General features: G+C 43.3%; 10 protein-coding genes, 4 long non-coding RNA genes, 15 other non-coding genes and 2 pseudogenes across 37 annotated transcripts; 13 read left to right on the top strand and 18 right to left on the bottom strand.

Annotated features, from left to right (window-relative positions):
* Positions 1-15,314: 15,314 nt before the first annotated feature.
* On the bottom strand, positions 15,315-15,597 carry LOC142871392 (large ribosomal subunit protein eL37-like; annotated as a pseudogene).
* An 11,703-nt stretch (positions 15,598-27,300) lies between these two features.
* Positions 27,301-32,863, top strand: RNASE10 (ribonuclease A family member 10 (inactive)). The gene is made up of 2 exons (XM_012752861.3): positions 27,301-27,426; positions 30,865-32,863. The coding sequence occupies exon 2, from the start codon at positions 30,870-30,872 to the stop codon at positions 31,515-31,517; it is 648 nt and encodes a 215-aa protein (XP_012608315.1). The 5' UTR covers positions 27,301-27,426; positions 30,865-30,869; the 3' UTR covers positions 31,518-32,863.
* Positions 28,946-29,662, bottom strand: LOC105873215 (large ribosomal subunit protein eL13). The gene has a single exon (XM_076004215.1). The coding sequence runs from the start codon at positions 29,615-29,617 to the stop codon at positions 28,982-28,984; it is 636 nt and encodes a 211-aa protein (XP_075860330.1). The 5' UTR covers positions 29,618-29,662; the 3' UTR covers positions 28,946-28,981.
* Positions 32,864-39,635: 6,772 nt separating the features above from the next.
* LOC142871625 (U6 spliceosomal RNA) lies at positions 39,636-39,742 on the bottom strand. The gene has a single exon (XR_012919859.1). It is a non-coding gene; the product is annotated as a U6 spliceosomal RNA (small nuclear RNA).
* A 4,803-nt stretch (positions 39,743-44,545) lies between these two features.
* On the top strand, positions 44,546-44,607 carry LOC142871694 (U7 small nuclear RNA). The gene has a single exon (XR_012919911.1). It is a non-coding gene; the product is annotated as a U7 small nuclear RNA (small nuclear RNA).
* A 19,304-nt stretch (positions 44,608-63,911) lies between these two features.
* On the bottom strand, positions 63,912-66,852 carry RNASE11 (ribonuclease A family member 11 (inactive)). The gene is made up of 2 exons (XM_012752863.3): positions 66,664-66,852; positions 63,912-65,620 (listed from the first exon to the last, which is right to left on the bottom strand). Exon 2 carries the CDS (start codon positions 65,596-65,598, stop codon positions 64,999-65,001), a length of 600 nt encoding a protein of 199 aa, XP_012608317.1. The 5' UTR covers positions 65,599-65,620; positions 66,664-66,852; the 3' UTR covers positions 63,912-64,998.
* A 4,283-nt stretch (positions 66,853-71,135) lies between these two features.
* Positions 71,136-71,891, bottom strand: RNASE12 (ribonuclease A family member 12 (inactive)). The gene has a single exon (XM_012752864.3). It carries the CDS (start codon positions 71,706-71,708, stop codon positions 71,268-71,270), a length of 441 nt encoding a protein of 146 aa, XP_012608318.2. The 5' UTR covers positions 71,709-71,891; the 3' UTR covers positions 71,136-71,267.
* An 18,141-nt stretch (positions 71,892-90,032) lies between these two features.
* Positions 90,033-90,104, bottom strand: TRNAP-AGG (transfer RNA proline (anticodon AGG)). The gene has a single exon. It is a non-coding gene; the product is annotated as a tRNA-Pro (tRNA).
* Positions 90,105-90,834: 730 nt separating this feature from the next.
* TRNAL-AAG (transfer RNA leucine (anticodon AAG)) lies at positions 90,835-90,916 on the top strand. Its single transcript has one exon. It is a non-coding gene; the product is annotated as a tRNA-Leu (tRNA).
* A 3,189-nt stretch (positions 90,917-94,105) lies between these two features.
* On the bottom strand, positions 94,106-94,177 carry TRNAP-AGG (transfer RNA proline (anticodon AGG)). Its single transcript has one exon. It is a non-coding gene; the product is annotated as a tRNA-Pro (tRNA).
* Positions 94,178-94,523: 346 nt separating this feature from the next.
* TRNAT-UGU (transfer RNA threonine (anticodon UGU)) lies at positions 94,524-94,596 on the bottom strand. The gene has a single exon. It is a non-coding gene; the product is annotated as a tRNA-Thr (tRNA).
* Positions 94,597-99,796: 5,200 nt separating this feature from the next.
* On the bottom strand, positions 99,797-100,533 carry LOC142871391 (uncharacterized). Its single transcript, XR_012919640.1, has 2 exons — positions 100,167-100,533; positions 99,797-99,950 (listed from the first exon to the last, which is right to left on the bottom strand). It is a non-coding gene; the product is annotated as an uncharacterized LOC142871391 (long non-coding RNA).
* A 1,177-nt stretch (positions 100,534-101,710) lies between these two features.
* Positions 101,711-101,792, top strand: TRNAL-UAG (transfer RNA leucine (anticodon UAG)). The gene has a single exon. It is a non-coding gene; the product is annotated as a tRNA-Leu (tRNA).
* A 4,890-nt stretch (positions 101,793-106,682) lies between these two features.
* TRNAT-UGU (transfer RNA threonine (anticodon UGU)) lies at positions 106,683-106,755 on the bottom strand. Its single transcript has one exon. It is a non-coding gene; the product is annotated as a tRNA-Thr (tRNA).
* A 1,532-nt stretch (positions 106,756-108,287) lies between these two features.
* On the top strand, positions 108,288-108,359 carry TRNAP-UGG (transfer RNA proline (anticodon UGG)). Its single transcript has one exon. It is a non-coding gene; the product is annotated as a tRNA-Pro (tRNA).
* Positions 108,360-111,551: 3,192 nt separating this feature from the next.
* OR6S1 (olfactory receptor family 6 subfamily S member 1) lies at positions 111,552-112,723 on the bottom strand. Its single transcript, XM_076003629.1, has one exon. The coding sequence runs from the start codon at positions 112,668-112,670 to the stop codon at positions 111,678-111,680; it is 993 nt and encodes a 330-aa protein (XP_075859744.1). The 5' UTR covers positions 112,671-112,723; the 3' UTR covers positions 111,552-111,677.
* Positions 112,724-129,509: 16,786 nt separating this feature from the next.
* On the top strand, positions 129,510-129,603 carry TRNAY-GUA (transfer RNA tyrosine (anticodon GUA)). Its single transcript has 2 exons — positions 129,510-129,546; positions 129,568-129,603. It is a non-coding gene; the product is annotated as a tRNA-Tyr (tRNA).
* A 4,075-nt stretch (positions 129,604-133,678) lies between these two features.
* TRNAP-GGG (transfer RNA proline (anticodon GGG)) lies at positions 133,679-133,765 on the bottom strand. The gene is given in 2 exon segments: positions 133,679-133,714; positions 133,729-133,765. It is a non-coding gene; the product is annotated as a tRNA-Pro (tRNA).
* A 2,976-nt stretch (positions 133,766-136,741) lies between these two features.
* Positions 136,742-136,835, bottom strand: TRNAY-GUA (transfer RNA tyrosine (anticodon GUA)). Its single transcript has 2 exons — positions 136,799-136,835; positions 136,742-136,777 (listed from the first exon to the last, which is right to left on the bottom strand). It is a non-coding gene; the product is annotated as a tRNA-Tyr (tRNA).
* Positions 136,836-142,740: 5,905 nt separating this feature from the next.
* Positions 142,741-274,752, top strand: LOC105864771 (non-secretory ribonuclease-like). Its single transcript, XM_012752878.2, has 3 exons — positions 142,741-142,744; positions 273,807-273,863; positions 274,088-274,752. The coding sequence occupies exon 3, from the start codon at positions 274,093-274,095 to the stop codon at positions 274,567-274,569; it is 477 nt and encodes a 158-aa protein (XP_012608332.2). The 5' UTR covers positions 142,741-142,744; positions 273,807-273,863; positions 274,088-274,092; the 3' UTR covers positions 274,570-274,752.
* On the top strand, positions 163,863-163,935 carry TRNAT-UGU (transfer RNA threonine (anticodon UGU)). Its single transcript has one exon. It is a non-coding gene; the product is annotated as a tRNA-Thr (tRNA).
* Positions 165,195-165,284, top strand: TRNAY-GUA (transfer RNA tyrosine (anticodon GUA)). Its single transcript is given in 2 exon segments — positions 165,195-165,231; positions 165,249-165,284. It is a non-coding gene; the product is annotated as a tRNA-Tyr (tRNA).
* Positions 166,138-166,209, top strand: TRNAP-UGG (transfer RNA proline (anticodon UGG)). Its single transcript has one exon. It is a non-coding gene; the product is annotated as a tRNA-Pro (tRNA).
* Positions 166,694-185,665, top strand: LOC105864749 (ribonuclease 4). 5 transcript variants are annotated; one of them, XM_076004213.1, is made up of 3 exons: positions 172,461-172,551; positions 177,969-178,072; positions 184,644-185,665. In XM_076004213.1, the coding sequence occupies exons 2-3, from the start codon at positions 178,063-178,065 to the stop codon at positions 185,102-185,104; spliced, it is 471 nt and encodes a 156-aa protein (XP_075860328.1). In that variant the 5' UTR covers positions 172,461-172,551; positions 177,969-178,062; the 3' UTR covers positions 185,105-185,665. The 5 variants fall into 5 exon arrangements, with proteins under 5 accessions (XP_012608284.2, XP_075860328.1, XP_075860327.1 ...); XM_076004212.1 differs by having other exon boundaries at positions 172,461-172,570; XM_012752830.3 differs by lacking the exons at positions 172,461-172,551; positions 177,969-178,072 and adding an exon at positions 166,694-166,826.
* On the top strand, positions 197,825-198,432 carry EDDM3B (epididymal protein 3B). Its single transcript, XM_012752597.2, has one exon. It carries the CDS (start codon positions 197,825-197,827, stop codon positions 198,266-198,268), a length of 444 nt encoding a protein of 147 aa, XP_012608051.1. The 3' UTR covers positions 198,269-198,432.
* Positions 209,072-210,496, top strand: RNASE6 (ribonuclease A family member 6). Its single transcript, XM_012752586.3, has 2 exons — positions 209,072-209,331; positions 209,733-210,496. The coding sequence occupies exon 2, from the start codon at positions 209,738-209,740 to the stop codon at positions 210,188-210,190; it is 453 nt and encodes a 150-aa protein (XP_012608040.1). The 5' UTR covers positions 209,072-209,331; positions 209,733-209,737; the 3' UTR covers positions 210,191-210,496.
* On the bottom strand, positions 219,943-221,638 carry RNASE1 (ribonuclease A family member 1, pancreatic). 5 transcript variants are annotated; one of them, XM_012752844.3, is made up of 2 exons: positions 221,362-221,638; positions 219,943-220,668 (listed from the first exon to the last, which is right to left on the bottom strand). In XM_012752844.3, exon 2 carries the CDS (start codon positions 220,641-220,643, stop codon positions 220,173-220,175), a length of 471 nt encoding a protein of 156 aa, XP_012608298.1. In that variant the 5' UTR covers positions 220,644-220,668; positions 221,362-221,638; the 3' UTR covers positions 219,943-220,172. The 5 variants fall into 5 exon arrangements, with proteins under 5 accessions (XP_012608298.1, XP_012608297.1, XP_012608299.1 ...); XM_012752843.3 differs by having other exon boundaries at positions 219,943-220,672; positions 221,362-221,636; XM_012752845.2 differs by lacking the exon at positions 221,362-221,638 and adding an exon at positions 220,820-221,020 and having other exon boundaries at positions 219,943-220,672.
* LOC142871390 (zinc transporter ZIP2 pseudogene) lies at positions 234,640-235,872 on the bottom strand (annotated as a pseudogene).
* LOC105864632 (uncharacterized) lies at positions 265,868-267,368 on the bottom strand. Its single transcript, XR_001151105.3, has 2 exons — positions 267,142-267,368; positions 265,868-266,402 (listed from the first exon to the last, which is right to left on the bottom strand). It is a non-coding gene; the product is annotated as an uncharacterized LOC105864632 (long non-coding RNA).
* A 650-nt stretch (positions 274,753-275,402) lies between the features above and the next one.
* On the bottom strand, positions 275,403-277,091 carry LOC142871497 (uncharacterized). Its single transcript, XR_012919759.1, has 3 exons — positions 276,257-277,091; positions 275,934-276,006; positions 275,403-275,485 (listed from the first exon to the last, which is right to left on the bottom strand). It is a non-coding gene; the product is annotated as an uncharacterized LOC142871497 (long non-coding RNA).
* Positions 277,092-277,675: 584 nt separating this feature from the next.
* On the bottom strand, positions 277,676-285,423 carry LOC142871496 (uncharacterized). The gene is made up of 2 exons (XR_012919758.1): positions 285,197-285,423; positions 277,676-277,899 (listed from the first exon to the last, which is right to left on the bottom strand). It is a non-coding gene; the product is annotated as an uncharacterized LOC142871496 (long non-coding RNA).
* Between the last annotated feature and the right edge of the window lie 1,564 nt (positions 285,424-286,987).

Genomic DNA, 286,987 nt, shown 5'->3' with positions numbered 1-286,987 from the left:
TTTGTCTTTTTTTTTTTTTTTTTGAGACTAACTCTGACTCTATTGCCCAGACTAGAGTGCCATGGCATCACCCTAGTTCAGAGCAACCTCAAACTCCTAGGCTCAAGCGATCCTCCTGCCTCAGTTTCCTGAGTAGCTGGGACTGCAGGTGCGTGCCACCCAGCTAATTTTTTCTGTTTTTAGTAGAGGCTGGGTCTCACTCTTGATCAGGTTGGTCTTGAACTCCTGGCCTCAAGCAATCCTCCCACCTTGGCCTTACAAAGTGCTAGGAATTCAGGTGTGAGCCACCTCACCTGGCATAAGCTTTGTCTTTTTGATAATCAAGTGTATTAATCCTTATCCAGAAATGCCGAGTTGTGTATGTGTGCCCATATGCATCCACAAACATATGCATACATACATATACATATGCAAAAATAGAATTTTTTGTCTGCCCGTGAAACCTTGAGGATGTTGAGTTTTGCAAATGTCCCAGACAGGGCACCTGTCAAGTGTATCTTTCTATGCTGCTGAGCAGGGAAAGATGAACACATGAGGAGACTAGTTTAGTTATTTACTCAATAAATGTTCTAGGGATTACGGCTATTTCAGAAAAGAACAAGACAACATTCCTGCCTTCATGGAGTTTACATTAAACTGGGGGAGTCGAAATACAAATAAATACAAATGTAAAAAAAATCTAAAGTAGCAATAAGAATTAATAAAAAAATAATCTAAGTCAGCGGACAGAAAGTATAAGAGGAAAGAAAGGCAAATTAAAACTACAATGAGGGCCAGGCGGTGGCTCACGCCTGTAATCCTAGCACTCTGGGAGGCCGAAGTGATTGGATCACTCAAGGTCAAGAGTTCAAAACCAGCCTGAGCAAGAGTGAGACCCCGTTTCTACTAAAAACAGCAAGAAATTAACTGGCCAACTAAAACTATATAGAAAAAAATAATTAGCCGGACATGGTGGCGCATGCCTGTAGTTCCAGCTATTCGGAGGCCGAGGCAGTAGGATTGCTTGAGCCCAGGAGTTTGAGGTTGCTGTGAGCTAGACTAACGCCATGGCACTCTAGCCCATGCAACAGAGTGAGACTCTGTCTCAAAAAAAAAAAAAACAACAAAAAAATAACAACAACAAAAAATTACAATGAGATAGCACTTCACACTCACTAGAATGGCTCTAATGAATGAGATAGACATTAATGAATGTTGGTGAGGCTGCAGAAGAACAAGAATCCTCATTCATTGTTGGTGGAAATGTAAAATGGTATGGTCAATTTGGAAAATAGTTTGGCAGTTTCTCAAAAAGTTAAGTACAAAACTACCATATAATCCAGCAATACCACTTCTAGGTATCTACCCAAGAGAAATAAGAACATATCTATATAAACACACACAAATGTTCACAGAAACATTAAACATACTAATAATAGACAAAAAAATGGAAACAACCTAAATGTTCATCAACTATTAAATGAATAGACAAAATGTATATAGCCATACAGTGGAATACTATTTAGCAATAAAAAGAAACAACTACTGACACAGGCTATGTCATGGATGAACTTCAGAAACATGCTAAGTAAAAGAATCCAGATACAAGAGACCCTGTATTGTATGATTCTATTTATATGAAATGTCCAGAAAAGACAAATTTATAGAGACAGAAACTAGATTAGTGGTTCTCTGGGGTTCAGGGTGGAAATGGGGATTAATATAAATGGGCATGGAGATCTTATTCAGAGAATGAAAATGTTCCTAAACTGATTTGTATTTATTCAGCTAATAGTTGTGATGCTGAATAAAGTTACTAAAAATCATTGAGTTGTATACTTGAAATGGGTGAATTTTATGATATGTAAAATATACCTCAGTAAGCCTGTTAAAAAAAAAAAGTAATAAAAGTCCAAGTGTCAAACAGGTTTGCTTAGGGAAGGCCTCCCTGAGGCGCTGGCACATGAGCAGGGGCCTGAGTAAGTGAGGGGATGAGCAAAGTGATGATTAGGGAGGAGTGTTCCCGCAGAAGGTGCAGCTAACATAAAAGTTCCGATGGAACTTAATGATTGAGCAACAACAAGAAGGCAATGTTATTAGAATAGTATCCTATGGCTTGCTTACAGAATAGTTCCAACTGTGCTGTGTGGAAGAGATCCTTGACAAAGTAAGGAAATGAGTCCAAAATGGGAGCTTGCTTTTTACTCAATAGCTGTCCATAAGCTAGAAACAGAAATAGAAAAAACTCTGCAAGGTGGTCCCTGCAGGTTAATGACTTTTTAGCAAACTCTTTAAGGATATTAGAGGACATTCAGCCCTTCCTCCCCAGAGCCTCAGTGCTAAAATGTAGCTTGGAGACCCCAAAGGCTCCAGACTTTGGGACACAGTTGGGTAATACAGACAAACTTTGAGCCCTGGAGAGAAAGGAACAATTATGAAGCTGACTGAGTGTGCAGCAATGGCTAACACAGAGGTAAGTTGTAGCTGTTATGTAGAAGTATTTTTAAAAAATAGGCTGGACCATTGTCATTATAAATGACTGATTTCTCTGGGGTGATCACTGCTACCTTCTATCATTCCAAAACAACTCTTTTTTTTTTTTTTTTTGAGATAGAGTCTCGCTTTGTTGCCTAGGCTAGAGTGAGTGCCATGGCGTCAGCCTAGCTCACAGCAACCTCAAACTCCTGGGCTTAAGCAATCCTCCTGCCTCAGCCTCCCGAGTAGCTGGGACTACAGGCATGCGCCACATGCCCGGCTAATTTTTTCTATATATATTAGTTGGCCAATTAATTTCTTTCTATTTATAGTAGAGACGGGTCTCGCTCTTGCTCAGGCTGGTTTCGAACTCCTGACCTCGAGCAATCCGCCCGCCTCGGCCTCCCAGAGTGCTAGGATTACAGCCGTGAGCCACCGCGCCCGGCCCAAAACAACTCTTGATGCTGAATTTCATTATGTGTGGCCAAATTTTACTGATGAAGCCAAGCAGAGAAGGATCTCATTTATGGTGGGAGCAAGGAAGACACTCATGGTAAGATTGGACATTTAATGTGAATAACCACAGCAGGAAATATGTACATAGTACTTTACAGTTTACAAAAGATGTCACTTTTTTTCATCCTTTGTACTTATGATAATTATTGAGAAACTTGAGCAAGGATCATTTTCATTTTTTCAGATGAAAAAAGAAAGTCTTATAGAAAGGTTACCTGACCTTTCCAACAACACACAGCGAAGGAATAGCTAGCCAGGAATCCAATTCAGGCCTTTTGTCTTCATATCTTTGATTTCATATAGTGAAGGGAGGGAATGTGTGAAAATGCATATGTTTAGGCTGAATATGAAAAGTCAGAGGGGAGTTAAAATTGGTGGCAAATTGGAGATGAAATGAGGTAGTGAGGATGTCTTCTGTTATTTTTAAACATTATTTATATAGAAGAAGAATCATATTTATTCTGTGCAATTTTGGAGAGGTAGTGTTGTCGAAGCCACAAGGGAGTTTTGGTCTAGGTCTGGTTGCTTATCATACAAAGATCCAATTATTGAGACAACAAGGATTGCCAAGGAAGAAAGGAATTTTTAACACAACAGACGTCTTTTTTTTTTTTTTTTTTTTTTTTTGAGACAGAGTCTCGCTTTGTTGCCTAGGCTAGAGTGAGTGCCGTGGCATCAGCCTCACTCACAGCAACCTCAAACTCCTGGGCTCAAGCGATCCTTCTGTCTCAGCCTCCCAAGTAGCTGGGACTACAGGCATGAGCCACCATGCCCGGCTAATTTTTTCTATATATTAGTTGGCCAATTAGTTTCTTTCTATTTATAGTAGAGACGGGGTCTCGCTCTTGCTCAGGCTGGCTTCAAACTCCCGACCTCGAGCAATCCGCCCGCCTCGGCCTCCCAGAGAGCTAGGATTACAGGCGTGAGCCACCGCGCCCGGCCACAACAGACGTCTTGCCAGGAGAACAGGAGAAGCTGCTTCCAACTGTCTGCCTGAGGGGCCTTGTCCCTTGGGGCAGGTTGTGGTGTAACTCACAAGGGGCTACGTGCCTTTGGGGGCAGGTTATGTGGGAGATAGTGAATCTTGTCAGGAAGTCTGCCCAGGGCCCTTCAGAATCTCAGCACGTTTGTCTTACAGAAAACCCATCATTTCTGGGAAATAATGGCCAAGTAGTTAGTTAAGGGAGAGGCATAGAGGTCACTGAAATTTGTTCAATTGAGGGCTGGTTACAGTAGGACTAGGATGGGAGAGAGATCCTACTCAATTCTAGAAAGGGCTCTACAAAAAAGAAATTATTGAGTTAGGTTACTGAAGTGTTGAAACAGGGGCTGGATGAATATTTCACAAGGCTATAGAGAGAAATATTTGACCTTACAACCTCTAAAGTCCCTTTCAAATCATGTTATCTGAAACATTAGGATTTGTTTGCAAAAGCCTGAGTAACAATGGTACAGTTCTCCAACACTTGAGTTATACAGAAGGAAAGTGGGATGTTACACTGTACTTTCATGTTACAGTAGTTATATATCCAGGCCCGTCCATTTCTGCTTGACCCTCGTGCAGGGTGGGATCTGAGGAGTAGAGGAGCTAGGGCAGAAAGAGTAGGGACTGTGCCTGATCCCCACAAATGGAAACAATCCTATTTCATCAGTTCCAATTTTTTGGTTTAGCAATGGAGAGATCTTCAGCCTGATTCTAGCAGGAATTCAAACTGCAGCAAGGGCTGGGCACGGTGGCTCACACCTGTAATCCTAGCACTCTGGGAGGCCGGGGTGGGCAGATTGCTCAAGGTCAGGAGTTCAAAACCAGCCTGAGCAAGAGTGAGACCCCGTATCTACTATAAATAGAAAGGAATTAATTGGCCAACTAATATATATAGAAAAAAATTAGCCGGGCTATAAATAGAAAGAAATTAATTGGCCAACTAATATATATATAGGAAAAAATTAGCCGGGCATGGTGGCGCATGCCTGTAGTCCCAGCTACAGGGGAGGCTGAGGCAGCAGGATCACTTGAGCCCAGGAGATTGAGGTTGCTGTGAGCTAGGCTGACGCCAGGGCACTCACTCTAGCCTGGGCAACAAAGTGAGATTCTGTCTCAAAAAAAAAAAAAAAGAAAGAAAGAAACTGCAGCAAGGCTGGCCTCAGGGGATTGAGGCAATTGACTCAGAGAGGATGGATTGGGGAGGGTTACTAGGAGAAGTTGTTTGTGGGTGGAAGCCTTGCCTGGGGATGTACTGGTGGTGAGGAAAGTCATTTGTTCCAGGAGAGCAGTTTAAAGGGGGTAAAAGGCCTGTGCTTTGTGTGGGCAATCTTTTATGAGGAAAGTGCTTGTGGGGAAGAGCTTTGTGGGGCTAGTGATAGACAAGGAAACAGTAGTTGAGAAATGTGTTTTGTAGGACTGCTTTGCTGGGGCTCAGGAGCAGGAGGTTTGGTACAGTGAGAGAGGCCAGAGGGGCAGAAAGAAGAGTCTTTGCTGTAGATTTAAAATATATATGTGTGTGTGTGTGTGTTTTGCATTTTAAATAAAAATATTATAAGAGTACAAAGGCAGCACATATGAATGCAGAACAATTGGACAATATAACAAATCAAAAAAGAAACCCTTATCCCCTCGGCCAAGATAAACACTGTTACCAGTTTGGTGGGCTTACTATAGATTTTATATATTTGGGGGCAATTTTTAAGAGTCCATTTGTCTCCAACGTTTTACTTGGAAAATCTTTAAGCTTATAGAAAAGTTGAAAGGATCATGTAATGAACACTAGAGTTCCTTTCACCAGTTCATCAATAGTTAACAGTTTGCCATACATTTTCTTCCTGAGCCATTTGAAAATAAGTTACAGACATCCTGTCAGTCTCCTTTTGAAAACACTGGCACACATCTCTAAGAATAAGGACATTCCCTTACATAACAGCATTACCATAATGTCACCTAAGAAGACCAGGGTTAATTCAGTGAGAGCTGCCTATGTCTTATCACAATGTCTTACTATGGATTCCACATGCTTTCCCTTTTCTTATCTGTCTAGCTTTCATCTCTGAAAATATAACCTTAATTGCATATCTGGCCAGGCAGGCCAATGTGTCTGTGTACTGAGGGGATAAGAAAAAGACATGGGGAGTTGGCATTTCTGGGAGGAACCCAGGACTCTTCCTTTCCCCTGAGCTCATCTTAACTGCTCTCCTCCAGGCATTGCTCAGGGTTCCCCGCCTCCCTTCTTCCCTGTTTCTTTCCTTTCTTCCTTTTCTCTGTCCTTTACCAAGTCTTATCGGGCACCTATTCTATGCTAACTTCTGTACCAATGTCTGCCAACCCAAGTTGTGGGGGCGCCTCGATGGCCCTTCGGCAGCGTCTCAGTGGCACAACAAGAAAAGAGTTTTCCGCCCCCCTTCGTGTGAAGTAGGGTGAGGCAATTAGCGAACAGCACACATCTGTTTATACTCATACCTCCGGTTATCTCTTGGGTTGTGAAGAAAGGCAAAAGGGAGGTGGGATGCACAGGGATCGCGCAGAATTCAAAGAAAATTAATCACTTCAAAGGTCAGCTCATGGCCAGCGCGTAATTAGTTTGTGCCTTGCTAAGGCCCTTTGGGGGGGGGGATAAAAGGCACCCCGCAATTCAGGTCGGGGTCCTTGCCTGCGAGAGTGGCCACTGCGTTGGTGCTCTGGGGCTTGGACCCTGGCTAGCCAGAAAATAAACCTCCTCTTGTGTGATTGCATCCTCGATGTCTCTGCTTCTCTGTCCGGTGGGGCTGTGGAAGGTCGGTCCCTAACATTTGGGGGCTCGTCCGGGATTCGCCTTCCCCACAGACTACCGGATAGAACTCAGGGCTGAGGGAGGAGTGTGAAAATCCACCCTGGACTAGCCGGGTGTGGTGTTGGGCAAGGGACGCGGAATCCCCTTGCTGGACCCCGGATCAGGACGCCGGCACAGGACCTAGGCGGACGCGCTGGTGGGTCGCCGGTCGGAGCCAGGCGGAGACGTCCTCTGGCCCCGTTGGGACTCCGGAGCTGACCTTGTAGCCTAGGGCTCGGTCAGGAGGAGCTGGAGCTGACCTTGTAGCCAAGGGCTCGGTCAGGAGGATACCGGGGAGCAGGTCCGGACCAGGTTAGGTTTATTGTTAATTTGTTTTCCGTATGTTATCTGTCGTCTGTCTCGTTTGTTGCCGGCTTTTGTGTTCTGTCTGAATGAATGGGTTTTGTGAGTGAGGTTGTTGATTCCACAGGCCCACGCTAAGACCCGTGAGGAGACATCAGAGTGCCGAGGACTGGAATTGACTAGATCAAAACCGGAGCCGGTACTTCCTTATAGTTGCTTGTCTTACGCCACCATGGGACAAGCCATGACAACGCCCCTTTCCCTTGTACTGGGCCACTTTAGAGATGAAAAGGACAGGGCCCGTAATCTGTCCTTAGAAATTAAGAAGGGTAAATTGGTCACCTTATGCGAAGCCGAATGGCCCATGTTCAATGTCAGGTGGCCTAAGGAAGGGTCCTTTGACAGGACCGTGGTTAAAAAGGTAAAAGAGAAAATCTTTGGGCATCCTGGGCACCCCGATCAGATTCCATATATCGTAGTCTGGCAGGACCTGGTCAGAAACCCCCGCCTTGGATGCGAGCTTTCGTGCCCCCCCTTAGGGGACGTACAGAGATCCTCACAGTACAAGAGGCTGGGAAGAAGGGGAAGCCAGGTTCGTCACCCGCCAAGGTTCTCCCAGACTCTAACCTCTACCCTGACCTGACCGGGCTTGAATGGAATGCCCCCACATTTAATGCCCCTCCCCCTTATAATCCCAGAGCGGTGCTCACGGCCCCAGCAGCCCCCGAGGTGTCTGCGCCCCAGCGGGATGCCACTGGAGGGGAGGGAGGACCGGCCTATGGCACTAGGCAACGCACAGGTCGGACTCCAGACCCGGAGCCCGTGAAGGCATTTCCCCTACGGGCAGTAGGGCCCCGGGGAGACGATGGGACACAGACTTATCAATATTGGCCTTTCTCCACCAGTGACCTGTACAACTGGAAATCTCAAAACTCAAACTTTTCCGATAACCCCAGGGACCTTATTAACCTTTTAGACTCTGTTCTTTTTACACACCAGCCTGCCTGGGATGACTGCCAGCAGCTGCTCCAGGTGCTTTTCACCACAGAGGAAAGGGAAAGGATTCAGGGGGAAGCAAGGAAACTGGTTCCGGGAGAAGACGGCAGGCCTACTACAAACCCGAGAGCCATTGATCGAACCTTCCCCCTCGAACGACCACTGTGGGACTACAATGAGGCTGAAGGTAGGGAGCGTCCCCGGGTCTACCGCCAGACTCTGATGGCCGGTCTCCGCATGGCGACACGAAAGCCGACCAATTTGGCTAAGGTAGGAGACATCCGTCAGGGGCCCCAAGAGAGCCCGGCAGCATATTTAGAAAGGATTATGGAGGCTTTTCGACAGTACACCCCCAGAGATCCCACATTAGAAGAGAATAAGGCTGCAGTTATGATGGCGTTCGTCAATCAGGCGGCCCCTGACATTAGACGTAAGGTACAGAAGATTGATAGATTAGGGGAAAAGACGTTGCAGGACCTGTTAGAGGTGGCAGAGAAGGTATACAATAATAGGGAGACACCGGAAGAAAGGGTGGAGAGGATGAGAAGGGAAGATAGGAAGTTCCAGGCTGGGGAGGCGAGGAAGGCAAATAAAGAAATGGCGAAAATTTTGCTAGCTGCAGCTGGCGGAGGGCGACAAGTGAGACCAGGAAACAGGGACAAACCTTGGCGAGAAAGGCTCGACAGGACCCAGTGTGCCAACTGCAAGGAGCATGGGCACTGGGCACGGGAATGTCCCCGGAAAAAAGGGGGACGAGAGTTGGGAGGGACCAAAAGGATCCTGATGGCGGGCCGAGACAGGGGGAACGGGGTGGGCCAAGCACAGGCCGCCTCTTTACATTGAATTAAAGCCCGGAGCCGAGCCGGCCAGAGTCAAGCAATATCCCATGTCCCAGGAGGCCAGAATGGGGATAACGCCCCACATTCGGAGACTTCTGGACAGTGGGGTTCTCCGGAAATGCCAGTCGGCGTGGAATACACCCCTATTGCCGGTAAAGAAACCGGGGGGACAGGACTATAGGCCCGTGCAGGATCTTAGGGAGGTCAATGTGAGGACCTTGGACATCCACCCTACTGTCCAAACCCCTACACCCTGTTGAGCTCTCTCTCCCCTACTTTGTCATGGTACACTGTCCTAGACTTGAAAGATGCCTTCTTCAGTCTGGCGATAGTGACACGCTGCCAGGAGATCTTCGCCTTTGAGTGGCAGGATGAAGAGAGAGGGATCCACGGACAGTTGGCATGGACGAGACTGCCCCAGGGATTCAAGAACTCGCCTACTCTGTTCAATGAGGCCCTCCAAGATGACCTGAGTGAGTACCGAGCCAACCATCCAAAGGTAACTCTGCTACAATACGTGGATGACTTGTTGTTAGCCGCCCCCGATCCCCGGACTTGCCTGGAAAGCACCAAGGACTTGCTTAGGGTACTAGGTGAACTGGGGTACCGGGCCAGTGCAAAGAAGGCCCAGATTTGTAAGGATGAAGTCACCTATTTGGGCTATAAGATAAAAGGGGGCCAAAGGTGGCTAACTGAGGCAATGAAGCAAACCGTGCTAAGAATACCTACCCCAACTTCTAGCCGGGAGCTAAGAGAATTCCTGGGGTCGGTAGGCTACTGCCGCCTCTGGATTCCGGGATTCGCAGAGAAGGCCCGACCTTTGTATGAAGGGTGTAAGGCGGGGCTGGCATGGAAATGGACTGAGCAGATGGCGGATGCTTTTCAGGCCCTGAAGGCAGCCATGCTAGAGGCCCCTGCCTTAACGCTCCCAGATCCTACCAAAGAATTCCACCTTTATATAGATGAAAAATCGGGGATAGCTAAGGGGGTGCTTATGCAAACCCTAGGGCCCTGGAAAAGGCCTGTGGCATACCTATCAAAGAAACTGGATCCAGTGGCGGCAGGGTGGCCAGCATGCTTGCGAATGATCGCAGCCACAGCTCTGATAGTCAAAGACACTGATAAGCTTACTTTAGGGCAGCGGCTGCTCATCACTACCCCGCACGCTATAGAAGGGGTTTTAAAGCAGCCTCCAGGACGATGGATTACGAATGCGAGGCTGACTCACTACCAAGGACTCCTGTTGGACGCTCCCCGCATCGAGTTCCGGGCCCCCACCGCCTTGAATCCAGCCACGCTCCTGCCCATCCCCGACTCAGCTGCACCTGAGCACAACTGCCTTGAGATCCTGGCTGAAACCCAGATGGCCCGAAAAGACTTAAAAGACCGCCCCCTTCCAAGCAGCGACCTGATCTGGTTCACGGATGGGAGCAGTTTCGTCCGGGACGGACACAGGTATGCAGGGGCGGCCATAGTCGATGACCAGGGCAAACTAGTCTGGGCGGCATGCCTCCCACAGGGGACATCTGCTCAAAAGGCAGAGTTGATAGCGCTGGCAGAGGCTCTTTGCCGGGCCCAAGGGAAGAGACTGACGGTATACACTGACAGCCGTTATGCTTTTGGGACTGTGCACATACACGGAGCTCTCTACAGGGAGAGGGGGTTCATCACAGCAGAAGGGAAGGAGATCAAGCATAAGCCCGAAATCCTTCGCTTGCTAGAGGCTGTCCTGCTGCCAAAGGCAGTGGCGGTAGTCCACACCCCGGGACACCAGGGTGGAGACTCAGTGGAGGCTAGGGGCAACCGACGGGCAGACGCCGAGGCTAAGAAAGCGGCGGGGGGTGCTACGCCACCAAATATCCTACACATCGGCCTTCCGCCCCCGGGCATGGGACAGATACCTCCTCTGCCAGACTACTCCAGTGCAGACGAAGCCTGGGCTGCAAAACGACTAACTGCGGAAAAAGGTGAAGATGGCTGGCTGCGAGACGAAGAACGCCGCCTGATAGTGCCAGAGACTCTGGGACGTCACCTGTTGACGCACCTACACCAGACCACACATTTAGGAAAGAGAAAAATGTTACAACTGTTAAACACCGCCCAGCTCAGGTTCATGTCGCAGGGACGAGTGGCAGATGACATCGTCCGGGACTGCCGAGCCTGCCAAGTCATGCAGCCAGGGAGGGTCAAAGGGACCCATGCAGACGGCATATCAACTTGGATACACCACTCCCACGTGAGGCCAGCCAACGAGAACGACCTAGAACGGTGCCAGAGCCAGTGGAGAGCAACGGTGGACCCAGAGAACCCACTGAAGGTCAGGCTGACTCAAGTAGCAGCAGCGCCACGAGAAGCCAGCTGAGTCCTATTCCTCTTGGACTACTAGTTATACTGTCTAGACTCAGACTCGGGGCTGTGGCACCTGGAGATTGGACCTCACTACAAAAATGTATGCAGGGTTTGTTTTGTATCTCCTTGAGAGCATTTTGTTAATGGGTGGAGGTGTTGTAAGTGTGATGAACAATTTCAATCCCCACAAACCCCATAACCTGACATGGGAAATTGTCAATCAAGAAACCCACGAGGTCTGGAACGTGACCTCTGGGGTGGCCCCCTTAAACAGTTGGTGGCCGGACTTATATTTTAACTTAGAAAAAGTTAACCCCCTAGAAAAGCCAGCACAGACAATAGCGATATCCTCAGGAGGCCCTGCTGTTGCCCCAATCCCCAGTTCGTGGGTAACTGGACCATGGAGAGAAGACATAGAACGAACCTCCATGAGCTGGAATGGGTTTTATGCCTGTCCGGGATTCCGGCCCCCTCAGGAAAACCGTCAATGTGGGGGTATTGAAAGTTATTATTGTGCCAAATGGTAGTGTGTGACCACCAATGATGGGGAATGGAAATGGCAGGCACAACCTCTTCTCATTAGCATGTCCTATGTCCAACCTTGTACTAAAAACAGGTATGCCAGAGACTGCAACCTAATAAGGGTAAAATTTACAGAAAAAGGAAAGAAAGATAGGCGGTGGATAACAGGACTCTCATGGGGGATATGCCTCTACCAAAGACCGCACGTTTGCTCACTAATATATATCAAACTTAAAATTACCCCGCTCCCAATAACGGTAGGACCCAACCAGGTACTACATCCATGGCCAGCTACTGTCAGGCCCAGCCCGGCAGCACCCCAGACCACCTCCAGCAAAGGGACTCTCCACAAACTAATGGCTAGCACAAGTAGTCCCCGAGGCCCATCGCCCGATGGAGAGCTCACAGATCCCTTATGGAAAATGCTGACAGCAGCATATAATGCACTGAACCGCACAAGTCCCAATGCCACACAGGCCTGTTGGTTGTGCTATGACATAAGGCCCCCCTTTTATGAGGCGGTGGGGCTGGCCACTTATTTTAACCTGTCTTCAGAAGACTCCCCTAAAACGTGCCAGTGGGATCGTAAGGGCCCCGGACTCACCCTCCAGTCAGTTCTTGGCAAAGGTACCTGTTTAGGAACAGTGCCTCCCAGCCATGCACAACTCTGTGCCAAGGGTAACAGGACGCTAAGCCTATCTAAGAAAACAAAGTGGGTTATCCCCGGGCCAGGTGGGTGGTGGGTTTGCTCCAAGACCGGTCTGACTCCTTGCCTTAGTATGTCTATTTCAATGAGTCTGAAGATTACTGTATAATGGTATTAGTGTTCCCAAAAATAATATACCACACTGAAGAGACAATGTATGAGGGTGTGATAGGGCAAAGAGCTGCTAACCTAATTTTCCGTAAAAAAAGAGAGCCCATTACTGCCATCACTCTGGCTACCCTATTTGGTCTAGGGGCAATAGGGGCGGGAACTGGCATCTCCTCCCTAGCCATGCAGCAAAGGGGACTTAACTCCCTCAGGGCGGCTATAGATGAGTATATCGCCAGGATTGAAGAGTCCATCTCCCACTTAGAAAAGTCTTTAACCTCCCTCTCGGAAGTAGTTTTGCAAAACCGGAGAGGATTAGACTTGGTGTTCCTGCAACAGGGAGGGCTATGTGCGGCCCTCCGGGAGGAATGCTGTTTCTATGCCGACCACACAGGAGTGGTAAGAGAGTCATGGCCAAAGTAAGAGAAGGGCTTGCTCGGCGCAAACGAGAGTACGAAGAACAAACAGGTTGGTTTGAGTCCTGGTTCAATAGTTCCCCCTGGCTGACTACCCTGATTTCCGCGCTTGTAGGACCACTGGTGATCTTACTCTTAGCCCTGACATTTGGGCCCTGCATAGTAAACAAACTCATAAGATTTGTAAGAGACAGGGTCAGTGCTGTTCAGCTTCTGGTGCTGCAACAGCAATATCAAAGTATCGGGACAAATAATGCAGACCCAGAACTTATAAATTACCCAGAAGACGAGCAAGAGTGCTCGTCAGCTATGTAAAGGAAAGGGGGAAATGTGGGGGCGCCTCGATGGCCCTTCGGCAGCGTCTCAGTGGCACAACAAGAAAAGAGTTTTCCGCCCCCCTTCGTGTGAAGTAGGGTGAGGCAATTAGCGAACAGCACACATCTGTTTATACTCATACCTCCGGTTATCTCTTGGGTTGTGAAGAAAGGCAAAAGGGAGGTGGGATGCACAGGGATCGCGCAGAATTCAAAGAAAATTAATCACTTCAAAGGTCAGCTCATGGCCAGCGCGTAATTAGTTTGTGCCTTGCTAAGGCCCTTTGGGGGGGGGGATAAAAGGCACCCCGCAATTCAGGTCGGGGTCCTTGCCTGCGAGAGTGGCCACTGCGTTGGTGCTCTGGGGCTTGGACCCTGGCTAGCCAGAAAATAAACCTCCTCTTGTGTGATTGCATCCTCGATGTCTCTGCTTCTCTGTCCGGTGGGGCTGTGGAAGGTCGGTCCCTAACAAAGTGAACTTCATCTCTGATCTCAAGAAAGTTCAGAAAAGGCAGAGTTTCTCTTGGGTGAGTCGGCCTTTCCTTGGCTCCATAAACTGATAGGACTGGCTTGTGGACTGGGTGACTTCCCAGGGAATTTGGGTTTCACATGGAAAATGCCTCTGCCCCCTGGGCCACTAGTTGCCTTGACCGTCGTCATGTCGTCATTACCTGAGCAGAGCACTGGACATAGTTTCATGAGGAGAAAGCAATCCCTTTCATCCTGAAATTTTAACGTAGTTGCTCCTCTGGTGGGATAATTTTTGGTGCAGGCAAAAATATCTGATTTACAACTTGAGGGGTGCTTGTGTCTACCTTCTTGACCTAAATTTTGGATCCTTTTTTGGATATGGGTTTTGATTGTCCTAGGTGTCAAAATGTTAAAATGAAAGTCTGTGAGCTAATTTTAACATTTCAGAAATCTTAATGGAAACCACATGTTTATTCTAAGGCTACAAACTGGGCTTATACTAAGGCTAATTATTTATTTATTTATTTTTGAGACAGAGTCTCACTCTGTTGCCCAGGCTAGCATGCCGTGGCATCAGCCTAGCTCACAGCAACCTCAAACTCCTGGGCTCACGCAATTCTCCTGCCTCAACCTCCCGAGTAGCTGGGACTATAGGCAGGTACCACCATGCCCGGCTAATATTTTCCATATATTTTTAGTTGGCCAATTACTTTCTTTCTAATTTTAGTAGAGATGGGGGTCTTGCTCTTGCTCAGGCTGGTTTTGAACTCCTGGCCTTTAGCAATCCTCCTACCTTGGCCTCCCAGAGTGCTAGGATTACAGGTGTGAGCCACCGTGCCTGACCTAGTAAGGCTAATTAAAACTAAGTTTATTTGAATATCCAATCCATTGTGGTCATTTCATTTTTATCAAAAACTCTTTTTTGGCTGGGCGCGGTGGCTCACGCTTGTAATCCTAGCACTCTGGGAGGCCGAGGTGGGCGGATTGCTCAAGGTCAGGAGTTCAAAACCAGCCTGAGCGAGACCCTGTGTCTACTATAAAAATAGAAAGAAATTAATTGGCCAACTAATATATATATATGAAATTAGCCGGGCATGGTGGCTCGTGCCTGTAGTGCCAGCAACTCGGGAGGCTGAGGCAGTAGGATTGCTTGAGCCCAGGAGTTTGAGGTTGCTGTGAGCTAGGCTGACGCCATGGCACTCACTCTAGCCTAGGCAAGAAAGCAAGACTCTGTCTCAAAAAAAAAAAAAATAATAATAATAATAAAAACTCTTTTTTGGTAAGTTTATTTATTTATTTATTTTCATTAACACAAATAGGAAAATGAAGTTGTGATTCATAAGTATAATAGCAAAATGTCTTCAAAACTTGAAATTATTGGTGCCATCTGAGAATTAAATCAGGTCAAATCAGCATTTGGAAAACAGTAGCCACCGTTTGTAAAATTAAACCATGCAAATTCCTAATCTTGTTTTGTTTTTTATTTTAAACCAAAACATTTATTGTATGACTAATTGTTGAAATTCTTAAGATGAACTGGATGCTGCAACAGCTGCCCTCTTGGGTTTAGGTGTTGCTCCTGTATCTGCGGTATACAATTTTTAGCTGCCTCATCCGACCGGTCCCGGTGGTATTTTGTCTTTTAGCCTTGGCACTCCTATTATACTTTCTCTTGTGCTTGGCAGCGTATCCACATTTGCCACAGGTCGACTTTTGAAGGTGATGGGCCTTAGAGCCAAAGCGGCGGCACAACGTATACGTCTTATTGCAACACTTACCAAATGATGACGTCCCCTACGTCATCTCACTTCTGTGGCCAAGACCAAAAAGCCCAAACTCCTAATTTATCAACAGGGGTTAAGAACCCACAGACTTCAGCTCTGGGGTCCAAACAACAGGCTTTGAGAAATAAAGCAATTTTAAGTTCCATGCAAATAAAGCACAATCAATTTGTATCCTGCCTCTTTTCGCTTCTCTAATTGGATTTGTGTTATAAATTATTGTTAATAGTTTTCCAAGCTGGCTTTACTTCTATTTCAGAACAAGGTGGAGTATAAAAGAATAGAAAGCAACAAATATGCTAATGATGCATTTTAGGAAGGAGATTAGAGAGCTTAGAGATTAGAAAAGGAAAATCTAAATTTTGAGACTTGCTTCCTACTAAGCCACCCCTGTTAAGGAGTAAAAGACTAGTTCAGTTTTTAATTTCAAAGCCGAAATGTGTCCCCAGCCTCATCCTGGCCTGAAAGAACTGTAACACTACTCACCATGGCTGCTTACCAAGCAAACATCTCTTAATGGTTTGGTCTCTCACTTGAGTCACAGAGACAATGTGTGGGGCAGGTTTATTTTTCACTGTACATATTTTTCCATGTAGCTCTTGTTCATAGTTTTATTCGGGGATTGGTTGGTGTGAGTCAATCCCATAAAACTGAAGACCTCAGACAAAAATCAAGTTTGCACCTGTGAGGTAAGGATAGGAGCAAACTGTTAGAGGCAAGGACCCTCAAAGACCCTCAACTCCCCTATGACTCGTCCTACACACGGACTTCGCCCTGGAAAATTCCAGCTATAGCTCCGAGAAGAATGCAGTCCATGACGTGCTGACCACGGGATGCTCCAGGGTATGCTGACTGCAATTGTTCCCGACCACCTGCCAGGGTGGAGATGAGTAACCAGTCAAAAACAGGATACTGGCCGGGCGCTGTGGCTCACGCCTGTAATCCTAGCTCTTGGGAGGCCGAGGCGGGCGGATTGCTCAAGGTCAGGAGTTCAAAACCAACCTGAGCGAGACCCCGTCTCTACTATAAATAGAAAGAAATTAATTGGCCAACTGATATATATATAAAAAATTAGCTGGGCATGGTGGCGCATGTCTGTAGTCCCAGCTACCCGGGAGGCTGAGGCAGAAGGATCACTCGAGCCCAGGAGTTTGAGGTTGCTGTGAGCTAGGCTGACGCCACGGCACTCACTCTAGCCCGGGCAACAAAGTGAGACTCTGTCTCAAAAAAAAAAAAAAAAAAAAAAAACCAGGATACTGATAAGACGCTGATTGGGGCTGATTAACCCAGACCCAAGCCTCATCCTCAACACTCTATTTTTTTGTTTCTACTTCCTTGTTTCTGTATGCTTATAAAACCTACTAAGAATCTAAGTAAAACAGACCTTGACAATCATTCGCTTGGTTTCGTTTCTTTCTCTCGCTCATCTCTTTCAGGCACGGTCCCCCTCGCCCCCGCGAGTAACAGAAGGTCCCGCGGGTCGGGACAGCAAACGTGGCTAGAGCAATTAAATAATCTCTACCTCCTGACACGCATTCTAGGGGGCCATCTGGACTTCCTGGATGCCTTTGTATATTGTCTTCATCTAAGCAGAAGAAATAGTTCTAACTTAACAAATGTAGTTTATAGGGACCCATGGAGGCTGGGACTATTATAAAGAATCATGGTGAGCCGGGTGTGGTGGGTCACACCTGTAATACTAATACTGTGGGAGGCCAAGGTGGGAGGATCACTTGAGGTCAGGAGTTCAAGACCAGCCCGAGCAAGAGTGAGATCCTGTCTCTACTAAAAAATAGAAAGAAATTTGGCCAGCCAACTAAAAATATTAACAACAACAACATTAGCCTGGCGTAGTAACATACGCCTGTAGTCCCAGCTACTTGGGAGGCTGAAGCAAGAGGATTGCTTGAACTCAGGAGTTTGAGGTTGCTGTGAGCTAATGTTACAACATGGCACTCTAGCCTGGGCAACAGAGCAAGACTCTTCCCCCCCTCCCCCCCCCCGCAAAAAACAAAACAAAACAAAACACATAAAAAAAGAAAAATGAGTACATGGTGATTAAAAGATTAGAAGCTACCAGTTTAGCTGGCATATCATCTTTTAACTTCAGAAGCTTTTAGTCAGTTGCATTAAATGTGGTTCCACTAAAACTTACTTGGCTATTATCTCAAGGTGAAATATCACGTAATGACAATTGTTTGAAAGTTTGGTCCTTTCTCTGTGAAGTTCACTGTTTCAGTATTTTGTGACCACCCTAAAAGAATTGTGTTACTATTATTACCTACTAGCCATTTCACAAACGTTCATCTTCCACTCTAGCAGACACACACACACACACACACACACACACACACACACACACACACACTTTACCCTTGCTCTTTCCTTCTTGCTCCTAGTGTCAAGTACCACCATACACTTCAGGGATTGCCCAGTGTTTCTCACTGTGGGGTTCTCCTGACAGTCTACCTTCGTGTCTCCATACTTCATCCTGTACACACTGGAACTTCTGAGAACGTAGATTTTGAGTTAGATCTGAGTTCAAATGCTGGCTCTGTCATTCACTAGTTATATAATCTTGGAAATTTTGCTTACAATTCTTAATACTCTGTTTCCACATTTATAAAATAAGATTGTAGCACCAGTTACCTCAATGTTAGGATTTGATGAAATAATAGAAAGCGCTTAACATAATTTCCTGGCACTTAATCAGCACTGTATAAATGCTAGCTATTATCCCTTTTTATCTCCCAGGGACAATGATTCTGTTATATGAAATCATACTAAGCTGAGATTGACTAATAGCAATTGACAAGTATGATTAAATATGTCAACCCTTTTAGGGGGAATTTAATTAAACAGAAAAGAAAGGAAAAAAAAAGTGGGAGAAGAAGATGAATATTAATGGAATTTATCTCAAGTGGTGGAATCTTGATCTGGATGCAGTGGTATGTGCCTGTAGTACCAGCTCCTTGGTAGGCAGAGGCAGGAGAATTGCTTGAGCCCAGGAGTTCGGGGCCAGCCTGGGTAACGAAGCAAGACCCCTGTCTCAAAGAAAAAAAGTTAAGAAAAATACAGTAGGGACTACAAATGTAGACATCTGTTCAAAAGAAAAAGAAAAAAGTAACAAAATAGATTTTAAAATATCAACAAAAAATAAAAATTAAAAAAAAATACAGTAGGGGTGAGTACTGTGGCTCACATCTGTAATCCTAGCACTCTGGGAGGCCTAGGCAGGAGGATTGCTCAAGGTCAGGAGTTTGAGAGCAGCCTGAGCAAGAGCGAGACCCCATTTCTACTAAAAATAGAAAGAAATAAATTGGACAACTAAAAATATATAGAAAAAATTAGCTAGGCATAGTGACGCATGCCTGTAGTCCCAGCTACTCGGGAGACTGAGGCAGAAGGATTGCTTGAGCCCAGGAGTTTGAGGTTGCTGTGAACTAGGCTGATGTCACGGCACTCTAGCCCAGGCAACAGAGTAAGACTCTGTCTCAGAATATAAATAAATAAGTAAATAAATAACTAAAACATCAACATTAAAGTAGAACTTTAAAATAATATTTCAAACAACTATTGTTTAAAAAATTTTTAATACTTTTTTATTTTTTAAATGTGAATTTTTTTTTTTTTGTGAGACAGAGTCTCACTCTGTTGCCCGGGCTAGAGTGTTATGGAGTCAACCTAGCTCACAGCAACCTCAAACTCCTGAGCTCAAGCGAACCTTCTACCTCAGCCTCCTAAGTAGCTGGGACTACAGGTATGTACCACCATGCCCGGCTAATTTTTTCTATATATTTTTAGTTGGCCAATTAATTTGTTTCCATTTTTAGTAGAGATAGGGTCTTCCCCTTGCTCAGGCTAGTTTCAAACTCCTGGCCTTGAGGGATCTGCCCGCCTTGGCCTCCCATAGTGCTAGGATTATAGGTGTGAGCCACCACACCCGCTACAACTAACTAGCCTAGCTCACAGCAACCTCAAACTCCTGGGCTCAAGCGATCCTTCTGCCTCAGCCTCCTGAGTAGCTGGGACTACAGGCATGCGCCACCATGCCCGGCTAATTTTTTTTCCTCTATATTTTTAGTTAGCCAATTAATTTATTTCTATTTATAGTAGAGATGAGGTCTCGTTCTTGCTCAGGCTGGTTTCGAACTCCTGACCTTGAGTGATCTGCCCACCTCGGCCTCCCAGAGTGCTAGGATTACAGGTGTGAGCCACCGCGCCTGGCCAGGAACAGGCTTTTGAGTTAAAGTCACTTAGGCAACTTTTAGACCAATCAGTGGACTGACTCAAGATTTCCAAAATTTTTAAACTTTGGAAATCTTGTCCTTCTTTATTGAAGACACAATTTCTGGCCCATCGTTTATGACAGAACCTTCCAGTAAACATGAGAGTAAGACAAAAACTATCTGTAGGTAACATCCTCCAAATGATTGTGATTAATTTATTACGAATAATTTTCAAATGTGAAAGGTTATGAAGGTTCGTATTAAGAATAATTCAACTTATAAAATATTTGGTTGTTTCTTTAGCACACAAAACCAGATAATAAAGCCATTTCCAAAAATTTTTAGACAAACTATCTCTAAACATGATTAAATCCACTTCAAAGAAGGCAGTACATGTTACTTACACTGATTGATAAAAACATTTGAAGGCCGGGCGCTGTGGCTCACGCCTGTAATCCTAGCTCTTGGGAGGCCGAGGCGGGCGGATTGCTCAAGGTCAGGAGTTCAAAACCAGCCTGAGCAAGAGCGAGACCCCGTCTCTACTATAAATAGAAAGAAATTAATTGGCCAACTGATATATATATAAAAAATTAGCCGGGCATGGTGGCGCATGCCTGTAATCCCAGCTACTCGGGAGGCTGAGGCAGAAGGATCACTCAAGCCCAGGAGTTTGAGGTTGCTGTGAGCTAGGCTGACGCCACGGCACTCACTCTAGCCTGGACAACAAAGTGAGACTCTGTCTCAAAAAAAAAAAAAAAAACATTTGAATAAAATTTTATTGAGGGTGCAAGCCAGACTGTCAGAGAACTGGCATTCTTCCTAGCAGAGGTGTAGGCTGGGAGAAGACAAAGAACTTCTTGGCAAGAGGAATTCATAGGTTAGATGTGATTTTGGAGAGCTCCTATAGATTTTGCTGGTTCTGGAAGTTCCTGTTGCACCAGAATGGGGTGGCTGTGGTCTGTTTTATGGTTCGTATGCTATTAGCAAAACTCCTCCATGATTACAGAAGCTACAAAAACCACTCAGTTAGAAAGAACAAGACATAGTGTGATAACTCCCACAGAGCCCATTAAATGGACGCATGGCTATGCAGCTCCTGAACAGGTAAAAATCCAAACCAGAATAACTATAGTGATTAGAGAGGGAATAAAAGGATTGTAAGAATGAAAGAGCAGGCAGAAGTAACAAGGATTGGGTTCTATGGATTGTGAGCAGGTTTGTGTGAGTTCCTTTTATAAATGTGAATTATTCCTGTTGATGTGGTGTGAGGAAAATAAAAAAAAAAAAAATAAATGTGAATTGTGACACTTAATAATAACTGAAAATATCCATTTTATATATTCAAGATTGTTTTCGGCATCACAGATAGCCAATTGTTCTCCAGATCCACGAGGAAATGACTTTGACTGGAACACTTTATCAGGGTCTAGGCAGATGGTAAAAGAGGAAAAACAATGGGTGGAAGTCAGCAGGTCATGGTGTCATTCCTGTTCTGCCACTCACTACCTATGCGGCCTTAAGCAAGTTATTTAACATCTCCAGGCCTCAATTTTGTTGTAAACAGGAGAAATAATTCTAGACCTCTTTACTTGGTGGAGAAACTGTGAGGATCATATGCGGTCACTTATGTGAAAACGAACTAAAATGTAGAACCATCTATTTAGGTCCTCACAAAGCCTAAGTGGCACCTTTGTATGAATTAGAGGAAAGGCTTCTTCCTCCAGGTGAAGTCAACTCTTAGCAGTTTGTAGTTGGTTTAGAAGAGTGCACGTTAGGTTTCAGTCTCTACTTACTCCCTTAGCTGGCTGCCCGTAAGCAGAGCATGACCTTCATAATCACACCACCTAATATCATAAGGAAGCCTTTACTATCAAGATGCTTGCTGGGTGTCTCTAATAGGCTAGGTCCCTTTGTGTTTGGTGGGTCAGGGTAAACTGACACTGCTCTGCACATGATTGAACACTGTGGGATCGGTGAGAGTGTTTAGACATTGGGTCATCTCAAATAATGTGTCAGTCTCTGAAAAAATGCCCCCTCCCCTACCCTGGACTTTTGTATATGTAGTGGGCATGTGAATGAAAAAAAACCCTGGGAAAAAAGATAACAGCTCCTTAGGAATCCACAGTAGAGTTGGATTCCTTATTAGAAAAACATTGCTCAGACTGGGCGCAGTGGCTCACGCCTGTAATCCTAGCACTCTGGGAGGCCGAGGCAGGCGGATTGCTCGAGTTCAGGAGTTCGAAACCAGCCTTAGCAAGAGTGAGACCCCGTCTCCACTATAAATAAAAAAAGAAATTAATTGGCCAACTAATATATATATAGAAAAAATTAGCCAGGCATGGTGGCGCATGCCTGTAGTCCCAGCTACTTGGGAGGCTGAGGCAGTAGGATTGCTTGAGCCCAGGAGTTTGAGGTTGCTGTGAGCTAGGCTGACGCCAGGACACTCTAGTCTGGGCAACAAAGCAAGACTCTGTCTCAAAAAAAAAAACAAGAAAAAGAAAAACACTGCTCAACATGCTTTCCCTTCTGCTATTCCCATGTTTCCCTTGCCAAGACTCCTCTCGTAGCTGGAGAACCTCCAGCTCAAGGCTGAGCTGTATTCCTGTATTCAGTGAACTGTCACCAGGCAGCTGCAATTGCAGAATGGAAGAAAAACTCGTGCGTGCACAGTGTGGCAACCACTGGTTCTCAGTATCTCCAGATGCAACTTTTCATAGCTGACATGTTGTGTGTCCCCTTTACTACTCTGAAAGATAAATCAAAGATAACATAACACATTGGCACACATAAACCCAGGTGATCCATTATTATGCAAAACTTCTATAATGAGCATTAATACTTTAAACAATTTTTTTTTATTTTGAAATAATTATAGGTTCACAAGAAGTTGCACAGGTAGTACACAGAGCTCCCATGTACCCTTCACCAGTTTGCCACAGTGGTTACATCTCACCTAAATGTAGTACAATATCAGAATCAGATAATTAACATTAGCCTAGCTTGTGTATGTGTCTGTGATTGTGTGTGTGTGCATGTCATTTATTTTTTATGTCATTTTATTACATTTGTTGATTCATGTAGTCACCACTGCAATCAAGGTACAGAACTATTCCATCACCACAAAGATCTCCCTGTGATACTCCTTATAGTTACATCTGTATCTCTACCACCACCATCCTTTCCCCTGGCCACCCTAATTTGTTCTCCATGTTATTACAAATGGAATCATACAGTACTTGACCATTTGGTATAATTTTTTTCTTTTGGCACAATACCCTTGAGATCCATCCCAGTTGTTGCATGTATCAACAGTTCATTCCTTTTTACTGCTGAGTAGTATTCTGTGGTACACATGTACCACACTTTGTTTAACCCTTCACCTATTGAATGGCGTTTGGGTTGTTTCCAGTTTTTGGTTATTATGAATAAAACTGCCATTTTATTCCTGTACAGATTTTTATGTGAACATATGTTTTCATTTCTCTGGATTAAATGATCAGGAGTGCAATTGCTGGGTTATATGATAAACATATACAGTTAGATAGAAGGACTAAGTTCTAGATTCAGTAGCACAATAGGGTCACTATAGTTATCAATAATTTATTGTATATTTTAAATAACTAGAAGAGAACGTTTGCAATGTTCTCAACACAAAGAAATGGTAAATGTTTGAGGCAATGTTTATCCCAATTATCTCAATTTGATCATAACACATGGTATACAGGTACCAAAATATTACAAGTTAAGTGAAGTATTGCAAGAATGGAAAAACAAACATCACATGTACCCACTATTAAATTGGATCTAATAGTTCAACGCTCACGTACACATATGGAAGTAAAACTAAACGGAAACCAAGCAGGTGGGAGAGGGAAGAGGGGATGGGTAAATTCACACCTAATGTATACAGTGCACACTATCTGGGTGATGGGCACACTTATAACTTTAATTCCAACTGTACAAAAGCAATACATGTAACCAAAACTTTTGTACCCCCATAATATTCTGAAATAAAAACAAACAAAACCCCAAGTATCCTATATACTCCATAAAGATGTACAACTATTAATATTATGTATCATTTAAAAAAAGAATCTGCCAAACTATTCTCCAGAGTGGCTGTCACATCTTACATTTCCACCACCAATGTATGAGAAATCCAGTTTCTCTGCATCCTTGCTAGCATTTGGTATTTTCACTAATTTTTCTTTCAGCCATTCTGAGAGATGTGCAGTGGTATCTCACCACTCCAGATCTCTGAAGTTCTCTCTGCAGTTCTGTCTTCTCTTGTACTGTGCTCTGTGAACTCCAATTGCCTTGGCCTCCTTGGACCTCCTATTTCATCTGTGCAGCTCAGGGAGAGTGACAGACTCCTCCTGGGGTCTCCTTCTCGGTCCTGTAGCCTGAAAACTCTATCTAGGGAATAAGCTGGGGAATCATAGGGCTCATTCCATTTGTTTCTCTTCTCTCAGTCAGTGATCATTTTCCTTTATTGCCTGATGTCCAAAATCTGTTATTTCATATAATTTTTTCATTTTTCTGTGAGTTTCAGGCAACACCCAATTCTTACTCCATTTTGACTAGAAGTGGAAGCCTATATTTAGATTGATCAACAATGAGAAATAGCACTTAAAATTAGAATCTAACTCTTAGATGAATTGTCAATTTTAAAATCAGTGTCTGTCCTATCTCTGTCTCTTTATATCTATCTATCCATCATCTACCTACCTACTATCTATCTATCTATCTATCTATCTATCTATCTATCTATCTGTCATAAATTTTGTTTAACTACAAATTGGAAATTCTAATATCAGAACTACCATTACTTATCTATAGCATCAGAGACATTAACTTCTTTGAGCCATTTTATTTGTAATATGAAAGGTCAGCCTATATGAGCCTTACTTCCTTCTCTGAAATTCTAGGATATTGCTTGACTCTTGTAGGAGAAACAATGAGCAATGTTGGTAGCTGCAGTCCTTAGTATGTGCTATTTCTTTTTTTCTGAGGCAGAGTCTCACTTTGTTGCCCAGGCTAGAGTGAGTGCCGTGGCGTCAGCCTAGCTCACAGCAACCTCAAACTCCTAGGCTCAAGCAATCCTCCTGCCTCAGCCTCCCGAGTAGCTGGGACTACAGGCATGTGCCACCATGCCCGGCTAATTTTTTGTATATATATTTTTAGTTGGTCAATTACTTCTTTTCTATTTTTAGTAGAGATGGGGGTCTCGCTCCGGCTGAGAACTCCAGACCTCAAGTGATCCACCCGCCTTGGCCTCCTATAGTGCTGGGATTATAGGTGTGAGGCACCACGCCCGGCCTGTATGTGCTATTTCTAAACAGGAAAATGGTCTTGGTTGGGTGAGTAATGAGCATGCCTTGCTAAGCACTACATAATAGCAATAACAACAATAACAGCTAATACATCTGGCCTTTTAATGCAGTGTCTTATATAATACTCACAACAGCCCTAGAAGTAAGTGCTAGCACTATTCAAATTTAGAAAATGAGAAAACTGCAGCCTAGAAAAGAAAAAAACAAAAATAAAAAGCTGTTCAGTCTAAAGGTTATACTTAGACCACAGACTTAGTTTCTGTCTTTATATTTTATCAAAAGTTAATTTCAGGCCGGGCGCGGTGGCTCACGCCTGTAATCCTAGCACTCTGGGAGGCCGAGGCGGGCGGATTGCTCAAGGTCAGGAGTTCAAAACCACCCTGAGCAAGAGCGAGACCCCGTCTCTACTATAAATAGAAAGAAATTAATTGGCCAACTACTATATATAGAAAAAATTAGCCGGGCATGGTGGCGCATGCCTGTAGTCCCAGCTACTCGGGAGGCTGAGGCAGGAGGATCTCTTGAGCCCAGGAGTGTGAGGTTGCTGTGAGCTAGGCTGACGCCACGGCACTCACTCTAGCCTGGGCAACAAAGTGAGACTCTGTCTCAAAAAAAAAACAAAAAACAAAAAAAAAAAAGTTAATTTCAAATTATCTCTAGTAGTAACTAAAGCACTCCAATTATAAAGAAGCAGGTGATACCTGTAGTTGAATATATTTATCCTTGCTGACCCTAGACTGCTACTGGGTTCAGCAGAGGATTTTTGATGCCCTCTTTTTTTTTTTTTTTTTTTTTTTGAGACAGAGTCTCGCTTTGTTGCCTAGGCTAGAGTGAGTGCCATGGCATCAGCCTAGCTCACATCAACCTCAATCTCCTGGCTCAAGCAATCCTTCTGCCTCAGCCTCCCAAGTAGCTGGGACTACAGGCATGCGCCACCATGCCCGGCTAATTTTTACATATATATATATTAGTTGGCCAATTAAATTCTTTCTATTTATAGTAGAGACGGGGTCTTGCTCTTGCTCAGGCTGGTTTCGAACTCCTGACCTCAAGCAATCAGCCCGCCTCAGCCTCCCAGAGTGCTAGTTGATGTCCTCTTCACGTTGCAAATAGACCTCACCAGGATGAATGGCACCAAAGAGGGATAGCACAAGCAAATTGTGAGGTTGAAGGCAATTAGTGCCTTACATGAAATAAGAGCTCAATACTAGTTAGTTGCTATTGCTGTTGTAAATTTTATTTATTTTTTTTTTATATATAAAACTGAACTGTAATGTTGTAAATTTTAAACATAAGCACTGCAAAAAGTCAGCCTAGACTTTGTAGATCACAGAAGTGGCTCCCAGACTACCATTTGAAAACTCCTGCCTGAATGGCTAAGGAAAACATCCTCCTAAAGGGCATCTTTATATCTATACAGAATTTTTATAGTGCCTTAATAATCTCCAGAGCACAGTTTAGACGTCTGAACCTTAGAATCAACATTGTAACTCTCCTGGTTTTATTCACCCAGGCTATAGGGACTGATAATCATAGTGTTACTTTGGATAATCTTTCATTTTAGTACTAAATGATTAGGTTTGCAAAATCTGGATATTCTTATGAGAATGTGGTTATTGCCTGGGCGATGGAAAGAGGGAGTGGAGAGTGCAGGGCGGGGTAAAGGTATAGGTAAAGGTATGCAAAAATTCATGCTTGACTCAAATACTCGAAATCTTCCAGTGAAGTCATGACACTTGTAAAATGTGAAAAGCAAAACAACCAGGTTGTAGAGATGACCTAAATAAAGGGCAAAGGTCTTGATGTTCCAGAAATTACAGGAAAAGGTTAAAGGAAGTACATTGTGGAGAATATAAGAAAATGACTAGATTTGAAATTCATGCACAAGATCAGGCTGTTTGCTGGGTAGTGGGTGTAACTCAGGATAGTGGGTGTAACTCAGGAGTGGAACAATTGATTAAAGAAACAAAACTGTCTGCAGTTTCCCAAGGCTGGAAACATTTCCTGTCTTGGGTGTTTGGATCTGTCTCAGTACCCAAACAGCTTTACTTCAAAGTGTTTGTGGGCACAGAAAGGAGGATTGGCTGAGCATGTTTTGCATTGCTGGGTGGGGGAAGTGAAAGGGAGAGTGGGTTTAGGAAGTAAGTCTGGGTTTAAGAGCATGTGCACCATCAGGAGATAACAATTTTTCTGCAGATCAGCAGCCAGAGAACTGCTCACAGAGGGAAACCCTGGGAGGTAAGAACTTGGGGAGGACTCAAGACTATTTGAAGCTACTTAGGTTTATAGGTAAGTCACAGAGGTGTTGGGTGCCCCAGGGAACAACATGGGAAGTTCTCTCTTTTTTTAAAAATAAAAAAATTTTTTGAAATATTTTCAACTTTAGAGAAAAGTTGCAATAATAATATAAGGAACTCCTGAATACTCTTTATCCAGATACATTAAAATGTTTCCACCCACACTTATTTTATGATTTTCTTTCTCTCTCTGTAAACACACACATGTACACACACACTTATATCTATATTCTGAACCATTTAAGAGCAGGTTGCATACATTGCATGTATTCCTTTGCTCCTTAATATTTCAGCTTGTAGTCCCTAAAAACAATGATATTTTCTTAAATAATCAGAGCACAGTTTTAAAATTCAGTATATTAAACATTGATATGCAGTAGTCTCTGTTACCCACAGTTTCAGTTACCAGTGGTCCATTGTGGTCTCAAAATATGAAGTGGAAAATTCCAGAAATAATTCATAATTTTTAATTGCATGCTGTTCTGAGTAGCATGATGACACCTCCTGCTGTCCTGCTCCATCCTGCCTGGGATGTGAATCATCCCTTTGTCTAAAGTATCCATGCTGTAGACACCACCTGCCAGCCTGTTAGTCACTCAGTAGCCATTATCAGATACACTGTCATGGTTTTGGTATTGCAGTACTTGTGCTTGGGGAACCCTTTCTTTTCTTAATAATGGCCCCAAAGTGTAAGAGCAGTAATGCTGGCAATTACTGCTGGCAATTATGCCGAAGAGAAGCCATAAAGTACTTCCTTAAGTGAAAAGGTGAAAGTTCTCAACAAGGAAAGAAAATAATTCATATGGTGAGGTAGCTACGATCTATGGTAAGAATGAATCTTCTATCTGTAAAACTGCAAACAGTATACTGTCATAATTGTTCTATTTTATTATTAGTTTTTGTTAATCTCATACTGTGCCTAATTTATAAATTAAACTTTATCATAGATATATATGTATAGGAAAAAAACCATAGTGCACTATCAGTAGTTTCAGGCATCCACTGTGAGTGTTGGAACATATTCCCTGTGGATCAGCAGGGACTACTGCAATACTCTTATCTTCTATACAGAGTGTATTCTAATTTTATCAATTGTCTCAATAATGTTCTTAATTTAATTTTTTTGAGACAGAGTCTTGCTTTGTTGCCCAGGCTAGAGTGCCGTGGCGTCAGCCTAGCTCACAGCAACCTCAAACTCCTGGGCTCAAGCAATCCTCCTGCCTCAGCCTCCAAGGTAGCTGGGACTACAGGCATGTGCCACCATACCCAACTAATTTTTTCTATATATATTAGTTTGCCAATTAATTTCTTTCTATTTATAGTAGAGACGGGTCTTGCTCTTGCTCAGGCTGGTTTCGAACTCCTGGCCTCGAGCAATCCGCCCGCCTCAGCCTCCCAGAGTGCTGGGATTACAGGCAGGAGCCACCGGGCCCAGCCCTCAATAATGTTCTTTATAGCATTATTTTTCTGGTAGGGAAGATCTCTCTTTTTTTTTTTTTTTTTTTTCCAGCTTCTCTCCTGATTTATTTAAAAGTCCCAAAAAGGCTTCATTTTTTCTTTTCAACATCCTGTTCTGCGGCCTCCTTAGCTCTCTTTGCCCGTATGCCGAAGAGCCGGGCGTTGGCGCGGGCCATGCGCAGACTGGCAAACGCCTTGAAGTTCTTCTCCTCCTCTGTGATGACTCTGGCCTTCTCCTTCTTGTAGACATTCCGTATGGGCATGACGGGGCCTGTCAACTGGGTGGCCAGTTTGAGTTCTTCACCAGAACTGTCTCCCTTCTTGGGGGCTGAGGGCTTCCTGGGGAAGAGGATGAGCTTGGAGCGGTACTCCTTCAGCCGCTGCACGTTGGCCTGCAGGGACTCGGTGGACTTGTTCCGTCTCCTTGGATCCACAGAAATTCCAATGGTCCGGGCCACCTTCTTGTGTATGCCGGCCACCCTTAACTCCTCCAGGCTGAAGCCCCTGCCGGCTCGCACTTTGGTGTGATACCGCACCGTGGGGCACCGCACGATGGGCCGGATGGGTCCCGACGCGGGGCGCGGGGCGATGCGGCGCGCTTTCGCTTGCCGGGCCTTGCGTCTGCGGATCTTCCGGGCCGGCTGGTTGAACCACGTGGCCACGCGCCGCTGCCAATCCTTGTGGAAGTGCGGCTTCAGTATCATGCCATTCCGGCTGGGCGCCATGGCTGCCTACGGCCCTCCTGCGCAGGAGAACAGCCGAGCGGAAAGGAAGATCTCTCTTTGATAGGGAAATGAGGCCAGCCTAGCAGGACAATGATACATGCTCATTCCCTTAGCTCTCATTAGGGTATTTATTAGTAGGGAAACCCAGCATATCAATTGTTTGATTTTCTTTGGTTTCATTCTTATTCTGCTTCTTCCCTGAGAGTACAAACCTAATCGCAGGAACACCCAGGTGCTAAGAGGTCTTTAGTCGTAGAAGGAATCTGGCGTAACAAGATGTAGCTTTAGCAGGGGGGTTTGGGATGTAAAATTGGACATCTTCCCTCCAGTCTCTGCTTAGGAGTGAGAAGGATACTTTTTCTATTACTTTGATCTTTATCTTGGGAGGGTGAGTAGCAAGGAGAGTAATATATACTTGAATGAGCAAAAGTAAATTTGTGATAAAAATGGAAAGATGGTCTTCTATGATAATTCTGACCCTTTACTGAAAATAAGACTTTCTACAAGAATTTCTCTAAATGTGAGCATGACACTGAACTCACTTGTTTTCTCAATCAGTCTCTTTGGTTATTTGGAATGAATTTCTGTTTAAGAATCAGCGGATGTGAACTTCCTTTACTGATTCCTCATAAGTAAACCACTTTAGAAATGCTTGCCCTGGTCAGCTTCCTACTCTTTAAGAGCCATACCTTATTTTTTACATAGCACCAGAGCATGTGGCATGGAGGGACAAGAGAAATAGGAAAAGAAAAGAAAGAATCACTGTCTTGAAGAGAATGGAGTAATGTGGAGAAGGGAAAGGAGACCCCAAAGAGGGTGCTGTAGGGCCGGCGCGGTGGCTCACGCCTGTAATCCTAGCGTTCTGGGAGGCCGAGGCAGGCGGATTGCTCAAGGTCAGGAGTTCAAAACCAACCTGAGCAAAAGTGAGACCCCCGTCTCTACTATAAATAGAAAGAAATTAATTGGCCAACTAATATATATAGAAAAAAAAAAATTAGCTGGGCGTGGTGGCGCATGCCTGTAGTCCCAGCTACTTGGGAGGCTGAGGCAGCAGGATTGCTTGAGCCCAGGAGTTTGAGGTTGCTGTGAACTAGGCTGACACCATGGCACTCTAGCCTGGGCAACAGAGTGAGACTCTGTCTCAAAAAAAAAAAGAGGGTGCTGTAGGGTATAGGGAGACTATGGACTCTATGGGAGCCAATTTTCATCTCAAAGTTGTGTTCTTCCATTTCCATCTTCCCCTCCAGGCAAAATGAAGGCGAATCTGGTGCAGGTCTTTTTCATGCTGCTGCTGCTGCTGCTGGGCCTGGGAGTGGGCCTGGGCCTGGGGCTTCAGATGGCCGCAGCAGTCCTGGAGGACAGTGATCAGCCGCTGAATGAATTTTGGTCCAGCGACTCACAGGATGAAGCTAAAGCCACTGAGAGGGAGGGTACCCGAACCACAGAAACCCTGGTGCTTAGCAACAAAGGAGTGGTGCAACCTGTCTGGTCAGAAGAGACCATCCTCGGTGAAGATGAGGTTGGAGGAAACAAGCTGCTCAGAGCTGAGGCTCCTTCACAGAGCAAGAAAGACTATCTTCAGCTTGACCTCACAGCTAGGGAATGCAATACCATGATGGCAGACAAGATGAAGGAGCACAATCAGACTTGCATAAATGAGTACACATTCATCCATGAGGAACTCCAAACGGTCAAAGCTGTCTGTAACAGCCCTGTTGTTGCCTGTGAGCTCAAGGGGGGCAAATGTCACAAAAGCTCCAAACCTTTTGATCTGACATTCTGTAAGTTGTCCAAAGCAGGCCAAGTCACTCCTAACTGCAGCTACCTGACTTTCATTATGGAAAAGTTTGTTGTTATAAGCTGTAACGACATGAAGCTCCAGTTAACATCTGGACACTAAAGCAACCTTTTTCTCTCTTCACCTTCTCCTCTTCTTCCTTTTCTAGTTTCTCTTTCACATGTTGCTTTCCTCTCAGGTATGCTGAAGAGAAGCTTCTGAGCAGAGAGGATGGGCTGTTCTTTGTTCTTCTCTCTTGAAAATATAATTCTTCTTTGTCCTATGGATCATCCAACCTTTTGATCCCAGGATTAGAGATGGCAGAATAGTGTGATGACGGCTGGTTTCATAGGCTTTCTGTTTCTCCCCTCCCTGGCCTGGGGGGGAATAAGTGGGGAGCTGCTCTAGTCCCTGCTGTAATCCTGGTCATCAGGCTGCTCCCTGGTCCGAGTTTACCTCTGGGTGTGGACTGGAAGAGTTTAATGCCTCCTTTGCCCATGTCTTTTCCTGCTCCCCACCTCGAGCCTCTACAGCAATCGTATAAGACTTTGGGCTTTGCACAACTTCACTTCTCTGCTGTGGCGACAATTAAAGTGATTCTGTGACTGCATCTGGAGAACCATGTGGGTCAGGTTTCTTTTCCTGAGCCTGGAAAAATCTAGGGCCTGGTTTGAGGGTCTGCTGGAAGGTGGTGTAGTCCATGACAGAACATGTGCTGGGTGAGGAAAACACTCTTTTTCTTGACCCTTCTCTTCCTTTTTCTCTTTCCTCCCATCTTTACTACCTGCCTTTTTGCTTGGCTTCTTGTTTTCTTTTCCTTCTTTTGCTTTTTGCCTTTGCTTCTCTTTTTCCTTAATTTTTTTCTGTTCTCCTTTTCCCCTTCTTTTTCTTTTTTAGGCCCTCCCTTCTCTTTCTGTGGATCCTTTCAGAGATTCAGGCAGCCAATGGTGGTCACTTATGCTATGCAAGGTAAATAGTTGGTCTTATAGTCAGAATCTGGTATAGGGGGTTGGAGGGAGGGTGTATCAGGAGAGAGAGAGAGAGAGAACCATTTTTCCAAATTCAGTCCAGAAAGTAGAATAGTGCTCACATTAAATGCTCAATTGATGTGGAGTGAATGGGATGGGAGAGAATCATGTTCTCATTTAGTACCTCTTCCTCTTTCTTACTCTGAAGAACAATAAAGTTGGTGAAAGAATAATTTCAGAAGAGAAGGTATTGGATTTTCTCAAGGAGGGAAAAATCTATGGGGTTGGAAAAATAGAGGATGCAAATGGCTGCCCTCAGCCTATTTTTTTTCTAAATTCAAATACATCAAGAAATAGGAACCAGGCCCGGCACTCACGCCTGTAATCTTAGCACTCTGGGAGGTCGATAGCTCAAGCAGGCTGATAGCTCAAGGTCAGGAGTTCAAAACCAGCCTGAGCAAGAGCAAGACCCCGTCTCTACTAAAAATAGAAAGAAATTAGTTGGCCAATTAATATATATATATATACATATATATGTATGTATGTATTTTAAAAATTAGCCAGGCATGGTGGCACAGGCCTGTAGTCCCAGCTACTCAGGAGGCTGAGGCAGGAAGATTGCTTAAGCCCAGGAGTTTGAGGTTGCTATGAGCTAGGCTGATGCCATGGTACTCTAGCCCAGACAACAGAGTAAGACTCTGTCTCAAAAAAAAAAAGAAAGAAAGAAATAGGCCGGGCGTGATGGCTGACGCCCGTAATCCTAGCACTCTGAGAGGCCGAGGCAGGAGGATCATTTGAGCTTAGGAGTTCAAGATCAGCCTGAGCAAGAGCGAGACCCCTGTCCCTAATATAAAAACATGTTAAAAATAAGTCAAATATTAAAAAAAAAAAAAAAGTCGTGGGTACTTGAGAGGCTGAGACAGGAGGATCACTTGAGCCCTGGAGTTCCAGGCTGCAGTGAGCTATGATCTCGCCATTGCACCCCAGCCTGGGTGACAGAGTGAAACCCCATTTCTAAAAAAATAATAATAAGAAAAAGTAATTTTACTCCTAAAAAATACTTATGTGAATTTTCCTAAATTGACATTGATTAGTTCTTTATCGCAGGCTTTACTCAATAAAACCAATAATGGGGCCAGGCACGGTGGCTCACTCCTGTAATCCTAGCACTCTAGGAGGCCAACGCGGGTGGATCGTTTGAGCTCAGGAGTTTGAGACCAGCCTGAGCAAGAGTGAGACCCTGTCTCTACTAAAAATAGAAATAAATTAATTGGACAATTAAAAATATATAGAAAAAATTAGCCAGGCATGGTGGCACATGCCTGTAGTCCCAGCTACTCAGGAGGCTGAGGTAGAAGGATCACTTGAGCCCAGGAGTCTGAGGTTGCTGTGAGCTAGGCTGATGCCACGGCATTCTAGCCCTGGCAACAGAGTGAGACTCTGTCTCAGTAAAAAACAAAACAAACAAACAAAAAACCAATAATGGTAAATTCTGGAAAATAAAAAACAAAAAAAGAAATAATGTAGTTTGACATGCTTGGGGCAGAGAGGAATCTGATAAAATGGCTATAAGGATCCACTGTGTGACTTGATTTTGAGATTGTATCCCCTTAAGGTTTTTCTCTGCTAGAGTGTTACAGACCCAACAGTCAGGCACATACATAAACAGGAGACTGGAGGGAAGAAAGGTTTGCTTTACTTTTACCTGGCTTTCACTGTCCTGTTCTTTCTTCATTTATTCTCCAGTTTCCTCTATCCTTCCTGTTCTTCCAGGCAGGCCACCACTTGAGTGTGTTGTCTCTGGTATCCGCTAAGAGCTCTTGATTCAACATGTCCCTTTATACCTCTGACTCACCTGTCCTGGTAATGACCTCTTAGGAGCAATGTTGTTGAACAGGAAGTGTGTCTGCATGTGGGCTACCCTGACATTTCAGAGGTGGTCCAGGAGTGGCAGGAGGTGATACTCACCCAAGGCAGATCCCTACTCTTCCTGATGGGAATCACTCTCTGGAGAAAGAGACAAAAGAACATCCAAGGCAAGGGAGAAAATGAGAAATGGGGTAGGAAGAGAGGAAAGAAGAGCAGATGTCAGAGAAAATTAGCCAGGTTAGGAATTTTTCTGGTGGGTCAACCAAGGGCATTAGGATTGGGAATGAATTGTGAAAGAGATCCATTGCATGGGGTAAAATAAAGAGAGTGGAATTAGCCAGGGATTGAAGCCTACATTGTCTCATTTGCAGGTGTGGCTTCATCTTACAGGTTCATTCTAGCCTCTCACCCTAAGGGTTCCCACACTGTTTAATAAGTGTACCTCTCTCCTCTTACTGGTCTCCACTTTGGACAAATCTCAGTGATCAGGCTTCTACCTGACCATGGAGATTACCTCAGGAAAGCAATTTATAGAACAATCTATGAGTCCCCTGTGGCTGAAGCAGGAAAATACAGCTTCCATGGTTGATAGCAGGTGACAAGGCTTTGTGGGTACCTCACCACCCAGGGACAGAAAATTAACTTGTTACAGCCCAAATTCTGCCTCATTCACAAAACTTTCACCAGTTCTTTTAACTCCATTGAAGCTCCTTCTGTACACTTCCAGAGTATTTTATTTAGTCCATATGACAGGTCCACGGTCACTTATCCACAGTTCCCAAATGCCTAAAGCTCTGAAAACTGAACATCTTTTTCAAAGTGGCCTCAAAACTCATTTAGATATGACACCTGACTAAATTGAAAATGTGAGGCTATTTATTTTCTTTATTTATGCCATGTGATCATTATACATTTCACCGTAGAAATAGCGATGTGATCAATTATGAGTACTGCTTCAGATAGACTCTTCTGGGGTGTTTAAGTAACATAAGATACACACGTATACACATGCACTCACGCACTATTGGTTTTTAAAATCAAAAAATGTCTAAGTTCCAAAATGCATTAGCTCCAAAAGATTTAGGTAAGGGATCATGGACCTATATATACTATTTAATTAGCCTTTAATTAATTTGACTATTATACAATCTTAGTTAGGCCATGAGCATCTTTTTAGAAGTGACTGTATGATAAGTTTGTTTTATACTCTTCATTGACACATTTATTTATGAGACAGAGTCTTGCTCTGTTGTCTGGGCTAGAGTTCTGTGGCATCAGTCTAGCTCACAGCAACCTCAAACTCCTGGGCTCAAGCAATTCTTCTGCCTCATCCTCCTAAGTAGCTGGGACTACAGGGACATGCCACCATGCCTGGCTAATTTTTCTATATATTTTTTAGTTGTCTGGCTAATTTCTATTTTTAGTAGATGCAGGGTCTCGCTCTTGCTCAGGCTGGCTCAGGCTGGTCTTGAACTCCTGACCTCAAGCAATCTTCCTGCCTCAGCCTCCCAGAGTGCTGGGATTAGAGGTGTGAGCCACCGCGCCTGGCCCTCTCCTACTATTTTCAAGACACTCAAATATTGTCTTCAGAACACTCTATACAAGTTTTTCTCAACTGTGGCTGCTTATTAGGATTACCTTGGGAAGCTTTAAAACTTCCAAAAATTAAAAAAATTCCAGGGGCACTCTTCTAGTGATATTGCTTTAATTAGTCTGAGTAGGAGCCTGGGCTCAGGTGGGATCCAGGCATGTTGGTGCTTACATCACTATCCCTCCTATGGCAGTTTTTCTGTGAATTGGCGTTTCACAGACTGTTAGCAGACATGTTGATTATTAACTAATCTGATGTGGTGTGCTATAGGAGAACAGAAAGAGTTATTAGAATAAACATGGGATAAAATACCAGCTCTGTTGCTTAAAAAAGCAGTTGTGACCATGGTAATTGCCCTCAGCTCTCAGAGCCTGAGGTTTCTTATCTGTAGAATGAGATGATAGTACCTATTTGATAGGCTTGTTGTGAGGATTTTTTTTTTAATTGATGCAGGGTCTTGCTCTGTCACCCAGGCTGGAGTGTAGTGACCTTATCATAGCTCACTGTAACCTCAAACTCCTGAACTGGAGCCATCCTCCCACCTCAGTCTCCTGAGTAGCTGGGACTACAGGTGTGCACCACCACTCCCAGCTAATTTTCCCGTTTTTTGTAGAGACAGGGTCTCACTATTGCTCAGGTTAGTCTTGAACTCCTGGACTCAAGCAATCCTCTCACTTTGGCATTCCAAAATGCTAGGATTACAGGCATGAGCCACCATACCCAGCTTGTTGTAAGGATTATATGAGATTAAGTAGCCCATTGCAGCATTCAATGAATGGCAGCTGCACTTGGTGGTGTTGTAGTTGGACTCATTGCCCACAGAGAGCACACTAAGTATTTTGACAGAGTCCTTCTGGAAGCAGCACTATAACACAAACTGCAATACCGTCAGCACGGGTTTGAGTTTCAGCTGTTTTGGCTGGTATATGGCTATGTGGGATCTCATAGAACTTTTTAAAGTCCATTCCTTGGATGGCCACAGAACAGATATACTGGGGCCAGTTCAATCCTTACACCTGGCAAGCAAGACCACTGCCCTGGGCCTAAGCCCCTCGGGATTCTGCTACACTTTGGAGTGCCTTCCACATAGGAAGCTCCCTTGTGGTGTCTGGCTGGGACTGGCTAAGGCCAGCGGTGCCATCTGGGTGGGGTGCTCAGAGCTTGGACTGGAGCCTGTGTGGGTCCTGGCCCCATTTTCCCCATTTGGAGCACTGTCTCCCCACCCACATGTGTGAGGTCAACCAGGTGACCCAAAACAGTGCTGAAACTTGCACCTAAGAGGGTCATCTTGGGACCCTGAGGCCAGTCTCTGGTTCCAGGAGGGTGACCTGGTAAGTGGATTGCTCCCCCTGGCCAGTATGGCATTTCTTTTGTGGTTTCACCTAAGTGGGCCACCAAAATGGTACTGACAATACTGATTTTGGGTGATCCTTGACGTAATGTGGATATTTGGCCCCTCCAAATCTCATGTTGAAATTTGATCCCCCTCTGTTGGAGGTGGGGCCTGGTGGGAGGTGTTTGGATCATGGAGCCAGATCCCTCATCAATGGCTTTGTGCCCGCCCTATAGTAATGAGCAAGTTTGCTTTATTAGTCCATGTGAGGGCTGGTTGTTTGCAGGAGTCTGGCACCACCTCCCTCCTCTCTTGCTCCTTCTCTTGCCACGTGACATACCTGCTCCCACTTTGCATTCTGCCTGGATTGGAAACTCCCTGAACCCCTCACCAGAAGCATATGCTGGAGCAATGCTTTATGTACAGTCCGTAGAACCATGAGACAAAGAAACCTCTTTTCTCTTACCCAGCCTCAGGAATTCCTTTAGAGCAATGCAAAACAGACGCATACAATCCTGGACACAGGATGAATTCAGGACTCTGGGCCACCAACCATCACTTACCACTGATCCTTAGGCTTGAACCACATGTTTGAAGGCTTTCACTGTCCATGTTCTCACTGTTGCGCTAATTCTGGTCTGTGGCACCCAAGGGTGGCAGGGATAGCATCATCATGTTTCTTACCCTGTAAACTCCCCACTGCTGGCACCCAGGCAGTTACTCCATGCCTTTTGCAGGATCCACACCATGGATGGAGGAGTGGAGTGGGCACTCCTGTGTCCTGTAATGATTTTGAGGTTATTGCACTGCAGTGCCAATGGAGCACCTCCTGTCAATGTTCTCTCTTGCCTGCAATTGATGGGTGATGACATGCTATCCTGGGTTGGTCTTAATCTGTGCAAGATGAAGCTCCTTGCATGAACTGGATTGCTCTTTTCCCTCTGTCCCATGGGTTCCTTGCCTATCCTTCCAGCTGGTGGCAGCATGTGAAAAGCAGGCGTGTAGCCAGTTGGAAAGAGGCCGCATTCTAGGAATATGGTAATTATGGCTTAAAGAGTTCAAGAGAAGGTATGATTGGACGATGTATTGTTTAACGTTTATGCTAGAACATTGCAAATGGCCAATTCCTCATGGCCTGGAAATTTTTTTTTTTTTCTTTTTTGAGTCAGAGTCTCACTCTCTTGCCTGGGCTAGAGTGCCGTGGCATCAGCTTAGCTCACAGCAACCTCAAACTCCTGGGCTCAAGTGATCCTCCTGCCTCAGCCTCCCAGGTAGCTGGGACTACAGGCATGTGCCACCCTGGCCAGCTAATTTTTTCTATTTTTTGGCTAATTTCTTTCTATTTATAGTAGAGATTGAGTCTCGCTCTGGCTCAGGCTGGTCTTGAACTCCTGAGCTCAAGCAATCCTCCTGCCTAGGCCTCCCAGAGTGCTAGGATTATAGGCGTGAGCCACCTCGCCCAGCCCAGGAAATTAATTAGCATTCTCATTTTCCTGCATACTCTGGGTAAGACTTGCATTTGTGATCATCATCAACAATATAAGGTAACAAAGTCACCTTTGAAAGAGTCATTGGAAGCTGGTATATTCAGTGTCATGAATAATGATATAACCAGTGTTAAATAAATGGCATTATGAAACTACAGAGGCAAGAAGATTCAAATTGTTTCAATTCAAACAGGTATTGAAGGCCCAAAGCATTGTGCTTTTTGTGTTGTGTGGTTGGATATATGAAACTATCCAAGAATGGTACATTTGACAATAAAGAACATGAAGAAATAGTTCCTACATTTAGTAAGAAAAGGTAATATCGGGACACCATAAAGAATTTGTATAAAGCCTGGCCCAGTGACTCACACCTGTAATTCTAGCACTGTCAGAGGTCGAGACGGGTGGATCCTTTGAGCTCAGGAATTGGAGACCAGCCTGAGCAAGAGTGAGATCCTGTCTCTACTAAAAATAGAAAGAAATTAGCTAGACAACTAAAATTATAGGAAAAATTAGCTGGGCATGGTAACACGTGCCTGTAGTCCCCGCTACTCGGGAGGCTGAGGCAGGAGGATCACTTGAGCCCAGGAGTTTGAGGTTGCTGTGAGCTAAGCTGATGCCATGGCACTCTAACCCAGGCAAGAGAGTGAGACTCTGCCTCAAAAAAATAAAAAAAAATAAAAATAAAATAAATAAATAAATAATTGCATGTGCACTGATTGGAGAATAAACAAATATATAAGTATCTTTTCTTTACCTATTATTCTAAATCTTCATTGATGAGACACCATACTTCACTTGAGGCCATAAATTTTGTAAACTATTTAAAAATCAAATGTTTATGGGCCCCCTAAATGTTTAGGGACCCTCAAAATTTAGCGCAAGGCTACACACATTGTAGAGGCAGCTCTGCTTGTGGATGAATCCAGAGTAATGTTTCATATGTCATGTCCTCGTTAGGCAGAATTTTTTAAAATTATTTTTAAAAAATTTAACAATATGAAAGGCTTCACGTATTTGCATGTCATCCTTGTGCAGAGGACATGCTAATCTTCTCTGTATTGTTCCAATTTTAGTATATGTGCTGCCGAAGTGAGCACATTAGGCAGGGTTTTGACATAGACTGTCCTCATCAGACCCCTCAAGTGCTCAGTCTTACCAGGAGGAGCAGACTGAGCTGGTCCTCTTCATCCTTTCTGCTTCCCGGGGTGGTGAATTTATATTCTCTGGTAGAGATTCATTCCTGATGGGGCCAAAAGGAACTTCAAGGGACAGAGTTGTCATTTTCAGCAATGCTTTGATTTCGCACAGCATTTGTTGATGTCCCTGCCTCTGAACCCCGTCTCCTACCCATAGGCCTGCCCTCTCCCTCCCCTCCACATTAGCAGACTGGGCTCCAGTTAGTTTCCAGAAAGTGATTCAAATCACAGAACAGCTGGGCCAGTTCTTCATTAGTATTATGATTCAGAAACCAGGTAAATTTGGATTTAGAGGAAGAGTAAGGGGAAGAGAAAGATAGTAGTATTAAGCCTAAGCAATAGTAGCAACAGGGGAAACGTTGCATTTGTATTGTAAACTCAGTGCTCTTGGTGAGGCGTAACAAATAGTCCACTACCTATTTATACAGGATTTGGGAGGCACTGCGATGCCCCACAGTTGGAAAATGTCAACTCTCTAGCACTAGCATGAAGCTAGTGTTTGGAATTATATCCTTATAAACTTATTGTGCATCCCAATTCACAAGGACATAATATTATTAACTCCAAAGAATGAGTGGGCTTTTCAGCACCTTTATAAGGTGACAACAAGAAAAGCCAAAAGCAAAATATCCCTTATTCTGTGAATGTTTTTGCATGAGTTTGGCCATGTGCTACTTACTGGGTATGCATTCATTAAAAAAAAAAACACAAAAAAACTAACAAAAAAAACTAAACAGGCATTGTATACACCTTTGTAGTAACCCACAGATGAAACCCATTGGGGATAATTGTGATAGGAAGACAGAAGGTGATGTGATTGGAGTCAGCACTTGGCACTGCTCTGGAAAGCTGGTCTAGCTAAAGACCAACATGCAGCAAGTAGGAGACTGGGGTTATAAGAATGTACTTCTAAGATTAAGGAAAGTGTATCTAAATGGTCAGCTGGTAACTATATATCTCCTTTACCAGGCAGGTGCAACCATCCCCTAGCTGCTGGGAGTGTTCCCTGCCAAGTGTTCATGGGTACACTCTTCTGCAGAGAATAGCCTCCAGCCTGTGGGGCCCCCTAGCTGATGATGCCTAAGAGGTTATGTCCTTTCCCAGAGGTAGCCCACAGCCAATGGTTAGCTGATATGGATGTACAAGAACCTGGACCTCTTGCCTCGATTTTATGGCATCAGTCATGTTCTAGAGCTCCCCAAGGATTCGGTTTAAGCCTAGATTCTAGTTAAAGTCACTTCTTTGTTTAGCTTTTTTCTTCTGGCCTATCCTGCTTCCCTTACTTCCTTACAGGTTTCTCCTGAGAGCACTACCTCAAATAAATCACCAGCTCAAGCCTCCGCTTTTAGGCCACCTGACCTAATATTTTGCTTAGTGCAAGCCCTGACAGAAGCTGGTTCTTCAGAATGCACATGTTCTAAAGGAGGGATAGGTGACTCACATTACTTGAAGGTCTCCAAGGAGCTGAAGAGCAGGGGCCCAGGTTAGAGGTCCCTTCAGGCTGGTAGGCAGGGTGGACTCCAGAATGTCAGGGTAGCATAATGGTTAAGCACATGGAATCTGGAACTTCACAGCATTGAAATTCTGGTTCTAACATTACTAACTCATCTTGGGTAAGTAGCCTCTCTGGTTCCTGTTTATCAGTACATGGGGATATCTGAGTAGAACTAATACAATGTCTTGTAGATTGTATATACTCAAGGTATTTGTATAAAATTAAACTCATTTTTTACATGACCCATTCTCAAACATTGGCTAATATGCTTTGATCTTCCCTGGTCCTTTTATAGTTTTTTTTTTTTAATTGTTGTGATAATTGTTTGTTTTTGAGACAGAGTCTTGCTCTGTTGCCTGGGCTAGAGTGCAGTGGCATCATCATAGCTCACTGCAACTGCAAACTCCTGGGCTCTAGTGATCCTCCTGCCTCAGTCTCCCAAGTAGCTGGGGGTTTGCCCACGGCCAAACTTGGCTAATTTTTCTATTTTTAATAGAGACAGAATCTCGTTCTTGCTCAGGCTGGTCTCGAACTCCTGGTCCCAAGCAATTCTCCCTCCTCAGCTTCCCAAAGTGCTAGGATTACAGGTGTGAGCCACTGCACCTCGTTTCCTTTTATAGTTATTATTACTCAAGAGGAAGGTGAATCAGATCTCTTGGTCTCCAAATCAATTATGTTACCAGGTCGGGCGTGGTGCCTCACGCCTGTAATCCTGGCACTCTGGGAGGCCGAGGCGGGAGGATCGCTCAAGGTCAGGAGTTTGAAACCAGCCTGAGAAAGAGCTGAGTGAGACCCTGTCTCTACTAAAAAATACAGAAAGAAATTAATTGGCCAACTAATAATATATAGAAAAAATTAGCTGGGCATGGTGGTGCTTGCCTGTCATCCCAACTACTCTGGAGGCTGAGGCAGAAGGATTGCTTGAGACCAGGAGTTTGAGGTTGCTGTGAGCTAGGCTGACGCCATGGCACTCTAGCCCAGGCAACAGAGTGAGACTCTGTCTCCAAAAAAAAAAAAAAAAAAATGATGTTACCACTACACCATTTTTCCCGTTTTCTTGATCTGAGGATAGTCAGCCATCTTTCATCAATAATCTGAAACTACAGAAGCTCTTGATAAAAGCACCATGTTTTTTAGTTATTTTGGTGGCTTTAAAATTTGTCCACATAGCCACTGATGCTCTTCCTTTCAAAAAGTGAGCTTAATCCCCATTTCCTTGAGTGTGGCTGAACTTTGTGATTCACTTCTAATGAATGGAAGGGATGGCGTGCCTTTTCTGAGATAGGTCAAAATAAGCATTTGGCTTCCTCCTTGCTCTTGCACGACTTGCTCTGAAGTAAGCTAGTTGCCATGTCATGAGAACACTCAAGCAGCACTGTGGAGAGACCCATGTGGGAACTCGGGTCTCCTGCTAATACCACGAAGGAACTAAGGCTGCTGCCCAAAGGCCATGTGGGTGACCCATCTTGGAAGCAGATCCTCCAGCCCCAGTCTAACCTTCAGATGACTGCAGCCCTGGGTGACGTCTTGACTGCAACCTCATGAGAGACCCTAAGTCAGAGCAACTCCGCTAACTTGCTTCCAAACTCCTGACCTTTACAGTCTGTAACATAATAAATATTTGTTACTTTAAGCTGCTAAATTTTAGGGTAATTTGTTTCACAGTGATAGATAACAAATACAGTTATGAAATGTAAGATTGTCTAGCCTAGAATGGCTCATTGTGGTGTTTTTCATCTCTCCATTTATAATCACTCTTTTCTTTATCTGGGAACTAAAGAATGATTTTATTTCCCCCACACCCAGCTAATAATTGACCTACTAACTTAGTTAAAAACTATAGAATGGCTGGCGTGGTGGCTCATGCCTGTAATCCTAGCTCTCTAGGATTCTCTTTGTTCCTGGGATTCCACATTTCACAATTTATCCTAAGGAATGAATTTGGCAAATGTATAAAGTTGTATGAACAAGGATGTTCACCATGGTTTTTATAAAGGTAAAAGTATAAAATACTAAATTTCCAACAACAGAGATCATTTAAATTAATAATAGTTTAAGAATAAAATTACATTCAGCCCCTTAAAGTGATAATAAAGACCTAGATTTGGGCTGGGTGCAGTGGCTCACGCCTGTAATCCTAGCTCTCTGGGAGGCTGAGGCGAGCAGATCGCTCAAGGTCAGGAGTTCGAAACCAGCCTGAGCAAGAGTGAGACCCCCGTCTCTACTAAAAATAGAAAGTCATTGGCCAACTAAAAATATATAGAGAAAAAATTAGCTGGGCATGGTGGCACATGCCTGTAGTCCCAGCTACTTGGGAGGCTGAGGCAGGAGGATCACTTGAGCCCAGGAGTTTGAGGTTGCTGTGAGCTAGGCTGATGCCATGGCACTCTAGCCCAGGCAACAGAGTGAGACTCTGTCTTAAAAAAAAAAAAAAGACCTAGATTTGGCCAGGCTCAGTGGTTCATGTATGTAATCCTAATACTCTGGGAGGCCGAGGTGGGAGGATCCCTGAGGTCAGGAGTTCAAGACCAGCCTGAGCAAGAGGGAGACCCTGTCTCTACTAAAAATAGAAAAAAATTAGCTGGGCGCAATGACATGTGCCTGTAGTTCCAGCTACTCAAGAGGCTGAGGCAGGAGGATGGCTTGAGTCCAGGAGTTTGGTGTTGCAGTGAACTATCATAAACCCAATGTACTCTAGCCAGGGTGACAGAGTAAAACTCTGTCTCAAAAAAAAAGCCCAAACAAAAACCTAGAGTTACTGACATGGAAGAATGTAGATGAGTTCAGTCAAAGAAGTTTATAGTGTGTTTATTATAATTCCATTTTGTGAAAACATATGCCTTTAGTTGTAAAAAAAAAAAAAATTATGTGTGTATATTTACATAGAAAATCCTGGAAGGATAGATATTAAAATGTCATCAGCAGTTAACTTTTGATGATGAGATTTAGGCATATTTTAATTATTTTAAAATTTATCTGTATTTTCTAGTTTTTTCCTAGTGATTTAATGAATCATGAAAAGGCAATACAATTCATTGAAGAAAATTAGGAAAATAGCAAAAAGAAGAAAGTTATGGTCAAATGTATTTACACTATGCAAGATTAATCACCTTGAATATTTTGATGTTTATGCTTTTAGCCTTTTATGTGCAAGTATACATACAGACATCTAAATCTTTAAAACAAAATTGGAATCAAATGTTACTTACAAGTGTGATAGCTCTTTTAGAATTTGTCTAGCAGGCTTTCTGGTCCTTACTGGAAGACCCCTTAAAAAAATAAAATTAAAAAAATAATAAAGGCCAGCGCAGTGGCTCACGCCTGTAATCCTAGCACTCTGGGAGGCTGAGGCGGACGGATTGCTCGAGGTCAGGAGTTCAAGATCAGCCTGAGCAAGAGCGAGACCCCATCTCTACTATAAATAGAAAGAAATGAATTGGCCAATTAAAATATGTAGAAAAAATCAGCCAGGCATGGTGGCGCATGCCTGTAGTCCCAGCTACTCGGGAGGCTGAGGCAGGAGGATTGCCTGAGCCCAGGAGTTTGAGGCTGCTGTGAGCTAGGCTGATGCCACAGCACTCACTCTAGCCTGGGCAACAAAGTGAGACTCTGTCTCAAAATAATAATAATAATAATAATAAATTAATTAAAAAGAAAACAAATGTTATTTACAGTTGTGCATTATACTTCTGAACTGTAATTTAAAATGTTCAAACTATTAATATCAAACTATCAAATAATATCAAACTCACAAAAAAGTTGCAAGTACAGTACAAAGAACCCTTTTTTCTCCTGAAAAGAATTGAGAATAAGTTGCTGAATGCTGCTCCATCCCTGAATACTTTAGTGTGTCTTTCTTATAATAAGGATATTCTCATATAACCACAATATAACCATCAAAATCAGGACATTAATATTATGCTACCATCTAACTCAGACCTTATTCAAATTTTACCATTTGTCCCAATAATTTCTTTTTCTTTCTTTCTTTTTTTTGAGACCAAGTCTCACTCTGTTGCCTGGGCTAGAGTGCCGTGGTGTCAGTCTAGCTCACAGCAACCTCAAACTCCTGGGCTCAAGCAATCCTACTGCCTCAGCCTCCCGAGTAGCTGGGACTACAGGCATGTGCCACCATGCCCAGCTAATATATATATATATATATATATATATATATATATATATATTTTTTTTTTTTTTTTTTTTTAGTTACAACTAATTTCTTCCTATTTATAGTAAAGACAGGTCTTGCTCTCGCTCAGGCTGGTTTCGAACTCCTGACCTCGAGCAATCCGCCCGCCTCAGTCTCCCAGAGTGCTAGGATTACAGGCGTGAGCCACCGCGCCCGGCCTAGACACATTTCTTTATTCTCCTTGGGTCTGATACCCTTCCTTCCTCAGGTTTTCCTTGATTCATGACTTCAACTCTTTTGAAGATTCCAGGCCATTCCGTAGAGTGTCTCAATGTGGATTACTCCTGATTAGATTCAGATTCCGCATCTTTGGCAGAGATGACACAAAAATGATGCGTGTTCTTCCCACTGCATCCCCTCAGTTTCAGTTCAGTTTAAACCATTATTGATGATATTAACTTTGTTCACTTGATTATAGTGAAATCTTCCAGGTTTCTTTACTAAAGTTACTACTATTTATTCTTTATAACTAAGGAGTATTTTGTAGTGGATGTATTTTGAAACTAGGTATTTAATTCCTTATCACAGTTTATTTATTTATTTATGAGATAGAGTTTCACTTTGTTGCCTAGGCTAAAGTGCCATGGAGTCAGTATAGCTCACCCCAACCTCAAACTCCTGGGCTTGAGCAATCCTTCTGCTTCATCCTCCCAAGTAGCTAGGACTACAGGCATGTGCCACCATGCTCGGCTAATTTTTTTTTCTGTATATTTTTAGCTGTCCAATTAACTTCTTTCTATATTTGGTAGAGATGGGGTCTCGCTTTTGCTCAGACTGGTCTCGACTCTTAAGCTCAAAGGATCCACCCAGCTTGGCTTCTCAGAGTGCTAGGATTATAGGCGTGAGCCACTACATCTGGTCCCTTATCACATTTTAAATGTATTCATTTGTTTATGTCATTATGGATTCATGTTTTCTTTTTTATTCAGTGAGTTATAATTGGTCCCATATTAGCCAGTGGAAGCCCCTCTAAGCTGGCTTCTGTGTGCTTTTGACATGTCCCCAACATTCTTTAGGCATTTTCTTGCTTTAAGGAACAAGATGGTTCAAACTCATCTATTTTCCTAGTCCTGGAACCAGTTATTTCTCTAATGATACCTGACAGTTTTTAGTGGAGAACAGTATTTTGAAGCTAAGATCTAGGTGTTAGGTAGGTGCTCATTGCTGTTGGGGTGAAAGAGCTCTAAGTCTCTGTCAGTAGATAGAGTTGAGCTGGGAATATAGCCAAAGATCCAATCACTCACACACACACCCCCACACGCACACTCACAGGCATTTGCATATATTTTATTCCTTTATATGTTTATAGTGAAAACCATAAATTTCTACCAATACCTCAATTTAAATCCAACCCCACAAGCTCATATTAGTTTTTTCTCTTTCCATATTTATATCTCCATTTCCATATTTATAACTTTTTAATTTATAACTTCCTTCTCCCATATTTTTTTTTATCTTTATCTTTTTCTTTTTTGAGACAGTCTCACTCTGTTGCCTGGGCTAGAGTGCCATGGCATTAGTCTAGCTCACAGCAACCTCAAACTCCTGGGCTCAAGTGATCCTGCCTCAGCTTCCTGAGTAGCTGCAACTACAGGCATGCACCACCATGCCTGGCTAATTTTTTCTATATGTTTTTAGTTGGGCAATTAATTTCTTTCTATTTTTGTAGAGACGGGGTCTCACTCTTGTTCAGGCGGGTTTCAAACTCCTGAACTTAAGCGATCCTCCCGCCTCGGCCTCCCAGAGTGCTAGGATTGCAGGCGTGAGCCACCGCACACCCGACCTCCCATATTTTCTTTAATATATTTGCTTATTCAGTCAATCTTCATGTATGAACCAATCTCCCATTGCTGCCGCTGTTTCTGCTTGCAGATGGAAGCCTTTCACCCCCTCCGGCTCTGACACTCTGTGCCAGGCTACCCTCCTGCTTGGATGTCACCCTCTTGGGTTTCAGTACCTCTCACCCTCCAAGCTGGGTTCTCCTGTTGGCCCTAACAAGCACGTCCTCTTTGCCTCTCTTGCTTCTGACTTCCTCCTCGTGGATATCTACCTTGCTCTGCCTCACCTAGTGGCTTTAAGACTAAATTGTTTAGAAAAGGAAAGTAAGGGAAGAGGTCTTACATCTTTTGAAAATTAAAGTATATGATAGCATTTTCCATATTGTTCAGTATTCTTTAAAAAGTTTTACCAGGAAGTTGGACACGGTGGCTCGTGTCTGTAATCCCAGCACTTTGGGAGGCCAAGGCAGGAGGATAGCTACAAAAAATAAGAAAAATTAGCTGGGCGTGGGCACACTCCTCTAGTCCCAGCTACTTGGGAGTCTGAGGTGGGAGGATCAATTGAGCCCAGGAATTCGAGGCTGCTGTGACCTATGATTATCCCATTGCACTCCAGCAGTGGGTGACAGAGCAAGATCCTGTCTCTTAAAAAAAAAAAAAAAAGTTTTACTGTGTATTTTTTATTCTATTAATATAAAATTTATTTAAGTATTCCTCTACTATGGTTGGAAATTTAAGGTGATTTCCAACAATAAATAATTTGCAGATTGTTTTCCTTAAAACAAATCTCCTCCAGTAAATTTTTTTTGTCTCCTCTTCCCAGAGAGTCACTTCACTATGCGACACAAACCTCTTGAGTGCGCACATACAGTTTTTGCTATCCTGCAAACACAAATTAAAAACTCTTTAAATCTCAGTGGATTTTTCATGGTGGCTACAGAGTCTCATCAGTCATGCATTCAGTGTGTTTTGAAGCTGGGTTTATTTGGGAAGATATCCAGAGAAGACAGAGTTCAAGAATTTCTCCTAAAGCAAGACTGCGTCATAGAGCTTAGGTTGTGTAAGCACCACGGGGGTGGGACTTCACTATTTGTCCACCTTCAGCCTCACCACGTACATTTCTGTGGGAAATGCTGAGGCTGTTCCCCGCACAAAGACCATACAGGCTGCTTCCCAGTGGCCCCTCCCTTATAACCTGTTTATTTTGCTTAGCTGAGCCATCGCAACCACCTTTTTTTTTTTTTTTTTTTTTTGAGACAGAGCCTCACCCTGTTGCCCAGGCTAGAGTGCCGTGGCGTCAGCCTAGCTCACAGCAACCTCAAACTCCTGTGCTCAAGCGATCCTCCTGCCTCAGCCTCCCGAATAGCTGGGACTACAGGCATGCATCACCATGCCTGGCTAATTTTTTCTATTTTTAGTAGAGACGGGGTCTTGCTCTTGTTCAGGCTGGTCTCAAATTCCTGAGCTCAAACAGTCCACCCGTCTGGGCCTCCCAGAGTGCTAGGATTTCAGGCATGAGCCACCGCACCGGCCTCTCAACCACTTTTGAAGTGACTCTTTTAATATTAATCCTAGAGTAGAAGATTTAGTTAAAATCCCAAGACTACATTTACTAAAAAAACCAAATACAAAAATAACAAAAAAAGTTAGTTTATAAAATAGAAACTTTCTCCCAGGCGGGCCCTGTTCAATGGTGACTCGTGTTTTAAATTTTGAATAGTCAGTATCACATCCAGAAATGATCAGACATCTTCATATGACCTGTATGATTCCCTGGTTCTACAATTCTTTAATCTTCACATCTGTAATCACTTAAATCTATTCTATGAGGAATTCTAGGGCTGATCATTTCTCTAAGTGAAGTTATTATAGGAGGCAGACTCAGCAAAAGACAAATCTTACCTTATTTCACACTTTTTGTTTCTGTAGTAAAATATATATGACATAAAATTTTCCATTTTAACCATTTTTTTTTTTTTTTTGAGACAGAGTCTCACTTTGTTGCCCAGGCTGGAGTGAGTGCCATGGCATCAGCCTAGCTCACAGCAACCTCAAACTCCTGGGCTCAAGCAATCCTGCTGCCTCAGCCTCCCAAGTAGCTGGGACTACAGGCATGTGCCACCATGCCCGGCTAATTTTTTCTATATATTTTAGTTGGCCAATTAATTTCTTTCTATTTATAGTAGAGACGGGGTCTCGCTCTTGTTCAGGCTGGTTTTGAACTCCTGACCTCGAGCAATCCACCCGCCTCAGCCTCCCAGAGTGCTAGGATTACAGGCGTGAGCCACCGCGCCCGGCTCATTTTAACCATTTTTAAGCATACAATTCAGTAGCATTAATTACATTCACAATGCATCACTATTATCTATTTCGAAAACTTTTTCATTACCGCAAACAGAAACTGTTACTAGGGTCCCATTTTGTATTTATCAAAATAACACATTCTCACAGTTAAAAGGTCAAGTCCACCTCATTCCCCTCTCCTCCTAATACAACTGTGTTTTAGTTCCTCTTTTGCTTACCTTTTTTTTTATATATAATTTTATTTTTTATTTCATTTTTCTTTTCCTTTTTTTCATGGCACTACTGACAGCTGATTTTGCTTACCTTTCAAACTTAATAATATACTAACCCTTTTATTACCTGTTTTAGCTATGCACTGTATTTTGAGTCCCTATTGTTTAAAATGAGAATATTAGCATCCTTACCCTTCCCTTTGTTTTTCTGTCTCTCAACTTTAGTCAACTGTACTTTACTTTTACATTGTCATATTGTTAATATGCATATTTAATTCTTTAACCAAAATGAACATTTGGGTTCATTAATTGTTAAGCCTGAAAATTGATAAAAAGTATTTATGTTATTTTAAATATCCAAATGACCTGCCTCCTTAGCGCAGTAGGCAGCGCGTCAGTCTCATAAATATCCAAATGTTTTCTGGATGTCCAACAACACGATAAAAAAATTAAATACTATAGTAATATTACGCATATCCTAGAGTTTATTATTGCTTTTTAAATTTTCTTATACTTTTTGCAAGCTGTAAATCCTCAAATTCATCCATATTCTCAATCAAATTAAGTTTCGTATCAAGTACTTGTTAGGGTGGAAAATCTAATAGGTGTTCACGGTGTGGGTGGAGAAAGATTTCTCACACAGAGATTAAGGTATATAAGTAAAATTTATTTTATCCTTTAGAAGGACAGAGAGTATAAGAGAGAGAATGGTGAGGGGAAGAGAGCAAAGAGATGGCATAGCATCCCAAAGAAAGGTGTTAGGTTTTAGTCTGAGATTGTAAGTTCTTAGCGTGCCCATGCTCGAAGAATGACCAGACACGCCAATTTAGGCAAGCACAAAAATGAGGTTTATTGAAGATAGAAAGATAGGATTATAGGCAAGAGCAAGATATAGGTTTACAGAGCATGGTACACCATGGATGATGACCGGACCCATTGTCGCAGCACGGCACACAAAAGGAAGAAGAGGGGAGAGAGAAGAAGAAAAGAAGAGGAAGAGGAACAAGAAGAAGAAGAAGAAGAAGAAGAAGGAGGAGGAGGAGGAGGAGGAGGAGGAGGAGGAGGAGGAGGAGGAGGAGGAGGAGGAGGAGGAGGAGAGGAGAGGAGAGGAGAGGAGAGGAGAGGAGAGGAGAGGAGAGGAGAGGAGAGGAGAGGAGAGGAGAGGAGAGGAGAGGAGAGGAGAGGAGAGGAGAGGAGAGGAGAGGAGAGGGGAGAGAGAGAGAAGAGAAGAGAGAGAAAGAAGAGGAGAAAAGAAGAGAAGAGAGGAGAGGAAGGGAGGGAGGGAGGGAGGGGAGGGGAGGGGAGGCGAGAGGAGGAGAGAGACCTTGGCTATGGTCTGCATCTGGTTTTATTTTTTTTTATTTATTTTTATTTTTTTTTGAGACAGAGTCTCGCTTTGTTGCCCAGGCTAGAGTGAGTGCCATGGCGCCAGCCTAGCTCACAGCAACCTCAATCTCCTGGGCTCAAGCAATCCTACTGCCTCAGCCTCCCGAGTAGCTGGGACTACAGGCATGCGCCACCATGCCCGGCTAATTTTTTCTATATATATTAGTTGGCCAATTAATTTCTTTCTATTTATAGTAGAGACGGGGGTCTTGCTCTTGCTCAGGCTGGTTTCGAACTCCTGACCTCGAGCAATCCACCCGCCTCAGCCTCCCAGAGTGCTAGGATTACAGGCGTGAGCCACCGCGCCTGGCCTGCATCTGGTTTTATAGTGTCTGGTTAGGGACCTACCTTTTGGTTCACAGGTCACCATGGAACCACTTTGATTAGACAGTTGGGAGTCACATGACCTGAGCCTTAACTACATACATGGGTTCTAGGTCACTTTCCGGATTTTATGGGACCCATGTGGCTTGGCCCCTGGGCTAGAGAGTCCCCCCATCTGCATTCTTTTGCAGCTGGTGAACCGCGATCTGATTGGTATTCTCTCCTCCTCCAGGTATGGAGAATCAGGGCTGGGCAGGACCAAGATGGGGGCAACTGCACCCACTTTCCTCCCTAGAAGACCCGGAATCCCTCTCTATCTACTTAACAAAGAGAGATGCCAGCAGTGGGGCCAAGTGGCTTGCTGCTTTTATGGGGACAAAGAGAAAAATAGTAATTGTTGTGAAGTAATCAGCAGGCAGTTGGCGGACTTAGGGAGGGGAATGTGATTTTGCCCTTGAGATATGGTTTTGGGCCAGAAAGGCCTGGAGATTACCCCCCTGAAGTCTGTCCTCCCGGGCTTCTCAGGAACACCTCCAGGCTATAGAAACAAATTCTAAAGGCTGTGAGTTCCTGAGGGTAAAGAGAAAGATTTACATTTCCTTTCTGGGCTCTTTTCAGGTGTTTGGGAAAACAGAGTTCCAGCAGGTTGCTTGCCAGCAGATACAGCAGAGAGAGAGCTCGTAGAATTGATCCTCAGCTGCGATCAGAAAATTACAGGATTAGATATTTTCCTGTTATTTCAGCAAGGCCATCCTTATATTCAGTAATTGCCTTTTTCACAGAGATTTCTCTCCTTGAGCCTCTGCCTCAATAGGCCTGTTCTGCAGGCCTCCTGTAATGTAGTTGCCTGGATCCCCCATCTTCCTCTTTCTTGGTCTACTCTCCTCTGTTTATTTTTATTTTGTGGAGCATATCCACAAGTACATTCATAAGAAAGTGTACATGGGAGGCACATTTTCTGAGTTCTTGTATATCTGAAAATGTATTTATCGTATCCTTAAATTTGATTGTAATTTGCCTGGTGTTATTGCCAATGATAAGATGGTGATAATTTCTCCTCAGAATTGTGAAAACTCATTACTTCACGGTCATTTAACATCCAGTGCTGTTTTTGAGAAGCCTGAGGCCATTTTGAATCTTTATAAATGGTACGTTCATTTCCCTAGGAAGCTTTTAGGGTCTTCCTATGCCTGTGTTCTCAGTTTCTACATTGTTGTGCTTAGGTATAGGTCATTGTATCCTGTACTGGGGTCTGGGTGGGGTTAATTTGGAAACTCAAATCATCAGGTCTGATGATTTTTGTTTTCCCTTCTCTTTTTCTGAAACTCCTATTAGTCAAATACTGGATCTCCTAAATTGCTCTAATTGCTTTACTGTATTATCTTTTCTTTTTTTTTCTGTACATATCCTTGGTATGTATTATCTTTTCATCTATGTTTTTCTCATATTCTGGAAGTAATTTCTTTGACTTTATCTTTTCATCCTACTTCTAATTCTTCTCCTCCCCAACACTTATGTATCTATTTTCCAAGTGTTTATTCCTTTTTTGTTTTCTTTTTCATAGTATACTTTTTATTTGTTTAGTGAAAGCAATAGTTCCCCACATAACTCAGAATACACTAAATAGAAGTTATTTACTCTCTGCTTTGTGATGTTTTTTCACTTTATGTTTTTTAAGTGTGATCGTCAAAGAATTATGAAGGCAATTCAGTATGTGAATGAACCATCTGAACAAATAAAATCAATTTTGTAGACTTGGGCAAACAAATTTCTCTTTAAAATAAAGATAATTCAATGTTGTTAAAATTTTATATATATTTTTTAGATATATATATGTATACACACATACAATTCTAGGCACATGGTAGGTGCTGAATTTATGGTAGCTTTAATTTTTAGATATATATATATACACACACACACACACAATTATAGGCACGTAGTAGGTACTGAATTTATGGTAGCTTTAATTTTTTCTCTTTTATGTATTCAGTTCTCAAAAATATTATAATAAAACTGACAGCAACTACTTGTGTGAGGTATGCCACCAGATGGCGCCAGTATACTAGTCTCAGGAACAGAATTGTAAAGTGGAAGTTTGACTTCCAGAAGTCTTAGGCTTTTTAAACGTACATTTGAGTATTCCGGCACTTATCTTACTGAATAAAATCTGGCAGGATATACACCAATAATGTAATCATAAATTTCTATGGATGATAGAATATAGGTAATTTTTGCATTTTAAAAAATTTCAGCATATTATGGGAGTACAAATGTTTTGGTTACGTGTGTGGCCTTCCCCGCCCCCCGTCAGAGCTTCAAGCCCCCAGATGGTGCACATCGCACTCATTATATATGTATATACCTCGTATGTCTCCTATACTCTCTTTTTCCTCTGTATTTTTCATCCATTTGTATTTCTATGCTTTGGTCTGAATATTATATTTATTTTGTTTTATTTTGTTTTGTTTTATTTTATTTTATTTTATTTTATTTTATTTTATTTTATTTTAGACAGTGCCTCACTCTGTTGCCTGGCCTAGCGTGCCATGGCATCAGCCTAGCTCACAGCAACCTCAGCTCCTGGGCTCAAGCGATCCTCCTGCCTCAGCCTCCCGAGTAGCTGGGGCTACAGGAATGCGCCATGGGCACCCAGCTAATTTTTTATATTTTTAGTTGTTTGGCTAATTTCTTTTCTATTTATAGTAGAGACCGGTCTCGCTCTTGCTCAGGCTGGTCTCGAACTCCTGAGCTCAAGCAATCCTCCCACCTCGGCCTCCCAAAGTGTTAGGGTTACAGTCATGGGCCACTGCGCCCGGCCCTGGATATTTTATTATCATCAATTTCCTAGATCCTTAATTTTTTTTTCACAGTTGTGTCTATCTGTTTTGAAATCCATACACTGAGGGTTTTTTTTAAATTTTCAGTTGTAGTTTTTAATTCTGGCATTCCATCTGTTTGGAGGCATTGTTTCTTGTTGCCTGCCAAAATTCTCGATCGTGTTATAGTAGTTATTTTATTGCTGCATAACAAATTACCGCAGACTCAGTGGCTTAAACAACGCAAGTTTATTATCTCACAGGTGCGTGGGTCTGAATTTTGGGTGCAGCTCAACTGGGTTCTCTGCCCAGCATCTTACCCTTCAGATGTCAGATGGGCTCATTCTTACGTGGAGGCTTTGGGAAGAATTTGCTTCCAAGCTCATCCAGGTTGTTGACAGAATCCAGTTCCTTTTGGTTATAGGGTGGAGGTCCTGGTCTTTTAGTTGGCTCTTGGCCAGGGGGCATTTTTGGCAGCCTGAGGCCATGTGCTGTTCCCTGCCATGTGGTCCCCTCTGTCTTTAAAGCCAGGAATGGGGAATCTCCAAACATCCACTCTCTGCTACACTTGAAATCTCTTTCTTCAGCAGAGTCCAGGCAACCTAATTAGATCAGGGCCACCACGGATAACCTGCCTTTCTTAAATTCAACTGTCCCATAAGTCCTAACATACTCATGAAGTGACTATCCCATCGTATTCACAAGTCTTGCTACACTCAAGGGGAGAAGATGACACAGGGCATGTACAGTGGGAGTGGGCATCTTGGAAGTTATTTTGTGGTACCAGGACAGACTACTCCCTGGTCTTTCATGTATTTGAACATATTAATCACTTTAAAAGTATTGTCTGATAACTGTTTTCTGGATTTTGTGCACATTTGTTTTCACTGTCTCTTTTGTTCTTGGTTTTCCGTCATGACTTGTCTTCTTGTATCTTTGATTATTTTTCATTGTATTTTGAGTTCAGTATATAAAAAAATTATAAAGATACTTTGAGGCTCTGAAAAATGTTGTTTTGCTCTGTGAGGTTTTGCTTTTGCTCCTTGCAGGAAGTAGTGCTTGGACTCTAATTAAACTTATTCATCAGAATTTTAAATCCTTCAAGGGTGGGATTTAATCTATGGGAGGGTTGGTCTTTTTCTGGTTCATTCTTACTCCTAGGTTATGCTCCCAGCATTCTAATTAAAAGCTTTAGGTACTATAGATGTCTCCTCATTCTTGGATCTTAAACTTTCATTTTTGTTCCCTTATTCCTGTGATTCTGAGTGAAGCTCTGCTTAGCGTCTCATATGCCACTTTTGAAATTGGCATTGTCTTGAGGTGGGGGAAGTGACCCCAAATACGAGGCTCAGCCTTTTTTCTTTTGAAAGTTGGTCATAAAATTTATCACTACCTTGGCACTCTTTGATGCCTTCAGAGAAATTAAAAAAATTTTTTTCAGCTCTTTCAATTATTTTAGCAAGGGGTTGTTATGAAACAACCTATCTACCATGACAGAAGATGAAATAGTGGAATTACAAACTGGTAGTGACATATTGGGCTACACTTTGAAAGTCAGTAGAGTTGGATTTCTATCTGACACTATATGCTAAAAATATTTCATATGAATTAAATATTCTAAATATAAGGAATTTAAAACTACATTATAGAAGCACAAGCAGAAAATGTATTTATAATGTTAAAGGATGTGCAAATCATCAATTGTATTTTGTTATGTAAATTTTAAGACTTCTAGATGACAGAAATATTGTCAAATTATAAAAGAAACATCTAGATAGGAAAAATATTTGTAGCATCTACTAGGAGAAGAATTAATCTTTATTGTACAAGTGCTGCTAAAGTCATTAAATAATAAAGATATGAAAAAGACGTAAATAGGAAATTCACAAAAGAAAATAAATTGCTAGTAAACATTATGAGATGTTTAACCTCATTAATAACCAAATAGAATTTTTTATCTACTAGCATGGAATATGATATATTTGATAATAATGTTAGAAGGATTTAGAGAAACTCTTTGTTAGATTATGTATTGATATAGGTTTTTGGAAGAAAATTTGTCAATATCAGGTTTTAAAAAGCAAATTTGTGTTAAAAAAGTAAAAATTACTTTTCTGTGAAGTATGTTTAAAAAAATAAAAAATAAAATGAAAATCTGCTTTGATTCCAGAAAAAATGTAAACATATTAAAATTAAAGCATAACACAGCTATTTTTTTTAATTTCAGCATATTATGGGGGTACAGATTTTAAGGTTTCAATAAATGCTCATTCCCTCCCTCCCCCCACAAGTCTGAGTTTCCAGCATGCCCATCCCCCAGATGGTGCACATCTCACTCATTATGTATGTATACACCCGCCTCCCTCCCCCCTCTCCCCTTCTACCTGCCCAATACCCTATTACTGTAGTACCTATGTGTCCACTTAGGTGCTGCTCAGTTAATACCAGTTTGCTGGTGAGTACATGTGGTGCTTGTTTTTCCATTCTTGGGATACTTCACTTAGTAGTATGGTTTCTAGCTCTAACCAGAAAAATACAAGATATGCTATATCACCATTGTTTCTTAGAGCTGAATAGTACTCCATGGCATACATATACCACATTTTATTAATCCATTCTTGGATTGATGGGCACTTGGGCTGTTTCCACAGCCTTGCAATTATGAATTGTGCTGCTATAAACATTCGAGTGCAGGTGTCTTTTTTGTAGAGTGTCATTGGATCTTTTGGGTAGATGCTCAGTAATGGGATTGCTGGATCAAATGGTAGATTCACTTGTATCGCTTTAAGGTATCTCCATATTGCTTTCCACAGAGGTTGAACTAGTTTGCACTCCCACCAGCAATAACACAGCTATTTAATATATAAAAGTGCAAAGAACATAAATGTATATCTTAGCGACTATCATAAATCAAATACTCATGTAACCCATGAAGTGTGCTTCTGGGACTCTATCCTTTTGAACTATCCCCAAAGGCAAACAGAGATTTATGCAAGGATATTAACTTCAGCTTGTTTTAGTACTGTTTAAATTTTGTAAAATTTCAGTTTTCTTAAAATTTAATTTTAAAGACATTTCTATGTGATCACAGCTCAGTTCTAGAGAATTAAGGGAAGGATATAGTATATTCTTGAGACCTAAAAATACATGGGTATTTGAAGTCTTTAAATTTTGTTTTTTAATTGCCGGTATAGCCTTATTTCATACTTAAAAGCTATTGAAGCCTGGACCTGTTGCTTTCATGTTTAAAATAAGAAGGAAATCAGTGCCTGTGCCCACTTTGATAATAAGGAGAATGAGGCTAATGTGTGATGGATTGCACATATCAGAATGTTCCACATCTTCTACATTATTTTTTTAAACTGTTCAAGTCTGTCCTTTGATCATGCCCAAGCTGTGCCCCAGGGTTTCCCCTGGGTCTGTCAGTAGGTCCAAAGCCACCTTTCTATGCCTCTTGCCCCTGAGCCAGAAACAGAAGGCTCAGGGCAGGCGTCAGGCCTAGCATCACCAGGATTTTTCTATACTCTAACGGCTGAGCAGCAATTGAGGACAGAGGACGTGCTGATGTTATCAGGTTATTGCAGAGCAGAATGTGTGGAACAGAAGTGCTGACCTGAGTTTTTTGGTGCACTCAAAACAGTTTTTCCAGAAGACCTAGTCAGAAGTTTATTTATTTATTTATTTTGTAGACAGCCTCATTCTGTCACCCGGGTTAGAGTGCAGTGGTATCATCATAGCTCACAGAAACCTCAAACTACTGGGCTCAAGTGATCCTTCTGCCTCAGTCTCCTGAGTAGCTGGAGTGCGTGGTGCGTGCCACTGCGTCCAGCTAATTTTTCTAATTTTAGTAGAGATAGGGTCTCGCTCTTGGCTCAGGCTGGCCTCTAACTCCTGAGCTCAAGTGATCTTCCTACCCCAGCCTCCCAGAGTGCTAGGATTACAGGTGTGAGCCACTATGCCTAACCTTATTTTGGTTTTTATGATGGGAATTACACTGGTTAAAATAAAAAATTAAAACACATGGTTTTGGCCGGGTGCAGTGGCTCACGCCTGTAATCCTAGCACTCTGGGAGGCCCGAGGTGGGAGGATCGCTCAAAGTCAGGAGTTCGAAACCAGCCTGAGCAAGAGCGAGACCCCCCTCTTCTCTACTAAAAATAGAAAAGAAATTAATTGGCCAACTAAAAATATATAGAAAAAATTAGCCGGGCATGGTGCCGCATGCCTGCAGTCCCAGCTACTCTGGAGGCTGAGGCAGGAGGATCGTTTGAGCCCAGGAGTTTGAGGTTGCTGTGAGCTAGGCTGATGTCATGGCACTCACTCTAGCCTGGGCAACAGAGTGAGACTCTGTCTCAAAAAAAAAAAAAAAAAATTCTCTGAAGGCATCAGACAGTGCCAAGGTACTGATGAATTTTGTGACCGACTTTCAAAAGAGGAGAGGCTGAGCCTTGTATTTCGGGTCACTTCCTCCACCTCAAGACAATACCAATTTCAAAAGTAGCATATGAGAAGCTGAGCAGAGCTTCTCTACGAAGCAGAGTTTCCTTGGGAGGCATAAATAAATGCCTCCCAAGCTGTAATTGCCAAACTACGTGTTGTTTCTTGTAATCCATAAAATTTAATTTTCCTTCGTTGTTGTCCTCCCATGCCAGAACAGTTAAAGTAGAGAGTGCAGACTGGACAGAAGTTAGAAAAAGTTCACAATTTCTGTAATATAGGCTCAGCTGTTTTGCTTCTGTTTTTATGACTATATCATTAGTCATAATTCTACATAGTGCTAGAAATTCACATGATGCCTACACTTGGGTAACCTAGTAGTCTTCTCAGGCCTCACCAGCTGGGGTTACTGATGGGATCCCTTTAATAGTAACCACGTACATCTCACGTGATTTTGTTCTTATGGTTCCCAATTCCTATGTGTATTCATTGGAATTTGTTTAGTAGTGATAGAAACTTCAGACAGTGATGGTTTAAACAAGATAGGCGTTTATTTTTCTCCTCCCTCTTTCCTTCCTTCCTTCCTTCCTTCCTTCCTTCCTTCCTTCCTTCCTTCCTTCCTTCCTTCCTTCCTTCCTTCCTTCCTTCCTTCTTTCCTTCTTTCCTTCTTTCCTTCTTTCCTTCTTTCCTTCTTTCCTTCTTTCCTTCTTTCCTTCTTTCCTTCTTTCCTTCTTTCTTTCTTTCTTTCTTTCTTTCTTTCTTTCTTTCTTTCTTTCTTTCGTCTCACTCTGTTGCCCAGGCTAGAATGCCGTGGTGTCAGCCTAGCTCACAGCAACCTCGAACTCCTGGGCTCAAGCGATCCTCCTGCCTCAGCCTCCCGAGTAGCTGGGACTACAGGCAAGTGCCACCATGCCCAGCTAATTTTTTTCTATATATTTTAGTTGTCCAATTAATTTCTTTCTATTTTTAGTAGAGACGGGGTCTCGCTCTTGCTCAGGCTGGTTTTGAACTCCTGACCTTGAGTGATCCTCCCACCTCAGCCTCCCAGAGTGCTAGGATTACCGGTGTGAGCCACCACGCCTGGCCTAGACCTCTTTTTATATTAAATATATCAACCCTTTTATAGATTGTGAAAAAATTTTAATTGTGTACTTAGCACAGTGCTCTGATCTAATCAAAATTAAAATAATAATAACAATAGCTACCATTTAATCCTCAAAACAATCCTGTGGGGTCAAGTTTATTCAGGAGCATTCCACTGTTATCTTTCTGTATGGTTATGGGCAAGTTTGCTTTCTTCTTGTCAAATAAAAATGAATGGTTAGGACGGGCGCAGTGGCTCACTCCTGCAATCCTAGCACTCTGGGAGGCTGAGGCAGGAGGATGATTGAGGTCAGGAGTTTGAGACCAGCCTGAATGAGAGTAAGTCCCCCGTCTCTACTAAAAATAAAAATTTAGCTGGGCAGGTGCCTGTAGTCCCAGCTACTTGGGAAGCTGAGGCAGGAGGATCACTTGAGCCCACGTGTATGAGGAGGTTGCTGTGAGCTAGGCTGACGCCACAGCACTCTACTCAGGGCAACAGGGTGAGACTCTATCTAAAAATAAAATAAAATAAAATAAATGAGTAGCTAAAAATACAGCCTATGGAATTAGACTGTCCTTGGTTGCTTCTGGAGGACAAGCCCTCCATGACCTGTACTTATTCCATTTGTGACCTTGTACATTGCCTAACATTTTTGTATTTCTGTTTCCTTATCACTAAAGCAGGAATAATAGCAATATCTACTTCATGGGGGTGGTTCTGAGAAAGAGAAAAAGAGAACATGTATATCTTAGGCTAGTTCCTGGCACACCATAAAATCTCAATTTTTGTTATTACTATTGTTGCTGTTACCGATAAATATCCTTGTGATGATTGTTGTATGTCATTTTGAAAAAGTTTAGCACACTTTGCAAACATGAAGGATTAAGGACTTAAAACAGGCATCTTATCCCAAACCTGCCAGTTCTCTGGAGGAAAAAAGATGCATTTCATGTATGTGGCACCTCTTTCAGCCTGTCAGCCATTGTTTTGGAAACACGAGCATCTTTCAGTGCCCTGTGTTTGCTCATAGATGTATCCTATGGCTTGGAACTTTCAGAATAAAGAGACTGCCTTGCTAGTTCTGGGAGACTGTGGCAGGTAGAGGCTCTTGGAGTTAGACTGAATGATTTTGCCTCAGTGCTGTCTTCAAAAGCTCTGAGGGGCAGCAACATTTTTCCCCCATTAGGATTAGAATGTTCTATGACTGAAAGATTTTATTTCATTTAATCCAGTGGTGTTTAATGGAGCACATCAGCAAACCTGACACACTTGTAAAAGACCCCTTTCCTGTAGTCCTATCTCTGGTCTGTAGAACCCAAACTTTTGGGATTAGGGTTCAAGGAGTTGTACTTAATAACATCTCCTGAAGTTATTACATTTGTTAGGGTAAGGCTAAGCTCATGGAATACAATTTCAGGGTATAATAGGTTAAAATATATAAATATTTATTTTTCTTCCATATAACAGCCTCAAAATGAGCAGTCCAGGTTAGCAAAATAACTGCTTAACAGTTATTCGGGGATGTGGCTTCCTTCCATTTTGCTGTTCAGGCCATTCCTGGGACATTATCATCATTTTATCATGTTCATGATTAAAGTTGGGGAACACTCATGTCTATTTTGGGGATCTAGCTGTTGAGAAGAAAAAAATCACAGCAGAGTCCAGTCCAACGTCATAAGACCTGGACTTGGAAGTGGCACATGTCACTCCTGCTCAGAGATCCCAGGAAAGGAAGTCCGGCTGGGCACTCTGTACCTCACTGAACCTCCGCCCCTTTAGAGCACGGAGGTTTACTTGGTGGACAGCCCGAAGACTTTGCCACAATGATCTGACACCTACCTCAGTCTGAGGACCCAGATCTAATCCAACTGTTTCCTTGTGTAGGTAAGGAAACTGAATCCCAGTGAGGGCAAAGGACTTGGAGGGGGGCCGCCTCACAGAATATATGAGAATTTATCTGTGATGTCACAATGGGTCTCCTTTCAGTATCCTCTTGGGCACTTGAGGCCAGGGATTTGCTTTCACTTTAGAATTTTTGCTTAAAAGAAATTTAGTACCCATTATGTTGGGGAAATAGAGGGAATGGTTAGACACAAGAGAAGTACTTCTCTTACACTAAATAATGCCTATCAGGATCTCTTCCACAAACCTATGATTCCATTCCCAACTTCCTTTCCCTACCTGACTTTCCCTTCCATGGCCCTTTTAAAACTGGATTTGTCCCCTTTGTTACCTCATTTCACGTCCTCAAATTTTTCCTTTTGGGTACAGGGATATAACATATATGTACCTCTCACTTATTTTTCTTTTTTTTCCAACTTAACCCCTGTAAATCACTTATTTTTCTAACAGTTGCAAAAGACATTTGTTGCACTATTTCTAGTCAGATGAGTTTGTGTGATTGAGTGGGCCTAGACGATAGAATGAGAAAGGAGAAAGGAGGCATTGAGATAAGCCTGCCCCAGGAGTGAAGGCAAGTTGCAGCAAGTTCTGTGGATGGTGAAGAGGGTAGCCTCAAAATGACAGAGACAGGGCACTTGCTGGAGACAGGTTAGGTAAGATGAGAATGGAGCATCAGGAGCCTTGAAAGTCAGCCTGAGAAAAAAGGAACCCTCTATGATTTGGGAGCAGAAAAGGAACATTGTAAAAACTTAGTGTTTTAACATGTGAAATCCCCTGCCCATCGTCCTTATGAGGGACCTTAGGATGCATATGATGTCAAAGGGGTGACAGCCTTCAAGGGTGAGAAGTGCTAGCCCTCAGGAGCACTAACTGTTCATGACACTTCCACATTCCGCATCCTTCAGACCTCATTGTATGGATCCTGGACGTGATAGATCCTGGGACATCAGGGCTCCAAAGGACTGAGACCCAGAGCTCCTGCTTCCTTCAGAGAAGTGGAAAGATTTTATTTTTACCAAGCCTCTTCAAAGGACACTCCTGGTCTAGAAAGAGGTATCTATTCTGGGGATTTGCTCCTCTATTTTTTTTTTTTTTTTTTTTTGAGGCAGAGTCTCACTGTGTTGCTCAGGCTAGAGTGCTTAATACCAAACAGCAGGGTTTGCTTTTTCTTTTTCTTTATTTATTTACTTATTTATTTTTTTGAGACAGAGTCTCACTCTGTTGCCCCTGCTAGAGTGCCGTGGTGTCAGCCTAGCTCACAGCAACCTCAGACTCCTGGGCTCGAGCGATCCTCCTGCCTCAGCCTCCCGGGTAGCTGGGACTACAGGCATGTGTCACCATGCCTGGTTAATTTTTTCTATGTATTTTTAGTTGGCCAATTAATTTGTTTCTATTTTTAGTAGAGATGGGGGGGGGCAGGGTCTCGCTCTTGCTCAGGCTGGTTTTGAACTCCTGACTTTGAGGTATCTGCCCGCCTCAGCCTCCCAGAGTACTAGGATTACAGGCATGATGAGCCACTGCACCTGGCTGAGTTTGCTTTTTCTTACACATTATAAAAAAATCTCTCCTAGCACTTAAACACTGATTGTCTCTGGGGCTGACATGCCCCTTAGCCAGAGCTGGAAATCCTACTATAGGAAAGAAGTTACTCAGATTTGAACTAAATTTGAACCTAGAGGAGACTGCTCAGAGTGTTCTACTGTGGATGGAGCCCACCCTTCCATTTGGTGAGTCGGTGTCACCACATGAAACTATCCCTGGGGTGGAACTTGAGCATATCCTCTTCCTGGGTCCTGGGTTCTCCTACAGAGAAGAGACCTTTGGGATCCAGGTATTTCTCTCTATCAATCACTGTCTCCTCTGGTTGCCAAGTGAAAATTGAGTGCTAATTATATTCTTGTTTGGCCAAGTCCACAGTGATTATTTATTTACACAGCCACCACACTGACAAGGAAAACCCAGCTAAAAGGTACAAAAACGTTGCTGTAATGCTGCATATCGGTTGATTGTCAGAGTTTTGCAGTTCCGATATAATGAGAATTCTGCACCAAATATGACCAATGCTAGGAAAATTAAAATACAAAGAGTTACGTACAATAAGAAAAATGCTACAGGGACATAACATTCATTTACATGCATTTATTTAAAATTAGAACATTAAGAAAGAGTGGCTTCAGGAGGGAAGGAGGATGAATAGGAGGGAACAGAGCATGTACGCACAAATCAATAAACAAGATAACTGCCCATACTTTATGCAGAGTGCTGAACCATGAAGACTTACAAATAAATAATTGATAATGATTGATAATTAAGTTCACTAAAATATCAGAAAAACATTCATGCTGAAGACCAATCCTGCCTGATACTTGGCATAGACTTCTTTTTTTAAAATTTTTTTATCTTTTTTTCATTTTTTTTTTTCAAAGCCAGCCTGCAGGCACAGACTTCTTATTCCTATCTTTCTGCCTCTTCTATTTCTCCATGGCTTGCCATTCCTCTCCCATGGCCCCAGGGTATCAAGACTTTGCTTGAGAAAAAAGTTACAGTAAGAGCTGTATTTCTTATCTTGACATCAACCTGTAAGATGGGATGAAGGTGGAGGAATGGAGACTGCATAAGGCTGGAGCTGTGGATACTGAGAACACTTGCTAAACTAAAAGATCTTTTTCCTCTGGCAACTGCTAAAGGACAGGCAGACCCATACTTGTGTGGGTGAGTGCTCATGCGTGTGTGCACGCATCAATGCACCTACTTGTTTGAAGAGAAGCAGTGATAATAATATTTCTCTCACTCATTTACTATTTTTCTGAATAGTCTCATTGGCAGTACAAATTAACTCTTAATTATTCATACTAGTTTGGAGCCTTCTCTCCTTAATTTTGCCCCATTGAATAGACTCAGCCTTATAGTACAGCTAGGGTGGAATTCAATTTGGCTCAGAAGAAAAGTGTGTGTGTGTGTGAGAGAGAGAGAGAGAGAGAGAGAGAGAGAGAGAGAGAGAGAGAGAGAGAGAGAGGAGAGAGAGAGAGAATCTGTACTCCAGGATCAGTTATAAATTTTAATTGAATTATTCACAATTTTGGATTTTTCAGTCTTTCAGTTAGTAGAAATAATCAAGAATTTACTATAGTGCTAAAGGGTAGATCTGAATAATGGAAGGAAAGAAACAAAAATGAGCATGAATATGTTCTTCTTTAGTTAGACCCTAGTCTCAAAAGCTCTGTGAGATTTACAACTTAGTGCCACTAACTAACCAGCTCATCAGAGAATGACCTGTCAGCACTGTCAACATTTTCTTTAATGAAGTAACGCCGTGGTATTGGCATCTGGGGAATTGTTTGCCTGTAGTGAGGCGGCACATAGTATTCTCCAGTTCTGGACTCTCACAGCAGCTTATGCCAGGACTCTGTCCAAACTTGCAGCTTGGGGCCTTGTGGATTCCATGGATTGCTTCCAAGGAGCCGTGGATGAAGTTACTGCTCAACTTGCATGACCCATTAGCTTCTGAAACTTTTCTCCAAACGGCCATGTCATTGCAACATTCTTTACCACCACCTGAACTGTTTCCCTTGGAGATGCTATAATGTAACCTTCTGAATGTCAATGGTGAGAAAGACACAATATCCTTGGATGTGCTGAGGCTGGTATTTTTATCTAATGGGGTCAAGTTCATTAATACCTCACAGATCTGTTTTTCTTGGCCACTTTTTGCCATGTCATGTTGCATGTCTTCCTCTGTAAATTCTTCTTTAATTATCTCCATTTTGCTTTCTGAAACTCCTGCAAGCACCAACCCCAGGCTGAATAGCAGCAGAGAGAAGGTTTCCATCTCAGATCTGGTGTATTCCCTTCTGGAGTAAAGATAAAAAATCGGGAGTGGGGAGAAGGTAACGGGTAAATTCACACCTGAAAGGTTCAATGCACACTATGTGTAGGATAACTTTGACTCAAATGATACAAAAGTAATTTATGTAACCAAAATATTTGTCCCCCCATAATATTCTGAAATAAAAAAGTAAGTAAATATGATTTTAAAAGATGAAAAATAAAAGATTATAAATGGGATTAAGATTGGTCTCTTTTCCTTATGACAGTTATTCCCAGGAGTGACCCCTACATGTAAGTTAAGACATCTACATCTGTTAATGGAACTATGATCTGATGAAAACACAGTCAGCTGTGGAGTCTGAAGAACCAGGTTCGAGTCCCTGTTTCTCCACTTACAATTTAACTTGCTTAACCTCAGTTTCCCAATGTGAAAAAAAAGAGAAAATGTAAGAATTATGTAAGAATATATTTATTTATTTATTTTTAGACAGAGTCTCGCTTTGTTGCCCAGACTAGAGTGAGTGCCGTGGCGTCAGCCTAGCTCACAGCAACCTCAAACTCCTGGGCTCAAGCAATCTTTCTGCCTCAGTCTCCCGAGTAGCTGGGACTACAAGCATGCGCCACCATGCCCGGCTAATTTTTTTTTTCTATATACATTAGTTGGCCAATTAATTTCTTTTTTTATTTATAGTAGAGACGGGGTCTTGCTCTTGCTCAGGCTGGTTTTGAACTCCTGACCTTGAGCAATCCACCCGCCTTGGCCTCCCAGAGTGCTAGGATTACAGGCGTGAGCCACCGCGCCCAGCCCTGTAAGAATATATTTAACGTGCTAGAACATTTTCCCTTTGTTTATAATCTCATTGGCAGGATCTATAACCTCCATGGTGTTTCACAATTCTCACAATTCTCACCCAACACATCTCTCACCGTTACGATATCTCCTACAGTCTCACACAGTACCTGGCACATGGTAGCCACTTGAAAACACAAAACAAAACACACAGCCATCCCCCAATCTCTCATTTCTTTCCCCAACCATTCTCAGTCATGGGATTCGGGTCTTTACCGGTTCCTTTGGCAAGTTGATCTCGTAGAGAAAGATTCCAGCTTGTTGCAGGGTTAGAAGAGAAATTATGTTTGTTTCCTGGGAGTTTCTGTTACCAAGTCTAACTGAGGGAAGGAGGGGCAAGAAGGAGGCAGATAGAATTGTGTGAGATTGGCGGAGGAGACAATGTGGAACCAAGGACGCTCAGGGAGAACTGAACAAAGTGTCTACTTGGCAGTCAGAATCCCAATGACCCAGGCAGGCTTTATCTTCCATGAAATCTCCCCTGTCTATTAATACTTTAACCCAGAGTGATTACTTTTCTGAAACCCCACAGTACAGATTGTGTTGTACTTCATTTTATATGAACTTTTTCATTTTTCTAGTTAGTTGATACATGTTAGTCTTTTCCCCCTCTTATTAAGGCTGAAAACTCCTGGAACCTGGAACACAGTTTCTGATTATTTTTATTCTGTACAGCATCAAATACTGAACTGTACACAGACTAGTTTTTCAACAATATTTGTAAACAACATAATATGGTTTGACTAGAGTATAAAATCCTTTGCTTGAGGTCAATGCTGAAAAATTCATAATGAGAATCCCAGAATGGATGGTTATTTAAGGTGATAATTCTTATATCGTTCGTTTGACATTAGTGCATATGGAATTTTAAAAGTTATATTTGATTTTAAAATGTCCTGTTGGCTGGGCGCGGTGGCTCACGCCTGTAATCTTAGCACTCTGGGAGGCCATGGAGGGAAGATCGTTTGAGCTCAGGAGTTTGAGACCAGCCTAACCCAAAGCGAGACCCCATCTATGCTAAAAAATAGAAAACATTAGCTGGGCATGGGGGCACATGCCTGTAGTCCCAGCTTGGGACTGGGAGGCTGGGGCAGGAGGATCACCTGAGCCCAGGAGTTTGAGGTTGCTGTGAGCTAGGCTGACACCGTGGCACTCTAGCCCAGGCAACAGAGTGAGACTCTGTCTCAAAATAAATTAAACAAATAAATAAAATGTCCTGTTTATGAAACTAGAGCAAAGACCTAGCACCAAGAATATATAAGCCTTAATTGGGTTGATGGATTATTGATAAATTATTAAGAATTAAGTGGATGTGTTCAGGTATGTGCGTTGAGAGGGTGTCTTGACCACGGACTTGATGCATGTTGAAGGAAGTAAGCAAGAGGGATTTGTAGGATATTTATTTTGTTTCCTAAACTTCTACATTCTGTGCCATTCACATCAGTAGTGAGGCGATACATGAGAACAAAAAGACAATGAGGAGAAAAATAAAGAGGAAGAAGAGATCAGAGATTCCCAGTCTTTCTGAAACATATATTTCAAGTGGGCAGAATTCAGAGCTGCCTGGGTTTCAAACTTCTAGAAGGTGCCTATTAAAAAACATACCTCCCTCAAGTACAAGTGACTAAAATGTCACAATTCACTTGAATTAGATTTTGATTCTTTTTCTTCTTTTTTTTTTTTTTGAGACAGAGTCTCACTTTGTTGCCTAGGCTAGAGTGAGTACCGTGGCGTCAGCCTAGCTCACAGCAACCTCAAACTCCTGGGCTCAAGCGATGCTACTGCCTCAGGCTCCCGAGTAGCTGGGACTACAGGCATGCACCACCATGGCCAGATAATTTTTTCTATATATATTAGTTGGCCAATTAATTTCTTTCTACTTATTGTAGAGATGGGGTCGAGCTCTTGCTCAGGCTGGTTTTGAACTCCTGACCTTGAGCAATCTGCCCGCCTCGGCCTCCCAGAGAGCTAGGATTACAGGCATGAGCCACTGGGCCTGGCCAGAGTTTGATTCTTATTAAATGAAAATACTCTGAGGATAGATTCCACTGGAGAGTCTCAGTTCCTTACACTTTAGTGGGAATGCATTTATCTGCATCATTTTTTTTTTTTAAATTGGAAGAGGAGAGGTTGGGGAAGGAAGGGAACAGAAAGCACTGAGAAAAAAAGAAAGAGCAATAAACCTAGGGAAAGGGGTAGGAAAAGGAAGCAGAATTCACAAAATAGTGTCAAGGCCTTAAAGGACACATTTAATCTCCTTCAGGGTTTTGTCCGGGAAATGATGGCACCAAGACCCAACAAGTCATACACTAGGGACCAGCTATTCCTGCTCAGTTTCTATTCAGATGCCAAAGGCTCTGCTCACTTGGTGGCACCCAAAATTCCATGAAAACAACAATGACAATAGGCTTACCACAGAGAAATAGATAATGAAACTCAGCTTTAAAAAGCTGTCCCAGATGGAAGAAGCCACGAGATGGGTAAGCTTTGCCTACTTACAAGTCTGCAAAGTGTCTTTTAGTCATAATTGTCATGTTCATTCCCCCCCCCATAAATCGAATCAATCAGATAGAACTTTATGCTTACAAAAGACAGAGCTAACGACTATCATGAGTGCACCTCCTTCAATTCAAGATATGACCTTGAATTAAGTCCAAATGAGCCATGCAACAGTTGAGGTCTCTCAACTGAAAAGATCAGGACAGAAAGTGTTCCCTAAAGCTTGTGAATCACTCATGCCTGCTCTCGCTCATGGTACGAGTTTCTGGCTCTCACATACAGGATTGAAACATCATAGCTCAGAATTAGTGATCCCACAACCTGGCCCTTACTTGCCAATTGCCCCTTTTTTCTTACTACTTCCCCAATACAAAGCATCCCCTCCAGCAAAGTCAATTTCTACACTACCTAAGAAATAGAATTATAGAGTAATAGATGTGGAAAGAACCTCAAAGATTATCTAGCTCAAGACCCTTGCTTTACAGAGGAGGAAACTAGTAATCAGAGAAGAACAGGACTTAATGAAACTCCTGGAATTAGGAGCTTCTCTTTCTCTTCCGTCTTCCTCTAGCTTAAGGATGCTATGCTCATAGCTTAACATGGGGGAGGTAAATAATGGGTTCAGTTGTATGAATTAAAAAGGGAGGCTGGGCATGGTGGCTCACGCCTGTAATCCTAGTACTCTGGGAGGCCAAGGTGGGTGGATTGCTCGAGGTCAGGAGTTGGAAACCAGCCTGAGCAAGAGCGAGACCCCGTCTCTGCTATAAATAGAAAGAAATTAATTAGCCAACTAATATATATAGAATAAGTAAGCTGGGCATGGTGGCACATGCCTGTAGTCCCAGCTACTTGGGAGGTTGAGGCAGCAGGATTGCTTGAGCCCAGGAGTTTGAGGTTGCTGTGAGCTAGGCTGACGCCACGGCACTCACTCTAGTCTGGGCAACAAAGTCAGACTCTGTCTCAAAAAAAATAAAGGGAAAGGAGTTAGTAGTCCAGCTCAAAGTCTTTGTCTCCTCTAGAGATGCAAAGAGGAGATATACTGAGCTCTGAGAGCCTCAACCCCTCCCTGGGAAATCCTTATCTTTGTTTTTCCACAGTTTAACTCATGTAACTCACTTCATCTTAAAATTATCGAAGCCCTGTCACATTGGATCTTTAAAATTTAGATATTTTGTGCATCAAAGATTTTTGCATTAATTTTGATTTTTTTTTCCTTTTTTTATTTTTTAAAAATTAAATTTTTTAGGCCGGCTATGGTGGCTCACACCTATAATCCTAGCATTTTGGGAGGCCAAGGTGGGTGGATTGCTCAAGGTCAGGAGTTCGAAACCAGAGTGAGCAAGAGCAAGACCCCATCTCTACTAAAAATAGAAAGAAATTAATTGGCCACCTAATATATATAGAAAAAATTAGCCGCGCATGGTGGCTTATGCCTGTAGTGCCAGCTACTTGGGAGGCTGAGGCGGGAGAATCGCTTGAGCCCAGGAGTTCGAGGTTACTGTGAGCTAGGCTGATGCCATGGCACTCTAGCCTGGGCAACAGACCAAGACTCTGTCTCCAAAAAAAAAAAAATTAAATTTTTTTCTTTCTTTTTTCAATTTTCATTTTAGTACAATGGAGTTGATATAATTTTGATATTTTAAAATATTGAATTATGGCCAGGTACAGTGGCTCATGCCTATAATCCCAGCACTTTGGGAGGCAGAGGTGGAAGGACTGCTTGAGCCCACAAGTTTGAGACCAACCTAGGCAACACAGCTAGACTCCCAACTCTACAAAAAATAAAAATAAAAATTAGCTGGGCATGATGGTGCACATCTGTGATCCCAGGAGTTTGAGACCAGCCTGGGCAACATAACAAGATCCTGTCTCTTAAGAAAAAAATTGAGCATTCTATTACTATATGGCCTAGGAAACAAAACAAAATAATATTGAATTAAAATACTATTTATCTAGATTACTGGGGTGTTTTGGTGCCCCCTCAAATTTTGCACCTAAAATGAGTATCTCAGGCACTTTGTCTTAATTTCAACCCTGCCTTTGATTCAATCTTAGCTCTCATCAAATGACTCAAAGACAAGAGACAAAAATTGAAACACACGTAGAGTTTATGGTTTAATTCAGTAAATATTTTTTTATTGATTCCAACTCAGCAATACTGGAAGGATAAATTATTAATAATTGCCAGTGGCTACCCATTTCACTCAAGGTAGTCCCCCATGTCCACAGTTCCAGTCTGCCTCTGGACACCCAGCCCCAGTGCCACTGAGAGAGGAGACGAGAGGATCTCAGACTCAGGAGCTGAGTTATATAACCTCAAGTCACTCAACATATCCCTGGAAATTAACTGGCCCCACCTCATCACAAGTGACAAGAACAAACCCCTCTGTGAGGGAAATGTGGTACCTACAGGCAGGATATCTGGTGCCTTCAATGAGCTGACAGACGGTCATTTGAAACTTTGTCTCGCTCTGGAAGCAGAAAGTGGCGGAATGGTTTTGGCAAGGCACCTTCTTGGGGGAAGTGCAAACACTATTGAGTTTTCGAGGCCTCTCATGGATGAAGACATGCTTCTTTTTACAAGTGTGGTCAGGTTCCCTGATGACTTTTTCTATGATCAGGTAGTTGCAGTACCTTGAAGGAAGGTGGCTCCGAGGGTAGTCCACATGCATGTGCTCTAAGGTTGACAGCTGCATCATTTCCTCATTCAGTTCATTTTCCCAGAACAGAAGCAGCAAGAAAATTATCACCATTATTATCATTAGAGGAAAGATTCCCTTCACATCTCTGGGTTTAACTCCTGTTGAGTAGGGGGAGACAGAGAGTAGCAAAGGGTAGTCATATTCCTTCTGCTCCTGCCCCTGACTGCTCCCCCATTCTTCAGATATTTTATTTCCTTTTCTCTGCTAATGAAAATTGTGCTGATCCTGCAAGATAGATGAAGGCACAGTTCTCCAAGAAAGCCCTTTTTGACTATTTCAGCTCTCAGAGTTTGGTATTTAACTGTTCTCTAATTATTCCTTTTGTGTTTATATGTTTCTACAAGTTCTTTGATAGCAGGTACCACATCTGCTATTTCTCCTGAATCCTTCAAAGTGCTTAACACAGAGCTGGACATACAGAAGGTGGTCAAAAATACCTATACCAAATTGTATTATTCATGTTGCTGAATAACTGTCCCATAATTTTCTGAACGCTAATTCCCCTCCATTTCACATGATTTTAGTACATTCTGCTAACCTTTTCTTCCCAATCCCTTCCCAACCCCTCCTTGCTTGCCTCTGTGCTATCTCCTCTCACCTGTTGTTTTTGTTGCTGTTCTCACAGGTAACATATCCTTGCTGTTGCTCTCACAGGTAATATAGTCTTTTGATCATGGATCTGAGAAAATCCCTTGTGTCTTGCTGTTCCCTGGCAATACCTGATAAGGAGCCAGTTGAGTGTTGGGAGGGCCAAAGTGGAAGGAGCAGAAAGGGAGGGACCTGTAAAGAAATGTGCTTGAGGCTGGGCTAACACCTGTAATCCTAGCTCTCTGGGAGGCCGAGGTGGGTGGATTGCTCAAGGTCAGGAGTTTGAAACCAGCCTGAGCAAGAGTGAGACCCGTCTCTACTATAAATAGAAATAAATTAATTGGCCAACTAATATATATAGAAAAAAAAATTAGCCAGGCATGGCGGCGCATGCCTGTAGTTCCAGCTACTCGGGAGGCTGAGGCAGTAGGATTGCTTGAGCCCAGGAGTTTGAGGTTACTGTGAGCTAGGCTGACGCCATGGCACTCACTCTAGCCTGGGCAACAAAGTAAGACTCTGTCTCAAAAACAAAAAAAAGAAATGTGCTTGAACACCACTGGGGAGGAAGAGAAGTTACTTTCAGGAGAGTTGGATAAAGCAGCCATGAATGTGCCCTCATTAAACAAATGTGGACTTTTCTTATTTTTTTTATTTCAAAATATTAAGGGTGTACATATATTCTTGTTACATGGATATCTTGTATAATACTGAAGTCAGGGCTTTTAGTGTGCCTGTCACCACAATAGTGTTTGTTATATGTGATAGTTTTTACCCCTAATCTTCCTCCCACCCCTCCCCTTCTTGGTTTCCATTATCCTTTAGATCTATTCCACATCCTATTTCATGGTGTGTATGTGTGTGTGTGTTTGTACAAACACACACACACACACACACACACACACACACACACACACACACACCACATTTTCTTTATCCATTCACCAATTGGTTGTAGGTAGATGGCTTTATTTCTTGGTTTTTTCTTCTTTTCTGTTGCTCTAAGTCTCTACTTTTATGCCAGTACCATGCTATGTTGGTTACTATAACCTTCTAGTGTAATTTGAAGTCAGGTAATATGATGCCTCCAGATTTGTTCTTTTGCTTGAAATTGCTTTGGATATTAGGGCTATTTTTTGGTTCCAAATGGAGCTTAGAATTATTTTTTCTAGATCTATGAAATATGACATTGATATTTTGATGGGGATTGTGTTGAATCTGTGAATTACTTTGGGCAGTATGGCCACTTTAACAATGTTGATTCTACCAATCTTCGAGCATGGAATATTTTTCCATTTGTTTATGTCATCTATGATTTCTTTCATCAGTGTGTTTTAGTTCTCCTTGTAGAGGTCTTTTACCTCCTTGGCTAAGTATATTCTAAGTATTTTGTTTTCTTTGTAGCTATTGTATATGGTCATTATGAGTATATGGTCATTGTATATGAGTCAGTGATCTGACTCTCAGCTTGACTATTATCAGTGTATAGAGATGCTACTGATCTGTGTACATTGATTTTGTAATCTGAGACTTTGAGAAATTTATTTATCAATTCTAGGCCTCTTTTTGTGAAGTCTTTTTTTAAATTTCAGAATATTATGAGGTTACAAACATTTTGGTTACATGAATTGCTTTTGTACAGTTTGAGTCAAAGTTATAAGTTTGTCCATCACCCATATAGTGTGCATTGTACCCATGAGGTGTGAGTTTACCCATCATTTTCTCCCCCATCCCATCTGCTTGATTTCCATTGAATTTTACTACCATATGCGCACATGAGTGTTGATCTGTGTCAATTTAGTAGCAAGTACATGTGGTTATTGTTCTTCCATTCTTATGATATTTCACTTAAAAGGATGGTCTCCAGTTCCATCCAGGTTGTTATAAAAGGTATTTGTTCAATGATTTTTATGGCTGAGTAATACTCCATGGTATATACACACACCATATTTTATTGATCTATTCATGTATTGATGGGCACTTGGGTTGTTTCCACATCTTTGCAATTGTGAATTGTGCTACAATAAACATTTGAGTGCAAGTGTCTTTTTAAATAAAATTTCTTTTTTTTCCCTTTAGGTAAATACCCAGTAGTTGGATTGCTGGATTAAATGGTAGGTCTACTTTTAGTTTTTTGAGGTATCTCCGTACTGCATTCCATAGAGGTTGTACTAGTTTGCCATCCCACCAACAGTGTATACATGTTCCTTTCTCGGCCAGGCATGGTGGCTCACGCCTGTAATCCTAGTACTCTGGGAGGCTGAGGCAGGAGAATTGCTTGAGCTCAGGAGTTGGAGAGCAGCCTGAGCAAGAGCGAGACCCCATCTCTACTATAAATAGAAAGAAATTAATTGGCCAACTACAAATATGCAGAAAAAATTAGCCAGATATGGTGGCATATGCCTGTAGTCCCAGTTATTCAGGCAGCTGAGGCAGTAGGATTGCTTGAGCCTAGCAGTTCGAGGTTGCTGTGAGCTAGGCTGACACCATGACACTGTAGCCCAGGTGACAGAGTGAGACTCTGTCTCAAAAATAAATAAATAAATAAATAAATAAATAAATAAATAAATAAATAAATAAATAAAGTGTTCCTTTCTCTCCACATTCATGCCAGCATCTGCTGTTTTGGAACTTTTTGATAAAAGTCATTTTCACTGGATTTAGGTGATATCTCTTTGTGGTTTTGATTTGCATTTCCCTGATGAGTAGAGACATTGTCAAAAATCAGTGTTTAGGTTTTTCTAGATACAAGATCATATCATCAGCAAATAGGGATACTTTGACCTCTCCTTTCCTGATTTGTGTACCCTTTATTTCTTTCTCTTGCCTGATTGCTCTGGCTAGGACTTTCAATTCTATGTTGAATAGTAGTAGTGGCAGTGGGCACCCTTATCTCATTCCAGTTATTTTTTTTTGAGACAGAGTCTCACTTTGTTGCCCAGGCTAGAGTGAGTGCCGTGGCATCAGCCTAGCTCACAGCAACCTCAAACTCCTGGGCTCAAGCAATCCTCCTGCCTCAGCCTCCCGAGTAGCTGGGACTACAGGGATGCGCCACCATGCCCAGCTATTTTTTTCCTTTCTATATATATTGGTTGCCTAATTAATTTCTTTCTATTTATAGTAGAGACAGAGTCTCGCTCTTGCTCAGGCTGGTTTCGAACTCCTGACCTTAAGCAGTCCATCCGCCTTGGCCTCCCAGAGTGCTAGGATTACAGGCATGAGCCACCGCGCCTGGCCTCATTCCAGTTCTTAGAAGGAATGCTTTAAACTTTTTCCTATTCAGTATGATGTTGGCTGTGGGTTTGTCATTTATAGATTTTATGACTTTGAGATGTGTTCCTTCTATGCCTAATCTGTTGAGGGTTTTTATCATGAAAGAGTGCTGGATTTTATTGAATGGTTGTTTTGCATCTATTAAAATGATCACACCTTGTTTTTGCTTTTGTTTATGTGGTGAATCACATTTATTGATATGCATATATTGAACCATCCTTGCATCCCTGGGATGAAACCACTTTATCATGGTGAATAATCATTTTGATATGTTGTTGAATTCAGTTAAGTATGAAATACCTGATTTCCTTAAGTACTAAGTTTGACAGTTGATATCTGTGACATTTCACTTTGATACTTCTTGCTTTATGTTTATTGTGAAGTTACATCCTCAGTCTTTCAAATGCACATTGTGGTTTGTGATTATTTTTCAAAAAAACATTTTTTTTTATGTCTCAGCCTCCCAAGTAGCTGGGACTACAGGAGCATGCCACCACACTCAGCTAATTCTTTCTATTTTTTAGTTGCCCCGATAATTTTTTTCCTATTTTTTTTTTTTTAAGTCGGTGCTCAGTGTGAATTTCCTATTTTTTTAGTAGAGACAGGGTCTTGCTCTTGCTCAGGCTGGTCTAGAACTCCTGACCTCAAGGGATCCTCCCACCTAGGCCTCCCAGAGTACTAGGATTATAGGCATGAGCCACTATGCCAGGACAGTATTAGATTTTTATTAAACTTTAAATATATTTTCAATTTTTTTGTGTGAAAATGAGACCATACTATATATATTGTTTTGTAATCTACTCTTTCACATAATAGTTAAACATGGACATTTTCATATCCAATAAATACAGATCTATGTCACTTTCAGTTTGCTTCTATATATTATTTTATTAATAAATATTTAAAAATCAATAGCTTGAGGGCCGGGCATGGTGGCTCACACCTATAATCCTAGCACTCTGGGAGTCCAAGGCGGGAGGATCACTTGAAGTCAGGAGTTCAGAACCAGCCTGAGCAAGAGCAAGACCCCGTCTCTACTACAAATAGAAAGAAATTAACCAGACAACTAAAAATATATAGAAAAAATTAGCTGAGCATGGTGGTGCATGCTTGTAGTCCCAGCTACTTAGGAGGCTGAGGCAGGAGGATTACTTGAGCCCAGGAGATTGAAGTTGCTGTGAGCTAGATTAATGCCACAGCACTCTAGCCCAGGCAACAGAGTGAGACTCTGTCTCAAAAAATAAATAAATAAAATAAAATCAGTAACTTGAGCCTTTAAATAGAGAAAAACAAGCCTACATTTTGGATTTGAGAGCTATTCATTAATCCCTTCACATGATGTATATTCAAGTGAGATCCTTCTCTTTCTAATAGAGATATAAATCACAGACCCAAAGATAGTGTGTTTAGGCATAGTGTAGGTATTAACCAGATTTTTGCTATAAAAGAAGATAACGTTAGGTCTGGAGCTGAGAGAGAGAGAGAGAGAGAGAGAGAGAGAGAGAGAGATGAAGCCTCATGGGTAGGAAGATGCTGTTTATTTTGAGCATCTGGGTACAGATGGGTGGAGGCTGAAAAAGACGTCCACCTATTTTTCAAAAAAAATTTTAGAGCAATTTTCGTGAAACCATGGACAAGTCAAAAATTCATGTTATTTTCTAATATGAGTTCCATCATGGAACCAATGCTGCAGAGGCAGCTCAAAATATCAACAAACTATTTGGGAAGGATGTGGTTAATGAATACACAATATATGGATGGTTTGAGAAGTTCCATTCTAGTGTTTTAATCTTGAAAATGAGCCATGTGGGTGACCTGAAACCAAGGTGGATACTGATGAGTTGTAGTGGAAGTGAATCCATATCAATGTACTCTTGAATTAGCAGCAAGGTTGATGTTACTATTCCAACAATATTGAACCATTTGAAACAAATTGAAAGATAAAAAAGCTGGACACAGGGGTACTGTATGAATTAAATGAACATAAGAAGAGAAATCATCTCAAAGCATGCCTTTCTTTGCTGTCATGATATAAAGATAAAAATTTCTACACTGTAGTGTCACATGTGATGAAAAATAGATTCTTTTTGACAATCACAAGCATTTGGCATGATGGTTGGATAAGGATGAAGTGCCAAAAACACAGTCCAAAACTGAATATTCATAAAAAAAAAAAAAAGCTAATGGTGTCTGTTTGGTGGTCCAGCACTGGTAGTATCCACTACAAATTCATGAAACCTGGTCAATCAATTACAGTAGTTGTTTACTGAAACCAATTGGATGAAATGGTGAGGATACTTGTGATTAAGCAGCTGAGATTGGTCAACAGAAACAGGTCAATCCTCTTGCAAGACAACACTCAATCACATGTCACACAAACAACACTGATCAGACTACAGAGGCTAGACATGGAAATTCTGTCATCCCCCATATTCACCAGACCTTGCACCAACTTACTACCACTTCTTGCAGGCTTTGGACCACTTCTTGCAAAGAAAAGTATTCAATTTTCAACAAGCTGTGGAAAACACCTTTCACAATTTCACCGCCACTCGCTCTCTAGGCTTCTTTGCTGCTGACGTAAACAAACTACCATTAAAATGGCAAAACTGTATTGATGGCTTAGGTGCATAGTTTGATTAATTGTACTGCTTCTTGTTTGAGATATAATAAACTAAACTTTTGATTCAAAATTGGACATTTCATATTTAATGACCTAATATTTTTGTTGAGGAGTTTTGCATCTATATTTATAAGGGATATTGGTCTGTAGTTTTCTTTTTTTCTCGTGTCTTTTCCTGGCATTGGTATCAAGGTGATACTGGCTTCATAGAATGAGTTAGGGAGGATTCCAATGTAATGAAATAATTTCTGTGGGATAGGTATCAGCTCTTCTTTGTACATCTGGTAGAATTTGGTTATGAATACATCTGGTCTGGGATTTTTTTTTTTTTTTTTTTTTTTTGCTGGGACATTCTTTATTGCTGCTTCAATTTCACTGCTCATTATTGGTCTATTCAGGATTTCTATTTCTTCCTGATTTGGGCTTGGCAGGTTGTGTGTTTCCAGGAATTTATCCATTTCCTCTATGTTTTCTAGTTGGTATGCATAGAAGATTTCATGGTATTCACAAATGATATTTTAAAATTCTGTGGTATCAGTTGTAATGCCTCTTTTTAAATTTCTGGTTGAGCTTATTTGAATCCTTTCTCTTCTATATGTGGTTAATCTGGCTAGTGATCTACCACTTATTTATCTTTTCAAAGAATCAACTTTTTGTGTTATCAATCCTTTGTAATTTTTTGTTTCTATCTTGTTTACTTCTGCTCTGTGCTTTGTTATTTCTTTTCTTCTGCTGGCTTTGAGTTTAGTTTGCTGCTCTTTTTCTAGTTCCCTGAGATGTGATCTTAGGTTATTCATTTGTGATCTTTCTGTCTTTTGGATGTAAGCATTAAGTATATGAAGTTGAAGCCTGGAAATTATGATACTACTATTTATTCTTTTGCTTAAATCTAGTAGAATTTGCTTTATGAATCTGGGAGCTCCTGTGTTAGGTGCATATATATTTAGGATTGTTATATCTTATTGTCAAATTGCTCACTTTACCATTATGTAATGACCATCTTTGTCTTTTTTACTATTGTTGATTTAGTTTATTTTATCTGACATAAGACTGGCTATCCCTGCTCACTTTTGGTTTCCATTTGTGGGGAATATTTTTTTCCACCCCTTTACCTTCAGTCTGTGTGAGTCCTTATGAGTCAGATGTGTTTCTTGGAGACAGTATATACTTGGCTTATGTTTTTTTTTCATCCATTCAGCCAGTCTTTGTCTTTTAAGTGGGGCATTAAGACTGTGTTTGGTGTCAGTATTGATCTGTGGGATACTGTTCTGTTCATCATGGTGGATGATACCTTGTTGTTTTGTTTTTCCTCTTGTGCTATTGTTTTATAAGAGCTCTGAGCTTTAACTTTCAAGTGTTTTTATACTTGTGGGTATCTATCATGCTGTTCCATATATAATGCACTTTGAAGTATTTTCTGTAGTGTAGGCCTAGTATTGATAAATTCCCTTAGTGTTTGCCTGTCTGGAAAAGTTTTTATTTCTCCATCATTTATGAAACTTAGTCTTTCAGAATATAAAATTCTTGGCTGACAATTGTTCTGTTTAAGAAGACTAAAAATGGGTCCCCAATCCTTTCTAGTTTGTAAGATCGTTGCTGAAAAGTCTGCTGTTAGCCTGATGGGTTTTCCTTTGTAGGTTATTTGTTGCTTTCATCTTGTAGCTTGTATAATTTTCTCCTTCATTTTAACTTTGGCCAAGTTGATGACTATGTGTTTTGGAGATGTCCTATTTGCTATGAATCTTCCTGGTGTTTGATGACTTATCTTGTCTCTGGATGTTTGAATCTCTGGTGATACCAGAGGAATTTTCCTCAATGATTTCCTCAAATAGGTTTTCCATGCTTTTTGCTTTTTCTTCTTCTTCCTCAAGGATACCTATAATTTGTATATTGGCTTGTTTCACTTAGTCCCATATTTCTGTGAGTGATTGTTCATTCTTCACCTTTCTCCATCTTTGACTGACTGGGTTAGTTCAAAAGCCTTGTCTTTAAGCTCTGAGATTCTTTATTATGCTTGGTCTAGCATGAAAGAAAGCTGCAGGTAGTCTGTCAGGATTGGTAATGTGCTATCAGGCACTGGACTTCTATCCCAGCATGTGGCTTCCATATCATGGTCCAAGATGGTGGCTCTGTCTAGAGCCATTGTGTCTGCATTCCAGCCAGCAGGGAGAAGAAAAGCAAAAAAAAAGGGGGGGGCCACAACACTGCCTTCTGAGGACACATCCCAAAGGTTCACACACCATTCTACTTACATCTCAATGACAATAACTTGGTTACACAGTCACATTCAATTGCAAGGACATTGGGAAATGTATGGTTTATTCTGGTTGGACATGTGCCTGGCTAAAATTCAGGGGTTGTATTATTAATACTAAGTAAAAAACAAAGAATAAATACTGGAGGACAACTGGAAGGATTTCTCCTACTTGCCTTCAGAGAAACATCACTCTGCGAAATGTTAATGAATGTGCTTCAAGAAAAAAGTTTCATGATCAGAAGTTTGAGAAACATTGTTAACCATATTCCTTTCCTTCTGGAATCACAAGATTCACAGAGCATCAGATTCTGAGAAACCCAGTAATAGAGAAGCTTTACTAATTACATTTAATTTAGGATTTTACAAACCAATTTGAGCATGGAGCTTCATTTAAGATGCATCAGCATTAACATCCTAAGAGACAAAGTTCTATGGAATATCAGTTTGGAAAATGCTGCAAGGAACTAGAAACCATAGATGGCAAACCAGGATCCAGGCCTCTGAGTGGGAACAGAGAAAACAGTAAGCAAAAGGAATGCAACCTCAGTAGCCCCAGTTTTTTAGATTTTGGGGATTGCCCTCTGGAATATCCATCTGACAATAATCCTTCATTCCTATTAGAATTCTAGTTCCCTTCCCAATATGTTTTAGAGCAGGGGTCCTCAAACTGCGGACAACGGGCCACATGCAGCCTGCCGAGGACATTTATCTGGCCCTCTGGGTGTTTTTGCAGCTGCTGCCTGTCCTGCTTAGCAGCCGACTCGTGCGGGCCCACAGTGCGCATGTGTGGAATGTGCGCCCCGCTCTCCAACAGCCCTCCAACGGTCTGAGGGACAGTGAACTGGCCCCCTGTTTAAAAAGTTTGAGCACCCCTGTTTTAGAGGTTTTCTGAGGTGTGTTTTTGTCTCTTGTCCAAAACCGGTACTCTGGACTTCTCATTTTGTCCTGGGCTTTTTCATCACTGCTTCTTCATGGCACTGCAGCTGTCTCTGGCCTGCTTCACTCCTCTCCCAAAGCCTGGGTACAGGCCCTGCCCTAATGCAGTGGTCCCAAACCTTTTTGGCACCAGGGATCGGTTTCATGGAAGTCAATTTTTCCACAGACCCGTGGCTGGTGGGGGCTGGGGGTCGGTTTCAGGATGATTCCAACACATCACATTTATGGTGCAGTCAAACCTCTCTGCTAAAGATAATCTGTATTTGCAGCTGCTCCCCAGCACTAGCATCACTGCCTCAGCTCCACCTCAGACCATCAGGTTAGATTCTCATAAGGAGCCACCACCTAGATCCCTCACATGCGCAGTTTACAGTAGGGTTTGTGCTCCTGTGAGAATCTAATGCTGTAGCTGATCTGACAGGAGGCGGAGCCTACGTGGTGATGCAAGCAATGGGGAGCGGCTGTAAATCTGTAAATACAGATGAAGCTTCTCGGCTCACCCACTGCTCACCAGCCTGCCCCTGGGGGGTTGGGGATCGCCGCTCTGATGCATACTAAGCATAAGGATATGGGGTATAACAGACTTTCCGAAAACTCTTAATTACAGAAGAGAGAAAAAAATGAACACTGCTTCACAGTATCTACTATTCCTAGCGTCCATCAGCAGGCCCTTCATGGGGATGCCCTTTTTGGATTGTCCTTTCCTTGGCTATTCTGGTGTGGGGCTTTATCCCCTACTTTATATCTCCTCTTCCCCAAGGCCTGGATTCTCACTGACCTTCTATAATGGTGACCACAGAGTTTCTACGGAGGAGGGCCTAGGAGATAGCAGTCATGCCAGAGAGGGGGCTGGGCACTCTTCTGGAAGATGCATTTTCTGAGTGCTTTCCATATAACTGAGAACATGAACTGCCCATGTGAAAGCATGGGAATGGAAAGAGTCTGCAGGGTAGACGGGGAGGGCTGATGAGCTCACCACCAGCCCTTGACCACTCCTTACACTGCCACGTCTTGGCTCCCACAGACTTTTTAAAAAGGGAGTGGTTTTTAAGTGAAACTTATCAGAGTGTCTTGGCTACTAATTAAAAATACAGAAACCTGGGCCTTATCCCAGACCTATTGAATCAAAGTCTCTGGTTTTAAGGGAATCTGCATTTGTAATCAACAGCCCCTATCATAATAGATCAACCCCAAACTGGTAAACAGCATAATAATTTCTAAAGAGTTTCACAGATCCCACAACAAAACTGACTTTTAAATTATATGGAATACTCTATACCCCAATGAGAAAGCTCTGCATCTGGATTACTGCCCTGGTTCTGAGCATCCAGAAGAAAAGGGATACGTCTTAGCCTCACATGACCGAATTGAGACAGCTCGTCAGAGTTCTCCCTGCTGGGCCACTGAGAGGGCTTGACTCCCAAACACAACATCGTAGGAGGGAGGGTTGGTCTGTATTTCTCAGAGTCGTTAATTACCCGTGTTCTTTCAGAAGTTGTGGAAGTTGTGTGGTTTCAGAAGTTGTGGAAACCAGTTCACAAGGGATCCTGAAGATGAGCCGGAGTGATCTGGGTTCCAGCATTCACCAGGGAGACAGGTTCCAGGCTCAGGCACGGGGAAGGGAGAATATGCCAGTGGGTTTGGAAGCAGAGCCAAGGAAGGCTGCTGGCAGGGAAGGAGCCAAGAATAGCTTAATGTAAGAATGTCGCTTAAAGCAGAAAGTGCTCTCTTCCCTCCACCACTTTCTCTTTTACTACTTCTCTATTGCCCAGCAGCCACCTTCTAGTACCTCTCTTAAGACCTCTTTAGGTTGTAGGTACCTCTGAGCTGGGACTTGATTTCTTTGCTCCCCTATTCATTTCTTTTTTTTTCTTTTTTTGAGACAGAGTCTCACTTTGTTGTCCAGGCTAGAGTGAGTGCCGTGGCGTCAGCCTAGCTCACAGCAACCTCAAACTCCTGGGCTCAAGCGATCCTCCTGCCTCAGCCTCCCGAGTAGCTGGGACTACAGGCATGCGCCACCATGCCCGGCTAATTTTTTATATATATCAGTTGGCCAATTAATTTCTTTCTATTTATAGTAGAGACGGGGTCTCGCTCTTGCTCAGGCTGGTTTTGAACTCCTGACCTTGAGCAATCCGCCCGCCTCGGCCTCCCAAGAGCTAGGATTACAGGCATGAGCCACAGCGCCCGGCCCCCTATTCATTTCTACTAAGGAGTCCTCCCTAACCATTTTCACCTACTTCCCTGGTGAGGAAAAGAGTCAGATGACATCTTAACTTTCTTTCTAACTATGGAAATAGGCCTTTCCCATGAGGAAATCTATGCTGGTTCACACATACCCTGAGGTGTTCAATGTGAACTCACATATCAAGGAATAATTCTAAATGCCACGCAAAGGCCATGGGACTTTATCAACTCCTCCAGGAACCCTTTTTAAAACTAACCACCCTCATCTCCTCCTAGAGTGTGTGTAAGAAGCTCTCCTCTGTGGTTCCTGCACATAACTTACTATGCGGTGCCACCACAAAGGGTTTATTCAGCCTTGCTTTCCGCATGCTGTGTGCTTCTGCAGAGCCAGAACAATGTACTTGTTTTCTCTAGCACAATGCCTGGTGCTTCTTGGGAGACCAAACAATGTTGTGGAGTTGATGAATGGATAAAAGATGTCAGACCTCGCCCCTCTTCTGCCACTAACTAGCTGTGTGATCATGGAAAAATTGTGTCACCTCTCAGGGTCTCTGTTTCTTATTTCTAAAATGGGGGTGGTAGGAAAGAAAAAAGGAAGAATTTGACTATCTATAAGGTCCCACTATCTATAAGGTCTCTCATCTATAAGAGATTACTGCAGGAAACCAAACAGATGTGATCTCTGTCCTCATGGAACGATTTTTTTGTTAGCTGTTTGTTATTATTTATTTATTTTTATTTCAGCATATTATGGGGGGGGGACGATTTTTTTAAACCTAACAAATATAATTAATTTATTATTCTAGTGATAAGGGCCACAGAGGATTTTTGCAGGATTATATGAAAGCACAATAAAAGCTGTTCACTTGCTCTGGAGTTTCAGGGAAGTCTTGTCTGAGGAAAGGAAGGACACACAGGATGTAACCAGGCAGAATGAGAAAGGTTGGTAGAGTAAGGAATATTCCATAATGAGAGAGTTAGATATGTTAGAAGCCTTGAGCTGGAAGGAAGCCTGATGAGCTCAGGGAACTGGACAGAGGAGTGTACAGCAGGAATATGGAGGTGGAAGGAGACTAGTTTGGATGAGGCTGTCTACACAAGGCCTAAAGACAGACATAGGACTGCGGTCATTATCTTAAGACTAGTGAAACAGCCATTGACACATTTTAGGGGGAAATGGGAGTGGATATCTTCAGAAAGTAACTGGATTTGTGTTTTTAAAAGATTACTGTGGTGCAGATGTCAGTAAGCCCTTAGGAGCCTCCTTTCACCTTTTTGACAAGCAGGTGCAGAGTCCTGCTTCAGGGAAGGGTCTAGCCCAGGGTGCTTTATCAACTCTAAAATTGTTAGCTGTTTTCACCTCCTTCATTGCACCAGCTCTGCCAGCTCTCAGCCACGTTTGTAGGAGGCCAGCAGGGCTCCTGGAGCTAAGCTCAGGATCACAGAGCTAGTCAGTGGTACAGTCCATGTCAAGATGGGCACCAGCTTTCATGACTCCCAAACCACTGCCCATCCTGCTCTAGCTGGGTGCTTCTGAAAAGGGAGTTTTTAAAAACACACTGGATTCTTTCAGGCCTGGTGATTATTTGGAGTAGGGAGACAATTTTTCATCTTCTTTGCAGGAATCTTATTTGATTTTCAGAAAAGCTGGAAACTGGTCCAAAAAGGAGAGCAGAGCCTGGGAGTGGTAGGAAAGATCTGAATGTCCTGGGAGGCGATGCAGGGGAAGGCTGGGTTAACGGTCCTTGCTCAATAAGGATTCAAAGGGAACTGTTGAGGCCTCAGCTTGGGGACACACAGAAGAAGGCAGATATGCTATGATCAAAGCATTCTCACAAGTGGAAAACCAAAGGGATGGGCCTACCACGCACAGTAGCTGTCCACGCTTAGGGCACTTTCCCTCAACCTGGTCCTCCTTGGGCTATCGCCTTGTGGCAGTCATTTCAGGAACACAAAGAAAGGGATAAAACAAGAAATGGCTTGGTTTCCCCCCAGGGGAGAACAGGACCTCCAGTGTGCATAGCCTGGGGCTGTGACTGCAAGGCCAGAACTGATGGTCTCTGACTCAGAACACATCTTGCCCAAGATCAGGAGCATCTTGTTCCTGGACATGTGCAGACCCCAGTCTGCCTACCTCACCTGGACAAGAAGACAGGTGAGATAGTGGGAGGGGAGTTGGAAGAGTGCCCAGGGGCTTGTGAGAGCACTGCAGGAATCCTTCAGTCAATAGCTTGTTAAAAAAAAAAGCGTGCAATTTCCAAAGATAGCCAATGACCCCTCCAGAATAGGGTGCCAATAGGGGTGATTTAGAGGGGTGTCTCTTTGGCCCAAATGCCAATTCCTAGGCCATTTCACAGGGCTACTCCACCACTATCTTGAGTCAGAGCTCTCCATTTCAAGGTCTGTTTCCCAGTTCCAGCTCCTCATTTCCCCATTGCTCACCTCCACTCCAGGCTGGGAAACAGGGACCACCTGCACCATGGGGTGTGTGTGTGTTGGAGGTTGGGGTGGGGGTGGAAGTAGAATATGTAGCCAGAGAATAGTCATCTTAATAAAATAGCCATTGAATTCATTTTAATTTAGCTCAGAACCTTAGTTCGTAAAAGCAGAGTGGGACCTGTTGCCCGGACCAGAGTGCTATGGCATCAGCTTAGCTCACAGCAACCTCAAACTCCTGGGCTCAAGCAATCCTCCTGCCTCAGCCTCCCGAGTAGCTGGGACTACAGGCATGTGCCACCCCATGCCCGGCTAAGTTTTTCTATATATCCCTGCAGTAATCTCTGTTGCAAGCACAGTGCCTGCAACACAATAGATGTCCAACAAATATTTGTTCAATAAATATTGAGTAAATAAAAGAATGCATGAGTGAGGTCGGGCCCGGTGGCTCACGCCTGTAATCCTAGCACTCTGGGAGGCCGAGGTGGGTGGATTGTTTGAGCTCAGGAGTTTGAGACCAGCCTGTCTCTACTAAAAATAGAAAGAAATTAGCTGGACAACTAAAAATATATAGGAAAAATTAGCCGGGCATGGTGGTGCATGCCTGTAGTCCCAGCTACTTGGCAGAAGGATTGCTTGAGCCCAGGGGTTTGAGGTTCCTGTGAGCTAGGCTGACGCCACGGCACTCTAGCCAAGGCAACACAGTGAGACTCTTGTCTCAAAAAAAAAAAAAAAAGCATGAGTGAATGGCCTAAATGTGATGTATTTTGCTCTTTAACCATAGTATGAGAGAGCTTTTCTTTATAAAACTCAATCTTTTTTGAGGGTTGCTTTGGTGGGATCCTATAGTATGATATGTGCATAAGATCAGTGAAAGGAAAGAAAAATGTTGATTCACTCCTACTTACTACTCAAGGCCTTAAATCTATTATTGCTCCTCTAACCCTCTCACTTCAGCTGTTAAAGACCAGGTCAGGAATTTTGCTAGCAGCTGCTAGCTCTGCTTTCCCTCCATATCCATATCCATGGGATGCTATCTACTTTAATAAGTAGTTCAGTTTAGTTTTATGAACACCATGTCCCGGGACAATAACGCAACTCTCTTTCATATAAGTTCCACCTTCACCTTACGCACACAGATTAGCCAAAAGCAGCACAGATTAGCCAAAAGCAGCGAAGCTTCTAGCAATTGACACAACCTGTAAACTCTCCTTCAAGACCCTGAACGGCCGACCCATGACAGTACCTGCTTTATCCACAAGGGGGCAGATTTCAGTTTGGCTTCGTAGGAACGGGAGCAGAAACCATTGCCATATTCCTGTGCATTTTTTTGTGACCAGCGGCAGGTTCTCATGCCTTATTCCATGTATTCCTCCCTCCATCCTCCTTACGTGCCAGCAATGTTTTCTTAGGACTCACATTGATAGTGATTGATCCCTCACCACAAAAAGCTGGTTAGTGAGGTTGAGGAAGTCCTCCTGGGATATACCAGCCCTTTCTCAAACTTAGCTTTTCTCTTCCTCTCTGGTCCCCCTATTGTGGACTTTTGTTCCTCATCTTGTTAAGTCATTTATCTTACAGACTCTTACAGAGTGGCCCTGCTGTGTGCAACCCGGCGATGTGACTCAAAACATCATCGGTTCAGAATTTGTTTAAAGCCCTAAGAGCCTGATGCAACCCTGTACTTAAGCAGCTCTGCCTGAAAGCTAGTTTGCAGTAACTCATTGGCTCTGATCCCCAGTTTACAGCTCCTGAGAGCTCCTTGCCTGCCTTTAACGTCTTTAGAGACTTTATAGAGCCCCACTGTGGCCAGAAGGAGCGCTGCCACAGTATTTTTTTCAGGCGTGCCTCTCCCCCTCAGTCTTCCCTGAGGACGCACAGTTTCCACACTGCAAGACCCCCTACTATCAAGCCCCCCAAACTTCCATGCTACTTATCTCCCCCAGTGTCGCAGGATCACTTGAAAACCCGTATAGTCTTTATCTCCCTGAAAAATCTGTATAACTTTTTGGTTTTTTTTCTGGAAGGTGGAGAGATGGGGAGATACTCCTGTGTAACATTTTGATTTAAAACAATTCACACAATTGATTAAGCAAATATTTATTAAGTGCTAAGAACTGTTTTAGCCTGTGAAACTTCAGCTCTAAATAAGACTCTGGTGTCAGGGAACTTCCATTGTCATGGTGGGGGAGGGAGAATTACTGACAACTGCAAAAGTCAGGTGGTGGTATATGCAATGAAGAAAATTAATGTAGAGAAAGGAGGATAGCGAGCAAAGGGGTTGGGTGCAGTTTCATGTAGAGAGGTCAGAGGAATCATCTCTGACAGGTGAAATCTGAGCAGAGATCCTAAAGTGAGGGATTGGGCCTTGCAGATATGGGGGAGATAAGACTCAAGGCAGAGAGAAGAGCAAGTACAAAGACACTGAGGCATTTCTGAGGAGCGCAGAGGCTCATGTAGCCAAAACCGAGTGGCAGGAGATGAGGTCAGGGAAGCAAAGGGAGTCTAAGAAGCAGCAACAGCATATAGGGATTTTTTAAAGCCATGGCAAAGATTTCGATTTTATGTTGAATGAAGTAGAGATGCACAAAAGGTTGTAAGCAGAGGATTGACAAGTTCTGAGGTTTAAACAGGATCATTCTGATTGTTCTGTTGAAAATAGACTTAAGTGAAACAAGGACAAAACACAGAGACCTGCTAAAGGGCGACTGCGACAGTGCAGGTGAGAAATGGTGATGGCTTGGACCATAGCAGTGATGGGTGAGGATGATGGGAAGCGTTTGGTTTCTGGAAATGTTCGGAGGTAGAGCCAATATAATTTGTTAAGGTATTGAATATGAGTTGTAAGGGAGAGGGGTAAAGAACGATTCTAAGATGATTTGTTGCACAGGTCTTCCAAATATCTGAAGAGTCACCAGAACTTAAATACTCAACAGCATAGCTAGGAGTGAGGTGAGAAATACCTGTGGTTCTGGCTCTTGTTCATTAGGTGAGTCAGGACACATCTGGATGAATTGAAGGATGTGAAAGCTGAATAGTGAGCAGGTAGGGAGGGAATGAGGGTGAAAAGTGTGATCTAAGGGTCTAACTGTAGGGAATGACAGCCCCCCCCCACCACATCCACATACACCCCTCAAATAAGCAGACAACCACTAGGCAGAGAGCTCTTTTCTTTGAGTTTCCTACTGTTAGTCCATTTCTATGGCTTGGGGAAATAAGGAGAATTACAGAGAGAAAGTAAGTTTGGCACATGGCTGGACCCAAGAGTAAACTTAACTAGGGAAGATAAAGTACCAGTTGGAAGGAGGTGATTCCGAGGAAGGTGATGTGGGACACAGGGTGCCTAGATTTACTGGTATGCAGGGTGGTGGCTTATAGAGCAACTTGGTAGTACATATAGTTCCCAGGCAACCCTAATTACACTTTAGGAGCTTTTAAAAATTAATCATGCCTGGGGCCCCATCCTCAGAGATTCCAATTTACTTGGTCTGGGGTTGGGCCCAGCAGTGAATAGTTAAAAGGCTTCACAGGTGAGTCTAATATGCAGGCAAATCCCTGTTGAGAAGTTCATTCCGAAAGGGATACAGCACCTGAGAGTCCCCCACCCACAAGGTCCTCATAATCTCAGGATTGGATGAGAAAGTGAGCCCAGGCTTTATGTGAGAAGACACTTCACCACATGTGCTGCTCATAGATGTCTCAAAGTGCACAGAAGGGCCTTACAATGAAGGAAAAGTGAGGGTTATGTGAAACTATTAATATAAAATATACCTAAGTCCTGAATAAACACTTTCTCAAAAGTAACAATTGCAAAGGAGAAACTTTGGGTGATTTTAGAATACTGACTTTGTATAAGAAATACTATATAAATGACATGTGGTAGCATCTGGTATTTATCCTCATGGTTTAATACCATGACAAAGAGCGTTTGTCTAAAGATGAAGTATATAAATCTGAAATACTTGAATATAAACTGGTGTTCATATAGTAATATTAACTACAGATGATGCTTACTTCGTGCAATGAATGTATAACATCAATAAATCTGTAGTTTTATTAGGAAGACAACTAACGGAGACAAAAGGCAGGGCTCGTCCGGGATTTGAACCCGGGACCTCTCGCACCCTAAGCGAGAATCATACCCCTAGACCAACGAGCCACACATAGAATGTTCTTGAATTTACAAACTTCACTAAGGAAAGTTTTAGCCACGTCCACGGTTGGTTGGGAAGTTTTTTTTTTTTTTTTTTTTTTTTTTAACAATCATGGGTATGAGGTGACACCTAGTGGATGAAACAACTCACTACAGACACCCCACCCACCCCGCCCCGGCCCAAATTCCAGAAGGCGGCGCCCGGTGACCAAGAATCTTGCTTAGGAAAAATTTTCAGGCATCAACGAGAATAATTTCACTGATGGTTGTCACTTCCAAGTGGGCCGACGATGATGCGGGAATGGAGGGAGGCAATCAGGCACAGTCCGGAGTGATTCAGGGGCCGTAGGGCGTCCCTTAACGGGTACCGACCGCTTTGCCTGCGGCCGGCCTAGCGCAAGCTGTCGCCGCGCGGCGCCCTCCGTGCAGAGTCCCCGGGGGAGGAGAGGGCCCGACCCTGCCAGGGGAGCAGCCTGCGCGCGGCGCAGGACGGGAGCGCCGTCGGCGTCAGACCTGACGAAGATTGTCCTCCCTCTCTGCGGAAGCCTCGCAAGCTTGTATTACAGCTCTTTCCACCAATCTCAAATACTGTGCTTAAAAGAAGAGAGAAAGCTAAGCACACCAGAAGAAAAGAAAAAAGAAATATAAAAAACCCAATAAATAAGTGTACGGTGGGGGCGGGGAGGAGAGAAATGAGTGGATAATAGAGGATAGACTTCAGCCAATTCCACCAGCAGGTAGCGTGGCCGAGCGGTCTAAGGCGCTGGATTAAGGCTCCAGTCTCTTCGGGGGCGTGGGTTCGAATCCCACCGCTGCCATCTGTGTTTTCTTTTGACGCTGTCGCTATGTAGCAGCGATTGTACTAGAGCTGCCACGTTAAGACAGTCGAGTAACCTTCCTCCAGCCTAGTCACCTGTCTTGGTAGAGAATCTGGGCTTGCACTGTTTTCCATAACGCAAAATGGTTCTTAATCAAAGATAGTAACAACCTTGCATGATCATGACGATGCCTTTGAATCAGAGTTTCCCAGTGGTAAAGTGCTAAGACATTAATATCATAAACCTGTAAGCTTTGCTTTACTTTTCTTCACTCAGCCAAAGAGCATATTCTGAACACTTGTCCTGTAATTGGCACTGTTCTAGTTGCTGAGGAGTATAGAAAGACGAATGAAACATAATGCCGGTTCACAAGGGAAGCTCACAGGCTAAACTGGAAAAGTAAACCATATGATTACAAAACGATCTGGAAACACTATAAGACATCATCAAGCAGAAAACAAATGCGGTATAAGGAAGGCATTGCGGTGACGCGGGAAGAATGGCGAGGGACTGTGGGCTTGGCTGTTAGAACACAAGGCTGTCATTTCTCATATTACTGAGTGACCTTCAGCAAGTTGCTTACTTAATTCCTCAATATTATCAAATTGAGATAATATATACCTCTATTATGAAAATTAGCGAATACATATGAGGTGCTTAGAACAGAGTCTTCAGAGATGAGGAAGATCAGTTTAAGCTTTCCATTTGTAATATAATCTCATAGCCATGGCTCTTATCCCTGGGAAGATTCCAATCTGAGTCTATGGAAAGCAGAAATAATTCTGTTTAACTGTGGCCTCTGGAGACCAGGAGGTGTGTGCAACAGTGTGGGACTATTCATCTATTCATTCATTCATTCATTCCTAATTACCTAATACATATAGTACACAATGCTAAATACTGAGGGTACAGCATCAAGTACAACAAAAGATTTGCCACACTGGAGCTTATTTCCTAGTAGGAAAAGCAGAAAGAAAAGAAAGAAAGGAATGTATATAATAATATCAAGTAGTGGTAAGTGCTGTGAAGGGAAATAAAGTAGTGTAAGGTATAGTGACAAGTGGAGGTATTTTGGAAAGGGTCGTCAAGGAAGGTGCCTCTAAAGAGGTGACATTTGAGCACAAAAGGAGTGAGGGAAGAAGTCATACAAATGCCTGAGGGAGTAGTATTCTAGGAAGGGAAAACAGCAAGTGAAAGGTCCAGAACAGGAACAAGATCCATGTATTTGAGGAACAACCAAAAGGTCAGTATAGCTGGAAGAGAATGAGTTAAGAGGAGGAGAAGAGAAGGAGTTGAGATCAAAGAGCTTCTCACTGCCAGAACATGCAAAGGCACAATCATGGATTTTGTTCTAAGTATGAGGAGAAGCTATTGGATACTTTTTAAGTTGAGAAGAGTATTATTTTTCTTACATTCTAGTACAATAACTCTGGCTGCTCTCTAGAATAGGGAGTAGAGAGAAAGTAGGAAGATAAGTGAATGTGTTGGGAAATGGATGAAGGTAGACTCAACAGTGTTCGTTGGTAGATTGGACATGATGTGTTGGGGAACTGGATGAATGATGGATCTATTTCCTCAGACATGAATGGTAGTGGGACAGCAGTTGGAAGAGGAGTGGCAGGAAATCCAGAACACAAGTTAATTTTGAGATGCCTATAACACATTCTCATGGGGCAAGCAGGTGACTATATGTACAAACCTAGGTCAAGGGTTGTGATGTAAATTTAGGGATCATCAGTACACAGATGGTATTTAAAGCCACATGATTGGATGAGTAAGTATAGACAGATAACAGGAGACAGAGGGCAAGAGAACATTCATAAATTGAGAGGACAGGAAAGGAGGAGTCATCAGAAGAGACTGAAAAGTAGCCTCCTGAAATGAGGAGTGCCGTATCTTCATGGTGCTGAGAAGCCCAATAGGATGAAGACCTATGGACCTAAGAACTGACCTTTAGATGTGGAAATGTCAAAGTCATTGGTGACTTTGACAAAAGCCATTTCAGTGGAGTGATGGAGAGAAAAACCCGATTATAACTGGTTGAGGAGAGAACATGAGGGGAGGAAGTTGAGATAGAAAATGGACAACTTATAAGGATTTTTTTCCATACAGAGAAAAGAGAATTGGTAGGACAACTGGAAAGAATGGTTAAGAAGGAATTTTTTCTCCACCGCCAAGAACAAAAAAAGAAAAAAACAAAAAAAAAAAAAACAAAAAAAAAGAAGGAATTTTTATTTAAGGATTGGTGATGCTACAGTCTGTTTGTAGACTGATGAGAATGACCTGCACACTGGGAGAAACAACTGTGTGTGTGCTGTGGGTGGGAGGTGGGGATAAGGGTGGGAGTGGGGAAGGAACGTTCATTGCAGAAACCAAATCCTTGTGTAGGGAAGAAGAAATGGGAGTTATCTGATGAGAAACTGAGGGAGTTGTCCTTAAATATGAAAATTAAAAGATGTGTCCTTGAAACAGGACAGAAGACAGAGAATATGAGTGTTGATGTGGGTAAGTTGGCCCCTCTGCTGCCAGCAAGGGGATATAGTTTACTTCTAATGGAGTCGTTCTACTCTGTTAATAGGTATTCGCGCAATAAAGTTGCTAAAAGTCCACAAAACATTTTTTTTTAATTTATCATTTTAAAATCTGCCTTTGAAAATTTATGTTCCCTTATCACTCTATTGCTCTCCTGGTGTTAAGAGACTTTATTGCTTACCTCACAGGATTGTGGTAATTAAAAAAAAGGAAAAAGAACAGAAAAGGCTTGTGGTGGAAAAAAGAAAGAAGAGAGGGAAGAAAGACAAAGAGAAGAAAAGACATTATGTGATAACATATAAAAAGCTAAGGCATCACACACTTCCACATCGTGATAATGTTAGTATGCATTCGCTTCCAATTCCTTACCGGGAAAGACAAAATCCTCCTTATGTTTACCTAGGGCTATTTAAATTTTCCAGGCAGTTTTCCATACACTCTTTTCTTTGACAGAACAGGATTCCTGGAGGTAGGTGGGGAAAGGGAGACGTGTTACTATTTTCATTTTACAACAGATGCACTAAGAGGCCAACTTCCGTGCTCTCTGACCAGCCACTGGAGTCAGGAACGCTTTGTCAGAAATCCTGGGACTGTTCTCTAGCGATTTCATGTCTTTGGTTGCAATTTTTCAAAGCAGAGTGCTGGTAAAGCAAAACAGGGCTCGTCCGGGATTTGAACCCGGGACCTCTCGCACCCTAAGCGAGAATCATACCCCTAGACCAACGAGCCATGGGACTGTGAGATTTTAATCTCGCCTCAAGGCTTATTCATTTCGCTTGGCATTTTGTGATGAACGCGTCCTTGAGCGCCTTCTATTGGCAGGAATACCAAGATTGCGTTTGTTCGCACAACAGGCATAAACCACATGTCATTTATTGATTGCTGTTATGGATACAGACCAGAATGGCAGTTTCTGCCGGCAGAAGTGAATACACATAACCTAAATGACTCCTGGAGCAGCGCCGAGGGCATGGAGATCCGTACAGCATAGCAGTTTAGGCAACCTAGTTTGGCCCTGCCAGCCGGATCTACTGAAATGGAATTGACATATAAAAGGAGAAAAATACAAAACCACAGGCCCCAGCGAGATTTGAACTCGCGACCCCTGGTTTACAAGACCAGTGCTCTAACCCCTGAGCTATGGAGCCACTGCCTGCCAGCTGCTTCTCTGCTACACTCCTTATAGACACATATTATAAATCTGGCATTCAGATATATTACTATTAAACAGGATTTTAGAGTAAAAATCCAGGATAGTCTTCTACAAAATTAGAACATTTTCGTGTCCTGTAAATCCTTTGGAAAGATTCCACTTTGAACAGAGCAACTGCCAGACACTATCTTCTCGTCCCTCACCCTGATACTCTGCTGAGATGTTAACCTCCCTTGCCTCTGCCATGCACGGAAAGGATGCAGATAGAAGAATTTCAGGTATTTGGGTACATGAGAGGCCCTTTGAGATATGAGGCGCATATGGAGAGTTTCTCATGAGTAAGGAAATTATAGTACACTCCTTCCACTTAATATGGTGCTAATTCCAGAGAAGGAGGTGAGAAGAGATTTATCACGGTTTTGCTTTTTCTGAATCTAGAGCCCCAAATCTGAGTTTGCTTTTTTGGAGCTAACGCCTCTCTCTTAAAGGTCCAGGAGTAGGAAAACACAGAGGAAAGGGGTGTTGGAGAAGAGTTTAATCTTTCCCTAAAACATACACATCGTTGGTATGAAAATAATATGATTTTTAAGAAAGAATTGTTTTCAGTTTTTAGAAACTTGGTTTATATAATGTGGTAAACAGGAACTAAAATTTCATTTAACTAAGAAAAGTCTTGTACGTATTTCTTACTGCAAATACAGCCCTGAATGAGAATATTGGTGAAAAAGCACTGATTTATGCAACTCCAAGAAGTGAATCAACATAGTTTAGTAGGATTTAGACCTTCTGCCCATAGGTCTGCTTTTGTACCCAGTATTCTTTAAGGCTTTCATTTGTTCAAGATCACAAAGTTTGTAAGAAATCTATAAGCTTATGATTCAATGTCTTCTTTAATTTTCATTATGTAAATATAAAACATAGTGCCACTGACCTTACACATTTTTAAGGATGAAAAGTGTTCTATTTGCCTTTAGATGGGCAAAAGAAGTCACTCGTAACAGATATTGTTGGTTCAGTGTTGAGTAACTGAGAGACCTCACAGTGTTGTCCTAAGGTGAATATGTACTCTCTACAGTGGAGAAAAGGTAGCAGGATCTTGTGTGGCCTGGTAAGGCCTGCTCCTCCCAATACTCCTAGATGTTTAAACCTCAGTCTTTCTACACCAGCCTTCATTGCCCCCAAGAGAACTACAAGACTTTGTTTTACTGCTGAATCAAGAATTGAGTCTCTATCTTCCATTTGCTTACACAAGACACTTCACTGTAGAAAAGATGATCTCTTTGGGCCTAAAGACAGGCCTCATAACTTAAGGAAATGGCAGGTTGTCTGCCTTTTTTCTAGCACAGGAAAATTGAATTAAAACAAACTTTGGATCATAGATGACATATGAATGTTGGAAAGTTTAGACACTGAGTAGGTGGTGCAGTGGTAAGAAAAAACCTGGGTCAATTGTTTAACTTTGCCAAGTCTCAGTGTCTGTGTTTTGGAAATGAGTGTTCATTATTATTACTGTCATTGTGATCTTCATTATTATTATTTTTGGAGAGACTGACAATAGGCAAAATCAATAAAGAGTCAAAACTATCTCTCAAACAGCTTTCTTACCCCTTCCATCCTATTGTTCTCCTCATCTCTTGACTTATCTTTCTCTGATCATATTCTTGGCACCTCTTACCTTTTCCCCCACCCTTCCAAGCCTACAGTTCACTCAGGTTGGCCTGTCTGACTCCAAGAGATTCCAAGAGCCCCTTCCCTGTGAATTTTTTAAACTTAGAGAACAACATCAAATATGGTTGTGTTCCAGCCCATTCTTAGTGCTTCTCTATTTCAAAATTACTTTTAAAAAATGTTTCTGTAATTCTTCCATTTCCCTTCAACTTTTATTTTGAAAATCTTTAATCCTAGTGTGGAAATAAATGAACACCAACTAAATGAGAACCAGCAAAGGCTATTCAGAACTTGCCATAGCAAGGAAGTTTGCCACCACCACTTGTGTTTTGGCAGAGACTCAAAGGCAGGCAGAGGAGTGGGAAGCTTTATAGTGGACACAGGCAAGACTTCAGGATGCCCTGATGGGTGGCTGTGGCGTGGGGAAGCTGTAGGCGGGTTAACTAGAAGTAGGGCATCCTATGCTCTTGTTAGGGGTATATTATTTGGCTTTCTCTAGTTGGTCCTAAGTTGGAAGCAGGGATAAATATTAGGGAAGCTGTTAGTTAATAATCAATGCCTAGCCATTTGGGACTGATTGTCACAGAGGTTATTGTTTGGCATCCTGGGCTGGTTGCTAGAGGCAGTGATCTTTCTTCCTACAAGTCTAACTTATAGATGTCAGCTGGCTTTCTGGGCCGGTCACTATGGATTGATTTCCTGGGCTGGTTGCTGAAGATTATAGGTCGAAGTTTTATTTTTATATGTGGTCTGGCTATTGTCCATTTTTATATTCACATGCTAAAGAAAAGTTGAAAAAACAGTGCAATGAAACCCTTATACCCTTTACCTAGAACACCATTTATTAACATTTGCCACATTTGCTTTCTCCCTACCTCCAAGCCCCTCTTTATATACCCATCTCCCTTCACACCCAAATATTTCATACACGGATCTCCTAAAAATAAGAACTAAGAATAAGAGCATAATCTTAGTACCATATTACACCCAAAATAATTTATAATAGTTCCATATAATCTAATGGACATATAGCCCATATTTAAATTTCCCTAATTGCTCTTCCTCCCATTTAAAAAGGTTTGGACTCAAACTGTGTTTCTTTTTTCTCGAGGTAGTTAGTTGTGATGTCTCTTTGGTCTATTTTAATCTAGAAACTTCCCCTTTTCTCAGTCTTTCTTTTTCATGGCAACTGTCTTTTAGGAAATCTCACATTCTGAATTTCTCTGATTATTTCATTATATTAGATTCAGTTTAACTTTTGGTTATTTCCTCATAATTAGATTCAGCTTAAATATTTTTTGTCAAGAACACTACTACAGAGACTTAATAGTCTGAAGAACTTGGCCAGATGTGATGGCTCACACCTGTAATCCCAACACTCTGGGAGGCCAAGGCAGGAGGATTGCTTGCGCTCAGGAGTTTGAGGTTGCTGTGAGCTACAATGATGCCACTGCATTCTACCTAGGGTGACAGAGTAGTAAAAAAATAAAAAGAAAAAAAAAGGAAATTGAACCCTCCTCCTTGCTACCTGCTTCAAAAAAAAAAAAAAAAAAAAGTCTGAAGATTATCTAGGCTCTAAGTAGGACTGAATTCTTAGCAACCCAAGCAGGAAGAATGAATCTAATAAGATTCTTTTATTTATTTGCATGAAAGCACACTATTTACTATTCAAGGGGCTTTCGTTCACAAAAGGAGACTATCATGTCATCCTTGGGTGGAGACCTTGGAATTCTCAGCTTCATAGACTATAAAGTAACATTAAAGTCAGAAATATCAATATCAAAAAAGTAGACACAATTGCCAGGGTCCAACCAATTATTCAAGTGACGACATCCAGGACAAATTATGGTAGGCATACTGATTTCTGAGATAAATAGATTATTTATCTCGAATATGAAAGAACATGGATTTGCAAAGCTTAAGCCAAAAAAAAAAAAAATGTACTTGCCTCAATTTGTGCTTTCTCAAAGTTATTTTCTTCAGACTTCTACAGACCTCTTACCTTCGGGAAACTGAGGTTGAACTCTGGTGATTATTGGTTATTTCTTGTGTTATCACCTTATCATAGTGTGTGTGTGCATTCATTCTTTTAGGTTTATATGGTATATATTACAAAAGGTAAAGAAGATATTTTCTTTTATTCAATGAAAAGTTCCCACTGAGCAGCGATAATAACCTCGTTTGTCTTCTTCACCTTCCCATAAGCAAATGGTTAGCATAGATTTGGTGGATGTGAAATGGGTTGTGTGCTATCCTGAAAAGCCAAAAGAAGATTCTATTTCCAAGTCCCAAAGAACCTCCTGGCTTTCCATTCCTGTTGACTAGGCCCTAGTTCAGGATTGCTTTTCTTCTCACCTGAAGCTTGCTGAGGTGATTAATTCTGTAAGATTGCTCCATGAAGTCCCTATTGTCCCATCTCTCCAGTGAAGTCCAGTGAACATTGTAAAGACAAATGCAATTTAAAAATAAGAGGCTTAAATCTCCCTGCTGAAAATAAGGAAAAAGATTTCCCTTCCCTCCTTTATTTTTGAGCATTTACTTTAGAAAACTTGAAAGTATACCACGGCACTTTGCATTACTATGATGATCAGTGTGATGATAAACATGCGAGACCATGTAAGACCTAAATATTTAAGTAGGGGTTCAATAAATACTAAAAGGACTATCTTATACATTCATCAAAAATATATTATTTACTAGTATTTAATCTTTAGCAAGATTTTATTGCACATGCAGAAGGGGTCCTCAGTCCAATAGCTGGATGACTCTCTATTGGAGCTAGGGACAGAGCTTTACATTGCAATTGTCTTCTGTGAAACTGATCCAGAAAGATTCTGGTGGGACCTTTTAAATGTTTTTAATGACCATATGGTACTTGATACATAGAGTACTTCTCAAAATTTAATTTATACTCTAATTTTTGGGGAGCTTTTTAAGATTCTGATTCAATAGGCCTGAGAGTCTGCATTTCAAATACTCCACCAGGAGATGCTGATCTGCTGGTCCCCGATCACAGTTTGAGTATTAAGGCCTTAAAGTAAATTATCTCACTTGTCTATAGATTTTCATCATCTGGACTATTAATAAGGTATGGATAGCAGAACATTCAAGATCAAACTCTCCAGCAATATTGCAGAATGCTAGAACCTAGAATACTAGCATTCTAAACTGGAGATTGAAGGAATAGCTATGTGCCAGACAAACACTCTGCATGGATCTGTAGCAGGCATTTTTCCAAAGGAGTGGCTACCCATTTGCTTCAGATACTGGGCAATTATATATGCAGCAAAGTTGGCATTCTACGAGGAAAGCTGAGACAGCTGGCTTGTGGGTCTCAGGGCACTTCCTGTTTGAACTGGACAATCCAACCTGTGATCAACTTCTTGAGAAGAACAGACCAAGGCTCCTCTCTCCACTGAAGGATGCAGTGAGTGCAAGGCAGGCAATGGGTGCTCAAGCAATATGGATGTTTGAATAGGAGAAGTTATGCCCACTTGTTAATAAAGAAACTTCAGCCAGGAGTATAAGAGAGTGGTACTTTCTCTCTTGATAAGAAAGGGCTTTGAAGTGTGTCAGTTTGGTGAACTTGAACATGCATTATTCCAGGATCAAAAGGGAGCTCTGCTGTAATGACCAGGGTTCTTTCTTGTTGACTGGTTCCTGTTATTGCCTGATTTGGCACTAAAAAAGATTAAGAAAGGCTCAGGTCACTTACATCTCATAAGAATCTCCATATTAAAAAAAAACCTAACACATACGTAGTTAACAGAAACCGTGGGTAAGCTCACACTCCTTTTCTTCTCAGGGTTCCACCAAAGAGTGAAAACGCAAAGTGAAATTTCTTAGAAGTCCTACATTCAGCCAAAAGGGTTGGCGACAGATATTTGAATTACTCACCCTAAAGTGAGGTAGGAAGCCATATCTTTGACCATCCGGCGAGAGACTCGAGACTCGAAACCTGCAAGAGACTACACCTTGGCCTTGGGTGCTGACCGCCTCCGAGCCTCACTCCTGACTCCTGTAGCTTCTAGGGAGAGGGAGAACTGGTCAGGGCCTGCGGTGGACATCCGGCTTCCACCTGGGAGCTCAGAATGCCTGTGAACTGGCAGCAGAGAGGGGACCCCAGAGGGCGAGGAGGAGGCGCTCACACGCGGTGTGTTGGGGAGGTGGGGGAAGGAGGGCACAGCCAGGCGTCGGGACTGGCGGCCACTGGGGCACTGGGGAGCCTGCCTCCGACCTTTGACCTCCGACCATTCCGGCTCCTTCCTGCGCTGCCCCCGCCTCCCCGCCTGGGTTCCAGAACACATGTCTATTGTGCCGTGTTCCGCGTTGCTCTGAGACCCACTGCTCAGCTACTTTTCCAGAACTTCTTTTCTGCTCTCCGCCCCATGCTCCTGGGCGCGGTGACCGTGAACTAGCAGGACCTTCGCCCAGGGCAAGATCGGAAAGAACACTCGGTCCCTGTCCACCCACCCCGACCCCTGACCCCCGACCCCCGACCCCCGCTCCCTCAAGCCACCAGGGGCTGGGGAGAGATTTCAGAGAGGCTTTGGCAAGGAGAGGCGAGAGATAGTGTGGTTTTTGGAGTGATCGAGGTGGGGGACGGAAGGAGCACTTCAAATTAGGAAACTTGAATTAGACTCTTAGAAAAAAGCTCTGGATCCAGAGGCCAAGAGACGGCCAAGCAGAAACTCAGCAAAGAAGAACGTCAATGTTATTAATGATACATAATCCAGGGCTTTGCGCCGAGTGGGGTTCGTTGGAAGGTCAGTGATTCCCACTTTGGGTGCGGGAGACCTCGGATATCACCTCCGAAACTCCCAACTTTCCCTGTGCTCTTTTCGAAAGAAACAGTAAAGGGGAGATGGTCCAGGTGCTGCAGCAGCGGGCGTGGGCGTGGGTCTGTCTGCCGAGTGGGCAGCGCCGCCAGTCAGCCCCGACCTCGCCTTTCTCCAGCTGCAGGAGGAAGCGACCAGGGAGCTTCCTTTGAGCGCGGTGCCAGGCTTTCCAGACCTGGGAACCGAAGGGCTCCTAATACCGGAGATCTGAACTTCGCCCTCACGCACTCTAAGCGCTACTCGAATCCACAGACCAACGACCCAACAGTTTTTTTATTATTCAATCTCCTCTAATAACTTGCAAGTCATTCGTGGGATTTTTTTTTTTTCTTTCTGTGTCTTATCGTCTAGGTTAAAGAAAAGATACAAACCTTCCACGGACATTCACGCTAATAATTTTTGATTACCTTATAGCCCACTTCTCAGGGTGTGTGAGAATGCGGATTCCTCCTTTCCCCAAAGTTGCTCAGATCCCTAGGGAAGAATAGAAATGGTATAGGTAAGTTCTGCGTCAAGCAAAGAAAATTCAGAATTTTGCACTGATACGCTGGGGCAAAATGCTTAGAAATGAAGGAATTAATTGCAAGCCATTTTCACATGTGTGGTAGTGTGGCCGAGCGGTCTAAGGCGCTGGATTTAGGCTCCAGTCTCTTCGGGGGCGTGGGTTCGAATCCCATCACTGCCAGTGGTATGTTTTAGTGCAGCCGAGATTCCAAACTACTAAGTGATCAAAAGGAAATTTAAATCCCCTTTCCAGATCATACAGGATCGGATTCCAAACTACTAAGTGATCAAAAGGAAATTTAAATCCCCTTTCCAGATCATCCAGGATCGGATTCTCTCTGAACTCTGTAGGTCATTCGTAGCTCAGTTTGTCTCAGTTTCTTGCTTAAATTGTTCGGGTTCTGCAGGGTAACCTCATTTCTGTTCAGACTTGCTATTGTACCAACTTGCTTTGTGTACAAACTTTTGCATCATCACCCTGTGTTCCTGCGATAGGGAATGCTTTCGGTCCTCTTCTAAAACCTCGGTTGACATTGAATTATTCTGATTATCTGGTTTAGGCACCTTCTTGTCAGGAAGGGGTGGGGAACCTGCGGCCTCAAGCCAAGTGTGGCCCTCCAGATCCCCGAGTGCGTCCCCTCGACCGAATCCAAACTTCACAGAACAAATTATTAAAAGGATTTGTTCTGTAAAATTTGGATTCAGTCAAAAAGCCGCACTCAAGTGTCCAGAAGGCCACATGTGCCCTCAAGGCTGTAGGTTCCCCAATCCCAGGGCCGTCGCCCCCATCAGCCTGCCGCCCGCAATGATTTAGGAGCTGCAGCTCTGTGCTCCCGAAATGCTCTGCGCAGACCTTATTTTGGTTCCAATCATAATACTTTTGTCATTGAATGTGGTGAATGAATGAATGAACGTAGAAAGCCCAAATTTAGCAGGGTTCAAGCTCTCACTGAAGCGTCAATACTTCATGGGGAGCTGGGAGGGGACAAGTAAACAGTTACATTGATTTTGACTTTGCAGGGGGGGTTGTGATTCCAAAGCAATGCTGGCTGTTGCCTGACACTGTACTTTCCGCCTTGGGGGCAGTGATGTGAATGCTGTGGGCTTAGCCCCCTCCTGCCTCTTCCCAGTGAATTTACTTACCTTAGAGACTGCCTAGGTCTCTGAGCCACCCATCTGCAATGCTTGCATAGAACCTAACCCACTGAGGGAAAGAGGGGGAAATACACTCAGGGCCTATTGAATGCTGTCATCTCAGAATGGTTGTCCTACTGCAGTTTTCAGCCATTACAGCCCTTGTTACCTACCTACAGTAGTTCTCGTGGGTTTTCCCAGACAGCTTCCTCAAGGAACTAGAGAATTTCCTTACAGTGTCATGAGGAATGAATGAAAACAAACAAAACCAAAACAAAACAAGAACAGGGCAGAGAACTAGGACTCTGTGCAAGAACCAAGGTCTTAAGTTTTCTCATGTCATTTTTTGATTCTGACCTCCTTTTTATATCTTTCCTTCTTCTCATTCAAAATCCTCTCCCATGTCCTCTCAGGACACCTTCTATTTACTTTGGTGACTCCTCCTCAGACCAGTTCCCTTCCTTTCATCCACTTCTCACCAAGAAATATCATGGGCTCCCAAGTTCTTCACAAAAGAAGCCCTGAGAGACCAAGCTTCCTTGCTTCCAGTGCTTAGTGAAAAAAAAAAAGGCCTTTATATTTGTGGACATTTCTCTAAAATTCCCTATTTACATAATTTCCATATCACTTGTCCTTTCCTTCTTTTTTTTTTTTGAGACAGAGTCTCGCTTTGTTGTCCAGGCTAGAGTGAGTGCCGTGGCGTCAGCCTAGCTCACAGCAACCTCAAACTCCTGGGCTCGAGAGATCCTTCTGCCTCAGCCTCCCGAGTAGCTGGGACTACAGGCATGTGCCACCATGCCCGGCTAATTTTTTTATATACATATTAGTTGGCCAATTAATTTCTTTCTATTTATAGTAGAGACGGGGTCTCGCTCTTGCTCAGGCTGGTTTTGAACTCCTGACCTTGAGCAATCCGCCCGCCTCGGCCTCTGTCCTTTCCTTCTTAACAGGCAATTTTTCTATCTTCCAATTGTTTATTTTTCCTTCTTCCTGAAATTTAATTCTGTGCATTGTCCTGAGACCAATTTAATTTTTGTGTTTCTGTTCATCTCCCTCTAATAACTCTCAGAAACCTTATCTCCCTACTTGGATGTTTTCGGTTGCCTAGAGAATGGCTCCTGTTAGGCCACCACTCCATCTCCCTTCCCTACCTCACTCACTCCTCCCCAAGCAGATCTTTTTCCAGTACCCTCCACATTCACTAATGTCACTCTCAAGGGCACCACCTTGGAGTGCTTTTGTTTGGATTGTCCCTTAGTTCTAGTCAATTCCATCTCCTTGTTGATGGAAGGATGCTTGCTTGCTTCTGTATCCACTCTTGCCACTGTCCACCCTACATTTTTCCTGCCCACATCACCTTTGCCACCACTAAAATGATCCCGAACCCCTATCCTTCCTTCTATCTCCTCCTCTTGTTCCTCTTGACGTCCCTTGCTACTCCTCCAGCTCCACTCTGCCACCCTTGCCACACCCGCATCCCCTACTTCTCCCTGGCACTCTTTCACCCACTTCTCCCACCACATATACATATCAAAAAGCTCCCTCACTCACGTAAGCATGTATCAATATTCCTGTCAAATTCTGGCTAAAAATTCAACTTCAGGAAGCTCTCTTTAGGTTAGTCCTTCTTCACCATGCTGATCACTTCATTGCCCTGAATGTTCTCCCATATATGTATTGTTTGTAAATGCTTACTAGTGGTATCAGTAAAGCAACACAGCATTATCTATTTTGTTCCTTCAACTAAACTGTGAATTACATAAGTCATCTTTTAAAAAAATATTAGTACACTTTACATTTAAGAGCAGTTTTATGTTTACAGAAAAATTGATTGGAAAGTACAGAGAGTTCATACACACCCTCCCTCCCTACACACACACACACACACACACACACACACACACACACACACACCTCCTTCACCATGACATCCTGCACCAGGTGGTACATTTGTTACAACCAACACTGATACGTCATTATTAACCAAAGAACATTTGGGTTCTCCCTTCGGGTTGTACATTCTGTTGGTTTGGACAAATAAATCATGACATGTATCCAACATTACAGTACCTCAGAGAGTAGTTTCACTGCCCTAAAATTTTTCTATGCTTTACATGTGCATCCCTCCCTTCCCCCTAACTCCTGGAAACTGCTCCCCTTTTGTCTTTCACAGAATGTCATAAAGTTGGAAGCATACACTATGAAGCCTTTTCAGATTGGTCTCTTTCTCTTAGTAATATGCATGTAAGTTTACCTCCATGTCTTTTTATATCTTGATAGCTATAAACATTAATGCGCAGGTTATTGTATAGACATAAGTTTTAGCTCATTTGAGTAAGTACCTAGGAGTGTGATTGCTGGATTGTATGGGAAACATATTTAGCTTTGTAAGAAACTGGTTTTTAAGGTTCATTTTTATAAAATAGAAATCTGTTTTTTAATGTAATGTATACAAGTGGCACATTTTGAGAAATCCATGAAAGTATAAAGAATAACAATCACCCACAGATAAACATATGTTGGCATATTTCCATTTTTCATTTTTGAATGATAAATTTCTAAAAGTGGAAATAGAGTACTTGATCAAATAAAATGTATTTTTAAAGTTCTTGATTTATAATGCCCAATTGCCGAAAGCAGTGACATTGTATTTTTGTCACTGTATTCTTGTCCAATTTGATGACGAAATAATATTCCCTGGCTTTAATATAGTATTTCTTTTTTTATTGAGGAAGGAATATTTTTCATATGCATACTTGACCTTTTGCATTGCTTATTCTCTTGGTATTGTTTGTTTACATTGGTTTAAAGGGCAGTTCTTTCTAAAGTATTTCTCCTTAGACTCTGAATTACCTAGTATGAATTATCTAGGGTAATGAGAAAGTGTAGGGATGGGGTTAAGATTAAGGGATGTTACCCAATATTCAATCAGTGCTAGCTAGTCTTACGGATTAAGAGATAACAGATTCAAACCTAAAAAGAACTTCCTTAATTCACATCTTGTGAGAAAATAGAATCACATCGACTGCAGGATCACAAAAGAGGACACACAAAATTAAGGTTCATGGCAAGCAAAATGTAGTTCTTTTATTGCCTGAAAATCGAATGAAAACAAATGCTTCTTGGCCATTGGGGTTAAGAGGATGTAAAACCCTCTGGGTATTGAGTGGAGGACTGGAGAAAGAAGCCAGAATCGAACCTAAGGACTTTAGCAGTTACAACCCCTAGAGTTCCACGCCTTACCGCCTGAGCTATCGAAAGGTAAACAGCACGTGTGTTAGTGTAGGTTTTTGTGCATTTCAGCACGTGTGTTAGTGTAGGTTTTTGTGCATTTGTAGCAGCCGGTGGGTGTCCTGATTCCTTTTGTATTCGAGCCTTGGGCTCAGATTAGAGTTCAAGAGGTCTCCAGAAAGCCGAGTCCATAGTAGAGTGAATCTCGGGACCCGTCTAGAGGCAGTAGGACTAGAGGTCTGCATCGGAAGAAGTGAGGCTAGAAGCAGGGCAGAAGCCACCTGGATTGGGGTGTATCCGCGTAGCTTCAGGAGCAGGCTGCCCGGGTTCTCGCGCCAGGAGCACAGGAGCAGGCTGCCAGGGCAGGCTGCAAGTGGGGAAGTGCGCGGGACTCCAGGGGTCACGGCTGTCAGCAGGCTGAGGCTAATCTCTTCCACAAACACAGAGGTATGGACCAGCTCCAGAATTTTTCTCCCGGAGACGTGAGCAATCTAGCTCCTTCCCTCTTACTGAAGGGTACAAACACTTGTTTTCCCTGGACCAATCGCAGGAACCCCGATGCTGTGGTATTTCGTCCCAAATTTCCAGGATCTGACTTTCACGGAGAGATCATGAAGTGTTTCCTATCTTTAAAATTGGTGTTTGTACAGTGGATAAAAATGAAAAAAATCTTCCCTTTTGTAACCTGGAAAACAAATTTGTCACAAGGCCCCAGCGAGATTTGAACTCGCGACCCCTGGTTTACAAGACCAGTGCTCTAACCCCTGAGCTATGGAGCCGCCGTGCGCCCCACTTGTTTACATTGAATCTGTTAAATTCATAAAATCCCAGGTAAATGAGATTTATGTCTAAATAAAATTTAACATATAATTAAAATGCAAAGAAATTTGTTTGGAAGGAAGTACCTCTTTACATATAAGAGAGAAACATTTTCTTGACTAAGTCCAAACTGGAGTGCAAGTCACTGGAGGGGTAGTGCCCACAGTACATGCTCCTCAGCCTCAGCCCTAGAAGTCACAGAGCTCAATGACACCAGGGCCAGGGTGCATGCAGTTCCTTACAGAAGAGAAGTATGCAAGACATGGCATCAGCCACAGTCTCCCTAACCTGCTTGGATTCTTATGGAAGTATTATAATTGCTCCGGCTGTCTTAGACTAAGATTGGGGTTGTTTATAAAATGGAAGGGGCTTTCTCCAAACACAGGACGTACCACTCAGATCTTCAGAGTTTGGGTCCCAGACAGTTTGGACGTGCAGGCATCTGGGCCTCACCACACCTTTCAGTGGAGTCAGGCTCTGTCACAGATTCCTCTAGGTTACCTGAAGCAGACGCTGGCTAGAAGGTGACCAGCCCTTTCCTTGGTCCTTTAATGCTCCTCTTTTTAACAACTTGGAGTCAGGGCCAGAGCTTCTCTCTTGGCCTCCAGGCTCTTCCAAGCTGCCAACCTGAAGTCCAGAACAAATAGAAAATGGCATTGCACAGAAAGGTTGAAGAGGGAGAGCTTCTCTTCTCCCTTTCACTCCTTGGGACTCAGCCTCCCCCGAGTCTGGCGCCTAGTCCATGAGGTCCAGTCATTCATTCACATTCATTCCGGACTCCTCCCATGTACCAGGAAAGTGCTCAGTGCAAGGTAAGCAATGTGACCAAGGCCGACACTTCTCTGCCCTGGGGAAGTTAAAGCTAGAGCCCCAGAACTTCGTTCCCCAAGCAGAAGAGACTGTAGAGTAAGAATAACCCCATCCCTTTCCAACCCACCCATTACCTTTTGGATGATAGAGAAGTGGGCTGCTTTCTACAGAAGAGAGTAATAGGAAGTGAGCAACTTTATCCCAGTGACACTTCCTGTGCACCTTTGAAAGGCGCCTTAAATCTAGACTTACATGGTTAAACAAATCAAGCTGAAAGGAAATGGCAAAAGCACACGTGTGAAGTGTGAGGTGCTGTAGCCAAGTGATCTAAGATAGTGACTTTTAGAATTTAGCTTCTTTGGGAACATTGGTTCAAATTCTTCCCTCTGCCAATCAGTCATCCTTGTTTTTCCTGTGTCCTGTAACCCCAGGCCACCTGAAATGATTCTGGTCCTAACCCTGCAAGTACCCAGACCTCCTGATCCACTCACAGCTTAGTCGGAATCCTGCAATGGACATTTTTACCTTAGGAACGCTGATGCTCAGGTCCTTTTGAATCTGCATCGTGACTCTCCTGTGGTCTAGAGAAAATCACTGGGCTTTTCAGAAGAATCAAGTGAATGCCATGCTACAACTAGAAGGATAAATGAATATTCCTAGGGAAAAATTGTCTCCTAATCCTGGCTCGTTGGTCTAGTGGTATGATTCTCGCTTTGGGTGCGAGAGGCCCCGGGTTCAAATCCCGGACGAGCCCTGTGTCTATCGTTTTCCTTCCCCCTTGGAGACAACAGTCACCGAAAGACGCAATAGCCGCCGCCCAAGGCTAGGTCGGCCGAAACCCCTTTCAACTTCGACCTGTTTCGAGATGAGACTGTTGAGTAAAATGGCCGCTTCTATCGAAAGATTCATGAGCAACGAAGATGCTACCAGGGGCCAAGGGCTTCATCGCAGATGGAGCTCCCAGTCTGGCTCTGACAGGCTCTTCTGTGAGGCGTGGCCTGCTCTGGCACTTCTTCCCCAGGCACTTAGTGTGAAACAAATGGGTGCACTTCTCAGTAGGCACCTTGCATAGGAAAGATTGGTACCTGGAGGTACGCTGGGGCCACACGCCACGACAGAACCCGCTTCCTGAGGCCCTGGTCTCCGCGGTGACCCGGCGTGGGGGTGCGGAGTCTAGCCCCTGCTCTGCCCCTGGGCCTGGTCTGCAGCGCGGGACTGCGCTCTCGGCTCTCTGGGACTGTCTACCCCTCGGCTGCAGGCGCTGTCGCAGTCGTTGGAACGCTGAGTCGCGGCCCGGGGAACCCTAGGGCTTAGAGGGCACAGGCATCCATTCCATTCAAAGGGAGCACGACTTCATTATTTCCGGGTGTTATTTTCCAAAACGCAATATAACACAGTGATAGTCATTCTTTGCCATTTGTGGCAAGAATCCACCCAGACCCTTTAGTATTCTTTGATTGCTCACCTGAAAAACCAGCCTGCTCTACTGTTAGGCCTCTGCCTATAATCCTTGAGCGTGGTTCCATTCTGGTATGTAGGAGTCACACACGCTATGAACTGCTGGAAGGATAAGGCCCTTCGAACTTGCTTGTCTTTCTAAACTGCTTGTACACAGGAATCTTTGACAAGGTCTCCGTGTCATCTGATCATGTTTGTCCTTTCCAAGGTTTCTCCTTCTTTTCCCCCCAAAATTGACATCATTGTAAAATAAAACAAATTTTGAAAATAGATGGTTTTAACATGCTTTATTGTCACAATATGGTAGTGATTACTCCCAGAAATGCTATAAACTGTTACATAGATTCCTCTCTTTGGCCAGTGACTGAGATGGACTTCAGGGTTTTGTGTTCCATAAAACAAGGTAGTTATTTATTAATTTATTTTTTGAGACAGAGTCTCACTTTGTTGCCCTGGCGTCAGCAATCCTTCTGCCTCAGCCTCCCGAGTATCTGGGATTACAAGCATGTGCCACCATGCCCGGCTAATTTTTTCTATGTATTTTTAGTTGGTCAATTAATTTGTTTCTATTTTTAGTAGAGATGGGGTCTTGCTCTTGCTCAGGCTGATTTCAAACTCCTGACCTCTAGGGATCCTCCTGCCTCAGCCTCCCAGAGTGCTAGGATTACAGGCGTGAGCCACCCCACCAGGCCAAAATGAGGTAATTTTTAAGGCAATTCTATCTCTCCTCTTTGGGCAACACCTCTAAATCACTGCAACCTCCATCTCCTGGGCTCAATTGATCCCCTGCCTCAGCTTCCTGAGCAGCTGGGACTACAGGCACACACCACCATGTCCAGCTAATATTTTCTTTTTCTTTCTTTCTTTCTTTCTTTCTTTCTTTCTTTCTTTCTTTTTTTTTTTTTTTCTTGTAGACATGAGGTCTCACTTTCACTCAGGTTGGTCCCCAACTCCTGACCTCAAGCAATTCTCCCTCCTCCTCGGCCTCCCCAAGTGCTAAGATTACAGGTGTGAGCCACTGCGCCCAGTCAGAAGAGTTCTTTTTGCCTCTCAAATCACTGATCATTCTTGCCATTCCTTTAGTACTCAGAAATCTTTTAAAATAAAAAATTTTAGTGTGTTTGTGTGTATTACTAATAGAACTAGATGAAAGCATTACTATTTCCCATGCTCACTGAAGCTTATGGCCATCTCTTTCGATGCTAATGCTTAGTTTGCCAATTTTGCAGCACTATTTTGAGTTTAGCATGCTGCTCCCACCTTGATATTTATTTACGATTTTTTTGTACATTGTTCTTATGTACATAAACACACTTCAACATGGCATTAATTCCTGTTTAATGAATGATGGTCTCCGTGAAACTTCTCTAGTAAGAGAATACACTAGGAAGGGTTAATCAATTTTCATATGATCTCCAATGTCCTTTTATAAACCTGCTCATCATCTCTGTTCCCTTGAATGATTATTTGTCACTTAGTCCTCCCCTCTAAAGTCCAAGATGTTTGAGGTTAGGAACCATTTCTTGTTCATCTAGCACATATTAGTGTATTACAGTATTCAACAAAGATGCCTAATAGACCTTTTTTGAATGAATGAATGAATAAATGAATGAATATCTGTTCCCAACATTCCAAGGACACTGCAAATAGGAATCCCCAGTCTCTTTTCATATATCCAATGAAGTAGATAAAATTTACAAGTCTGGTTCTTGGCAGGTACAACAACAGTTGGCATTCTTAACTCTGATATTAAAGCTCCTCATCCCAATCCCAATTTTACTGAAAACAAAAGATTTAAGACAATAGATATAAAAATGCAAAAAGATAAACAAATGAAAGGGACATAATCCAATGACAAAACAAGTGATGCCTTTAACTCATCTTTGTATAATAAAGTATGAATTAGATGCTATTATTTATGAAATAATCCCTCATTAATTTGCTTTCCAAAGGCAGGTGGAATTGCCATAGAGAAGTGATTAAGTTCTTTATTAAATTTGCTTCACCTTTTTTCCATCTCGTAGTAAATGTCATTTTTTTTTTCCTGGAAAATGTATACAAAAATGTTCAGATAGTCTATTTATTTTTATTTCTTTTTATGGTTTTGAGGAAATTTTTCTTAAAATTCTTGATTTGCATAAACAATTGGAAGGTTCTACTGAGATGCTTAATCAGTTTTAACTTTCGAGGAGAGTGCACACACAGATTCAAATATTGGATTAAAGCTGTGGGTCCTCCTTCCAGACAAAATGCATATATGTTCAAACACATAAAATTTAGATACCTATGGGGCTTATAAATTTTCTGAAACCCATCCTAAGATTTCCCAGGTGACCATGGACCCTAAGGTTAGGATCTCACAGGTTGGAAGGTCTTATGAAGTGATGATGATACTGATCATGATGTATCAATAATATTAATAATATGGATTATTATTAGGTATGATATGGAGTCAAGGATTTGCCTGAAAGAGAAGAAGGGTAGGTTTGATGACTTTGGAGTTTATTAATGGTTCCAGAATACAGTTCTTTGGTGATGTCCATGATGATGATGGGAAGGAGAGTAACAATGGAGAATGTTTGGATATAAAACAAGCTGCTGAGTTTCTTCACTTTCACCTTACCGTTTTCTTATTGAGTCTCTTATCAAGGAAAAGATTCCCTAAAATGTCTCCTACCACTTTCCTAAACATGTCCTTCAAAGCATCCTTGACTCGCTCATTACGCAAGGCATAGATGAATGGATTCAGCAGTGGCGTCACAAATGTGGTTACCACTGTCACTGCCCAGTTAGTATCCACTGAGCCACTCTGTGATGGCCGCACATAGAGAAAAATGGCACTTCCATAGAAGAGGGTCACCACCATCAGGTGGGAGGTACAGGTAGAGAAGGCCTTCTGACGGCCCGAAGCAGAGGGGATGCGCAGGACAGCCAGGACTATGTGGCCGTAGGATGCAGCAGTAATCATCAGTGAGGATACAATGACAAGGGAGGCCAGGACAAAGTCAGTCTCCTCCAGCTTCTTGGTGTTGGTGCATGCCAGGCGGAGCAGTGGGCCACTGTCACAGAAGAAGTGCTGTACCACAGCACCCTGCTTACAGAAAGGAAGCAAGGCCACAGCCACTGTGGGACCAAGCACAGGGAGCAGTCCCCCCACCCAGCAGGCCAAGGCCACGCGAAAGCACACAGCCCCACTCATAAGCAAGGGGTAGCGCAGAGGATGACAGATGGCCAGGTAGCGATCCACAGACATGACAGCCAACAGTAGGAACTCAGAGGCCCCAAGAAAGAAGTAGAAATAGAATTGGGTAATACATGCAGCAAAGGAAATAGTGTGTTGCCTTGAGAGGAAATTGCTCAGCATCTTAGGAATGATGACAGAAGTGAGCAGAATCTCTAGGCAGGACAGGTTACCCAGAAAGAAGTACATGGGGGTCTGTAGGCGAGTATCAGCTCTTACCACCCCCACGATCAACACATTGCCTGTCAGAGTCAGCAGATAGACAAGGAGGAACACAGAAAACAGTTCCATTCTCGTGCTGTTGAGATTTGGGAACCCTGCCAGGACGAACTCTGTAGCGCTACTCTGGTTCCCATCAGGAGCCATTATCTTTTCCACCTGTGCAGCAATAGAAACATGATCCTGGTGACAGCAGGTCCTCTTCTTAACACTTCTGAGACTTATTTTATCATGGTATGGCACACATATCCCCACTTTCTCCAATCACAGATCCTGTTAAGATTTGAAGCACCTGAAGTTATCATCGAATGGATTTTAGAGCTTGAGAAGATTTTCTATAAAGGGTAGCTGAAACTTAGGTATGAAAATGTCGGGAGTCTCCATCTTCATATCTCCTGTTCTCAGATCTAAATTAAGATAGCTCATTATTATAATAACAATATCACTGAGCATCTGAGGTAGGCAAAAATACCAGAACAATGATTTTGTGAAGAATATGATTACCATTCAACCAGGATCAGAACTTGAGCCAAACTGCCTAGCTTTGAATTCCTGCGTCTCCACTTACTGGCTGAATAGCCGTGGCAAGGTTACTTAACTCTGTGCTCCTCGATTGTAAATGCTATAAGGAGCTAATGATATAATAGTGCGAAGGACTTAAAAGAGTTTCCAGCACTTAACTGACAGATAAGGTGGCAGAGAAAGCCCTTGGCTATAAGTTAGGACACCAGAGTCTGGTCTTGGCTTGCTACTACCCTTGGGAGACTATCAGTGAATCTAGCCCTTGTTTGTACATTAACTATCCAGCTGTACGAAGAGTCATAAGAATCCAGGCCATTAGTGTGTCTATTATATGAAATTACCCTTTTCATGGAGAATTTTCCCAATAACCCAAAGGCCTAACTGAACTCAATTGCCATACAAAGTGCTTTCTAAAGCAAGTTATGCCACGTGAAAAAGGGAGAATAGATATAAACTACATTGATTCATTCAATCAATCAGTCTGTCAGTTATCCACACCTACTTATTTTGTGTCAACTTCAAGATAAGTATTTTGGGGAATAAGATGAGTTCCTTAAGCTTTTTCAGTCCATGATATTTACCTTATTGAATTACAAATCCAAGGCCATTTCACAAACTTGGGCTCCATTAGATAATTTGTCAGAGACAAAAGTATTAGTTTCTGGTTGTAATTATTAATGAAATAAAAAATTAACTTCCTATTCTTTTACTCAAGTCCTTTCAGTTCTGAGGGTCACCATCAGTTAGAAAAATCAAATCAATGACATTTGGAAACCTTCTTTTAAAAATGCCTCAGTTATCAGGAAAAATACTGCTTCCCTTCAGCCATGCAATGCAGAAGAATTGATCTTAAGACCCTTGGTTCTCTGTCAGCCCTATTGTTCTCTGTCACATCCCAACGGTCTTTGTTCCCAGGAAGCATTAGGCTCTTTACTTACAATTTCTTACCTGTGGGTCCCACCGGTGTAAATAGGAAAATTTTTGTGCCTTTTGTTGAGGATAAAGCAATTCTGTGGTCTTTCTCCCTAAGGAGTCACTCAGAGTCTCTCTCTCCAACTTCTATAGAAATTGCCTTATTGTCAGCAAAGTCATTCAACTTTTTCTCTGTGTTTATTATATACCAGATGCTGCTGTACTTGGTTATTTAGATAAAAGGAAGACTTTGTCACTACTCTCATGTAGCTCACTACCTAATAAGAATGACAGAAAAATTTAAGATGTGTGACAGATGGAATGCTGCAGGTAAGAATAAGTTACCTTGGTGGCCATAGAAAGGGAACCAAACTGAGACTCAGAGAGACAGGTAGTATTCTGGAGAAAGGTGATGCCTAAAGTAATACTAGAAAAGGAGTATGCCTTTGATAGGAGAGAAGACACAGAACAAGAAGGTGGAGTGCAACGAGATGGGACTGGTCACTTCAAAGGAGACTCTTTCTGGCACTCTGTTGCTCTCTGTGAAAACACTCAATTGAACTGAATCTAAACTATATCTTAAGTGACAGAAAGATGAGTCCCAACACTAAATATGGAAGGAATTTCTCCTACCAACTCCTGAACACCCCTGATGTCTCCAGGAGGGTGGGGATAATCCTGAAAAATTTTTCTTTTCCTTTTTATGATTCAATGTCCTGCTCCATCCTGGAGTCCTTCCCACACCCTGTACCATGTACCATGAGGCAGACAATAGCCTGGCATCCTTGGAGTTACAGAGGATGTGCAAAGCACTTGGGAGAACAAAGAAAACTTGGATTATCTGCTTTTTCTCTTAGGCTTTCCTCACTGATATATTTCCTCAGATGCTGTTGTTTTACCTTGGGAACAGGAGGCTTTCTGATCCCAAGGAGGCTGGATCAAGCTGCCCCTTCATGTGGTCATGAGCAAGTCAGCCATCAGGCCCACCTTTCCCTCCCCGTAGAAAGAATGTCTTGTACAATGTGATCACTGTCTTAGGCTTCAGCAGGCACACTTCAAGCAAAAGAATTATCTCAACAATGCTCCAAGATATGTTACTACAAGAACAATATGGGGCTGGAAGGCAAGTGGTGAATATGGAGGGGTTACATCATTCGTCTCCCACCTTTGAAAAGACTTAGTACACTTACCTATTATTACCATGTCTTCACTTTTTTGCTAATAGGTTTTTTTTTTTGCATAAAGTGTCAGTTTTCTTCTTTTAGACCCCATCCTACCTGACTCCTGGCATTAGTCTGAGTGCAGAGTAGGAGAAGGCTGAAGAAGTCATTGGTTTGTAATCAATCCATCTATTGAAGGGTAGGATCCTTCATGTATAACTTTATTTTCCAGCGGAGATGCCCCAGATGATGATTGACCCAGACATCAGGAACCCAGCTAGCAGTAGTGCTTTCTGGAGAAAGGTTACCTAGATGGTAAGAAAATAAGACCATAGAGACAGAAAAAATAATGATCATTCCTAAGAGTCCCAGGGGATATTTGCAACTCAATGGAAATTTCCAAGACTCTATACCGGATAAATCTGGGCAGGGAGAAGGCTGACCCTTCATTGAACAAAGGGTGACTGGGAATATTTCTGCATTTGTCTTCAACTACCTAAATCCAGGCTGCTGCAAAAGTTCAGGGGCATTAGCAATGGGAATGAGGGAAAGGATGGAGTTTGGCCAACCATAGAAGTCTGTGACCATCATCCACCTTTCTTCTGCATGGCACTCGGGGGAAATGATTATATCCCAAGTAACACAGACATTGTGTCTTCTCCTTGAGGACTTAAAATGATATGGGAATCCCTCCCCTGGCTTCTGGGTTAGGAAAGGATGGGATCCCCAAGGGCATGACAAGATAAGGAAAAGTTCCCTGCATCATCTACAAGCTTTCTCTACTGCTTCTCCCAGCCTTGTACTTTATCCTCTAGTGATAATATATATGATTTCACACACTAAAACATTATTTAGAATTCTAGACCATTGTTCATATTTTCTACTTGGGTCCATTCTATGTCCCTTACTAAAGACTTGACTACCTCCTATTCATGTTCCAAGACCCAGTTTACTCTAATGCATATTGGTTCTTCTGAAAGCTTCCCTTACCACCCCCACCAATCTCACCCCCCTACCCACTCCCCAACCTGAACCAGGTCCTTCTGACCTCAATCTCAATATTTAATCCATTGTTTTATAACTTTGCATTCTTGTCTGTACCCGCTGCTAGACTCAGAATTCCTAGGGCAGGAATATTTTCATCTCTGTATTTCTAGCACCAATCACAGTGCCTGACACATACTAGGTGCTTAATAAACTGCATGTGAATGAAACTGCTCTAAACCCCAGACTTGAGGAGCAGCTGTTCTTGTGGGATGAATACCTGTTAAATCTTGAGCTGACAGTAAGAATACACAGGACCCTTGGCACTCAGTTTGTCTGAAGTCCATCCTTTCTGGACATACTTTTTCTTTTAAAGAAAAGAAAATATCTAAATGGAAACATGAGTGGGGCATGGGAGCTGTCATCACAAGATTCTAAGGAAGGAGTAAGAACAAAGACTGGGAGAATTAGCTGAGCTAAGCCAAACAAGACTAAACTAGAAACTAGAACTATTTGTTGAGCTGAGGGAAGGAGGAAGGTCTAAGAATGAGAAACTATGATGTTTGAGAACTAGTACACTTAAAATACACATGTTTTTAAACCCTGCTTGAAGTTTGAGGGTTAAGGCTACTGCAGAAAGAGATGACAGATTAAAGTCAGGTAATTTGTGGAAAAAAACAAAAACAAAAACAAAAACAAAAAACATGTAGCTATTTGTCCAAATGACAAGGGCTTTATATTTAGCTTATCATACTTTCAAGCTGATTTTATCATAGAAATTTCTTAGTTTTTCCATGAAAGTGATAGCATGCTAGAAGAAAAAAAATTATTTTTAAAGAAGCTTACTTACATGGTTCAAAAATAAAAACACCAAACTGTATAGATTAAAAGATCCTAGTCCCCAGGTTGGGTGCAGTGGTGGCTCATGCCTATAATCCCAGCACTTTGGGAGGCTGAGGCAGGAGGATCACTTGAGGCCAGGAGTTCCAGATCAGCCTCGGCAACACAGCAACACATTGTCTCTAAAAGAAAAAAAAGTCCTAGTCCTCCCACCATTCTTATCCACCTCATCCCCCTTCCCTAATTAACCATTTTCATTATTTTATTGTGCAATCTTCAAGTATTTTTTGTGTATATACAAAAAAATAACAAACTATTTACTTATTCACCTGTGACTTTCTTACACTGTTCTGCACCTTGTTTCTTGTTTTTCCTTAAAAAAATTTCTCTGTCTGTACATAGAGAACAGAAGAAAATGTTTACGCTAAGGAGATTATTAGCATGACAAATCTATTGATGAATGAATTGCAATATTCTTGAATTATACTTCTGCTTTAATTGTTCTTTGAATCTCTTTTGCTTCAATTTTCCTGATCAGTAAAAATCCTATTGTGGTAGAAATTGTATCCAAAAATCTAATAGTAACTTTGTAAATAAAAATGAGTTAGAGCAAAATAATATGACATCTAGAACTTGCTTCAAAATAAAGTGGAGGGTATAGATAAAACTTACTTGGCCATGAACTGATAATTCATGGAGCTATATGTCAGTTATGCTGTGATTCATCATACTATTCTCTCTATTCTTAGTATGTTTAAAAATTTTCATAATAAAAAGCCTCATAAATATTTAGTGACAATCAGGTACATATTTAAAGAAGACTTTAAAGTTTTGGAAATGCAAGATTTCTTCACTTAAAAATTAATGAATGTCAGAAACACTTCCCAGAAGATGGAAACTCTAATTCTACAAAATTAACCAACCAGGCACGGGGGAATGTCAAATACCATGTGGGCTACTCAGAGCCAGAAAATGTAAAAATGTAATGAACTAACAACTCCAAGAGGAATTCAACCCTCTCAGCAACAACCTGCTTTCTGATCCAGAGGGAGTGAAGGCAATATGGAAACACATATGTACACACAGAATCACAGTTCAGAATGAGGAGATTGGATTAAAATAATAGATTAAATTCAGATCCCATCTTTTTCATGTGACAAATTTCTTAAAATAAAATTTAAGGCTGGGTATGATGGTTCATGCCTGTAATCCCATCACTTTGGGAGGCTGAGGAGAAAGAATTGCTTGAGGCCAGGAGTTTGAGACCAGCCTGAGCAACACTGCGAGACCCCATCTCTACAAAAAATAAAAACTCTAGCTGAGTATGGGGGCATACACTTGTAGTCTTAGCTACTTGGAGGCTGAAGCAGTAAGGCAGGAGCCTTCCTTGAGGCCAGGAATTCAAGTTTGCAGTGAACTACGATGACTGTACTCTAGCCCAGGCAACAGAGCAAGATCCTGTTTCAAAAAAAAAAAAAAAAAGAAAGAAAGAAAGAAAGAAAGAAAGAAAGAAAGAAAGAAAGAAAGAAAGAAAGAAAGAAAGAAGAAAGAAAGGAAGAGCAAAATCTTTTTTTACTCTAAGTTTGTGTAAATACACTCTATGATGCAACAATAAAATTGCCTAATGATGCATATCTCAGAATATGTCCCTGTTGCTAAGAGACACATGACTGTATATGAGGGTCTTGGCTGAAGACAATCTTTTAGAACATAGAACTGAGAGATAAAATATATGAGAGTAATGTTAAGAGACATGGAAGTTAAATACAGAATGCCCAACATATATCTAGTAGGAACTTCAGAAAATAACACAAATGGAGGAGATAAAGAATAGAAGAAGGCCCATAATACCAAGAATTCTATTTTCAGCTTAAATAGCAGTCAGAAGAGAGTCCAAATTGCAGATGCCTGCAGTGTTCTAGTACTTAAACCCTCAGATTCATGGATTCATTCTAAAGAAATTACTCAAGGTTGTACTGCTGAAAATGGAAAATAAAATCATGAAACAGTGAGATACAAAACAGATTTATGAGCAAAGAAGTAGAATTTAGATAAAAATTTAAATAATTATTGAGATATTATTTTCATACACCATGGATTCAATTTCTAACATTTTACTCAAATATTTCATCTAGTTTCATAAAGAATATTGGTTATAATGTCACCTAATAGCCATTAAAATCAATGACTTAAGAGATAAAAGTCCAGATTATATAAAAATGTGAAGATAGTAGAGAGAGTAATAAATCAAAAGCTAAGATTCTTACTTGCCTTATTCTGAGTAAAATTAACCATGCCCATTGATAGAAGCTATTAATTTATATGTGGGTTAAAAATGTAAGGAGAAATTCTACTTTTGGCCATGACGCAGTAACAGGAACTAGATTTACCTTAACCCTAGATAACTTTAAAATGAACAAAATATGTGAAACAATGATTTTCATAAATTAGACAATAGGCAGTACATAGCAGTGATACCTAAGAGAAGAAAAATAAGGGTTAGTCCTATAAAATATTTCTCCAGTTGAAAGGTAATTTCCAGCCTTAATTGCAGAGAGAGCAACCCAAAGAGACACATCATTCTCAATGAGTTGAGAAAACAAAATATTCGCAAAGTATGCAGCCCATAAAGGGTAATATCCACAAAGAACTCAATCAAATTAGCAAGAAACAAAAATAAACCACCCCCTTAAAAAGTGGGCTAAAGACATGAACAGAAGTTTTCAAAAGAAGATAGACAAATGGCCAACAAACATATGAAAACAATGCTTAACATCACTAATCATAAGTGAAATGCAAATTAAAACCACAATGAGACCAACCTGAGCAAGAGTGAGACCCAGTCTCTACTAAAAATAGAAAGAAATTAATTGGCCAACTAAAAATATATAGAAAAAGTTAGCCAGGTATGGTGGCATATGCCTGTAGTCCCAGCTACTTGGGAAGCTGAGGCAGAAGGGTTGCTTGAGCCCAGGAGTTTGAGGTTGCTGTGAGATAGGCTAACGCCAAGGCACTCTAGCCCGTGCAACAGACTGAGACTCTGTCTCAAAAAAAAAAAAAAAGTCAAAATACAATGAGATTATCACCTTACCCCATCAGAATGGTTATTTTTAAAAAGTCAAAAACAATAGATGCTGACGAGGATGCAGACAGAAGGGAAAACTTATACACTGTTGGTAGGACTGCAAGTTGGTACGACCTCTGTGGAAAACAGTATGGAGATTCCCCAAAGAAATATATATATATTTTTATCTTCTTTTTTTTAATTTTATTTTTTATCTTAGTGTATTATGGGGGTACAAGTGTTAAGATTACATATATTGCCGATGTCCCCCTCCCCACTTGAGTAAGAGCTTCAAGCATGTCCATCCCCCAAACGTTGTACATCTTACTCATTGTGGTTGTATACACCCATCCCTTCCTCCCCCCTTCCACCCTCCTGACACCCAATAAATGTTACTCCTATATGTCTACTTAGGTGTTGATCCGTTAATACCAATTTGCTGGTGAGTACATGTGGTTCTGGTTTTTCCATTCTTGAGATACTTCACTTAGAATGGATTCCAGCTGTATCCAGGAATATACAAGAGGTGCTATATCACCATTGTTTCTTAAAGCTGAATAGTGCTCCATGGTATACATATACCATGTTTTAGTAATCCACTCATGAATTGATGTGTTAGAGACTAAGACCCTCTACATTTTAACGACTTGTCTTGACTTGTCTTACGCAAGAGCCTGGCCTCTGGAAAATAGCCTAAGACGAAAATAGCACCCAGCCCCCCAGCTAGAGTTCTGAGAAGAATGCATTCCATGACGTGCTTGCTCCAGGGCATGCTACCTGCAATTGTTCCCGACCCCCTGCCAGGTTGGGGTTGAGTAATCCATCACAAACAGCTTCCGGTGCCATTGGGATGCTGATTGGGGCTAATTAGCCCACACCCAAGCCTCATCATCCCCCCACTCTATTTTTCTGTTTCTACTTCCTTGTTTCTGTATATAAAACCTACTAAAAATCCAAGTAAAGTAGACCTTGACAACCCTTTGCTTGGTCTCATTCCTTTCTCTCGCCCATCTCTTTCAGGCAAGGTCCCCCTTGACCCCCGCGAGTAACAGAAGGTCCCGCGGGCCGGGACAAGTGGCGCCCAACGTGGGGCTCGAGGTACGGACCTTTGTCAGATGGCGCCTCAGCAAGCTCCTCAGCTGAGAAACCCCTAGAGAGACCTCCTTTCTGCCCACAGAATCGACGGTCTGGTGAGTAGATTTTTTATATTGTCATCCCATCGAGATGGGCCATTCATTGTCTAAAGAGGCCGTTTTTATCAAGGATCTTAAGGCCTCACTCAGAGAGAGAGAAATTAGAGTTAAGAAAAAAGACTTAGTAAAGTTTTTTGTGTTCATTGATCGTGCTTGTCCTTGGTTTATTATTGGTGGACCTGAGATTCACCCACACAAATGGCAAAAAGTAGGTAGAGATTTAAACGATTTACTTCTAAATCAGGGCCCAGATGCCATCCCTGTATCTGTTTTTTCGTACTGGGGACTAATCAGAGATATTGTTGAAGGGGCAGATTCAGACCCCAATAAAAAGCAGCTGCTCTCTGTAGCAGAATTCTGCCTCTGACCCGTGTCGCGGTCCGCTTCGAGAACGTCTTTAAAGACGGCCAAAGGGCCAGCTTCTCCTAATAATTTCAAGAGACCAACATGTCCTTCCCCTTGCCCCTCAGTTTGTATTAATATGCCCCCTCAGGACCCCTCAGCTGAGCTCCAGACATCTAGAGACGAGCCCCCGATTAGTAGGCCAGACACCAAGACCCTCTATCCTCCCTTGCCCAAGGGTACAGCCCCTCATGCATTCAATTACCCGATATTCAAAAAACAACCCCTCCGAGAGTCCCTCGACACCACAGAAAAAGCAACCCTCGAGGAGGAAGCAGCCCGATATCACAATCCCGAATGGCCGCCTCTTGCCCCGGCCCCCCATAGACCTCCTCCTTACGCACCTCAGCTTTGTGCGCCTTCATTAATGCCTCCCCTTACAATGCCCTTACTTTTGTGTACCAAAGAAGACTTAAGCCAAAGGGTTACACAATTAAGAGATGTTTTACAACTTCAAAAAGAGTTTGCCCAGCTTTCCAATGACTTGTCCTCCCTCCAAGATATGCGTAAATATTTGGTTTTCATTAGCCACCCACATCATGAGACTGCCCAGTCATACGCCACCTTAAATAAAAAGTCCTTAAAATCCTCCCATAAAGCCCTAGCATTCCTGGTAGTTACCAGGTCTAATAGGCGAGGAGACCTTACCGCCCCTTCTTCGAGCCAGTCCCCGCCCCAAGATTCAGATAATGAGCATACGAAGGGAGAGAAAGGGAAAGTGAAAGTGATGACCCCCCTGGAAGAGGCAGTCCCGGGGCCCACTGCAGAGCTCACTGAGTTCCGCAGACTAAAACTTAAGACTTTAAAAGAATTAAACTCTGCCGTTAGGGCGTATGGGCCCAATGCACCCTTTACCTACTCCCTCCTAGAGGCAGCCTCGGGAGGCGGCTACCTGCTCCCCGGAGAATGGATCAAGCTAGTACAGGCGATCCTTTCTCGCGGATAGTTCCTCTCATGGAAGGCCGACTTTCTCGACCTCTGTCAGACTACAGCTGCTAATAATTTAAAAAACCCCAATTCTGCCTCTTGGACCCTTGAAAAACTTAGCGGACAAGGGAAGTTTGCCACTGAACAGCGCCAAAGGGGACTCCCGATTGGGCTTCTGTCTCAGACCACCACAGCCACCTTCGGCACCTGGCGAACACTTCCCTCTACGGGATCTGTTCTCACTCCCCTGACAAAAATCACCCAGGGAGCTCAAGAGGGCTTTAGTGAATTTGTAGGTAGGCTTTTAGAATCTGCTGAGAGGACCCTCGGACAGGAGGATGGCGATAATAAACTCATTAAACAATTGGCCTATGAAAATGCCAACAGCACCTGCAGGGCCATCCTCAGGGGCAAACTTAAAAACAAAGACCTTAATGACATGATTAGGATGTGTAATGATGCTGACCCCTTCGCCCATATGGTGTCGCAGGCTGTGCAGCTTGCGGTCGGGGCTGCCATTTAAGGCACTGCGGCACAGAGAGGCTGTTTTAAGTGCGGTCAGCCAGGGCACTTTGTGAGACAGTGTCCCTTAGCCACCTCCTCTGCTGCCCCTAACCTTAGTGGACCACCAGGCAGGCCAACTCGGCCCCCTTCCCTCTGTCCTCGCTGCAAGAGGGGATACCATTGGGCTAATGAGTGCCGTTCTAAGACCGATGCCCTTGGAAATCCCTTGCACCCCCTTTCGGGAAATGGCCTGAGGGGCCAGCCCCGGGCCCCTCATCCTATTCAATTTCAGTCGGCCTCGGGGAACAGCTGACAAGAGGATCCCCAGCCCCTAGACTCCTCCAAGCAACCACAGGGAGCACAAGAGTGGACTTGTGTGCCTCCTCCGACACAATATTAAGACCTGAGAATGGTGTTCAAATTTTGCCTACTGGCTCATTTGGACCCCCACCGGCTAACATGTTCCTTTTTATTCTGGGCCGAGCCTCCTCCACTCTTGCAGGGCTCATAGTCCACCCCTCCATAGTAGATAGTGACTTTACCGGGGAGATTAACATCTTAGCCAGCGCGCTTACCGGCCCTGTGTGTGTCTCTAAGAGACAGCGCTTAGCTCAGGTGTTGCCCTTGCCCCTTAATACATCCTTCCCAGCCATCGCCTCTAACCGAGGTGCTTCCTGCCCTGGCTCTTCTGATCTTTATTGGGTCCAAGCTATCACCAAAAAACGACCCACCCTGCGGTTAAAGTTAGATGGTAAACTTTTTGAGGGCCTTCTTGATTCTGGCGCCGATTCCACAGTTATTGCCCAGGACGCCTGGCCCCAATCATGGCCACTGCAGCCTTCCCTTACGCACTTATAAGGTATAGGACAGTCTAGAGATACTCTCCAGAGCTCAAAAATTTTAACATGGGAAGACCCTGAGGGAAACAGGGGTACCACTCAACCCTTCGTAGTCCCGAGCCTACCTGTTAACTTATGGGGGCGTGATATCCTTGCACAGATGAATGTTATTATGTGCAGCCCCAATGAAGTTGTAACCAGCCAAATGCTTAAACAGGGATTCCTCCCAGGACAGGGCTTAGGCAAAAAGGGTCAAGGACTAAGAGCACCCTTGACCACCCTCCCTAAGTCAGACAGATCAGGACTAGGGTTCAAAGAACATTTTTCATAAGGGCCATTGATCCCCCTGCACTTCAGGCAGATAAAATCACTTAGAAAAGTGGCTCACCTGTCTGGATCGATCAGTGGCCCCTCCCATCTAACAAGCTAGCCGCAGCTACAGCGTTAGTGCAGGAACAATTAGCTGCCGGACACATAGAGCCCTCTACTTCATCATGGAACACCCCCATTTTCGTCATCCAAAAAAGGACTGGCAAATGGTGGCTGCTACAAGACTTGCGGGCTGTTAACCAAACAATGGTTCCCATGGGGGCACTACAGCCTGGTTTGCCTTCGCCCGTAGCTATCCCCAGAGGCTACTATAAGATAGTCATTGACCTGAAAGACTGCTTTTTCTCCATACCATTGTACCCAGATGACTGTAAGCACTTCGCCTTCAGTCTTCCGGTAGTAAATTGTATAGGACCCTCCCCGCGTTTCCAGTGGCGAGTATTGCCTCAAGGCATGGCCAACAGCCCTACCCTTTGCCAAAAATATGTAGCTCAGACAATTGATTCTTTTAGAATTCAACATCCTCAAATATATATAATTCATTATATAGATGACATTCTTTTTGCCGGAGCCGAGGAGGCAAGCTTACATCAAGTTACCATGCTGGTTGTCTCAGCCTTACAAGCTCGAGGCCTCTGCTTGTCCCCTAAAAAGATTCAGGTTTGCCCCCCTCCTCTGCAAAACTAATTCTCACCTTAGTCAACGCCTCTATCAGGACCATCCGAGAGGCCAATAATTCAAAATATCAGGAGTGTTGGGTATGCTACTCCCCCCGGCCTCCCTTCTATGAGGGTGTCGCTACATTTGATAAACTATTATTTACTAACAACACCAGCAGACTCAAATGGGGCCTAGAGACCCATGGTGGCCTGACACTCAGCCAGGTCACAGGCCTAGGCCTTTGCCTTCTTAGCCCAAGAATGCTCCCTCCCGCACCCTTAGAGAAAATATGCAATCAGTCAATTACTGTCAACTCCACTTTTCAGTATATTCAGGCATCTAACACCTCCTATTTTGCTTGTTCTTCTGGCCTTACCCCGTATGTAGTCACTGCAACGTTTCTTGAGCATAGAGAATATTGTGTGTTAGTCATGCTTTTCCCCAGACTCACTGTACATCCTGCTGACGAATTGCTTAAATTTTGGGAGCGTGGCACCACAATGCCCCGAGAAAAGAGAGAGCCCATCACGGCCATAACACTCGCAGTTGTTCTAGGCCTTGGTGCCACAGGGGCTAGAACAGGCATAGCCTCTCTAGTCACCTTTAACCAGCAGTACCTGCAGCTCTCTGCTGCCATCGATAATAATCTCCGAGAGCTACAGCAGGGCCTAAAATATCTCAAAGAATCCCTCGCTTCACTTTCTGAGATAGTGTTGCAAAGTAGAAGAGGCCTAGACTTAGTGTTCCTCCAAGAGAGAGGCTTGTGTGCAACACTCAAAGAAGAATGTTGCTTTTACGCAGACAAAACAGGTCTGGTAAAAGATAGCATTGAGAGAGTTAGAGAGAGCCTAGAAGATAGAAAAAAACGGAGAGAACAAAGTGAGGCATGGTATCAAGATTGGTTTTCTACATCCCCCTGGCTATCCACATTGCTTCCCAGTGTCTTAGGGCCGTTTGTAAGTTTTTTGTTGCTTCTCACCTTTGGGCCTTGGGCATTCAAAAAACTAACCAACTTTGTCAAGTCGCAGGTAGACGCAGCCACACAAAAATCGGCCTCTGTGTTTTACCAACGGCTAAAACAAAGAGGCTCCAGAGAAGACCTCCATACAGATTCTCCCCATTCAGCCACAGAGGGTCTAAATTTTTCTAACCTTGCCTCAGACACGGAACACAGTTGGTTCCAAAGGCTGTAGAGATGCCCATGACGGGATTATCGCGATGCCGCGTACCAGGTGCACACCCCCACCAGCAGTGAGGTAACTCCATGATGAAAATATTGTAGGTCCATGCCCCGGGGCACACTTCATAATCAGAAGTGCCAGAGCTAGATGCCACCTACATAGCCTAAGACAGAGGCCTCACCATCATTTCAATCGCCCGATCTTACATTTGGGGTGCTGGTCGCAAAAGCCCATCGCGTAGCCTAAGACAGGCTCTCCACCAACCTGTGTAAATCTCCCTCATATTAATAAAGATAGGGAGAGATGTTAGAGACTAAGACCCTCCACATTCCAACGACTTGTCCTGACTTGTCCTATGCAAGAGCCTCGCCCCGGGAAAATAGCCTAAGACGAAAATAGCACCCAGCCCCCCAGCTAGAGTTCTGAGAAAAATGCATTCCATGACGTGCTTGCTCCAGGGCATGCTACCTGCAATTGTTCCCGACCCCCTGCCAGGTTGGGGTTAAATAATCCATCACAAACAGCTTCCAGTGCCATTGGGATGCTGATTGGGGCTAATTAGCCCACACCCAAGCCTCATCATCCCCCCACTCTATTTTTCTGTTTCTACTTCCTTGTTTCTGTATATAAAACCTACTAAAAATCCAAATAAAGTAGACCTTGACAACCCTTTGCTTAGTCTCATTCCTTTCTCTCGCCCATCTCTTTCAGGCAAGGTCCCCCTTGACCCCCGCGAGTAACAAAAGGTCCCGCGGGTCGGGACATTGATGGGCACTTGAATTATTTCCACAGCTTTGCAATTGTGAATTGTGCTGCTATAAACATTCGAGTGCAGGTGTCTTTTTCATAAAGTGCCTTTTGATCTTTTGGGTAGATGCCTAGTAGTGGAATTGCTGGATCAAATGGTAGATCTACTTGTATTGCTTTGAGAGACCTTCAATGTCTAAAAAGGTCTTTATTTTACACTACAAATTGATTGATGGTTTGGCTGGTTATAGAATTCTGTGTTAGAAAACATTTCATATATATATATATATATATATACATATATACATATATATACATATATATATATATTGGAGACAGAGTCTCTCTCGCTCTGTTGCCCATGCTAGAGTGCTGTGGCCTTATCCTACTTCACAGCAACCTCAAACTCCTGGGCTCAAACAACCCTTCTGCCTCAGCCTCCCAAGTAGCTGGGACTATAGGCATGCACCACCATGCCCGGCTTATTTTATATATATATATATATATATATATGTTTATATATATATTTTAGTTGTCCAGATAATGTCTTTCTATATTTTTAGTAGAGATGAGGTCTTGCTCTTGCTCAGGGTGGTTTCCAACTCCTGACCTTGAGCCATCTACCCGCCTCCCCCACCCAGAGTGCTAGGATTACAGGCGTGAGCCACCGCTCCTGGCCAGATATCTTCTTGTTATTCTTTTTCCTCTGGCTCCTTATAAGATCTTTTCTTTGCCCATGATATGTTGGAGTTTCACTATAATGCATCTATGTGTGATTTATTTTTAATCCCATATGTTCACATTGTGCTTGCTGTACATTATATGCGTCCAGTATCTGGAATTCAACTCTTTCATCAGTTTTCTGAATTCATCCCCTAAAATCTCTATCTCTTCAAGTAGCCTCTCTTCATTCTGTTTTCTTCTCTAGGACATTATTTCCTAATTTTTATAAATCTCTTGTCTCTCTTTGTTCAATTCTTGATAACATTTTCAAATATTTATTTATGTTTACTAACTCCATCTTGACATGTGTAATCCACTAATTCTTATTTATTAAGAATGGTGACCTAAGGATGGCTGCAGGAGAATTCTCCACAGTCTTCCTCACTGCCAGAGATACCAGAGGGCATACAAATTGACTGTAGAACTTTTTTCTCCTTAGTGGTTAGTAAATGCCAAATGAGCCCTTTTATATTAGATGACTAATTGGAGAAATCAAATTTATGGAACTACCTGGGGAGGTAGCTTTTGCCCACGGCTGTCAGGCGTGGGGCAGCATGTCCTGTCTTGGAAATTCTGGGAAACTTAAAGTCAATGGAGTTCAACAGACTTAGAATCACCTAGTAGGGAATTACAAATAAAGAGTTTTTGTGGGGTTTTCTGTTTGTTTTTTTGAGACTCACTCTGTTGCCTGGGCTAGAGTGCTGTGGCCTCAGCCTAGCTCACAGCAACCTCAAACTCCTGGGCTCAGGCGATCCCTTTGCCTCAGCCTCTCGGGTACCTGAGACTACAGGCATGTGCCACCATGCCCCGCTAATTTTTCTATATATATATATATTTTAGTTGACCAATTAATTTCTTTACATTTTTAGTAGAGACGGGGGTCTCGCTCTTGCTCAGGCTGGTTTCGAACACCTGACCTTGAGCGATCCTCCCGCCTCGGCCTCCCAGAGTGCTAGGATTACAGGCGCTCATACCCGATCCCAAACAAAAAGTTTTGATCCCCAACTTCTTGGAGATTCTTACACCTTGTTCCAGGTGATCCACAGGTGCTTTGGGAGTATCATGTTAGGGCTTTGGAATTACAAAGTGACAAGTGAAAAGATACTTTTCCCTTCCATCAGCTGTTCTCTGCTTCCAGGATCTGCACCCGACCTGGTGCGTCTCCGCGCTGACCCAGGGCACGGAATCCCAGAACCGCGGGGGAGATGCTGCGCACAACGACCTGCTTGCTGTCTTGGAAACGGGACACCAACTCCTGCGTCACAATCGCTGAATCTTTGGTCACGCTCGGCCCTCGCGTGGCCAACGACGTGAAGGGAGCGCAGGTCTCTCAGTAGAGGGGCAGGGGCCCCAGAGGAGCTCTCTTTCTCGCAGGCCGCGAGTCGAGAGCTGGGCTCATCGCGGGCCTCTCCCCCCGCGCCCGGGCAGGCGTCGCTGTCGGACCTTTCAGACCGCAGCTCGTCCTTCAAAGCCAATACCGTCCAGGGCGCACTTTCCTCTCCACGGTCCTAATTTTGCCTTCTTTCGCTCGTAACTGTTCCCGTCTCCGCGGTGTGAGTCTCCAACCTCTCACTTCCGTCTGAAAAGCGCGCAGAAACCTCGGTCTTCATCTGCCAGGCAGGAGCGAGACCCCCTCGCCCACTCCAGACTCATGATGCAGATGTTTAGAAGTCAACGATCTGCGATGCGATGAGGGCAACAGGTGGTAGCACGTCCCACCTGCACCATCCAACTCATAAACTCTCACCCCCAACGCACGCCCACATCCAGCTCTCTCGCATCTGCTGGGAGCTTGGTAATGTCTGTCCTCGGGGATGCCAGGCGACCGCCCCCAGAGCATTTGCTCCTCCCCGCAGGGGCGGCTTGGCGACAAGCGCTGGACTCTCATCCAAGGCGGGGTGCCAGCTATCCCAAGGCTTAGTGGACCTCTGGCGTTCCCCGGACTTGGTCCACTTCCTTTCCAGAACAGCCAAATGACCCAGTGGTAGCAGCGTGCACCCTTCGATAGCTCAGCTGGTAGAGCGGAGGACTGTAGACTGGGCGCACACCTGCCGACATCCTTAGGTCGCTGGTTCGATTCCGGCTCGAAGGAAGTGCCTCACGCTTTTGCGTGCGCACGCACACACCAATGCCCGCCTGGCGCCACCCCTGCCTGCTCCGAGGCCGGGTAACCACCAAGCTGCAGCCAGCCACCCACTCAGGGGCCAACCTCTTAAAAGCCTTTCTGCACCACCTTCCTGCCTACGCTTATGCCTACGCTGTGGCCAGGGAACGTGCCTGATCTCCCTCGCTGTGGCCAGGGAACGTGCCTGATCTCCCTCGTTCTTTCCACAGACCCCGGAGTCGTGGTACTCTACAGCATAAAACAGTCCCTACTGCTTGTACCTTCTGGCCTAACCAGTTTCCCTTCTGCACGCCCCCCATCCCGCCCCTCCCCACTTTTATTCACAGTGAGTGAGATAGCAACTGGGACTTCTAGGAGGGGAAGATAATGGTGGTGGGATTTGTTGATTTGGCCCAGAAAGCCTTTTGCAGAATATCCTGAGGTTTATAACATCCCAAGCAAGAAACATACCCATGTCAATGACCACCTGTCACAGCTTCTGGATTTATTATTTTTAAGGGCATCCATTGGTCCTGCCAGTCCCATTAGGAACCCTTGTACCAGCAGCAGTTTCAGTATCAACTGATAGATGAGAAGATGTAAGTAATCAAGAAATATCAAAGAGCAAAAGAAGAGAACCAAATTAAGACATGGCGAGGTATGAAAAGATTGTGGTAATAAAAAAATGATCCTGAGATGAATAACAGAGAATGAGAGGGTATTTGACAAAAAAGGAAGCAAAGGAATCAAAGCAGATTAATCATCTTGTTATCACTTTGTCATCCCAGGAAGCATGGTGCATTTGGCTGAGTCAAAGAGATTGGGTAGGATAGGAGTGGGGCAAATGGAAATGATTAAGCTGGTTACTTAAGAGGTACCCTTTCTGGATCCCCCAAATTTTCAGTAAGATATTAAAATGTAAAAAGAAGAGCACACTCCATCTTCTGTGGCAGTGTTGGCCTCCCATTGACAGTGGCTCATGCTACAAGATAGAAGCAGGAACTCACTTTCCCTTTTTGTGACTCAGATTCTTGCCTTGTTATCTGACAGAAGTGAGGCTGCGACAGTGGGAAAAGCACATGGAAAAACAAGGAGCTGTGCCTAGTCAGACACTGCTTATGTTTTAGGCTTTCATCCTAAGCACGGCTTCTCAGACGCTGTTCTTCTGCATTGTAAAAAAGGAGTGCCTTCTGATCCTCAATAGGCTGAGTCACCGTACTTCTTGTTGCTACCAGCCTCTCTGGCCTCACCTCTCCTTTTCAGAGAGGGTTTATCTGTATAAAGTGCTCAACAATTTTAACTTGAGCAGGCTCTGAAATGCCTTGTTAGGGGACTTTGCCTCAGAATGTTCTAAGTTGGTGTACAATACGGGACTAGAAGGCAAAAAAATAGACCTGACAGGATTATACATCTCAGCCTCCATCTTTAAAAGACTTTGACACCTATCCATAGTCCTTTTACTGACTACTGATTGGAAAATGGTGCACTCTGAGGCCAGGTCTTATGTTTCTTACTTACAGATTTTTACATACAAGCAGTCACTTTATCAGTTGTGGGCCACATACTTCTTGATATTGATATTGATATTGGTATTAGCTTGAGTGAAAAGATGTTGGAGAGTGACAAAAGCCTTAGTTTCTAATTGATCCCACTATTTAAAGGTAGAAAAATTTATTGATACATTTTTATAACCATTTAGTTATCACTGAAGATGTTCTCCATAGAGGATGGATATCGAGTCAAGCATCAGGACCTCAGCTAGAGGCAGTACTTGCTGAAAAAGGCCACCAAGTTGGTGAAGAGATGAAATCATAAGGTTTGAAAAAGAGAAAAGACAATTTTAGATATTTTGGATGAAGATTTCCTCATTCCACATTTCTGCCAAATCTGAAAAGGAGGCAAAGCATTCATTTGACACAAGATTTTTCTCTTTTGGCATCAGCAATGCTTCATAGACTTTACCAGGAAATCCCTTCTATTTAATAATCTGCCTTCCACCACAGACTGAGCGAAGACTTTGCAATCTACATTTGCAAGGAATTTTCCTTCATTGCAGTTTTCAGTATGCTGCAATAGTCCACTTCCATCTCTAAGTTTCCTAGAGACATTAACATATTTTAGAGGAAGACATGTATTTTCATCTGTATATTCTAGCACCTGGAAAGGCAGGATAGGTGCATAGAAAATGGTTTATGAACAAAACTTACCTGGACAGCAATCTAAAAAAGTTGCAGCTCTTATGAGTGAGCACACCCTGGGTTCATGAACTAAGAAGGGGATGCATGATTAATGTGGCCCTTTATGGATGAAGTCCTTCTAGCAGTCATATTTGGAGAGCATATTCTTAACAGATAAAAAAGAATTGCTAAAATTAGTGGTTGAAAGATTGCCCCAGGTCAATAAAATGATATCTAAAAAATTCTAAGATATCTAAGGAAGTACTAAGGTTCCATTTTGGATCATTTAGAGATTTCTACATAGGATGGATGACATTCAAACCTTGGATTTCATTGCAGCTAATAGGTGAAAGTAATCTCATGAAGGTCAATCGTGTGTGCCCACTGGTATGACTACAGTGTGAGATGACTGCTGTCCCAACATAGTCCAAAACCTCCCAGTGACATCCAGAAAAACTGCAGAGAAAAACAAATAAGGAGCTATCCCAAGAACCACAACACTGCCAAGAATGAAAGGTAAGCTGAAAATGCCACTGGAAGTTCCCATTATGATATTCAATACACACACATAGTAATGCAACATTATATTAAATGCAAATGTCAAACTTAGTGGAGAAAACTAGTTGTCAGAAAATGAACTTTTAAATCAAGTTAGTCCCAAAAACTACTGTGCAGAAAAAGCACAGTAGGGAAGAGCACATTTCTCTCCATATAGGCACAAAAAGACACTTGCACTTGAATGTTTATAGCATCAAATTCACCATTGCAAAGATGGGGAAAGAACCCACGGGCCTATCAATACATGAGTGGATCAATAAAATGTGGCATATTTATACCATGCAGTATTACTCATCTATAAAAAATGGTGAACTACCTTTTATAACCACTCAGATAGAACTGAACCCCATCATTTTAAGTGAAATATGACAAAAGTGGAAGAACAAAAATCACATGTGCTCACTACTAACTTGAAACTTACTGATCAACATTCATGAGCACATATAGTAGTAAAATTCAATGAATATAAAGCAGGTGAGGGAGGGAGGTGGAGAAGCACAAATTCACACCTAACAGGTACAACGCGCACTGTATGGTCAATGGAAACATGTATAACTTTCACACAAACTGTACAAAAGCAATTCACCTATGCAAAATGTTTATACCCCCATAATATACTGAAATAAATTACAAGTTTAAAAAAATCACAGAGAGACCAAAAAAGATACAAATAAACTGAAAAGCAAAAACAGAAAAAGAAAAAAAAGGAGACAGGAAGAGAGAGAAAGGCAAAGAAACAGAGAAATATACACAACAAAAGAGACACAGACAGAGAAAAATAAACGAAGACACTGAAATGAGACTGTTAGACACGACGGAAGCGCCACAGACCCTGAGAAGGAGACGAGAGGGAGTGGGTGACTTTTTCAGAGAGGATGACACGGTTGTCTGCTGCCGTGGGCTTGTGGGCCTGCAGGGGGACAGGAACTCCTGAACTCTTTGCCTACCTGGTGGCCAGGGTAAGAGCGCGGTATAAGCCCTAGGCGATGTGAGGCAGGAAACCAGACTGCGAATAAAGTGGGAAGGGGCGGGATGGGGGGCGTGCAGGAGAGAAATTGGTTAGGCCACAAGGTACAAGCAGCAGGGACTGTTTTATGCTGTAGAGTACCACGTCTCCGCGGACTGTGGAAAGAACGAGATCAGGCAAGTTCCCTGGCCTCAACATAGGCATAAGCGTAGGAAGGAAGGTGGTGCAGAAAGGCTTTTAAGAGGTTGGCCCCTGAGTGGGTGGCTGGCTGCAGCTTGGTGGTTACCCGGCCCCGGAGCAGGCAGGGGTGGCGCCAGGCGGGCATTGGTGTGTGCGTGCGCACGCAAAAGCGTGATGCACCTCCTTCGAGCCGGAATCGAACCAGCGACCTAAGGATGTCGGCAGGTGTGCGCCCAGTCTACCGCTCTACCAGCTGAGCTATCGAAGGGTGCACACTGCCATCACTGGGTCATTTGGCTGTTCTGGAAAGGAAGTGGACCAAGTCCGGGGAACGCCAGAGGCCCACTAAGCCTTGGGGTAGCTGGCACCCCGCCTTGGATGAGAGTCCCACACTTGTAGCCAAGCCGCCCCCTTCCGGCCGGAGCAAATGCTCTGGGGGCGGTCGCCTGGCATCCCCCAGGGCAGCCACTGCCAAGCTCCCAGCCGATGGGAGTGAGGCTTTAGAGGTTGGATGGTGCGGGTGGGAGGTGCTACCACCTATTGACCTCTTAGCCCTCTGCATGCCCCTTCCTACCCGGGCAGTGAGAATGACAACTCTCACCGGGGGAGAGACGGTGAGAGGTGAGGGGAGGGGGTCGGCGAAGTGGATGGGTGGGTCCGGTGGGGGAGGGGTGGCTTGAGCAAGGAAGGAGAACAGGAATGGGCACCGGGTAGGCGGCTGTCAACCGCAGCGCAGCCTCTGGGGCAGTTGGAGGTCTCTAATGGGGGACCTTCCCCAACGCCTGCGCTCTCTCTCCAGCCGGCCCGCCAATCCTCTCCTCGCCATGTTCTCCACACCCTTTCCCAGGATGTCCTATACTTTCTTTGGGAAGCATCGAGGCTTCCTGAGAAGAGACTGGGAGAGGAAGACTCGGGCTAGGTGAAGAGAACACACCCAGGGCTTGCGGGTGTCTGAACGATACCTGCCCGGGCCAGCCAGCCTGGAGGCTTGGCTGCCCTCTTCTGCACACTGATCAGGGGTCCTTTGCCCTGGGCCGCACCTTTCTGTTAGGGCAAGGTTCTGTGGGCTTCCCAGAGAGGAAAAAGGATGGGGTAGAGGACACACACAGGACAGGTGTGCGCTTTGGACTCCTTAGCCTGGCCTCACAGTCTTTTAAAATTTCAGAACCCATGTGATGTGTGCCTACCACCGGCCAAGAATGTTCAGTGACCCGCCCACCTAGGGACCCACTTATCGGAGACTGAAGGCACACCCAAGTGACCACCCTCAATTGACTGTATGTTCCACGCTGCCCACCCCCACTCCCTGCCCCCGACTGGCAGAGCCTCTGGGTCTCTGAGGGTGAGGGTCAGATCCTCACAGGAGCCCCCACCTGACTCTGGTCATGTCCTGGTCAGGAAGAATCTGCCCTCCGGCTTCACCCTGGCTTGTTCTGGTCACCAAGGCGCTGCTCGCTGGCTCACCCATGCTCTTCCCCGGCCAAGCACCACATCTAGCTTCCAAGAGCGCCTACACCCCCAAGTCCCAACTGGGACATGTCCATTGAGGACCTGAGGTTCGCTCTTCGGTCCTTGTTTGCTGATTTCCGCAGTGGGCCTCACTGGAGGCTTGGTTCTTTCTGTGGCTTTGGAATCTTTGGAATTCTGTGGCTTTGTGAGCTATGGAATCGCCCAGAAGCAGTGGAGACCCCACCACTAGGCCTCTTTCAGTTGGCACAGGCAAGTGAGCAAGGTTGAAACACCCGAGGGTGGGGGAGCGTAGGAGGCATGGATAGGCGGTGGGGGGAGACCAGGAGCTGCTTTGGCGGGGAGGAACACCTGTGCATTCTGCTGACTAAAGAAAGTGGCTGGGGAGGGTGGCAACCCGGTCCCCAGAGGGCTCACAAGGGCCCTGCTTCGGTAGCTATTACACTTGTACTGCTTTTTCTGATGCGTTTCAGCTTTCTACCAAGTGTCTGGAGATATATTTCCCATAGGGGGTGTGTGAGCAAGGGATGCTCATTGGTGTTCCCCCAAGGAACCCACTTCTCACCAGAGGTCCAGCCTCGCTTGGCTGGTGAAAGTCTAGCCCATTTCCCCTTGTGGGCTCTTTTCTTGACCCCAGCATCCTCCTCTTGGGGAAGGCCCGAAGAGGGCTGGGGCACCAATCAACCAAGCCTCCAGGGTCCAGTGCGAAACTTACCAATGTGCTCAGACCCTCCAGACAGTGGCCTGAGTCAGCAGGTGAGTTGGAGTGCCCCCGCACCATGACAGCTGTCGCCCAAACTTCACCCTTGCTCCCTTCTTTTGACCCAGCGTCCCCCACCCACCCACCAACTCTCCCGGGTCAGGAGCCCTTTCCAAGTCTGTGCTTTAGCCCTCTCTTCTCCCCAGCCTCCCTGGCAAATAGCCGGGAAATCCGTGTGGGTGGCTTTGCTAACTTAGAACTGATTGTTAGGTAGCCTTACTCTTTGAGCAGGAACCAAAATCCTGCTGTAGGCACACCAAGAAGTGTGAAGGCTCAGGAAAGCTGAGGCTCGAGGCATGTGTGTGTGTCTGAGGGGAAGCCACACTCTTGTCCTCCACGTGAAGGACAACCTGCGGGAGCCAATGGAAGTTCCCTTAATTAAGAAGTTCTCTGGGTGGCAGTTGTCTTCCACATGTAGACAAAATACACCAGGCTGAGCACAGATGAGAAGAGAGAGAGCGGTGTCACATGCCAAGGCCAGTACTGAGCCCCTGCAAAGGAAATGAGAGGGAGGGGGTAATTTTTCAGGGAGGATGGCACTGTTGTCTGTGGCCGGTGACCTGTCTTGCATTGCTGTGGGCCTCCAGGGAGGCCTGGACAGCCTCCAGGGAGACTAGACTTCCTGATGCTTTACCGTGCGCCCAACTCTTTGCCCACTAGATGGCCAGGCTCTGTCCAAGGTGAGCAGCGCGGTGTACCCGAAGCGGTGGCTACCCTGGGGGTCGGAGATCGGGTTGTGAATAAAAGGGGGGGGGCGGGAGTGCGGCCGGCGGATTGGCTGGGCCAGAAGGCAAAGGCAGAGGGCAATGTTTTGCGCTGAGACCACGGACTGTGGGAAGAATGAGCAGGCAAGTTTCCGGGCCACAGCACAGGCATAGGCAGGAAGGTGGTCCAGAAGGGCTTTTAAGAGCTTGGCCCCTGAGATGGTGGCTGCAGGTTGGCGGCCTCCTGGCCCTGGACCAGGCAGGGGTGTCGCTAGGCGGGCATTGGTGTATGCACGCAAAAGCGTGGGGCACTTCCTTCGAGCCGGAATCGAACCAGCGACCTAAGGATGTCGGTAGGTGCGCGCCCAGTCTACAGTCCTCCGCTCTACCAGCTGAGCTATCGAAGGGTGCACGCTGGCACCACTGGGTCATTTGGCTGTTCTGGAAAGGAAGCGGACCAAGTCCGGGGAAAGCCAGAGGCCCACTAAGCCTTGAGATGGCTGGAACCCCGCCTCGGATAAGAGCTTGCACTTGTCGCCAAGGCGCCCCTTTCAAGGCGGAGCAAATCCTCTGGAGGCGGTTGCCTGGCATCCCCGACGGCCGCCATTGCCAAGCTCCCGGCCGACGGGAGAGAGGTGGATGGGGGCGGGGGCGGGGAGTGAGAGTTTAGGGGTTGGATGGTGCCGGCGGGACGTGCTACCACCTGTTGCTCTCTTAGCCCTCTGCATGCCCCTTTCTACATGGGCAATGAGAATGACAGATTTCACTGGGGGGAGGAAGGGTAAGAGGGTGAAGAGAGGGGGTCGGCTAAGTGGATGGGTGGGTCCGGTGGGGGAGGGGTGGCTTGAGGACGGAAGGAGGAGAACCGGAATGGGCACCGGGTAGGCGGCTGTCAACTGCAGCGCAGCCTCAGGGTCTGGTGGAGGCTTCTAATGCGGGACCTTCCCCAACGGCCTGGGCTCTCCTCTCCAGCCGCCCGCCAGTCCCCTCCTCGCCATGTGCCCCCACACCCTTTCCCACGATGTCCTATACTCGCCTTGAGTCTTCCTGAGAAATGACCGGGAGAGAAAGACTCGAGCTAGGGGGAGAGAACACACCCAGGGCTTGCGGGTGCCTGAGAGAAACCCACCAGAGCCAGCCTGGAGGCTCGGCTGCCCTCCTCCGCAAACCGACTAGGAGTCCTCTGCTGGAGGCCGCCGCCGTCTGAAGAGGAGCAGGGTTCTCTGGGCTTCCCAGAGAGGCCAGGGCGCCGGGCAGAGGACACACACAGCACAGGTGTGCGCTCGGATCCCTTGCCCTAGCCTCACAGTCTTTTACGAAGGTTTCAGACCCTATGTGAGATGTGTGCCCACCACAGGCTAAGAACGGTCAGTCACCCACCTTTCCAGGTAGGTGTCATGTCTACTTACCAGAGGCATGACAAGGGACACCCAGGTGACCTCCCTCAATTGAGTGTATGTTCCGTGCTGCCCCACCCCCACCCCCTCGCCAGACTCCCGACTGGCAGAGCCTCTGGATCTCCGAGGGTGAGGGTCAGATCCTCTCAGTTGCCCCTGGGACACTCGGTTACGTCCTCCATGGGAAGAATCTGCCCGCCGGCTTCACCCTGCCTTGTGCTGGTCACCAAAGCGTCACTCGCTGTCCTGCCTATGCACGCTCTACCCGCCTAGCGCCAAACCTAGCTTCTAAGAGGAACGACGCGCTTACGTCACGGGGACACGTCCAATGAGGACCTGAGGTTCGCCCTTTGGTCCTTGTTTGCGGATTTCGACAGTGAGTATCACTGGAGGTTGGGTTCTCTCTGTGGTTTGTGAGCTGTGAGACAGCCCGGAGCAGTGGAGACCCCACCTTTGGGCCCCTTTCAGTTGGCAGAGGGAAGCAGGACAGGCTGACTCAGCTGGGGGCGCAGGTAGTGAGGATAGGCACTGGGGGGAGACCAGGGGCTGCTGTGGGGGAGGAACACATGTGCATTCTGCCGACCAGAAAAAAGCTCCTGTGGACACAGCGGGGTAGGGAGGGAGGCCAACGCGTCCCCAGAGGGATTTCAGGTTCCCCGCTCCCCTCACCTTTCCAGCTGGACTGCTCTGTGTGATACGTTCCACCTGTCCACCAAATGTCTGGAGGTGTTTCTCCCAGAGCGAAGCATGCGTACAACGGAGCTCATTTGCGCTCCTCTGGTGGCCCCGCCCTGCCCCAAGAACCCACTTCTCTGCCACAGTTCCTGCCCTACTTGGCTGGTGAAAGCCTAGCCCGTTTCCTCCTGTGGGCTCTCTCCGTGGTCCTCAATGTCTTCTTTCTAAGGGAGGCCGGCAGGGGGCTGAGGGTGCTTCCAAGAGTGCCTCAGAGCCCAGTGTACAACCTACCAACATGCTCAGACCCAGAAAGAGAATATTCTGGTGTGCGATGGACATCACATTCCACCCTTCCACTCTCTTGGACCCCCATTCACTCACACAGATCTGGAAGTACACTGTCCTCACGTTTCTGGCAGTAAAAATGTCTAATATGAGTTTAGATTATGGGTTGAGACAATCGATCTCTGGAAGGGTAGGTAGGGTGTAAATGTGAACGACAGTGGCAGGGGCTCCTGCGAGGATCTAACCCTCACCCTCAGAGATCCGGAGGCTCTTCTACTCGTGGGTGGAGCGCAGAAGTGGGGGTGAGCAGTGCAGAACATACAGTCAATTGAGGGAGGTCACTTGAGTGTGCCTTAAAGTGCTATCATGCCTCCGGTGTGTCCCTGGGTAGGTGGGTGAGTTAGCATTCTTGGCTGGTGGTGGGCACACATCACATGGGGTCTGAAACCCTTGTAAAAGACTGTGAGGCCAGGGTAAGGAGTCCAAGTGAGCTAATTTTCCAAGCTGGTTGCCAAAGATCCTGATTTGCTTGATTTCTTTATAGATTCTAGTTATCAGCCCTTAATAGGACATATAGCATGCAAATATTTTCTCCTATTCTGTAGATTGTCTGTTTGCTCTAATGATTGTTTCCTTGGCTGTGCAGAAGTGTTTTAGTTTGATCAGGTCTCATTTATTTATTTTTGTTCTTTCTGTGATTACTTTGGGGGTCTTCTTCATAAATTCTTTGTCCATACTACAAGACTATAGTAACCAAAACAGCATGGAATGGGTACAAGAACAGAGACATACATAGACCAGTGGATCAGAACAGAAAACCCAAATATAAAACCATCCTCATATTGCCATCTGATCTGTGACAAAAGCAGATAAAAACATACACCTCGGAGAAGAATCCCTATTGAATAAATGGTGCTGGGGAAATCGTATAGCCACATGTAGAAGACTGAAACTGGATCTGCACCTCTCACCACACACAAAAATCAACTCCCAATGGATAACAGGCTTAAACCTAAGGCATGAAACCATAAGACTTCTCAAAGAAAATGTCGATATAATTGATTTTATGCTGCCTTTGTGCTTCTTCTGATAGGCAAGGTTACAATCAGCACATGTCAGTGAAATGCAGGCAAGAGTTCAGCTTTAGTTCATAGACCTCATTTCTATTAACTATATGCCTAACCTGCAGCTATCTTGGGCCTCTTTAAAATTTTTCTGTCTCAGATTTTCCTTTTTCTGACAAGTGTCAGGAAAAATCAGGAGAGTGGGTGGCAGGGTCTTCGTCTAAGCAGCATTTACACAGACTGCGTTTCTGGTCTGGTCTGGTCTGGGGCCGCGTCTTCCAGTATGATGACCTTGGTTGGATGCGTTGCTGAGCCAAGAGGCAAATGTCTGCTGCTTCTTCCTTTTGGCAGTTTTGTTGGTTGTAGATCAACAAAATGAAGGTGCCTCCTAGACACCTTAAAATAACAAGGTGTTATAACTCAACTGTTAGTGCACTAGGCTATAATTAAGGTATGAGTTCCAGCTCTCCTAGGGCTCTAGTTTCGGTAGGTTTTTTGCTCTGGGATGTATTTACCAGGCTCAGATAAGAACTTCACTGATGAATTTTTATTTATTTATTTATTTATTTATTTTTTCACTGATGAATTTTAACAGACATTTCAGGAATAATGCTGGTTCTACACAATATCTTCCAGAAAAACTAAAGAGGAGGCAATAATTCTTAACTTTTTAAATGAGAACAGAATATTCTGATATTAAAACCAGACAAAGACACTATAAGAAAACTGGGGACCGATATTTCTGGAAAATGTAGAAGCAAAAATTCTTAACAAAGCTTTAGCAAGTTGAATCCAATAATACATGAAATAATGATACATCAGGATCAAGTGGGATTTATCTTAGGAAAGCTACGTTGGTTTGATATTCAAAATGAATCAATGTGGCCAGGCAAGGTGGCTCACGCCTGTAATCCTAGCACTCTGGGAGGCCGAGGCAGGTAGATCGCTCGGGGGTCAGGAGTTTGAAACCAGACTGAGCAAAAGCGAGACCCCGTCTCTACTAAAAATAGAAATAAATTAATTGGCCACCTAAAAATATATAGAAAAAATTAGCCGGGCATGGTGGCACATGCCTGTAGTCCCAGCTACTGGGGAGGCTGAGGCAGGAGGATTGCTTGAGCCCAGGAGTTTGAGGTTGCTGTGAGCTAGGCTGATGCCACGGCACTCTAGCCTGGGTAACAGAGTGAGACTCTGTCTCAAAAAACAAAACAAAACAAAATGTGTCCCGACCCGTGGGACCTTCTGTTACTCGCGGGGGCGAGGGGGACCGTGCCTGAAAGAGATGAGCGAGAGAAAGAAACGAGACCAAGCGAATGATTGTCAAGGTCTGCTTTACTTGGATTCTTAGTAGGTTTTATAAGCATACAAAAACAAGGAAGTAGAGGCAAAAAAATAGAGTGTTGACGATGAGGCTTGGGTCTGGGTTAATCAGCCCCAATCAGCGTCTTATCGGTATCCTGTTTTTGACTGGTTACTCATCTCCAACCTGGCAGGTGGTCGGGAACAATTGCAGTCAGCATACCCTGGAGCATCCCGTGGTCAGCACGTCATGGACTGCATTCTTCTCGGAGCTATAGCTGGAATTTTCCAGGGCGAAGTCCGTGTGTAGGACGAGTCATAGGGGAGTTGAGGGTCTTTGAGGGTCCTTGCCTCTAACAAAAATGAATCAATGTAATTCATTATATTAACAAACTAAAAAAGAAAAATCATATGATTACATCAAAAGATTCAGACAAAACATTCAACAAAATTCTACATTCATTTCTGATATAAACTCTCAGTAAATTAGGAATAGAAGGAACCTTTCTCAGCCATATGCAGTGGTTTACACCTATGATCCTAGCACTTTAGAAAGCTGAAGCAGAAGGATCACTTGAGCTCAGAAGTCTGAGATTAGCCTGGGCAACATATCGAGATCCCATCTCTGCAAAAAATAAGGAAAAATATCTGGATGTGGTGGTGTGTGCTCATAGTCTCAGCTACTTGGGAGGCTGAGGCAGGAGGATTACTTGAGCCCAGGAGTTTGAGGCTGCAATGAGCTATGATAGTGCCACTATACTCCAGCCTGGGCAAGATCTTATCTCTAAAAAAGAAATAAAAATAGGTCTATGGAATAGAAGTATAGATATAACCATACATGCATTGTCATTTGATTGTTGGCAAAGCTTCAAAGGCAATGCAGAGGAGAACAGTAGGTTTTCCAACAAATGGTGTTAGAAAAATTCAACAAAAAGTATTTTTAATCCCTACATCACACCATATACAAAAATTAACTTAAAATGGATTATAGACCTAACAATAAAACCCACAACTATAAAATTTTTAGAGTAAAGCCTTTGCCAACTTGTATGGAGAAAAGATTTCTTAGATGCAACAACACTGAAAATATGACCCACAAAAGAAAAACATGATTAACAGAACTTCATCAAAATTCAGAACATCTGACCTATGAAAAACACTGTGAAGAGACAAGCCACACACTGGGAGATAAACATCTTCAGAAATGACTGTCTCTGAGGGGACATTTGACAATGTCTGGAGATAGTTTTGGCTGTCAAAGCTGGGGAGGGAGAGCAGTATTACTGGCATCCTGTGGGTAAAAGCCAGGGATGCTGGTAAACATCCTGCAGTGCCCAGGATGGTCTCCCCGCCATAACAAAGAATTATCCAGTCTCTGTTACTGTGGTAGAGTTGACTACAGTAACAAGCCACATGGACAAACTTACCACTTGCCTCCTTAAGGCATGGGCCAGTCAGGTTCCATCCCCACATACTAAAATGAACTGTGACTCCTTCCCAAAGCCTTGAGTAAAGAACAATGCCTGATTCAAACCTGGGTGTGATGGATGCCAAATCCTGCCCAGTGCACCTCTAGGGTACCATGGGTACATGGGGCAGGAAGGGCACTACCCTCAAAGGTCAGAAAGTAAGGATGTCCTTTAAAGAACTCAAATTCTGACTTTGAACTGATCTTAGGTCTCTTTGTAGGCTGGGTAGGGGCCAGGGTGGTCTAACTTGGTTGGCTCAAGCCTGGGAGTTGAATCTTCTTTAACATCACCTCGCTGAGCTGGTGGACAGCTGCCCCCCTAGGCAATTTGTGTCCTGCTTAACTCATCTCCTTTGCTATCCTTGTGGTGGAGCTGAATGGAGAGAAACCGAAGGAGGAGTGGGTCCAGGAGGGGATTGTAGTAAGAGACCAGACAATGAGTGGGTGGAGAAATAGGAGACAACATCCTGTAGAAAACGCAGTGGGAAGTCTACGGACTCCGTGTGCAACTGCCCAAATCTCTTGGAGTTGACATTTAAGAGCAAATGAGACAAAGGCTCACTTCACTCCCTGCTCCCCTCTGCACCCTACCCAATGCTATCTTTAAGGAAACATCCTGCACTTTCAGGGTTATTTCATGAGCTTCCTCAGGGTAGGCTGTGAGACATCCATTCATTCTCTGGTCCCATTGCCCCAGTCCCGTGGAAAATTCGCATGTTGGGTTTTGACCTTAGGTCAAATCCAGGGTGAAGACATACGGAATAATTGCTAGTGATGCGGGAAGAAAAACTTTGGCAGCAGTGAGGTTTGAACATATGCCCCTTGAGAGACTGGAGCCTAAAACCCAGACCTTAGACTGGTAGGCCACATTGCCACCCTACTCAAAGGCACTTCCTACCTTTCCTAATTATATCATTCTATCCTTTTTTCAGGGCTGTCCTCTGGACCCCCCGACTTTAAACCACGAGTTTAGGTGTCACCAAAAGACGCTAAGGGGGAGGTGCCCGGGAAAAGCCTTTTTTCTTCCCTCCTTCTGCCGCACCATTCGAATCTGCATCCGCCCGCCCGCCCAGCCACCCTGGGAACTGAAGGGAAGCATCTTCCTTACACTCTCCGCTCAGAGAGCGCAGCTCTTGGGATCCCGAACGTGACCGCTCCCAGACTGCAGGGGTCGCGCCAGCCTGGCACTTAAAAGCTATTTATTGAACGGACGAATTAACTTCTTGATTTCGACCCCGGTATGGCTTGAAGGTACTGGTGGCAGCGCGAAAGAAGAGCAAAACTCTGTCCTGACACCCCTGCATGCCGCGACTGCAGTTCTCTGCAGGATGTTGATACTTTTCGCTTCTGACGCGGGAGAGGAGTCTTGGAGTCTCCAAGAAGCGTACGCAGGCCGGGCGTTAAAAGGACCAAGAAAAAACCTCGCCTGCTCGTTCTCCCCTGACCCCGGACATGCAAAGCGCAGGTAGCTCGCGGCAGCCAGCGCTCGCTCCCCAGTCTCGGCCAGAGCAGACTGCAGTCTTCATGCCCCAACTCTGCAGGTCCGAAGAGAAGGCTGCCTTTCAGGTTGGGTCGGGGCTTGCAGCTGGGGAAGCCCCCGGGGCCCTTTCCGTGGAACCTGTGTCTTTGTGTCTCCCCGAGAGTCCCCCTGAGAAGCTGTAGGCGCGTCCTCCACCGCGTGGTGGCTGTTGTGACGGGTGGCTGGGGAAGGAGACGAGCGGAGACGCCCTTCCCTAGGGACTGCGCCCAGGCGCGGAGCCTAGGCTGGTGTTCGAGGCGCTTGGGATTCCTGAGAACTCAGCATCCTCCCTCTCCTCATCTTCCCCAGCGGCCCAAGGCTGCTGGCCTCTGCTCAGGAGCTAGAGAGCAAAGCCAGAACAGATAAGAGAAATAGATTTCCACGGCCACTCCCCTTGCCAGCGGGAAGAGGGGCACACCTCAGTCCTCCAAGCGTTAGACCTTCTGTCATGGGGCGCACCAAATGTGGGTTTGCACGCTCCCTGTGGGACAAGGAGTTCTTGATCCCTTTGATTACAACGAAATGGAAATTACAGAACGCCAAAATGCTGATGGATCTCTTTTGCTATTGTGTGGATGGTAGCAGAGAATTTAACTCACAACTACTGTGTTTCCCTGAAAATAAGACAGGGTCTTATATTTATTTTTCCTCAAGAAGACACCCTACCCTAGGGCTTATTTTCAGGGCATGTGTTATTTTTTTTAAGTACGGTACAACAATCTACATTGATTCAAATACAGTTAAGTCATCTTCTTCTGGAACATCATCATAACTCTCAACCCCAAATTCCATCCTGAATTTCTAGCGACTCTATTTCCCTTAGAACCATTGGCCCCAATCTCTCATGTCGAGCAATAGAGCTCTCATGGGGCAGATGAGAAGGGCTGCTCATCTTCTTTACCCCTAACCCACGAAATGCATGGGTTGTGCAGATACACTGCGTAGCCACGCCCATCACTAGGTCTTATTTTCGGGGTAGGGCTTCTATTGCGCAAATGCTTAGAAATCCTGCTAGGGCTTATTTTATGGGTAGGTCTTATTTTCAGGGAAACACCATAGTGCCTAGACTTGCAGAGAAAAACCAGTGACTATCCTAGGAAAGGGCTGGGATTGGATTGGGGAATGTTTTGGTGAATTTTCTACCTTCCAAGGGCAGGAAGGTGACCCTCTGGTGACATCCAATCGCATCTTTCAGTTGATAAAATTAAGGATATTTGCAGGCAAATTTCCACCAAGAGGCTGTAAACTGAAAGGTTGTATATGTTCATGTTCTATGTTTTCCTCTCTCTTGAGAATATACACTCTATGTCACGCAAGAGGCACCTAAATATAGTATACTTCCTTAAGAGCAGATAACAGACAAAATCAAAATTTTCTCTTAATCATTTGTGTTTCCCAAGAGAAGGGAAACTTACTCCCATGGTGGGGGGCAGAGGAGGTTGGGAGATATTCTAAAGGACAAATATAGGAGATTTTCCCAAGAGTCTCTGATAAAATTCCATAGTCTTTGTTGTAAGTTGAACTTTGTCTCTCCAAAAACAATGTTGAAATCCTAGCCCCCAATAACTCAAAATGTAACCTTATTTAGAAATAGGGTTTTTACAGAGGTAATTAAGTTAAAATGAAGTCATTTGTGTGGGCCGTGATCAATATGACTGGGAAAATTTGGACACGGAGACAGAGACAGAGGCACGGGGAAAACATCGTGTATGTGAAGATGAAGGTGGAGATAGGAGTAATACATCTTTAAGCCAAGGATACCAAAAATTGCCAGCAAACAGCAAAAGCTAGTGGAGAGCCATGGAACAGATTCTCCCTCACATCCTTCAGAAGGAACCAATCCTGCTGATACCTTGGATTCAGACTTCTGGCTTCCAGATTAATGTCCGTTGGTTGATAAGCCACCCAGTTAGTTTCACATCCCTAGGAAACGAATACAGTCTTTAAGGCACTATCTGAATTTTCTAGTCTTTTGAGTTACTATGTAGATAGTTTTTGTGGCAGGGATGTTAATAATTAGCCTTACTCCAACATTGTCCATTCTCTTTTCTTTAATAGTCAAACTGCTGTGTTAGTGAGGCACCAGAGCGCATTTTCACATCTTTCTTTTCATTCATTCACCTTTATTAATCACCTCTACATGTCAGGCAATATTCTAGGTACTGGGATAAACTAAAACAGACAAAAATACCTCATGCATAGAATTTTATACTTTAAAATTCTATGGGGTGGGGGTGTGGAGGCCAGGCACGGTGGCTCTCGCCTGTAATTCTAGCACTCTGGGAGGCCGAGGCGGGAAGATCATTTGAGCTCAGGAGTTCGAGACCAGCCTGTCTCTACCAAAAAATAGAAAGAAATTAGCTGGACAATTGATATAGATATATATTTATATATATTAGCCAGGCGGGTGATGCATGCCTATAGTTCCAGCTATTCAGGAGGCTGAGGCAGGAAGATCACTTGAGCCCAGGAGTGTGAGGTTGCTGAGCTAGGCTGAGGCCACAGCAATCTAGCCCAAGCAAGCAACAGAGTGAGACTCTGTCTCAGAAAAAAAATTATCTATGTACAATGTACATTATTATGGTGACAGGTACACTGAGAGCTCTGACTTCAGCATGATACAATTCACCCATGTAACAAGAATCACTTGTATACCCTTAATCTATTGATATAAAAATATTAAGGTGAGTAAAAAAGTCAGACAATAAATATATTAATATCTAGTACATGATTCCATCTATATAAAATTCTAGAAAATATCTAGGAATAGGGGAGAGGATAGGGAAGGGAGATATTACAAAAGGGCAAGAGGAAGCTTTTGTGGATGATGGTTATCTTGATTATGGTGATGATTTCACAGTTGTATACATATATCAAAACTATCAAATTATACATTTTAAATCTGCTGTATTTTAAATCTGTTGTATTGGTATTGTATGCCAATTATACTTCAACAGAGCTGTTTTTTTTTTTTTTGAGACAGAGTCTCACTTTGTTGCCCAGGCTAGAGTGAGTGCTGTGGCGTCAGCCTAGCTCACAGCAACCTCAAACTCCCGGGCTCGAGTGATCCTTCTGCCTCAGCCTCCCAGGTAGCTGGGACTACAGGCATGCGCCACCATGCCCGGCTAATTTTTTATATATATATATCAGTTGGCCAATTAATTTCTTTCTATTCATAGTAGAGACGGGGTCTCGCTCTTGCTCAGGCTGGTTTTGAACTCCTGACCTTGAGCAATCCGCCCGCCTCGGCCTCCCAAGAGCTAGGATTACAGGCGTGAGCCACAGCGCCCGGCCAACAGAGCTGTTTTTTAAAGGAGAGTCCATCCGGGATTTGCATGGGAGTGGGGATATGGAGGGATCTCAAACCTCTAATGAGAATCATTACTTTAGGCCAAAGAACCAAAGAGCTAAGCACTAGTTAAATCTTCCTCTTTTAAAGAACATACATTTACACCCTTACTCACACCATGCAAATTTCTTAGGAATCTTGTATGCAAGATTTGGGAATCTTCTCTCCAGTTTTTATTCACTCTTACTTCAGTATTGTCCAAACCTGATTTTTACACACTCAACACTAAATGCCTAACATCTCTTTCCCTCAAATTCTGCAAGTTCAATCTCTAAGGATGAGAAACCATTACAGCCAGGCCTTGGGCAAGCAGAGCCCTCCAGAAGTTAAGATCCAAGGAACCTTTTCTTTGCCTACCCTCAGGAGCCACTCAAATTTTCTGGCTCAGAGCTGACAGAGTTGGAATAATGACCATCCCAATACAGCCCTGCACTTTGGCCAAGGAAAAGCTAATGGAAAGGGGGAATTGGTCACCTACTCAGCAGACAGAGTAGGGCTTCTGTCAGTGGGAAGTATATCTTCTTGAGGCTCTGGCATCAACACACTTTGGCTTGAGAAGAGGGACCAGGTATTTCTCAAAGAAACTTGCCCTAGTAGGGCTGAATACATGTGTTAAGCTACTTCTAGGAGACGTTTTGTTGAAGAACTCTGCCTTCACAGTAGGTATCTTCAATATGTAGCCATATATTTTCCCATTTTTCTGTAAGGATACTGTGTGTATGAGTGAGTGTGTGTGTGTGTGTGTGTGTGTGTGTGTGAGAGAGAGAGAGAGAGAGAGAGAGAGAGAGAGAGAGAGAGAGAGAAAGAGAGAGAGAGAGAGAAAGAGAGAGAGAGAGAGAGAGAGAGAGAGAGAGAGAATGTACATGTATTGGGTAAGGGCAGGGATAAATCTGTCCTGGTTTTAGTTATACCATTTAGCCAGTACACACACACACACACACAAAATGAAAATTGCATCTGAATTGAGATTTGTTTCCTGGAATTCATGCTCATACAATATCAAAAGTGGAGAGATATTAGAAATTACTCAGAAATTCCAGGAAGAGGGAACTAATGTGTTCCATTTCTTCATAGGTAGTAGTTTCCAAACTCTGCATGTTTGAAATATTTTTGCTCCTGCTGTTAAGAATTTAGTGACACCCTTAAATGTGCTAGATACCATGTTAGGTATTTGGACTCACAGAAGTATAAACCACACAACCATGCTAAAGGATCTGAAGACTTAGTTGAGGATGCCAGACTAATGTGCATGAATCTGAGAACAGAGCAAAAGAATCTGTAATTAAGTACTTTCTCTTCTTTTTCTCCCCATTCAGCACTTTACTTATGTCTTTGAAAATTTTTAAAGACAATGAACATTGAGATAGATGGAGAACCATGACTCAGAAGTAGTCCTGGAGTATTTAAAATATCATACATTTATTTTCTGACATCTTTCCACACATGGTAAAGATATGTAAGGTACTAAATAGGACAATTTGATGAATTTGTGACTAGAAAAAAATATGTATGTGAAGACTGATGTTGAATGAGTTTTATTAGTCTGAGGCCTTCTTGGTGCCATGGATACCACTTTCCTGTGTCCTGTTCAGCTTTTTGAGAGTAAGGGTGAGATAGAGAACTGATAGGCATTGCCTTACTGAGTCAGAAACCCCTCTTATCAAAACAAGATAGGGGCAGGACAAGTTCCAATCAGTTAGAACCAAGATGGCTGAGAAATCTACTGTTTCTTGACTTTGCAGCTTCATTATAACCTCATTACCATAAAAAATTCTAAGGAAAACTCCCACTCCCATCATGCACCTGATGCCATGACAATTTCTCGGTTTGACCATATTTAGTCAAAAGGAGGGCATCACTCTAATTCCAGGAAAACACTTCCCCTTTCCAAGAAATAACATGGATATTCCTCTCCCTGTTTAGCCTATAATTAAGCTCTTGCTTAAATAGAAGGACTAAAGAAATCATGGGCGCTGTTCTCTGCAGAAAGAATTAGCCTATACTCTATGGAGTAGATTTTCTACACTTTCTAAATGAAACTTGCTTTCACTTTATACTGTTGGCTCCCTCCTGAATTCTCTCTTGTGTGAAGCCAAGGACCCACTTGGACTTCAGGTGATTCCCAACATAAGGAATTACTTTCCTATGTCAAGGGCACATCAAAGAAGGCATTGGCCTGAGGGAGGAGGTCAGACATTTTTCAGAGAAAACCTGCCTTAGCAGGTCTGAATGCATATGCATGTTAAACTAATCCACCTAGTGTTTTGTTGAGGATATTAGAGGTTTACATTATTAATAATTAAACCTATGTTTATTTTCAGGTAACTTTCTCCTTTTTCTGTAAAGATGCTCTGTATGTGTTTTGGGTAAGTGGGACATTCATCTCTGTAAGGTACACCATTTAGTAACCACATAAATCTAAGAATTGGCACCTGAATTCAGACTGGTTTCCTAGAATTTATACCTAAACTATATGAGAGCTGGAAGGTACTCAGATTTTTTTAGTGCTTGTTTTACCAAGAATTCCAAGAGGAAATTAAAGGTTTCTGCAGTATTTCAGATTTCTGTGGGAAGCAATTTCCTTTTTCTCCACACATGTCTGTTCTGTATTTCAAGTATTTATTAATACCCTGATATGTGACTGTCACTTTGCTGGGTGTTTTGGAGATCCAGAAGTATGAATCATGCAGCCTGCCCCTCAAGGGGCTGAGGTTATAAACCAAGGATGCTATACTAATGCATATGATTCTAAAACCAAATAAAGCAATCTATAACTAAGTGCAGTAAAGTCTCCTTCCTTTCTTCTTTGCCTTCTCATTCAGTTCTTTCTTTGTATCTTTTGTAGCATTTTCAAAATGGTGGACTTATGAATAGATGGGAAACCACAATTCAGAAGTAGTTGTGGAAAAATTTTAAAAATTAAAATGTGCATTATCTTTTGACAATCTTTTCATTTCATAAAATGAAGAAGTATGGGAAGGAGAACAATTTGATGATTTGATAATTGATTGAATATATGTGCAGAAAATGTGGTATTGAATGGTTAATGTCATTCTGGATGCTTACTTCTGGGAACCATGGTCACCTCCATTGCATGTGTCCTGTTCAGTACCTTGACAGTGTGACTGAAGAGGAAGGGATAACAATGATAAAAAGGTGTCATGGGCTTAGAGGGGAGAAGAGATGAGTCTACTTGGGTGTACAGTAAAGGAATTGTGATTAGAACATCAAAATAGTCTTTCTGGGATAAGTAGTGTTTTAATAGGTGTAGAGAAATGGGAAATCATTCTAGTTGAAGGAATAATAAGCAAATGATAAATGAACTGAAAAGGTGTGAGTTATATTTGGGAAATTATAAGTAAACCAAGTTGACAGGAACAAAGATCTGTACAGGGCTATAGGGCAATCTGTCATTTGATAAATGTTGACCCAAATATTAGAAGATAAAGGCAGTAATGTAGAATGTTAACTGACATTGAGAGTAAATTAGTGTTAGGTAAGAGCCTTTAAGTTGAAAACAGTTTTGCTAAAATGAAAAGGTGGAATGTCTGTATTGAGTCAGGGAAGTTCCATAGAATCTTGGAGATTCAGCCAGGCCTCTGGAGTGGACTGGAACTAGGGATTTGGGAGGTGTTCAGGCTCCCTTTCTAGCTGTCACTGCCCCTCCCCTTTGTGCCTGGGTGCTCTCTCTTTTATATTCTCTTTATAGTAATGCTCTGTCTGCTTCTCAGTCCATGTGGTGCAATATGATTGCTATTATGGCTCCCACAACTGCAATTTCCTTTCTGGTAGTGGTGGGCTAATTAATTTGGACCAAACCTCCTTAAAGAAAAATGATTAAAAATATCAGATAAGACTTTACCAAATCTCCTTAAAAGCATCAAAGTGCTGACATGGTAGTAAGCAACTACTCAGCCAGAATCCAAGGGAAAGGTGCATCCAGGAAGTTAATGGAATTGTCAGTAGCATTGACCTTTGTACCCCTGAACACATTTGCTAATTCCTGCAAAGGTGGGCTATGGTTTTGGCAGCCTATTTGGGTAGGAGAAACAAGAGGGCCAGATGCCAAGATCCAGCATGTATCAAAGGTGGGAAGTCTAGTAAGACACCTCCCAGTATTAAGTTGGGACTCCAAAGAGCTATTCCTATGAGGTAAGGGTGAAGAAGAAGTAGACTTATGTCAATTCTCCCACTTCCAGGAATTGTTGTGGAATTCAGCAGAAATAAGTTGAGCTTGAAAGGCCCAAACTAGCCTAAAGGCCCAAACTAGCCTAACCAGCTTTTCGCTTCTGTAACTATGCTTGCTTATAGGTAATTAAGACCCCTACCCCTCCCTTTTTCTTTATCTTTTCCCGTAAGTGTCCCTTGCAAGTTCTCGGAATTGGGTAGTGGTCGTGCAACTGGTTGTGCAAGATGGAGCTACTGGAATTTCCCCACCCTAAACTCCCCGGCCACCTGCGTGTGGTCTTGCCCCATAAAAACCCTAAGCTTGAGAGCTTCGGGGCGGCAGCCTCCCCATCTTGGTGATGCTGTTTAGCCCCTGCGCGCGCTGGAAATAAATCCTCTTGCTCTCTTGCATCAAGCCTCTGGACTCTGAGTCTTTTTGGGCGGTCGTCTCTCTCTCCCAAACGGGCTGTACATTTCTACGGCCCAACATTTGGGGGCTCGTCCGGGATAGGAGAGGCGACCCCTCTTAAAAAGACCGGTGGCACCAGGCTTGGAGGTAGGCCGACTCCGGAGTTGTCCTTTATGTTTGTCTCTGTGTTGTATGTGATGTGTCAGTTTTGAAGTTTGAATTTGGAACGACAGGGTACTAACTCCGTGAGGAGGAAGTTCCTCTGGACCAAGATAGGGTTCTTGGCGGCCAGAAAAACTGTCGCCCTGGAGGACGCTCCAGGGATTAGGGGTGAGTGACCAAGTGGCCTTGGTCGACTCCATTTGTTTGCCTGCAAGTGGTTGCAGGATTGGGCAAGGTAACCCTAGGGTAAGGTATCGTCCTTTGTCTGTGTTTGTGTGCAAAAGCAAGTGGCTTCGGTGTTTGTCTTCTGTCTGTGTTGTCGTCCTTTTCTCTTTAATTCTCCTTTTTACTCATCCAGGAATTATGGGCCAAGGGAAGAGTACTCCTCTCTCCCTCACCCTGACACATTGGAAGGAAGTACGAGACCGGGCCCACGACCTGTCCGTCATCATCCGGAAGGGCCCCTGGCAGACGTTTTGTGCCTCTGAGTGGCCCTCCTTCGGCGTGGGATGGCCCTCAGATGGAACTTTTAACCTTTCTGTTATTTCTGCAGTAAAAAAGAAAATCTTTGCACCGCACCCCCAAGGACACCCGAATCAAGGTCCCTATATCATTGTCTGGCAGGACCTTGCCCAAAACCCTCCTTCTTGGGTAAAGATGACGGTGCCTCAGCCTTCTCTCGCCCTAGTGGCCCAGACGGCTCCATCAGATCCAGCTCGGCGACCTCTACCCCTAACTGATCCCCAGGCAGAATCCCTCCTCCTCGAATCTCCCCCACCCTATGTCCCCCAGTCGCAGGCGCAGGCAGCCCGGCCAGGGCCGGGGACAGCCCAGCCCACGGCCCCTATGGTTGAGGGTCCGGCCCAAGGCACTAGGAGTAGGAGAGGGTTGTCTCCAGATTCCACTGTCGCCTGCCCCCTACGCCCAGTGCCAGTTCCCAACTCTGGGCCGGGGTTAGATGCCGACACAGCTCCCCTCCAGCTCCTCCAATATTGGCCCTTTTCCACAGCCGATCTCTATAATTGGAAAACTAATCACCCTCCTTTCTCCGAGAACCCCCAGCGTCTGACCGGGTTGGTCGAGTCCCTGATGTTTTCCCACCAGCCCACCTGGGACGACTGCCAGCAGTTGCTCCAGACTCTTTTCACTACTGAAGAGAGGGAGCGGATCATCTTGGAGGCGCGGAAGAACGTCCCCGGGCCAGATGGGCGCCCGACCCAACTCCCTCCGTTGATGGATGCCGCTTTCCCTTTGACCCGACCTAATTGGGACTTCAACACGGCAGAAGGTAGGGAGCGACTGACTGTCTACCGCCAGACTCTAGTGGCAGGCCTCAGAGGGGCTGCGAGACGCCCCACCAATTTGGCTAAGGTAAGAGAAATTCTTCAGGGACCGACTGAACCTCCCTCTGTCTTCCTTGAGCGACTGATGGAGGCGTTCAGACGGTACACTCCTTTTGACCCGACCTCAGAGGGGCAGAGGGCCTCAGTAGCCATGGCCTTCATAGGCCAATCGGCCCTAGACATCAAAAAGAAACTCCAAAGATTAGAAGGACTACAGGATTTCACTCTCCAAGATTTAGTTAAGGAAGCAGAGAAAGTATATCATAAGAGAGAAACAGAGGAAGAAAAAGAACAAAGGAGGGAAAGAGAAAGGGAGGCCAGGGAGGATAAAAGAGAAAAGAGGCAGGAAAAACGGCTGACGCGTATCTTGGCCACAGCTGTGGGAGACAATAAGTCCCCACATAGGGACAGAGATAGGAGAACAGGTAGCTCAGGCGTCAGGCCGCCGCTGAGACCAACTCAATGTGCTTTCTGCAAGGAGGACGGACATTGGAAGAAAGACTGCCCCAAACTGCGGAATAAAGACAAGGTCCTGACCCTCCAGGAAGATAGTGAATGAGATAGTCAGGACTCGGCCCCCCTCCCCGAGCCCAGGATAACTCTTAGTGTGGAGGGGAGACCCGTCGATTTCCTGGTCGATACGGGAGCCCAATTTTCGGTCCTACGAAAGCCATTAGGACCGCTCTCCAAGAAGACCTCTTGGGTGATGGGGGCCACAGGCCAAAAACGGTACCCCTGGACCACTAGTCGGACTGTGGACCTGGGAACAGGAAAGGTGACTCACTCCTTCTTAATAATTCCCCAGTGTCCTGCACCCCTCCTGGGAAGAGATTTATTAACTAAAATGGGAGCCCAAATCACTTTTACTCCCAGAGGGCCAACCCTCACCCAGCACGGGGAAACAGTTACCCTGCTGACTCTCCGATTGGAAGATGAGCACCGGCTGTTCGAGGCCAGTGCAAAGGAAAAGCAAATAGTAGATAGTGAGTGGCTGCGGCTATACCCCAAAGCTTGGGCAGAAACCGCGGGAATGGGTCTTGCCCGCGAACAGCCCCCGGTGGTGGTGGAATTAAAATCTACCGCAACCCCAGTTGCAGTGCGGCAATACCCCATGGCAAGAGAGGCCTGGGAGGGGATTAAACCACATATCCACCGCTTGCTGCACATGGGGATTTTGGTCAAGTGTCACTCCCCCTGGAACACGCCGCTCCTTCCCGTCCGAAAGCCGGGAACAAATGACTATAGGCCCGTGCAAGATCTTAGAGAAGTTAACAAGCGGGTCCAGGACATTCACCCCACGGTGCCCAACCCTTATAACTTGCTAAGTTCTATCCCACCATCCCATACGTGGTATTCGGTCTTGGACTTAAAAGATGCTTTTTTCTGTTTGCGATTGCATCCAGAGAGTCAAAAATTCTTTGCTTTCGAATGGAGGGACCCGGACTCTGGGGCTATGGGACAATTAACATGGACTCGACTTCCTCAGGGGTTCAAGAACTCCCCCACCATCTTCGATGAAGCCCTTCATCAGGACTTAACCGCCTTCCGGGCTGAGCACCCGCAAATTACGCTTCTCCAGTACGTAAATGACCTTCTCCTAGCAGGAGCCACGGAAGAGGACTGCAAGGCGGGTACACAGGATCTACTTGTGGAGCTCTCCCGCTTGGGGTACCGAGCGTCAGCCAAAAAGGCTCAGCTATGCCAGCAGGCGGTGACATACTTGGGGTATGTACTAAAAGGGGGCCAGAGGTGGCTCACGGAGGCCCGCAAAAACACGGTCACTCAGATTCCGAGACCCAGCTCCCCCCGCCAGGTACGTGAATTCTTGGGAACCGCGGGTTTCTGTCGCCTGTGGATCCCAGGGTTTGCAACAATGGCCGAGCCTCTATACACCCTGACGAAACAGGGAAACCCCTTTGAGTGGGGAGAGACTCAGCAGAAGGCGTTTGATGACATCAAAAAAGCCCTTCTCTCTGCGCCGGCTCTTGCCTTACCGGATGTGTCCAAACCCTTTACCCTCTTCGTGGATGAGAAGAAGGGGGTTGCTCGGGGAGTATTGACTCAGACCCTGGGGCCTTGGAAAAGGCCGGTAGCTTACCTGTCCAAGAAATTAGACCCAGTGGCTAGGGGATGGCCGGCTTGTTTAAGGGCCATTGCAGCCACTGCCTTGCTTGTAAAAGATGCAGATAAACTCACCCTGGGGCAAAAACTAACAGTCATAGCCCCACATGCGCTAGAAAGCATCATCCGGCAACCCCCCGAGCGGTGGATGTCTAATGCTCGGCTGACTCACTACCAGAGCTTGTTGCTGAACGATGATCGAGTCCTTTTTGGGGCTCCAGTAACTCTCAACCCAGCTACCCTGCTGCCGGAGGTGCACCCGGAGAGTGGAGCAGTCCTTCACTCCTGCCATGACATTCTGGCGGAGGAGACGGGGCCCAGAAGAGACCTCCGGGACGAGCCGTTACCCGACCCACATTACACCTGGTATACGGATGGGAGCAGCTACCTACATGAAGGTAAAAGGGTCGCGGGGGCAGCGGTGGTCAGTAAAGACAAGGTTATATGGGCTAGCAGCTTGCCCGAGGGAACCTCCGCCCAGAAAGCTGAACTGATTGCTTTGACCCAGGCCCTGAGACTGGCGGAAGGTAAAAAGGCTAACATTTACACAGACAGCCGTTACGCCTTTGCTACAGCCCATATCCATGGAGCCATATACCGCCAAAGGGGCCTCCTCACCTCTGCAGGCCGAGAAATTAAAAACAAGCAAGAGATCTTGCACCTCCTCGAAGCTGTCCATGCTCCCCAGGAGGTAGCTATTATCCATTGCCCTGGACACCAAAAGGGGACCTCTGAAGTGGCCCAAGGGAATAGAAAGGCCGATTTGGAGGCGAGGCAGGCTGCCCTGCAGTCAGAGACACTAGTCCTCGCTATCAGTCCCTCAGTGGCCCCGCCGGAATTCCTTCGTTATTCCTCGGAGGAAGAAGAGAGCCTAACAAAAAAACCGGCGAGATACTCTAGGGACCCGCAGGGGATATGGAAAACCCCGGAAGGAAAAGTTATTATACCAGAAAAAACAGCAAAAGTGTACCTAAGGCAGCTGCATCGCCTCACCCATTTGGGAGCAAAACACCTGCGCTCCATTTGCCAGTCAACAAAATATCACATCCGGGGGATCAGCCGCCTATCTGAAGAGGTAGTCCGCCAGTGTAAAGCCTGTCAACTGATTAATTCTCACCCATCCCAGGTTGGCCCAGGGCAGCGGCTCAGGGGAGAACGCCCTGGGAGCAATTGGGAGGTGGACTTTACAGAGGTAAAGCCCGCCCGGTATGGATACAAATATCTCTTAGTTTTTATAGACACTTTTTCAAGATGGGTAGAAGCCTTCCCCACAAAAAAAGAAACGGCAACAGTAGTGGCCAAGAAGATCCTAGAAGATATCTTTCCTAGGTTTGGAATTCCTAAGGTAATAGGATCCGATAACGGCCCGGCTTTTATTGCTCAGGTAAGTCAGGGAGTGGCCAAGATACTAGGGGCGGATTGGAAATTGCATTGTGCCTACAGGCCCCAAAGTTCAGGTCAGGTAGAAAGAATGAATAGAACACTAAAAGAGGTCATGACTAAATTATCCTTAGAGACTGGCGTGGCAGACTGGACAGTCCTCCTTCCCTTCGCCCTCTTCCGCGTTCGCAATACGCCTGGCCCTTTAGGAGTAACACCGTTTGAAGTTTTGTTTGGGGCCCCACCACCTCTCATGTCCGATCCATGGTCCATGCCATCTGATACTGATGCTAATGTTCCCCATTCCCTACTCGCCAGGTTAAAAGCCCTTGAAGTTGTTCACAGGGAGATCTGGGCACCCCTGGCCGCCCTCTACAAGCCGGGAGAAGTACAGGTGCCCCACCCGTTCCAGGTTGGTGATCTCGTCTACGTCAGGCGACACCGAGCTGCTAACCTCGAGCCGAGGTGGAAGGGACCACACTTGGTGCTGCTGACGACTCCGACGGCCATCAAAGTGGACGGCATCGCGACCTGGATTCACGCCTCACACGCAAAGCGGGCGCCTCCCGAGGACAACAATGATGAATGGACCGTGGAGACAACTGACAACCCCCTCAAGCTTCGGGTTCGCCATCATGTGTCTCATGACACACCTGTTGCCAATAAGTAGCTCCCCCCATGTGCCCCAAAAGCTGACCTGGAAGGTAACCTCTCCCGTCACACGGCGAGTAATATGGCGATCCAATGCTACCATAGCCCCCCCGGGGACCTGGTGGCCCGCCTTAACTCCTGATATTTGTACCTTAGTAGGGAAAGGGTGGAATGGGTTCTGTATAAAGAGGCGCTCCAAACGGACGCCAGGAAGAGTGTACGGGCAGCCTGTAACTGAGCGGCATTTAGCCCAGGTTCCTTTCTATGTCTGTCCCAAAGATAGGCACGGGCATGGGCCGAACGACTGTGATCGGTACGATTCTGAGATTTATTGTTCCTATTGGGGGTGCGAAACCACAGGAACAAGTTATTGGCTGCAAAAACCCCCTACCTGGGATCTCATCTGGGTGCAGGCGACCACCCAGAGCTCTGTCCTCAACATTACCTTCACCCAGGCAGGAAAAAGCATGACCTGGGCCAGGTGGGCTGCAGGATTCACCTGGGGACTAAGGCTCTATCAGGAAGGGTTTGATGACGGGTTCCTCTTTAAGATAGAGTTGCAAATAGAGGCTTATAACCCCGTGCCCATTGGGCCAAACCCTGTCTTGACTGACCAGGGACCCCCAGTCACCCCGTTACCTCTCTCCACATCTGTTGCCCCTACAATAGATCCTCATATAAGCCTGGCCCCCTTAAATTCCAGTACAGGTCAGAGGCTGTTAAGACTAGTGCAAGGAGCTTTTAGCTCCTTAAATAAAACTGATCCTAACTTAACTAAATCCTGTTGGCTCTGCCTGACAGTAGAGCCACCCTACTATGAAGGAGTTGCCTTTCTTGGAAACTACACTAACACCAGTAGTCCCGACACCTGCACCTGGGGAAGCCAGGGAAAACTAACCTTAACCAAAGTTTCAGGCCGAGGCACCTGCATAGGAAATGTTCCTAATAACCGTCAGGAGCTCTGCCACGAGATAAGGGAAGTTCCCTCCAGGGGAGATAGCTATTTGGTCCCCCCGTGGGGCGGTTGGTGGGCCTGTAATACTGGACTCACCCCCTGCCTAGCGACTCAGGCTTTCAACAAAACGTCAGAATACTGTGTTCTTGTCCAGCTAGTTCCCACCATCATGTACTACCCAGATGCTACGTTCGAAAGTAAGTACGACCCTCACCCCTTATTGAGAGAAAAGAGAGAGTTGATATCTCTGACCCTAGCCACACTCCTAGGTCTAGGGGTGGCAGCAGGGGTGGGGACAGGGACTGCAGCCCTCATCAAGGGACCCTTCTATGCTAGAGAGCTTCAGATGGCCATAGATGAAGACCTAAGGAATATAGAACAGTCCATTACCAAACTTGAAGAATCTTTAACCTCCCTGTCTGAGGTAGTGCTCCAGAACAGACGGGGACTAGATCTCCTTTTTCTGAAGGAAGGGGGTCTATGTGCAGCCCTCAAAGAGCAGTGTTGTTTTTATGCTGATCACTCTGGAGTAATAAAAGACTCTATGTCCAAGCTTAGGGAAAGACTAGAAACCAGGAGAAAGGAGCATGAGTCACGCCAGGGATGGTTTGAGGGATGGTTTAACGCCTCCCCCTGGTTAACGACTTTACTCTCCACTTTGCTAGGACCCCTGCTTATACTCATCTTGCTCCTAACCTTTGGGCCTTGTATACTCAACCGCCTAGTGACATTCATCCGAGAGCAGGTGGGCGCAGTTCAATTAATGGTTTTACAGCAACACTATCAGCCTCTTCCAGGAGATGAAGACCTGTAGTTTCAAGATTAAAACTTTCCAAAAGAAAAAGGGGGGAATGAAAGGCCCAAACTAGCCTAAAGGCCCAAACTAGCCTAACCAGCTTTTCGCTTCTGTAACTATGCTTGCTTATAGGTAATTAAGACCCCTACCCCTCCCTTTTTCTTTATCTTTTCCCGTAAGTGTCCCTTGCAAGTTCTCGGAATTGGGTAGTGGTCGTGCAACTGGTTGTGCAAGATGGAGCTACTGGAATTTCCCCACCCTAAACTCCCCGGCCACCTGCGTGTGGTCTTGCCCCATAAAAACCCTAAGCTTGAGAGCTTCGGGGCGGCAGCCTCCCCATCTTGGTGATGCTGTTTAGCCCCTGCGCGCGCTGGAAATAAATCCTCTTGCTCTCTTGCATCAAGCCTCTGGACTCTGAGTCTTTTTGGGCGGTCGTCTCTCTCTCCCAAACGGGCTGTACATTTCTACGGCCCAACAAGCTTAACAAGGGCATAGGTGCTCCTGACTTGCAGCTTGGGTTTACATATCTTGGAGGTCCAAAAAATGCCTAGTCATGAACTTTGTTTAGGGTCCCCTTGGGCTGATAGAGCTCCAGGTACCTGGTAGAAACAAAAGTAATATTTTTTAAAAAAGAAATATAACCTTCATCTTGGCCTCAAAAATTCACTGCACATAATTTTGCAAAGACATCGAGCAATACACAAAGATGACCAATTACACAAGGAAACAAACAACATGAGTAAGAATTAAGAACAACAGATAGCATAAAATTCAGGTATTAGAATTATCAGTTATAGATATTAAAACAACTATGATTACTATGTTTAAAGAAATAAAAGACAAACTGGAAAATATCTGCAAGAAACAGGAAATCATAAAATTTGACCAAGGAGGTTTTGAAAAAAATCAACTAAAACTTCTCACAGGCACCTGGAACTGGAAATTACAATTTAACCAAAATAAATCATTCTTTGGCATATTTAATAGCTGATTAAACAAAGCCACAAAGAGAATGACCGAATAGTATTATAAGTAAGAATATGTTATACAGAAAGCAACATGAAGAGACAAAAATACAAAAAAAAAAAAAATAAAAAAAAAAGGAAGAGGATTGAAAGGAATGGAGGACAGAGTGTGAAGTGCTGAAAGTGCTGAAATTATATTTGGGAAATTATAAGTGAACCAAGTTGACAGGAACAAAGATCTGTACAGGGCTAAAGGGCAATCTGTCATTTGATAAATGTTGACCCAAATATTAGAAGATAAAGGCAGTAATGTAGAGTGTTAACTGACACTGAGAGTAAATTAGTGTTAGGTAAGAGCCTTTAAGTTGAAAACAATTTTGCTAAAATAAAAGGGTGGAATTTTTTGTATTGAGTCAGGGAAGTTCCATAGAATCTTGGAGATTCAGCCAGGCCTCTGGAGTGGACTGGAACTAGGGGTTTGGGAGGTGTTCAGGCCTCTGGAGTGGACTGGAACTAGGGATTTGGGAGGTGTTTTTTTTTTGTTTTTTTGTTTTTTTGAGGCAGAGTCTCACTTTGTTGCCCGGCTAGAGTGCCATGGCATCATGCCTAGCTCACAGCAACCTCAATCTCCTGGGCTCAAGAGATCCTCCAGCCTCAGCCTCCTGAGTAGCTGGGACTATAGGCATGCACCACCATGCCTGGCTAATTATATATATATATATATATTTTTTTTTTTTTAGTTGGCCAATTAATTTCTTTCTATTTATAGTAGAGATGGGTCTCGCTCTTGGTCAGGCTGGTTTGAACTCCTGAACTTGAGGGATCCTCCCGCCTCAGCCTCCCAAGAGTGCTAGGATTATAGGTGTGAGCCACCATGCCCGGCCCTGATACATGTTTGATTTCAGTTCCAAGAAGAGAGAAAAAATAGAGCAAAAACAATATATGAGAAGATATTGGATATTATGGGCTAAATTATGTCCCCCCCACATATTCATTATGTTGAAGCCCTAACCCCTAGTACCTCAGAATGTGGCCGTATTTGGAAATAAGGCCTTTAAATAAGTGATTAAGTTAAAATGAGGTCGCTATGTTCTTATAAGAGGAAGAAATTCAGACACAAAGGGAGACACTAGGGTTTGTATGCACAGAGAGCTAGCCATGTGAGGAGAGAGCAGGAGGGTGGCTTTCTGCAAGCAAAGGAGAGAGGCCTCAGAAGACACGGAACCTGCTGACACCTTGATCTTGAATTCCTGGCCACCAGAACTGTGAGAAAATAAATTTCAGTTGTTTAAGACACCCAAATTGTGGCATTTTGTTATGGTAGCCCTAGCAAATTAATTCAATGGCTGAGAATCTTCCAGAACTAAAGAAAAATAATAGTCTATGGATTTAAGAAAACCCACACCCGACCAGCCTGAGCAAGAGTGAGACCCTGTCTCTACTAAAAATAGAAACAAATTAATTGGCCAACTAAAAATATATAGAAAAAATTAGCCGGGCATGGTGGCACATGCCTGTAGTCCCAGCTACTGGGGAGGCTGAGGCAGGAGGATTGCTTGAGCCCAGGAGTTTGAGGTTGCTGTGAGCTAGGCTGACGCCAGGGCACTCTAGCCCAGGCAAGAGAGTGACTCTGTCTCAAAAAGAAAAGAAATGGAAAGGAAAGGAAAGAAAAGAAACAAAACCAAACAAAAAGAAAAGAAAAAAGAAAACCCACACCCTAAAACCTGACACCTCCACTATATTTGGAAAAACCTGGGTTTTCCTTATGGGAGCATCTACTCCTGTTTTAAGGTTTTAAATATAAACCTTCCCTGGATGAATCTGATTGGTGGAACCCAGGTCACATGCCCACTCCACTGCAAGCTAGGAGAGCAAGTTTTCTAGGACAGACTTACTCATAATATGTGAAATTACCAAATATAAGGAGAATGTTTAAAAGATGTTGGGCAGACAGTAATATAATAAATACCTACAATAGGGCTATTCAAAGCTCATGATCAGGCCTCTGATGTTTTCTCTTTCTTCAAAGGCTCATAACTCTTAGAGGCTCTAACTCAATGGATGAGTTGTATAATATGGTCTAACTTTGACCTATCGATCCACGAAACTCTAGAAAGAAGCATATTCTGGTTATTGCAAAATTCATATGAACTGCTCCATCCTCAACTCCAATTCAGTTTACCTAAATCCTAGCACGTCTTCACCCCACTTCCCTCTCCAGATACCCTGAAGAGGCAGACTTCTGGTTTTTTTTCCCTCTGTGTTAGACTGTGTCATCTTGCTTCTTCAAGGTACAAGTTCTCTCTCTTTCGTCTTTATTATATGTCATATCTAAGTTCAGCAGAGTCTCCCTTCCCTATCACTCTTTCATTCCTTCCTTCCATTCCAGTCCCATAATGTTACCCTTTTGCAGCTTTATGTTTGAGCAGCTTCACCATTGCCAATCTCTGGTGTTCCCGATTGTGGTTTCTCCTCCCTTCAGTTCATTCTGCAATCCATGCTTGGTGAGTCTGGACCTAACTTAATCCCTGTCACCTACCCTCACTTCCAAAAGCAGGAAAATCTGCCCCGGCCAGTGTTCTACTGTGGCCCCTTGAATGCCTCAGTCTTTCTCTTTGATTTCGCCCATAATTTTCTTCTAGCAGGGATCACGCTGCCTCCAAACGTGTCTCAGTCTTAACCTCCCTTCATAACAGAGCTCAAGCTCCATGCCCTCCTGAAAAGGCCCTGATGGACGGCTCACTTTGGTGGACCTTAGCATGGCCACTGTCCCTTCACACCAGATACAGCTACTCTTCTTTGTTCTCTTTCATGAAAACTAAAGTCCTTTTGTTCCACAAGACTATGACAGTGACTTCGGGATAAAGATCACATCTGGATCCCGAGTTCCTAGTGCAGAGCCTAGCACGGAATGGAAATTCAGTGTTTGTCGAATCAAGTAATGAATTAAACGCCAATTAACGAATGCCTCCTTTGGCGCTGAGACTCAGACCTACAAGAAAGGTCCCTATATCTAAAGAGGTTGGAAGAGCCCGGTGGCTGGAGAAGTCCTGAATAAAGAAGAAACCCAAATGCAGATGTCAGCAGATCAGTTGAGAGCTGTGGTAGGCTCCTTCTTCCTCTGTGCTGAGTTTCCGTTCTTAATTTTCACAATCTGAAGGGGGGGAGGGGAAAAATCTTTCTCAATGTTAGACTGTGTCAGGTTGGGCAGATTTCTCCAGTCTTAGGATACTGGTTGTCCCTGTTACAGGCCTCCAAGTTGCTTCATCACCAGCAAGACCACAAAGAGTCTGTAGACTGAATTCCAGTAGTTGGGAAGTGGATTGGAACGACGTCTGGGTTTTGTTTAATTTCTGTGTTCAGATACTTTAGTAAAAAGCCCAGCAAAAGTTTCCTTTTCTGAGAAACAAATAGAAACATTTCCTGCGTGGCCCTATAGCTCAGGGGTTAGAGCACTGGTCTTGTAAACCAGGGGTCGCGAGTTCAAATCTCGCTGGGGCCTGCTGAATGTGTGGAAGTCTTTTTGAATTTTCCCCTTACTCTTAACAAAGCTTGAGGAAATTTGGCTGATGACAGCTTGTCGCCGCAGTCCACAGCACCCAAATACAGGTCAGCCGAGCGGAACCTGCTTCCATTTAGGTTCTTGTACTAGTGCGCAACTGCCGCTTTGCTCCCTGGCCTGTGGCAGAGTCCATTACTGGGTGGGTGGGAACCGCTGCCAGCCTACGCCCCGGCTGTGCGGACCCGCGGCGAGAACCCTGCTGGGAACCGAAACCCGTGCCCGGAACCCACCGCGCTCGAGTGTGGAACGGGGGGCGGCCACGCAGAGAGCACGGTCAAACCCTCAAGCGCCAGTTCTGGGCAGATCTGGAGTCGAGAACAAGGGCTCCCTCCCCAGAGGGGAAGAGCCGGCTACAGCCGTCCCGGGTAGGCATCCGGAGACGTACGCTGTGCGGCCAGGTTTCGCGTGTCCGTGGGGTTTGGGACACTTAAATATCTCAGCAGGGAAAATTAAGGCCCCGCACTTTGGAAACGATACTTGGGTCACTACAACCGACATTTACTCAAAGAAATTGTGGCCTCCTTTTTGAGTAACCTAAAAATATTTTCCCTAAAAGCGACCTCTCCCAGAAACACTGGGTTTACCCACTTGTACTCTATTCCACACCCTCTCCCTCCCCAAGTCTGCGGACGTGGACGCGGAAGAGCAGCTCGCCTGTGCAGACGGCCCTGGATTGGGAGGCGAGCACAGGAAGTGAGGAAAACGCAGCAGCCCCAGGCCCGAGCCCGGAGGCCCTCCCGTCTGCCCGGCTCGCAGGGGCGCGGTCACAATTGTGTGTCCCACCGCCTCGGCCCGAGTTCTCGGGTGCCCGGATGCCCGCCCCCAACTTACACACACACGCAGCCCACACGCCCGCTGCCAACCACACACACACACACACACACACACACACACGCCTGCGAGGTCCCCGGGCCGGCGCTCAGCGAGGCAACAGCCCCTGGGCGAGCAGAGGACGTGCGGCCTCGGGATGCGCGTGCTGTAGCATGGGCTCTGCTTGGAAGGCCCTCATTGAAACAGGAGAATCCAGTTCTCGAAGGGTTGTCCCCAGAACTGCGGATGCAAGACTATCTCACCGGATGGCTTTGCAACTCCGCGGGGTTCACTTTCCAGAAACTGGAACGGGGGAAAGTCTTTGTCACCCACCTCTGGTTATCTATTTTCTGAATGGGGATTTCTAGAAGACTCCGTCTCTCGTGCTTCCTTCGATAGCTCAGCTGGTAGAGCGGAGGACTGTAGCAACGTGTCATGTAGTCATCCTTAGGTCGCTGGTTCGATTCCGGCTCGAAGGAGGAGCTTCTGTTTTGGGCTTCACACTTGCACTGCCCTTTCTTCGTTTGTTCTCCATAGACTGATCGGGAATCTCTCTTCTCCAGGCCTTAATCCCGTCCAAAGGAAATACTTGACTCCCTCTCGCATTAAGCTTCCTTTCTAACGCCTTGAAAAACCAAACCTGTTGGGGACCCTCTGGAACAGCTACCTTACCGAAGGTGTATGGGGGTGGGGCTCTAGTTGCTCCTAGGTTGTTGTTTGAAGTCCAAAGGTCGGAGATCAAAGACCACTCGTCGGTACAGAACATTGTGTGTGTGCATGGATGCGCCCTGCGGCCTGAGGGACTCTGATTTGCGGAATAAACCCTTAAATTGTGACCTTACGCCCGGGTGTCTGCCCCCACTCTACACACAGATATCCATCGGGAAGAGGCGCTTTTAATTTATTTAGGCATTTATATAATTCTAAAAAATTACTTCCGAGGCAGGAAGTAAGAACAGATTCGACGTGAGTTGGGATGAGACTGGGAGAGTGAATTCCAGACGAAGGAAACAACGTAAGCAAAGATGGGGAGACAAAAAACTTGCTAACTATTTAGGGAAACTGCGAGGGACGCAAGCGTGTGGCCTTAAGTCTGGAAAGCTGCCTTCCCTCACTCCGCCCTGCGTCTGGAGGGGTCCAGGACGTGGATGGGGCAGAATAAAAGAGTCTTGCGTCAGAGTCAGACGTGAAACTTGGTAGAGATGGAAGAAATAACGAAGCAAGGCAAAAAAGAAATGTCACAACAGAAACAAAACTTCAGAGTAGTCTGGCGGCCAGCTGCTGGAGGAATGTTACACTTCATAAGAAACAAAAGTGAATGTGACACACTGTGGCTCGTTGGTCTAGGGGTATGATTCTCGCTTTGGGTGCGAGAGGTCCCGGGTTCAAATCCCGGACGAGCCCTGGTGGGTTTTTTCTTTTCCCGTTTATCAACCATTTAAAAAAGTTGCGTACAAACTTTCTCGTGTTTGGACTGCCCTGCCAAAGAGCAGCAGTGAACGAGCACGTGGCAGATGGGTCTACTGACAGGTTTCGGCACTAAACTCCTTAGGCTCCGCCAGGGGACACCTCTGACGGGCCGCCTAGCTCTCGGGAGCCCGGGCCCGTTTCCCGCCGTGTCCTCGCCGCCGCTGCCCATTGGGTTCCGCCGGGCAGCCGCGCGGAGCCCAGGCTCGCTTTCCGCGCGCGCGGGGATCTGCCCGCTGCGCGTGGGGCGGGGGCGGGGGCGGCTGCGGCGCCAGCTCCGGGGCGGGTCCAGGCGGGAGCGGCGTCCCCCGGGAAACGGGGCGCGGTCCCAACCCGCCCAGGCTCGCCCGCCCGCCCTCCTCTCCTCACTGCACCCCCGTCCCGTCCGGGAGCACAGACGCACCACGCCGACCCACGCAGATCCAAAGCGAGATCCAAAAGAACGTCTTTGCTTTCCCTGCCAGCTCCATCGTCGAGCGAGGGCGCAGGAAGCGGGCGAGAAACAAAGCTTTCCACTGCTCCGCCCGTTCCCGCCGCCTGGTTCCGAGGCCAAGGTGCGTTATCCCCGCTCCTCTCCCTCTGGGTCGCTGCGGCGGGAGCGCTCTGGCCCCGGAGGCCAGCGCGGCAGACGCTGCGGGGCTCCTCGGGGAGACGCCTGCGGGCCGGGACTCGCGGAGGGAGGCGCGGGGGGGAGTGGGGTACAAGTCCGGGTCGCGTACGGGTTAGCGGTTCTGCGCTCCCGCAGCCGGGCGGGGACGCCGGCGCGAATGCCCTGCTGGCTAGAACCTGGCCCCGAGGGCGACCGCGGGATCCGCGGACCCAAGGGAGGTCGGGAGGCCGGCGCTTGCCCACCGCTAAGGAAATTTCGCTAGGTACCCAGGTTGATCTCCAGATGTGTGAAGCAGGCCTTGTCCAGTTTTTGCAAGCCTAACTAACATTTGGGGACTGTTGTTTTCGTTTTCTGTTCACTCTCCTCTGTCTCCCCACCCTTAACCAGTCAGCCGGTGTTGGGAAATTCTTGGAGACACTTGCCAACACCCTCTTCCTCTCTAAGCCTTCCTACTGCAAGGCTGGGATCCTCAGCTTTCTCGCCCTGAGACAGCACATCAAATGATAACAGCACATGGGGCAATGGGTGGCTTTCATCTTTCTTTGGGAAGGCCAGTAAAAACAATTTCGGCACTACTCTGGGAGCTAGGGGAAATCTCAAATGAACCACGACCCTCCCTCTGTGACAGTAAGAATCTTATAATCAAGTCATTTTAAGACTTTTTGTAACCTGTAAAGATGTTTACATGGCAATTGAAAGGAGCTGAGCAGACAAAAGGATTTTTCTTAATACTCTCCAGAACAAGAGGTAAGCAAGTCTCCAAGAACAGAAAACAAATAAACAAAAACAGTCACTTCTATTATCAAGTAGCAGCAATCACTATTTTTTTTCCCTTTCTCTTGGTCCGCATAAAAGTGGCACGCTTCTTGGCCCCAGCACTGACACTTTTTCCTACTTTTTTTTCAGTGCTGTGCCATATCCATTCTTTCTCTCTTTCTCTTTCGTCTTTTCTTTCTCACTTCTTTCTTTCTCTATCTCTGACCCCCCCTTTCTCTCACTCCCTCTCTATCTCATTCTTTCTAAGAAAACAAAATAAACTTTTTACTTCTTTATATCCTAATCTTTGTGTTAGAAATCTTTCTCAGCCTGTGTACAGATAGTTGCACACCCTAACAATTTCAATTCTTTTACCAGTGAAAAGGGGAGGAAAATATTTTTGGAATTTGTGGGAATATTCAGTGTCAGTTTCCTTTAAACAGCAACTTTCTAAGACACATTTAAAATTAGCTTTGATTTTCTAGAGATTACTAGTATCAAATATAAAAGTTGTGTGGTGCATTGGAAAGCTTCTAGTCCCAGGAAGCTTATGTTCCTTAGGCAATACATATCTCTCACTCTGTTCCTCAGTTATCTCATCTGAAAAATGAGGGGTCCTCGGTTGGTCTCAGAGGTCCCTCCCTCTCTTATTCTATGACCCCATGGAGTAGTGAGGAGTTAGCAACATGACTCATATAAAAGAAGCCCTTTAGTAGTGTTGAGAAAAACTACAGTTTGGCAGAGAGGATGGGGAAAATCGTTCCAGGAAAAGAGGAATGGCTTCGGCTATTGTTGAGAGAGCAGATGTCAGGTTATAAGCAGGCAAGAGTAAGAGGTTTGTCAAGTTATTGTTGGAAGCATTTGCCAATGTGACTCAAAGTAGATGGATAAAAAAGTGGACCAATGCAGGCCTGTGAAACCCCTTTTTAAGAGTTTTCATTTAATCTGTATTTGAGCAAAGAGTAATCCTCTGTAAACATTTATTCCCAGAAAACCTTGAAATACCTGGGAAAGAGGGAATGGGCACAAAGCTCAGAGTTTGTTGAAAAGTGGGTGTTTAAATTTTGTCTTTGTTTGGAAATCTAGACATATCACCAGGACTTTGTCCCCATTCTCCCTCAGTCAATAGTGTCCCTGCTTCCTGAAGGTGTGACCCTTCTTTTCATGTGAGCTTTTCCTCCTTTAACTGTTACTTCTCTAACAGAATAAGTTTTATGCCTAAAAAATGGTAGAGTTACAAAGGAATTTAGAAATTATCTAGTCCATTCCTTCCATCATTTAATCTTATAATTACTCCAAAGGACAGGATTAAACATATATACTGTGTATAAAAGAGGAAAGTACTTCGGTGTTAGAGTCTTTGGAAGGAGAACCCATGCTTCGCATGTCTATGTGCAGGGACGCTATTGGCTTGAAGGAGAGACAGAAAGAATTCCAGGAAAGGGGGAAAGATTTTCAAGTTCAACCTATGAAAACACTTTTTAAATATGTATTTTTTCCATTGGCAATTGCTTCATGCATATTAAAATTACTGACAAAGATACAAATATAAATGTTCATTAATCATAATCTCTTGTAACTATTTTGAAACACAAATGAGTAAGTAACTAGATACATTTTAATGAAATAGTAAAACCTTTTTTTCCTCCAAACCCTATTTTCTGTTTCAATATTACCTGCTTGTGCCAATTTGAAAAGAAAAAGGAAAAACTTGCTTTTTGCACAGTCAACTATGTGGGCAGGTTGTGAATCCTTCAAAGGTTGTTAGGTGAATGCCCAGAGCAGAGAAGGGACCTGTCTGTGTTCAGAGGCTTCAGGCTCCCCTGCACCATAAGTCTAAAATCAGAGGCTTCTCTGTTTGTGCAAGCTGGTGCTTGAATTGGTGTTTCAGGCCATGAGACACTGTGCGCGCATGCGTGTGTGTGTGTGTGTATGTGTGTGTGTGTGTTAGGGTAGAAGACCTTATCGCTGCTTTTATCAGAGAAGCACCATGTTGATCAAGTTATCTCAGGCTATGGGAGGTTTGGCTGCTGCTTCCACAGGGACTGCTGAGGCAATCAGGGTGTTGCAATGCACCTGGCAGCTCTCCTCCCTAGCCAAATGATAACTTTTTAGAACTCAGTTCTTCAGTGTCTGTTTAAAAAGTGATATGTGATTAATTTAAATGGTACTATTTGCCCATGAAAGGAAATTAAGCATTTGGGTACTCTATCAGATGCCAGTAGAAGCCCCACTTTGTGGGCCCCACATCCCATTACATTACTTCTCTTTGTTCCTAAAACACTTTGAACACCTAAACTACTCTGAATTCAAACCAGATCCATCCACCTATGTTATAAGAACTCCAAGTCAGCTTGTATTCTTCTCTGAGCATTCCTGAAGTTCCCAGACGGTATAAATAAACATGCCTGCAAATTAGCCCTGTTGACCCACTCAGTGGGGCTGCCTTTTGATTCCTTTCCTGCTTCCATCCCCGTGTGTGTTCTGTCCCAGCTGCTGAGAATGTCAGAAGATAACCAACACACAGTGTCCTCTTCCTTTCTGGTAGAGCAGATGGTCTGGCCTGATGTTCTAGCTCTTGTGTCCAGACTTGCCTCAAATTTGTCCCAACAGGATCCTCATGTGGGGGGAGGTACTTTGCCCCTGTCTCTACCCCATAACCACTCCTGTCAACGTTGCAGTCAACTTCTTTACACTGACCTGCAATGTGCTTTCTGAATCTTAGACAGATTTCACAAAACAACCTTTATTTTATTCAAGTTTTTATTGCTGTGTCCTCTCCTGGGACCCAGGAAGCCAGAGCAGAAGGGGATGTGAGTGGCACATCCTGTACTGCTCCCCCAGTGCTGCTCCATGGCCTTTGGTTCTTTCTCCTGCCCCACATCATGTTCTTCTATTAGGACGAATCCTTTCTCAGGGGCATCACAGACTCTTGCACAAATAGGCTTCCCTCAGCCAACTCACCATCTTTTCAGACACACCTGGACATATCTGAAGTGCGGGCAACCTAAGCCATCACCCTGGCACCCCTGCTCCCCGCTTGCCTCATTTGGGGAATGTATTGGGTACAGGAAATACAAAAAGAAAGAAGTGAGCAATTCCTCCAGGGTTTGGATAGGATTGAAGAAAGTCAGTTGGACTTCAGAGGAGGCATTACTTGAGCTGCCTCTGAAAAAATGAGTAGATTTTCTCCCTGAAGATGGAGGGTTTGAAGTCTGACTCCACCCTTCATTTGCTGTTTGATCTTGGAGTTTCCTCATAAGCAAAACAGACTCACATAATGCCTACCTCACACAGTCCTGGTGACAGTTAAATAGAATCATGTATATGAGAGCTTCATAAAATGAAAGGTAATGCTGATTATTATAATTATTGTGATAATTTCAAGTGCAGTTGTTTTACTGGAAGGCAGCCTGTTTTTAGTTGATACCTTCTCAAATGTAGGCAGACTGAATACTTGGAGGTGGATGGATGACAATAGAGGGTGAGTATTTTTAAAAATATAACACTATTCTAGATCCAATACCACTGTTGGTGAGTGCTGGGGGTCTGTGAAACAGTTAGTATCCTGCTGCTACCTGGTATTTGAAAATGTAGGATGTATAAAGTGATCCTGGTGACCTTTGGCCCACTGTTTCTTTGCAAGCTATGAATCTACTTATTGGGTGGAAGCAGTATCAGCATTGCATTAATGGTGAAGATAATCTGTAATATTTTGCAACTGTGTTACAAGGAACCTAAGATTGAGTGTTCAGGGTTAGTTTCTTGGAGACAAATAAAGATGAAAGGAAAAAGTCCAGAAAACATGGCAAGGATATTGCTGGGGGTTAGTAGCTGGGAGGCAGGGTACTAATACCGTGTTTCCCTGAAAATAAGACAGGTTCTTATATTTGTTTTTCCTCAAGAAGACACCCTAGGGCTTATTTTCAGGGGATGTGTTATTTTTTTAAAGTACTGTACAACAATCTACATTTATTCAAATAGAGTTAAGTCGTCTTCTTCTGGAACATTGTCATCACTCTCCAAACCCCGAATTCCATACTGAATTTCTTGTGACTCTATTTCCTTTAGAACCATTGGCTCCGATCTCTTATGTTGAGCAATAGAGCTCTCATGGGGCAGATGAGAAGGGCTGCTCGTCTTCTTTACCGCTCTGCGATGAAATGCATGGGTTGTGCAGATATGCTGCGTAGCCACGCCCATCACTAGGTCTTATTTTCGGGGTAGGGCTTATATTGTGCAAATGCTTAGAAATCCTGCTAGGGCTTATTTTATGAGTATGTCTTATTTTCGGGGAAACACAGTAGCTGTCACATAACCTCTTGAATTGCTTTTTTGGTGTTATCAAATCTATGGAATAACCTGCTTAGCATCCTCCGTGAAACCAAATCATGTGAAGAAATAGAAAGAAGAGTGGAAAAGCATCTTACCAGAAGACCGTAGCATACTCTGCTACTTCTTCCAAGGCAGCTCTCAGAGTTGACCTGTAAGATCCGAGATGGTATCTTACGGATCCAGACTACCACATGTGAACAACAAAACCTCAGTCCTGTCATTGGCAAGAGTAAGAAGCACAGGCATCAGAAAAGGGCAGCTCTGGGACAAAAGGCCATGTTTGTCAAACTTTGCCTCCCAGAACAAATCCCTAATCCATTCAGGTGGGTTACTATTTAACCCAGTCATGCCCAGGAAAAAGGTGACTGACTTTCCTCTTCGTTTGTTCAAGAGCAGTGTCCTTGATTTTCATGTCTTTGCCAGGATTGGGGATCCTTAGATCTAGTCACTCCACCCCTTTATATAAACACTATATATTCAGAACCAGCAGGGGCCTCCAGGTTCACACAGCTAGAACCCGTCTCCAGGAACAAACAGCTGGAAACCGTCTCCACTTGAAGGGAAACTGCCAGATTTTTGTAAGATTCTTCCTCCTGGGTAATCTGTTGTTCTATTTGTTTATATATATTATTTCTAGCCATCCATCCATTTCAATGAAACTGTTCCCCCCCCCCTTAAAATCTCTGGGCTCAAGCTCAGGAATTAAAAAGAAAACAGATCAGATTCTAAAGTTGAAAATGAAAACAGGTGTCTCTTGGGATAGCCTATATGTGGTTAAAGGGAAATGAGTAAGCCTGGAGGCAAGTGGAGATTTAGGAGGGATTTCTAAATTGTGATGAAATCTCCAAAGATCTGGGGAAGCCATTGCAAAGGGGCATCTGGAGATCCTCTACCTCCATTACAGGCAATTTATGTGGCTTGACAAGGAAAGAAACAGAAAGTATGTTTTTAGCACTGCTTCCTTCTAACCTTCCCTGCTAATTTCTTGCATTGGAAATTTTGGGTGCTCTTTGAAAATAAAGTGGAACACATCCCAAGATCAAAAGAAGGAACATTGGCAGGATGAAGGGAGGAAAGAAGGAATGGAAATAAAGGGAGGAGTATGCATTGGGCATTATGCTTTCACTTTGGGGAATTTTGCCCTAGAATATGTAAAAGTGTGAGGCCATGGTTATGAAAATAGTAACCTTAGTTACTCATCATAAATTGTGTTAACCCCCTGGTGTGTGAAACTTGATGGATTCCTTGAATACAGAACATTGCCTGTGAGGAGAAGAAGAGAATATTAATTCTTGCAAATACTAGTTTGAGACAGAAAATAAAGTTAATCTAAAGAACAGTTGGGACAAATTCCACTAAAAAACCTGACTGACAGTTATGTGTTTGGATAAAGGATATGTCTATATGACTTTTACCACCAGATGTGAGGCTTTGCACCCTTGGTTTAGGCAGATTCACTTCTGCACCACAAATAATCTGTCTCTTACTGGTTTTCTCCCTAATCCATTTTACCTTGCTTTTTGGGAAATTTAGGATTGAATATAGGAGTGAGAAAGTTGTGAGTGAGGGAGCAGATGTTAGATGTTGATGGTCATGGTGTGTGCTTGCTGGGATTTAGTTTCTGGATGTCTTAGGGAGTTAAGATTACAGTAAATCTGAGCAACGCTTAGCTGGGCTGTTAAAAAATGAATGTGCAGATTCTTCAAATCAGATACAAAAATACCCTTCTACCTCTTCAGACTGGGATGTGAGGGCCTTCAAATTCCAAAAAGCAAGTGGCTTTTTAGGAGGCAAAGCCCCTATGTAGTGTGAGCCTAGTGCCTTACCTAGAGGTGATATGTGAGCTTGGTTTACACACTGAGCCTTAAGGATCATACATCTCAGTGAAATTGGGCCATGGGCCACCCTGACATCTATTTGTTTCAGCTGGTGCCTTGTGCCACCAATTAAACTTAAAATTTGTCTCTGTAATTCCAGGGTCACTGGACTGTTGCTAGTGAAACTAGCAAAGGTTCTATTATGTTTAACGAGAACCATGAAATTTCAGACTTTTAGAACTAGCAACTCTCTCATTTTATAGATGAATAAACTTAGGACTGGAGAAGAAAATGAAATCAATCATTTAGAAAATATTGAGGGTTTATTATGAAGCAAGCACTGTGGTTCAAGGTGAATAATATGGGCCCTACACCAGTAGAAAAACACTGCCAAGTAAACAGTCATCTGTTTATACAAGATCACATGGGTAGTGGCATGTGTGAAATTGGCATCCGTGAAACCTGACAACAGATAAGTCTTTATTTTGTGATTTCCTTATGGGTAAATCCTGAGCTTTGTGGCTTTTGCTTTGACACTTGAATCTACTGAGGTGTCCTTGGTCTTAATGTCTAAATCAGAGAGTTTGGAAAGAGACTCTAAGCAGGCCTACCAGCTCACATTCCCTTCTGTGAACAGCAATATGCCCACAACCTGTACAGCAGTGGCACCTTCTACAAGGACTGTCTCCTCTACAGCACAAGACATTGGCAACATTCCTATCCACCACTGCCACCTAATGTCTCTTCTGGGTACTACCAGCTCTCGTTCTACTTACTGATTTTTGAAATCTGGGATGCTGGCACGAGGCAGAGGGGTGTTGACTATGTAAGCGAGAACCTGCGATTCTAAAATTGCCTTTGACATTAGAAGCAAATATTTGCTCATTACAGAACAAGAGACATAATTGATCACAAATCAATAAAACTTTAATAAGATTAGACACAGGAAACACACACAGGAGACTGAAAAGCACAATGGAAATGTAAAGAACTTTGGCAAGTGTGTAGCATGGCAGCCCAGCAGCTATAGCTGCCATGTGTGAATACTTATTCCTTTACAAGTGGCTCTCCCTTCTGCAATCATATACCACTTTCTTGGTAAACTCCCCAGAATATACCTTCACCATGGAATTTCAAGACTTTTAGAGCCAGCAGTTCTTTCAAGTATAGACAAGTGTCAGTGTAGACAAACTTGGTACACTGCTGAAGAATACCAAATGATATGCTAAGGAATTTTTTGGTCATTTCACAATACTGAAACAAATAGCAGCTGAAAAGTTTCCATTGAGTACATAGATTATAATTGGTAATAGAAGCAATGCCAAATGCTGGTTAGAAAGAGAGCTCCCTTTGCCCACTCACTCATATGCCTTCTCCCCTAATGGGTAGAACTCAGATTCCCTTGTCTTTCTGGATTCATAGTCATATTCTCTTTAGCCACACTACAGCCCTAGTGCTAGGACCCATGGCCTTTGTAAGGGCTACAAAAATATTTGATATGAAAATGTTTATTGACTTACAAGAGAAGATCAAAATAAAACTTAATAATGAATTTAATGTCTATGAAAATATACCATTTATTTTTAAGTTTAGGGTTCATATGAATTATATTGCATCTAAGAGTAATTTTCAGGTTTATTTTTCTAGTATTGTAAGACTTTCTCAGTATATATAATGACTACCAAGAAATCATAGTCAATCATAAATTAAATGAGTCATTCATAGATAATTTAAAATCAAAATTGTGAAAATCACATAAAATTTTACAGTGAAGATTCACTTTTGTTTTCAAATATACGGACATTCACATATATTTGATATAATGTGGGCTAGATAAATGATCTGGATTTTTTTTCTGTATACAATGATGGCTTTAAAAGGTTTTGCATGGTCTTTACAATTTTTTTCCAAAGAACGAAAGGTATAGTCAGAAACTACATGCTCTAAATACCAAACACCTTTCAATTCTCAAAATTTTCAAATTTCATTAAAAAAATCTTAAACGTTCATAAGAAACTTGTTTTCTATTTTATTAGTTCTATTTGCAATTATCTGTCATTGAGTTAAAATCGTGTTCTAGGAAGATGCAACATACTTACCTAAAGGTGTGTTTGAGTGTCTCTGATGCACACCTCTAGGATATGTGAGCTCTACAGTTTGAGACTAATAGCTCTTGAGAGATGATGGCAGGAATCCTCTTCTTCTCTCTCTTGTTTTTTTTTTTTTTTTTTTTTTAGAGATGGAGTCTTGCTCTGTTACCCATCCTGGAGTGGAGTGGTGAGATCACAGCTCATTGTAACCTCAAACTCCTGGGCTCAAGGGATCCTCCTTCCTCAGCCTCCCAAGTAGCTGGGACTACAGGTGTGCATCACCACACCTGGCTAATTTTTAAATTTTTGGTAGAGATGGGATCTCTCTATGTTGCCCAGGCTGGCCCCAAACTCCTGGCCTCAAGTGATTCTGCTGCCTCAGCCTCCCAAAGTGTTGGGATTATAAGTGTGAGCCACCACACCTGACTCTTTCTTCTTCTTTAGAGGAAAGTGTTAAGAGATCATTACAGAAAATTATAAGGCTGTTTGATTTGATGGAAAAGTCTGAGGAGTTTTTTTCTTTTTTACCGTATGGTAACATCATTTGCCTGTCGGGTAACAATTTATGTATATATGCAGGAGGACCTAGAAAATAGTCTGTAGAGTAATCCAAATTGTTTCCAATGTGAAAAGCTCCTACAAATAAAAGTGAATTCTTTTTTCTCCTCTGTAGGAGTTAATGCCAGACCCACTTTCAAGCATTGCATGGCTTCTTCCATGTTCCTCCCTGTTCTTTCTAAATAGTATATAACAGACCCGGTGTGGTGGCTCACACCTGGGAGGCCGAGGAGGCAGGCGGATCATTTGAGCTCAGGAGTTCGAGACCAACCTGAGCAAGAGCGAGACCCTATCTCTACTAAAAAAAAAAAAAAAAAAAAAAAAAAGAAAGAAATTAGCTGGACAACTAAAAATATATAGAAAAAAATTAACCGGGCATGGTGGCACATGCTACTCGGGAGACTGAGGCAGAAGGATTGCTTGAGCCCAGGAGTTTGAGGTTGCTGTGAGCTAGGCTGATGCCACGTCACTCTAGCCTAGGCAACAGAGTGAGACTGTCTGAAATAAATAAATACTACATAACAAGACCACCTTTGGCAATGAACCACCTAGTACTTGGGGAAATAAGTCTGACCCCCTTAACCCCAAGGTGAAACTACTCTCAAATGCTCTCCTCATAGCTACTTGACTAATTAACTTGCGTACCTAGAATTTTGTCTTCAACAATCCCTGGGTTTAGGATTCTCTGAAAGTTTCTCTTCCTCGCTCTCATCTCCTATGTTACTATCTCATCTCAGTAAATTGGAATTCCTGTCCCGTCCCTATGGATGCCACATTTCCTTTTAGGGAGACATTTGGTGTATCTTAATGGTCTTTGTGTCCCAGGACCTAGCACAGTCCCTACCTGATACTGGTAGGGGCTTATGTAATGCTTGTTATTAAATTAATTAATAAATGAATTAAAGAGTACAAACAGATTTTATAATGCTACAACCTACAGAAAGATAAATACTCAGTGATCGTAAGGGATAGGAAAAAATGGTTGGGGCTGGGAATTGTGATCAGGAAACTGTTAAACAGACTTTCCAGAGGGGTGGGTTGAGGCCAGGCATGGTGGCTTATGCCAGTAATCCAAGCACTTCGGGAGTCTGAGGTGGGGAGGATCACTTGAGCCCAGAAGTTCAAGACTGGCCTGGAAAACATAGTGAGACCTTGTCTCTAAAAAAAAATTAAAAATTTAGCCAGGTGTGGCTAATGCAGGCATGCACCTGTAGCCCCAGCTATTTGGGAGGCTGAGGCAGGAGAATCCCTTGAGCTCAGGAGTTCAAGGCTGCAGTGAGCTACAACACACCACTGTACTCCAGCCTGGGCAACAGAGAGAGATTCTGTCTCAAGAAAAAAAAAAAAAAAAAGACAGAGGGATCTTCAAGAAGTATGAAGTTAATAAGGAAGGGGAAAGAAAAATGTAATTTGGTGACTGTGTAGACCTGATTTATGCTGCCCTGTTAGAGAGAAAAGTTCCCTTCCCTTAGAGCCTAATTTGGCAATGCTGTTCTATGCTCCTACCATACCTCCTTTTGCCCTTGGCAGGAGCCTCTGTTGGAAGAGATGGTGATGGGCCCGGGCCCCTTGTTGTTGGTCTTCATGCTGGGTCTTGGGCTGACCCCACTGACCCTGGCTCAGGATGACTCCAGGTACAAACACTTTCTGACCCAGCACTATGATGCCAAACCAAGGGGCCGGAATGACAGATACTGTGAAAGCATGATGGAGAGACGAGGCCTGACCTCACCCTGCAAAGACACCAACACCTTTATTCATGGCAACAAGGGCAACGTGAAGGCCATCTGTGGAAATAAGAATGGAAGCCCTCACAGAGAAAACTTAAGAATAAGCAAGTCTCCTTTCCAGGTCACCACTTGCAGACACGTAGGAGGGTCCTCCCGGCCTCCATGCCGGTACCGAGCCACCCCAGGGTTCAGACACATTGTTGTTGCCTGTGAAGGTGGCTTACCTGTCCACTTTGATGAGTCCTTCCTCCGCCTGTGACCAGCAGGCCCTGGCCCAGAGCTGGCTCCGCTCTCCTTTCCTTGGGTTTCTCTTCTGGACCCCAGGACAGTGCTGGCAGCATCCATTGCCAGGGCCCAGAGAATGAGCTCCCTGAATCTTTTGTTTTCTGTTTTACAACATGTTTAATAAATAAAAATGTCTCTGAAATCAGTAAGAATCAGAGTCTTCTCACTGATTCTTGGCATATTGATCTTTCCCCATTTTCTCTACTTAGCTGCCCCCTGAGAGGATTGGGTGGAATAGAAATGCCTTTTTCCTTACTGGTCAATTTCTTATCAATCATTAGGGAGGTAGACTTGACCTCTCTGTGAAGGTGAGGATGATAAATTGATCTACAGAGAGATCTGGAAAAATTCCAGGGCTCATAGCCACTAAGCAGAATTTTCAAGAATGGCAAATTGTTTTTTCTGTCAAATAATAAGCTAATATTACTTTTACAAATATGAGATCTTGGGGTGAACAGTTTAGAACCGAGTACCAACATACCAACAGATTCAACAGATTAATTATATTCTGTCTCTCTCTTTCACACACACACACACACACACACACACACACACACACACACACACACACACGTAATCCAGCACGAATACCAACATTTAAAATTCATTCAAGAGGTAATTTTTGTATTGGTTTGAATGGAACGCTCCCAGGATATTTTCTTGTCATGGTTACTTAATATAAAATTCAAAAAAAGAATACATTATTTTCTCTATAATCTTTTACTTTATTAAATAATGTCTGACAATTGTGATGTCTTAGGGAAGTTATAGAAAGATTCCAAATTAATCCCTTATTCTTCTTCAAGATTTATTTTCAAGTAAAAATAACTTAGGTTAACAGACACTGTGTTTGTCAAATACACTAATCAATCTTCAGGTTCCATGCTTAGCTTCCTGTTACTTAATTTCTATCAATAGGTGCCTGGATATTTTATTTAGAAAGTAGTTGTTAATAAATGACAGTTATAAATCACTACTTTTGCTGCCTTGTGAGCACGATTATTATGGTCGCAGTATTCCCTATGGTGGCCTGCTGCCTGCATTGTCCTGAAATGAGCCACAAGCCCTGGTTCCCCAATACCCAGATTATAGACCAGTGTCCAGCTCCCACCAGGGAGAGCCCAGCCTCACTGAAAGTATTCATATTTAGGAGGGGGTTTGAGTTTGCATGCTCAGCACGGGAATCTCTCCACTTTGAGTTAGTCTATTTCAAAATGGAAAACACTGTCACTTCCCAATAGGAAAAAGTTTTCCACACCTCTCTTATTAGAAAAGCTACCTTATTATAAAACCTCAAAAACTCCTCAAGAAGTGACAAAGTCCCAGTTTTTGGTAGAATATTTGGACCCTTTTCTCAAATTCTCCAACCAGTACTCCCTGAGGTGAGGCAAAGTCACTCAAGATCATTGCCCCACTCAAGACCTTGATGGGGAAAGTCAAAGGCATGGGCCATTATTATATTGATCATGCCACAGCTGTGAAAACTCACATCTTCTCCAGACAACTGCTTAGAGCATTATCATTGCATGCCCTGCTCTGGTGTTAGGGGAAATGGCTATCTCATAGGAAATCACGCAGCAGGAGAATGGCGGTGCTTGGCAGTCCTAGTAATTTTTGTTCTGGGTTTCTTGTTCTATCACAACCAAATGCTGTTTAAAATAAAATGTCAATTCACAGGCAGGCCATTTTATCTTAAGTGAATCATTTGAGGAATTGAAGACCTGGTCAGCTGTCATTATTGACTTTGCAAGGAAAAAGAGAAGGAAAAATTCCAAAATATCATAATGTTTAAGAATGGCGACATGCAAGGAAGAAAATTCCATGCAATTTGGAGATGAAACATTTCTCTAGGGATCCAGCAGACTTCTAATTTCTTGAGAATACAATTAACTCTACCAAATAAAGAGGGGTCAATAATATTTGTAACTCAGTGTAGCCATTTATTATTTTATCCAGATTGGAGGAAGCAGAGGAAAGCAAGAGAAATTGAAATGGTAAAAAATAATATCGCAAGTGCCAGCTTTTACTGAGCACTTATCATGTGCTAGGCTTTGTGATAAGCACTTTGCTTTGATTTTCTTATTTTTTCTTTGTAACATCCCTAAGAGGTAGGCATTATTTCACTCATTTTCCTTATAAGGAAATATCCTGAGAGAGCTTAAGTAATTTCCCCAAGGTCACAGCCTAGGTCTTTGGGACCACAGTGACAAAAGAAATTCCTATTGAGAGTCAGGGTGGTGCAGTACAGAAAGCATTTGGGGCAAGTTCTGACTAAAAAATATGTGCTGGGATGCTTTGGAGATCATTTTCATTTTGTCTTGTAGCTAGAGCTTTGAGATACCCATTGGTGTCTACATTGGACTGCTGTCCTCAAATACTTTTCTGTCTTGCTTACTCAGTTGGTCAGGGTAGCTGAGCTCCTGGATTTGCTCTCACATGAATAGTTTAGGTCTTCTCTGTAGCCAGTTATCTTGCTAAACCATATGCTTGGTCACAAAGAACCAGGATGAAAGAAAGTAGATAAAACCATGTAAGACCGGAGGTGCCATTGGAAAAACAATCCAAAGTACACTGTTCTGCTGAAGCTATAATGCAAGTACTATGTGTACGTTCAGAGGTTGTATCCATTGGTCTTGGAGTGAGTAGTAAATCAAGCATCATCGCTCCCTGCCACCCGACCTCCCACAGCCCCTTCCTTTCCCTCTCTTCCTAACACCGCATCTCCCATCTACAACTGCAGGCTCAGCAATATGACATAGAGCTTTGTATCTTTCTGTGCAAAGGCCAAAAGTGGCTGTGAGTATAGGAGGTGGCATTTGAAAGAATGATAGCTATGTTTAACACTGCTTTCCTCATCCCTAATCAAAGGATAGACTTTAGGTGGAACGAAATGTGGGTCCTTCATAAGCCATTTCTGTCACTCACAGTGTGATCTGCCATCATGAAGCACGATCTTTGAAAACAAAGGACAGTAGTACCCATACACATGAAACCAGGCGTTTAGCTTGGGCCAGCCCTTGGACTCCATATATAGAAATCAGTCTGGCTCTTAAAGATGTTGCCCTTGCTACTTTGAGCTGTTTGCTTCCTGTTGAATCCGGGATGATTTTTTTTTTTTTTTTTTTTTTTGAGACAGAGTCTCGCTTTCTTGCCTAGGCTAGAGTGAGTGCCGTGGCATCAGCCTAGCTCACAGCAACCTCAAACTCCTGGGCTCAAGTGATCCTCCTGCCTCAGCCTCCCGAGTAGCTGGGACTACAGGCACAAGCCACCATGCCCGGCTGATTTTTATATTATATATATTAGTTGGCCAATTAATTTCTTTCTATTTTTATGGTAGAGACGGGGTCTTGCTCAGGCTGGTTTTGAACTCCTGACCTTGAGCAATCCGCTCGCCTCGGCCTCCCAGAGTGCTAGGATTACAGGCCGGGATGATTTTTCTTTGCTCTTGGGAATCAGCCCTGCCTCACTGTAAGAGTCAAGTGGATTCACACTTCGTGTCAATCCCAGAAATGACGCCAGGTGGCAGCATCTGGTTAGTAAGTGTTGGCGAGTGACCCCAGCTCCATTCCTCATTAAACTGATTTAACTGCTGAAGGGTAGCAACTCTGAGCATAAATGTCATTAACATCCTGAATATTTGAGGAGTGGGATGCGAGAGGCAGTAGAAGATGAAAGAAAGGGCACAGGGGTTAGAGTCAGATAGGCCTGGATTCCTTTCTCTAATCAGTCAACAAAAGCAATGAACGTTCTAAAACTACACGGCGATACTTTCTTTGTTGTTGCTCTGGATATATATCTCTCTTAATGTTATAAAATATGTGTTTATTTTCTGCTGCCAAGATGTGACAACGCAATGATGCTGCAACTAGAGAAGATGGACAGCTACCAACAACTATTGACAAGCCAGGAAGAACATTAAGGAGAGATGCATGACAGTGCATGGCATCACCAGGGCCTATATTTTTAGGTTTTACATAGAAACAACAAGAAAAAAAAAGACAATCCAAGTCCTCTTTTGTGGAGATTGTGCTATTTAGATTAATTTTTTTTTTTTTTTTTTTTTGAGACAGAGTCTCGCTTTCCTGCCCAGGCTAGAGTGAGTGCCGTGGCGCCAGCCCAGCTCACAGCAACCTCAAACTCCTGGGCTCAAGCGATCCTCCTGCCTCAGCCTCCCGAGTAGCCGGGACTACAGGCACGAGCCACCATGCCCAGCTGATTTTTATATTATATATATTAGTTGGCCAATTAATTTCTTTCCATTTTTATGGTAGAGACGGGGTCTCGCTCAGGCTGGTTTTGAACTCCTGACCTTGAGCAATCCGCCCGCCTCGGCCTCCCAGAGTGCTAGGATTACAGGCGTGAGCCACCGCGCCCGGCCTAGATTTATTTTTAATGTTTCTTAGCTTTTCTTAACAGTCAATTCCACAAGCCTGGGAAACACGTTCACTCCCTATGCCCATTTAGTTTCACTTGTTCATTAGCTCATCCATTTCATTTATTAGTTCATTCAAGCAGTAGTTGTTATCCACTATCTTAAAATCACCCTGTCTGTCTCCTGTCAGGTTCAAATCAGCCTAATTGTGCTAACTCCAGCTGGAGACTGGGAGTTTTCACGATGACGCAGTGGCCAATTCTTACAAATTCATGGTTTCACATACTATGAGGCTTTCACGTAAATATATTTGTCATCATGCGGATATTTCCAATATACACAGGCAGTAATAAGAGAGAGGGGGAGCAAACCACAGGGAGTAGCTCGGGAGACCAGCGTGCGGACTGATGAACCCACAGGTCGGGTTTTCCTTGGAAGGCCACCACTGGGGGGTGGAGGCACTGCTCTTCTCTCAGCAGGGCTTCCAGCAGCAGCCACTGATGATGGAAAAGAAGCCTCAGATTCTCACGAGTGGAGCTTCTGCAGGCATCTAGGCCATGCCATGATCAGTTTTTATGGTTCTCTGAAGGAATGGTCATAGCCATTATCTCAGCTGCATTTTGGCTTCACTTTCTTGTCCTGTCTAGGGGTGCCTGGCCACAGCAGGTGTCATCTTCTCATTTCAGTCCACCATAGCCATGCTTGTCACTCTGAGGGATCAGCAGTTTCACTGCAGGCTGAGTCACTTGTCCTAAGTGACTCCATTTTGAGACATTTAGGATCACAAAACATTATTATATATCAGTCTAGGTACTCTTTCTTTTTTCTTAATAGCATTAACAGGATTTCCATAAGGACCTGATTTTACACTATTAGAAAACTAACCACATGATACAAAAAAAAAGAAAAAAGAAAAAGAAGAAGGAAAAGGAAAACATAATAATTTATTTTTTATTATTTATTTATTATTATTATTATTATTTTTAGACAGAGTCTCACTCTGTTGCTGGGGCTAGAGTGCCGTGGTGTCAGCCTAGCTCACAGCAACCTCAAGCTCCTGGGCTCAAGCAATCCTCCTGCCTCAGCCTCCCAAGTAGCTGGGACTACAGGCATGTGCCACCATGCCCGGCTAATTTTTTCTATATATTTTTAGTTGGACAATTAATTTTTATTTTTAGTAGAGATGGGGTCTTGCTCTTGTTCAGGCTGGTCTCAAACTCCTGAGCTCAGACAATCCGCCCACCTCGGCCTCCCAGAGTGCTGGGATTACAGGCGTGAGCCACCTCGCCCAGCCCAATAAATTTTTTTAAAAAAGAAGAGTAGCCCCATGAGAGGAAAGGTTAAGCCTAAATGCTACTTTATTCTCTTTTCTCCACCTTCCTTGATTCCTAGATGTAAGATATTAAAATCAGTTCATAAACTTTCTTTGACATATCCTGAGTCTATCCAAACTGTCAAGAATTGGAAACTCTAGGGAACCATCCACTCCCCAAAGATCATACAACTAGGGAATTACCTCAAGAGACACAACTGTGGTTTCATGTAGATTGACCACACACACAGTCCCCACCCTGCATCACTGTACTGGCTACAGCAGCTTCTCTCTATAAAAAAGCAAAGACCATGTTTGCAAACTATTCACTCTTAGGGAAGAAAGTGTGGGAGAAGTTGTGAGTAGAGAAGAGTGGGAAGATGATTCATATAACAGTAAAGAGGAAATGGTGGGGTCAAGGAAGTATCAGCTTGCCATCCTCAATACCTCTCTCCAGTGCCCAAATTCTTACCTTCCTTTGTCCTGCCCCTTTCTTTCTTTTCCAGGCACCTCTAAGGTACTGATGGCTCTACAGAGGACCTGTTCATTGCTTCTGCTCTTGCTGCTGACCCTGCTGGGGCTGGGGCTAGTACAGCCCTCCTATGGCCAGGATCGCATGTACCAACGATTCCTGCGGCAACATGTGGACCCTGAGGGGACAGGTGGCGATGACAGATACTGCAATTTGATGATGCAAAGACGGAAGATGACTATACGTCAGTGCAAGCGCTTCAACACCTTCATCCATGACGACATCTGGAACATTCGTAGTATCTGCAGCACCACCAATATCCAGTGCAAGAATGGCAATATGAACTGTCATGAGGGTGTAGTGAAGGTCACAGACTGCAGGGAGACAGGAAGTTCCAGGGCCCCCAACTGCAGATATCGAGCCTTGGCAAGCACTCGGCGTGTCGTCATTGCCTGTGAGGGTAACCCAGAGGTGCCTGTGCACTTTGACAAATAGATACCACCCTGCAGGGGTTATGGCCAGTGTTTGGCCTTTAACTTACTCCTTAAATAGCAATGAGTAGTGCATTTGAACTGTCCCAGGCTCTGTCTCCTCTGTTCATTTCTTATGCTTTTTCTCTATATAACCCATTCTACTAAATATTAATACATTGCATTAAAGATAAATGGAGATGTACGCCTATAATGAGTCTGGGCTTTTCTATAATAAGCTTCCTTTTATAATACTGGTCAGCTTAACTCTCTCAGATCCTATCCTCTGTAATTTAGTTATTATGTGTATTTATATAGAATTTCAAGCATTTCAGAGTGCTTTCATTTTAATATCGTAGCACCCCTGATGATGTTGTTATATAGAAGCTTGAAGTTAAGGAATCTGCTGAAGACCATAAAGTTAGTGGAAGAGCTGAGACAAAAATCCAGTTTAAGTAGCTACTCATCCAGGGATGTTTCTACTTAGTCACAAGGAATGCTTTGAGTGTCTGCTTTTTGTTATGCCCAAAAGTCAGCTGTTGGGAGAAGCATTAAAAATTTGAAAATATATAGTAGCAAAATCAAAGCTCTGTGTTATTTGTCATTGTTGTTATGTTGAGTCTGATAAGATTAAGAAAATGATGTTAGGAATTTTCTCTTCCTTTTCCCAAACCTTTAAATCACCCTGGTAAGTTGGAGTATTAAAAATGTGCTAGATCATTAAGACTCATTTATTCTTCCTGAATGAAAGATTTTTTTTTTTTCCCTTTGTTAAAGGACTTAAACTGCAGGTAACTGAGAAAACTGTGCTATGGGATTATTTCTTTTTCTTCTATCCACTTTTAATACATCTGCAGTCTATAAACATGCATGCACATTCATAACCTCATAAACTCTGGTCAAAAATTAATGCCCATCACATCTATGACCACAACACAGAAAATTTGTCTCATTTACTTCAGAAGAAATGGTTCCTCTCGGCCAGGCGCAGTGGCTCATGCCTGTATTCCTAGCACTCTGGGAGGCCGAGGCGGGTGGATTGCTTGAGGTCAGGAGTTCGAAACCAGCCTGAGCAAGAGCAAGACCTCGTCTCTACTATAAATAGAAAGAAATTAACTGGCCAACTAATATATAGAGGAAAAAATTAGCCGGGCATAGTGGCGCATGCCTGTAGTCCCAGCTACTCTGGAGGCTGAGGCAGGAGGATTGCTTGAGCCCAGAGTCTGAGGTTGCTGTGAGCTAGGCTGACACCACGGCACTCACTCTAGCCTGGGCAACAAAGGGAGACTCTGTCTCAAAAAAGAAAAAAAAAAGAAATGGTTCCTCTTGAAGACAATTCTCATACCCCTCCCTTCTCCCTTTGAATATTTAGAAACAAATCAGGGAGCAGAGATATATGAAGATGCTAGCTTCTAAAGAAGGGAAGTGTGTGTGTGTGTGTGTGTGTGTGTGTGTGTGTGTGTGTGTATGTGTGTGTGTGTGTGCATGCGTGTAAGAACTATGGATGGAAAAATCCAAACTCTGAAATATTTGAAAGAAGTTTATTCTGAGCCAAATTTGAGGACCATGACCTGGAGCCACTCCCAAGAAGCCTTGAGCAAGTGAACTTGTTGTGGCTGGGTTACAGTTTAGTTTTATACATTTCAGGTAAAGTCATAAATCAATACATGGGAGGCACACATTGGCTTGGCCCAAAAAGGTGGGACATCTCCGGAGGGGGTGGGGAGGGGCTTACAGGTTATAGGTGGGTTTAAAGATTCTTTGGCTTGTAATTGGTTAAAGACATGAAGCTTTGTCTAAAGGCTTGGAATGTTTTAACTTAAGGAGCTGTTATCAGAGATAAGCCACCGGACATAGATTTGTTGTGTAAATTGAGGACCTGCAGGTTTGTCTTGCATATCCTTAGGCCTGTTAATAGGTTATAAAGGAAGTCTCCAAGAAGGGAGGGGGGCATGATGAGGCATGTCTGACCTCCCTCCTTTTGGCAGACAATTGTTTTAGGATATTCCTTTGGCCATGAGGGGGTCCATTTAGTCAGCAGGTGGGGACGAGCCTTAAATTTTTATTTTAGTTCACAGGACTAAACTGAAAACATTTGAATTATAGCAGTACAGAAAGAAATCTTATCTGAGCTTCCCTCTTCTGACTAAAGCAGAGCCTCTGGAAAATACAGTCACCATTAATCTCCTTCCAAAGGAGTCTCCACACAGGAGATATCCAAGAAAATTGTGTAAACAAACTTTATCAAATCTTTCATTTGTCTTCCCCAAAAGTCCATTTGTTTTCCTGTAGAAGCCTTTCCTCCCTCCTCCCTCTCCCCTATTTATTGAGTTGCTATCGTGTTTCCCTGAAAATAAGACTTATCTATAAAATAAGCCCTAGCAGGATTTCTAAGCATTTGCACAATATAAGCCCTACCCCGAAAATAAGACCTAGTGATGGGCGTGGATACACAGGGTATCTGCACAACCCATTCATTTTGTTGCTGAGCAGTAAAGAAGACGAGCAGCCCTTCTCATCTGCCCCATGAGAGCTCTATTGCTTGACATGAGAGATTGGGGCCAATGGTTCTAAAGGAAATAGAGTCACCAGAAACTCAGGATGGAATTCGGGGTTTGGAGAGTTATAATGTTCCAGAAGAAGACGACTTAACTATATTTGAATCAATGTAGATTGTTGTACATACTTAAAAAAAAATAACACATCCCCTAAAAATAAGCCCTAGGGTGTCTTCTTGAGGAAAAACAAATATAAGACCCTGTCTTATTTTCAGGGAAACACAGTATATAAACTCCTGCTCTAGCTGTTCATGAAGCCTCTTCATTTGAAGGCTTCTGAAAATGATGAATAAAACTTTTCTTTTCTCCTGTTAACCTGTCTATTGATAAGTCACGGGCTCCTGGCCACTGAACCTAAATTGGTAGAGGGAATGTTTTCCTCCTAACAGCATGTCTCTATATGTATATTTACAGTGAGGGAGGAAAGAGAACTCTCTTCTTGGCACCAGCCATGGGAGTTGACAACTGTGGTATAATATGAAATATATTAGGTCTTTGTATCTGGTTCCTGTCACAGAACTCCTAAACCACTTGGAATTTCTTCAGTGATAGGAGTGTCTTTTGTTATTCAAAACAAGTCCCTTTTGATTAGGCCTGAGATTATGCTAATGAGGTGACTTATGGTGGGGCCCCTAGATGGCTTGAAGATGGGGCTGGTCAACAGAAAGACCAAGTGATTACAGAGTTGGAACTTTCAGCCCTGCTCCCGTACAACCTCCAGGAAAGGGGCAGGAGGCTGGAGACCAAGATCCATAAGAACTCTTCAACATCAAGATTTGATGAGCTCCCAGATTACTGAGTACATGGAGGTGCTGGGAAGGTGGCATGCCCAAGAGGGCATAGGGTGCTCCACCCCCTTCCCCCACATACCTAGTATCTCTTCTACCTCTCTATTCCTGAGTTATATGCATTACAATAAACCAGTAAACATATAAGTAAAGTGTTTCCCTGAGTTCTGTGAACCATTCTAGCAAATTATTGAACCCAAAAAGGGGGTGCCAGGAACCCCCAGTTTATAGCCAGTTGGTCAAAAGTACTGGAGGCTCAGACTTGCCATTGGCATCTAAACTAGGGGCAGCAGTCTTCTGGGACTGATCTCTCTCTTTTTTTTTTTTTTTTTTTTTTTTTGAGACAGAGTCTCACTTTGTTGCCTAGGCTAGAGTGAGTGCCGTGGCGTCAGCCTAGCTCACAGCAACCTCAGACTCCTGGGCTCAAGCAATCCTCCTGCCTCAGCCTCCCAAGTAGCTGGGACTACAGGCATGCGCCACCATGCCCGGCTAATTTTTTCTATATATATTAGTTGGCCAATTAGTTTCTTTCTATTTATAGTAGAGACGGGGTCTCGCTCTTGCTCAGGCTGGTTTTGAACTCCCGACCTCGAGCAATCCGCCCGCCTCGGCCTCCCAGAGAGCTAGGATTACAGGCGTGAGCCACCGCGCCCGGCCTGATCTCTCTCTTTTTTTTTTTTTTTTTTGATAAAGAGTCTCACTCTGTTGCCCAGGCTAAAGTGCTGTGGTGTCAGCCTAGCTCACAGCAACCTCAAGCTCCTGGGCTCAAGTGATCCTTCTGCCTCAGTCTCCAGAGTAGCTGGGACTACAGACATGCGCCACCATGCCTGGCTAATTTTTTCTATATTTTTTAGTTGGCCAATTAATTTCTTTCTGTTTTTAGTAGAGACGGGGTCTTGCTATTGCTCAGGCTGGTTTCAAACTCCTGACCTTGAGCAATCCTTGGCCTCCCAGAGTGCTAGGATTACAGGCTTGAGCCACTGCACTTGGCCTGGGACTGATCTCTTAACTTGTGAGATCTAATGCTAACTCCAAGTAGATAAAGTCAGAATTGAATTAAATGGTAGGACACCCAGCTGGTGTTTGGAGAGTGGAGAATTGCTTGCTTGCTGTGGAAAAAACCCACACATCTGGTGTCAGAAGTGTTGTATGAGGATGTAGAGAAATGATTTGTTTTCCTAGAGTAATGAAAAGAAGTAATTCATGCTGGGCACATTATCTCACTTGTGGTGGAATTTATCTTCTATTCCTGTCTCTATGAGCTCTGCCCATATTCTACTGAACTTTTTATCTTCAGTTGTGTCCCAGACCCTACATTACTGTCCCCCTTCAAGAGGTCACCCTTTTCACTCTCAGTTCAATTGTAATGTAGCCGAGACTTGTATATAGTTTCCTGATTGAATCTGAAAAGGATATTTGAACGTTTTCACTAGGTTTTTTCAGTTCTACTTGTAAGGTTTCTAAATGATCAGATGCACATGTGTTTAGTACACCTGATCCATTCAGGTGAGCTGTGTTATTCCTCATCATTCCTACAATGATCACTCTTGGCATTCTCTCAATATCTTACAGAGGTAATCTGTGGTCATGTCCTTTCCTTAACACTTCCTCCCATCTTTCTGACCTCCTGAGAGAAAGAGTAAGAGTGAGAGCAAAGGGAGACAGAGTAAGAATGAGAGCAAGAGTGAGAGAGAGATGGTGAGGGCAGAGGTCAGGGGGTCATGTGTTAGAGCTATGTAAACTAAAAATAAAATCCTAAGCCCCCTACCCCACTGACTGAATGGATACCCTCTTGGCCAAGGGACCGCAGAAAACCTTAAAATTGAGTTCTCAGCCACAAAGTAAAGGGCAGTCAGACACACCTCCTTACACCCCCTCCCCTTTGGAGTTTATACTAATTCCAAACAGGATGTAAGGCCATGCAAGACAAAAGTTAAGTCATAGCTGTAGACCATCAGTTTGCTTAACAGATCACTTTGAATTGGTATACTGTAGCTTGCTCTCTGATTAACAGACTTCCTTATCTTAATTTGAAACATTCCTTTTTACTGATTCCAAGTCTTTAGACAAAACTTTATTTCTTTAACCAATTATAAATCAAAGAATCTCTGAACCCACCTATAACCTGTAAGCCCCCACTTCGAAATGTCCTGCCTTTTTGGGTCAAAGCAGTGTTATACCTTCCATGTATTTATTTATGATTTTACCTGTAATTCCTGTCTCCCTTAAACGTATAGAACCAAGCTGTAACTAACTACCTGGGAACAACTTACTCAAGGCTTTTTGGATTTGTGGATCCCCAGGCCATGGGGATATTAGCTCAGAATAAACCTCTTTGAATTATTTTACAGAGTTTTTTTTTTTTTGTTCCTTTAATCTTGGCACCCAATGTGGGGCTCAGAGAAGACTCAAGACCCCCAGAAGGAGTAACCCAAATTGGTGCTAGGTATTGGCACAGTCCCCCTCCTTGAGCCCACCAACTCTGAGTTTCTCCTTAAGTGGAACTGGTGAGTCCTCCTGAGCCCCAGACCTCCTGCTCTTGGTTGACTGTCCTTGTTTATTCTGATCTGTTTGTTATTTTCCTAGGAAGTTGTTGTTTTGGATCCTAATTTTGATTTGGAGGTGTACTCTAAGGTGTCTTTTTCTTTCCTCTTCTTCTCAAAATTAATCTCAATTGGCTTGTCTGTGCATTTGGGTGAGAAATTGAATTGAACTGTCCTTTTTATAGATAAATGAGAGACTGAGCTTCTCAGCTCCACTTCACTAAACCCTAGACTACAATTTAGTTCCTCCTTTAAAAAAAATAAGAATAAGGATATAAAAGGGGAAAACAAATCTTCTAAAAATGAGGAAAGTCAAGGAAAACAAATCCTTTTGGGCATCTCTCTTGGTTTATGGCACCTCTACTTGCAAGTATTTGTGTAAACAGAAAGGTTCAAAGGCATGCCAGGTTTTCCAGGACTCCAACTGGTTACATATTATGGCCTGTTCTATTCATTTTTAAACTGATGGGCAAATTACATCAAGGAAAATTCAGAACTCAAATGGTCAACCTGCAACTATAGAGTTAAAATGTCGAGTCGAGTCTTTTATTTGTCTATCTCTCTATTTTCTTTTCTGCCTTCCCCAAATCTGCTGATTTTTTTCTATTGGCATTGAGATAAAACTCACTAATTCAAGCCTACTTGGAGATCTTGGTTTTCTTACACAGTTCAGCCAGTTCTAGTTAAAATGTGAACATTAAAAACTCATCTGAAACTGAAGGAAGAAAAAGAGTATAAAAGGTTTATTTAAATCAAACTACCATGGATATTGCTTTACTGAAAGTTTTGGTTCACAGCCTTCATTACATTGCCTATGGGGGCAAATAAAGTTTAGTCATGTGAACAAGTTCCAATTTTGTTGGAAATAATTTGGATCCAGTGTCTTTTGCAAATTTGTGACTTCATATTGCTATCTCATGTCTAGAGTTCCAAGGTAAAAACTACTGGATCTTTATCTGTATGTATGTATGTATGTATGTTATATGTTGCATCTACATCATGCAAAGTTGCCTTATAAATGAGCACTCATAAATTAAATAAATAAGCCTGAATGTTTTTCAAGTTTCCTTGAATTTATTAATATTTGTAGATAAGTTGGTTTAAAAATTATTGGTAAAGTAAAAATAAAAATGTCTTCAAAATTATCAACATACAATTTTGCATGTGTTTACTAGTTAGTTTTATATTTGTCTCTGCTAGATATTTTTAAGTGTCAAAGGTCATAAAATTATAAACCCAGCCAGAAACAAAATGATCTTTGTTTGTGTGATTTTTGATAATAAGACTAGTTTAATATTTTTGGTTTAAGGAAAACAGCTGAATCTTCTGAGTTATCAACAAAAAACCCATGTGTTTAACTTTAAGGTTATTTAGATGAGCATCTGATATTCAGGGCTATAAAAATGGATAATAAGAAAATAACTTAAAATGATGGCTAATGTCTAATATCTCAGTTTTCATAAGTAATCTAGGCAAATTGCTAAAATAAACAAATTAGGCAAATGTAAATGCATAAATGCTTATGAGTAAAATTTTCATGTAATTTGAAATCTTGAAGTTATATTAAATTAAATAGTAGATACTCCTTAAATGTCTGAGTTGTTTCTATTTAATAAAAAGATTATTATAGAGAAACATGTGTCTCAAAATAATAAAATGATTCTCATCTATAAAATACTGATACGTCACAGACAATTCAAGATTTCTTCTTAGGTTTCCACCAAAATTCTAATTAATATAAATAATTCCATATATAAAGTGTGCCAAACAAAATAATAAAATGTGTGTTTGATTTTTTTTTTAAAAAAGCATAGCAATGTGTTCTTACTAAGAAAAAAATAATTTTGTCTAATTCAGTAGTTAATTAAAGGTTACTTTAAAATATGGATTAGAAAGAAAATAAAGTAAGATAAAAGGAACAAGTAAGTAAGAGAGGTATGAAGAAAGTTATACATATGAAAATATATTTTTGGTAAGAAAAAGTTAATCCACATGCAGAACTGTCCCCAAAAAAAAAAAAAAAAAAAAAAAAAAAAAAAAAAAGAAAAAGTTAAAAAGAAAAAAGAATTTTTTGTGTGTCATGCACCTGTTACAACCTAATCAAGTTCACTGCCTGCTGCTCAAGAAGAAACCAATGCACTGAGACACCAGGGGTTACAGCAGATAAAATGTATAATATCACAGGGTGCCAGGTGAGGAGATGGGAGAAATTTCTCAACTCCATCTCCCCAAATATTTTCAGGCCAGGGTTTTTAAAGATAGTTTGGTGGGCAAAGGGCTAGGGAATTATGTCTGCTGATTGGCTGGGGATGAACTCAGGGTTGGGAAGCACAAATCATCTTCTTGCACTGAATCAGTTCCCAGGTAGAGGGTCTCAAGACCAGTTGAGTAAGTTCCTTGGTATGGGCCACTGGTCTGGGTGAGTCAGCCATTCCACTGGAATACAGGATCTGGAAGATATCTCAAAGACCAGCCTTAGGTTTCACAAGGGTGATGTTATCTGTGGGAACAATGAAGAAAACTAAGAATCATTATAACCATCAGCTATGTGATTCCTGAGTAGTAAGCAATTATAGGAAAGCAAGCTAGGGTACAATGGCTGGAGATTATACACACGCACACACACACACACACACACACACACAGAGCCAGGCTTTCCTTTGTCCAGATCTAGGAAAGATTAACTGTGAGTCTTATACTTTTAAAGGCCTGAAAGAAACATTCACCATCTATCCTCTCTGGGGGCTGCTATCTGTAAGGTTTTATCTATATAACAAGACCACATTTGTTAGCCAAGCTTCCTCTTATATCCCTCCCATAACCTGTCTTGCCACTAAAACCTGATTTACCACCATAATCTGGCTTTGGCCATGCTCCGAGCCCATATTTTTTCTGTAACCTCAAGATGGTATATAAGCTTCTGTACTTCATTAGGACGTTGGGTCTTCATTCTGAAGGATCCTGTGTATGTATGTTAAAAAAAATTGTGTATGCCTTTGCTCCTATTAATCACTATGCTTCATGTCAGATTTTCAGTGAATCTTCAGAAGGCCAAGTGCTTTGGTTCCTACAAGAAAAATAATAATTGTTCTCAGAAAAATATTATGAAATGCACAAAATAAGATACTTTGGATTACAAAGGAAATCAAGTTTCAAACATTTAAAGTTTGTGATATAGTAATATCTGTGTTTATTAATGCATAAAGAATAAGATCTGAATTTGGGTTTAATTACTACTATAATTTTGAAATTGTGATCAATGTAAAATAGTAAATATTTTGAGATATTTGCAATGAATATAAACTGATATAAAATATTCTTGATTTCTATTTTTTCTACATTTATAAGTGAAGGAATTGCTTAATTTCAGTTGTGGGTTAGTGAAAATAAAGATGTAATTTTTTCACCACATCAGTTCATGGACCCTATAAATTCCATTGATGGAGCTCTTAGAAGCCCATGGATCACAGGTTAAGATACCCTGAAACATGGTCATCATCTGCATGAGGAAACCTAAGTCACTATTATGATTTTGAGAAACAATTATCTGAAAAAAAATTTAAGAATTGAATAGTGGCTAACAAAACAAAATATCAAGGAATTAATGGAAAAGAGTTAAAATCAAAGAAACTTTAAAAAAGATTATGATTAACAAGCAATATAAAATTTATATTTAAAGGGTAATATCTCTTTAAGAACTCAAATCAGAAGTCACTACCCAAGACGCTTTTGTTGCAGGAGCTGGTAGAAAGAGCTCTAGGAAGTAGGAAGTAGACCCACTAAGCAGTTCCTCGAAATAATGGTTAACCTACCTTCCTGGGTTGCTTTGGTAGTTGCTAATTTCTGCAGAAAGAAGAGGATACCATTCCCCACAATTTAATTTGGGCTGCTTCTTAATTGGCAAATATCCAAAAGGTCTTAGGACTTTTAGCTTAGCTCATAGTAGGGTTCTGTTTGTTAAGGGTCCACAATAAATTTTTTTCCACACTGAAAATGGAATATTACTTATTTGAGAAACACTGGATTAACTAGTTGACATTGGAAATGGCCGAGGGAGAAACAGCCCTATAGTAATATTTTCAACAATAGATACCAGCATAACACTTTATTGTTTAAAATTACTTTCACATGCATTGCTTCCTAAAATTCTCAAAATCACTCATTGCTCTCCTATAATATACCATAAAATATGATGCCTTGAAAAACTATAGATCCCTTTCTTCTTCACACATTGGCTCAGGTGGCTTCTTCCTCCCACTTCTCTCTAAATTCATTGAGTCACTACTTGAATTCAAGTCTTCAGTAGATGATGCAAACTTGTTAGAGCTCTGGCTGTACAGGCATGTGATAGCCAGCTTATTATTCCTCAGAACCACCTCTCAAGTCATTCAAATCCAGATACCCAGAATTCTTCCCTTTTTGCTCTCACCTGCCACCCAAAGAACGAGTGAGTGAAAGGATGTACAGAATATTCTCTGAGACAACACCTCATCCAGTCTAACAGCACAGGATTCTCCATTATTCAAGGATTGCTTGACATGAGCTGGGATTTGAAGATAAATTCTAGATATAATCGGAATATCCTGACATTCTAATAACCAGGTGACCCAGTGAGAAACTCAAGCAAGGTGGCTTTGCAAGGAGCAGCCATTGCAGGTATTGATAGAAAACACATTAGAGTATCTTACTTTATCCATAAATTGCACCTTTGACTAGTGTTACTGAACCAGTATCAGTTACATGTGCCAATTTGGGGGGCGTCAGAATGAAGCTTGTGGTGGAAATTTCAGCTGTGAAGTCAAAAGTCACCCATCAGACACTCTTACAAACTCAGTTGAAGGGTCAGTGGTCTCAACCAGTTTGGGCGGAGTTTGGAACTGAGTCTTGAATTCCCGAAAACAATTTAGCTAATATCTTCCGTACGTCAGAGTGAAGTGTTTTCTATAGGAACACTGTGGAAACTATAGTTAGGCTACGTGACATTTTAAGAGTACTCAGTATAGTTTAAGCAAATAGCTGAAGGTTATAGTTAATAACTGCCTAAAGAAACTTCAGGTACCAGTTACCTAATCAGTAATGCCTACCTGGCTGCCGGGTTTCACTAGATACTCTTTCGCTTCTCAATGAAGGTCCATAGTTCACAACTTTATAGGTGGTTTTCCTCACTGAAGTTCCTATAGAACATAGCCTAGCCATCCAGGGACTTCCCCAGAAGTTTTTCAGAAAATGAGTTTAGCTTCAGATAATCCCTTTCTGGGGTCACCTCACTCTAGGGTCTTGCAGTTTTTTTATGCCCAGAGTCAGTCTTTGATGTTCGTAACTCTTGCCCGTGGCTACTGTCTCAGTGAATTCAAGTGTTCTAGATGAGAAGATATGGGAACAGGTTCATATAATAAGGCTGTTTGTTCCCCACTACCCCCTCCACTACCAATCAGCCAGAGCACTGCACCTCCCACTGCGATTCCTTTCTCCACTGCAGCAGACTTCTGGGCTCTCAGGAAACCAAGAGGACGCAGACTCTGCTTTTCAGATCCACCTGCTGATTCCCCCTAACAACCAGAGACCCAAATGCTGAATTGAATAGGGTAAGAAGGGTTCATGCTGAGGATGCTTGGGAGAAAGGCCCAGGAACACTAGCAGGAGGTCAATTGAACTTTTAGATGTAAAGAATGGAAAATTAATTAATCCCACTGATACAGCCTTTTTCCTTGCCTCTCCCTCCCTTTACCCCCAGTCTTCCCAAGCATATTAAAGCAGCTTGAATCCTGGCCTTCTCAACCTGGTTAGTCCTTTATGACCAGGCCAGGGTTCCATAAATGAGAAAGTACCTACCCTTTGTTCTGTGTCTGGTGTAGGCATTTGATATCCTTAGAAGTGCTCTCACGTGCATGTATCTCATTAGACTCTCACGGGTCTGCGAGGGAGCTATTACTAGGCCTGTTTGAGGGCACTGATGCTCAGAGTTGTGAATCAGGTTAGAGGGTCAGTAGGGCTAGTTATACTCCTCATAGTAAGTGAGGACAGAGGGCTGGTTTGAAGGGGAAACTTTTTCAAACAACTGTCTACCCTATGCTGTGATGAGAATAGTCCCTGTGAGGACAGTTTTAGTTTTGGTACTTGATTGATTAGATAAGTATTTCAAAACTGGGGATCCTTTATGATGGCATTCTCAACAAGCAGCTCTGACAATTCAGGATTATTTGTGATAATAATTAGAGAAATGGCCCCTGAGAAGGGCTGTAGGTAGTTAGTAGTGATGATATGTTTCACTCAGGCTTTGGGGAAGTGCTGTAAGGAAATCAAGGTTGGAGAAGCATCATTCTGCAGATCAGTGTAATTGCAGCCTGGGCTGCAATTTCAAGGAATAAATGCCCTCCTGCCTAGGAAATACCTCCAAAGTAGTTACTCATCTTTTATATTATCTTAAAAGGTGACGACCCTTTTCATCTCTCAGACATAAAGCTTTAAACACCATTCTCTTTTGGACACATGATTTCCTGAGAGTTGATTTAGCAAAAAGGAGCTAGATAAAGGGTGATTGGCTCCACAGGATGGTTAGAAGAGAGGGAAGACAGGAGATGTTTGGAATTCTCAAAATAAACTTCATTTATTTCTTCCAATTTTGTGTTTTACTCACTCAGGCTGAAGCATATTTTTAGTTCTTTAGAAACTTTATTATCTAATCAGAGTTATCATCTTCTAATATGAGAACCAAATATTAATAGTAAACTTGTGCCCAAGTGCCTACATGGTAAGGGAAAGAAATTTTATGGTGGAGCTCAGCTCTCTGGGCAGTATCTGAGTAATGCATTTCTTTCTCTTCCCTGTGGACATGCAGGTGGCCCTGGTGACTGAGATGGCGTCCTCTTTAAAGATCTGGGGCACTCTCTTGACCCTGCTTTGCATCCTGTGCAGGCTGCTTGTACACAGAAATGATGTTTCCTGGAGAGAATTCATGAAACAGCACCACATAAGTCCAAGCCGAGAATTCAGTGAGTACAAATGTAATGTCCTCATGAGGGAGCAAGAAGCTCTGAAAGGCAAGAGCTCTCATGTGTTCATCTATAGCTCATGGTACAGAATTGAGCACATGTGCAATAACGGCAACTGGAAGGGCCGATACAAAAATACATACATATGGTTCGAGGGTGGCCTCAAAGTACTCCAGTGTCACCAGGAGAATGACAACAATGGCTACACAGAGAGCAGAAGCTTCAGTTACATTGAATTCCACTGTGGCATGGATGGTTATGTTGATAGCATAGAGGACCTGAAGATGCTACAACTTATCAGCGACTAGAAGGTCTATTCACATCCCCGGTTTTGATAGTGTACTCAGTACATCCCCAGTGGTGGTCACTACCTACATCAATAGCCCCTGCCATTCCCCACTTTGCATTTATGTCAATGTATTCTAACTATTTAGAGTTATGTATCACATGGTTTCTTGATATCATAACTTTGCCTATGTTATCTCTCTTGCCTAGAATATACTTCTGTCCTCATTTACCCTACTCCTACTTGGTTTCAAGATTCAGCTCATATGGCATCTCTTCTTGGCTAACCCAAGAATTTTCCTGATACTGACTCTTCTTATACCTAGCCATGCTGAATGATCTTCCCTTGCCTAAATAAATTGTATTATTCCAATGTGTGTGACATTTCTGTATGTTATGCGTGCAGAGTATATATTGTGTGATTGGTATGGGTATGTATGTATCAGTTATGCTTGGATGTGATTCATGCTATGCATAGGGTTTAAGGTACATTTTATGTGTGTGTGTCTAATGTATGTGACATGATTATGTGTATGATGAGGGTGTAAATGTTCATGTGCTAGGCTGGAGACAAGTTGTGACTTAGGCATTGATTGTGGTGTCAACTTGAAATAATCAAAAGGGTCAGAATCCAGTTTTAAAGAGTTTATTCAAGTGGAAAACTGGGAATGGCCATTCCTTGACACGCAGACTCCAGAGAAATGGGATCAGCACTCCAAAGTTAAATTCTTATTTATATAGGAAAAAGACAAATAAATTTATAAGATTAGAACATTTTTTATGCAAGCCTAGTTTAAGAGTTACAACAAATGGTCTGGTCCCCCTCCCAAACCTTAACAGATTCTTTTCTTTTCTTTTTTTTAACAATTTACTTTTTTTTTTTTTTTTTTTTTTTTTTTTTTGAGACAGAGTCTCACTCTGTTTACCGGGCTAGAGTGCCATGGCATCAGCCTAGCTCACAGCAATCTCAAACTCCTGGGCTCAAGCAATCCTTCTGCCTCAGCCTCCCAAGTAGCTGGGACTTACAGGCATGTGCCACCATGCCCAGCTAATTTTTTCTATATATATTTTAGTTGGCCAATTAATTTCTTTCCATTTTTAGTAGAGATGGGGTCTCGCTCTTGCTCAGACTGGTTTCGAACTCCTGACCTTAGAGCGATCCGCCCGCCTCAGCCTCCCAGAGTGCTAGGATTACAGGCGTGAGCCACTGCGGCCAGCCTATTTTCTTTATAGCTGGTTTTCATTTTCTTTCCAATTTAACAGAGAGTATTTAACATTATATCTTGAGACAAGGAGATAGCTATGAAGTCTTTATGTGAGAAAGGTAAGAGGGTTAATCTACAATGAAGATCAACAGTGGGGAGAAAAGGGGTTTTCCCTGATGGGATTAAGACCACTGGGACTTAGGGATGCTATGTCTGAAGCTGTGAGAGGAGAGGAGGTAAAGGAATTGCCTCAGCAGAAGCCTGAAGTAAGTGGAGATGTTAACTGCCTAGTTGGGGGACATATATCAGCGATCTGGGAGTACAGCAAAGCATGCTCCAACCTAAGGGGTTGGAGCCTAAAGGGTCTCATGCATGGAAAGCTACGGGCAGCCTGACATGAAAACTTCTCAAGGTTGTAGAGATAGATTGCAATATGTCAGCCTGGGAGAAGGGTCTCAAGGCTTCCATAGTGTTTGAACACTGGGTCAAGTTCCTTGTCTCCTTTTCTCTCAACAATGCCTCAGTTAATGTAAAACCAGTCACCCAGTAGAAAGCATGTAGTTTCTTTGTTCCTTGATCAAACGGGTCACAAGCTACTGAAGTTAAAGATTGATATCCATGTACATAGCTTGAACTTGGGATAAAATCAGTTTACTTTGATCAAAAGGGTTGTACATACTGAAGAATTATGTGTTTTTCACTTCTAGAAAGGAGAAAGAAATTAGCTAGGACACCTTATGATTTTGGGGGGAGGCCCAAAACCTTCGTTCACTGTATCCAGTGATTTTTTTCACATGAGATCGTTGTATTTTGCAACATGGCAAAGGGAATAAAAAGCAAGTGCTGGGTTTCAGTCACTGCCTCCTTGGCACCAGCGTGCTGGTAGTCCCCTGGCCTCCCCGCTTTCTTAAATATTATTTCTGTGTCTGTGTCTTTGTTTCTTTCATGTCTTGCAACACAATCTGCCGGGGGACCCTATCTTTATCGGGACATGGCAAACCCCCGCTATTTCCCCTTGATTCATTTACAACATTTTACAAAGCAACAGGTAAGAAAGAAGGCTTACTCTATAATAGGAGAAACTCCCTTTACAGCTGACTCAGTTACAGGTGCCTGTCATGTGACACAGGCCCCATAACCACATTCCTTTAAGGTTCAAAACAATAAGTTTCAAAATGACAGAGTTCCAACAGCTTAGATTTTGAATTATTTTCACAGTGGGGACATGCTTAGTTCTACCCAGATTTGAGGGCATGGGCCGACTGACGAGGTCTAAAACATGTAGCATGGTTCCTGGCTCATAGTAAGTGCTCCATGAACACTGGTTCTTTTCCTTTCTCATTTAACTTGGCACTTTAATTTTGACTTTGAGAAAACAAGCATGACAAATGACCATCAATCACCCGCTCTCCCTATGTCTAGACATGAGGCCTTCTAATATAAAAATACAGTAGGCTGCCATCTATGTGGAAGCTATACATGGCCAGGACTAAAAAGACTCCCTTCTTCATCAACCACAGACCTCCAGATATCCCTAGTAGACTCAATTCTTCTAAGAAGCCCAACGCGGTTAATGGAAAACTTAGGCTTGTAAAACAATAACCACAGGAAGCTGGAGAGTCCCCAGACATTGTAAATCTAACAGACAGCTGCAGCCAGCATTCCTGTCCCCCTCCCCATAGGAGCACAGTTTATCCCTCCCTATCCCTCCTCATAAGGAGAGGCTGGAGCTGAAGGATGGATGTGACTGGGGAAGGGGTCCTAGGCGCTGGTTGTTGGAAAAAGAATTTATTACAAGCAGCTGTTCTGGCCTACTTACTTACTCCCCCTGGAGAAACCTTCTATAAAACCCAAGGCTCTCCCCTTTTCTCTCGTGGACACTTTTCGCCTCCACCCATCTGCACCCAGATGCTCAAAATAAATAGCATTTTGCTACACATGAGGCTTAGTGTGTCTCTCTTTCGGGCTCTAGGACCTAACAATCTTTAAGCCACAGAAACATATTTTGAGGTGACATATTCTGGTCTCCTATAGTAGGTTCTCATAAATATATCATGTAAGAAACTCTTTAAAAGTTGCTTTTATTAAAGGCTTAACAGATAGTGGTTCAAAACAGTTGCCTATGGAAAAACCAAACTCTGCCAAAATATTTAAGGAGGTTTTTATTTGAGCCAATATGAGTTACTATGATCTAGGGAAACAGTCTCAAGAGGTCCTGTGAAAGTGTGCCCAAGGTGGTTGGGTTACCATTTGGTTTTATACATTTCAGGGATCCATGAATTGCAGGCACAATCATAAATCAATACATGGGAGGTATACATTGGTTTGGCCCAAAAAGGTGAGATATTTAAAAGGAGGGAGAGCTTACAAATAAAATCCAAAGCCTCCACACCAACTGAATGGTCCCCCTCTCGGCAAACGGTGTAACTAGCTCTATGAACAAATTTCAATAACCTTTATGTGCTTTGTTTTTGGTTTTTTGTTGTTGTTGTTGTTTTTGTTTACTCTGTTGCCCAGGCTAGAGTGCCATGGAATCAGCCTAGCTCACAGCAACCTCAAACTCCTGGGCTCAAGCAATCCTTCTGCCTCAGCCTCCCGAGTAGCTGGGACTACAGGCATGCACCACCATGCCCGGCTAATTTTTTATATATATATTTTTAATTGTCCAGATAATTTCTTTCTATTTTTATTTTTATTTTATTTATTTATTTATTTTTTTGATACAGAGTCTCACTTTGTTGCCCAGGCTAGAGTGAGTGCCATGGCCTCAGCCTAGCTCACAGCAACCTCAAACTCCTGGGTTCAAGCAATCCTGCTGCCTCTGCCTTCCTGAGTAGCTGGGACTACAGGCATGTACCACCATGACCCGCTAATTTTTTCTATATATATTAGTTGGCCAATTAATTTCTTTCTATTTATAGTAGAGACGGGGTCTTGCTCTTGCTCAGGCTGGTTTCGAACTCTGCATTTGGGAGGACCAATGACAGCAACCAGATCAGTGGCCTTACATGGGAACTGACTCAAGAAATCCTATGATCCTCTAACCAGGAACTGTCTTAGCGCAAGAAGACAATTTCTGCTTCCCAACCCTATGAGTTCAATTAGCAGACCCAATTACCTAGCCCTTTGCCTGCCAAACTACCTTTAAAAACCCAGGCCCCCAAATTCTTGGGGAAATGGATTTGAGAAATCCTTCCCATCTCCTTACTCAGAGCCCTGTGATATGAAACTCTTTCTCCACTGCAACCCTTCAGTGTATTGGCTTCCTTCTGTGCAGTGGGCAACAGGACCCAATTGGGTGGTAACTCCATCATTTTGCTTAACAGATTATGCAAACACATTAAACTCTGTTCACTTAACAGAGTTGGTATATTGTGGCTTGTCTCTGATTAACAGACTTTCTTATTTTAATTTAAAACATTCCAAGACTTTATTTTTATTTTTTATTTTTTTAGAGATAAGGGCTCACTCTTTCATCCAGACTGGAGTATCAGTGATGCAATCATAGCTCACTGCAGCCTCCTGGGCTCGAACTTCTGCCTCAGCCTCCCAAGTAGCCAGGATTACAAGCACATGCCACCACGCCAAGCTTATTTTTAAAAAATTTTTTGTAGTGACAGGGTCTTGCTATGTTGCCCAGGATGGTCTCAAACTTCTGGCCTCATGTGATCCTCCTGCCTCCTCCCAAGGTGCTGGGATTATAGGCATGAGCCACTGTGCCTGGCCTCCAAACCTTTAGACAAAGCTTTATTTCTTTAACAGATTCCAAATCAAAGAAACTTTGAACCTGCCTGTAACCTGCCTGGAAGCCTCCACTTGAGATGTCTTGCCTTTTCAGACCAAACCAATGAGTACCTTCCATGTATTGATCTATGATTTTACCTGAAATTCCTGTCTCTTTAAAATGTATAAAACCAAACAGTAGGCCAGGCATGGTGGCTCATACCTATAATCTCAGCATTCTGGGAGGCTGAGGTGGGCAGATTGTGTTTGAGCTCAGGAGTTCAAGACCAGCCTGAGCAAGAGTGAGACCCTATCTCTACTAAAAAAATAGAAAGAAATTAGCCAGACAACCATATATATATATATATTGTGAGGGGTCGAGACATTGCATACCTGCAAGGCCCACACCCCCAGTGAAGCCGGAACTAACATCCGGCTTCTGGAAACTGTTGCTTGCTTGCCATGGAAACCGTTGCTTGCTTGCTTGTTTGCGCCAACTTTGCATTGTTCAAACCCCTGTATAGTGGGGCTACCAGCCAACCAATCATGTTAAAGGTCAATGCATGATCCACGCGTGATCAGCCACTGCATAGCGTATGCACCATAGGGATAAAAAGCACGCTGCAACCCCAGTCGGGGTCCTTGCCTGTAAGAGTGGCCACTGCATTAGTGCTCTAGGGCTTGGACCCTGGCTAGCCAGAAAATAAACCTCCTCTTGTGTAATTACATCCTCGATGTCTCTGCTTTTCTGTCCGGTGGGGCTGTGGAAGGTCGGTTCCTAACTATATATATATACATATATATATATATATTAGCTGGGCATGGTGGCGCATGCCTGTAGTCCCAGTTACTCGGAAGGCTGAAGCAGAAGAATCACTTGAGCCTGGTAGTTTGAGGTTGCTGTGAGCTAGGCTGACGCCACGGCACTCTAGCCTGGACAACAGAGTGAGACTCTGTCTCAAAAAGAAAAAAGAAAAAAAAAAACAGTAACCCAGTCACCTCTGGATCACTTGCTTAAGACTTCTTGGGAGTGGCTGCCTGGGCCACAGTTGCACACATTGGCTCAGAGTAAACCTCTTTAAATTATTTACAGAGGTTTTTTTTTTTTTTTTTTTTCCATTAACAAAATCATAGTTAGGTTTAGTGATTCTTTAGTTGGCATTTTGTTGAAAGAGTTAAGCTTTGTCTAAAAGCATAGTCACTAGAAAGGAATGTTAAGACAAGGGGTTCTGTTATCTGTCATGTGATGCCAGTGTCAGGCTGGAAAATAAGCCACCATATGCTGGGTCAAAAAGACCTGTTTAACAAGATATTATGGCTGATAAAGCATGACTTTCTCCATACCCCTTAGAAAGGAATTTGAGCAAGGAAAAAAATGTCACAGCTCAGTCTTCACAGTATGGGAGGAAAAATGGATTTAAGGGCAATTGGTGTAATAACTTAGTGTTGTTGCTTTGGCTTTCCCAGTGTCCACTCCTTTTTCAGATAGCTGCATGTTCATTTCCTTGGGGCCTATTTTGTGTACAGTATTGGTGGGGCTGTTCGTGAAGTTTCCCAGTCTGCTCTACTGAGCCAGGGGGTGATCATGAAATCCAAGTTAGGCTAACTGAACTCTCTCTTGTAGGAGACCAGAATATATCACTCTAAAATATGCTCCCAGAGTTGTGCAGCAATTAATTAGCATTCTTGCTGCTCTGCATCCTCACTAGCTTTGGTAATGTCTTTTTTTTTTTTTTTTTTAGTCATTCTAATAAGTGTATAGTAGTATCTCACTGTTTTAATTTGCAATTCTCTAATGATATATTGAAGGGATTAACAACCCACCAAAGTGGTATGTAAATTAGTTTAAACTGAAAATGTCTAAACAGATAGTGCTGCAGAAAGAAACATTATCTAAACTTAAGTAGAGCCTCCTGAAAATTCAGCTGCGATTGTTCCCCCTTCCAAGGGGTTTTCCTGTTTGAAAGAAGACTGCCCCTTAACATTGGGAGTGTGAATTCAGCTGCCATAAATATAGGGAAACTTCCATCCAGGAAGTCAGACTGCCCATTCCTATTGCCATCAAAAAACGCAATAGAACCTTGCATACTTTTTCACTGAAGTCCTAAAAAAAAGCACTTTTGTTAAATTGGTATATAACCTTTCTCCGACTATTCAGTGAGTTACTTCTTGTGTAATATGCCTGTGTGTGTGTAAATAAACTTTATCTTGTTTCCTGTTAACCTGTCTTTTTTTTTTTTTTTTCAGTTAATTCACAAGCGTAACAGAGAAAATGGTCTAAAACAGAGTAAAAATGTTTTCTGTCCTTCAAAACCCCCTTATCCTTTTGAGAACTAAAACCTACATCCTTGTCTCAGGCCAGTGATCGGGAGAGTGGGAGAGCGTCCTTTGTTCTTTGCATCACAGGAATTGCCTTGAGGCTGCAAGATTGTCTTAGCTGAAGATGGGATTGATTAGAACCTTTAAAATCTCTGTACTTCTGCTCAGAAGCAGAACGCTGGTACTTTGAAATGGGAGTCTGGCAACCTCCTCATTTGCTGGCAAATTAATAAACTTTTCTTTCCTCTCCTTCAAACCACTTTTCCTCATTCTTCTGATGCGGCCTCGGGGACAAGTGCTAAACTTTCTGTAACATCATCTCTTCTCTCACTACCATTCAAACCTAAAATGACAGAGGAAACATTTTCCTCTCGAAAATATGATGCTGAGCGTCTTTTCATATGCCATCTGTGCCATCTTGTTTGCCATCTGTGTATCTTCTTTGGTGAAGTGTCTGCGTTGGGGTACAGAGAGTGACACCACAAAGATTCTTTGGCATGCTGAGCATTTTTGAATTAAAGAAAATTGGAAGTTCTTAGACACTGCCTCAGAACCAAGGACTTTCTAGTTTCTTATTCCTCCCCCTACCCCAAGCACAGAGAGTGGCTTCTTCTGGAAGTTACTTTATCTGACTGAGGAAAACTTCCAAGAAATGCAATTGTCTTAAGACACTCCTCCCTAAGAATCTCATCAAATAACCAGGAAAGATTAACCACCAGAAAAGAGAAGATACTAAGAGTCCACACAATGCCCAGACAGAATTTTCATCTGTTCTTCTGAGAGCAGCTCCATGAGATTACCTAAGAGACCTTATCTGCATTATAAGGTAACCTTTGTTCACAGTGCAGTTCTACCCTTTATCTTCCCATAATTTCACCCTTCCATTCAGTTTTCAAAGAAAATCATTTACAAACTACTGTCTCCTCTTTGGGCCCATTCCAATTCCCCTAAAAACCATTTACAACTCCTCAAAATTGCCTACACTTCCCCTGCCCCTCTTTCCTCTCTTCACAGGGGCATCAATCATCTGGCCTTTATTATTATTGTTTAGAGACAGGGTCTCACTCTGTTGTTCAGGCTGGAGTACAGTGGCATGATTACAGCTCACTGCATCCTTGAACTCCTGGGCTCAAGTGATCCTCCTGCCTCAGTCTCCTGAATTGCTGAGATTATAGGTATAAGCCACCATGCCCGGCCATCTGGCCTTTCTTTGAGTCTCATAATTTGGATGGCTTCCATGCTTACGCACATAAATAAATTTGTATGCCTTTTCTCCTGTTAATTTGTTTATTATCAGTTCATTTCAGCAGATTTGAACCTTCAGACCGAGAGAGAAAATTCTCTTTGCTCCTACTATTCAAATCTTTTACCTGTTTTCTAACTGGATTGTTCGTTTTCTTATGGTTGAGGTTTTTAAGAGTTCTTCGTATATTTTAGGTAACAGTCCTTTATCAAATATATATTTTCAAATATTTTCTTCCAGTCTCCAGCTTGTCTTATTCTCTTAATGGTGTCTATTGCAGAGCAGAAGTTTTTAATTTTAATAAAGTCCAACTTATCAATTTTTTTCTTTCATGAATTATGCTTTTAGTGTATATCTAAAAAGTGATTACCAAACCCAAGTTTGCCTAAATTTTTGCCTATGTTATCTTTCAGAATTTTTAAAGTTTTACATTTTGCATTTAAGTCTATGGTCCATTTTGAGTTAACTTTTGTGCAAGATGTAAAGTCTAAGTCTATGAAAAGGTGTACAAACTAGATCTAGAAAAAATATTTTTTTCGGATGTGGATATCCATTTCTACTACTATTTGTCGAAAACACTATTTTCCCTCAATTGTATTGCCTTTGATCCTTTGTCAAAGACAAATTCTGTATATTTGTGTGGGTCTATTTCTTGGCTTTCTAGTCTGTTCCATTGACTGATTTGTCTATTTTTCACTAATACCACACTGCCTTAATTACTGTAGCTTTATAGTAAATCTTGAATTTGGGTAGTGTCAGTTCTCTGAATTTGTTCTTCCTTTCCAGGATTGTATTGATTAATCTGGATCTTCTACCTTTATATAAACTTCAGAATCAATCTGTGAATATCCACAAAATAATGTGCTGGGATAATGATTGGAATTGTGCTTCATCCGCAGATCAAGTTGAGAGGAACTGACATATTAACATATTGAGTTTTCCTACCCATGTACATGGAATATCTAGGCGTTTAGTTCTTCAGTTTCTTTCATTACGGTTTTATGTTTTTCCTCATATCAATCTTTATATAATTTGTTAAATTTATACCTAAGTATTTCATTTTTCTTTGGTGCAATGTAAATAGCATTGTATTTTTTATTTCAGACTCCATTGTTCATTGCTGGTATATAAGAAAGCAATTGACTTTTGCATAATATATTAATCTTGTGTCCTACAACCTTGCTATGAGCAGACATCATGTTTATTCTGTAGCTATTTGGAGCCATTAAAGTCATGGGGCAAGAGTGTTGTACTATTTTATCTATGTTCAAGGAAGACTAAACTGGAAATAATATGTAGAATGAATTGGAAAGAAAAGAAATTAGAGGTAGGGAATCCACGTGGAAGGCTTTTATGTGAGCCCTCCATGAGACAAGGAGGTTCTGAATAAGAGTGTTACAGCACCAAAGGAAAGGTAAGATCAGATTCAGGAGGCAAATACCCTAAATTTGCCCTTCCCCTTCATGCTTATGAGTCTTTTCATACACAGTTCCCTCTCTGGGGGGTCCTCACAATTCCCTTCACTTAACTTTTTTTTTTTTTTTGTGAGACAGAGTCTCACTCTGTTGCCTGGGCTAGAGTGCCATGGTGTCGGCCTAGCTCACAGCAACCTCAAACTCCTGGGCTCAAGTGATCCTTCTGCCTCAGCCTCCTGAGTAGCTGGGACTACAGGCATGTGCCACCATGCCCAGCTAATTTTTTCTATATATATTTTTAGTTGGCCAATTAATTTCTTTCTATTTTTAGTAGGGGGGGGGTCTCACTCTTGCTCAGGCTGGTTTCAAACTCCTGACCTTGAGCAATCCACCCGCCTCGGCCTCCCAGAGTGCTAGGATTACAGGCGTGAACCATCTCGCCCGGCCCTGGCCTTAACTTTTAATTATTCCTCAAAATTCAGTTCAGGTGTTGTGGCCTCCAGTAATCCTTCCCCTCTACTATTTCCCCACAGTCTCCTGCAGTGTCCTTCACCACACTATAAGTGCTATTTACATTTATTAATATAGAACGAATTTGTCTATTTACTTATCTGACTGTCTCTTATCTCTTTCATCACATCATGAGCTCCTGAATTTGTGTAGCCCAGTACCTGGCCCAATAAACATACACACCAATGCATAATTCATTCCCATCTGTTGTTGGAACTCACAACACTACCACGTATGTGGTAGAGCTATTGTAACACATTTAAATGGTATATTCTCTCTTAAGGAACTGAAATCATAGAGCTTCAAAAAAAAGTAAAGACTCAGATCAGGAAGGAAGCACACAACCCATATGAGGAAGGGATCAGTTCCTCAAAAGTGTGAGTTTTGCATCATCCTGTTTCTTTAAATACACTTATTCTTCCTGTACATACAATGATAGTAATACTGTTCTAAAGAGCAGCTTTAAAAGTCTACGAGACTAATCCACACTCTGCACAAGAAGTTCATGTGTCAAGCCCTAGGATTCTCTTTCCTACAGTTCAGGATGCTTCTTACCCTGCCCTATAGAGGCAGCACTGAAAGACTTGGAGGAAAAAAAGCAGACAAAAGCCTGTGAGCTGAAAACTAACCACAGCCTTTGTTCTTAGTGGGAGCCCCAACACTGACACCAGGTAAGGACTCTCAGGGCTGGGGGGAATAGGGCAGTAAAGATGGCGGGGAGGTAGTGGTCAAATAGATAGAGGGTAAATATTTGAGGAGAGAAGAGGGGAAAACCACATTTCTGACACGAGGGTCATCAAATGCATGAGTACAGGTCAAGGAGAATGGGATCTGCCAATCGAAGAAAAGCGTTGCTGTTGTTTCCCTTGTATTTCTTGTCACTGGGCTTCAGGCTATTCCTAGAATCTTCATAGAATCAGGTTCTCACATAGACTCTATGTGAGAAAGCAGATTTTTTTAATAAAAGGGCTATGAAATCTTAAAAGACAGAATAAAAATCTAAATAGTTATGATTAATAATTTTGCTCTTGTTGTTTCTTCTACTATAATTCTCTTCCCTCTTCCTACGCAGAAAAGATGGTGCTATGCTTTCCTCTCCTCCTATTGCTGCTGGAACTGTGGGGACCAGTATGTCCACTTTCTGTTCAGCCTAAGCATCTCACCAAGGCTCATTGGTTTGAAATTCAGCATCTACAGCCAAATCCTCTCCAGTGCAACAGAGCAATGAGTGGCGTCAATAATTATACTAAGCACTGTAAGCCTAAAAACACCTTTCTGCACGACTCTTTCCAGAATGTGGCTGCTGTCTGTAATTTGCTCAACATTGTCTGCAAAAATGGTCGGAACAACTGCCACCAGAGCTCCAAGCCTGTCAACATGACTGACTGCAGACTCACTTCAGGAAGGTATCCTCAGTGCCGCTACAGGGACGCTGCCCAATACAAATTCTTCATTGTTGCCTGTGACCCCCCGCAGAAGAGCGACCCTCCCTATCATTTGGTTCCCGTACACTTAGATAGTATTGTCTAAAGTCTCCATCACTTTTTCCTCTTATTTGACACAGGATGTCTTGTAATTTCTTCTGCTTTTTCTTTTGTTAATTTCCTTATTCCCACAGAAGAAAGAAGGAAGGTGTTGGGAGAATGCCTAGGATACCAGCCCAGAGTTGGGACAAAAAGAAATGGGATTCTTTTCTGCTTTGGAGCTTTGTGTGTTTTTGAGGGAAGGCAGTGGGGAAGAGGACAAAGCAGGGTTCAGAACTCCAGATTTCTAACCTTGCAACGTTTGCCAAGCTTTATTGCACTGTTCACAGCAATAAAACCACTTCCTGCTGCATTTTAATGAGTATGAGTGTGTTTGCGATCCCCTTGCAAATTACTGCCTACCAGTTTTCACAGAGAACTATTTTGACTTTAGGTCCTTGTGTCCCTACGTGCCCTCCCTCAGGCCTCTGCCACTTCCATTGCTCCTAGGGAAGGGGAGTGTTTGGGATTTGGAACATCCCTTCAAACACTGCTCATGACTTTATATATTTCCATGGAAACCACTGTCTTTGTTTATTTGGAGGTAGTACTGATATCTCATAGACTGTTGATGATACTTTTACACACAGAGTCTAATATTGGCAACTGAGGGGTCCTAGATCTTTCCTATTTGATTCTGTTTTTAATTAGATAATGTTTAAACATGTTTACTATTTAAAGTAATAGTAATAAGGATAATAATCCACTGAACCCTAGAGTTAATCCTCCCATTATCTATTGGATATTTTATGAACATTTAATGAACAGTTAAATGAATTTCTGGGGGTGGGGCCTGGGCACTACTGGATGTTTTATTTGTGTATTTTGAGACTACATCTCACTCTATTGCCCAGGGTGGAGTGCAATGACATCGTAATAGCTCACTGCAACCTCCAACTCCTGGGCTCAAGGGATCCTTCTGCCTCAGCTTTCTGAGTAGCTGGGACTACAGTTGCATGTCACCACACCCGGCTAAAACTGCATGTTTTTTAAAGGTCCCCGTGTAATTGTAATGGGCAGCAAAAATTAGGAATCACTATCAATCCAGTGGTAGGCAAACTACAGCTGCAGACCATCTGGCCTGCCCAAAGACTTTTTGTACTACCTGGAGCACTATGGTTTTTACTGTTTTAAGAGGAGAAGAAGAAGAAGAGGAAGAGGAGGGGGAGGAGGAGGAGGAATGAGAAAAAGAAGAAGTGATAGAAACACTATGTGTCCCACAAAAGTAAAACACACACTGTCTGGCTCTTTACAGAAAAATTTTGCTGACTCCTTGTCTGCTAGACTAGAAAGTGGATCTTGTCCTCTGGCTGTGGCTGACAGGTGACTGGAATTCAGTAGGAGGGAAGGCACCTGTTGGGCTGAGAATTTTGAACTGGGGCCTCGGGAAAGTAGTGGAATCAGGACTGGAAAAATGTTTGGCCTTTCTCTGTCTCTTATTAATGTTCCTTTCTGTGCACTGTTTCAGTCTTTTCCTGTGGTATACTCATTTCCTCTGCTTTTCTGTTTCACGTGGTAAGTAGATAATCAGCTGTTTCCATCTTCTTTTTAAATTTCCTCTTAAATATAATTTATTGGTGAAGGGATTCGGATTGACTACCTGTGTCAGACAGTCACGACCACTCAGATAGAGTCGCATTGCATAAAACAGCTTCCAGGAGCCTTTCTTGGGGACCATGCAGAAGTAAGGGTCAGAGAGAATTGCCCTTAGGACTGGGCAAGTGGGGTCTCTGTCCCAGCCTACTCCTCAGGGGACCCCTTGCACCTTGCAATGCCCATCTCGACATTTTCTAAGTCTCCCTGCCGAGGCTGGAGTCAGCACAGGCTGGCAGTGCCTGGCCTGAGACCCACAGAGATTCTCATCCTGTTTCTCCCTTTTGGGACTTTCTCCCACCTTCTACTCTCCCTCCCAGCACAGGAAGCCCTGAGGAGCTTCAGGACTCATGTCTGTAGTGTTATCCTGGGGCCAGGCCTGGTTCCAGGAGGGTTACCCCTGGCTAGAGATATCATGGTTCCCATCTAGTCTATGATATTTTTGTTATAGCAGCCTGAACTTACTAAGACATCTACAAAAACCCTACAGCTAACATCGTATTCAACTTTTTGTCCCTTACCACCTCCCTAAGGAGCTGTCTTAGTCTATTTGGTGCTGGTATAATAGAATACCACAGACTTAATAATTAATAATGAACAGAAATTTATTGGCTTGTGGGTCTGGATGCTGGAAATTCCAATATCAAAATGCTGGCATCTGACAAGTGCCTTCCTGATGTGTCATCCCATGGCAGAAAGGTAAAGAGAAGACAAGAGAGACACAAGATGGCTAAACTTAACCTTTTATAAGGAAACTGTTCCTATAATAACAGCATTAATCCATTCGTGAAGACAGAGCTTTCATGGCTTAATCAACTCTTAAAGGTCCCATCTCTTAATACTGTTACAATGACAATTACATTTCAATATGAATTTGGGAGGGAACAAATATTTAAACCATAGCAGGAGGCTTTTCAATATATTTTTTCCTAACTATCCACAAACCCCATGAAATTAAATACTAAGGAATAAGTTTTGCTGAGTAGGGTTGAGTTTGAAGAACCACAAACCATTATAATATCTCAGATTTTGGGGATATGTGGTGGTTCATGCCTATAATCCTAGCACTTTGGGAGGCTGAGGCAGGAGGATTGCTTGAAGCCAGGAGTCTGAAGCCAGCCTGGGCAGCATAATGAGACCCCATTTCTACAAAAATAAAAAATAATATAGCCAAGTACGGTGGCACGCGCCTGTAGTCCCAGCTACTCAGGAGGCTGAGGCTGGAAGATTGCTTGCACCCACAAGTTTGAGGCTGCAGTGATTGTATCACCACACTCCAGCCTGGGCGACAGAGAAAGACTCTGTCTCAAAAAAAAAAAACACACAAAAAAACTGAACGAATTGTTGCCCCTTTAGGGGTACTGTCACTTCCATGGAGCGATTCTGTACTAAACCATCTTCAAATATCACCTTTAAGAGGATTTCCTTCCTACTACATGTCCTCTCTGCACAATAGTCAACTATCAGAATTTCTGAATGCCTGGGCCTAATGATTATTGATGCTATTTGAAAGAGAATTTGTCTTAAAAATATATCCATTACATTTTACAGTTAAGACCAATTAATTCTCCACAAAGCTACCTCCAGTCATATAAAAGCCTAGGATAGGCCGGGCGCGGTGGCTCACGCCTGTAATCCTAGCACTCTGGAAGGCCGAGGCGGGCGGATCGCTTGAGGTCAGGAGTTCGAAACCAGCCTGAGCAAGAGCGAGACCCCATCTCTACTATAAATAGAAAGAAATTAATTGGCCAACTAATATATATAGAAAAAATTAGCTGGGCAAGGTGGCACATGCCTGTAGTCCCAGCTACTCGGGAGGCTGAGGCAGAAGGACTGCTTGAGCCCAGGAGATTGAGGTTGCTGTGAGCTAGGCTGACGCCACGGCACTCACTCTAGCCTGGGCAAAAAAGCGAGACTCTGTCTCAAAAAAAAAAAAGCCTAGGATATATAATTGTATATAGTACATAATACTTGATAATAAATGACTATGTTACTGGTTTGTGTGTTTACCATACTACAGTTCTTATTATTTTAGAATGTATTTCATATATATATAAAGATATGAAAAAATATATATTATACATAAAATATATAATTTCATATATATTTATTTATATATATAAAAAAAGTTAACTGAAACACAGCCTTAGGCAGGTCCTTCAGGAGGTATATCAGAAGAAGGTATTGTTATGAAAGGAGATGACAACTCCATGTGTTGTTGCCCCTGAAGACCTTCCAGTGGGACAAGTTGAGGAGGTGGGAGACAGTGATATTGATGATTCTGACCATGTGTAGGCCTAGGCTAATGTGTGTGCTTGTGTCTTAGATTTTTTTTTTAATAGAGACAGGGTCTTACTCTGTCACCTAGGCTGGAGTGTAGTGGCTCGAACTCCTGGGCTCACACAATCCTTCTGCCTCAGCCTCCCAAGTAGCTAGTGCTACAGGCGTGTGCCACCATGTCTGGCTAATCTTTAAATTTTTTGTAGAGGTAAGATCTCATTATGTTGCCCAGGTGGATCTTGAACTCCTGGCCTCAAACAATCCTTCCACCTCAGCTTCCCAAAGCACTGGGCGTGAGGAACCACACCCACCCTATATCTTAGTTTTTAATAAAAAAAGTTTAAAAAGGAAAATAAATTTAAAAATATTAAATATAGGCCGGGCGCGGTGGCTCACGCCTGTAATCCTAGCTCTCTGGCAGGCCGAGGCGGGCGGGTTGCTCGAGGTCAGGAGTTCGAAACCAGCCTGAGCAAGAGCGAGACCCTGTCTCTACTATAAAATAGAAAGAAATTAATTGGCCAACTAATATATATATAAAAAATTAGCCGGGCATGGTGGCGAATGCCTGTAGTCCCAGCTACTCGGGAGGCTGAGGCAGGAGGATTGCTTGAGCCAGGAGTTTGAGGTTGCTATGATCTAGGCTTACGCCATGGCACTCACTCTAGCCTGGGCAACAAAGCGAGACTCTGTCTCAAAAAAAAAACAAAAACAAAAACAAAAAAAAATATTAAATATATAAAAAAGCTGGCCGGGCATGGTGGCTCACGCCTGTAATCCTAGCACTCTGGGAGGCCGAGGCAGGTGGATTGCTCGAGGTCAGGAGTTCGAAACCAGCCTGAGCAAGAGCGAGACACCGTCTCTACTATAAATAGAAAGAAATTAATTGGCCAACTAATATATATAGAAAAAATTAGCTGGGCATGGTGGCACATGCCTGTAGCCCCAGCTACTTGGGAGGCTGAGGCAGGAGGATTGCTTGAGCCCAGGAATTTGAGGTTGCTGTGAGCTAGGCTGACACCACAGCACTCACTCTAGCCTGGGCAACAAAGCGAGACTCTGTCTCAAAAAACAAAACAAAACAAAACAAAAACAGAAATAGAAAAAATCTTATAGAATAAGGATACAAAGAAATAAAATATTTTCATATAGCTATACAATGTACTTGCATTTTAAGCTAAGTGTTATTACAAAAGACTCAAATAGTTTAAAAAAGATTAAAAGTTTATGAAGTAAAAAAGTTAGAATAAGCTAAGGTTAATTTACTATTGAAGAAAGAACATTTTAAAAATATGTTTAGTGTAGCCTAAGTGTACAGTTTTTATAAAGGCTATGGTAGGGTACAGTAATGTCTTAGGTCTTCATAGTCACCATCACTCACTCACTGACACACCCAGAGCAACTTCTAGTTCTTCAAGCTTCATTTCACGGTAAATACCCTATAAACATGTATCATTTTTCCTTTCTCTCTCTTTTTTTTTTTTTTTTTTTTTTTTTTTTGAGACAGAGTCTCACTCTGCTGCCTGGGCTAGAGTGCCGTGGCATCAGCCTAGCTCACAGCAACCTCAAACTCCTGGCCTCAAGCAATCCTCCTGCCTCAGCCTCCCAGGTAGCTGGAACTACAGGCACGCACCACCATGCCTGGTTAATTTTTTCTATTTTTAGTTGTTTGGCTAATTTCTTTCTATTTATAGTAGAGACGGGGTCTCGCTCATGCTCAGGCTGGTCTCAAACTCCTGAGCTCAAGCAATCCTCCTGCCTCGGCCTCCCAGAGTGCTAGGATTACAGGCATGAGCCACTGCACCCGCCCCTTTTTTTTTCATTTTGTTTGTTTGGAGATAGGGTCTTGGTATGATGCCCAGGCTGGTGTTGAGGTGAGATCTTTCTGCCTCATCCTCCTGAGTAGCTGGGACTAGAAGCACATGCTACTGCACTCGGCTCCATTTTTTACCTTTTATACCATATTTTTGCTGTACATTTTCTGTGTTTAGGTATGTTGAAGCACACAAATACTTACCATTATGTTGCAGTTGCCTACGGTATTCAGTGCAGTAACATGCCGTACAGGTTTGTAGCCTAGGAGCAATAGGCTACGCCATATAGCCTAGGTGTGTAGTAGGCTATCCCATCCAGGTTTGTGTAAGTGCAGACTATGGTGTTCCCACAATGATGACACATTGTATCCCCATCATTAAGTGACGCAGGACTGTACTTGGCTTATACTCTGATTTTATGTTCACTCTTTTGAGAGTCTGTTCTTGAAATCAAGCTTAGGCCTCTGCACAGTCTCTGTGTGATCTCTTGGGCTATCCATATCTCTGGTTATGCCCTCTCTTGGGCTGACAGAACTCATACTCCCTGGAGCTCTGTTCTAATGTCCCTGGCCCCTCTCACATATGTGGCCCTCAGGAGAACTAAGATTGTATGTTGGTACCTTCAATCACCAACATAGAAAATTGCAGTGATGCACTCTCAATTTTGCTCTCTTTAATTACAATCTTGACTGGATGCATGCAGGTGATAGAATGGGATGTATGACACTTGATTCTAATGTTATTAGCTTTTATTATGTATCACACATTGTCCTACATATTTTATATATATGACCTCAATTAATCCTCAACAAGTCCCTCAAGTTGGTACCATGATTATCAGCATTTTTTATATCAGGAAGCTGATGTTAAGAAAGTTAAGTTCTCTGCCTAAAGTCACTGTACTCATAAGTGGCAGGTGTGGAGTGTGGACCAAGTCTGCTTCACACCAAAGCCAAAGCTGTCAATCACTATGCCACAGTGCCTTTGTAAAAGCGGCTAACTTGCTCTGAGTGTCCACCAAATGCTGAACGCTGAGCTTTACCTGAATGTCATATTCGCCATGGGACTTTTAGTTAAGTGCTGTGATTATCACCACTTTACAGAAAGACAACAGACACTTGGAGCTGTTGCCCTGTCTCAAGGTTTTGAGTCCAGGCTAGACTCATAAAGAATAACCCAATCTTTGTAGCTCTCGCGCTCCCTATACCCTCTGTACTCACTCCTTCACAAATGCTAGATAAATGTTCCTTTCACTTAAGAATCTGTATGTTCAGACATTCCCTGGATTTAAAAAGGGCAGATGTTTTAGGTAGAACAGTACATTACTCTATGTTCTTTAATAATTCACTGAGAATTTCTGCATTAAATCATATCCCAAGAGTGTAACTGAGAACACAAACACATCAGAGCTCAGCTGATGGTGGGAGAGATGTTGCAGAGGAAGAGTGAAGACTGCTGGACACTGCAGCTAGCCAGGGCCACACAACTTGGCCAAGCACACACCAAGGTTGCCTTACTTCACATCCGGCCAAGGGCTTTTTGCCCTTCCCTTTATTCTTCTCCTTCTCCTCCTCCTCCTCCTCCTCCTTCTCCTCCTCCTCCTCCTCTTCTCCTTCTTCTCCTTCTTCTCTTTCTTCTTCTTCTTCTTTTTCCTACAGCAACCTCAGAAGCGAGGCAGGGCCAGTTTCCCTAGACCTGTTTACAGTTTCTAAAGTCCCCCACTCTGCTAGCTGTCGACAGCTGCCCATTTGCCCACACAGACACTCCTATTCACCCCAGAACCTCCCTGTCCCAATCACTGTGCATCTAATTTAGATCAGCCCTCCATAGGGATTGCCCTTGCAGGTACAGACTCAGAATTCTGGCACAATCTGCTCTCAGCCTCAGCCTCGGCCTTCAAAAGGCCAAAAGGCTTATTCAGCCAGAGGGAGACCTAGCTGCTGGTTTGCAAGTATAGAGCAGCCTTTGTGGGACCAACAGAGGCAAAGGCTGCAGCCCTGCTATTAGAGAAGCTATTTCCCCCTCTCCTTCTCCCTTTCCTCCCATCAATTGCACACTCCTACCCCCAGTTCCAGAAGGTACCATTAGAGACCTTACCTCTCCTCCAAGTGCCTCTGCTGTGTGCCTGGGAACCCCAGAAATAAGCTTGCTATCAGCCACGTGTCAGTCAGCCCTAACATAGCCATTGACAGTGAGAGTGTAAGGAACCCACTGCTTTGAATTAATCTGGGTCTGAAGGTTTCCACTTTTTAAATTTAGCTTCCTTATTTTTTGAGACAAGGTCTCACTCTGTTGCCAGGCCTAGAGTGCAGTGGCGCAATCATAGCTCACTGCAACCTCAAACTCCTGGGCTCAGCTTCCCGAGTAGCTTGGACTACAAGTGTATGCCACCGCACTTGGCTAATTTTTCTATTTTTTGTAGAGACGAGATCTCATTATTGTGCTTAGGCTGGTCTTGAACTCCAGGCCTCAAGTAATCCTCCCACCTCAGCCTCCCAAAGTGCTAGGATTACAGGTGTCAGCCACCATACCCAGCCTAATTTCGCTCCCCCACATCCTCCCTGGCTATGCAGGTCTTCACTTGTTGCTTTATTCCCCAGACAGGGGTCCCCAGGGTTCTGCGGCGGGAAAGGTGGGGGGAGCCAGAAGCCAGAGCTGGTGACTGTGCATATATGGATACAGCAAAACTCCAAGTGACTGTCCTTAAAAACTTCACTGAAGTGTTTTCTTAGGACTAGCAGGAGGGAAAATGAGAAGCTTTGGGACTGGGAACAAGGGTGAGATAAACTTAAGGAAAAAATTAATTAAAGGAGACACATTTGGGAACTCGAAGTTTCCTTTTTTCCTCCTCCACTCTCACTTCTAGGAAGGAGTGAGATCGCCATTGCCACAGGAATGTGGGGATGGTCCCTCCCCGGCTGCAGGTCTTCCTCACGCAGAGCACCCAGGGCCCCAGATTTTCACTCTACATAAGAAAATCACGGTCACTCTCAACACCTATAAATGCAGTATACAAAGACAATGACAAAACTGGTCACACTGGTCAGGTGCAAGGCCTTCCTCTGGTTCTATGACCTTGTCTAAAGCGAGATGCCACCACAAACAGGGATTAAATGTAATGCTAAAGTGATGACAGTGGCCGAGTCTAGTCTGTCAATGGCTCTCAGGAAGGGTTGCCAAGAACTGAGCCGACTCGCAGGACAAGGACACTGAGAGCCTGTGAGAGTGCACCAGCACGCCCTGGGAGACAGCCACCAGTCCACGGCACTTAGTGACGGAGAGGGATTTCTTTCCTGAGTTAGACTCCAGTGGCAGAAAGAACAATGACTGGAAGCCAAGAGACCTGGGTTCTAGTCCCAGCTGTTCCACAGCTGTGCCACTAACTAGCAGCAGGCCATGTGCAAGTCACTTAAAAGGTGGTGGTTGCATTGGGTCAGGGATGGCAGATGTGTGGCACATACACCCTTACCCCTCTCATGCTTTCAGGAGAGGCTATTGTTCACCACGTCACTGTGAAGAATTTTTTTCTACAGCATTCTAGGCAGGCACTTCTGATTGGAGTTGGTACACAGACTGAAATCTACTTGCTGCCTTTCAATACCATGATCTCTATAGTCACTTCTAGCTGCCCATTTTGCTGACTTAGTGATAGCTCACTCAAATAAAAAAAAACAAAAAGGAAAATGGAAATTTAGGATCATAATTTCATAGACTCCTCCTCCCACCCTGAGACTAAGCAGGGTCTTTCTGAGGTCATGCTTGCCCTTGCCTCCTGCTGTGCCAGAGAATTATAGTATTTGAACTTTCCCTCTGCCAGTTCACCCCAAATGGCAGTGTCCCAGGCTGTACTTCCCTTTTGTCTAAAACAGCCCACGCTTAACAGCTTTATACTTGGCATCAAGGAATCTACAAGGAAAAGAATTTTCTCAAGCCACTAAAATCTGAGTCAGAAGGGAAGGCATTTTAATCACTCCATTCGCTGCTCACCAACGCTAATCAGATCTACAGTTCTTACCCCCTGCTGGAAGCAAATAAAGAAATATTAATAGTAACTGGATGGGACAGCTTCAGGAACTAGGTGTTTGCAACTGTTTTATTGAAAGAAGCAGTGAAAGGGTTAACATGAAGCCCACCTCACAACCCATTCCTCACCCCAAAAGCATGCAGGAGCCAGACTCGGGAGAGGGAAGCATGTGCATGTCGAAGAGGAGCCCTAACTGGAGTTATTTCTTTCAGGCAAGGAAGGAACTGGGGAGAGGCAGGTGTCGAAATGATGAGGGGGGGGTGCATCTTGCTGCTCTGACCTTAGGTGGAGTCCCCCACAGAAGCATCGAAGTGGACAGGCACATATGGGCTTCCCTCACAAGCCACAATGATGTGTCTCTCCTTCTGGCTGGCCCGGTATGCACAGTTGGGGTACTTGGAGCCGCCTGTCAGGCGGCAGTCTGTGATGTGCATGTTAGAGTTGCTCTTATAGCAGTTGGTCTGCCCATTCTTGCAGGTGACATTTTCCTGGAAGCAGACGGCCTGGACATCTACCAGGGGTTCGTGCACAAAGGTGTTCACCGGCTTGCACCGTCCCTTTGTCATATTCCGGCGCCTCATCATTAGGTTGCAGTAGGTGGAGTTGCTGCTGGAGGAGCTGCCCGAGTCCATGTGCTGCCGCTGGAACTTCATGGCCGGGGACTCCTTGCCCAGGGAAGGCTGGACCCACTCCAGCACCAGCAGCGCCAGAACCAGCAGTGGGAACAGGACGAGGGACTTCTCCAGAGCCATGGCAGCCTCACTTTCCTGGAGAAGCCTAACTGGGAAAGGGAGAAAGAAGGAAAAGCATCCCCTTAGAAAGAGAACTCCAGCTCCCACCTGTGGCTTCCCTGGTCTGCAGTCTCCCTTTCAGGTCAGCCAGAAAGATGTCCCTCTCCCTGAGATTTTTCAAGGGAAGAGACACTCACATATACCCTTCTCCAAGAGCGTTTTACTCCCACTATCGAGAAAGATCTTCACCTCTAGATGGTAACCTACAAAGTCACCTAAAATCCTGGCAGTACTGTCTTTGAATCCTGGAGTTCCTGAGGTCTAAAATACATTTGTACCCAGTGCTCAAATGTCTCATCAGAAGATCATTTTGAATAAACCATGAGCCAATTTGTATCCCTGACATTTAGGACCATGGCTGACAGGCCTGATTGTTTTGCAACATAAGGGAAACTCAGTCCAGTGCCTGACACGAGCAACATAAGGGATTCCATTGTATTCCAAAGAGAGATGACAGCCTGCTCCAACATGGGGGCTCCTTCTCCAGACCCACAGATTCTCTGCAGCCTGCATGTCCCATCCCCAACCTCTCTGCCCTCAGCTGATGTTTGCCTGGCCCAAGTTTTTCCAGCACGAGTGTCAGACTAAGCCTTCTCGGTGCAAGTAGATTCTCCCTGGCTCCCTCCAGTCCAACTCTCCAGCAGAAGCAGCTCCTGAGACCACCTCTTGGGCTGCTTACCTGGGTCTCCAGCTTGGTGTCCCAGAGAGACAGAAGGTCAGTTTCTGCAGTCACTCAGTCCGTGGGGCGTAGACCTTATACAGAGTACGAAGGGGTTTGGCTTCCAAGGGGATGAGGTGGGAGGAGCATCTTGGGTCAGTCCCGATATAAATAGTGACATTGTGAGGGAGAAGTGGGGAATCACCCAGGCCACTCCCTCTTCGAGGACACTGGAGAAAGAGTGAGTCTTTGCCTATAGGACTGTTTCTCATTATGTGAACCACATCTGCAGGTTCACAGGGAGCAGCAGAGAAAGCCACTGCAGTACTGGCACCCAACCTGGACAAAGTCCTGGTTACCTCTTTGCACCACTTTCACCAAATAGACTTGAAGATTAACAAAGGACACACAAGGTGATCATGGGAGAGGGAGGCCCTCTCTCCCCAGCAGTCTTGGAACAGCTTTGGCCAGAATTCCAGATCTCACAGCAGTACCTCTCCTGGGGGTGCGGGAGAGGGGGTGTCCTGCTGCCCCCAGCTGGAAGGCTTCCCAGATCTGAAGAAAGGGGGAGAGTACCTGAACAGGGAGGAGAAGGAGGCCTCCAGGGTGAACTCTGCCAGCTCTGGCCACTTCCTGCCCACCCTCCACCCTTGCTCTGAGGGTGCCGAGGGTGCAGGGCAGTTCTTATCTACAACAACCACTGATCCTGTAGGTCAGAGTTGAGCAGAGGAACTAAAGATAAACTAAAATCCCAAATCCTATTGGAGAAAAAAATAGAACATCTTATTTCTTAGCAGCAGAATGCTCTCCTAGAAAGAGACCTATTTTTGCTAGGGTGACAATTTTGATACCTCAGGAGTAAGAATTATCAAAATATTCCTCTGTGCTCTAGATTCAGACTATTTCAGTTCAAATTCTGATTCAAGACCTTAAGAGCTGAGCAAGTTATAGAACTTAATTTCCCTGTTCCTCAGTTTTCTCATCTCTGAAATGGGAATAATAATATGTACTTCTTAGATTTGTTTTTAGGTTGAAATAAGGTTAGATGTACAGAGGGCATAGAGGAGCCACTGGCATAAAGAAAGCTTCAGCATGTGTCAGCTCTTGAGATAGTTCACCTAGGGTGGGGTTGAGGCTGCTCAAGGAGTATGTTTACAACAACACTGGGTGATCTTTGAATTGCTTTTTGAAGTGGGTGGAGTCAAGTGACTGCCAGGCTTTTGTTTTGATAAAAAGCTGAACTGAAAATAGCCCTTTGTGAAGTCCAGAGGAGGAAAGGAAGGGGAAGTAAAGGGGAGAGTAAAGAGGTAATTTGGTAGGAAGAACAAAATTCTTTAAAGGGGAATTTTAATATTGTTTTGCCATGTGGTGTTCAAATAAAATTGACATTACTTGCTAATGTGTGTGAATTTGGTTGTGGAAGTAGCGGTAAGGGAGACATGACCTGGCATGAGTTTTCAATTTCATGTTTTCTTAGTTCTGTAGGGCTCAGAAAAATGATACCCAAAAACAAAGGCCTTAGAAGTAGCTCAGAAGCAAATTTCTCTCTAGCTTTCTCCTTCTCTTCTGTCCCTGGCCTTTCATTCTTCCCTGAGGCTAGCCCTAAAAACTAGAATCCTTCTTTCCCAAGGTAGGTCATAGAAACCAGAGCTCTTTTTCTCCAAAGCCAGACACAAAATTTTGAACTAAAATAAAATTTTAAGGCCCCCTGGCTAACTGAACAGACCCCCTCTTGACCAAGGGGACTGCAGAAATACCCTAAAGCAGAGTTGAAGACCATCAGAAGGGAGATCAGACTTGTCTTGTCCTGTCCCGGCTCCCTGCTTGGAGATATCCTTTGTATTATAACTCATTAATAGACTGAAGGCTATTCAAGGAAAAGCTTAAATCATATCTGTGTATGATTTTTCTGTTGAGAAAAAAAGGCAAACTCTGTAAAATAATTTAAGGAGGTTTATTCTGAACCAAATTTGAGGACCATGGCCTGGAGCCACACCCAAGAAGCCTTGAGCAAGTGGACTCCCTGTGGCTGAGTTACAGTTTGGTTTTATGCATTTTGGGGAGACAGGAATTACAGGTAAAGTCATAAATCAATACATGGAAGGCATACATTGGTTTGGCCCAAAAAGGTGGGCCATCTCAAAGAGGGGGGTTACAAGTCATAGGTAGGTTTAGGGATTCTTTAGTTGACAATTGGCTGAAAGAGTTAGGCTTTGTCCAAAAGACTAGGAATCAATGGAAAGGAATGCTTGAGTTTAGATAAGGGTCTTCTATTTTTTATGTGACGCTACACTGGAATCAGGTTGGGAAGTAAACCACATCATAAAAACCTGTTTACTGAGATTTTATTTGTAGATATGACTCCCCAGGCCCCCTTAGAAAGGAAATTTTGGACCAAGAAAAAGATCAGGGTTCAGTCCTAACCTGCAGGTCATCAATTTACTGAACAGATCACTTGAGTCTGGGTATATGTCCAGTGGCTTTTTTCTGATTAACAGACTTCATTATCCAAACTTAAAACATTCCAAACCTTTAGAGAAAGTTTCATTTCATTAACCAAGCACAAATCAAAGAATCTTTAGACCCCCTATAACCTGTAATCCCTCTGTTTCAAGGCGTTCGGCCTTTTTGGACCAAACCAACGCACACCTTCCATGTATTGACTTATGACTTTACGTGTAATTCCGGTGGTCCTGAAATGTATAAAAACAAACTGTAACCCAACGGCGGTTAGACCACTGGTAAAGGGCTTGTTGGGCGTGGCTCTCCAGGCCATGGTTGCACATATTAGGCTCAGAATAAACCTCTTTAAATTATTTTACAGACCTTGGGTTCTTTTCTGCTGACAAAACCTAAAAATATTACTCTAATTACCCCCCAACTCCCGCCATTCTGTGTAAAAACTGGCCATAACAAAAATATCTGACCTACCTTGTTTGATTATAGGTCAGAAGACCTCCATTCCAGAAAGTGCCCTGCCTCCCTCCCAGAAGGAAGGAATGCTGCTCACAGAGGTGAAGAAGAATCTAGACAGACAGGCCTTGATGGGTTTCCCCACTCAGTCTGTTAACATCAGCTCATACCCTTTTGTGCAATCATATTTCTACACAGCTGTCCATAATTTGTTGAACTTAAGCATAAAAAGGAATAATTTCCCCTGGATCTTTAGATTTTTATTCTAAAGGTTTCCATTTCAGGTAAACTATGATCAAATAAATCTGTATGCCTTTTCTCCTATTAATCTGATTTTTGTCAGTTGATTTTCAGTGCACCTTCAGAGGGAAAAGGGGAAGTTTTCCCTTGGTTCCTATAGTTTTCTCACTCTCCCAGCCCCCACTCTGGTTTTCTTTGTCTCAGAGTCCTTAGATAGTACTTACATCCTCTTAAGTAGTCAAGTTATATTTTGTTCATTCATTCATTAAACTGTGAGGTACAGAAATAAAGAGGCTCAGGTCTTACCTGAAAGGTGCCTGGTGGGATGGTTTGGATTAGTTAGGTGGAGCCCACCACAGCTGCACAAAAGTATCTACTCTTTTTTTGGTACCTTCCCAGTGCCAGAAGAATTTCAGGGAGTTGGTCCAGCAAGCTGATTTCAAAACCACAATTTAGATATGAACAGGTCTTCTGTAACTCAAATAAGGTTCTTCTTGACAGCCTCCTTCCCTAGGCATCCCTAGACTACAAGAAGCCATTTTTGTCTGTCTTCGTGTAGCAATCTGGGTAAGCCCTTGGAGTTTTAGTTCCACTTTATGGGGAACCATCAGAAGCCCTTACTACAGCCTTACCCTCAACTGGGTTGCAAAGGCACAGCTGCCTCATCTTAGGGCAGTAGATGCTTCTGCTGACTAGTTCTAGGCTTCCTACCTGACCTCCTGGTTCCTAAAGCAGCACACACATTACACCTGAGACCTCACAGCACATTTCATGCAGCCAATAGACTCTCATAAGAATCTATTACTCTCTCCCTCTCACATTACTATTTACCTCTGCAACACACTGAATTCTACCACTTTTTTGCCCCTTTCACGAGAAAGAGAGCCTCATGATCATCTTACCCCAGGTAGGGAACATCCTGTCTCACTCAGATTTATTGGAGACTCCTATTGAGATTCCTGGCCTAGTATTATTTGTTGATGGATCATACCTCAAAGCTGAAACTTGAGGTTACTATAGGGAGGGGAAAAAACACAACTCTTTCTTTACCATCCTAGATTCTAGGGCTCGGGCCCTATAAATTAAGCTGACAAAAGACAGATTTAACAGGAGAAAAGGCATATAAATTTTACTTGATATTAATATTTTTACATGAACATGGGAATCTTCATAAGAAGTGAAGACTCAAATAAGCAGTTAAGCTGAGCGTTTATATGCCATTTTAACAAAGAAAATTGTGCAGAAGTGACAAGACATAGTGTTCTGTGAAAGGATCGTGTACACAAAGGAGCCCCCAAATGCCAAAGGAGCCAAAAACCCAAAGATTGAGGCAGACAACTCCAGTTTGCCAATAAAGCATGTTTCATCGGGGAACTTACAGACAGAAGCATGGTCTTGGATGGCAGCAAGACAGGTATATCTTTGCACTATTACTCCCTAGACCCAGAGCTTAGGGAAAAGGGGTACATGCTCTATGGAGACAATTAAAGGCAACCCTCCAGAACAGGCAATTATGCTATATATGTCACAACCTGTAATTTGTGCGATCACATCAAGTTTGCTTTGATCTAAAGGGAGGATTTATAGTGAGTACATGTTCTTACACTAAGGACAGCAAATAAAGTAGGAATCAGGAGGCATACCTGGGATGGGGTTGATCAGAGGTCAATGTTGTGGATTAGCATCCAAGATGGAGTCACTTTTGTCTTCACACATAGGAAAAGGGTTTTCTGCTTCTAGGTAATATGAGAACCTGACTAGGTTATAGTTTAATTTGTTCGTTGGTTACAAAACCTCCTGCAATTAACTAAAGCTTAGCTACTATAGTTAAATTCCACATTGGTTTAGTCTGTTAGGCTTAGTGCAGGAGCCCAGTCCAAATCTATGGCCTCTCATAAATTGTATTTAATAAGACACTTAACCAGCTTTCACTCTCCATGGGATTTGAACATGTTTTAGGTATCGTTACGTCTATTTTCAGGGTGAGTTGAAGAATTTCCTTGTCAAAAAGCTACATTCCTTACAGCCACTAAAAAACGGCTTGATTTTTGTGTTTTCAGCCTGGGGTATCCCAACGTTTATATCAATTGACAGAGGCACACACTTTAAGAAAACAGAGTGTCTGGAAATTAATCCCTGAAATCCCCCTAAAGCCAAAAGCAGCACTAGAAGATTAGATCTACATCATACCCAAAGGCTCTGGGCCCCAAAGATCCTCCTAAGAGACAGGCTGTGGGGTAACACACCCACCCTTCTCCCAACTGACACAGTTTTCATGACTTAATTCCATGGAGACAAAGGTCAATTTGGATTTCAGTAACGTGGGAGATTCTGTGATCCCATGAAGCTAAAGAAGCTCTTAGGAGACAGTATGGCTCCTAAACCCTAACCTAAGCTATACATTTATAGGCCTTGACTGGGAAACCCCATGCCCAATGAGACATTATACAATCATCTCCCAAGTTCAGCCTCCTGTTCATACTCAACATTTTGCCTCATATGACAAATGAACTGCAAAAGGGCAAAAACCTTTCAAGCCTATGTGTTTACCATTCCTGCTCATCATTCCCATTTTATAAAACTTTCTATCCCTCTGCCCATGCCACTCGCAGCCCCCACCCCCCACCCCCCCACACACACACACAGCACGAACAGGGAGAGAAAGAGGTATTGACATCTGAGCCCTTGGCTGAAGCCTATGAGGCACAGGTTCTACTTTCCCAGAGGGTGTCCCTGACCAGCCTGTGAGCCCAGCAGGTGTAGTCAACAGTCTGGTCTCCAGAACACACAGAGGGGCCTCCACCTCCCCTGGCACCACCAACCCAGCTTCCTCACACTGTCAGTCTTCCCAGCCCCAAGCACAAGTCTCATGCTCCATATGTCATTTCCTACACTGCGTACCAGCCCTGAGTCTTCTAGAATGGAGATCATATATTGCCCAGGGTGTCAGGAAAGACAGAGACTTGGTTGTCTGTGGTTCCTGATTACAGAAGGCTTACTAGCCTTTCAGCCTGAGTTATTCAGTGGTCTCTTGATTTTACCTATTTTAGAAGAACCTTCCCTATCCCTCCCCAACCATTCCCTCCCAGAGCAAACACCAGTGTCTCCCATCCCTTACTCAAGGGACAGCCCACTTTCCCCAGCTTCTCTGAGAGCTTATCAGTAAGATATTACTGACCAGGACTCCTGTGTGAAAGAAAACAGCTGTTAAGAGAGGACATAGGACACCTGAGGGATCTGGAAGCCTGAACCCACAGCCACAGACCTCGTCTTTCTCCTGAGAGGCAATTTGATCAAGGACTTTGTGTAACAGCCACTAAATGGTGAGAATTCTGCACAGCAGGAGCAGTCCATGGATTATAATACAGAGCAGACTTTGATAAGAGCTACAGCAGAGGTGAGGTCAGTGTTATTAGGAAGCAACATGGGGTAAGGGGTGGAGTGGAAGGAATCAGGGAAAATTTCAGAACAAAGGTCACCTTAGGGAGAACTTTTAAGGATAAATAGATTTTTTGTTTCATTGGAGCTGAGGGAGGGTAATTCAGACAGAAGAAAGGCAGGAAAGAGAAACAGACTCTATTTCCAGCACTGTATGTGTGGAAAGCAGCAAGTTTCTCCATGTTACTGGGAAAATGCAGGGATGACAAAGAAAAAAGAAAATTTAAGCCAGAGTATTAATAGAAGTGTCTTGAATGCCATCAAAAAGACTTCAAACTCAACATGTAAAAGAGATGGACATTTACCTTTGAACTCAAACAATGGAAGGACACAAGCAATGGAAGGCCACTTCCTCCGGTCCTCCCACTGTACACTGGAGGAGACTGAGGGCCAGAGCAGTCCTGAGGTCAGGCAGTGCCATGACAGCAGAGGCAGAAAGCAGCCTTGGGTCCCCAACTTCCCCACTCCCCATGTGCAGCATTCTCACTAAGCTACCCTGCCTGCGCTGCCACCCGTGGGGAGCCAGCCTCCAGGATGCACACTGGAAGGGCTGCATTTCTCATGGTGAAATTGATCTCTTCTTGTGGGTCTGGATATCCCCCCAGAAAAATAAAAGATCAGAGAAAAAAGTGTGTTTTTCCCCCCAGCTCTGTCATTTATAACTTGGTGAGATTTTTCAATAAATCCTGTTGGAAGGTTTTAAAAACTATTGATGTTTCGATCCTATCACCAGAGATTCCTGTGATAGCTAGTTTGTGGTAGACTTGATAATTATTATGTTTAAATCTCTCCTAGTAATTCAAATGTTCAGCCAGGGTTGAAAAACCTCTTTACCAATTTAATTTACCTCATATGTAAAATGTGAGAGGGAATAAAAGAATTTATGAAATGAGGATGTTAGTAAGGATTATCTCTAAATTCTCTTAAAACTCATTTGTTACATAATTCTCTGAACTTAAACAAGAAGAGACCAGCAAATTCCCCAGATCCACAGAGCTGCCTGGGTGCTGGGCTTGAGGAGAAGATCTGGCCAAGGTTCTGGTTACCAAAGAGTCCTCCACTGAGGAAAAGGTGAGCTCACTTCTTTAGTGTATCCTACCCCAGACCAGGATTCTGAATTTCTTGCCAGAACCATACAAGACTCTGTGAAACTGAAAATAAAGGCTGCATGCTTAATGGGAGAAAAGATTGAAAATGGCTTTAAGTACACAAAGATCTTTCATAACGAATGACCCATGGCCAGTGAGAACAATACAAAAATAAATGTTTTCTAATGCATTTGTCTTACTTCAAGGTTCTGAGTGGGTATAATTTCTTGAATGTAAAATAAATTTTTATTCTCATTTGACTTATACCTAATTGCCTTGCAATTGAATATAAGCATTGAGTCTTACACCAAATTATGTATTTCCCACATGGGTAAAATGGAACAGAGTAGGTAACAAATTTTTCTCAAATTAAATTGGAGTTTACCTATAAGTGCAACAGTATAGATCAGAAGTCCAAGGTAAATGATGAATTGGGCAATTAAACATGGCAATAGCGATAATTTAGATCAGTCTAGATTTTCATTGTCTTTCTCTTTTGGAACAATAGCTTAGTAATGGTGTCTGAAATTGTATTCTGGGTAGGGCTAGATTGAGTTGATGATACTCTGTATGAGTTACATTCTCTGAGGTCCCCCCTTTCATAACAATACTACAAGTAGCCCCAGACTGACAGGTTTTATTTCCCAATTCTTTAAAGAGATTATGGAGCCCCAGGAACACATCATTCTCTGAAAAAGGCAAACTCATCCTTAAAGTTTTCTGTTTTGTGTAAAAATCCCTCCTCTCAAAATGTACAGCAAAAGGAAGGTTTTAATGTCTGCCTTTTCCTGGGACCTTATCTTCCTTTTTTATCTTTTTTTAAATAGCCATTGTTTATATCATGGCCAGGTAGAATCCCAGATGTTTCTGACCACTTCAGACCCAGAGTTCTGTTATGAGTTTGGCATCTCACTTTGAAGACCTCAGGATATTTAAATACCAAATAAGAAAATACCGGGGGGCTCTGGGTTTCTATAGAGGGCCACATATACATTTAGGCAAGAAAGAGGTTAGTGATTATTAGAGGAATTCTAAAACAATTAGCCAGAAAAAGTAGGTGGAGGAGGAAGGTTTTTATGTAGAACCTTGGGAGAATGAGCCACTGCTGGGAGGAGAGAGGCCACTCAGTAGCAGAGGTGACCAAAACCACCACCACCTCCATCTCAATTGTTTTCTTTCTGGAGGAAAAACAGAGTAAAACCCTAGAGGACCAGAGAGTCTAGATAATCAGAAGTTCTTTGAAAGCACAATCACTTCAATAGATAACAACAACAACAAAAGAAAAGTAAAAAGACTTGATAAGATAAAAAAAAAAAGTATAATATGTTGATCTGTAATCTAAGAACTTCGGGAGGCTGAGGCGAGAGGATCACTTGAGGCCAGGAGTGCCACTGCACTCCAGCCTGGGCAACAGAGCAAGACCCTGTCTCTAAAAAAATAAATAACAAATGAAGGACTAGAAAGATGCTTTCTTACTATGATATGGGTGTTCAGATCTACAAGACTAGTGGGTTTCACTTGGTGGGTCAAATCTAATCAGCTGAGGCAGTTATCCTTAGTGTTTTGTAATCAATTAGCCAAACTGACTATTAAGAAGAATCGGAAGAAACATCTAGTGCTCATCAACATTTATATATCTAGACACATTATAACTGTAATAGGTTCATTGCCTGATACGTGCCACAAGTCAATCCACTGAGACACCAGGTTGCAGCAGAGAAAGAGGTTTCATTGTAGGGCCACCAAATGAAGAGACAGGAGAAAACTTCAAATCCACCTCCCTGAGGAGTTAAGGGCTAAGGATTTTAAGGGTTTTGAAATGGGCCAAAGCATAGGGATTATTGATTGGTCAAAGAGTGCAGGATGAAGTCATGGGCAGAGGAGATGAAGAAATTGCATTCCCATAAAGATTCAGTTATTCTATGGGGGGATCTTCCAACTGGTTGTCAGCTGTTCTGTTGGAACCCAGGATCTGAAAAACATCTTAAGCAATTCTTAAACAAAAGCCATGCTAAAGTCAGAGATCTTAGCTATAGGAACAATGGGAATGCAAATTAATTCTTAACAGATGCCTTATGATTCTAATGTCAGAGATCCTACCTACAGAAAAATGGGAATGCATATGGTAAGCATCTAGTGCCATGTGACTTTCAGTTACAAGAAGATGGCCAAAGCGCAGGCTAAAAATCAGGCTAAAGTGCACCCTGATCAATGCTTAATTACAATTATTACTATATTTCTGTCCAGGATTCTTGTTAACCCTATAAAGAAGTCTTCAATATCCTCCTAAAATTAGAAGCAGATAATGATACCTGTAATGCTTGTTATTAATTGATATTGCTTTGGAAGTCCTGGAAATGGTTGTTAGGGAATTTTCAAAGAAAGAAACTATTATAGCATTCTCTAAGTGATTAAGCAGAAAAAAAAAAACATGAATTGGTTTAAAATTTCAAATTTTAAATTTCAAAAATTCATTGTTATAGCAAGAGTTTAGAAATGGCCAGATATAAATGTGTGTATACAATTATCTTTTTAAAAATAGCTTTATATTTGAAGTAGTTATATCTCAAGTAGACAATTGTGCTATGAGGGAAAGGAGGATGAATACACCCACACACACATACACACACATATACACAAACTAAATGTGACCTATGTTATAAAAATAACATTTTATTTGGAAATTGCTAATATTTGAAAGCAGGCAAAATCAGGATAGCAACAGAAAATGCCTGCCGACTTAGTGTAGTAATACAATATAGCATTTAGCCTGGCAAATTAATTAATTCATTACATAGCATAGTCCCCAGTTTTGTCAGCTCAAATCATGATTTTGTTTGCAGAAAAAAAATGTGGGTTTAACCAGATTCATAGATCACTCAGATATAACCTACAATAATAATTTTTAATATGCAAAGGATAACTGTCACTCTTCCTGAAATGCAGATGTCAACATGACCACTGCAACTTAAGAAGCTAGATTTTAATTAGATGGCTGCTTGGTAAGCATAGAATTAGAGGAGTTGATTGAATAGTTGAAATGTTTATTGGCATCAGGTAATACTGAGACTCTGACAGGTGAAATATTTGTGTCAAGGTACAGCATTCAATGAACCCACAGCTAATTGTGCCTTTTTAGTTCCTTGTTTTCATGTTTCATTCCTGACTATCTTTGACATGTTCCATCTAATACATGTGTTATTTTTATTTATGGAATAAATGCTTTTTAAAATGTGTGGGCTAAAATTTAGATAGTACGGTATGGGGAAGAAAAAATAATTTTTCCTTAACTGGGAGTGGACTCCTATAACAAAAGACCGATTAACAAGAGAACAACAAATTTATTTATGTGTATATTTCATTTATACATGGGAGATATCCAGGGAATTAATAATTCTTAAGGAAGTAGCATTGAATTCCAGTTTATATAACATCTTCAACAAAGAACAGTAAATTTTTAAAGAAGTGACAAAACAGGCCTGTAATCCTAGCACTCTGGGAGGCTGAGGCAGGTGGATCGCTCAAGGTCAGAAGTTCGAAACCAGCCTGAGCAAGAGTGAGACCCTGTCTCTACTAAAAATAGAAAGAAATTAATTGACCAACTAAAAAATATATATATAGAAAAAATTAGCTGGGCACAATGGCGCATGCCTGTATCCCAGCTACTTGGCAGGCTGAGATGGAAGGATTGCTGGAGCCCAGGAGTTTGAGGTTCTCCTTAAGTCTCCTTTCTATAGCCATACAGATGCTCTGTACTAGAAATAGGCTCTCTGGCTTCCATATAATTGTGTCCCTTCCAAAATCCTGGCAAAATCACTTCAGTTATAAATAGCAGAGAATGGATGGTATGTGTGGCATCTTCTGCTTGCCCCTCTAGATCCCTTTATTATGCTTTATGCCCCATGAAGCTGATCTCCCTGCAATGCACCAACAGACATTTTTATGTTCTGGCTTCTGTTTGGGTTTGCCCAGTATGAGGCATTGGCAGTAGATCAAATAGTAGGAGAGTTTTCCCCTGGTCCTTCCTTACTGGGTCCCTGTAGGTTGGTTGCATCCCTCTACTAGAGGCCACAGCTTTTATTGGATGGCCGTCTCTAGTTTCTGGTAGCTGCTCCTTCTCTTCAGCCTGGGTAACAGCATTGTTGTTACTCAGCCCCACGGTATTGCACCGTCATTTGTTGCTTTGTTCAAATCCTGCCCACACCTTACTAAATACTCCCTTTACTAATCCTTGCCTCAATTATCCAATGTACTATCTGCTTTCTTCTGGGATCATAACATACAGGTTGGGGAGATGGGAGGGGGTGGTAAGGTAAAGGTAAGGAAAGAGAAGAGAATCTATATATTGAGCTTTTCTTAAGATCATAGAAACATGGGCTTGAAGCCTAGCTAGCTTCAAGCTAGCTTATGTGACCAAATTATTTGACTTTTCTGAATGCCAGTTTCCCTAGACTTACTAGGGGGATAATATCTACCTGTCAGGGTTCTGAAGGTACAATAATGTATGTGAAAGCAGTAGCACAGTAGCAGGTGCTCAATGTAGAAACTGTATTATTACTACTATAACTAAGTACAGTTCTGAGTATATTACATTACTGCATTTAATACCAAATGGAAAACACAACAGGATGGTGCTTCAAACAAATTATTTCCTGTGTTAGACACATCTATCTGTCTATCTACCTATCAATCATTTTGGCCTAAAGCTTGCCTTCTCACTGATTCCTGGGTGTGTAAACTGGGCTTGTGAGGAGGCTAGTATTTCTTACTTTGTAGGGAGGGGAACAGCATGGAGAGGAGACAAAGACAAGAATGAAATGCAGGAGATCTTATCTGTCTGTCTGTGTTAAGGCTACTTGGGCTTCCACACTGAAAATACTAGAAGGGGCAAACTGGTGAGGGCAATAGAGCTCACAGGGCACCCGTTCTCTTTCCCTATTTCTCCACTAAGTCTGAGATATTCCTTGATCTCATAGCCTGGGGGCGAGGCAACAGTCAGCCTGTTCCTCCTCAATTCCAGACAACCTGCTTTTGCATTTGTCCTTAGCAGTTTTTAAGAGAAGCAACACACTATAAGGGTTACTCAGACTGAACGACAATTTGTAGGGCAGGCAGAAGGAAAGCTACTAAGTCCCGGCAGAGCCAAATAATCACCCCAGGCATTTATCTGGCGCCTTTCTCCCTCTCTAAACACACAGCTTTTTAATCCCTCAGCACGAGGCACCGGAAGGAGATAGAGGGCCCAAAGAAGAGCAATAGTATCCCTGAAGCCACACAGGGCTCAGTAAGACAAACAGGAATGTGATGGAAATAGGCTCCATTTAGGCTATCTTGAGAGTCAGCTGGGTATGTTGTGGGTGGCTTACAATAGGTACCGGGAGTAGGGAGGGTGGTGAGTGTAGGAAAATGACCAATCCTCATGGTTTCTGTTTTTAAACTTCTTTCCTTTTAAATACTGGGACTCTGGCTCATTTTCCCAACTTCTGAGGCTAAGGTGGGAGGGGTTTGCTGGAATTTCAGCAAAGCTCCCAGGTCTGGGGGCGTGGCTGGCAACTCACAGAATGGCTAGAAGCTCTAATTCCAGAAGAAAATACTACATCCAGTACTCATTCTTCCCATTCCACCACTCCCTGCACCAGGCAGCTTCTAGGTAACTAGGAGAAATGAAATAGAATATGGCTAAAGGAGAAGGGCAAAATGAACATTTTATTACACACAGTAGTATAAATGGGACAAGAGTCAACTTTGGAGTGGTCTCCATACCAATTCTCCAATTAATAGGCACTCAACCATAATATCCTTTTTTTGGTTCTGGGTGAGAAATGTGATCTCATATAAGGAACAGCTGGGATCCAGTCCATGAAGACAGTACCTAGTGAATGTCATTTAGTCTCAGTGAAGAAATGTCCAAGGGCAAAGCCAGTTGGGAGGTGTCTCCTGGGGTAAGGAGATCATCCTAGATAGGCCCATCAGAAAAGCCAGGAGTCTCTCAGACCCACAAGGCAATAAAGGCCATAAAGGCAAACCCAGCAGCTACACAGCCCCATTTGGCTAGAGGGGCCGCAGGACCAGCTAGCTCCCGGGGCAGAATTTCTAGGAAGGTGACATACAGGAAGGTTCCAGCTGTCACACCCTCTAACACGGCCTGGGTTAAGCCCCGCTCCTGTTCCGGGTCCCCTCCAACCACAGCCAGCCCAAAGGCCAGGCCTACAGGGGACATGAGAGCTAAAGATAGTATGGAGAACACGGCCCATCGTGATCCAGTGCCTATCTGTACCAGCCGCAGTCCTACACCAAACACTACGAGCACCTTATGAGCCAGGACAGCAAGGCAGAGCTGCAGGGTAGCTGCTACTGTTGGCTGCAGCCCTATAGCTAGACCTTCAAACACTGAGTGAAAGGAGAGTGACAGCAAGAGGATGAGGGCTCGGAGGGGACTCCGTGAAGGCGAGGGGAGAGGGCCATGGCTGTGGAGTTCCAAGAAATCAGTCTCTCCCCATTGTTCCTCCTGCACCGTTGATCTTCCAGCAGCCCCAGGACAGCACTGCACTGCTAGCGACTCCAAAAAGAAGACAACAAAGAAGCCCAGGGAGATGATGAGCTCTCCATAGGGATACTCCATCTAGGAACAGAAAGACAGGCTGTGAAATGGGAAGGGAAGACAGTGCGTTGGACGGATGAGGGACTGAGAGATTGAAGAGAATGGGAAAATGTGGCAACACAACTTTAAAAAGGGTGGGCGAATGAAGCCGAGAGTAGACATGCACATGCAACAACAAGCATGTCAGAGGGACTAAGGGATACAATACCAATAGGGTTAGAAATACGGGGAAACGATGTGAAGCTCATCAGAGGGTCCAGGGAAATGAAAGAGTAGAGTGAGAGCTTTTTCCAGGGTTCCATAAACCCAAAAAGGATTGGGTTGGCTCCTCCTTTCCTCTACAAAGTCTGAGCTGGGGAGAAAGGATTCTTGGTATTCCTCACATACTCCTCTCAAGAGGCCCTGGGGGTAAAAGGACTCTGATTCTCCTCACCTTCCAGGTAGAGGCTGCTGGGAGATACTTACATAAGCTGAGTCAACATCAGAAGAATTTCCCTCACTGTCTGTCCTGTTCTAGGGAGAAAGAAGTAGAAAATTAGATGGGGAATGGAACAGCTCAGCTTCCTGTCTTTTTAGCAATACCACTTTCCTTAAAGCCCAATCTGACCTGCTTTCACCATTCCACAGGAAGCTGTTGCCTTCTGTCCTTCCACCCATGTCCTTTGCTCCATCAGTTCCCCACCTTTCTTTCCTTGGTTCTGTTTATCCTTTTGGCCTCAGGGCCCTATAGCTCAGCATCTCTGCTGCTCACCTGCGCCATAAGCTTCTGCAACTCTGATTCAATTTCCTCCAGGGCTTCAGTGGTCATGTGCATGAACCCTGCTCCCAGGAAAATACCAGCAGAAGTGCAGCCCAAGAGGCTGAGGACTTGGCGGTGTCGACCTAATAAAAAGCATAAGTTACAACCCAGTTGGCAATGAGGAGATAGACAAAGGTGAGTAAAGAGCAATGGGCAGCAACCATTATCCCAATCTTGGGGATGATGAGAGAATCAGAGCAAGGTATAAGGATAGGGTTGAGGTGAGACACAGGATGGAACAAAGATGGGGCAGGTCTATCTATACCTGTGGCTGCATCAATCCGGAACCATTTGAAGCGGATGGGAACAAGGCCGCTGCCTAAAGTGAGAGCCAGCAGAGCAAACAGGCAGCCAATTTTTACTCCTAGTAGTGGCTCCATCTCTGAGATGCAGGATAAGCAGAGGCCTCAGAATGACAAATGGAGTTAGAATCTTTGGAGCAGGAGTGGTGTCTAAGGTGGTCAAAGCTGGAGTATCCACTACCCTGAGTTTCAGGAGACTGCTGGTATGCTTTTTCTGTTCTGTTTTGCCTCCACTTGCGCAGCGCAGCATTGCATAGCTGACTGGGGTCCTGCCCCGGCTTCCCGGCTTCCCGCCCTCCTCTTACGTGGAGGCCCCTCCCCTGGCTCACACTTTCTTGAGCTTGGAAACCAGAAACTCCAGACTCCCTGCCAGACACAGCTCAGTTGCTGTCTTCTCTTCAAGGCCATGACTAATCTAAGGACTATGGAATAGTCTTAGTTCATGCCTGGGGTTGGTCTAATGCAAAATAGGAGTTTATGGTAGCTACTTCCCAGCAATTTTGTGCGGGGGGAGAATCTGGTCCTGCCTCACTCAGGACATTTGATCTAAGCCTTCTGTACCCTCTCCAGCCCACCCCAAATCTTATAGGTTGCAATGCTGACACCTGAACCATGCTCTTTCACAGAGCATTTGGGGCCACCTGGAGGTAAAGAGGTGGGGCTGAGAGGTGGTGTTGCTGCCACTCTGTGGGAACTAGTAGGAGAGGGGGACTCCCCTTTAGTGTAATCCCAGAAAAATAGCTCCAGGCATGGAAATGCCTAGTAGGGAGCTGAGATTTCTATTACAACACTGATATTGTCACAACTTCTGACTGTGCTTGTTTCCTGATAAGAACTATGGGAGAGGAATTTTTAAGACAAAGAAAGTCGCTCTAGCCCTTTAAACAGCAGGGCATAGGGGAAATCAGAGATGAACCCGATAAATGAAAGGATCCTACCTGAATATATAGGGGTGGAGATGGGAGAATTGTTCCTGATGGGGATCAGCTCTCAAGGGAAATGTATGGGGCAAACTCTAGGGTAGCTGAGAGACCCTGGGAAAGATGGAAGGGAAGGAGACAGAAAAAAATAGAGGTGAGGCAGCTGCTGGTTCTCCTATTCAGGTGGCCCATATAACAATCCTGAGACCTGTTGAGCCAGTTCTGAGACAGCTGGGGCCAGCTTTCCCCACTATCCAATTATCTTCTTGGGGATGTACCTGTCTCTGGTAGAAGCAGTATTCTTACAGGAGAGGGTGAGCTGGACATTTATGTGGAAAGCTTGGCACTGAAAATCTGAGGATTTCTTCTTTACAGGATAGGCCAGGACAACTGACACCCTAGACCTTTTAAGAATCACAAAATCCATTTCCATTCTTTAAACAATGTTTTAATATTATTAAAATCTCAAAAAAACACAGACATCTGGGGGTACCACCATTCCCATCCTGGATACCAGGTAGCTTCAGCCTTGGCAGGCTTGATAGAGGAAATACTTATTACACATCCTTGTCAGCTCTCAGGGGGATCTTCAGCAGGGGACGGAGGAACCTCGGACGGAGTGATCACGGGTAAAAGATCTCCCCAGGAGCTGGAACGGGCACAGCGATACAAATCCCTATAGAAAAGACATGTCAATGTGGGCTGCAGGTTCTTGCCACTGCACACTAATTCTGGTCACATCCCCTGTACCTGCCATGCCGGCGGGCTGTGATCACAGCATGCTGCATGTTCCCGTCTGGACAGCACAGGTGACAATGCACATGTCTAGGCCGTTTAAGGATAGGTTGAGTGATGTGGGGCCAGCGATTAGCGTCCTCTGGAGAACCACGAGCAAGGATCACCATAGAGAACTTTTCCTTCTTTGGTTTCTTATTCTAAGATAAGGATATAGAGACTGTTGAAAGGAAAAAAATATGGGAAAAAACTGTTTAACCCTTTCCCCCATTTCTGCAGTTCTTTTTCATACTGTATAAATCATGTACATGCAGGTTGTAAAGTCTCTAGTCTATTCTATGAATTCTCCAATTCCTCCCACCTCTGATTCTTTTCCCTCCTGCTTTCCTAAACTATTTTCTCCCTGCTGTAACATCCCTAGGGTACATACCCAGCTGAAGGGGATGGGATGATAAGCCTGGGAGAAGCTACAGGCCAGGAGCTTAGAGACTGTCAACTGGGGACAAGGAAGTTCATGGGGACACTGTGAACACAAAGACATGAGGTAAGACAAAGGAGTCATCCCTCATAAGATTTAAGAATTAAGAATGATAGTCAAGTGGGGCCAGAGAGAAGGGAGGACTGGAGCAGGAGGTAGGGAGAGCCAGGGGAATCATTAGGCAGGAACTGGACAAGAACACAAAGGAGTGGAGAGTGGCTCAGCTTTACCCTCTCACTTTTCCTGGTCACACCTGAGTTCAGATTTGTGTGCTGGGACAGGCAGAAGTAATACTGACTGGGGCAAAGAAAAAACCAGGTCGAGGGTCCAAAGTCAACTTCTCTTTTCCCTGAAATCAAAGAAATAAAGCTGAGTCTGAGGGGTATATTTTTATAACTCAATTGCTGCACTCATTAAACTGAGGACTCCTTTAATATTCAACTCTAATAATGATTAACTGTGTCCTTTGAGGTAATTGGCTGCATCATGCTCAACATGTGATTCTGAACTGGAATCTTTTGCTATAAAAGACACCACTGAGGCAAAACTTGAATGGGATCTGAGAATTAAATTGTAGTAATGTTCCAAAGTTCATTTCCTGATTTTGATGGCTGCTTGATGATTATGGTTAAGTAAGAGAATGTATTTGTTCATACAAAATATGAAAATACTAGTATATTGGAGGTAAGTGGGAGGTATCATATTTGCAATTTGGTTTATGTCTCAATTGGTTCAAGAGAAAGAAAGCTCTTGGAACTCTACTAGCAACTTTTATGTAAACTTAAATTTTTTTCAAAATAAAAAATATTATATTAAAAAAAATATCAGTGGGAAAGCCCCAGTTGAAGACTTCTAAATCTAAGAGGACTTGAGTTAAAATTTCAAATACAAGTAAGCTGAAAAATATTCAAAACCAGGAAATGTTCTGAGTTCTTTTACTCTCAACAATGGCTACCTTCCTAACTGATTAGACCAGATCTTGTGATGCTGTAACTCAGAGCTGCCTCCATAGGCTTGTCTTATTCATCATATTTGCAAAGGACTTGGATACAAGAAGCAAATTCTCATCATTGCAATAGATGACATCATGCTCAGACAGAGAGAGCAAATAATATGGATGATGGAATCAAGATCCAAAAAGTTCTTACCAGCCTAAAGCAGTGGATTACATCCAGTAAGATGAAATTTCACAAGTATGAATTTTTTGCCCTTGGGAACAGAAAACCAATTGTGTAAGTACAGGGCAGGAGCGGGGTAGTAACGAGTAGCTTATCAGCAGTACCCTTACTCACTCGACATTGAGTGCTTGCCCAGGGTGGGACTGTGCTAGGCACTGGGGATGCAGGAGTGAGACAGACAGAGTTCCTGCCTTCAGTGACTTTGTGATCTAGTGAGGAATATAAACAAGGAAACAGGAAATGATATTACATGAAACACTACTAGTGCTAAAAAGCACAAACAGGGAGCGCTTTACCCCACTTTGATGGAATTAGGAAATTTTTCCTATAGCAAGTCACAGCTAAGTGAGTATCCAAAGACAAGTAGGAGTTAAGTAGCTGAAGGAGCTCAGGGATTTTTTACCTCACAATATGACTCCTTGGTATAAAGAGTATTTAGAATTAAAGGCTCTTACAGATCAACAGGCATTGGAAGAGGGTTTTCCTCTGTCTGCATAAAATCAGAGGTATCTATCAAAAAGAACAATTGACTTTCTTGGTCTCCTCTGCTGTTATCTCAATATATTGCAGGAGAGAAGACGAAGAATGTAACCAGACCTGACCCAAGCCATTTTAAAGATCATATCTGTTTCTCAGGTTAATTTAATTTCCAAAGAGAAAGAATCATTTACAAGTCCATCTGTTTTCCCTCATCCATTATTCTCCTAAGTATCTATTCATCCTCCCTAGTAACCATTTATTGCCCCTCAACAGACTTATCTATATTCTTCATCTCCCCCCCTTCTAAAATGAGGGTATATAAACTGCTGGACCTCACTGGGATATTGAGTAATACTCTTATTTGTACTGGGTAGATAAATTTGTAGTCTCATTCTCTTGTTAATCTGTTTTATTATGAGCTGACCTTTCAGTGAAATTTACAGAGGTGAAAGGGAAGTTTTCATTCTCCCTCACGTAGTGTTGAGGTTAAGAGCTTTCCAGGAAAAATTCAGTGGCATTTCAATGACCTGCAAATGAGGAGGTCATGGCTCACAGGGCCCCGAAAGCCCTGGAAGGCCTGTGTGGCTGGAGAAAGAGGCTACAGGAGTTGGAGAAGGGACCAAAGAAGGACCAGATCAAGAAGAGGGGTAAACTGGAATTTAATCCTGTGGATTAAAGGCTTTTATATAGGGTGTCATATTTATCATTTAAAAAGATAACTCAGGCAGTAACATAGGGAAAATTTAAGTGGGACCCTGCCTGGGAGCAGGGAGGTTACTAAGGAAGCAATTACGGCAAATAACCTAGGGCAAATAATGAGGGCCTAAAATACGCACTGGGAATGAAAAGCAGCAGACAGTTGCAAAAAAGGGAAAATCAACAAACCTGGCGATTGATTGTTTAGGGTAATGGGAAAAAGAATTACATTGTCCTATGTGGCAGTTTAAGTTTTCATTTAATACTCGCAATAACACTCAGAGAGAGATGCTGTTATTATGTCTACTTTATAGATGAGCAAACTTGGAAAAGGTAAATAACTTGTCAGAGTTCAGGCTAGAAAGTAATATATTTGATATTCAAACCCAGACAAATTAAAAGATAATGGACTAAGCACTTATTTTCACATATCAGGTATAAGGTATGAATCAGGAATAATAATTTTTAAAATATCAATTCCTATTTAACCTTTATGACTCTATCCTATTTTTCTGAGTTTAAATCTTTGTCTACAGATGTTCATAGATGTCCAAAAGTGTTGATATTTGAATCACATGTCATAGCAAAGGTGATAGTATTAATAAAGCAATTTCCAGGATCTTCCTTTGTTACTAACAGAATGTCCAACAGCCAAGGAGGTGCAGAAGTCCTGGTAAGTGATGACTCTAAGGATTCTGGCTTAGGTGATTCATTTACGAAGACAGGAGGAATATCCGGTATAATGGGAAAAACAAACTACAAGGCTTTTAAGATTACTTTCAAAGGAATGACAGACTGATTCCTGACTTCTCAAAAGAGACCGTGTAAACCAGAAAACAGTGATATTATGTTTAAGGTCCTGAAAGAAAATTACAGACAACTTAGTATTATGTAATCTGATAAAATGTCACGTTAAAACGAAGGTAAAATAAAACATATTGAGGGGGGTGGAGCAAGATGGCGGACGAGAAACACCGCCAGACAGAGTGTCTCTGCAGAAAAGACAGATTCTAGCAGAAACTAGAAAAAAGAAGCAAGAAGACGAGCATACACCGGACGAGGGCCAGAAGGAGGGGTACCTGAGACCCTGGGAGACTCCACGGGAGGAGGCTACGGAGAACTGGAGGCTGAGACCACCGGAGCAGCCCGGAGACCAGCAGCAAGGGTGGGTGGATTTGCTGTTTCCCCTCCCCTGCATTCGGGACTGCTGGTGGGCTCCCCAGAGGGTGGAGAGACCTGCGGACACCAGCCCAGAGACGGCCGCCGCCAGCCAGCGGTGAGCCTGTAGCAGACTTGGCATCAGGTTCCCAACTTCCTCCGGGCACCTCCGTGTGCACAGACCCGAGCCGCACGGCAGGCGCCATATTGCCTCCTCCTCCCCTCCGCCAACCCTACCCCCACCTGCCCAGAGAGACAATACAGACACTAGCCAGAGGCACCTCCAGGGAACGGGACCTTCCCTTTTGGGACCCTACAGCTGACTCAGGGGAACTCAGACTGTGAGCTCCCTACCCGCCAGCTCTCCAAGGTGCTGCTGGCACAGTGTTCCCAGGAGAACAGTGCCAACTGAGAGACTGAGAGACACAGACACAGCTTGAGCTCCCTGTGGGTGAATTGGGAACAGAACTCCTCTCCCTGGTGGGGATATCGTTTGAACTCTGGGACCCAGAGGTCGGAACTGCAGACCAGATCCCGTGCACCGAGGTCTAGCATTGCCCGGGGCACAGAAGGGATATTTGTGAACAGCCTACTGAGGTGTGTGTGCCTCCAGAGGCGGATGAGCATCCTAGAGGGCAACCCTCCCCCCAAAGGGAGGCTGTGCGCCCAGCCCAGGTGGTGTTCTGGTGCAGGGAACCTCCCCGCCGGCATCACAGTCTGGGGAGGCCTGGTGGCTTGTGGTCTGGCCTGATGGCAGAGGCCCAAGAGTAGCTGCGGAGTTGGGGAGGGTGGAAAGAAGCGAGGCCCGCTCCAGACTGCGGGTTTCAGACAGCCCCACCCCCACACCCACACTTTCTGGCTGAGGGGGACCATTCCAGCCCCGCCCTGACAGCTTTTCCTGGAAGCAGAGAACAGAACTTTGATCCCTGCTAATGACATTGGTGGTGCCTGAGGGCAGGCTTACCCAACCCAGCTCCACTCAGAACAAGAGCTGATAACAGGACACAAAATCAACAGCATAGCCTGTTCCTCCAAGCAAGCGCCACCTACTGACAGGGACGGCATCCTGCACAGCCTTTCCACGGCACCCACTGACTCATTTACAGGGAGTGGTCGAATCTCACCCACAGACACCACCTAACGGCTCAGAAACTAAACAAGGCGTGTGAATACCCAAACAAAAACCTAAAGGAAAGAAACAACAACTGATCGACATGGGAAGAAATCACCGAAGGAACTCAGGAAATATGAAGAACCAAACGGAAAACACACCCCCAAAGAGAAGCACCAGCCCCCTAGAAACGGACACCAACCAAAATCAGGCAACCAATATGACAGAAGAGGAATTTCGTATGTGGATCATAAGAACACTCACCAAGCTGCAACAACAACTCAATAATCAACACGAAGAAACCACAAAAAGCCTCCAGGATCTGGAAAAAGAAATAGACACAATGAAGAAAAGTTTAACCGAACTCCTGGAAATGAAGAATCAATTCAGGGAACTACAAAATACAGTGGAAAGTCTCAAGAACAGGGTAGATCAAACAGAAGAAAGAATCTCAGAGCTTGAAGATAACACCCTCCAACTAAATAAAACCATCACAGAGATAGAGCAGAGAAACAAGAGAAAAGAGCAAAGTCTACAAGAGCTGTGGGATTATGTGAATAAACCTAATGTGAGGGTCATAGGGTTACCAGAAGGGGAAGAAGACAACACTCAAGGGTTGGGCAAGCTGTTTGAAGATATAATACAGGAAAATTTCCCAGGCCTTGCTCAAAATCTTGATGTACAAGTTCAAGAAGCTCAGAGGACCCCTGGGAGATTCAATGCAAACAGGAAGACGTCACGACATGCAGTCATCAGACTGACCAAAGTATCAACTAAAGAGGCCCTTCTAAGAGCTGTAAGACAAAAGAAGCAAGTGACATACAAGGGAAAGCCAATTTGAATAACATCAGACTTCTCTAATGAGACTTTACAAGCAAGGAGAGACTGGGGCCCCATTCTCACTCTTCTGAAACAAAACAATGCCCAGCCTAGAATCTTATTCCCTGCAAAACTAAGCTTCGTATATGAAGGAGAAATAAAAACATTCTCAGACAAGCAAAGGCTCAGAGAATTCACCAAGACAAGACCAGCCCTACAAGAAGTACTTAAAACAGCGTTACGCACGGAACATCATAATAATAACCCACGAATATAAAAACAGCCAAAACCCAAAGATATTAAAGGCCAGATATTACAATGGCTCAAGACAGAAATCATAGCAACAACATCCAACCCAACATAATGATCAGTAATCTACCCTACCTATCAGTTCTCTCAATAAATGTGAATGGCTTAAACTCTCCACTCAAGAGACATAGGCTGGCTGAATGGATAAGAAAATACAGGCCAAGTATATGCTGTCTTCAGGAAACACATCTAACCTGCAAGGATGCATATAGACTAAAAATAAAAGGGTGGAGATCAATTTTCCAAGCAAATAGAAGCCAAAAGAAGGCTGGTGTGGCAGTTCTAATTTCAGATGATTTAGTTTTTAAACCAACAAAAGTAGTGAAAGACAAAGAGGGTCATTATATAATGGTGAAGGGCACACTTCAACAAGAAGAGATAACAATTTTAAATATATATGCACCCAACTTAGGTGCACCCAGTTTCATAAAGCAAACCTTACTGGAGCTAAGCAAATGGATTAATAGCAACTCCATAATCGCCAGAGATTTCAACACCCCATTGACGGCACGAGACAGATCCTCCAAACAGAAAATTAATAAAGAAATAATGGACTTAAACAAAACTCTAGAACAATTGGGTCTGACTGACATTTACAGAACACTCTACCCAAAATTCACTGAATATACGTTCTTCTCATCAGCTCACGGGACATTCTCTAAGATTGACCATATCCTAGGACACAAAGTAAATCTCAAGAAATTTAAAAAAATGGAAATCACACCATGTACCTTCTTAGATCACAGTGGAATAAAAGTAGAAATCAACCCTAACAGAAACTCACATTTCTACACAAAAACATGGAAATTAAACAACCTCCTACTAAATGATTACTTCATAAATGAAGAAATCAAGACGGAAATTTAAAAATTCTATGAAGAAAACGACAATGGAGAGACAAGTTATCAACTCCTCTGGGACACAGCTAAAGCAGTTCTGAGAGGAAAGTTTATCTCCATAAATGTCTATAACCAAAAGACAAGAAGATCACAAATAGACAATCTAATGAAACGACTCAAAGAGCTGGAAAAAGAAGAACAGACCAACCCCAAACCCAGCAGAAGAAGTGAAATCAACAAGATCAAATCAGAACTAAACGAAATTGAAAACAGGGAAGCTGTTCAGGAGATTAATAAAACAAAAAGTTGGTTCTTTGAAAAAATAAACAAAATTGACACACCATTGGCTAAGCTAACGAAAAGCAGAAAAGAGAAATCTCTAATAAGCTCCATCAGAAACAAAAAAGGAGATATCACAACTGATCCCAAAGAGATACAAGATACAATTTATGAATACTACAAAAATCTTTATGCACACAAACTGGAAAATGTGGAGGAAATGGACAAATTTCTAGAAACACACAGCCTCCCTAGGCTCAACCAGGAAGAAATAGATTCCCTGAACAGACCAATCTCAACAGCTGAAATAGAAACAGCAATTAAAAATCTCCTTAAAAAGAAAAGTCCCGGTCCAGATGGCTTCACACCCGAATTTTACCACACTTACAAAGAAGAACTAGTACCTATCTTGCAGAAACTATTCCACAACATTGAGAAGAACGGAAACCTCCCCGACACCTTTTATGAAGTGAATATTACTCTGATACCAAAACCAGGAAAGGATGCAACAAAAAAAGAAAACTACAGACCAATATCCCTAATGAATATAGATGCAAAAATTTTCAACAAAATCTTAGCTAACCGAATCCAGACACTTATCAAAAAAATTGGCCGGGCGTGGTGGCTCAGGCTTGTAATCCTAGCACTCTGGGAGGCTGAGGCGGGCGAATTGCTCAAGGTCAGGAGTTCAAAACCAGCCTGAGCGAGACCCTGTCTCTACTATAATAATAGAAAGAAATTAATTGGCCAACTAATATATATATATAAAATTAGCCAGGCATGGTGGCGTATGCCTGTAGTCCCAGCTACTCGGGAGGCTGAGGCAGTAGGATTGCTTGAGCCCAGGAGTTTGAGGTTGCTGTGAGCTAGGCTGACGCCATGGCACTCACTCTAGCCTGGGCAACAAAGCGAGACTCTGTCTCAAAAAAAAAAAAAAAAAAAAAAATCCACCACGACCAAGTGGGCTTCATCCCAGGGATGCAGGGATGGTTCAACATACGTAAATCTATAAATGCAATTCACCACATAAACAGAAGCAAAAACAAAGACCACACGATTCTTTCAATAGATGCAGAAAAAGCTTTTGACAAAATTCAACACCCTTTCATGATACGAACACTTAAGAAAATAGGCATAGAAGGGACATACCTAAAAATGATACAAGCCATATATGACAGACCCATAGCCAACATCATACTGAATAGGGAAAAATTTAAATCATTCCCACTTAAAACTGGAACCAGACAAGGCTGCCCACTATCTCCACTTCTGTTCAACATAGTACTGGAAGTCTTGGCTACAGCAATCAGACAGGAAAATGGAATCAAAGGTATCCAAATAGGGCAGAAGAGATCAAACTTTCACTGTTTGCTGATGATATGATATTGTATCTAGAAAACCCCAAAGATTCAACCAAGAAACTCCTGGAACTGATCAATGAATTTAGTAAAGTCTCAGGATACAAAATCAATACACAGAAATCAGAGGCATTCATATACGCCAACAACAATCTAATTGAGAACCAAATCAAAGACTCAATTCCCTTCACAATAGCAACAAAGAAATTAAAGTACCTAGGAATACACTTAACCAAGGAGGTAAAAGACCTCTACAGGGAGAACTATGAAACACTGAGGAAGGAAATAGCAGAGGATGTAAACAGATGGAAACCCATACCATGCTCGTGGATCGGCAGACTCAATATCATCAAAATGTCTATACTACCCAATCTACAGATTCAATGCAATACCTATTAAAATCCCATCAGCATTCTTCACAGACACAGAAAAAATAATTTTATGCTTCGTATGGAACCAAAGAAGACCCCGAATATCAAGAGCAATTCTAGGCAACAAAAACAAAATGGGAGGCATTAATATGCCAGATATCAAACTATACTACAAAGCTGTAGTAATTAAATCAATATGGTATTGGCACAAAAATAGGAATATTGACACTCTACAAAAAAGACACCTGCACTCGAATATTTATAGCAGCACAATTCATAATTGCAAGGCTGTGGAAACAGCCCAAGTGTCCATCAATCCAAGAATGGATTAATAAAATGTGGTATATGTATACCATGGAGTACTATTCAGCTCTAAGAAACAATGGTGACATATCACATCTTATATTTTCCTGGTTAGAGCTGGAACCCATACTATTAAGTGAAGTTTCCCAAGAATGGAAAAACAAGCACCACATATACTCACCAGCAAATTGGTATTAACTGAACAGCACCTAAGTGATCACATAGGTACTACAGTAATAGGGTATTGGGTAGGTGGGAGGGGGGAGGGGGGCAGGTATATACATACATAATGAGTGAGATGTGCTTCATCTGGGGGATGGTCATGCTGGAGACTCAGACTTGTGGGGGGAGGGGGGAAATGGGCATTTATTGAAACCTTAAAATCTGTACCCCCATAATATGCCAAAATAAAAAAAAAGTGATAAAAGATAAAAAAAAATAAATAAATAAAACATATTCAGACAGAAAAAAAAAACTAATGGAATTTATAACTAGCAGCCCTTCACTAAAGGAAATTTCAAAGGATATATTTGAGGCTGAAGAGAAAAGCTACCAAATGCAAATCTGAAGTTCAGTAAAGAATGAAAACCAAAAAGCATGGTAAAGCCAGGCACAGTGGTACGCACCTATAAGCTACTCAGGAGGCTGAGGCAGGAGAATTGCTTGAGCCCAAGAGTTCAAAATCCAGCCTGGGCAACATAGCAAGACCCCATCTCTAAAAAACAAAACAAAACAAACAAACAAACAAAAGACATGATAAATATGTGAGCAAATATAAAAATTTTGACTACATAAAACAATAATGTCTTACAGAATTAAAAACATAAAATTAAAATATACATCAGTAACAATTTATGAATGTTATCAACTGAGTCAAATATTCAAAAAATGATTTCAGATATTAATTACCTTTAGGCTTTTATATGTTTAGTATGCATTTTGGAATTTCTAGAGTAAACAATTAAAAGAATAGAGACACAGGAAATACATTCTGAGCTAGCAGAGAGAATAAGTGAAATGTGGATCAGTTAGGATAGGCTTGGTTGTGCAGCAGTAACAAAAAACTTTCAAATTTGTCATTGCAAATTTTGAAGTCAACATTTCAGTGGCATAAGGGTTTATTTCTCATTTCTGTTACATGTCCATCTTGGTCCAGTGTAGTCACTCGGGAGCACAGGCTCCCAAGGCTGACATAGGCTTCATCTTAACACACAATTTCACAATCACAGAGGCAAAGCAAAGAGGGCATGTCCACCCACAGGCCAGCTCTTAGGACTTCTACTCACACTTCATCGACCAGAGAAAGTCACATGGTCACCTGTAAATACAAGACACATAGAAGTGGGATCCTTCTAGGTGCCTGGAACAAGAAAACTAAACATTGATGAGTAGCCTTAATAGAAGATAAGGTTTATCACTTGTAGATACACAACTACCATGTTTCCCCGAAAATAAGACAGGGCCTTATATTTATTTTTCCTCAAGAAAGACAGCCTAGGGCTTATTTTCAGGGGATGTGTTATTTTTTTTTAAGTATGGTACAACAATCTACATTTATTCAAATATAGTTAAGTCATTTTCTTCTGGAACATCATCATAACTCTCCATACCCTGAATTCCATCCTGAATTTCTTGCCACTCTATTTCCTTTAGAACCATTGGCCCCAATCTCTCATGTCAAGCAATAGAGCTCTCATTAAATGAGCAGGGCTGGCTTATTTATCAGAGATCCAGTGAGCGCTGGGTCCAATCTGCACAGTGGAGCAGAAATGATCTCTCTGGGCTCAGTAAGAGACTGCTTGCTGAAGCTTTTTCCCTAGCCCCTGGTGTTTTGGGGGGTGAGAGAGGCCCACAGTGCTGAGTAAAATGGCAGCCACAGCTTTCCTTCTTCCCCTTGGGGACACACAATACCTAAAGCAGAGCATCCTGCTCCTCACTTCACTGAGGAGACTTTCCCCTCAAAGCCTCAGCTTGCGGCATGCACAAGGATGGCCGGGACCTGACAGGGGAAGCCAACCTTGTTGGTGGGGCTGCCCGGGGTCTGTGAGAGAGACTCCACGGGAGGAGGCTACGGAGGAGAACTGGAAGCTGAGACCGCCGGAGCAGCCTGGAGACCAGCGGCAAGGGTAGGTGGATAAATCATCTTTCCCCTCCCCTGCATTTGGGACTGCTGGTGGGCTCCCTCGCGGGTGGAGAGACCTGCGGACACCAGCCCAGAGACTGCCGCCGCGAGCTAGCGGTGAGCCTGTAGCGGACACGGCACCAGACTCCCAAATCCCTCGGGGCACCTCCGTGTGCACAGACCCGAGCCGCACGGCAGGCGCCATATTGCCTCCTCCTCCCCTCCGCCAACCCTACCCGCAGCTGCCCAGAGAGACAATACAGCCACCAGCCAGAGGCACCTCCAGGGAACGGGACCTTCCCTTTTGGGACCCTACAGCTGACTCAGGGGAACTCAGACTGGGAGCTCCCTACCCGCCAGCCCTCCCAGGTGCTGCTGGCACGGTGTTCCCAGGAGAATGATGCTGACTCAGAGGCTGAGAGACACAGACACAGCTTGGGCTCCCTGTGGGTGAATTTGGAACAGAACTCCTCTCCCTGGTGGGGATATCGTTTGAACTCTGGGACCCAGAGGTCGGACCTGCAGACCAGATCCCCTGCACCGAGGTCTAGCATTGCCCGGGGCACAGAAGGGATATTTGTGAACAGCCTACTGAGGTGTGTGTGCTTCCAGGGGCAGATCAGTGTCCTAGAGGGCAACCCTCCCCCCAAAGGGAGGCTGTGCGCCCAGCCCAGGTGGTGTTCTGGTGCAGGGAACCTCCCCGCCGGCATCACAGTCTGGGGAGGCCTGGTGGCTTGTGGTCTGGCCTGATGGCAGAGGCCCAAGAGTAGCTGCGGAGTTGGGGAGGGTGGAAAGAAGCGAGGCCCGCTCCAGACTGCGGGTTTCAGACAGCCCCACCCCCACACCCACACTTTCTGGCTGAGGGGGACCATTCCAGCCCCGCCCTGACAGCTTTTCCTGGAAGCAGAGAACAGAACTTTGATCCCTGCTAATGACATTGGTGGTGCCTGAGGGCAGGCTTACCCAACCCAGCTCCACTCAGAACAAGAGCTGATAACAGGACACAAAATCAACAGCATAGCCTGTTCCTCCAAGCAAGCGCCACCTACTGACAGGGACGGCATCCTGCACAGCCTTTCCACGGCACCCACTGACTCATTTACAGGGAGTGGTCGAATCTCACCCACAGACACCACCTAACGGCTCAGAAACTAAACAAGGCGTGTGAATACCCAAACAAAAACCTAAAGGAAAGAAACAACAACTGATCGACATGGGAAGAAATCACCGAAGGAACTCAGGAAATATGAAGAACCAAACGGAAAACACACCCCCAAAGAGAAGCACCAGCCCCCTAGAAACGGACACCAACCAAAATCAGGCAACCAATATGACAGAAGAGGAATTTCGTATGTGGATCATAAGAACACTCACCAAGCTGCAACAACAACTCAATAACCAACACGAAGAAACCACAAAAAGCCTCCAGGATCTGGAAAAAGAAATAGACACAATGAAGAAAAGTTTAACCGAACTCCTGGAAATGAAGAATCAATTCAGGGAACTACAAAATACAGTGGAAAGTCTCAAGAACAGGGTAGATCAAACAGAAGAAAGAATCTCAGAGCTTGAAGATAACACCCTCCAACTAAATAAAACCATCACAGAGATAGAGCAGAGAAACAAGAGAAAAGAGCAAAGTCTACAAGAGCTGTGGGATTATGTGAATAAACCTAATGTGAGGGTCATAGGGTTACCAGAAGGGGAAGAGGACAACACCCAAGGGTTGGACAAGCTATTTGAAGATATAATACAGGAAAATTTCCCAGGCCTTGCTCAAAATCTCGATATACAAGTTCAAGAAGCTCAGAGGACCCCTGGGAGATTCAATGCAAACAGGAAGACGTCACGACATGCAGTCATCAGACTGTCCAAAATATCAACTAAAGAGGCCCTTGTAAGAGCTGTAAGACAAAAGAAGCAAGTGACATACAAGGGAAAGCCAATTTGAATAACACCAGACTTCTCTAATGAGACTTTACAAGCAAGGAGAGACTGGGGCCCCATTCTCACTCTTCTGAAACAAAACAATGCCCAGCCTAGAATCTTATTCCCTGCAAAACTAAGCTTCATTTATGAAGGAGAAATAAAGACATTCTCAGACAAGCAAAGGCTCAGAGAATTCACCAAGACAAGACCAGCCCTACAAGAAGTACTCAAAACAGTGTTATGCACAGAACACCATAATAAAAACTCACGAATATAAAAACAACCAAAACCCAAAGATTAAAGGCCAGATAATACAATGGCTCAAGAGAGAAATCAAAGCAACGACATCCAACTCAACAGAATGAACAGTAATCTACCTTACCTATCAGTTCTCTCAATAAATGTGAATGGCTTAAACTCTCCACTCAAGAGACATAGGCTGGCTGAATGGATAAGAAAATACAGGCCAAGTATATGCTGTCTTCAGGAAACACATCTAACCTGCAAGGATGCATATAGACTAAAAGTAAAAGGGTGGAGATCAGTATTCCAGGCAAGTGGAAGCCAAAAGAAGCCTGGTGTGGCAGTTCTAATTTCAGATGATTTAGTTTTTAAACCAACAAAAGTAGTGAAAGACAAAGAGGGTCATTATATAATGGTGAAGGGCACACTTCAACAAGAAGAGATAACAATTTTAAATATATATGCACCCAACTTAGGTGCACCCAGTTTCATAAAGCAAACCTTACTGGAGCTAAGCAAATGGATTAATAGCAACTCCATAATCGCCAGAGATTTCAACACCCCACTGACGGCACGAGACAGATCCTCCAAACAGAAAATTAATAAAGAAATAATGGACTTAGGCCGGGCGCTGTGGCTCACGCCTGTAATCCTAGCTCTTGGGAGGCCGAGGCGGGCGGATTGCTCAAGGTCAGGAGTTCAAAACCAGCCTGAGCAAGAGTGAGACCCCGTCTCTACTATAAACAGAAAGAAATTAATTGGCCAACTGATATATATATAAAAAAAAATTAGCCGGGCATAGTGGCGCATGCCTGTAGTCCCAGCTACTCGGGAGGCTGAGGCAGAAGGATCACTCAAGCCCAGGAGTTTGAGGTTGCTGTGAGCTAGGCTGACGCCACGGCACTCACTCTAGCCTGGGCAACAAAGTGAGACTCTGTCTCAAAAAAAAAAAAAAAAAAAAAAAAAAAAGAAATAATGGACTTAAACAAAACGTTGGAACAACTGGGTCTGACTGACATCTACAGGACATTCTACCCACAATCCACTGAATATACGTTCTTCTCATCAGCTCACGGGACATTCTCTAAATTGACCATATCCTAGGACACAAAGTAAATCTCAAGAAATTTAAAAAAATAGAAATCATACCATGTACCTTCTCAGATCACAGTGGAATAAAAGTAGAAATCAACCCTAATAGAAACACACATTTCTACACAAAAACGTGGAAATTAAACAACCTCCTACTAAATGATTACTTCATAAATGAAGAAATCAAGATGGAAATAAAAAAATTCTATACTTCTACACTGATGTGGGACTGCAAATTAGTTCAACCTCTGTGGAAAGCAATATGGAGATACCTTAAAGCAATACAAGTGAATCTACCATTTGATCCAGAAATCCCATTGCTGGGCATCTACCCAAAAGATCCAATGACACTCTACAAAAAAGACACCTGCACTTGAATGTTTATAGCAGCACAATTCATAATTGCAAGGCTGTGGAAACAGCCCAAGTGCCCATAAATCCAAGAATGGATTAATAAAATGTGGTATATGTATACCATGGAGCACTATTCAGCTCTAAGAAACAATGGTGATATAGCACATCTTATATTTTCCTGGTTAGAGCTGGAACTCATACTATTAAGTGAAGTTTCCCAAGAATGGAAAAACAAGCATCACATATACTCACCAGCAAATTGGTATTAACTGAACAGCACCTAAGTGGTCACATAGGTACTGCAGTAATAGGGTATTGGGCAGGGGGGAGGGGGGCGGGTGTATACATATATAATGAGTGAGATGTGCACCATCTGGGGGATGGTCATGCTGGAGACTCAGACTTGTGGGGGGAGGGGGGAAATGGGCATTTATTGAAACCTTAAAATCTGTACCCCCATAATATGCTGAAATAAAAAATATATATATAAAAAAAGATATTATTATATTGTTATTATTACTGGTATCGATATTGCTTCTTAAAGAGTCACAGTTAAAGTTAATTAGTAGGGGTGACAATGATGGAAAATTTTGATTGGGCAGGAAGGGTAGATTGACAGGTCTCTAATTCTATCTTGATATAGGTTGGTTGGAGAGCATCATAAAGGTAGGGGGATATGTCAGGGAACACTAGGCAGAGACCCTATCTTGAGGCATTGTAGACACACTGGGATTCACTTTGGGGAAACATGCAGCAGGCAGGGAGAAGTTCAAAGGGGTGCCTCTGAGAGAGATTTGGGACGCCGTGTACAAGTGACCATCTCTCCACAGGGGTGATCATGGGAGCCAGGTAGTACCTGAGTTCTCCGAGGGAAAAATTGAACATAGAAGTTTGTGGAAAGAAAACAAAGCAGGTGGATGAAGGCTGGAGGAAGAGGTGTCTAAACGATGCAGCTTTTCTTGCACCTGAAGAAGTTAGTACCTGAAGGTTGTCTTTGGGTACTACCTTCTGTGTAGTAGACAGAGGCTGGCCAGGAGGAGGAAGGGAATGACCAAGAGAGAGCAGCAGTCTTGTCCATTGTCCCCTGTTGTGCCCTTTCTCCTGAACTCTTTCTCAAGATCCCTTAATTCCTGTCAGGCTCCTGGAGAAGCCTCACTGGGCATCCTCAAGTCTCTCCATTGTACCCCGGCCCCAGAAAAACAGACCACTGCAAATGCCATTTCAGGGCTTGTCAGCCAACTCAGATGACTGGAGTTGCAGCTCTTATTCGACTAAATAATAAAATCATTAATGACTTAAGTTCTCAGCAAACAGTGGGGTATTTGTTAACATTTCTGAGCTGCCACTGATTGCTCAAGTTCCCAAAAATGTCCTCTTCCAGAGAAAAGTATTTATAATTGGATTGGGAGTGGAGAGTAAGTAGCATAGTGCTGTTGGTAGGGAGGTCTGGGGTTTGCAGTGAACCTTCACTGAACTTCCAGCTCCTGAGAGCATGTTCCTTGTCATCTGTCCCTCATGCTCAATGACCAGCCTAAGAGTAAAAAAGAGGGAGCTTTCTCCCCGATGGCCAAATGTATCTGCTTGCTTCTCTGTCTGTTATCATCTCAGTCTCTGAACCATTTCTGCTGCTCCTGACCTATGCCCATTTAACTTTTCAACTGTGACTTTATGGAACATAATATAATGGAAAAAAGCATGGGCTCTGGGGGTACACAGACATGAATTTGAGCCCCAGTGCTACTGTGTAACCTAAAGCTGATAACATTGTGTTGGTTATCTGCTAACACACTTATAAGCAATAAGACTTTTATTATCTCCCTTGATTTTACGGTTTAAATATAGACCATCATTCGGTCTCAGGCAATGTGGGGTAGGGTTGTGGAAAAGTTCCTATCTTGAACTGTTTTCAGTAATCTTGTTTATTACCACTCATACCACAGTGTGGTGTTAGAAAAGCAATTTTGAGCTATTTTTATTTATTTTGATTTATTTTAACAGTGAGGAAATAAGTACAAGGATTAATGTTGTTAAGAGCTACGTACAATTCACACTGCAGAAGAAGGGACATACAATTATGGAATGAGGAAAGGCAAGGAAGAATGCTGTAGGGATGGATTAAATTAAAGGTATTGCTGTAAACTCTTGATTTCTAAATTACGTACATGCAAATGCATGTATATGTATATATGTATGTCTATATATATGTATCTCTATGTGTGTACATTTGTATGTATGTGCATGCATATATGCTTCATATGCTCTTAACTGTTCACTCCAAGAGCCTAGAAACAAAGACACTCCAGTAGTAATGAGTACACCTAGTACCCAGATCTTGGTCTCTAATACCATCCCCCACTAAAGAAATCAGAACACCTTAGAATCAGAAATGACTGATTCCAGGACTGATGCACAGCAGGTGTAAGATGAGGCTCTAACATATTGTTATGCCAAAAACTATTAATGAAGTACTAAGAGAGCAGAAAGGATAGTATGTCACAGAGACACAGAATCCAGCTTGAAAGGGATCTCAGTGGCCAATACTGGGACAACTTTAAGCACCAAAATATTAAGTACGGTAATGATTTATAAGCCATTGAAAAAATGTATTAATCTATACTGGTAATAAATAGCAACATAAATCTTAATAAATAAATGTGAAGAAGAGAAGGGTTTTTGTTTACAATAGCATGCCAAGATCTGACTATTAAATATGGAGTGCAAGAATTAGAAAATTACCATTTTGCCACTATCATAACAAGGAGTGGATTAAGCAAAAATTATCAATGGATGCTAAATCTGGGGGGGGAAATTTTGAAATGAAACGGTCATTCGCATGATCTTAGTATATCTCCCCACAAACTCTTTATTAGTTGAAACAGAGAAAAAAATAGCATTTATATAATGGAGATAACTGACAACACCTTCACTGGTTCATGTCTCCAGAGAGAAGGACACAACACCACTTATGCAGTATTCCAAAATAGAATGTATAACATTAATTTAATCATAGAAAAACATCAGACAAGCCCAAAATGAAGAATATTCTATTAAAAAAAAGGAAGTGTCAGGCTGGGCGCGGTGCCTCAAGCCTGTAATCCTAGCACTCTGGGAGGCCGAGGCGGGAGGATCACTCAAACTCAGGAGTTCGAGACCAACCTGAGCAAGAGTGAAACCCGGTCTCTACTAAAAATAGAAAGCAATTAGATGGACAACTAAAAATACAAAAAATTAGCTAGGCATGGTGGCACATGCCTGTAGTCTCAGCTACTCAGGAGGCTGAGGCAGAAGGATCACTTGAGCCCAGGAGTTTGAGGTTGCTGTGAGCTAGGCTGATGCCACCGCACTCTAGCCCAGGCAACAGAGTGAGACGCTGTCTTAAAAAAAAAAAAAAGAAAGAAAAGAAATGAGCTATAAAGCTATGAAGCGATATAGAGGAAACCTAAATGCCTGTTACTAAGTGAAAGAAGCCAATCTGAAAAGGTGACCTACTGTATGATTCCAACTATATGACATTCTGGAAAAGGCAAAACTGTGAGAACAGTACAAAAACCAGTGGTTGCCAGGGCTGGTGGGGAGGGAGGGCCAAATAGGCAAAACACAGGCAGTTTTTGAGCAGTAAAACTATTCTGTATGATACTATAATGTGGGAGGATTAGGGTATATGCGGGAACTTTCTTCTCAAGTTTGCTGTGAAACTAAAACTACTCTAAAAAATAAAGTCTATTTAAAAGGGAGGGGAAAAATTCTCCCCTTTTTTGATTTCTTTAAAAATTTCAAAGAGCAAAAAAAGACACAGAAAGGAAATGTTTCAGGCTAAAGGTGGCTAAAGAGACATGACACCTAAATGTAACACCTGACCTAGGTCGGAACCTATACTGGAGAAAATATACTATAAAGGATATTAGTGGGTCAATTGACAAATTTGAACACAAACAGTGAATTCGATAAAATTATTGCATCAGTGTTAAATTTACTGCTGTAACCAAATTTGTCTATTTACCATTGTCTGAATCTTCCCTTTGAATCACTTTGGCCACCCCTGCTTGCTAGAGTGCCTTTTCCCATCTCTGCAAGTCCTATCCACCTCCAAACTTCACCCAACCACCCACGACCACGCTGAAGACTTCCCCAAACATTTCATCCCTGAGTGATCTAGTCTTCTGAACTCACCGAACCTCTGTCTGCTGACTTTGTGCTTTTACAGCCTCACACTCTCAGTCATTTCTCTCTATCAATGTATTATATCATATCTCCCCACCTAAACAAAAAGCAAACTAATAAAGGGAATGTTGCTATATGCTTCCTTTTACCTCATAGACCTTGCTTATGATAGATGTTCACTTTATTTATTTGACAATTACTGATTAAGCAACTCCCATGCACAATATACAAAGATAAATAAGATGTGGTCTCTGTCCGCAAAGAGCTTCTAGTTCTATGTAGAGAGTCAAACTATTAATACAAGCTTTAAATGTGCAAGGAACATAAAGGAAAGAATAGGAATTGTTCCAAGGTAGGCTCCAGGGAGTAGTTGATACTTAAATCAAGGCTTTAAATGTGAGCGAGCGTTCACCAGGTGGAAAGGAACTGTTGATAAGGTCTTAATCTGGCACACAGCTGAGAGAGTGTAGATCACAAGAAAGGCTTCTACAGAACCTCCACGTCTGTGCTTGTGGGCTGTTAGCACTCCTTACCCCACCTCATGACTGAAATGTGCATTAAAGGGAGGCAGTGATGGGTGACCTCAGGAGATTAAAGCCATTGCTGTAGACAGGAAGAGCTAGAGTGGGGCAGGGGCAGTTCCAGAGTTTGTCAAGGGCAGAGAACTGAAAAGGAAGTCTTGCTATTAATCAGGGACATGTGCACAGTCTGTGAGACTGATGGGTTTGATTAACCCATCCTGAGAACAAGCTATCATATGGTTGGGCAGGTTTCACACATTGGCCATGCACCCAGAGAGGACAGACTGCACGCTGTCTGCGTGGACAGACTGATGAGACCATGATCAATGATGGGAGGACCCAATGCAAACTCTTCCCATCATTGCAACAGTCCCCATCACAGAGGAAGCATAGAAGCTTTTATTAACAGAAGAGAAGGAGTAGGCTTTTGTGCTTATCCTAGGGAACAAGAGCTAGAAGAATTTTCTTCATGTTATTTTTGTGGATCTTTGTGCTGTGAAGGTAAATGACACCAGCTTTCAATTGGCATTTGAAAGCTTCCATCTGGCAAGGCTCTTGGCATACTGGGATCATAAATTCCATTCAGAACTGTGTGTAATGTTCAGGTTCACTACCTGGTGTGACATCAACATTACCTTGACACTGAAGAGCAAACATGAGAAGGTGAAGAATTCTAGTTCCCAAAGGAGATCATAAAATGTTTCAAGAGCATTTCCCAAAGTTTATCAGGAGTTAATGGGCGAAGCAGTTCCAGGGCTCAAATATTTGTGAATAAAGAATAAAGTAAATTTAAATGGAATTTATTACAGAGCTTTCCATATTCTAACATGCATTGTAAATATCTAAGAACCAATTATGATAAGCAGATTCCTAAATTTCTTTGAGTGGGTCCTATGGAAGAACCAGGAGAACAAAATGGAAAGAAAATGAAGATCAAAGGGAAAGATGGCTTTATTTATTTTTACTTCCTCTGGGTGGTTTTAGTGACTATTTTGATTCTTCTCTTTAAAGCCTCCTATAAGGTGGTAACTGACTACTGTGAATCAATAAGCATACTTGACCCTTATCTCCCCCTTTATAGCACCTTGTGGGATTAGGAGTCCTGCAATATTGGTCTCTAAGATAAAGGAAATTAAAGAACTTTGAAATTCCTTATTTGGGAGAGGAAAAGCAGTGCAAAGCAAATGAGAGAGATGGTTCCATTTTACCTCTCCTGGATGTCCCTAGAGACTTTCCAGATTGCCCTTTGTAAAGCCTTAACTATAGACGCTGCACATTATTGTGGATTAGAATCAAACATTCCATCACGCCACCAGTTTCCAAAGGATTCATTAGGACGCCGAAGACACAAATGCATTTTCCACACTTGCTCTGCATGTAGCCACTTGGCTTTTGGTCACATGGAAACCCCTGAGATAGGCCACTGAGTGAAAGAAGAAGCCAGTTCTTGGCAGGATTGACTGAACGGGCTAAAGAGCTCACTCCCGGGGAGAGTGGCCAGTGGTCCAAAGTAAAACGCCCAGGTGATTCAGGCTGATGTCAGAATTTTAGAAGAAACAACCCAGTGGGGGAGTAGATACCACAGGAGATTCCAAGCACCGGTTGACATGTAAGTCATGGGGGAGCCATGGTGCAATGTTTCAGTGAACATTGAAAGAATGTTCACTTCCCCCTTCTTTCCTTTTCTCGTCTCCTTTGAGTTTGCTACCAGTCATTAAATGTATAGATTAGAATATTCTACCAATTATATATTATATGGTAATAGAATGTTCTATATATCAATGATCATCTGTCTGGGTTTCCTGTTTTGAACTCCAGTTGTCCTCTGGCACTGTTATCATAACTAGACCCTAGAGGTCCAACTGTCTCACCAGTGCTCTCCTGTCAAGGGCTGGGGCCTGTTTTCCATGCCCTGTGGCTGCTGACGGAAAAATAAATATCCTTAGACTGTGTTTTTTGCTCTCACTACTATGAAGGATCATGAATTCGCAAACACTCCTGATTTCTCTGAAGTAGAGGTAGGTCTACAAACTTTAACAGAAATCAGGATCTCCTGGATTAGCAGTCTCTCTATTAGGTAAAAGAACAAAAACATGTGAAGCCCCACTAATAATACCCAAGTCAAATTATCTCCAAATTATTGTGTCTAGGATGTCCAGATCACCGCACATTGTTGTAGACAGAGACACACTTGTGCTGCAATAAAATGTGAGCCATGTAAAGAAATAGGCCAGGGATTACAAAATACATGAAGTGAAGAAAAGGAGACAAGAAAAGGAAAGAAGGGGGAAGTTTGTGGGACTTAGTTTTAAGGGCCGTTCTGTAGCTACTACAGGCCACTGTATTGCTCCCTGGTGGCTCAAGAAGGGCAAGCACCTTGTTAGGTCCCACAGGACTTTTAATGACATCTATGTTGGTTTTCATACAAAATTCATGCTTTCTTCCTGACACCTAGCTTTGCCTTCTTAACCACTTCAGGACCAGCGTGGACTATAGTCGACAGCCACAGATGAACGCACGCAGCGACTTTAGCTGACAGCCGTGATATGACTTTTCTAATTTTTCATTTATCAAAATAAAATTGTGAACATTTAAAAATATTGTAATGAAAACATATATGTATATGTTACCTATTCTGATTTACATTACAAGTAAAGCTGCTGGTAAAGTAAAACAAGCTTTCAGTGCTTTAAAGCTTTCCTCATCACACAAGAGCAAAACGGATTCGTGGTCAATGCACAGCACACACTATCGTGCGGACTGTGAGTGCCGGGGACTGTGGCTGTAGGCAAGGTTTCGCGCCGGTGAGCGCCGTAGGGAAGTGGTTAAGAAAGCATGGCCTTGGACCAAGGGAGAAGTCAGTGATGATGATTCTTGGAGAAAAACTATTATTTCAAAAGTAGAGGATGCCTGGATAGTGTGTGTTACCAACCAGCCTTCTGAAAGACACAAAGAGAAAATTCTAGTTATTCAAAGGGCAAAACATTTTTCTTGGGGAGTGCTTGGGGAGAAAGAAGTGGATTTACCCAATAAAAAATAGGCAAGAGTTCTCTGAGCAAACCTTGGGATTCTAAGTATTTCTCTGTCAGCATCACTTCCCTGGGAAAAAAGTCCAGAATTCTAGGTGAGTGTGAGGTGTCCACTGTAATAAGTATTGGGAATTTGTAGGGTTGGAAAGGACCTCAGAATGTCTGATGTAAGTAGCCAATATTGCAAGTAACATTAAAAAACTTTTTTCTGATTAGAGAAGTAACACATATTTAATACAGAAATGTTAGGAAATTTGGAAAAACCACAAATCTAAAAAAACAAAATTTAAAAAACTAGTCAGCCATAATCTCACCAATCAAAGATAAATACTGTTTATATTTACAACTTTCCAATCAGCATTTATGCTGATTTTAATTAAAAACTAAAATGTGTGATATTATACATATTTATTTTATGGCTTGCATTTTCTTTTTACTTACAATATAACGGGAATGGTTTCTTATTTCCCCATCCACATTCTCCCAGAGTGTATTCATAACAGTAGTATAGTTTTGCATCCCAGAGATGTGCCATCACTTACCTAACTTTTCTCTTATTGCTGAGTATTTCGGTTATTTTTCCCTATTCAGGACAACAGCCCGAGAGCTGATTAAACTGTTTCAATTGCTTACTTAATATACTTATTTCCTGCCGTCAGGAGCCCCCTTTCCTTCCAAATGGCACCAAGAGCAAGCACAATCCTAAAAACATATTTCGTTACCTTTTTCCCTCTGGATAACTAAAGAGTTCTGGTTAAAGCAATCGGCTCAGCTTTCTGCGCTGAAGTCCCCAGGGCAGTGCCATTGCTGTGATCACCATATAACCAGCCCTTCATAGTCCATACAGCTGCTCCCATCAGTGAAAAGATCCCAATTTGGCTCTGGCATTGGCTAATAATCTGAGCCTCCAGAACCTCTACTGTAAAGGCTCATTCTCTTTGGCTGGTAACAATGTGGCAGGATAGAGAATAGATACACTCTTTAATAGCAACTCAGGAGAGGCTGCTGTTCCTAGAGGCAAGAGGCTGTCTTCTCACAGTATGGTTCAGTGGCTTTGACAAGTATGCCACTGGCCATGGGATGTCTCCCAGCGCCTGTGCTAGGAATCCAAGGCTCATTCCTTGTTTCTCATGAATGAATAATCTAAATTCTTTCTTCATGTCAGGCAACCCCAAAGCAGGGCAGTTATAAGACTCTGCTGTAGTTTTTCAACGGCATTTTAAGAGTCTGTGGTCCAGATCAAGGACTCCACATCTGTCCCTTTAGGAGCCCTATGCAAGGGCTTTGCTATTAGTAATTCCAGATAAGTAACCTGCTCTTTGCAAATCTGTCCGATGGCAGGTTCTACAAGTCCTGCTAAGCTCCCATCAGACAGGGCAAGAGAGCCCTTTTAGACCCATGAGACCACTCCAGTCCCAGGATCCTGCCATTTAAATGCAACTGAGTACCATTCAAGTTCCTCGGCTACTGTTTGCCTACAGCTGACTCGCTGCTGCCTGGCCCCTTCCCCACCACCCCATCTGGCTCACAGAGCTCTGTGTGTGGCTGGTGTCCGGGTTCAGGGGTGGTAGCTAGGGGAAGGTCCCCCCCCCCAAACAACTTCTGTCCACAGGGCTTGGCACGAATCGAATCCCACTGTTAATTTCACTCAGTACTCCTATGGGGAATATTTAGATTGGAGCCACTAGCGAGGCAGGGGGCCCCGTGCCCCCTCCTTCATCACCTGAGTCCTGGACTTTGCCCTGCCTCTGGCCAAATTGAGGTTCCTGCTGGTTCTTAGAAGGAGAGACCATTCTCTCCTGCTAGTTATAAGCTAGTGGGTGTGAAACTGAAGCCAGTCACATCCTCGTGGGCCCTCTCCAGTTGCCCCAGGCCTGGATCCACATGGGCCTTTGGCAGGGACCCCATCAGCACAAGCTTGAGCGTGGCCGAGCCTGAGGTACCTTCCCGTGGATCACCCCGGCTGCAGTAGGCCCGGTGCCTCCCTGCCACACTGTTTGCTGGTCACACCTGCTGACGGGTCTGGCCCAGGGTCTGCACCAGGACCAGCCAACCCAGCACTGATGTGGACCAAGGGAATCCAACCGTTTAATGAAAACAAAGGATCACAAAGCCCCATGGGGAGGATGGGGGAATGGGTAAACCGCTCATGGGATCCAACCTGGTTAATTTGCACGGGGCTCTGACTATCCCACCCATCGCCAGGAGAGGTCTCTCTTGTACCATTAACTTTATCCCAGGCCTTTATGCAATCATACATATATGGGAGCTCATCCCATTTACCTGACCTTTGACAAAATAATTCCAGTTGTAATAATTTAAGGTTTCATTCAACAGCCACTTTTCCTTGCACTCCAGCACATACATTGGATTACAATAACATCATTCTTGTTTGTACATAGACTTCCAAGATTTTTCCCAAGGGGCTTTCAGATGTAGTTTCCTTATGTTGCAACAAACACAGATGACATAGGGAATCCCCAGCACAAAATGCCAAGGCCTACAAAATGGGAACTATCTAAATGAAAACCAAATTCTCAATTGATAACCAACACATCCTAATCCAAAGGGGACAACCAAGAACCAAATTCAACATCTCCCAATGCACCCCCGCCTTGTTCCTTGGGAACCACAAATGTGCTACAAATCCAAACCAGGTGCCCTAGATCCATTCAACCTGTGACTTCCATCCCAAATGGTGCCTCCAGACAAATCCAGCTGGAATATCTGAGGACCTCCCAAATGGCTGGAATCAAGAGTCCCAATGCACACACTAGGGAACTTACTCGAACAAATGGCCAAGGCTGTCCAGACACTTTCCAAATCCATTTCCTTCTCCTCAACTCAGTTCAGGTTAAAGGGGGCTGGTCTAATTCGGGGCAGAAAGAGATGGCATTTTCCCAGAGCTAAAACAGGCTCCAGCAGCTGCTGGGGTCGTCCCTTACTCTCTTACCTGAAGTTGCTCCTACCAGCAAAGACCTATGGCCTCCAAGCACGGACAGGCCCACCCAGGGACACCAAATTCTGTTACCCAAAGTTCAGTACTTGTCCCTGAGGCCACATCAGAAGAACGAGGACAAGTGGTTTGAGGAGAAGAAAAGAGAAGTCTATTAATTTGCTGGTAAATAAGGAGGATGGAGACTCACATCTTAAAATGCCATCATCCTAATAATAAGCAGAAATACAGAGCTTTTAAAGAGAGGGTTTTCAGTTTCAGGGTATTTTTGTTTAACTAAAGTTGATGGTTCTGATTCATCTCATCTCTAGCAAAGACAATCTTGTGATCTCTGCTCTGGACAGTTCCACTGAGCCATCTCTTGTGGTACAAAGAACAAAGGACACTCCCCTACCCCTCCTGATCACTGGCCTGAGGCAGGGATGCAGGTTTCAATTCCCAGAAAGAATTAGGAAGATTTTAAAATGACAGAAAACATTTTTACCCTTTTTTTCAGGCCATTTCCTCTGTTATAGGTGCTCTGTTCATATCTTACTTCCTTTCTTTTATACCTATGGTGCTACACTATAAACCTGAAGGTGACAGTTTCAAAGCTAAAGTGCTCAAGTACTGGAAAGTTCTAGTAGACTCAGAAATCTGCTCTTCAAAAGTAAGACTGTATGAGGTTAGCTGTGGGCTTAATTTAAAAAAAAAAGTAGCCAGGCGCGGTGGCTCACACCTGTAATCCTAGCACTTTGGGAGGCTGAGGCGGGTGGATTGCTCAAGGTCAGGAGTTCGAAACCAGCCTGAGCGAGACCCCGTCTCTACCAAAAATAGAAAGAAATTAATTGACCAACTAAAAAAATATATACAAAAAATTAGCCGGGCATGGTGGCGCATGCCTGTAGTCCCAGCTACTCGGGAGGCTGAGGCAGTAGGATCGCTGAGCCCAGGAGTTTGAGGTTGCTGTGAGCCAGGCTGATGCCACGGCACTCACTCTAGCCTGGGCAACAAGTGAGACTCTGTCTCAAAAAAAAAAAAAAAAAAAAAAAAGTAGACTGTATTTATGCTGGCTGAATTTTCTGTTTATTCACCTATTATCCCCAGCCCTGTGTCAGCAACCAAGAAGCCTGCAGCCAGTCTCACGCCATCTTAAGGGGAACTGAGGACAAAGTTCTGGACTCTTGGCCTGTGGGAGTCAAGCAGCACAGCGCCCCCAGACCAATGTGAGGACTGCAGGAAGGTGCCTGGTGGATGGAGTCACTTGCGCTCCACCACATTTCTAACAGAAGTGTCTTCTTCCAAAACTGTGCCAGCACTGCTGGGATGTGTTTCCCTGAAGGAAACAGGTTTCCCTCCTGCGTGTCATCCCTAACTCTCTGCAGGAGCCCATTAAGGAGAAATGAGCAGAATGTCCAGCAAAATGACCCCGTGAGACAGAACACTCAGGGCCAGAACCATCAGGAGTTTCATCAGAGCAGTTGGTGGACAGACCAGCCCCATAAGCAAGGAGCGAGCCAGCGACTGTATAGCAGCTAGGTGGGCACAAGGCTTTTCTGGACTAGATGACCGTAATGCGGGTTCCTTCCCCTACCAACTCCCACCTTATCCTACACCAAAAACCCTGACACTGTGGCAGGGATGGGGGATGTGTGGTGGAGGGGTGGGGAGAGACTGAGAGAGATGCAGGAACACATGTGTGACTGGGAACAATGAGGGGTCCACATGCAAGGGAAGAAGCATTTACAGAGAAGATTTTGACAGGACTTCAAAGATTTGGAGGTGTCGGGCACAAGTCACTCTGCCTCCTGTGTCAAGTCCAGAAGGAGCCTAGCCATCCAGGTGGACAGGTACACCCTTCTCACAGGCCACACGGATGGGCCTGGTGGAGTCCTTCTTGTGGTAGTGGCAGTGAGGGGGGCGGGTCCCTGTGCTGGCAATGCAGTCAGTGACATCGACATCATGAGTACTGTTGTGGCAATTGTACATGGAGCGGCTGCTGGTACAGGGCACTGACGGAGTTCTGCAGAAATTAGCAATGGTGGCCAGATTCTCATGAATGAAGGTATTGATCTGCTTGCATTTACCCCTATGCATCAGCCACTGTCGCCTCATCATCACATCACAATATCGGTGGTGTCCTCCGGGGACCCGAGACGTGGGGTTGTCTATATGTCGTGTTGAGAAGGGCAGGGCTGGAGTGGAGACAATTAGGTCTAGGAGGAGGATCAGGAGGAGGAGGATCCTCAGATTCATGTTTTCTGTGAAAACAGATCAAAGAAAAGCAGAGTCAGAGCAAGCCATGGTCCCATGTCTCCAAAGTATCTGTTACGAAGAGCTCTGAGCCCGGCACCTAATGTCAGCAATTCTCTCCTCCTGCCTCTATCTACACTCATTCTCCATGTACTCATGGCAACAACTGTTCTCACATCCTTCTGCCTCACACCTCTACTTTCCTCTGGATAAGAGGTGAGGAGAGGTGTGAGTTATCAATAGAGGAGATGTCTACCGCCCAGTCAACCCATTATGGACTTGCCACACAAGGTTATTTCCAAGCCCTAACATGATTCTTGCTCCTTCCTAAGCAGACCAGCTAACCTAAAAACTTTCATCTCTAAAGTGTTTGCCTCTATCAGTCCATGTGCTGCCCATCACAGCTCTGTGAGGTGAGACAGGTATCACTGCCAGCCCCTTTCTACAATGACGTAACTCCAGAGGGAATCGACAGATCCATATGGCTTTCATCTTGGAAAACATTTCCACTTCTTTAAATACATATGCCTATTTAAACACTGTTTTTCAAAAATGTGAGCATTTTAGTCCTGAGAGAGTAGACTTTGTTTTCCCCATATTCTGTGCCTCAGAATAAAGACTTCCAACTCTTCCATGTATAGAGCCCATCATCAGGAAACATTCCAATTCCTGATGGTCATGGACCTGGGTGACTGGGTGTGAGCCATCTGTCTCTGGGTCTAATATTCTGACTCCTTTTTTGAATACCTGGGAATCCCAGAGAAGGATTTTCTGCAGACTAGATGACATCCCCACAGATAGATATGTCCCTCTCAGAGGTGGATATTCCTAGCAAAAACGGAAGTTCTGCTGCCTCTCTCCTTCCTCTAATCCTGTAGAAGTTACATTGTGGACATTTTCTTCCTAGAGCTTAGGTTGAAGGCCATATTGGAAAACTCTCAGGCCTGTCAATGATCTTAAACAGATTGCCAAGTAGGAGTAATTTCATGCTTACTATTGCACACCTAAATTGTTTATCTGCATCACACAGAGTGCCTATGACATCATTGAAAATATGCAGAAACTTGGGGTTTAGTGCCTGTTTGTCACAAGCTTGCTATTGGGGCTTGCCAAATCACCTCATTCTTCTACTCCTCATCTCTAAAGTGAGGATTATAGACTAATGATCTCTTTCAGCTGCTCTGACATCTCTGTCTTTTTATGCATTACTTGTATGTATGAGTCCATATGTGATTTTGTGTGTGTGCATGCCAATTTCTGCATGTTCAGGTAAAAAGAAATATTTAGTTTGTAAATTGGGTTTGAATTTGAGAACTGTTAATCTCATTAAGTCTATTTTTTCTTAAAAGCAGTTGTTAGGCCAAAAAAATCAATCAATCTTATGTAAAGATCGCATTGTTTTTTGTCTCCACCTTTAAAATTATATATGCACTTATTAAGGGAGAATATGCCTGGGATTTGAGTTTATATTTTAGTGAGGCAAGGGAAGAAATTAGTACATATGCTTGCCCAGAACTACAAAATCATCTAAGTTAGGGAACCCGATAATGAAGGTGGCAGAAGTTGCATAGATAGTTTATCAATAAAGTGTGCTGTTTCACAGCTCTGTTGCATAGCTCTTGTCCTGTTAGGTCTCCTGGTCAGATGGGCCCCAAAAGCCTTTTGTATAATTAGGCAAAACTGACTAATACATGACAAGAAACTGAACTGAGATCTAATACCTAAATTTTAATATCCTTTGATTTCTATCTGCTTTATAATTGGACAAGAAGCCAAGAAAAGAGAAAGTATTTCTTTTTGAACGTTATGCTCAGTTATTCTTGTTTAAGTCACACAACAATTCCAACAAGTATGGGTTACTATTACCACTTCTACAGATTTCACAATTTCTTTTGTTTATAGACTTGCATAGCTGGTCACTGGGTTTATAAGATCCAATCCTCGGTATGCTCAGGTTGGCCAAGTACTATGTAGAGGATCTTATTACTCCTAAGTTGTAGAGCTCTAATTCAAACCATTGTCCTTTATTTTACCTTAACTTTCTGAAGAGGATGTGTGGCAGGAAGCAGGACAAGGAAAGATTTGAAATTTATTTTCCATGAAAAAGCTTGTCCTTATTTTGAGGAGAAAGATGCCTTTGTAGTGTGAGAGACTAACCTAGTCCTCCAAAGACAACCAAGAGGACTAAACCACATTACCTAAAATAATAAGTAAGGTGTGATTAGGGGCAGTTACAGGAGAATATAAGGGCTGTCTGGAAAGTATCCAGCCATGTAACTGTTCTTGTTATATTAAAGTATTCTAATAAATTAAACATGGTAGGATGATTTTACAGAAAGATGGCCAGACATGGTGGCTCATGGTTATAATCTCAGCACTTTGGGAGGCTGAGGCAGGAGGATTGCTTGAGGTCAGGAGTTCAAGACCAGCCTGGGCAACATAGCAAGATCCCCATCTCTACAAAAAAAATCAAAAGGGCATGGTGGTGTGCACCATGTCTGGCCATGTAGAAAAGAGGCTTCCTGCTCTCTTCTGACTATCTGCCTTTAAGTCCACAATAACTAAATCAAAAAAATATAAAATCACTATACTTCGTTTGTTATACCCTTTTTAATTGACAACTACCTCTTAGAAATTAGAAGTTAGTCCCTAAAAGACTTTGTACCTGTTTGTTCACCTAGATAGATTAGAACTTATTAGAAGCCCTTTGAGAGAAATTTTGACCCCAACCCACTCCCTGTTTCCCCTAGCAACTGCATTCCCTGATATGCAAATATGTTACCCTGACAACTGGTAATTGATATCTGTGATTATAAAAACCTGTATGAATCTAACCATATGGCTAGACATTAATGGAGATATGTCTAGTTTCCTGAGTACCTTACTGTTATTCTGATCTTTTTATATAAAACTATAAACTATACCTTAATCTCTGTGTATTCTTTTATTCTCTCTATTTCCTATCAGTTTTCTTATCCTCTGTGGCGACCCCTTTCTAAGGGACCTGGCTTCGTGGGGAGAAGCAGCTGATCTCCTTGCAGCCCTGCCTCACTTCCCAGCACTTAACTTGTCTGTAAACTTGTCTCTTTAAATTTGATCCTTTAGGCCATGAAGAGGTGTAGGGACAACAGTGGCTTGTCTTTCCTGGCCCAGATGTGCCTATTGGCCATACTGGAAAAGATTAAATAGATAGATAGATACATAGATGATAGATAGATAGATAGACAGATATCACCTCAAATAGTTACCACTTTCTTTTCTTGATGCGTATGACTGATAGTTCTTATTAAGATCATTATTTACCTCTTGCAATGCTTTATGCTACGTATTTCATACACACATACATTACCACATTAAACTTCCCCTACAAACCTATTATGTATGTGTTGTTGTTGTCAGTATTTTATAGATTAGAAAACAGAGGAATAGAGAGGATAACTGGCCAATTCTTACAATAAAAATCTCAAAAACAGTTAGGACTGGTAGCTGGACAATACTATACAAAATCTACACTCCACATCACTATGACACAAAACTTATAACTTCATTTACAAAGATGCTAACCCATGTAATAATAATTTATTTCCTATGCGCTGAGAGCTCAGTGAATGCCTCTACATGCTCTATATGCAATGGGGATGGAGAGAGGTTGATTAATGGGAACATATATATAGTTTGACAAAAGAAATAAGACCTAGTGTTAAGTAGATCAGGAGGGTAACTCTAGTTAATGATAATCTATTTGCATTTTAAAATAGCTAGAAGAGAATAATTTGAATGTTTCTAGTATAAAGAAAAGACAAGTATTTAAGATGATAGATGCCCCAGTTTCCCTGATGTGATCTCAACACATTATATGAATGTATCACATTATCACATGTGTGCTGAAAATGTGTATATCTCCTACGTATCAGTAAAAATAAATAAATTTTAAAAATATGCAGTGAGTCCATTTAATATGTATGAAATTTTCCAATTTCTTAGTAAAAATACTTTATTTCATCCCTTCTCAGATACACTTCTCTATAATCCCATCTGAACTTTATTTCTATTTAAGAACTTGTGAAAGTTGAGGAAAAGAAGAAAGGCTTAGTTCTTTCCTATTTCATACCAGAAACGTGGTCAAAGGGGTCAGATCTGCTTTTGTTCAGTGGTGTTCAGAGGAGAAAGGTAGGAGGCTCCATATAAGAAGAAGGTAGCTGAAGCAGGGGCAATATACGTAACCTTAAAATTTGTACCCCCATAATATGCTGGAATAAAAAATAAATAAATAAAATAAAAAGAAGAAGAAGGTAGACCTAGAGCCTCCTTGCTGAGTCCAAGACACCAGGAAAAGCTCAGCATACCAAATGTCTTTTGAACTTAGTTAAGTTAAATCTCACTTAATTGGTTGCAATTAGATTAACCTGCACCATATCATTATGATAGTTCTGTTAATAGTGTGCATTGTCTTTCTCATAGATAGCCACTGCACTAGGGAAAGTTGTGTGCAGGAAGATATTGACAGTTGGCATCTTCCTGTCAGCAGGTTATGAACAGTCATTGCAAGAGTACCCTGGGGCTGAAGAAATTGCAAGCATTGGACGTCATATTTTTGCACGTGGAGCTTATCAAAGGAGACATTAATCAACCCTGAGGCCAGTGTACTCAACAATGGTTTTTACCACAAATGCAGAAACCTTTTTCTGGGACAATATCATACAATGTTCATCAGTTTCAAAATGAAACTTAATAAAATATCAGGACATAATTCTGGCTATTCCTCTCCCTGGTGTGGATCAGGTCTGGAAATGTGCCACTAAACTGGGCTGCAAGTGAGGTTATGCTTATAAATAGCAAAGAGTCCATGAGAAGTGGCTTTTGTCTGTTAAAGACAGAATCATGCTGAAGTTACAGTGAATATTGTTTAACACAGGCTTACATTTTTTTCTGCTTCATAGAAAAGGGTCCTCTCCTCAAGGTCTTAAATATCGACCTAGACCATTTGTACTAGTCCTGGAGGCAAATGAGGGTCGTTGGAAATGTACCGAGGAAGCCTACACAAGGAACGTTAAGAAAAATCTCACGGGGTATGCTCTGGATATAATTGTAAAGGAGGAATATGGTTGAGAGAATTGAGCAGGTTATGGTCTGAGTCATTTCCTAAGACACTGTGACAAGTCTGATGGGTCATAGGCACAAATGTCTCCCAGAGCCAGGTAGGTGTCATCACTGAGGGAACAGACAGGACCAGAGTCAGGAGGGAGGAGTGGAGTGGTGAAGACCCCTGAGCTAGCGCCCTTTCCACAGGGGGGCTACTACTCAGCTCTCGTTGAACATTGAGAGTGCCGCCGTAACAGACGCCGAGTGCGCCAACCAACATCATACAATTTTTTTCAGATGAGACAAGAATACAAATTTTCTTTGTGAACTATTCTAATCTCAAACGTTAGCTTCCAAACCAAACTTTCTAAATAATGTTGTATATGTTGAAAAGAAAAGAGATTTTTTGTTTGTTTTTTGAGACAGAGTCTCACTCTGTCACCCTAGCTGGAGTGCAGTGGTGTCATCGTAGCTCACTGCAACCTCAAACTCCTGGGCTTAAGCCATCCTCCCACCTCAGCCTCCTGAGTAGCTGGGACTACAGGTGCATGCCACCACGTCCAGCTAATTTTTTAATTTTTTATAGAAACAGTGTCTCGATCTTGCTTAGTCTGAGAAGTTTTTGAGCCAGATACATTACCTGGGAGTGCAGTATATATATATATATTTTTTTTTTCCTCATATTATAGACACTTGAGTACAGATCTGTATGTCCCATGTGGTTGTCAGCATCACAGAGGGTGTACTCTGTATCTCATTCATCTTGGCATCCTCATAACCTATAAAAATGATCTCCACACAACATACGTTACAAAAAAAAATGTGCTTTATGATAAAAAAAAAAAAGACAGTAATAAACGATAGCCAGAACAGGGTTTCAAAGCAGAGCACTATTAGCTCTGGATTGGGTCCTGACCAGGTCACCATTGTCCACATTTACATAACGACATTAATGGTAAAATTATTATACTTTCAGACAATAGGAAGAAGAAATGGTTGTTAAAAAATTATGTGTATTCATTTTGTTGGAAGGTTGTGTGATACCATGTAAGGGTCTAATTCTAGTTCTTTAACCTAGAAGTTGGACAAGAGATCTAACACCTCCCAGCACACAGGTCTTGCCCCTGCAGTCCACTGTCCACCTCTGTACAACGTCCCACACCATGCCCTGTGCCTCCTCTCTTGGCTAAAATCCCAGCAAAAACCTGCTTATCCCTTAGGGCCAGTTCAATTGGCCCTTTCTTCTGGAAGCCTTCTTTGTCCCATCAAGCCAAGTAACTTCCTTCATCCCCAGTGCCCATAAAACCATGTTCACCCAGGTAGTATTACCTCTGTCGCACCGTAATAAAATTAGGTATTTATAATTATTTTCTCTGTTTTCTCTGGGGGCCAACACAAAATGTGTTTCATGAATCAAAGTATACACTGTGACCTTTACACTTTCAGGAATACAGGGCCCTGTCCTTAAATGTTCATTTTATATTAATAAACATAGAATCATTTTCCTGGTAACATCACAAAATGAAATTTACTAGGAAGGTGAATGACAACTCCAGACTGCACTGTTTTATAGGAAATAGCACAGGTTGAAAAGAAGCAGGACAACTCAGTGCTAAGTTAGAATCCTTTATGACAGCTAATGTTCATTCTCTGACAGATTTTACAGAATGACTTTCCTCTGTGTATTTTCAGGTTATGTGACTTTACACCAAGTGGAAACAATAATCAGAGCAAGAATTCAAAAAAAAGAAAGTGAATCTAAGGCAAGAGTAGTAGAGGAAAAAAACCTTTCAAATATGTGTAAAAAACTGTTTTAATAACCTGCAGAATCTTGAGCATCAAGAAATTCATAGTTCAAGTTTCCAGCAGAGTGGGTGATGAGATGTGCATTTGTGTGAGAGGGAACTGGGAGTATTATGAAACATGAAAGGAAAGCTGAGTTCCTCCTGGGCAAATGGCCCCACCCGACTCTATTTATTCTGAGTACAGAGCATGCATTTATGTATATTTATCTTTTAGTATCCTACTAAAGCACAGTTACAAAATCTGTGGCCATTCTGCAGGCAGTGTATAGCTTTCATCCACAAGTCCAGATCCAACGAGCAAAACACAGGAGGACATGAAATTAGATGCCTTATAAGAGAAGCAGCAGCGCTGTGGTCCTTGGGTATCCGTTGGTGAGCCAAGTGTCAAGCAAAAAGGTTGATTGCGACAGTAGAACACTTGCCAATCTGTGGCTTTCTGCATGGCCAAGATTCAGACCCTCCTGGCTCTGCCGGCCCCACCCACCCAGGCTACTCTATATTTACAGTTCCAACTAAGGAGGAACCAGCTGTCCCTAAACCCCAGGACCAGCTGGATCACAGGAGCCACAGCGCAGAGACTGGGTAAGTCACTGACCCCTAGAGCTGGGACAGGAGGAGCAGTGATGGGGCAGCAGCTGGGGGAGGGGTGAGCTGAAGTGAGTGCCCAGGAGACAGGGCACACTTTGGGGACTGGAAGAGAAAGGAAATGGGAACCCAGTGTGACAGCAGAGGGACCTGCAGACACTAAAGCATGTGTCATAACAGAGACAAATGCAGCAGCAGTTACTTCTCTTCTTTCCTCACAGGAAACATGGTTCCAAAGCTGCTCGATTCCCGACATTGTCTGCTTCTGCTGCTGGGGCTCATGGGAATGGTGGGCTACTGCCACGCCCCACCTCCTGGTTTAACCCGGGCTCAGTGGTTTGAAATCCAGCACATAAATATGACCCACCGCCAATGCAATAATGCAATGCGGGTAGTTAACAGTTACACAGGACGATGCAAAGGCCAGAATACTTTTCTTCATACAACTTTCGCTAATGTAGTTAATGTTTGTGGCAACCCAAATATACGCTGTCTTACAAGCCAAAATACAAATTGTCATAATAGTTCAGTCCAGGTGTCTTTAACCTATTGTAACCTCACAAGTCCACCGACTCCTGTTGCAAACTGCCGATATGCACAGACACCAGCACGGATGTTCTACATTGTTGCTTGTGATAAAAGATCTCGACAGGACCCTCCCATTTATCCAGTGGTTCCAGTTCACCTGGATGGAATCAGATAAGCTGCTATGTCGGCGCTTCGTGTCATAGCTCATCTGTCAAGCTTCACGGTCCCAGCAAAGATGCCATCCCTCCACGCACCCTGAGCGTCAGCATCTGTGCTCTCAGTCCGCAATCTCTTTGACGCTTTCCTGAGCTCATGGGCCTTTTGGACCTTGCAATAAACTTCTTAGCAGAATCATCAAGGAGTCTCTATGTGTCTATTTTTGCCACCCTACTATCACTTAGTCACAATCTGCTCTAGAGACTTTTCCCTTCCTCTAGCCTGAGATTCGTGGGAAACAGAGAGATGTGAAGTTAAGAGACTCTGCATCGTGAAGCAACACAGACTTATCCCTCTCCCTGTTTTAGGCCAAGAAGCTGGAGTCTTATCTGGTGTCTGCTAACTGACAAAGGCCCTAGCCTTTACCACAGCTTGGTCATGTTCCTCTGAACCCTCTTCACAATTAGGTCCTTACCTTGAGCTTCAGAGTCCTTCCCCATCGAGTACAGTTTTAACGGGAATCCTGCTAACTCAGCCTACTGTGAATCTCTCACCCTCCATAATTGACCAAATTCCTCACCTCCACCAGCCCCCATGTGAATCTGATCACCCTGGCCTGCCTTGAAACAAACAAATAAACAAAAAATCCAATGTCTAAGCTCTTTATATATCAGGAAAAAAAGAGAGGAAAAAAAAAATCCAGTGAAGTCAATTTAGCAATGATCCCACAGCCTTGAAATCTCCCCTTGGTAACTTTTCCTCCACCAAACCCCGCCCCACACACACCAACCTGTAATTTGTGTGTACATCCCCACTTGTCCTAGCTGTATTCCAGAGTTGAGTCCAGTTTGATTCCGAGGTCTCATTTACCCTATTGCAGTAGTCCCGGAGTAAATCCGTTTTTGATGCTTTAACTATGGTCTAGCTCTGGTTTCCTTTGACATTATTTCCATCCCAAGAGATACAGGGGGCCAGGAACAAATAGAAAATAAACATGTTTGATTCGGTCTGATTTGTGAATTATAAATGTTACAATAGAATTGAACTTTAGAATACAAAATAGAAAATAAAGGAAAGAGAAAATGATAAGAAGGCTGTGATATGGTGAAAGCAAAAGAAAGAAGAAAACATTTAGTCTCATTGAGATTTCTTTTAAAGGAGTGCATCAATTTTTCATTTATTAGTAATTCTACTACGGGTGAATCCAGGCTTTGACTCAGATCTGCAATGCGGTCAATTGCTCAGGACAATAAGGTCATACTCTAGTACTGCCTGGAGGAGAAGTGGGCACCTTTCCCCACACCATCCATGTCCTGGGGAAGGGGGCAGCCAGGCACCTGGTGGGAAGGGGAGGGAGGAAGACATGGAAGTGGGAGCTCTCACCAACACCAGTCGTCTCCTGCCCACTCTGCCTCCATAGTTGTCCCCAACGGTGTGTCATCCATTCATTCAAAACCTGTCAGGAAGGACACAGACTCAAGGATCAGGGATCAGTAGATCCAAGAGAGCAGAGATGGATAATGAGAGCCCCTGCCCTGCCCCCTGTAGAGGGCTGCTCTCAGGAATCCATGAGAAACAGAAAGAGAAAGTCCCTTACAAGCTATGGACATGTGCAGCTTTCAAATGACTGTTCTGGTGACACAGTGGGTCTTGTTGGAGTGCCTCACTCAGAATACAACAGAGGTGCCATGTCATCAAATACTCACCTTTGTCCTTCAATCTGAGATTCCCGACCTCCACTTCTCTGCTCTTCCTCCAGGTCCTCAGAAGCAGCAATTTCCATTCCTCCCACCACTCCATAATCTCAGTAATTCCTGCCGTCATTAGGACCACAGACAGCAGCTGCATTTGAGCCTCTCCTCTGGAGGAGCCATTGGAGATTTTGCTTCTCCTGGGGGCAGGGGAGGGGGTGCCTGTGGACTCAAGGGTTTGCACTGGGAAACTAGGTTTGGGGAATTTCAGTGCTGAACAGAATCCGCTGACTTTAGGTAAAACAGGAAGTGGCATGCACTGAACTCACTCTTCCAACAGCCTCAGAGTAGCAGAGGAGGGGGTGGGGCACTGCAAAGCTGGAGAGAGATGGAGTGAACCTTCATCTTTATTTCTGTCCTGTGAAGAAAGATGGAGTGAACCTCCATTGCCTGTGTCACCAGGTCATGTGTCTTTTCCCAGTCAGAATGCCACATCTCTAACACCCTAGAATAGAGGAATTGCCCACTTGTGCCATGACCTCTCCACCTTGAATCCTATCCCCTCTCCTGTCATTCATTCATTCACTCCTTCAGTCATCCAGCAGACATCTATTGAGCAGATACTGTGTTCCAGGCATGGTTCTAAGAGGGTGACGGTGCAACAGAGCAAGGACATGTTGCTGCTCTCCTGGTGCCACATTCCTCTGGGGTAAGAATCAATGTACAAAACTGCTTTAAAGCATACAAAATTGTGTTAGGTGTCAGGAGGAAAATGCACAGCACAGCACACAGAAAATTACTCAGAGCAGTACAATGTGCAAGTCTGCGTCTGCGTGTGTCATGGGAATGACACAGCAGGGTGGGACCAGGAAAGGCCCATTTCAGGAAATGAAATCTTAAAATCATCAGAAGCAGCTGGTCACCAGAGAAAGACACTGGGGTTGGGCTGGGGGTGGGTAAATCATCCCACCACCAAGAGAAAGGGAGAGAGAAAGAGTTCAAAGGTCCTGACACTGACACAGGCTTGGCATGTTAATATAATAAAAGTGGTCTGGCAGGACAAGACACTTTAACAATGAGTATTAATGATAACGATTAATGAGGTTCAGACCCTTCATACCTGTGAAGTTGCAAGAAAAGTAAGTTCTTAGTGGGGCACAAGTTGACCATGTTAAATATGAGAATAATGTGACCTAAAGATCAGTCTAACTTCTGTGTGAAACAGGACTATTTGAGGGAAAATATTATCAAACTGAACCGGAGTCTGCTCACCTTGTGTAGTAAAGCCAGATTTGCAGTGGGAGAATGGAGCATTTTATCGTATGGCGCCAAGTAAGCAGAACAGGTAGCTAACACCTAAGATCTAAACTCCATGATGGCTTACAAGGAAGGGTTTTTAAAGGCAGGGGTGCATTTCAGGAAAGCAGAAGTTGTAAGCAAAATCATAAAACCAGTACATAGAGGTTATACATTGGTTTGGCCCAAAAAAGTAGGATATCTTGAAGCAGGGTCTTGAGGATCAGAGGTGGATTCAGAGATTATTTGATTCCTCTAGGTGTGACTCTCCCCAGGACCCTCAGGAAGAAATTTAGAACAAAGAACAGCAGTCAGAGTGGTCTACCTGATAGCCATTGGCATTTTTCATTTGGTCAGGATTTCTGCAAAACAAATTGAGAACATAATTTAAGATTTTATCTTTTAGTTTCTATAGGGAACCAAAATACCTTATGACTCTGGCATACTTAGGAGACTATTGTTACTATCTTCTCTTTTACCAGGTTGCTCATTTTCTTTGCAATACTAGGTAGGTGCCTGGGATTTCCCTTGAAGAGACTCAAGCTTCTTTTTTGCTTCCATGCTTGAGAGTTCTGGCAGGCCCCTAAAAGGAGTCCCTGCTCCATCTCAACAAGAGTAGAAGTAGGAATACCAGTCAGGAGCTGACAGTGTCCAGGCCAAATAATAGCACATAGACTAGGGTATCAGCAGAGACATTGAAGAGAAGGTGCAGATTCAGAACAGATGTTCAAGGAAGGATCAATAGGCCCCAGGGGAGAACTGGAAGTTGAGGGATATTGGAAAACAGAGGAGTCTTCCAATATCAGTAAATCACATCATTATCCTCTCATGTTACAGTCCCATCCTATTCCCCTCCCTGTGTCCATGGCCTCCCTCCTGCCCATCTATACCTTCCCCACCCTTTTCTTATCATTCCCATGCAGTTCCTCTTTCACAGTCTCTATGCTGAGAATTGGGCTAAGATCAGAGGCAGTTGGTGGCCCCAGAGCTCCCAGAGGGAAAGATGATCCAAAGCAGAGCAAAGAGGGTCCTGTGCTTGGCCATGGAGACACCCTGGTGGCCTCGCTACCTTTTCTGCAGTAGACATCCAAGACTTTCTGATTGCCCTGAACCAAAGGCTAGCACCACAGAGACTACCATTAGAAAAGTTAAGTGGTCATACCAACATATTCCAAGGACACAGTCCTTGGAGTCTACTTCTCTTCCCTGATTTTATTAAATTCTCATGATAATACCACACCTTCAAGAAGTCTTACAGGAGAAAATACAGTTAACGTTCTAACACATTCTGTAAAGTCCAGCATGAAGGGAAGGTCAATTCACAATGCTATTGTTTTTACTTTAACATTTTGATAACTGGGAACATTTCAGGACAGGTACCTCTAGGTGGGAGTTGAATGGAGGTTGTTAAGATGGCAAGTCATCAACCTTGGGGAGATACACTTGTAGGGATCATGACTACACTTGTGATTCATGAATATGAGACCCCACCAGTGAAGTGGTACACAATCTTCAAGGATATCAAGCATCTCAATGAACCAACAGTAGGAATAGTACTTCAAGATGGTCATGGATTGGTTTTTCCATTAGAGAGAGAAGGCTCCACTGTCAGGTAGGAGAGGGGAGAAAAGAAACATCTAGGCTAAACACTGTGATTAACTTTGCCTGATATTGAGATTTTATGAGTTGTATTTCCACTTCAATTACACAAGGGAGTGAGGCAATTAGTAGGGAGAGGAGCACAGAAATTCCGTCTCCATACCTGTTTCAGATTTCCTATGAAAAATAGCCTTGTTTCTCAACTAAAATTTATTTTGGTTAATAAATTTCTTTCTTAAAATGCAGAGCTGTCAATCATGTCTCAAGTCTGATTTACAATTACTTAAGAAGATCAATTGCCTACTTCAAAATTCTCATTATTTTAAAGATATTTTGGATATAAAATTGGGTGTTGTGAGGGATTCTAGCAAATAGGGCCAAGCAGATTATCACAATGGATATCTGGAAAACTGAATATATTAAATTCTTATCACATATCCCCACTGAGTTAGAAAATATGACTGTATTAGTCAAAATTATCCAGAGAAACAGAACAGATATATAGAGATATAAATATAGCATAGACATAGACATACAGAGATTTATTACAAGAAATTGGCTCAGGCAATTATGGCATTGGAGAAGTCCCATGATCTGCCCTTCAGAAGTTGGCAGACCCAGGAAAGCCAGTGGTGTAATTCAGTCTGAGTCCTAAGGCCTGACAACCAAGACAGCCAGTGATGTAAATCTCAGTACAAGTGCAGGAGAAGATGAGACAGGAGGTCCCAGCTCAAGAAGTGAGGCAAGAAAAAAAAGGATGAATTCCTCCTTTCTTCTTTCTGCATATTTTGTTCTATTCAGGTCCTCAGCAAGTTGGATGGTGCACACCCACATTGGAAGGGCAATCTTCTTACTGAGTTCACCAATTCAAATGCTAATCTTACCCAAAAACACCCTCACAGACACACCAAGAAATAATGTTAATCTCAGCAACCAAGGCCTGTTGGGAAAATAGGCTAGTGAAAGGTTTCCGGAGTTTTGCAGGGCTTTACCTTGAAGCAATCTGTGGGTGTGTTAGTTCAGGGGCTAGAAGCCGCTCCCAACAAAGATAGGCATTATCAGCACACATTTGCTCAGCAGCATTTCTTCAAGGCTGCCAACTATTGTAGGGCAGAGGAAGGGCAGAGGAATTTGTAGGACAGAGGAAGGGCAGAAGAATTCTTCCAATTGTCGGGAATTTACTTGGGTGGGGCAATGAGCTAACTGCAAACCTTTGCTTCTGGTCATTGCTTGCTTGCTACACCGCTGTAGGGGGAATTATGGGATGAGGTCATTGAAGCACGGGCGACTGGCCCATCAGGCAATAGAGGGCAACCAACCCGCCAATTATTTCAAAAGGCAATAGTGGGCAACCAATCATTTTAAAGGTCAACGCATGATCCATGCGTAGTCAGCTTGTGCGCAGCTTGTGCACCATGGGGATAAAAGGCATGCCGTTGTTCCGGTCGGGGTCCTTGCCTGTGAGAGTGGCCACTGCGTTGGTGCTCTGGTGCTTGGACCCTGGCTAGCCAGAAAATAAACCTCCTCTTGTGTGACTGCATCCTCGATGTCTCTGCTTTTCTGTCCGGTGGGGCTGTGGAAGGTCGGTCCCTAACACTATCACCTTGAGCTTATTGCACAGCAAAAGCTTGGTTTGGGCCCCTGGCTGAGAAGCTGATTAAAATGCCTGCCCAGCAGATAACGAAGTATGTTATACTTCGAGGCTATTCCTGCTTTACTCCTGACCCCATGTCTCTGTATTTAGAGAAATAGATTCGATTACTACACAGACTCAGTGTTCCTATACATTTTTATCTTTAATTTGTATGCTCAGCTATGTCTGTTTCTAACTTAGGGTTTAACATATTTATCTTAGAAAAATTTTGTGACCATCTATTCCTTTTTTTTTTTTTTTTTTTTTTTTTTTTTTTTTGGTGACAGAGTCTTACTCTGTTGCCTGGGCTAGAGTGCCATGGCACCAGCCTAGCTCACAGCAACCTCAAACTCCTGGGCTCAAACAATCCTTCTGCCTCAGCCTCCCGAGTGGCTGGAACTACAGGCATGCGCCACCATGCCCGGCTAATTTTTTTCTATATATATATTAGTTGGCCAATTAATGTCTTTCTATTTATAGTAGAGACGGGGTCTCCCTCTTACTCAGGCTGGTTTCGAACTCCTGACCTCAAGCAATCCGCCCGCCTACCCTCATTTTCTTGAATCCCAGTTGAGCTGGGTACTGAGTTACTATTGGCAGCCACTCTGGACCTCCTGACAATACCAAGTGTGACAGAGTTTATTCACCAAGTAGACAAAATTTTGAAGCCTAGACTACCAGAATAAAAGGCTTCATAAAGGAAGTTTCTATGCATTCTTAGTGAGTGCAGGGCAACAACAGAATATACTTCCATAATCTTCAAATTGTGCAGTCTTCTAACTGCAAAGGCATGGGAAAGATTCACTTTATGACTAAGTTAAACACAGGCATTAAATATTAGTAATCACCGGTGAGTTTAGGTTCTTCTCAAGTATCTTATTAGATACAACAGAAAGTCCTTACTAAATTCAATTTCAATTTTATTGACTTCTCAGTAAATAACCCATGAGAAAGTCATTGAGTGGCCAAATGCAGATGTTTTGATTTGATAGATGATTTCCAAACAACATCTTCCTGCCACTACCTACGAAACTGCCTCATACAAGGCAAGCATGCTTGGATTTATGACCTCACAAAATGTCAATATATTTTTTTGTGACCTCTAAAATGAGCATAACAAAATGTCAATGCAGAATAGCAGCTGCAGGACTGTTATGAACTCAGGATTCAATATGAGACAATCCCCACCTCATTTACACACCCAAACCTCATCCAATATTCTATAGAAGCAAGACTCAAATGTTTGCTCTCAGGATCTCTTTACCCTGTAAAGATTATTGAGAATAGTTTGTGTGTGTGTGTGTGTATCATATCTGTTTATATTTATCATATTAGAAATATCAGAAATTAAAGCTATAAATTTTAAAAATATGTTATTTGTTAGTTCATTTAATAACAATGATACACCTATTATATGTTAATGTAAACTTCATGTTTTTATGAAAAATAACCCTGTTTTTTAAAAAACTAGTGAGATAAATGACATTTTAAAAATTTTGAAAACCTTCCATGAATAATTCAACAGACAGCTGGATTCTCAGATCAGCTTTGGCATTCGATCCATTGCACTATGTTGTATTGCTGAACTCTGTAAAGAACATCTGCCTTCACAGACATACACATTATACTTGGAAAGGTGAGATCTCACAGGCACCCCAATGGACCTTGGGATTCACCAGTGTCTTTGGACTACAATTTGACAATCCCTTTACTGAAGTAAGACTACTATGCTACACAAGACTCCAAAAACCTGAACAGAAACACACATTTACCCTAGTAAAGCATGAATAGGAGAAGCTAATGATACAGCTCACCATCAGGCTGTGATAACACCACTGAACTCAGACATATGAGTCATTGCTTGTCAATACATCCTCTATCTTCAATAAAAATGGCAAAAGGAATTTTGCTATTTCATAAATTTAGTTTCTTGTATAACAGCGATGGAGGCTTAGCATGACTAACTCCATTTTTGCTTCTGACCACCAGCAGCAATATCCCCTAGGTTAAAACTTCTGCTTAGCTCTGTATGTGGGCCTGCTAATTATAAGAGGAATTAAGTCTACCTTTAGAAGAAAAATGATAACTGTGCCTTTCCCAAGACTAACTCCTGGGGAGATAAGGAAAGTATGCAAGCAAGTAACAAGTTATGTTAAAGATTTATAGGAAGTCAACTGACCTAGCACAAAGAAGTTTCAACTTTTCCAGAACAAAGAAGTTTTGCAACCTCTTTGGCTCCTCGCTGACCCCCAGTTTTTTTGTGGTCGGCAGTCATCTCTTGACCTTAATGCCTTCCTCTTCCCCCTTCCTTTAACATGAAAAAGGAACCTAAAGTTTGTACTAACTTAAGATGGTTCTTTGAGACACTAGTCGTCCATCTTCTCTGTTTGCTGGCTCTCCGAATAAAGTTGCTTTCCTCACCCCAACACCTTGTCTCTCAACTTATCAGCTGTCTAGCAGCATATGGTACAAGCTTGGACTTGGTTACATTTGGTGTGTTTTGAAGCATAGGTTTCATGGCAGTGTAAAGGGTAGAAACCACAGAATGGAGGCCCCCTCCCTCTCGCATGTTTTACGAGTATGTTTTACTAAGGGAAGAACATATAAAACTAGAAAACAAAATCTAGGTTCTACAGCTACGTCAGCCTGGAAGATTATGACCATCTAGGAGATGGGGAGTTACATACACCAGGAATGGATAGGAATTACCTTCAACCTACTCCGCATCTTTGTTCCCTCTGAGAGACAGCCCAGAAAGGAAGAACACCCAGGCTTTGGGGGGGGACACCCGTGGATTAATGGCTACTTGGTATTAACTCACTCTCTGTGCCTTGAGTACTCATCTCTGAATGGGGATGACAATGTCTGCCTTATAGACTATTGTGAGGGTTAAACAAGTTTATATAAATAAAGTAATCTCCTCTCAGAAGTTGCTTTAGCTTTCAATTTGCTCTACAATAGTCACCATATGAAAATGAAAAAAGTTATACTTCCCAGTGCCCACATTTTTATTCTACATATAAAAATAGGCATTAAGTCCACCCTTTCTAGTATCTCTAATCTGGAAAGATCAGAGTCTAACCCCAAAATTCTGAGTGTAGAGATGTTACCAGATTCTCATTACATGGAAAATGACAGAGATGTTCTTCCACTACATGTGATTATTTGTGGTGACAATGTGTTCGTTCCCAGGATCTGTTGGTTAAGTGACACACATGTGCAGCTGGAAGGATTTGCTGTTGTCAAACCACAGCTATCAAATCCTGTACATGTGCAGGAGCTTCAGTACATCAGGCCCTAAAAACACGGACAGTACACAGGGGTGACTCGTCAACAGCAATGCACTAGTGATACATACACAGGGGTTGGTGTTGCTCTTTCATTTGGGATATACAGTTCAGAATTATTTAAAGTAATAAATTTGGAAATAAACAAAATATCCCCCATAACTGATTAAAACATGGTTGTATATATTTACAATGGAATTTTATGCAGCTATTCAATAAAATGAGCATGCTACTGGCATTAAATATTACCAAAATATATTGTTAGTGGAAGAGAAGTATGGCATAGGCCACTGTAACAGTCTGCTTGGGCTGCTATAACAAAATGCCATAGGCTGCTGCAACCAAATACTACACACTGGGCTGCTTAAACACAGAAATGTCTTTCTCCCAGTGCAAGAAAAAACAGCTATTCTCCTCTATACTCACACTTACACTTCTGGTTACCAAACTTGGACAGGTTTTCCCACATGGACCTATTCTCCAACACCAACTGGGTGTCCTGCAATTCAATTGTGACAATAACTGGAGTTAGTGCAGACCCCACAGGTTAAGGGCTCAGTCCCACAAGACTGTTCCTCACTTCAGTGGCCAATCACAAGTAGCAGATTGATATCAGTGCTCTTAACCTACTGGCTACAAATCAGAGGTTCTCATCACTCTCTCCTCAGGTTCTATCATTTCCTAGAATGGCTCACAGCACTCAGACAGAGAAACACTACTTACGTTCACACACTTATCATAAAGGATATACTAAACATACAGATGAAGAGATTACACAGGACAAGGTTTGTAAGGGTCGTGAGTGCAGGATCCTCTGTCTTTGTGGAGTTAGGTTGTGCCACTGTCACAGCATGTGGATGTGTTCTTGTCACCAAACCCAGAAGCTCTCCAAACCTTCTCCTTTGGGGGTTTTATGTAGGCATGATTGATTAAATCACTGGCCACTGCTGATCAATTCAACCTTCATCTCTCTCCCCTCCCCAGAGGTTAGGGGTGGGAATAAAAGTTCCAACCCTCTAATTGAAACCATCCCCCCAGAGTTGACAAGAATTGCATGTCAGGTTCTGGACAAAAATATAGGTACAATTAAGCATTAATCAGGTTGCACTTTGGCCCACTTCCTTGTGGCTGTTTACTCACCAAAAGTTACATATGGTAGCTCTGGATACTGACCGTTTGTATCCCCGTTGTTCCTACAGACAGGATTTCCAACATTGGAATCACAAGACTTTTGTTTAAGAATTGCTTACCATGTTTTTCAGAATTCCAGCATAACAGCTGCTGCCAACCAGTTTGAAGACTCCCACAGAGGAAATGAATATGCATGAGGATGCAGTTTCTCCATCTCACCTTCCCATCACTTCACCCTGCACTCTTCAAACAATCTACAACCCCCATGTTTCAGCCTACTCCAAACTCCTCAGGGAGGCAGATTTGAGGTTTCCACTCATCTCCTCATTCAGTAGCCCTACATTTAAACCTCTTTCTCTGCTACAATCCAAGTGTATTGACTTGCTGCACATCAGGCAGCAAACCTATTAAGGTCCCATAATCACTGTTTGTCCTCCTAGCAACCAGCCACACACACCGCGAGGCTCTCCAGGTGTCGCAACCACCAGTCATTTCATTACATATACACTTCAGAAATTTTAAGAGTTTTAGGAGCTATGTGTCAGGAAACAGAGATGAAGACCAAATATATATGTTATTTCTTATCATAAATCACAATATCATGCTCACAGTTTTGGACGCTGGGCAATCCAAGGTTTTGGCAGAGTTCAGTTTCTGGTGAGGGCTCCCTTCCCAGCTTGCTGACAGCTGCCCTCCCACTGTGTCTTTACATGTCGGGTAGAAGGAATAAGCTCTCTGGTGTCTCTTCTTATAAGGATGCTAATCCTGTTGAATCAGGGTCCAACCTTTATGACTTATTTTAACTTGAATTACCTCTTTGCAGGCCCTCCTTCCAGATACAGTGACATTGGGAGTTAGAACTTCAATGGATTTTGGAGGGGCATAAATCAGTCCAGAGCAAACACTGTTTATAGAATGTTACTGTCCGAGGGTGCAGGAAGGAAGGAGGAATTACATACAGAAATCTGTGCAACTGAGAATAAGCCTATATGTTTGTATGTATACATATAATAGAAAGGCTACCAAAAACCTGAATAATTATTCTTCCTGGAATTCAAAACTAGCTCCAATAAGTAAAGAGTAAATGGAGATATCCTTTTCACTGAATATTCTTACAGTGAAAGAATAATGATTGAATTGACATTTTTGCCATGTGAATGTATATGCATTCCATTGGTGCATATGCACTTTCCATATCTACATTCCATATGTGTCTAGATATAGATACGGAGATAGATATAGAGATATAAATAGATACAGAATAATTAAACTCAGACTCCCTGCTAGGAGAAAGGTCAAACAATGAAGAAATCAAGTAAAACTTAAAACTACATAATAATGTAGTATTCAATGACCTGAAAGACCGAGGGTTAGAGAGACCTCTATCCCTCCCCTGCTGAGAATCATAGTCACTTAGCTATCCCTCACTCTTCTCCTGCTCTCTTCCTTCTCCACTCCCACCACGCGGTGGCAGACAGCTCAGGGCTCTAAACTGGCACTCACTGTGTAGGTCTATCCCGCTCCTCACCTTGGACAGAGTGTGAATATCCTAAGGCTGCAGGTAGCATGACATAGAGCTGGGGAGCCCGTTAGCTGAGCAATTGTAAGAACCGTGTGCTTTGAAAGCTGATATGCTTTGGGATGTTGAAATCCCCTGAGTTCATTTCCCTGCGCTTTTCCTCATTATTACAGAAAAGGTATTTGGAAGTTCCAGGTTTTAGTACAGGAGGAAAGCGCTAGTCCTCTTCCCGCAGCGGTCCCAGCGCCGCAGCGCCCCCTGCCGGCCAGTGCGGAGGCCGC

The sequence above is a fragment of the Microcebus murinus genome, chromosome 6 (assembly GCF_040939455.1).
Source record: "Microcebus murinus isolate Inina chromosome 6, M.murinus_Inina_mat1.0, whole genome shotgun sequence".
In the NCBI taxonomy this organism is placed as follows: domain Eukaryota; kingdom Metazoa; phylum Chordata; class Mammalia; order Primates; family Cheirogaleidae; genus Microcebus; species Microcebus murinus.
Note: the sequence above shows the minus strand (reverse complement) of the source record. Positions and strands in the feature narration are given on the sequence as shown.

What these genes read in the sequence shown, in the direction of transcription:
- RNASE10 (XM_012752861.3), top strand. Translation starts at nt 30,870, where the DNA reads ATGAAGGCGAATCTGGTGCAGGTCTTTTTCATGCTGCTGCTGCTGCTG.
- RNASE11 (XM_012752863.3), bottom strand. Translation starts at nt 65,598, where the DNA reads ATGGAAACCTTCTCTCTGCTGCTATTCAGCCTGGGGTTGGTGCTTGCA.
- RNASE6 (XM_012752586.3), top strand. Translation starts at nt 209,738, where the DNA reads ATGGTGCTATGCTTTCCTCTCCTCCTATTGCTGCTGGAACTGTGGGGA.
- OR6S1 (XM_076003629.1), bottom strand. Translation starts at nt 112,670, where the DNA reads ATGGCTCCTGATGGGAACCAGAGTAGCGCTACAGAGTTCGTCCTGGCA.
- EDDM3B (XM_012752597.2), top strand. Translation starts at nt 197,825, where the DNA reads ATGGCGTCCTCTTTAAAGATCTGGGGCACTCTCTTGACCCTGCTTTGC.
- RNASE12 (XM_012752864.3), bottom strand. Translation starts at nt 71,708, where the DNA reads ATGATAATAATGGTGATAATTTTCTTGCTGCTTCTGTTCTGGGAAAAT.
- LOC105864771 (XM_012752878.2), top strand. Translation starts at nt 274,093, where the DNA reads ATGGTTCCAAAGCTGCTCGATTCCCGACATTGTCTGCTTCTGCTGCTG.
- LOC105873215 (XM_076004215.1), bottom strand. Translation starts at nt 29,617, where the DNA reads ATGGCGCCCAGCCGGAATGGCATGATACTGAAGCCGCACTTCCACAAG.